At 51.9% G+C, this 256,189-nt stretch overlaps 3 protein-coding genes across 17 annotated transcripts; 1 reads left to right on the top strand and 2 right to left on the bottom strand.

Moving 5' to 3' along the window:
* Positions 1–1,967: 1,967 nt before the first annotated feature.
* Positions 1,968–17,136, top strand: NSUN5 (NOP2/Sun RNA methyltransferase 5). 2 transcript variants are annotated; one of them, XM_037880656.2, is made up of 10 exons: positions 1,990–2,310; positions 3,362–3,484; positions 3,574–3,745; positions 4,185–4,293; positions 4,742–4,880; positions 5,643–5,758; positions 12,069–12,247; positions 12,552–12,756; positions 13,114–13,272; positions 15,230–17,136. In XM_037880656.2, the coding sequence occupies exons 1-10, from the start codon at positions 2,218–2,220 to the stop codon at positions 15,339–15,341; spliced, it is 1,407 nt and encodes a 468-aa protein (XP_037736584.1). In that variant the 5' UTR covers positions 1,990–2,217; the 3' UTR covers positions 15,342–17,136. The 2 variants fall into 2 exon arrangements, with proteins under 2 accessions (XP_037736585.1, XP_037736584.1); XM_037880657.2 differs by lacking the exon at positions 13,114–13,272 and having other exon boundaries at positions 1,968–2,310.
* Positions 17,137–20,710: 3,574 nt separating this feature from the next.
* Positions 20,711–45,907, bottom strand: LOC102939224 (nuclear envelope pore membrane protein POM 121). Of its 5 annotated transcripts, none has more exons than XR_005222614.2 (13): positions 45,733–45,907; positions 39,113–39,328; positions 38,277–38,432; positions 36,014–36,094; positions 35,016–35,187; positions 31,968–32,059; positions 30,800–30,870; positions 29,904–30,028; positions 29,456–29,558; positions 28,578–28,757; positions 26,409–28,112; positions 25,339–25,435; positions 20,711–25,164 (listed from the first exon to the last, which is right to left on the bottom strand). XR_005222614.2 is itself a non-coding variant. In XM_037880274.2 (13 exons), the coding sequence occupies exons 1-13, from the start codon at positions 45,816–45,818 to the stop codon at positions 24,768–24,770; spliced, it is 3,147 nt and encodes a 1,048-aa protein (XP_037736202.1). In that variant the 5' UTR covers positions 45,819–45,907; the 3' UTR covers positions 20,711–24,767. The 5 variants fall into 5 exon arrangements, 3 of the variants coding, with proteins under 3 accessions (XP_037736202.1, XP_037736201.1, XP_037736199.1); XR_005222615.2 differs by having other exon boundaries at positions 20,711–24,799; XM_037880274.2 differs by lacking the exon at positions 25,339–25,435 and adding an exon at positions 25,472–25,600 and having other exon boundaries at positions 20,711–24,799.
* Positions 45,908–85,813: 39,906 nt separating this feature from the next.
* Positions 85,814–249,188, bottom strand: HIP1 (huntingtin interacting protein 1). 10 transcript variants are annotated; one of them, XM_043531269.1, is made up of 33 exons: positions 248,981–249,119; positions 241,666–241,751; positions 241,272–241,426; positions 142,908–142,971; positions 139,283–139,425; positions 138,124–138,180; positions 132,894–132,974; positions 128,113–128,189; positions 127,642–127,703; positions 119,143–119,283; positions 116,205–116,262; positions 114,905–114,980; positions 114,275–114,409; positions 112,899–112,996; positions 110,278–110,350; positions 109,433–109,616; positions 108,945–109,033; positions 108,503–108,619; positions 108,105–108,206; positions 101,692–101,886; positions 101,017–101,164; positions 98,576–98,662; positions 97,692–97,799; positions 97,460–97,596; positions 96,976–97,086; positions 96,213–96,271; positions 93,500–93,593; positions 92,277–92,377; positions 91,835–91,940; positions 90,890–91,013; positions 90,559–90,620; positions 90,212–90,323; positions 85,814–89,472 (listed from the first exon to the last, which is right to left on the bottom strand). In XM_043531269.1, exons 3-33 carry the CDS (start codon positions 241,407–241,409, stop codon positions 89,462–89,464), a joined length of 3,150 nt encoding a protein of 1,049 aa, XP_043387204.1. In that variant the 5' UTR covers positions 241,410–241,426; positions 241,666–241,751; positions 248,981–249,119; the 3' UTR covers positions 85,814–89,461. The 10 variants fall into 10 exon arrangements, with proteins under 10 accessions (XP_043387204.1, XP_037736806.1, XP_037736808.1 ...); XM_037880878.2 differs by lacking the exon at positions 248,981–249,119 and adding an exon at positions 244,023–245,224; XM_037880880.2 differs by lacking the exons at positions 241,272–241,426; positions 241,666–241,751; positions 248,981–249,119 and adding exons at positions 154,247–154,398; positions 156,012–156,156.
* Positions 249,189–256,189: the final 7,001 nt, after the last annotated feature.

Below are 256,189 nucleotides of genomic sequence, written 5' to 3'. Positions count from 1 at the left end.
CCCAGCCCCGAGCCCCCTCCCACACCCAAACTCCCGCCCGCAGCCCCTCCCGCACTCCAGCCCCCTCATCCCCAGCCCCACCCCAGAGCCCCCACCCAAACTCCATCCCAGAACCCGCACCCCAGCCCTAAGCCCCCTCCCACATCCAAACTCCCGCCCGCAGCCCCTCCCGCACTCCAACCCCCTCATCCCCGGCCCCATCCCAGAGCCCGCACCCAAACTCCATCCCAGAACCCGCACCCCAGCCCTGAGCCCCCTCCCAAACCCAAACTCCTGCCCGCAGCCCCTCCCGCACTCCAGTCCCCTCATCCCCAGCCCCACCCCAGAGCCCCCACCCAAACTCCATCCCAGAACCCGCACCCCAGCCCCGAGCCCCCTCCCACACCCAAACTCCCGCCCGCAGCCCCTCCCGCACTCCAACTCCCTCATCCCCAGCCCCACCCCAGAGCCCGCACCCAAACTCCATCCCAGAACCCGCACCCCAGCCCCGAGCCCCCTCCCACACCCAAACTCCCGCCCGCAGCCCCTCCCGCACTCCAACCCCCTCATCCCCAGCCCCACCCCAGAGCCCGCACCCAAACTCCATCCCAGAACCCGCACCCCAGCCCTGAGCCCCCTCCCACACCCAAACTCTCGCCCGCAGCCCCTCCCGCACTCCAACCCCCTCATCCCCAGCCCCACCCCAGAGCCCCCACCCAAACTCCATCCCAGAACCCGCACCCCAGCCCTGAGCCCCCTCCCACACCCAAACTCCTGCCCGCAGCCCCTCCCGCACTCCAACCCCGTTATCCCCAGCCCCACCCCAGAGCCCCCACCCAAACTCCATCCCAGAACCCGCACCCCAGCCCCGAGCCCCCTCCCACACCCAAACTCCTGCCCGCAGCCCCTCCCGCACTCCAGCCCCCTCATCCCCAGCCCCACCCCAGAGCCCCCACCCAAACTCCATCCCAGAACCTGCACCCCAGCCCTGAGCCCCCTCCCACACCCAAACTCCCGCCCGCAGCCCCTCCCGCACTCCAACCCCCTCATCCCCAGCCCCACCCCAGAGTCCCCACCCAAACTCCATCCCAGAACCCGCACCCCAGCCCCGAGCCCCCTCCCACACCCAAACTCCCGCCCGCAGCCCCTCCCACACTCCAGCCCCCTCATCCCCAGCCCCACCCCAGAGCCCCCACCCAAACTCCATCCCAGAACCCGCACCCCAGCCCCGAGCCCCCTCCCACACCCAAACTCCCGCCCGCAGCCCCTCCCGCACTCCAGCCCCCTCATCCCCAGCCCCACCCCAGAGCCCCCACCCCAGCCCTGAGCCCCCTCCCATACCCAAACTCCTGCCCGCAGCCCCTCCCGCACTCCAACCCCCTCATCCCCAGCCCCACCCCAGAGCCCCCACCCAAACTCCATCCCAGAACCCGCACCCCAGCCCTGAGCCCCCTCCCACACCCAAACTCCCGCCCGCAGCCCCTCCCGCACTCCAGCCCCCTCATCCCCAGCCCCACCCCAGAGCCCCCACCCAGACTCCATCCCAGAACCCGCACCCCAGCCCCGAGCCCCCTCCCATACCCAAACTCCTGCCCGCAGCCCCTCCCGCACTCCAACCCCCTCATCCCCAGCCCCACCCCAGAGCCCCCACCCAAACTCCATCCCAGAACCTGCACCCCAGCCCTGAGCCCCCTCCCACACCCAAACTCCCGCCCGCAGCCCCTCCCGCACTCCAGCCCCCTCATCCCCAGCCCCACCCCAGAGCCCCCACCCAGACTCCATCCCAGAACCCGCACCCCAGCCCCGAGCCCCCTCCCACACCCAAACTCCCGCCCGCAGCCCCTCCCGCACTCCAGCCCCCTCATCCCCAGCCCCACCCCAGTGGGGGTGAGTGAGGGTGGGGGAGAGCGAGGAACGGGGGGGCTGGAGTGAGTGTGGGCGGGGCCTAGGGAAGGGGCGGGGCAATCAGAAAGTTGGCCACCCGAAGCTGGAATGACGGCCCGGCGCCAAGCCTCAGCCAGAACCGTCCAGCGTGGGGCGCGCGCTGTTACCCACAATGCACGGGGCTCGTGCGCATGTCCCCACTGATCACGCTCCCGTCGCGCGGTTCTCGGGGTGGGGCCACAGGAGGGGGCGGGGCCTCGTGGGGCGGCGCTGCCGGAAGTCGGGCCCGCCGGCTGTGGCGCGTGGCTGAGGCGGCTCGGGTCGCGCGGCTGAGTACGGGGGCCGGGCCGGGCCATGGCGCTCTACAGCGCAGCCGCCTCCGTCCTGGCGGGGCTGCAGCGCCGGGAGGGCGCCCTCAAGACTCTGGTGTACAAGAGCCGCTTCCAGGTACCGGGCCCGGGCCCAGCCCCCCGCGTCGCCCCGCTCCGGCCTGGGGCGTGGGGTGTCAGCGGAGCCGGGAAGGGGGCAGGAGTTGGGGTTATTGGGGGGCTGGGCCCCCAGGCTCACAGGGTGGGGGGCAGGAGTTGGGGTTATTGGGGGGCTGGGCCCCCAGGCTCACAGGGTGGGGGGCAGGAGTTGGGGTTATTGGGGGGCTGGGCCCCCAGGCTGACCATGCCAGGGGCAGGAGTTGGGGTTATAGGGGGGCTGAGCCCCCAGGCTCACGGGGCTGGGGGCAGGAGTTGGGGTTATTGGGGGGCAGAGCTGGGCTGGGCTCCCAGACTGACCATGCTGGGGGCAGGAGTTGGGGTTATTGGGGGGCTGGGCCCCCAGGCTCACAGGGTGGGGGGCAGGAGTTGGGGTTATAGGGGGGCTGAGCCCCCAGGCTCACGGGGCTGGGGGCAGGAGTTGGGGTTATTGGGGGGCAGAGCTGGGCTGGGCTCCCAGACTGACCATGCTGGGGGCAGGAGTTGGGGTTATTGGGGGGCTGGGCCCCCAGGCTCACAGGGTGGGGGGCAGGAGTTGGGGTTATAGGGGGGCTGAGCCCCCAGGCTCACGGGGCTGGGGGCAGGAGTTGGGGTTATTGGGGGGCAGAGTTGGGCTGGGCTGGGCTCCCAGACTGACCATGCTGGGGGCGGGAGTTGGGGTTATTGGGGGGCTGGGCCCCCAGGCTCACAGGCTGGGGGGCAGGAGTTGGGGTTATAGGGGGGCTGGGCTCACAGGGTGGGGGGCAGGAGTTGGGGTTATTGGGGGGCGGAGCTGGGATGGGGGGCTGGGCTCCCAGGCTGACCATGCCAGGGGCAGGAGTTGGGGTTATTGGGGGGCTGGGCTCCCAGGCTCACAGGGTGGGGGGCAGGAGTTGGGGTTATAGGGGGACAGAGCTAGGATGGGGGGCTGGGCTCCCAGACTGACCATGCCAGGGGCAGGAGTTGGGGTTATTGGGGGGCAGAGCCAGGCAGGGGGGCTGGGCCTCTAGGCTCACGGGGTCTGTTCCCCACAGAACGTGAAGCAGCTCTATGCCCTGGTGTCCGAGACCCTGCGCTACTCGCTGGTGCTGGACTCCATCATGGCCGGGGCTGCCCTGCTGAAGGCTGAGAAGAAGCTGCCTCCCCACTTGGCCAAGGTAAGGCCTGGCCCTGCCCAGGCTATCTCAGGGGGATGCCCTAGGCTGGTGGCACTGGGCTGGGCCTGACCCACTCTGTCTTGCCGCAGGTGCTGGTGTATGACCTGCTCTTTGGCAAGGGTCTGAAGTGCGGGGGCCGCTGGAAGGTGCTGGTGCTGAAGCACAGGGCTCGGCTGCAGGCAGAACTTGCCCGTCTCAAGGTGCGCAGGAAAGTGAGCTGCAACGAGGATCTGCTGGTGCCCACAGATGGGATGATCCAAGGTGAGTGTGGGGGCTTTCCCCAGCAGGTGGGCTTCTAGACTGGGAATCCCATTGTAGCGGGAGACTCAGCAGGATTCCTATGCCCACCTCTGCCCGGATGGTAGGTTGTGACTGTTTCTCCAGTGGGAGGGTGTACTGTAGTTCCTGGTTTCTTCAAGGCTATTCTCTGTATTTGTGCCATCATTTCACTAGGGATAAGGGTCATGTATGGGGCAGTGGTTTCCAGGTTCATTCTTCTGGGCATTGGGTCTGTTTGAGTTGGGCTCCTGGTTAACCTGTAACTTAGTAAATGGACCTTCAGACTGGGTTAGACATTACCTGCCCTTCCATCTCTCTCTGATACTCGGAACAAGCTGGAGTATTCTTTTATCTCAGGTGATTTGGGAAAGGGGATTGTGTGTGTGTGTCTGTGTGTAACCTGTTTGTTTTGGTTCCCCAGCCCCTCAAGTGCCACGGTACGTCCGAGTGAACACCCTGAAAACTTGCAAGGATGATGTGGTTGACTACTTCAAACGCCAGGGCTACTCCTACTTGGGCAGGGCAGCCAGGTAAAGCCATCCTAGCCTGTCCCATGACCCTGTGCGCTCTGGTCTTCACTGACCTGCCAAGCTGATAGCCTGAGATGGGGGAGGCCTTGCACCTACTGTAGCGACCTTCCAGACAATCAAGGGTTGGCACTGCAGGAAGCCATAAGCCATCCTCTTTGTGAAGGGGAGTAGTAGAGCCTTGTGTGTGGAAGAGAATGAGAGGGGTAGGGACACTATCTTCAATATTGGCAATGGATGGGTTGGAGCTTCTAGGGTGATACGCTGCCCTGGATTCTGGTCAGCTACTTGGCTGGCCTTGAGATGGGGTTGGGGTATGGGCTTTAGTGGGCTAATGAGAAAGCGGGAAATCTGTAGCTGGCCTCTGAAGGACTTTTGAGCTTGGGGGAATCAGGATGTGTGCTCCACTAAATCAGTCTTCTCCTTCCCCGCCCTTGCTGTCTCTGGGTAGAATGGAGGAGCTGAGCTCCCTCTCAGGGAAGCAATTCCTCCTGGATCCCCACCTGCCGGAGCTGCTTGTCTTCCCGCCAAAGACAGACTTCCATGAGAACCGGCTGTACGTCGCAGGGCATATCATACTGCAGGACAAGGTGTGGGGCTCGGGTGACACTGTGGTGAGGATGGAAAACTCAGGCTAAGGGGAGAAGTGCCAAGGGGTGGTTCTGCTGTGGAATGGAGTGAGGTATGGTGATGGGTGTCACAAGGCTATACAGGAAGACTGGGTGTTGTTTTAGGCCACAACCCACACGTACTTTGTAGCAAACTAAAGCTAAATTCTGTGGCTTTCTGGTGCAGCAACTTAAGATAGATCTAAGAAGTGGTGACCTTTAATGGGGCAGAATGGCCCAGATACGACCCTGAAGGATCATGCAGTTCCCATAGTTCTCAAAATGCTGGAGATTTTTGTACTGACAGCTCCTAACTGCACTGTAGAAATTGCCTGGGGCAAACTGAGAGATGCAGGAGGCAGTTTGGGGTTGCGGGGTAAGGACTCCAGCTGGGTGTTTCTGCTAAAGAGCAATGACATAGTTAGCCTATCAACTCTGAAACCTCATGATGCTAGTTAAATGTCAATACCCCATCAAGACAAATGAGAGCAATTTGTGTCAGTCTCCGGCTTGCTGCAGACTGAGGCAGCTGTCACTGCATTGGTTACTCTGTATTGGAAGGCTATCTCCATAACTAGGAGGGTGACGGTTGTATTTTTATGGAAGTTTTGATTCCCCAGGCGGGGGTGGATTCTATGGCTGTGGAATGACTTAGGGGAGCTGTCTGAAGAGATTGGGTAAATGTGTATATTGGGGAGGTAGGTACTGCAGGTGCAGAGCTGTGACTGGTGGTCTCTCTTCCAGGCCAGCTGCCTTCCTGCCTTCCTTCTGAGTCCCCCCTCAGAGGCCCATGTAATCGATGCCTGTGCTGCCCCCGGGAACAAGACCAGCCACATGGCCGCCATCCTGAAGAACAAGGGGTGAGTGCGAGCTGCGGGACAGAGCTGTGTGGGTGAGGGCTGCCTGCTGTTGTGATAAGCAGTTTTCCCAGTGCTGGGCACTGAAGCCCTGACCTAGCAGCCGTTCTGATGAGGAACAGACAGCTGCAGCGGCACAGGAGCCAGCAAACAGAGCTGTAAACAGGGGAGTTTGAGTGGGAATTCTGTTGGGGGAGTTTGTGGGGAAGCCTAAGAGCCAGGCAGAGGAACAGACAGGCTAGTGAAGGGAGTGTGTGGTGGTCTGGCAGTGTTGTGGTGCTTGTTGGGGGTTGTTTATGCTGTGGGTGGTGGTGTTTGTTTCCCAGACTAACAGGACTTAGGTGAGAAGGCTATGACAGACACAGAGGCAGCAGTGGTAGTGACCCAGGCAGTGGAAGACACAATGAAGAGGACTGGATGTAGAAGCTGTGACATGTACATCATCCTGGAGGGGGTACCTGAAAAGAGTTTTGTCTGCATGAAGTGCCACCTGATAGAGCTGATGGAAGAGAAGATCCGAGGATTGGAGATGCAGGTGGAAACTCTGGTCGAGTTTAGAAGGGGGTTCGAGTGTATGATGGAGCAAAGACATGAGGAGGCTGAAGGGAAAAGCTCAGACTTGCAGATGGAAGCAGGACCAAAGAACTCTGAGGGGAGACTGCTGGGTGAGGAAAGTGGACAGTTGGAAGCATGTGACTAAGAACCAGGCAGAGGAAAAGACGGGCTAGTGAAGGAGAAACAGAGCTCAGGAACAGGTTTGCGGAGTTGGAAAATGAAGAAGGGGCACTGCAGGTGGTCACTGAAGGTGAGAGGGCAAGGAAAAAGAGAAGACCAGCTAGTCCTATTGGAAGAGGGCAAGAGTCAATGGAGATAACACCAAAGGTGAGCCCCAGGAGGATATGGGATGGGTTTGCAGAGGATTGCAAGGGACAATAGAAATCAAGAGGACTTGCGGCCAGAGGGAACAGGGGGTAGACTGGAGAATCGCACCAGGAAAAGGCAGGTCTACGTGATTGGGGACTCCTTACTTAGAAGAATAGACAAGCCTGTAACAAGAGCTGATCCAGAGAACAGAAGGGTGTGCTGTCTGCCGGGTGCTAAGGTATGGGATGTGGACCTGAGGCTGAAGAGGATCCTAATGGGAGCAGGAAAGAATCCACTGATTGTCCTTCATGTGGGAACAAATGATATGGCTAGATTCTTGCTGGAACGTATCAAGGGAGACTGCCAGGCTGGGGAAGATGCTAAAGGAAATCGAGGCTCAGGTGATCTTCAGTGGGATTCTGCCTGTTCCTAGAGAAGGGCAACAAAGGTGCGATAAGATTATGATGATCAACAGATGGCTCAGGCAGTGGTGCTGTAAGGAGGGCTTTGGGATGTATGACCACTGGAAAGCATTCATGGACAGAAGACTGTTCTTTCGGGATGGACTTCACCGGAGTAAGGAGGGAAATAGACTTCTAGGATGGAGGATGGTACAACTGATCAAGAGAGCTTTAAACTAGGAATCTGGGGGAAACAGTTGGGAGATGTTCAGGTAGTCTCCATGCCGGATTTTAATGTTGAGAGGGAAGAAAACGAAGTAAAGCATACAGCCGTGGGTAGGAGAATGGACATAAGGAGGAAGGGCAGTGTACATAGCAGTCTGATAGGTAATATTGGCTGTAGAATGTCTGTGCCTACGCGGGTAAAGAATGTGAACGAGGCCAAACAGCAAAAATTAAGATGTTTGTACACCAATGCAAGGAGCCTAGGTAACAAAATGGAGGAACTAGAGCTACTGGTGCAGGAAGTGAAACCAGATATTATAGGGATAACAGAAACATGGTGGAATAGTAGTCATGGCTGGAGTACGGGTATTGAAGGGTATGTGATGTTTAGGAAAGACAGAAATAAAGGCAAAGGTGGTGGAGTAGCATTGTATATCAATGAGGAGGTAGACTGTAAATAAATAAGAAGTGATGGAATGGATAAGACAGTCTGTCTGGGCAAAAATCACATTGGGGAAGAAAGCTACTAGAGCCTGCCCTGGGATAGTGCTTGGGATGTGCTATAGACCACCGGGATCCGATCTGGATATGGATAGAGACCTCTTTAATGTTTTTAATGAAGTAAATACTAATGGGAATTGTGTGATCATGGGAGACTTTAATTTCCCAGATATAGACTGGAGGACAAGTGCTAGTAATAATAATAGGGTTCAGATTTTCCTGGATGCGATAGCTGATGGATTCCTTCACCAAGTAGTCGCTGAACCAACAAGAGGGGATGCCATTTTAGATTTGGTTTTGGTGAATAGTGAGGACCTCATAGAAGAAATGGTTGTAGGGGACAACCTTAGTTCAAGCGGTCATGAGCTAATTCAGTTCAAACTAAATGGAAGGATAAACAAAAATAGATCTGTGACTAGGGTTTTTGATTTCAAAAGAGCTAACTTAAAAAAATTTAAGGAAATTAGTTAGGGAAGTGGATTGGACTGAAGAACTTGTGGATCTAAAGGCAGAGGAGGCCTGGAATTACTTCAAAGTAAAAGCTGCAGAAACTATCAGAAGCCTGCATCCCAAGAAAGGGGAAAAAATTCATAGGCAGGAGTTGTAGACCAAGCTGGATGAGCAAGGATTTTGGCATTTTGGGCTGTATAAGTAGGGGCATTGCCCGCAGATCGAGGGATGTGATTGTTCCCCTATATTCGACATTGGTGAGGCCTCATCTGGAGTACTGTGTCCAGTTTTGGGCCCCACGCTACAAGAAGGATGTGGAAAAATTGGAACAAGTCCAGTGGAGGGCAAAAAAAATGATTAGGGGACTGCAACACATGACTTATGAGGAGAGGCTGAGGGAACTGGGATTGTTTAGTCCACGAAACAGAAGAATGAGGGGGGATTTGATAGCTGCTTTCAACTACCTGAAAGGGGGTTCCAAAGAAGATGGATCTAGACTGTTCTCAGTGGTAGCAGATGACAGAACAAGGAGTAATGGTCTCAAGTTGCAGTGGGGGAGGTTTAGGTTGGATATCAGGAAAAACTTTTTCACTAGGAGGGTGGTGAAGCACTGGAATGGGTTCCTAGGGAGGTGGTGGAATCTCCTTCCTTAGAGGTTTTTAAGGTCAGGCTTGATAAAGCCCTGGCTGGAATGATTTAGTTGGGGATTGGTCCTGGTTTGAGCAGGAGGTTGGACTAGATGACCTCCTCAGGTCCCTTCCAACCCTAATATTCTGTGATTCTAAGCATCCTAGAGAGGTGATTAAGAAAAAGCAGAAGGGAGGGATCAGCAAGGAAAGCTACCTTACTAAGGTCAGAACATGTAGGGATAAAGTGAGAAAGGCCAAAAGCCATGCAGAGTTGGACCTTGCAAAGGGAATTAAAAGCAATAGTAACAGGTTCTATAGCCATATAAATAAGAAAACAAAGAAAGAAGAAGTGGGACCGCTGAAGACTGAGGATGGAGTGGAGGTTAAGGATAATCTAGGCATGGCCCAATATCTAAACAAATACTTTGCCTCAGTCTTTAATGAGGAGTTTAGGGATCATGGTAGGACAACAAATGGGAAGGAGGATATGGAGGCAGATATTACCACATCCGAGATAGAAGCCAAACTTGAACAGCTTAATGGGACTAAATTGGGGGGCCCAGATAATCTTCATCCAAGAATATTAAAGGAACTGGCACATGTAATTGGAAGCCCATTAGCAAAAAATTTTAATGAATCTGTAAACTCAGGAGTTGTACCGTACGACAGGAGAATTGCTAACATAGTTCCTATTTTTAAGAAAGGGAAAAAATGTGATCCGGGTAACTACAGGCCTGTTAGTTTGACATCTGTAGCATGCAAGGTCTTGGAAAAAATTTTGAAGGAGAAAGTAGTTAAGGACATTGAGGTCAATGGTAATTGGGACAAAGTACAACATGGTTTTACAAAAGGTAGATCGTGTCAAACCAACCTGATCTCTTTCTTTGAGAAGGTAACAGATTTTTTTAGACAAAGGAAATGCAGTGGATCTAATTTACCTAGATTTCAGTAAGGCATTTGATACCGTGCCACATGGGGAATTATTAGTTAAATTGGAAAAGATGGGGATCAATATGAAAATGAAAGGTGGATAAGGAACAGGTTAAAGGGGAGACTATAACGGGTCACACTGAAAGGTGAACTGTCAGGCTGGAAGGAAGTTACTAGTGGAGTTCCTCCGGGACCAATCTTATTTAATCTTTTTATTACTGACCTTGGCACAAAAAGCAGGAATGTGCTAATGAAGTTTGCAGATGAGACACAGCTGGGAGGTATTGCCAATTTAGAGAAGGACCGGGATATCATACAGGACGATCTGGATGACTTTGTAAACTGGAGTAATAGTAATAGGATGAAATTTAATAGTGAAAAGTGCAAGGTCATGCATTTAGGAATTAATAACAAGAATTTTTGTTATAAACGGGGGACACATCACTTGGAAGGAACAGAGGAGGAGAAGGACCTCGGAATATTGGTTGATCGCAGGATGACTATGAGCCGCCAGTGTGATATTGCCGTGAAAAAAGCTAATGCGGTCTTGGGATGCATCAGGCGAGGTATTTCCAGTAGAGATAAGGAGGTGTTGGTACCGTTATACAAGGCACTGGTGAGACCTCATCTGGAATACTGTGTGATGTTCTGGTCACCCATGTTTAAGAAAGATGAATTCAGAGTGGAACAGGTACAGAGAAGGACTACTAGGATGATCCGAGGAATGGAAAACCTGTCTTATGAAAGGAGACTCAAAGAGCTTGGCTTGTTTAGCCTAACCAAAAGAAGGCTGAGGGGAGATATGGTTGCTCTCTATAAATATATCAGAGGGATAAATACCACAGAGGGAGAAGAATTATTTAAGCTCCGTACCAATGTGGACACAAGAAGAAATGGATATAAACTGGCCATCAGGAAGTTTAGACTTGAAATTAGACGAAGGTTTCTAACCATCAGAGGAGTGAAGTTCTGGAGTAGCCTTCCAAGGGAAGCAGTGGGGGCAAAAGACACATCTGACTTCAAGACTAAGCTTGATAAGTTTATGGAAGGGATGATATGGGATAGCCTAATTTTGGCAATGAATTGATCTTCGACTATTAGTGGTAAATATGCCCAATGGCCCATGATGGGATGTTAGATGGGGTGGGATCTGAGAGAATTCTTTCCTGGGTGTCTGGCTGGTGAGGCTTGCCCACTTGCTCAGGGTTTAGCTGATCGCCATATTTGGGGTCGGGAAGGAATTTTCATCCAGGGCAGATTGGCAGAGGCCTGGGATTTTTTTCGCCTTCCTCTGCAGCATGGGCCATGGGTCACTGCTGGAGGATTCTCTACACCTCAAAGTCTTTAAACCACAATTTGAGGACTTCAGTAGCTCAGACATAGGTTAAAAGTTTGTTACAGGAGTGGGTGGATGAGATTCTGTGGCCTGCGTCGTGCAGGAGGTCAGACTAGACCATCATAATGGTCCCTTCTGACCTTAAAGTCTATGATTCTGTGATTCCCTGGGATGGAGGGATGCACACTGTCTTTGGCCTCAGTTCTGCTCAGAGCCCTCGGGGTCCTACAGGAGCCTAGGAAAGCAGGACTACACAAGGGAAAGGGGCAAGCACTGGGGGAGCGGGCATTTTGGCTCTCACATGTGGGAACTGGGAATTGTTGTCAGCTTGTCTTATTAGCTCTGTCCTTGTCTGAAATCAGTCCAGCACAGGGCAGCGTCTGTGGGGACTGCTGGCAGAGCACCAGCTGGAGAGTGAGGCTTGGGGAGGGACTTAAAAGCAACCAAAGACTCTGATTGGCAGCCGTTAATATAGAGTCATAGGCCAGAAGGGACCATCATATCATCTACTTTGGCTTGCTGTACGTCTCAGACCACGAGCACCTGCACACTAACCCAACAGCCAGAATGAGACCGAAGCATTACAGCCCACCAGAGACTAGACTGTTGTGTGCCACGGGGAGAGGATAGGAGGGACCAAGGTGCAGCAGTGCCCGAGACCCCTGCAATGGCAGAGAAACTATTAAGATATACCCAGATGTTCCTGGCAAGTGACCTGTACCCACCCTCTGCAGAGAAAGGTGAACCCCCTCCTCCCCCAACATGCTGCCAGCTGTGCTCCGGCTCCTGCAGTGGTGGGAAGGAGGTGCTATACCCCTGGGGGAAGTAGGTTAATCGATTTAAGGATGTACTTGGCCAAAACTGCTTTGGTTGTCAGAGAATTTCTGCGTGCCTGGGGTTGTGGGTCTGGCAATGAAGGTAGGGCCCTGTCTGCCAGGTAATGATTCCTGTATTCCTCTTTGGGGCATTACATTCAGGCGGATCTTCGCCTTTGACCTGGACCCCAACCGCTTGGCCACCATGAGCACCATGCTGGTGCAGGCTGGGGTTAGCTGTTGTGAACTGGCCAATCAGGACTTCCTGACAATTGACCCCAGTGACCCCAAGTACAACAATGTGACCTACATTCTCCTGGACCCCTCGTGCAGCGGCTCAGGTAAGGGGTGGGGGTAGGCCAGGCCTATGCAGTACAAACAGGGTGGTGGTTATACTCATCTGGTGTACCTGTCTGAGTATCTCTCTAAAGCTCTGCTTCCATCTAGGGCTGCCCATTCCAGCCTATGGGAAGAATCCTGGGGCCCTGATTCTCCCCACAGGATACACTGAAGTCAGTGGGGTTGGTGGAGAATAGACCTTTGGATGCAAAGCCTGGAACAGAGGGGAGCCCAGCAGCTGGGTGATACGGGTGCCTGAATTGGAGCCCAGCTTGTCCATGCCTCTCTGACTGTCTCTCCCCCCAGGAATGGTGAACCGGCTGCCAGCTGAGGAGAGTGCCCCCAGCTCGGAGCGGCTGCGGGCACTGGCTGGGTTCCAGCGCAAGGCCCTGAGCCATGCCCTGCGCTTCCCTGCCCTCCAGCGCCTGGCTTACTCCACCTGCTCGGTGCAGCAGGAGGAGAACGAGGATGTGGTGTGGGATGTGCTCCAGGAGCATGGCACAGCATTCAGGTACCGACACTTAGGCTGTAGCTGGGTCTACAATAAACAGTGTGTGTGGGTGCCTGTGGCTAGATGGAAGTGGAATTGCCCACTGGGTGGGGGAAAAGCCAGGCAGCATTGTTTGTATCTGCTCCCTGTGTTTCCTGTTGGGGGGGGGGGGGGGAAGGGGACTGAGGGCATCGTTTGGGGCAGCTCTGAGGCCTGGGGGCTCTAGCCAGTGGTTCCAAAGAGGCAGGTTTCCCCGCCTCACTGTCACAGGCAGCTGGCCAGCTGGGCACTTAGGCCTCTGGGTTGGTGCCCTGCAGCGGAGCGGGCAGTGGCTGGCTGGGTCACTGAGCTTTGTTGTGATCTTGCCCCCGCTCACAGGTTGGTAAACGTGCTGCCTTCCTGGCCCCATCGAGGCCTCGCCACCTTCCCAGGTGCGGAGTGCTGCCTCCGAGCCTGCCCCACAACGACGCTGACAAACGGCTTCTTTGTTGCCGTGCTGGAGAGGCAGCAGGAATGCAACAGCCAGGGCTCCTCCAGGTGAGAGCTCTGCGGCTAGAATCATAGAATATCAGGGTTGGCAGGGACCTCAGGAGGTCATCTCGTCAAACCCCCTGCTCAAAGCAGGACCAATCCCAACTAAATCATCCCAGCCAGAGCTTTGTCAAGCCAGGCCTTAAAAACTTCTAAGGAAGGAGATTCCACCACCTCCCTAGGTAACGCATTCCAGTGTTTCACCACTCTCCTAGTGAAAAAGTTTTTCCTAATATCCAACCTAAATCTCCCCCACTGCAACTTGAGACCATTACTCCTTGTTCTGTCATCTGCTACCACTGAGAACAGTCTAGAGCCATCCTCTTTGGAACCCCCTTTCAGGTAGTTGAAAGCAGCTATCAAATCCCCCCTCATTCTTCTCTTCTGAAGACTAAACATCCCCAGTTCCCTCAGCCTCTCCTCATAAGTCATGTGTTGCAGTCCCCTAATCATTTTTGTTGCCCTCCACTGGACTCTTTCCAATTTTTCCATATCCTTCTTGTAGCGTGGGGCCCAAAACTGGACACAGTACTCCAGATGAGGCCTCACCAGTGTCGAATAGAGGGGAACAATCACGTCCCTCGATCTGCTGGCAATGCCCCTACTTATACATCCCAAAATGCCATTGGCCTTCTTGGCAACAAGGGCACACTGTTGACTCATATCCAGCTTCTTGTCCACTGTAACCCCTAGGTCCTTTTCTGCAGAACTGCTGCCTAGCCACTCGGTCCCTAGTCTGTAGCGGTGCATGGGATTCTTCCGTCCTAAGTGCAGGACTCTGCACTTGTCCTTGTTGAACCTCATCAGATTTCTTTTGGCCCAATCCTCTCATTTGTCTATGGCCCTCTGTATCCTATCCCTACCCTCCAGCGTATCTACCTCTCCTCCCAGTTTAGTGTCATCTGCAAACTTGCTGAGGGTGCAATCCACACCATCCTCCAGATCATTTATGAAGATATTGAACAAAACTGGCCCCAGGACCGACCCTTGGGGCGCTCCATTTGATACTGTCTGCCAACTAGACATGGAGCCATTGATCACTACCCGCTGAGCCTGACAATCTAGCCAGCTTTCTATCCACCTTATAGGGGCAAGGGGCTGGGGCTTGCCCTCTGTTCTTTTGCAGGGCCTAGCACTGCCTTAAAGGCTCTGGTTAGAAATCCTCTGTTGGATGTGGTGCGGAGAGGCTGGCAGCACCATGCCCTGGGCATGCTGCATCTTGCTGAGTTGGTTTGACACAATTTACCTTTTGTAAAACCATGTTGTATTTTGTCCCAATTACCATTGACCTCAATGTCCTTAACTACTTTCTCCTTCAAAATTTTTTCCAAGACCTTGCATACTACAGATGTCAAACTAACAGGCCTGTAGTTACCTGGATCACACTTTTTCCCTTCCTTAAAAATAGGAACTATGTTGCATTTCCATTGTGAAGGCTATCTGACAAGGCCCGCTGTCCTGCAGCACCTGGGCTGGGGGGGAACCAGGGGGCAGGATTCCTGCAAAAAGTGGGTTTGAAGGAGCTCATTGACCCTGAGGCGAGGTTACCCTCTAGCTGGGAGGAGGGACAGCAGGAGGCAGTGAGCTGTAGGCCTTAGGGAAGGGCGTAGTTTGGAGGGGAGGGGAGCCAGCTGAGGGAGGTGATGGAGGTCAGAGCTGGCGGTGGGGGAGGGAAGAGTTGGGAGAGAAAGTAGCTTGGGGTGCGGGGGGGGGAAGATGGGAACAGCAACAGGAGCCTTGGTCAGATTGTGCTGAATCCAAGGGCCGGGGCTGGGCAGGAGGAGTCGGGTGGCAGATTAGTGGAGTTGTCAGTGTCAATAGAAGCAAGGCTGGGGAACAATGTCTAGTGGTGGGACGGCCAGTCTGTTGGAGGGGCAGTTGGGGCACTACTCTGTTGGGAAGGTGACTTTGTCCCACCAGTAACTCTTGCTGCTTTGGGCTCTCCTCCGGCTGTTGCTTCCAGCTCCCTTCTTGCCGAGGTGGACGGTGGAGCAGAGAGATCCCAGGATGGAGAGGGAAGGGGCCCTCTCGCTGCCCGCAAGAAGAGGCGGAAGAAGAGCCAGTGTGTGAAATGAGGACTCTTGACAGGAGCAGCGGTGGCCCTGTGGTGGCAGCCTTAGAGCCAGGCTTCTGCCAGCCGCCTGCCTATCCTGCTGGCAGAACTCGGAGCCCTGAGGCTGGAGGCCCTTGCTGCGTTGGGCCTGTACTGCTGGCTAGCTTTCCCTCCATGGGGCTGGTCCGAACAGGATGTTTTTGCTGTCGAAGGGGGATGTCTAACCCGCTGCCAGTCCAGCTGCTGGGGGTGCTGTGGCCCCAGCAATGCACCCAGCCTGGGTCAGGGTGGGAGTAAAGCTTTCCAACCCCTTTCAGGTTTTGTCTTGAGTAAGTTTCTCTGAGCCCCAGACTGTAGAAATGCTGCTGCAGTGCGGGCCCCAGGGACACCACTTGCACATTTGCTCAGACTCCAACCTGCGCTCTCAATTGGCTCTTCTATGAGAGTAAGATACAAACCAAGGGCTCTCCGATGACTCCACTCAAAGCAATCCGTCAGCTCCCCTTCGCAAGCAGGTGTCTTGGCCAGCAGACAGGCATGGGCCAGGCTATGTTGTTGTATGGTCCTTCCTGTCTCTCAATCCAGAACTGCTTTCTGGCCTCCCTGACTTTTGCTCCTGTGAGGGGTTGAGCATCAACTTTGCCTGACTCTTGCTGGTCTCTTCTGTTGCTGGAGGCCAGCCAAGCCTTTAGGTGAGAGCTTGGCAGTTTTGGAGGGCGAGAAAACGGACACTGGCTACACATGGGAAGCAGCACTGCAGTGGGTTGGGGTGAGGAAGAGCAGCTGTGGATAGAGCAGCTGAACTCAACGGGGGCAGATCTGTGGCTGTTTTCATAAGCCTTTCTCTGTGAGCCATGAGCACTGCTGCCTGTCATTAGCAGCCAGCCCCAGGACAGCCTTGGGAGGAGGAATTTCAACTGCCAAATGACCACCCTCAGTGCCTGCTCTTCCCTGCCCTATGCCTGTGTTGAGTTCTGTCAGTGCTGTGCACTGGGCTACCTCCTGTCACCACCCACAGCTTCACCCCTCCTGCACCGCCCCTGCATGTGAGCACAACGCAGCCCTCCCTTGTGTACAGCAGGGCAGTGCCTGGAGAGAGAAGTGCAGGTTACAGTGATGAAATGGGGAAGAATCCTGGGTTACTGGCTAAGCCCTAGCCCACCAGAACCCACTGAGAGTTCAAGGCTGCCAGTGGGAGAAACTCCAGGCAGGAGCTTCTGAGCCGGTGTGTTTAGCTTGGACAATGAAATCTGCTCCCTTATAAGCACTGCAACTGTTCCAGTGCTGGGGGCTCTAGGCTCTCCCCCTCGCTGAGGAGCACAGCCAGCTATTTCTGTGCTCGTTTTCCATGGGCCATGAGTTTGCTCACTGGGCTGAAATAAGCTCAGTGAGAAATTTGCATTCTTTCTGCCTGCAGCCGTTGGGCCAGCTGAGTAAAAGGACAGCAGAACTCTGGAAACCAAGGCACCCTCCAGAGAGGCTGAAACATCGAGCCCTGGTTTTCACAAGTGACCAGTGTACTTGGGTGTTTCACCTGACACCTTAGAGGGGCCTGATTTTCAACATGGCTCAAGTTATCCTTGAAATGACGACTCACTTAGAGGCTGCTGTGACTGAAGTGGAGGTACCGAAGCCAGCACTGCCCTTGATGGCTGAGTTCAGTACTTCACACAAATGCTCTTGGTTATCCAGCAGGTATCTAAGGGTAGGCCCCAGTTCAAAACACCAGCCTTGGCTTCTGGCTTCCTTTTTCTTCCTGTCTCCCATTTGAAGGGACCATTCTATTAAAAATGACCAACTCAAAAAGATTTTTTTCCTCACAATTTGTACCTAAGCTGTAAACTCAGTCCCAAGGGATGAAATGTGGCCACAAATTTAATAAAATTAAAAGGCAGTGGACATTTAGCAAGACTATCCAAAGTTATAATTAGGAAGGCCAAAAAAGAATTTAACGAACAGCTAGCCCAAAGCCTCAAAAAATAAGAGCAAAAAGATTTTTAAGTACACCAGAAGCAGGAAGCCTGCTAAACAACCAGTGGGGCCATTGGACGATTGAGCTGCTAACGAGGTTGATACGGCCGTAGCAGAGAAGGTACATGAATTTTTTGCATCGTTCTTCACGGCTGAGGATGTGAGGTAGATTGACACCTGAGCCATTTTCTTTAGATGACAAAGCTGAGGAACTGTCCCAGATTGAGGTGTCATTAGAGGAGGTTTGGGAACAAATTTATTATTTAATTTATCATACGTCACCAGGACCAGATGGCATTCCCCCAAGACTTCTGAAGGAACTCAAAGGTGAAAGTGCAGAACTACTAACTGTGGTTTATAACCTGTCATTTAAATCAGTTTCTGTACCAAATGCCTGGAGGATAGCTAATGTGATGCCAATTTTTAAAAAGGGCTCCAGAGGCTGGTAAGCCTCACTTCAGTACCAGGCAAACTCGCTGAAACTATAGTAAAGAACAGAATTGTCAGACACAGAGATGAATGTAATTTGTTGGGGAAGAGTCAACATGGTCTTAAGAAAAGGAGGACTTGTGGCACCTTAGAGACTAACAAATTTATTAGAGCATAAGCTTTTGTGAGCTACAGCTCACTTCATCGGATGCATGTTTTTAGTAATGGTTTTAGTAAAGGGAAATCATGCCTCACCGACCTACTAGAATTCTTTGAGGGGGTTAACAAGCATGTGGACAAGGGGGACTCCAGTGGATAAAGTGTACTGAGAGATTTTCAGAAAACCTTTGACAAGGACCTTCATCAAAGGCTCTTAAGCATAGTAAACTGTCATGGGATAAGAGGGAAGGTCCCCTCATGGATCAGTAACTGGTTAAAAGATAGGAAACAAAGGGTAGGGGTCTGTACTGGGACCAGTCCTATTCAACAATGACCTGGAAAAAGGGGTAAACAGTGAGGTGGCAAAATTTGCAGATGATACAAAACTACTCAAGATAGTTAAGTCCCAGGCAGACTGTGAAGAGCTACAAAGGGATCTCACAAAACTGGGTGACTGGGCCACAGAATGGCAGATGAAATTCAATGTTGATAAATGCAAAGAAATGCACATTGGAAAACATCATCCCAACTCTACATATAAAATGATGGGGTCTAAATTAGCTGTTACCACTCAAGAAAGAGATCTTGGAGTCAGTGTGGATCGTTCTCTGAAAACATCTGCTCAATGTGCAGCAGCTGTCAAAAAAGCCAACAATAGAAATCATTAAAAAAGGGATAGATAATAAGACAGAAAATATCATATTGCCTCTATATAAATCCACAGTATTCCCACATCTTGAATACTGCATGCAAATGTGGTTGTCCCATCTCAAAAAAGATATATTGGAATTGGAAAAGGTTCAGAAAAGAACAAAAACGATTAGGGGTTTGGAACAGCTTTTTTATGAGGAGAGATTAATAAGACTGGGACTTTTCAGCTTGGAAAAGAGATGACTAAGGGGGGGATATGATAGAGGTCTATAAAATCACAACTGGTGTAGAGAAAGTAAGTGTTACTCATTTTCATAACACAAGAACTCAGGGTCACCAAATGAAATTAATAGGCACTAGGTTTAAAACAAACGGAAGTATTCTTCACACAACGCATAGTCAACCTGTGGAACTCTTTGCCAGAGGATGTTGTGAAGGCCAAAACTATAACAGGATTAAAAAAAAAGGAGATAAATTCATGGCGGATAGGTCCAACAAGAGCTATTAGCCAGGATGGTGTCCCTAGCCTCTGTTTGCCAGAAGCCAGGAATGGGTAACCAGAGGGTTCACTTTATGGTGACCTGTTCTGTTCATTCCCTCTGGGGCACCTGGCATTGGCCACTGTCAGAAGACCGGATATTGGGCTAGATGGACCATTGGTCTGACCCAGTCTGACCGTTCTTAGTCTAGTTAATGCATTAACTGAGAGAGACCTGCCTGATGGTTTAGGAAGAAACCTCTTGTGGAGAACAGATTCTTACTTAAGGGGCAGTTTCTTGCACCTTCCTGTGAAGCGTCTGGTACTGGCAGCTGGCAGACAGGACACTGGCTTTGATGGTCTTCAGCTCTGAGCATCTGGCAATTGCTACGTTCCTTTCTTCCTGGCCTCCTCCAAGCAGCATGGATCTTATTTCTAGCTAGAACCAGGGGACCTTCAGCTTTGGCACAGCCACACACCACCCACCTACAGCCACTTTTACCACCAGACTAAGGGGCACAGGACCTCTCTTCCTACAACTGATGTGTGATGCATTCCCCCTGGACCAGGCTAGGACACACTTTTCTGTACTATTTGCAGACTAAGGGTAAAGAGCATCCTACTAGACACAGGGTCTTGAGATTATTCTAGTGAGGGCAGGATTGATTCAGTGCAGGAAGGTTCTACCAGTTTTGCTGTATTAACCACACACAAGGATTGATCTGTGAGCAGCAGCGGCAGGAAAGCAATCCAGCAGCTGACAGGATCAAGGGGATGGCCGCAGTCTGATGAGCACTAGGCAGGCAGCCGCACGGGGGTTCTCAACACTTGTTGGTGGCCTCAGAGTGTGGCCACCAACTGCTGCTGGTGGCTGCGCTGACATTTTCCTAACTTTAGGAAAAAAATAATAAATATGCACATCCAAATCATTGTAATTTAGGTGTGCAGGGGTTTTTTGCAGACTCAAAATTTATTTTGGTGCCCTTGACCCCCACCCATCACCTCTGTCCCCCAATGCCTCTCCCTGCCCCTCAGGCCTCCACAACCTCCCCCCACAGATCCCCCAGCCCCCACTGCCTCTTCATCCTCCCCTGGGTCCCCGCTGCTTCCCCCCTCCATTGTCAAGCTCCCTTCTGCAGCCTTGCACTTCAGGCTCACCCCACTCCTTGCCTCTTGACCATGGTGCCCAGTAAGGCTGGCCGGGCTGAAGCCCAGAGCCCCATGGCTGGATTTGGGGTGGGGGGCTGAAGCCCAGAGCCCTGCAACCAAAGATGTGGGGGCTGAATCATGGATCCCACTGCCAGAGCCCCAAGGCTGAAGGGGGGTGGGGGGGAAAGAGGTTGAACTTGTCCCCAGAACCCTATAGCCAAAGCAAGAGCCCTGCAACTGAAGGGGGGCGGGGGGAAGAGGGGAAGCCTGCCATCTGACTCTCTGAATCAGGAGCGGGGGGCTGAAGCCCACCCTGTATGCTGAAGGGAGGGGGTGCTGCTTTGCAGCTTGCCACATCTCTGCCCAGGAGGCTGTTGTGGCCACAGGAAGAACCCGAAGAACAAGAACAGCTACATCTGAGAAATGCTGCTCTCGAAGGGTGCAGAGTGGCTGTTGCTGCCTGAGCCTGCCCTTTCCATCTCACAGGCATGGCCAGCCAGGGTGGAGCTGGGGCTGCCTGGGACACAAAGCAACGGGTGCAAGAACAGCCAGAATCGAGCACAATTTTGTTTTTATTTTAAATCAATGACATAAGCAAGGGAAAAAATTGCACATTCACACTAAAAATCCCCACCAGCTGCACCAGGAATGATCTAAGTTTTCATTTGTAATTAAAAAACCCAGCCTCCCACCCGTCAACATTCATGTACTGTAGCCCACTCAGGTTTGCAACACGCACAGTTCTCACCCAGCCGCTACAGAGGAAGCCGGGCAGCGGAAGGTCTCTGTGCAATAACCAGATGGGGTCCTTTAGAGCAGCGGCCTGGTCACTAGGCAGCTTTGGTATTTGCTAATCACAGCAGAGAACGGTGGGAGAGCTTGGAAAACTCAGGCCCAGCATAACTGGGTTAGAAAAAGAGGAAAGGGCCATTGACAAACACAAGCCCAACCAAGGTACAGCAAAGTGACTCGTTACAGCTGCTAAATTGCTTGGTAGTTTAGAGCACCAGCACTAGAACAGGGCCAGTTTAAAAACAAGCCCAGGGTAACACTCTAGGAAGTGTCTGAACCAGCCCCCCCGGGCTGTGGTGGTATCTGGACCTTATTACTTCTTCCTACCCTGGTTCTTTCACTGGACTAGCCTGAAACCTCCGTGCCCTGAAGACTGATTATGAACATGGTTTGTTTCAGGGCACAAACCACTGCACGGGGCTCTTTTCGGTTGCTGATAATTTATTCCATAAATTCAGACCATCCACCCACCATTGTTCTGTTCGGCTCTTCCACCAGCCCCAGCAACCTGCCTCCGATGTGGAACACTAAGACAGCCTGGAGTTCAGCTCTGAAACGCATTACACCCCATTGGTGTGAACAGGGGCCTCCGATGCAATATACTCCCAACAGAGTTTAATTAGCCTGCAGGAGCCCAGCTGTGTCTGAGGCGCAAGAGGCCTCCTCCTTATATTCTGCTGCAGGGCGTCAGAATTACAGTAAGTTACACACCAATGCAGCATAACGTGGCCAGAAAACTTAATATGTGGCCTCTACCTCGTAGGTCACCTCTAGCCTAGCACCGCCATGAACGGAGATAGATGGGAGGCTGGGCAGAATGGGCTTGTGGTGGAGGAAAGTCAACTGAGGTAACCAGAAGAGCTGCCTCCTCCTGTTAACGGAGCTCTGTAGGCCAGTTCCCTCAGGCCCGTCTCCCAGGAATACAGGCACGTGGGAGCAGGCCTGCCAGCAGTCACAGCAGCGAGCACCAACACCTACCTTGATCTCTGCTCACTGGCTGACACTGAACTCTCCTCCTTTTTCTGGGTAGAAGCAATTCTTGTATCTAAGCCAGCGAGCAAAGACATCCACTTAGGCAGGCATGAACCAACAGCCACGGACCATTCACAGCGTGTCAGAACGAAACTGCCCCAATTCCCAGTAGATTTGGGAAGCTCCAGAGCCTCTGAACACAGCATACATTGCCCCCACCCCCCGAAGGCAGCAGGCTGGAAAAGCGCAGGCCTGACACCAGCGCTGAACGAGTGGTCGCCCCACAGGACAGCGCGTGGGCCCAGACAGGTGCTCTGCAGCAAGGAGAGAAGACCCGCTATGGCCTCTCAGGCGAGGGGTGGCTCTGCTGGGGGCGGGGGTTAGGGACCAGTTTTAAGGTACGAGCCCCTTCACCTCATTTTCCAAACCCGTGCGAAGAGTCAGACTGAAATGAGACTCCCGCAAGGCTGGGCCGGTGCTCTTTACATGGTTGGGCAGTGCCCATGGACTGGGGAGAGCCCCCCACAGCCCACGATGGCTGCTTTGGTACCCTAAGGAAAGGCTGGAAAACAGCCCAACACCAGGCAGCTACAGCCCTCCAAAGGGGTAGGGGTGAGTGCAGCGCAACCTCCACCCCCACACTCTAAAGGGAGCCACCTCCCAGCTGCTAGAGCCCAGAGACTTTCCGCCCATGTCCTGCCTCCCCAGCCAGGAGAGGCTCATTGTTCCTGGTAGAAAAAAATAACACCCAACTCTCTCTGACGTGCAAGAGCTCCTAAGCCTCAGTCTCAAGGAAAAATAAAAAAGTTTAGTCACATCCACATACAGCACATTATAAAAGAATTAAGTACATTTCATGTAACATTGACTGTCAGGGGAGAAGCAGCCCTGGCAGTTCCTGCCAGCAGGAAGAGAATGCACCCACTCGGACAGAGCAGGCCAGCCCTTCCTGCCCCCACGCCTCTGGGCAAAGCACCACATGGGCTAGCTGCCCTTCCCAGCTGCTAGCCCAGCCTGCCATGGCTGGCAGGGGTGGGTTCCAGGCCTGCCAGGGACCACTTCCTCCTCCCCAGAGTAACTGCACAGCTAAATCCTAGTCAACAGCTTTGAACTTTTGACCACCTCAGTGAACCAAGCTTGAAGGAATTCAAAGGCAATTTAGCTTAAATATAAAAATAAATTTTTATTTTCTTAAAAAATGTTTAAATATCTGTTAATTTAGGATTCGGCAGACACACACTCACACCTCTGAGTAGTAAAAAGATCTGGCGGCCAGAGTCACTCTTGGAACGTGGGGGAGTCATAGGGGCCTAGGCCTTTGGGGTGTCAGCCCCTCTCCCCGAGGCACACAAGGCATCCTCCCAGTGAAAGCTCCCCAGAGGCCACGGGCAACAGAGGGAATAGAAGCCCTGGCCCACTCCCCTCCAAGCTCCAAGATACAGGGGCAGCCCCAGGAGCGCCCCCCGCTGGCTCCCACTGGGCCCCTGGAGCCAGTCTCAGCGGGGAGGGGCTAGAAAGCTTTACAAGAGGGCAAAAAGCAGAGTCCTAAGCATGTCAGTTGGGGATTCTTTCCCTTTAGTGGCTTCAGGCAGGGCCTGCAGCTCCGTGCAGTCCCAGGGAAGCCTGGCACTGAAGGGAAGCGAGAAGGGACATGTGCTACAGACCATGGGCAGACAAGAGCAAGCTGGCTTTGGCACAGGGGAGAGAAGAGCTAGGCTTGGAGCAGGGCATGACAGCAAAGAGGCTGCCAAACCGTGACCTAGGGAACCCTTCCAGCCCCCTGCATCCCGAGGGCCCTATGGCCCCCCACGCCCCAGGCTGCCATTCTTTCAGTCATCACATTTAGATACAGAGTTCACTCAGCACTTGTAGCCACACAACGATGCTACTCTCAACACCCAGTTAGGCAGGGCACGTCCCCCACTAGGAGACAGCCTCCCCGCAAAATCCTTACACAGCAAATCCGGCATTACCAACATGCCGCCACGCACACGGTTCAATTCTTCCTCCAAGCTCGATTCAATGAGCGAACAAACAGGAGCAAATATACGAAGAGCACAACAGACAGTGCTTAGACAGGAGCAGGGAAAACTACGGGAGCATCACGATGGGAGAGGGCAGTAAGTGGCAGCGTCCCACCTCCTCTGGGCAGGGGTTCTGCTCGTTCCTGCGCCTGGCAGAACCCCTCTGGTGCACCAAAGGCACCACCCTCCTGCCTTCCCTGGCTGCAGAGGCTAGGGTACCCCCTGCAATGGGCAGCTCTGCCAACCTATCCTGGGTTCCCGCAGGAGAGGCAAGATGCTGAGTTGCAAGGTCTGCTTAGGAGCATTAAAAGGCAGATTGCTCACAGCGGTAATTAGGCCCAGATGCAGGAGCTGGATGGTGGTCTGTCTGGAGCACCAAGAGTTACTCCCCAACACACAGGGACTCGGGCCAGTCCCACCTACTAGATTTGCCCAGGCCAGATGTCTGGCAAGTCAGCACCTGCCAGTTCAAACCAGAGGCTGGAGTCCCATAGGAGGAGGGGGGAGAGGTGTGTTTATCAAGTCATGAGATCACCATGCAGGGAAAGGCCTCTGGAGCCAGCGAAGACATCCCCCTCCAGGGCCAGCAGCCACGAAGCAGACTGGGAACGCATCTGCCTGGAGGGAAGAGCCTCACTTACAGCAAAGCTACAAGGGGGAAGAATGCAGGGACACAGCAAGCGAAGGAGCAGAACACGAGTTTCCATTCAGGCACAGGGAACGTGCATATGGGCCAGCACCATGGGCACATCCCCTCGTCCCCCCACCAGCTCCCACTCCACGCACTCGGTACATGGCGGATGGGGAAGGCTCAACTGTCAGGTCAGGAGAGCACAGGAGCCGCTAGATGAAGCCCTGGAGAAAGAAGGGAGAAGAGGAACACTGCTGATATGTACAGAGTTTATCCAGTCTCGGCCGTGGAACTGTTCAAGTACGAAGGGTTTGGTTTATCCTGTCCTGCGTCGCCCAGAAGTGTCTCCAACTGATTTCAGAAGCGAGCGCCTGACCCCAGGGCCCTGGCTGCTTGTCAGAAGGGTTACTTAGAACTAGGCCCCTTGGCTCATGTGGCTGGCGGGGCTCTTCACAGCCGGGCCAGAGCTACGATCCAACAGAAGAGCCAAGAGGCTACTTTTTGCGGGGGTGCTGCCTTCGTGCCTGCAGCCGCTGACGGGGCCCAGTCTTGGATCCTGCCCCGATAGAAAATGCAGGGGCTGATGGTCCTGGAGGCGAGAGAGATTGCATGGGCCACTGCCAGCCTTAACCAAGAGGGATGCAGTCCTCCCCATGACCCAACCTTCCCACCATCCCAGGGAGCAGGCAGGCAAATGCTGTCTTCCAGGACCAGTTGTCAGACATATTTCCAGCCACCCAACGGCCAGCCCACAGACACTCACCTCTGGGAGCCTGTCTGAAGTCAGTGCAGCACACAGCAGGCTCTGCTTTAGCGGCAGGTCTCCTACTGACACCCCAATCACCCCCCATGTTGCAGACCTGGGGGAAGAGGAAGCCATGAGGAAAGTCTCTTACCAAATGGAGGCCTTGCTCCTCCGAAGCCCGACCCGGGAGTGCTGGGGGTCCCGAAGGAAAGGCTGTTGCTCCCGACAGGTCCTGCTCCTGAGGCAGGCGTGCTCTGCCCAAAGGAGGGAGTGGGAGATCCTGAAAACAACACAGCGCTGTCAGCCTTCGTTAGAGGAGCAGGACGGGGAGTCTGTATCAAGGCCACAGCAGGATAGGGGCCTGGTGCACTTTGGGGAAGCTTCTGCTCCACGGGGGGGGAGGGGGGGGGGTGTTACAGCTCAGCCAGGGGAGGAAGGAGAAGATGAGAACAGACTGTGCAGGGGCTGGAACATCTCCACCCGGCCTCCCAACAGGAAGAGATGATGTGCACTCCCCACTAACCCCAGAGGATTTCCATTTCCCCCTTTCCCAAGGTGGCCACCTCCCCTCTCCCCTGAAATACCTGAGTTCCTGGGAAAACTGGCTCCTGCATCTCCCATCCATTCCCTTCCTACTTCCTGGAGCCTCCATTCAGCAGACCCATGGGACAGAACAGGCTGGGGAGAGCTTACTCTACTGGCTGGCGCAGAAAGACCTTTGTACAGCTCAGTCTATTAGAAGAGTGACCCCAGCCCATTCCTTCCCCTGCGGAGCTGAGCTACGTGGATGCACACCTCACAGACACACCGCTACAAGCTGGAGTGGTCCCCAGTCTATGCAAAGACTGGAAATACAGTCATCTGGGATTCTCCTGATCCCAAGGAATGGCTCATGGCAGAGGGGGCAAAATATCAACAGCACCAGCCCTAAGTGTAGAGGGGTGAGGAATAAAGGGAGAATGAAAGCACAGCAAGGTCACTGCCTAGATCCACTCAAGCCTCCCACTTCCTCCTCATGCCAGCTTGAAGGAGAGGCCCAGCCTTCGTCCCAAACAGGGCTAAGCGGACTTTCCTCCCCTGCACCTTACCTCCAAACACAGGCTTGCTGTCAGGAGTGCCAGGCACAGCGAAGGCGAATGGCGCACTCTGGTTTTGGGCACCCAACGTGTTCTGTGTCAAAGAAGAACCAAAGGGGGTTGCTGTGCTTGCCGATCCGTTCTGTCCAGCCCCAAAATTGAATGCCACTGTGGGGGTGCCCCCACTCGGGGCAGGCGCTCCCATGCCAAAGGTACTGGCACCTGTGCTCTGCTGGTTGGACCCCCCAAAGGGGAATGGAGAGGGGGTGCTTCCGCCAAATACCATGCTACCTGTACTGCTCTTTGTAGGCTGGGTGTTGGAGCCAAAACTTGACACGGTTGAAGTGGTGGCTGTTCCAAAGGAGAACACGGACGTGGTGCCTCCAAAAGCTGGCTGGGAGCTGTTGGTGCCAAAGGAAACTTGGGTATTAGTGCCTCCAAAAACTGGCTGGGAGCTGTTCCCAAAGGCCGGCTGTGCTGCGGACTGGGCCGCGGAGGCCCCAAAGCCGAAAGTGGGGGTACTGAAGCTCGCTGGGCCAGCGGCAGGTTTGCTGGTGGGCTGCTGGCTCTCCGGGGTGCCAGTGGCAAACGCAGGCTGACCAGCTGCACCAGGATACGGAGGGGGCAGTTTTGCACCTGTTCCAAAGGAACCACCAAATGCAGCAGGGGAGGAACCAAACGACAGCGTTGACTGACTGGTGGTTGGTGGGGTAGAAGAGGTCAGATTTGTGCCCCCAAAGATATTAAAGCCAGCGGTGGTGCTGGGAGCAGCCTGTGCTGCATTCAAGGGCACGGGGCCAAAGGTGGAGCCTGCTGGAACGCTGGTAGTGGGGGCTGCGGGGGCTGCAGGCTTTCCAAACTGGAAGATGGGAGCGGTAGGCGTGAAGCTGGCTGCTGTGCTAGGGGCTGGGTTTGGAGAGGCTCCGAACAGGAACGGCTGGCTTGCTCGGGTGGAGACGGGAGCAGTGTCAGTTGTGCTGTGGGATACGCTGGGGGCAAGCGGCACGCCGAGTCCAAAGCTGAAGGCTGGCTTTGTGCTGGAGTCGGTGGTGGTGCTCAGTGTGCTGGCAGCGGTAGCTGCAGTCGTAAAGACAGCACTGGGGAGGCCGGTGAAGACAGAGGTGGTGTCTGTAGTGGAAGTTACTGTCAGGGCAGCAGCTGGGGCTGGCTGAGGTGTCTGCTTGAATGTGAAAGGAGACGCTGTTGCTCCAGGTGCAGCACCAGCTGCTACGTTCCCAAAGATGGGCTTGAATGTGGCGGTGGTGGCAGAGGAAGCAGCTGTTGAGGGAGGCACAGAGCCAGTAGCTGCTGCGACTGCCAGAGAGGTGCCTGCTGCAGAGAGCGCCCCACTCTCGCTTTTTGGCAGGGTGCCAAAGATTGGTTTGAACATGGGGGTGGCTGCGGGTGCAGTGGATGCTGCCGCTGGTCCAGGCTGGCTGGCTGGCGGTGTACTCAGCATCCCAAAGAGAATGCTGGGCTTAGGTGGGGAGGACGTCTTGGTGGGGGTCTGGCCCAGGTCGGAGGAAGCAGGAAGTGCCAGCTTGCTCACACCGCTGGCAGGCTGAACAGTGGAGGAGGGAGGGGCCAAGGGAGCAGGCAAGTTTAACGTCAGCGCAGGCTTGGAGTCAGACACGGTTGCAGGGAGTGAACCTGAATCCAGCAATACTGCGGGAACTGTCAGAGGCAGCTGAGATGTCACTGCAGCCCCAGTCGAATCTGTGGAAGAGGGAAAATCATTTACAGATGAACAGATGACTGATGACCAGAGTTTGATTTGTGTGATGAAGGAAGTCGACTCGGTGGGCTGGGGGAAGATGATCAAGTTGCCACCAAGACAACCTTACCTGGAGCAAAACGCCAGACCCAAACAGCACTGCTCTGGGTGCCAAGGTGAGCCACCAAGTTCGAACCCGGATGGCTTCCCCTAGAGACCCTCCTGCTCCGCTCTTGTTCCACTCTGCGTTGGAGAGGTGTTATGGATGCACTAAATCAAATGCCATTTGGGATTTCCTGCACTCAGCTGTTTATAAGCTGTGTCAGGGAGAAGCAACATTGCAACTCCAAGCCTTGCCAAGCTGGGACTGGCTAGTGACCCACAAAGGCCAACATTCCCACTGCTCTCTCGTCCCCCTCACCACACTACAGCCCCATGGTCACTCCTGCCCTGGCTGGAACACAAACCTGAAAGCGCAAGAGCACTCTGGCTGCTCTGCATCTTCTTCAGACTCTCCAGGAGTGAGCCAGTGCCAGTGACCAGGGGGGCCGACGAAACAGATGTAGGCCCAGTAGACGTCAGTGTGAATGACACAGGCCTGGATGCAGGGGTGGTTTCTGCAGCAGTGCTTGGGGTGGATTCTACTGCTGGGGAGCAAGAAAACAACATGCTTACACCCCTCTACAGAAAAGCAGTTTGCTATTAGCAGGGCTTCCCAACTACGCAGGGGCAGCTACCAGAGGGAACCGGAGCCTGAAGCAGTGAAGTAACGTTAGGAGGACACTCCACATTTCAGAAAGGATCCAAGGACGTTACCCCCACTCCACGATGTGGAGGACTCACATGGGGTTAAAATGCCCAGGTTTGGGGGGAGCAGTGAAGGGGTCATTCATGAAGTTCTCCTCAGGACCAAGAGTGGCAGAAAATCTAACTTCATTAGCCCCTGGGAGAAGGCAGCTTTACTGGGTATGATGCATGACTCACATGGTGATGTTCTCTGGCCTGTTACACAGGTAGTCACACCAGATAACCCTGACAAAATCTTAACCTTAATTAAGGTTATTTTTAGTAAGGTCATGGTCAATAAGCAATAATTCATAGAAGCCCGAGGCCCGCACTGCTCAAGCCCAAGCCCTGCGACACCTGGGGCTGAAGTTGCAGAGGTCACCAAAAATCACGGAATCCGTGATGGACTCATATTCTTAACCATAATGGTCCCTTCCGGCCTTAGAAATCTATGGGATGGGTGTTTTCTTCAGTTTCTTGCTTACAACAGTAACTTACTCTAAGTATCCTACTAGCCACACCTCCTAAATGGGAGGGGAAGGCCGTGAGGAGTCCTTACCTGTCTTATCCTCCAAGACTTTGTTGAACCATTGCAGTGCTGTCTTCTTTTCTGCATCCAAGTCCTCTGCTGTGACAGCATAACCTAGCTGAGGGGGTGGGGGCTGCCAAGGGAAGAACAGCCTGAGCTTAGTCTCTCCCTCAAGGAGGCAGGCAGAGCCCAGCCAAACGCATGGTAAAGACACTGAGCAGCAACGGCTGTGAAGCGGAGTCTGCCACTCCGCGTGGTGCTGAGTGCACAGAGGGCCAGAGTACTGCCCGGGAAGCCCAGCAGCAAGCAGCTCTCCAGACACCAGGAGCTGGGGTTGGCTTCACTTCCCATCCCACAAATGGCAGGTGCTCCTGTCCCTAGGACAGCCAGGTTAGGCTTCCCCCCACTGCTGGAGGACCTGCAGCAGGGTATTCCACTGCCAGAGGTGCCCAGGAGGGGCTACGTGGAGGCAACATACCAGGGTAAGCTGGTCTCCTCGGCGAGAAGAAAGCAGCTGGATCTTCCGCTTGCGTTTCCCACTGCTCCCCGACATGGACGGCAAGGTCAAGGAACTCTGCTTCTTCCGCACAGGAGTCTCCAAAGCTAGAATGGGAGGAAACAATCAAAAGTGGGGATCCCAGATGGAGGAGAGGGTCAGTTCACACACCCTGTCATAGGAACTTGCTTACCGATGCTTTCACTGCCCTTCTGTCAGAGTGGGAGGGAGAGACTTGCCTCCAGATAACCCTGCCTCGGAGCACAGAGCCACAGACAGTGGGCCAAGCTGAGTACAGGACCCCAGGGTTTCCTGGATGAATGGCTGGCCACACCCGCAAACTGAGGAGGCAGCTTGTGCGAAGTCTCCCAGGGAGTGTGGAACAGACTGCTCCAGGACTTGCTCCTGCTTACATTGAAGAGCCCATTCAGTAACTCAGAGCAGCAGTGCAGTGGCCCTTTATAATGGCTGTCCACCATCCTCTCAAAGTGCTCCACTAACCAACATACAAACTAGACCTGAGGTTACTTTTCCATCACCCACATTCAGCCCCCTGTGGGGTGAAGCATGGGAGCTGTTTAACCACTTAGGACAGCAAGTGAAGAACACTGTCCAATTTAACCAGCAGGAGGAAATAGGGAGGGGCCTATCATTGCTCAGCTTGGGACTCGGTGGAGACGCATCATCCTGCCCCCTCTGCTGTGCCCTGTACCTACTTACTCCGTTTCTAGATCACATTCAAATCTTACTTCCAAAGAAGGTTCTAACTTCTGCCTCCTCTTACTCTTCAGCAGCCTTTCCTTTACAAGGCAGTTGCAGAGCCTGAGCCAAGCAGGCATCCCCAGTGGCTCTGCAAGCCATACCCCGTCCCCACTCACCCTTTTCTGTCTGCAGCTCCTTGTCAGATTTTACAGGGGTAGAAGTGCTGGACCAGTGAGGATCCTCCTCCCTGCAGAGACAGGAGAAAGCCCGTTAGGCCCAGTTCACTCCGACTCACCTCCACTCTGAGGGCTGCAAACATTTCAGGACAGATTTAACACAACCCACGAGCCATGAATGATAATCTTGAAAGCCACAAGAAAACTGCCAACCACTGGTAAGACCAGTGCCTTGAGCACAGCACTGTCTCTAGTCCAAACAGCTCGGCAGTGCCTGGAAGCAAAAGGCGAATGCTTGTGTTCCACAGCTTGGGACAATGGAGAGGTCTGGCATATCAGCAAAGGGAGAATTGCACATAAACCCTCCAGCACTGGGCAGAGGCAAATCTAACCTCCGAGCACCACTGAGGGGCCCACATTTTGCTGGCCTGAGAGTCATTTTGCTTTAGACCCAAACATTCACTGTGAATATTCTGGGAAAACAGCCTGTTTCAGCATTTGTTTTACAACTGATGTGGCGCACACTGAGACTGCAGACACACACCCCTCGCTGCAGAAGGATGAGGTGCTGAGCACTAAGACAGGAGGCTGGAAGTAGACAGGTGCCTCTGTATCCCTCGGACAGCTATGACGGAGTCCTTAGGAGCAGCAGAGGTGGGTGTTAGTTAACGAAATGGCACTGGGCCCTTCCTTCTCTCCCAGCCCCAGACATGTGAACAATCCAGGCCAAGGAAATGGGCAAAAGCAGCAGGGTGTGTGTGCAGCATTGGAAGTCACCATGCCACTAATCCATATCAGCCGCAGGGCAGGCAGGACACAGTTACGGACACTAGAGAATGGAACAAGTGCAATGCCTCCTTAGAGTGCATCAGGCCACCAGCAGGAAAACAAGGGAGAGTAGAGTTAGCCGGACTTCAGGGGACTGGAGATGGATTGGAAGGGAAGGGTCGGAGTGCCCTAAGGTGGGTGGCTTACACAGAGCTTAAGACTTGGGGAGAGAGAAGAGGGCAGTGCAAAGCACCACACCAGCCCCGCCTGGACATGCCTTGCGACCCCCCCAACTGGAGTCTGCACATAGGATACCGCTAGAACGATACCCCCAACATCTGTTTAGACTGAATCAGCAACAAATGTGAGCTGCACTGAACTGGAAGCACAGCTTGGTTACCTGGCTTTCTTGCTAGGCCTCTCCGGTGTCTGAGAGCGGGAAGATGCCGGACTGGAGAGAGGGGAAGAACTTGGGCCACTTCTCTTCCACAGCTGGAACCCAGAGAGAGAGACCATTAAAAAGTAATTCACATCAGGAGGCTAAATACCCTGTGCTCCTGGCCAGCCCCACAGGCTGTATTGCTCCTTTTTATAACAAATAAAGCAACAATGATCTGGCTGGTGAAGAGACTAGAGCCGTAGGATATGTCTATGCTGCAATTACACATCCCTGACTGGCCCGTGCCAGCTGACTTGGGCTCACAGAGCTGTTTAATTGTGGTGAAGAGCTCTGGGGTCCGCCCACCTTGCAGGATCCTAGAGCCTGGGCTCCAGTCTGAGCCCGAATGTCTACACGACAATTAGTCCCTTAGCTCGAGCCCTGAGAACCCAAATAAGTGACTCAGGCCTGCCGCAGGCTTTTAACTGCGATGTAGACATACCCTAGATCCATTAGCACACATCGAGTTACTCTGGCGAGAACAGGCTATGTTCTCAGCAACACCGCACAAGATACCGTCAATCCTACCTCAGGGCCTGTACCATTTTTCCATTGAAAGTGGTACATTTCAGGTGAGACTGAACCTAGGGAACACTTCCTACGTGAATCGTAAGAACAGGAACGGCCATACTGGGTCACAGCAATGGTCCATCTAGCCCCGTATCCTGTCTTCTAACAGTGGACAGTGACAAATACTTCAGAGGAAATGAACAGAACATGGCAATCATCAAGTGATTCATCCTATCATCCAGCCCCAGCTTCTGGCAGTCAGAGGCTTAGGGAACACTCAGAGCATGGGGTTGCATCCCTGACCATCTTGGCTTACAGCCACTGATGGACCTATCCTCCGTGAACTTATCTAATTCCTTTTTGAACCCTGTAATAGTTTTGGCCTTCACAACATCCCTTGGCAATGAGTTCCACAGGTTGACTGTGCGTTGTGTGAAGAAATACTTCCTTCTGTTTGTTTAAAACCTGCTGCCTATTAATTGCATTGGGTGAGCCCTGGTTCTTGTGTTACATGAGGAGGTAAATAACACTTCCTTATTCTCTTTCACCACACCATTCATGATCTTCTAGATCTGCTATATCCCCCCCCAGTCGTCTCTTTTCCAAGCTGAATAGTCCCAGTCTTATTAATGTCTCCTCATATGGAAGCTGTTCCGTACCACTCAATTCTGTTGCCTTTCTCTGTACCTTTTCCAAATTAATATTTTTTTTGATGGGGAGATCAGAACTGCATGCAATATTCAATGTGTCGTTTTCCCATGGATTTATTTTAAAAAGGTGTATCAGGTTTGATGCCATAAAGTGGCTCAGGAGACGAGGAGGTACAAGAGAGAGAGTAGAACAGCAGCAGTTAAGTCTGCACAAGGATAGGCTACTAGCTAGTAAAGTTCAGTTATCTGCTCTTATAAGAGCATAAGAATGGCCCTACTGGGTCAGAACAAAGGTCCATCTAGCTCAGTATCCTGTCTTCTGACAGTGGCCAGTGCAGGTGTCCCATAGGGAATGAACAGAACAGGTAATCATCAAGTGAACCATCTCATTACCCATTCCCAGCTTCTGGCAAACAGAGGCTAGAGACACCATCCCTGTCCATCCTGACTAATAGCCATTGAAGGACCTATCCTCCATGAATTTATCTAGTTCTTTTTTGAACTCTGTTATATCTTGGCCTTCACAACATCCTCTGGCAAGGAGTTTCACAGGTTGACTGTGAGTTATGTGAAGAAATACTTCCCTTTTATTTGTTTTAAACCTGCTGCCTATTCATTTCATTTGGTGACCCCTAGTTCTTATGTTATGAGAAGTAGTAAACAACACTTCCTTATCTACTTTCTCTACACCAGTCATGGTTTTATAGACCTCAACCATATCTCGCCTTAGCGGTCTCTTTTCCAAGCTGAAAAGTCCCAGTCTTATTAATCTCTCCTCATACAGAAGCCGTTCCATACCCCTAATAATTTTTGTTGCCCTTTTCTGAACCTTTTCCAATTCCATGATATCTTTTTTGAGATGGGGCGACCACATCTGCACACAGTATTCAAGTTGTGGGCGTATCATGGATTTATATAGAGACAAAGTGATATTTTCTGTCCTATTATCTATCCCTTTCTTAATTATTCACAGCATTCTGTTCGCTTTTTTGACTGCCGCTGAACATTGAGCAGATTTTTCAGAGAACTATCCACAATGACTCCAAGATCACTTTCTTTAGTGGTAACAGCTAATTTAGACCCCATCATTTTATATATATAGTTGGGATTATGTTTTCCTATGTGCATTACTTCGCATTTATCAACACCGAATTACATCTGCTATTTTGTTGCCCAGTCACCCAGTTTTAAGAGATCATTTGTAGCTCTTTGCAGTCTGCCTGGGTCTTAACTATCTTTAGTAATTTTGTGTCATCTGCAAATTTTGCCACCTCACTGTTTACCCCCTTTTCCCCCTTATGCTGCATCTGCAATTTTACAGTCCTGTCTGATGACAAAGGAGTCATTTCAACACCATTTTTTTGGTAGATTAGCAGTTGACTAAGAGCCCTGGATCAAAGCTGAAAATGCTGGACTCAAACATTGGCCAATTGCAGCCTGAAAGGGGGTGGCATGACAGGAGAATGGTTCTGATTTTACGTTTTGTTTTACCTAGAACAATCCAAACTGAGCACCATCCAACTGAAACTAAGTCATAAGGAAACCATAGTGTGTTCTGGTCTATTTGAGGGGGCTCAATTCCATGATACCCCTCGGCTTTAGCCAGTGCTGGAGGATGGCGAAGCACTGCCTCCTGATGGGCATGTTGAGAACAGGCAATGGCTACAGTTTACATTTTGCTTGAGATGCTCTGCTGAAGGTTTTTGTGCTGCATGAAGCTGGAGAGAGACTACTCACGTTTATTGCCAGGCACATGGCAATGCTGCCTTATTCTCATAGGGCCATGCCACCCCAAACCACCATGTCTCCTGTGAATTCCAGGTGTTTTATTAGAAACGCTGTGTCCTACCTTCGAGAGTCCCCGGGTGGAGCTGTAGGAGCTAGCGATGGCATTGCGGATGGAGCTGGGAATCCCACCAGCATATGTGTTGTTCATGGAGCCGACAGAAGAAGTGCGCGATCTCTTGCTCAAGCAATCGTCTAGGCACTGGGAAACGAGGGCCCTCTTCAAAGTGCCTGGCCTAGAGAAAGAGGGAGAGAAGGTTGCTAATGAAGCTAAGTAAATCATTGAATTTTCAATTTGGGGGCTGAGCCAAAAAAGTTTGCTTTGATTTGAACCAAAGCTTAGTTTTTCGTTTTGATGAGAAAAACAAAACATTGAGTCTCATCTCAGGTTTTTTTTTGTCTCGTTTCACACAAAATGTTTTATTCTCAGGTATTTAGCACTTGATGTTTTGTTTAGAGATTTAACTATTTAAAAAACAGCTTTGACTTTCAAGATTTTCCATTTTTTCTGGATGAAACTTTTCACTGAATTTAACTTGAATTCACACACAATTTTGGTGCTGCGAAAAATGCATTTTTCAGCGATTTTATTATTCACTAAAAAAAAAGTTTTTTCCAGTTCTAATTTCATGCACTCCCACCATCCACATGTTTTGGGAGTCTCCCACCTAGACACTCTCTCTGACAGGTTAGTCTGGATGATTTTTGAGGGGGGGCAGGGTTTTCAGTTTTCCTTTTTCAGCTTGTGCAACCGAGATCTTGACAAGGGGGCTGCCAGCAGCTCAGGCCAAGCTCCCCTCCATATAGAGAGGATCCAGCACCGCACTGGACACCTCCCAGAAGTCTTTTCTCCCACAGTGAGGGTGCAGAGCTCCGCAATGCTTGGGTCACAGGACAGGAAGCCCAGCCTAGCCCTGCCTGCTATTTCAATAAATTGCACTTCATGAAGGAAAAGCACAGTGCCTTTTCCTCTGGCCTCCACTCAACTGGCCAAGTCTGCAGAGCCTTTTGGCTTTGCCCTTTAGCCAACACTAGCCCCTTTACAGTTTAGCAGGCACTTACTTGGGTACAAGAGAAGCTGGGGCTCCATTAGCTACCAGAGGCTCAAACGCAGACTGCCCACTGCCACTGCTGTCATGGCGTCTGCAAGAAAAAGACACGAGGAAATCCTCAGTGTTCAGAAGGACCCACACAATCCAGGAATATGTGATGAAAATCTCCGCTCTGGAACCAAGAACTCCTACATCAGTCGTTCTCAAACTTTTGTACTGGTGACCCCTTTCACATAAACCTCTGAGTGAGACACCCCGTTACAAATTAAAAATACTTTTTTATATATTTAACACCATTATAAATGCTGGAGGCAAAGCAGGGTTTGGGGTGGAGGCTGACAGCTTGCAACCCCCCATGTAATAACCTCACGATCCCCTGAGGGGTCCCGACCCCCAGTTTGAGAACCCCCGTCCTACATCCTACACCCATTGCCCTAACTAGACAGGAATATGACCAGACGGACCTCCCCACCCATGTTTTCATCTGAAAATCAACACTGACAGAATTCTGTTTTCACGAAAACGTTCAGAAGTTTTAGTTTTTGTTCCAACATGGAATGAAAACCAATTTCAAAACCTTGGAAGTTGCCTTAAAACAGAATTGTCATCCTCTGGTCAGTTCTACTGCTGAGCTTGACTGCATTTCTCAAGTGCAAGCCACACCAGGTGCTGCCCACGTGCCAGGCATAACCGCTGGCAGCACAAAGGCGCCCTCAGAGCATTGGTGCTAAGATCTGACATAGCTGACACAAGCGCCGTTTGGCCCACAACTCAAGTCACTGAGCAGTGAGCGTTCTGCCTACATAACCTCCACACGCTCCTCCGCTGGCTAAGTCCTTTGAAATGGGTTACTGTTACACAGCTGGGCACTCAATATTAGTGGGGATTTGTGGAGCCAATGTCAGAAAGGAGAATGAAGTGTCAACACCCATGCTTACCTTCTACCACTCTTTGTAGGATTGTATTCATCCTATCCCCACACACACTCTAGGAGGTGGGACCAGACATTCACTAGTCCAAGAGGTACAGAGAAGAGCAAAGGAGAGAGGAGAAAGCTGCATAAGCCACTACAACTCCAATTGAAAGTGTGCTCCTGCAGCAGTGGGAAAAGCAACCGGTTGCTCCCTGAAAGCTCTCAAACTGATATCTAACTGTGAGGCCAGGAGCAGCATTCAGGATGACAGACTCAAACAGTATCTCATCAGCCCAAGCTTCTCTTCTCCAGTTCTCTAGCACTCAATTCATCTGCAAGAGCCCATACAACCCAGCCCCGGTGGATTTCCCCACTGCAAGCAGCCTGCAGCCTCATGGCAAGCAAGGGACAAACATGGGGAGTCACAAAACAAATTAAACCCACACATACAGAAATGGACAGAAGGAAACCACAGATGGAAGAGAGGACAGCACAACTATGCTAGCGCATTTGCAAGAGGGCTCCACCAGAAAGAGGATGGCATCCACTGATTTATATTCTACTCCTTCCTAAAATCCTGGGGAAAGATACTGCTGAAGCTATGTGTCTGAGACCTAAGGTCTGGTGTTGTCATTAAACATAACGAATGGAAACTGGGAAATATTTCCCCCATCATTTCTTGAAGGAAAAACATGCATGCTTTTTTTGCTTATTGAGCTATATAAAGGAGATCTGAACAGATTTTAAACTGTCATGTTTTGTTTTACATCAGAAATTCAGGACACGTGTATCCCACTTCTCTCTAAAGACTGAGCCTGACTGGAGAACTGATTGGTTTATGATAAAAATAATATGGAAGTGAGACCTGGTGAAGTGAGGGGAAGGGATGGTTATGTTTAAATGGAAGTTAATAAACCAGACTTAAGAATCCAAGCAGTTGGAAGTGATTCTGTTTTAGGATTCCAACTCCTTCAACCAAGTGCTGAGATAGAGGCCTGGCGTGTGGATTGAAAGCTGTCAAAGACCTCCACCAAAGCAGGGGAGACCAGGCTTGGCATTTGAAACTTCCACGATAGAAACCCAAACAAAGTTTTCCCCTCTTCCTCAAAAGAGAATTCTTCTAGGCTTCCTGAAGGTAGTTGGAAGGGCACAGATACCAGATTGGTTTCCTCTTGCCGACCACCTTTAATAGCCAAGTTCTGTTTTGGATTACTGGCCACACTGGAAAGGCCAGCTGATTGCTCCCATGTTCACAGCTAGCATGCTGCCTGGATATCTATTATGAAGATAGTGAAACACCTGACACCTACAGCACCACTTCAGACACACAAAGATAGCATCCAGCCCCCTAACGTATTACCTTCTTTTGTTCTCCTGACCACTAGGGAAACTCTGGTCCTCCTCCTCCACAGCCCTCTTCCTGCTCTCTTTGAGGGCACTCAGTACAGTCTCCTTTGCACATGGGTCCAGGGTGCTATTGCATGACAAGGCCATTGGTGAAACCAGCTGCTCCAGGCTGCAATGTAAAGTCATGAGTTAAGGGAGAGTGGGCCCCCACCTCTTCCCCATTAGCAGTGATGGATGTGCTGAGCTCCCCTGCGCCTGAACAGCCCAGCACATCTGAAGACTGGCCCCCCTCTAAAGAAAGAGAAATAATCTAGGCAGCATCTCCAATGCAGCTTCAGGACTAGCTTGTGACCTCACAAGCCTTTCCATGGCAATAAAGCGATACTTCAGATGGGGATTAAAAGGTCACTACAGGGCCATGAGCAACAGACACTCCCTCAGGGAAGAGAGCATCAAGCAACCAAACAGAAGAGTGAACTACCCATTTTCCCCAAGCAGGCTACTCTCCCCTCTGCGATTAATTGAGGGGAGGTTTTACAGGGCTGTAAGTAGTGTGAAGTGATGCGTAAGTGCAACCACCAGTGCACACCCTCCTCAGTGCATCCAGAGCAAGTCGCCATGCAGGAGATACAATCTGCTTGCTACCAGTAAGTGCAGGATCTGGGAGAAGCAGGGCTCTGCAGGATAGAGGGCTCCTGCCCTCTAATGGGGAACACTACTCTGCTCAGCACTCAGTAATCTTTAACACATAAGATACAAGTGTATTTGAGCACTGGTAGTATGCGTATACCTCGTGTGTACCACATGTGCTGTGGGATGCTGAAGGGCCACTGATTAAGCGGTACTCACAGTGGAGAGCGGGCCAGGTTGCTGTCCGGACGTGCAATCTTCACTGTCACTGGGCTGTGCACCATGCTGGAGTTGCGAGCAGATAGCAGGCTTTTCCTCTGGTAGCCATCCAGGCATACTGTGGGCAGGGCCCACAACGAGGAGTACTGGGCCTGCTGAATTGGATACCGGTGTCGAGGAGTCAGCGCAAAGGGAGTTGGTGGAGTCAGGCGATCCCTGTAGAGAAAGACCACAGGGTATAAGTGGGCGGCTAGCTAACGTACCTCTTGCTAACCCCAAGAGACTCCACGCATTGCAAGGGATCAAATGAATTTAAGCTGCAATTATTTGTTGCAAGGAAAAACTAGAAAGGTTCAGAAAAGGGCTGCTTTAGTCATTACAAGGAATCACCCCCAACAATTTGTAAGTGACCAGAATTACGCAGTATCTACACACAGCCTCACCAAAACACAGCTTCCTCTACGATGCTGGCAGAGCGTACATCTCCATACAGCAACGACACACAACAGCAAGAAAATACCATACCAGTTTAAACTTCATGGTGATATCCTAGAGACTGGAATGCTTCTGCTACAGTAAGGGATTGGGGCAAATCAGCCATTTTTGGTGAGAACTACCCTTCGAAACTACACTTTCTTTGTAGAAAAGATGTTGGTGCAGTAAAATCCATCAGGATCATCTGACTATTTCCCACTTCAGAATACGGGGCAGACAACAGGGAAAACATCCACGGAACCACTAGCATGCGGCAGCACCAAACAAATACTAATCTATTTGGAGAGTCCCCCCTCCAGCCTATTTAATAGGAAGCCAATGAAACATCACTTGGCAGTGACTCTGGGTAAGCAGTTCTCCCACCAACTCCATAGAGACACAAACATTCCAGCTGCAACCCAGTCACTGTTACTCATGAAGTAGTGAGGAATAGTTTATGAAAGTTGACTCATTGCTAGGAACAGGAGAAATATGCAGCTCTGAAAACAGAACCTCAGATTTCAACCTCTATAGTAGTCTCCTGCAAAATCTAAGCTTTGGCTTGAACTAAGTGGAGAGGAGCCATTCCAAAATAAGCCAAGGTGCCTCGACCCTAGGCCAGTCTTGCAGAAGACAGTCTCTGGGCAGGACGTGAATTCACTCCACACTGTTTGGTTCCACAATATACTCCTGAAGGAATTCTGTGCCAAAAAAATTAAAATTCTGTGCACAATATTTTAAAATGCTGCAAATTTTATTTGTCAAATAAATGTGGAGGCTCCAGCATGGCACTGGGGAGCACAGGCCACTGGCTACACAGAGATGGGAGATCACTGTGCAGCCCCACCCCGGGACACAGAGGTGAGACTGCACCCAACCCTGCCATAGCACAAGGACTCGGCCTGCCCCAGAAACACCCCAGGACCTTGCCCCTCCATGCCAGGTGCAGGCAGGTAGGCTCAGTAAGGCAAGATCCAAGAGGGGGGGGATCCAGGTGGGGGTTGAGAGGGTTCTGTTTGGGGAAATCTGGGTGTGGGCTGCTCAGTGGGGGATCTGGGTGTGGAGGGGATCTGGATACATGGAGGTGGGGTCTGGGTGCAATGGTAATGGGACTCTGCAGGGGGGTCCAGGTGAAGGAGGTTGGGGCTCAGCAGGGGTGGGTCTGGGGAATACAGAACTTGGCAGGGAGTCTGGGGGACTTAGTGGGGGGTCCAGATGCTGGGGGAGTGGGGCTCATGAGGGGCGTTCTGAGTGCAGGGGGGTTTGGCTCAGCGGGGGCAGGTCTGGATGTACAGGGTTGGGCAGATGGCGGAGCAGCTCCCTGTACAGGGATCCCTCCCCCGGTAGCTGAGGAGCAATGGGTGCAGGAAGCAGCGGCGGGGAGTTTGCAGAGCTTACTGCAGCTGGGGGAGAAATCTGGGGGTGGGTCTGACCCGGCCCCAGATGCCATGCAGGGGAAGAGGAAGTCCCGTCCTCCCGAGCCCAGCTGCTGAGCTGGCACAGGTTGGGAACCACCATCTGGGTCTTCCCAAGTCCTACCTCCTGCCCTACAGTGATTTACCTCCCTGCTGGCTGCCCTGGGCACCTGGAAACATATTGCTTGGGAGGGTCGCGTGATCGCTCTTGTGGCCTCCCTTTGCTTCCCCGTGAGAAAGTCATTTTTCTGCAGGGAATCAAATAAATCTGCAGGGGACATAAATATCAAGCCTGCATCTCAGCAATGCCCCAGCCACACCAAGCACAAATCAGACCAATTCTGAGAACTGGTTAACAAAGTTTGTGTACCGCCATACTACAGCTAAACTATTTTCAACAGGCTCAAACATGGTTAACGTGCTGGTAAATAGGCTGCAGGAGATCCATGTAACAGGCACAAACTTTGTTAGCCATTATAAACAGAGTTTTTGCGCTTTAAGAACCTATAAGTAGTAAGTGTGGCCAAGACCTTAGAGAACAGGAGTGAGAGGCCATCGCTATTTACATTAATAGCGGTAACAGCAGCATGTGTTATTGGGAGCCCTAGTCAAGGACCAGGACCACACTGTGCCAGGTGCTGTACACACACAGAACAAGGTGGTCTACTCCCTATCCGAGAGGGCTTACTTGTGGCTGCTAAGATCATTCCTTCCCTAAGATGCTGCTGTGCTCACCCCATTTTTGCCCACCCATGCCAAACTAAGGAGACAGCAACTCTGAGGGCCCAGAGCATTCCCCACTCCCTGCACATGTTGGGATAATGCCCTGGAGCTCTAGACTTCCTTGTGTACACATGCAGAGTATCCACTGCAGCATGCTGCAGAAATGCAAAAAATCCCTAGGAAACCTGGCCAAAATCACAGAGAGAAGTGAGGGAGTTCCCCCACGCCTACTTGCTCCACCCATCCCTCCTGACCCAGTTGATTGCTTATGAGCTTGTGTGGAGTGGGGCAGAACCCCACACAGCCCAAGCACCCCACAGAGCTGCATGGAGAACGCCCTGCAAGAGGGTTTCCTCTCCTGCCTAGAGAAGGGGGCTTCACACACTGTGGTGCCAGCTCTCTGCTACCTGCCTGCATTCCCCAGGCCTGATACCAGGAGGGAGGTAAACCCTCTGAGACATGTGCTTGGGGAAGAGACCTAGCCCCAGAACCCACCAAAAGCATGGAGCCTCCCCACCCCGTAGCTCCAAGGTGGGGCCTGCTGCCCAATGCTGGAAAAAGGGGTGCCCCAGGAGCAGCACAAGAGGGGAGAAGATCAGACAGTGGGGAGGGAAGGGGGGGCCGTTCTCCAGAAGGGTTGGGGATAGCAGGGCCAAGGAAAGTTGAATGGGAGTTGGGTTGAGGGGGCCAGGAGGGACAGCAAGGACAGGAAGATAATGGAGAGGGGGCTGCCCCACCCCCGAATGGGGGTTGGGGAGGGAGCAATGGGGAGGAGGGATCCATCTTGTCCTTATTTGAAGGAGAGCAAGGCGGGCAGCATGGATTGGGTTGGGGATGAGGAATTGTGCTGGGATGGAGCTGCCCCCGGAGCAGGGCTTGGGGGGGGGTTCAGTCCTCTCCTTACCCAAAGGAGATGCATCAGGAGAAATGGGGAGGATGGGAGGAGGAGGCTGGGGCAGGTGGGTCCCATCTTTACCAGAAAGAGAAGCGGTGGGGTGGGAGCCCAGGGGCTGGGCTAGGAGGCAGGTCTGGTCCTTTCCTGAAGGAGAGGTGGCAGGTCAAGTTGGGGGTGAGGGGGCAGTCTGGTCTTTACCCAAAGGCCAAGGAGTGGATGGGGGTGGGAAAAAGAGGAGAGAGGAGTGGATGGGCTGAGCAGGGGTCAGAGTGAGGGAGGGCTGGGGATGAAGGCAAGGCAGTGGTCCAGGCTGAGAATGGGAGCAGGGGAAAGGGCCGGGGGAGGAGTACGGCAGACTGAAAGGGGAGCTGGCAGGATTGGTCCAGTCCTTAATTAAAGGTGAGGTGGCCGGCTGGGGCTGATGGGCAGGCAGGAGTAAGGGGGCCTGAGGAGACAGGTTGGGCTGGGGGATAGTATGTCCAGTCCTTACCCAAATGCGAGGTGGCAGGTTGGGCTAGGAGGTGATGGGGGAGTCATAGCTGAGAGAGTGCAGGGAGCGATGGAGGAGCAGGTCAGGGTGTGGGGGGTGAGGGGATCAGCGGTGAAGGGGCAAGGAGGCAGGTCGGGCTGAGGGGATCAATGGGTGAGGGGGAAGGCTGGGGAGGGTCGGTCCGCGCTTACCCCAAGGTGAGGCATGGGGTTGGGCTGGAGGGAAGACGGGCTAGTCAGAGGGTGAGTCGGGGTGAGGAGCAAGGGCTAGGTTGGGGGGTGTCAGGCTGCTGAGGGGAGGCTGGGCAGGTCAGGGGACCAGGGTGAGGGGAAAGGGCTGGGGTGCAGGTGGTCAGCAAGATGAGGCAGCGGGACAGGCTGGGAGATGGGGGATGAGTAGGGGTATGGGGAGGCTAGGAGGGATCAGTGGGTTGGGGTGAGGGGGAACGGCTGGCGGGGGTGTCGGTCCGCTCTTACCCCAAGGAGAGGAGACATGGCAGGCTGGGAGATGAGGGGTGGATGAGGCTGGGGGGGGGGGTCAGTGTGAGGGGAAGGGCCGGAGGGGTCAGCGGGGTGGGTCGGGGTGAGGCTGGGAGGGGGTCAGTGGGGGGGCCGGGGTGAGGTAGGCGGGGGGACTGGGGCAAGGGCCGGGAGGTCAGGTGGGGGGATGGGATGAGAGGAAAGGCCGCGGGGGGTCAGTGAGGGGAACAGAGTGAGGGGACACGCCGGAGGTGGGCAGTGTGAGGTTTGGGGGGCAGTGTGGGGGACGGAGTGAGGGGAAGGGCTGGGAGTTAGAGGGGGACGAGGGGGAAGGGCCGGGGGGGTCAGTGGGATTGGGTGGAGGGTCAGGTCCGCTCTTACCCTGAAGCGACGCACTGAGTCGGGGTGAGGGAAAGCCGGGGGGTCAGAGGGGGCTGGGAGGGGGCCAGGTCCACTCTTACCCCGAGGCGAGGCGGGGGGTCGGGAGATGGTGAGTGGGTCGGGGTGAGGGGAGGCCGGGGGTGTCGGAAAGGGGAGGCCGGGTCCGCTTTTACTCCGAGGCAAGGCAAGGAAGGGGATCAGGCCGGGAGATGGGGAGTGCGTCGGGGTGAGGGAGGCTGGGGGGTGTTGGAAAGGGGGGGCCAGGCTGGGAGATGGGGAGCGGGTCGGGGTGAGGGGGGCCAGGAAGGGAGGGGGGCGGGCGATGGGGAGCAGGTTGGGGTGAGGGGGGCCAGGAAGGGAGGGGGGCGGGCGATGGGGAGCAGGTTGGGGTGAGGGGGGCCGGGCACAGACCGGGAGAAGGGGAGCCGGTCGGAGTGGGGTCCGGGCCAGGAGATGGGGAGCGGGTAGGGGTGGGGGGGTTGAAAAGGGAGGTCCGGGCCAGGAGATAGGGAAGGGGCCGGGGTGGGGGGGGCTCGGAAAGGGGGGGGCCGGGCGATGGGGAGGGGGCTGGGGTGAGGGGGACTGGGGGAGGGGTCGGGAAGGGGGGGGCCGGGATGGGAGACAGGGAGCGGGTTGGGGTGAGGGAGGCCGGCGGGGGTTGGAAAGGGGGGGGCCAGACCAGGAGACGGGCAGCAGGTCGGGCTGAGGGAGGCCGGGAAGGGAGGATTGGGCCAGGAGACGAGGAGGAGGTCGGGGTGAGGGAGGCTGGGGGGGGGGGGGGGGGCGGAAAGGGGGGGGCCGGGCGATGGGAAGCGGGTCGGGGTGATGAGGGCCAAGGGGGATCGGAAGGATCGGGAGATGGAGAGCCCGGGGGGGCCGGGAGATGGGGGACCCGGGCCGGGGAGGGGCCGGGGGATGGGGGTCCGGAAGGGGGGCCCGGGGGTCGGCCGGGAGATGGGGGTCCGGAAGGGGGGCCCGGGGGTCGGCCGGGAGATGGGGGTCCGGAAGGGGGGCCCGGGGGTCGGCCGGGAGATGGGGGTCCGGAAGGGGGGCCCGGGGGTCGGCCGGGAGATGGGGGTCCGGAAGGGGGGCCCGGGGGTCGGCCGGGAGATGGGGGTCCGGAAGGGGGGCCCGGGGGTCGGCCGGGAGATGGGGGTCCGGAAGGGGGGCCCGGGGGTCGGCCGGGAGATGGGGGTCCGGAAGGGGGGCCCGGGGGTCGGCCGGGAGATGGGGGGGCCGGGGAGAGTCCGGGAGATGGGGGTCCGGAAGGGGGGCCCGGGGTTCGGGCCGGGAGATGGGGGTCCGGAAAGGGGGGGCGGGGGTCGGGCCGGGAGATGGGGGTCCGGAAAGGGGGCCCGGGGTCCGGGCCGGGAGGGGGGTCCGGAAGGGGGGCCCGGGGGTCGGCCGGGAGATGGGGGTCCGGAAAGGGGGGGGCGGGGATCGGCTGGTAGATGGGGGGGCCGGGAGAGTCCGGGAGATGGGGGTCCGGAAGGGGGGCCCGGGGTTCGGGCCGGGAGATGGGGGTCCGGAAAGGGGGGGCGGGGGTCGGGCCGGGAGATGGGGGTCCGGAAAGGGGGGCCCGGGGGTCGGCCGGGAGATGGGGGGCCGGGAGAGTCCGGGAGATGGGGGTCCGGAAGGGGGGCCCGGGGGTCGGGCCGGGAGATGGGGGTCCGGAAAGGGGGGGCGGGGGTCGGGCCGGGAGATGGGGGTCCGGAAGGGGGGCCCGGGGTCCGGGCCGGGAGGGGGGTCCGGGCCGCTCTTACCCCGCGGCGAGGCGGCGGCTCACGGGCCGCGCGGTCCCGGCTCCCCCGGCGGGGCGCGGCTCGGCCCGGCCCAGCTGGCCGCCCATGGCGAAGGGGCCCCCGTTGGCCGCGGCCGGCGGCTTCTGGCCGCCCCGGGTCCCCGGCCTGCGCGGCGCCCCCGGGCCGGGCCTCAGGGCGCACCAGGCCCCCGCCGCGCCCAGCAGCGCCGCGCCCGGCCCCGGGCCCCGCAGCACCAGGCAGGCCAGGCCCAGCAGCGCCAGCGTCAGCCCCGCCGCCGCGCCGCGCAGCCAGAGCCAGAGCCAGGCCCGCCGCCGCGGCCACGGCCCGCCCCGAGACATGGCGGCCCCGCGCCGCCGCCGCCGCACCGCGCCCGGCATGCACCGCGCCGGGGCCGGGGGCGGGGCGACGGAGGGGGAGGGGGCGGGGCGACGGGGGAGGGGAGGGGCGGGGGCGGGGCTGGGAGCCGGGGGAGGGGCGATGGGGGGAGGGGAGAGTTCGGGGGCGGGGCTGGGAGCCAGGGGAGGGGCGATGGGGGGGGGAGGGTTGCCAACGTTCTACTGGCAGAAAACCGAACAGCCTAGCCCCGCCCCTTTCCCTGGGGACACGCCCACACTCCCTGCACGCCCCCTCCCTTTGGGGTTGGCGCTCCCGGACCCTCACTCACTTTCACTGGGCTGGGGCAGGGGATGGGGCTGCCCGGTGGGGAAAGGGCTCTGGGAGGGCGTTTGGGTGCGGGAGGGGGTGAGGGGTTTGGCGCGTACCTTGGGCAGCTCCCGAAAGTGACCTGCACAGCACTCTGGCCGTGACGCCTAGGGCGGGGGACCAGGGGTCTCTGCCCACTGCTGCCTGCGAACACGCCCCCGTGGCCGCCGGTCCAAGGGCAGAGTTGGTGCTCAGGGCGGAGGCAGCGCGTGGAGACACAGCGCCACCACCCCACGCCACAGGGACACGTGTGGTGTGGAGTGAGAGCCAGTGGTGGTGGCGGGGGGCCCCCAGGCCCTTTTAAATCACCCGGGGGCGGCCGGTGGGGCCAGGAGACACTCTGGGGGAGCCGCACGGGGGTGACAGGTGGGGTCGGGGGACAGACCCGGCCCAGAACATTGGTGGAGCTGGGCCACCGTGCTCTGACTATTCCTGGAGCACGGGCCCCACGGGCCCATACAACTCGCCACCACTGCCTCTGTGTGGACATGGGCTGGCCCTTCTTCCTTTCAGCCAAGGAAAAAGAGTCTGGGAGAAACCCTAAAGGTTCTGGTGCTGTTTAAGTGTAGGCCGAGAGCCCTTTTGACATCTAGCGTGTGTAGGCCAGATTCTTCTCCGGAGGCAGGAGCATTGGATAGGACACTGGTAGGTGGATTTCCTGACGCATATGGCGTTCTGAAGAGACCTTTGGGAGGAAGCAAGGAAATAGCGTGACCCTGTCACTGTAGAAAGTAGCGAATGGTGGGTCTGCCATGAGCACACTGAGCTCTCCCATTTGTCTAACCAAAGTTATAACTGTGAGGAATGAAGTCATGAGAGAGAGGTGGAGGAGAGAACAGGTAGGGGTTGGTTCTAGGGGGGGCTGTTCCTAAAGGCATCGAGAATGAAATTAAGGTCCTGGGGGGGAGCAGAGCTCCATGAGGTGGGAAGCAAGCTGTGTAAGCCTGTAAGATACCAGGCCGTGGCTGGGTGGGCAAAAACTGAGGAGCTCTGAATGGTCGAATGGAAGGCTGTGATTGTGGCCACATGTACTCTGACTGAGCTCATTGACAGACCTTGTGTCTTTAAGTCCAATAGCTAGTCTAGGATCTTGGGGAGAACAGCAGGAATGGAAACGCTTCCACTTCTGGTAGGTTTCCTGCTGGGTAAGAGACTGGACATTCTCCGAAGAGGTCAGGTACGTACCCAAGAACTATCTAGGAATCATGCCCACAGATTCAAAGACAAGGAGCTGGGCTGGTTCAGGGCACCGGAGTTCTGTGCCTGGAGATCCTTCCTGAGGGGAACGCAGGGAGGCACTGCCACTGAGAGGTGAAGGAAGTTCGAGTAGCACACCAGTCTCGGCGGTGACCATGGTATGAGAATACCCTCAACCCTTCCCTGCTTCAATTTGAGCAATGTTACCAGATTTGCCCGTTACTTTGGGGTATGCTCATTTATTAGGGTTACTCTTCTGGGGGGCGCGGGTTTCTGTAATTCTATCAATGTACTGCTTATGTCACATGTGTTTTCATATGGAGCTTGTAGCGAGGCAATGACTCACCGGCACGGCGCCTCCTGCTGGTTGTCTCAGGAATTAGTTCTTCCAGCCCGGAGCGCCCTCTGCAGGCCAGGTGTCTCGCCTGCCCCTGGCCCCCTGTCCCCTCCTGGACCCCCGTGCCCTTTACCTTGGGGTTCTGCCCTAGCAGTACCCCCTCACTCTGGATCTCCCCTCCCAGGGGAACCCCCAACCCTCTAAACCCACCTTGCCTCAGTGGCTACTGCCAGTCATCAGCTAGCCCTCGCGCACTGGGGCAGACTGCAGTGTAATGGCCACTTGTCATTTGCAAGGGGTTAGGACCAGCTGCCCTTGCCTATTCCCAGGCTGCCCCTCTGCAGGCCCAGTACCTTTCTAGGCTTTTACCAAGGCCTGCAGCGATGTGTGCCCTTCCCCAGCACTGCTCCGCTTAAGGTACCTCGCTCTCAGGCAACTAGCCCTTCCCACTCTAGGACAAGAGTGAGACTTTTCCAGCTCCTGGGCCCCAGCCCTCTTATCAGGGCCAGCTGGGCCCTGACTGAGCTGGCCACACCTGTGGTCAGCTACTCACTCAGCTTTTCCCAGCCACAGACCTCTCAAGGGCTGCTTTTAACCCCTTCAGGACCAGAGCAGGGTTTCCACCCCACTACAGAGCTCTACCTCTCCCTTATGTAAGTCCCCTCCCATTGGAGCTGTCCTGCAGGACCTAGGTTTCCTAGGGCTGGGTTCCTCCAGCCCCAGAACTGGATGAACACACACACACACTAACAGAGCAAGTCTCAGCGGACCAGGTCAATCAGCACTTTCAAGCTGACCCCCTTATATGTCCCTGGACACAGCAGACTGGGTCGAGCAGCGCTTTCAAGCTGCCACCCTTGTATGTCACAAGTTCAGCATGTCCCTATCCCCACTTTCACATCACAGTTTTACTGGTAGTAGCCCACTTGATGAGCAAACCCCACAGTATTTTCGGGTGCGACAGGGATCTTTAGCTTAGGTAAAAGAAGTGTTGCTGCAGAGTAAATGGCGAAGCTAAAAAACACAAAAAAACGGTTACTTACTTTCTCATAACTGTTGTTCTTCGAGATGTGTTGTTCACGTCCACTCCACATTAGGTGTGCGCGCGCCGCGTGCATGAGCGTCAGAAACTTTTTCCCTTAGCAGCTCCTGTTGGGCCGGCGGGGCCCCCCCGAGTGGCACCACTGCGCCGTGCATATATACCCCTGCCGGCCCGACCCCCTCCAGTTCCTTCTCGCCGGTGACTCCAACAGAGGGGTGTGGGGGGGGATGGAATGGACGTGAACAACACATCTCGAAGAACAACAGTTACGAGAAAGTAACCGTTTTTTCTTCGAGTGCTTGTTCACGTCCATTCCACGTTAGGTGAATCACAAGCTTACCTCTGGAGGAGGGTAGGAGTCACGGAACAACTGCTTGGAGGACCACTCTGCCAACTGCCGCATCCTCTCTGGCCTGCTGGTTGACCGTGTAGTAGGTTGTGAAGGTGTACACGGAGGACCAGGTGGCTGCTCTGCAGATCTCCTGGATCTGGACCTGTGCCAGGAACGCCGTGGAAGTTGCCTGCACCCTGGTCGAGTGGGCCGTGACTGCTGGGGCCGGAACACCTGCGAGCTCATAGCACGCCTGGATGCAGCTTGTAATCCAAGACGAAATCTGCTGTGCCGACACTGGGAGGCCTTTTAACCTCTTGGCCACAGCCACCTGCGTGGATTTGCGAAAGGGCTCGGTGCGCTCCAAATAGAACGCCAGCATTCGACGCACATCCAGGGTGTGCAAGCTGCGGTGACCCGGGTCCGTGTGGGGTTTTGGGAAGAACACTGGCAGACAAATGTCCTGGCCCAAATAGAATTGGGAGACCACTTTAGGGAGGAACTTGGGGTGCGGCTGGAGCTGCACCTTGTCCTTGTGAAATACTGTGTACGGTGGCTCAGAGGTGAGGGCCCTCAGTTTGGACACCCTTCTGGCCGAGGTAATGGCAACCAGAAATGTCACCTTCCAGGAAAGGTGGAGGAGAGAACAGGTAGCAAGGGGCTTGAAAGGGGGTCCCATGAATTTAGAGAGGACCAGGTTAAGGTTCCATGGAGGGACTGGGGGGAGGAAGTATGGGAACACCCTCTCCAACCCTTTAAGGAACCGTCCCACCACTGGGTGGGAAAACACCGAGCCCCCCCGAGAACCCTGGATGGAAGGCGGAGATGGCTGCCAGGTGCACTCTGAGTGAGGACGGGGCTAGCCCTTGTTGCTTGAGGTGCAGGAAGTACTCCAGGATGGTCTGAACTGGGGCCTGGCACGGCCGCACCTGTCGGGGTTCACACCAACACGAGAACCTTTTCCACTTGGCCATATAGGCCGCCCTGGTAGAGGGTTTTCTACTGCCAAGCAGAATCTGCTGCACGGGAAGGGAGCACTGGCTTTCCAGGGCGTTTAGCCACAGAGCCGCCACGCCATCAGGTGCAGTGACTGGAGGTCGGGGTGGAGAAGCCTCCCGCTGTCCTGTGTAATGAGGTCCTGGTGTAGGGGCAGGACTACTGGGGCCTCCACCGACAGCTCTCGAAGCGATGTGTACCAGTGCTGGCGGGCCCAGACTGGGGTGATAAGGATCACCGCCGCCCTGTCCCTGCACACCTTGAGCAGGACCTTGTGCACCAAGGGGAGCGGGGGGAAAGCATACATCAAGCCCCCTCTCCATGGGATCACAAACGCGTCCGCAAGCGAGCCCAGGCTGCGGCCCTGGAACGAGCAGAACCGTGGGCACTGGGCATTGGCCCTGGTGGCAAACAGGTCTACCCTGGGAAACCCCCACCTGTGGAAGAGTAAAAGCATGACGTCCATCCTGAGCGTCCACTCGTGTATGCGGTACGACCTGCTGACGGAGTCCACCAGCTCGTTCCATACCCCCGGGAGATGAGACGCCTTGAGGTGAATTGCATGGGCTATGCAAAGGTCCCAGAGGAGGAGAGCCTCACGACAGAGTGGCGAGGAATGAGCCCCGCCCTGCTTGTTTATCTAAAACGTGGCAGTAGTGTTGTCTGTTAGAACTGTCATGCTGTGACTACTCAGAGTAGCGTGAAAGGTCTGGCAGGCGAGACGAACCTCCCTGAGCTCCTTCACATTGATATGGAGAGACCGCTCTGCTACGGACCACAACCCCAGGTGAGCCCCCCATCCGTGGTCTGACGCGTCCGTCACCAGCATCAGGTCCGGCTGTGGGGCAGCAAAGGGGATGCCTTCGCAAACCACAGGCTGGGACTGCCACCACAGCAGGGAGTCCAACACGTCCCTTGGGGCGGTCACTACCAAGTCCAGGGGGTCCCTGCCTGGGCGGTACACCCGAGCGAGCCATGCCTGCAGCGTCCCAAGTCTCAGTCTGACATGCCTGACCATGTGTGTGCATGCTGCCACGTGGCCCAGCAGCTGCAGGCAGCACCTGGCCTTTGTCTTTGGAAACTGGCGCAGGGAAGCCACCGCTTGTTGGATAGCCCGGAATCAGGATACTGGAAGGCTTGCCCTGGCCTGCACCACGTCCAGGACCACCCCTATGAATTCCACTCTCTGCGTGGGCACGAGCGTGGACTTAGGGATGTTGACCAGGAGCCCCAGCTTGCGGAACAATCTCAGGGCCACCTCCACATGGCCTTGCACTTCCGCCTTGGATCGGCCCTCCAGGAGCCAGTCGTTGAGGTACGGGTACACCCCGATTCTCTGCCTCTGTGAGAAGGCCGCCACCTCCATGCACTTCGTGAACACCCTTGGGGCCGCGGCTATACCGGGAGAACAGCAAACTGGTAATGTTCTTGGCCCATGGTGAAGTGTAGGAACCGCCGATGTGCTGGGTGGATGGCGATATGAAAGTACGTGTCCTTCATGTCGAGGGCAGCGTACCAGTCCCCCGGATCCAGGGAAAGGATGATGGTGCCCAGAGAGACCATGCGGAACCGGGCCTTGATCAGGAACTTGTTGAGCCCACGCAGGTCTAGGATGGGGTGAAAGCCCCCTTTGGCCTTGGGGATGAGGAAGTACTGGGAGTAGAACCCCTTAGGCTGTGCGGCACTACCTCTACCGCCCCCGCCTCTAGCAGCGAGCGGACTTCCTTCTCTAGGAGATGCTTGAGGAGGTTAGCTACTGCTCGACCCCCTCCGGTTGGTCCTCCTGCTCCCCTTCTTCAGTGGGAGGGGTCTCCGACTCAGGCCGGGGTGGGAGTCCATGGGACCGCACCGGACTCGGTGCCAGTCTCTCCCGTTTATCCTGGTGGGATGCTGGAGGCCTGGATACTGTAGCCTCCGGCACCATCCGGCATCAGTGCGGGGACTGGGACCACTGTACCAAGTAGCTTGGCCTGGACGGGGCCCCTTGGCGCTCCTGATAGGCCCAGGAGGTCCAGAAGGGCCAATGGCCTGGCGGCCCCCATTGGGGTTGCCAGCCCACCTGAGGGTCCCTGCTGTCCAGGGCCCGGTGCGGGTAGCTATAGCGGCCGGAGTCGGTGCCGGACTGCAGCGACGCCGATCGCGAAGGCCATGGTGATGCCAATGATCTGCGCCGGCGGGAGAACGAGTGGCTCCTGGCTGAGTGGGAGCGGTACCGGGATCCCCAGGACTGGGATCTGGACCAGGACTGGTGCTGGCATTCCCTGGGAGTCCTCTGGCAAGGGCTGTCTCAACTCCTCCCAGTGCTGGTCTCTGGGTGGTGCCGGAGAGCGGCATGCCCTTTCTGGTGCTTCCTTGTGCCAACCCATTGCCGGTGCCACAACCTCCTTCTGGGCTGCTGGCAACTGTGAGTCCATGGAGTCGGAGCTCGACGGGACCAACTCCGGGAGTGGTGCCGGGATGGTGTACTCGAGCGGCACACCATTGCCGGCTTACCCAAGGCATGGGTGCCGGAGGGTTCTCCCCATACGGGAGGGGGCTTGCCACCGACAGCTCGATGAGGTCCTTTGCAGCCTCAAAGGTGCCAGGCTTAAAGGGCTGATCCGTTATGCCCTCGAGCCCGTCGTCCGCACTGAGCCCACTTAGGTCTGGGCTGGGTGGGGCTTGTGCTGCCGGGACCATTGGTGTCAGCGCCGGTACCGCAGCCTTCCCACTCTTATTGGTGCTCGGTGGCTTCGGAGGCGCCGGCCTCCTGTGCGGGGAATGACCGCGCCTTCCTTTTGGCTGCACCGGGGGCCTCACTGGGGAGGACGAGCGGTGCTGGGGCCTAGCCTGGTGCTCTGGGGCCGACAGTTTACGGTGCTTAGCCGGTACTGGGTCTGTCAACGGCTCTGGGGCACTACGCACCAAGGAAGCCTGAGCCGGTGTCTGGCGCTCCGGGCCTGGCAGCTGTAATGCAGCCTCCATCAACAGCTGCTTTAGATGAAAGTCTCTTTCTTTCCTTGTTTTTGGCTTAAATGCCTTGCAAATCCTACACCGTTCAGTTTGATGTCCGTCCCCCACGCAACGTAGACACGAGTCTTGGGGGTCACTAACTGGCATAGGTTTATGGCATGTGGCGCAAGCCTTGAAGCCGTGGGCCTGCGGCATGCCCTATGGCCTGGGGCAGGTGCTGGAATCTTCCAAGCACCTAATGACTTAAGTGTCCACAGCAGGTATTGTGATAGACCCAGGCCAGTTGTGTACAGCAGAGTAGCCTTATTGGGATCCAGGAAGTGGGCGGGTGAAGCCTGCCCACTGCTAAAGGATCCCCCCACAGCCTAAGGGGGGGGTCCCACAGGACCTGGAAAACCAAATAATTACGGGGGACAACTAATGAATAACAGAGACAGGAGTGCGGTCAAAGGGTCAAACGAAGGGAACTGGATGGGGACACCGAGCAGAGAACCCCGGACAGCGCCCACTGCTCCTCAAAGGTGTCAAGGGAGTCAGTGGACACCGCCCAGAGGAACTCTGCCTGGATATGTGAACGGACAGAGGATCGGAAATAGACCACACAGTCACAGGAGACTCCATTGGCCAACCTCCTCACCCTGGTTTTATAGATGGCCACTTTAGCCAGGGCCAGGAGGAGGCTGACCAGGAGGTCCTGCAACTTAGTGGGGCCACGGACAGGGAGTGTGTAGATAAGGAGGTGAGGGGAAAAGTGCAACCAAAACCTTAACAAAATATTCGTGAGGAGCTGGAATAGGGGCTGCAGCCTGGCGCACTCCAGGTAGACGTGTGCCAGGGTTTCCCTCACATCGCAAAAGGGGCAGGTGTCCGGGATTGGGGTGAACTGCGCCAAGTACACGCCCGTGCTCACGGCCCCGTGAAGGAGCCGCCAACTGATATCCCCGGCGGGCCTCGGGACCAAGGTGGAATATAGGCTGGCCCACCGGGGCTCCTCACCCTCTAGAGGTGGCAGGAGGTCCCGCCACTTTGTGTCAGGGCGGGACGCGAGGGTGAGGACGTGAAGGGTGTGGAGCACGAGCGTGTATAGATGTTTCCTTCGCACGGTCTGGAAGCGGACCGGCTGCAACTCGTGTAGCCGGCTCACGGTGAAGGGGCGGGGGGGTCACGGGGGCAGGGGCCTGATGAAAAGGTCTGGAGGGCTTGGGGTGGAGGGTGGGCGGGGCACACCCTCCCTTAGGACCCGGTCGAGGTAGACCCAAGCAGCAGGCGGCAAAGCGGCCCTCACCTCCTGAAGTACGCGCAGGGGAGTACGAGGTCTGGAGAGCCCCATGCGCTGAGCGAGCGTCAGGGGATCCAGCGAGTCTCCCCGGTCGTAGTCCACGAGGTCTCCGACTCTGGTGACTTCTGCCAGGACCAATCTCTGGCGCACCGAGGGGGACTCCGCCACCTGCACACAAAGCTGGGGGTTGTGTAGCAGGGGCTCCGCGAGGAGATCTTCCCCCATGGAGGCCGCCACGGACCTGGTCGCTGTGAACAGTTTCCAGGTCTGGAGGAGGTCCTGGTAGAAGACTGGCAGCCCGGAGAGGTCTCACGGAAGACCTCTCGGATGGAGATAAAGGAGCTGCCGGTCATATCAGAGCCCTCAGAAGCGGCGCAGGAAGGCGTGCGCCAGTTCGCTCCACGCTGGACTACTTGCACCATAAAGGAGCATCTGCAGGGCCTGGAGGCGGAAGACATGGACCTGAGTGTGCAGACATTTCAGGCCCTGCCCTCCCTCCTCCAGGGGTAGATGGAGAACCCCTGCAGAGACCCAGTGCAGTCCTGACCAGAAGAACTCCAGAATCAATTTCCGGAGGCTGGCCAGGAAATCCGGGGCCGGAACCAGGGTGTTGAGCCAGTACCAAAGCATGGACAGGACTACTTGATTGAGCACCAGTGCCCGCCCTTGAAAGGACAGACACCGGAGTAGTCCTGTCCATCTCCGGAGCCGCTCTACCACCCTGCCCTCTAAACCCTGCCAGTTCTCCGGTGGAGACGGATGCGTGGCAGAAATGTAAACGCCAAGATAGAGCAGCGGACCCGCTCTCCACCGGATGGCTTGAAGCGCGGGTGGGAGGGAGCTCGCCTGTTGCCAGTCCCCTACCACCAAGCCAGAGCTCTTGACCCAGTTGACCTGGGCGCAGGAGGCTGCCGAGTACACAGCCTGGCAAGCCTCCACCCACGCCAAGTCGCCCGGGTCCTGGACCACGAGGAGTACATCATCGCCGTATGCCGACAGGACCAGCCGCAGCTCCGGCTCCCATAGCGCCAACCCCGTCAACCTCCTGCGGAGGAGACAGAGGAAGGGCTCGATCGCCAGAGCATACAGCTGGCCCAAGAGGGGGCACCCCTGCGTACTCCTCGCCCGAAGCTGACCAGTTCGGTCAGGGTCCAGTTGAGCCTAACCAGACACTCTGCGGAGGCGTACAGCACCTGGAGAAAACCCACAAACTGGGGTCCCAAGCAAAATGCTCGCAGAGTGCCCAGGAGATACCCGTGATCCACCCTGTCGAACGCCTTCTCCTGATCCAGGGACAGGAGGGCGAACGACAGACCGTCCCTACACCCGAGTTCCAAAAGGTCCCGGACCAGATATAGGTTGTCGAAGATGGTGCGGCCCGGGACGGTGTAGGTCTGGTCTGGGTGGATCACGTCCGCCAGCACGGACCCTAGCCACAGCGAGATGGCTTTCGCTGCAACCTTGTAGTCCGTGCTGAGGAGCAAGACGGGACGCCAATTTCGTAAATCGCAGAGGTCCCCCTTCTTTGGCAATAAGGTGAGCACGGCTCGCCTGCACAAAAGAGGGAGGACCCCGCTCTGCAAAGACTTGGCCCAGACAGTAACTAAGTCTGGGCCGAGGATGTCCCAGAACACGCGGTAGAACTCCACGGTCAGCCCGTCCATGCCCGGAGATTTATTGGTGGGCATGCGGAGGAGGGCTTCCGAGAACTCGGCCAGAGTGAGAGGCAGCTCTAGCCGGTCTCGGTCGTCCATGCAGACCGTCGGGAGTTCATTCCAGAGCACTCTGCAAGCATTAGGATCGGTTGGATCCGGGGAGAAAAGGCCTGCGTAGACGGCCCTGGCCCTCCCGCACATCTCCGCCGGATCCGTGAGGGGGGTGCCGTCCTCTGCAAGGAGGCAGGTGATGTGCTTCTTGGCCCTCTCTTTTTCTCCAGGGCGTAGAAGAAGCGGGAGCCGCGATCCATCTCCCGAAGGACGCGGATGCGGGATTGAACAAAAGCACCCCGGGCCCAATGGTCCTCGAGGGCCTGGAGCTCCTCCCGCTTCTCCCGGCACGCCCCGCAGAGGGATGGATCCTCGGGGCTGGCGGCCAGACGCCTCTCCAGCTCTAAGACCTCTCGTTCTAACTGCCCTATCGCCGCATCCCTCTGTTGGCTGGCGCCCCGGGTGTCGTCACGGCAGAAGACCTGGGCGCGCACTTTCCCTAGGTCCCACCACCGCCGCGCCAAGGGAAAGGCATGCCGCTGCCCTCGCCAGGCCAACCAGAACTCCCGGAAGGACGCCACGAAGCCCACGTCCTCCAACAAGCTGTTATTAAAATGCCGATAGGCCGGCTCCGGCCTCTCTGCACAGAGAGAGACCGTCACGGTGGCCAGATGATGATTGGAGAATGGGGCCGGCCAGATGCTGGAGGAGTGGGCCTGTGAAAGATGGAAACGTGATAAATAGATGTGGTCCAACCGGGAGTAGCGCGACCGACGGGCCTCCACCCGGACAAAGGTGAACGTCGAGACGTCGTCCGGGTGGTGGTCACGCCAGATGTCCACCAGGGAGTGATGGTCGACTATCTCCCGGAGGGCGGCCGGGCACTGCTCAGTCCCCGAGCGGTCCCGCTCCTCAAGGGTCGTATTAAAGTCCCCGCCCAGGACCAGGCACTCGTGAGGATCCAAAGTGCCGAGGAAGGCAGACGCCTGCTGAAAGAAACGCAGCCGCTCCGGGCCCGATGTCGGGGCATAGATGTTGACAAGATTGACCACGAGCCCCTCCAAATGGACCCAGAGGTGCAGCAGGCGGCCCGGCACAGCCTCGGCGACCCCCAGCACCTCGGGCCGTAGGTCGGGGGAGAACAGGGTCGCCACTCCAGCCGTACGAACTGTGAGATGGCTAAACTAGACCCTGTCCCCCCATTCCAGCCGCCAGCTATCTTCGGCGGCCGGATCCGTATGGGTCTCCTGCAGGAAAATCACAGAGTACCCCCCTCCCGAAGGAAGGAGAGCACCTGGCACCTGCGGAGACCCATCCTACAGCCCCGGGTGTTTAACATGATGATGGTAAGAGGTGCCATGAGGAGGGCTGGGGGGGATCCTCACCGGCAGAGACGCTCGCGGTTCCCAACGGGCCGTGCAACAATCCGTGACCTACCCCGTAGGTAATTAGGGAGTCACGGAAGAGGCGGACCTGCTGGTAAGTCATGGCGGCCTGCTTCCCGGTCCTTTTACCCTCCCCCATAAGGGCCCTCGCGGCCCGGAGGATGAGATGGAAATCCCCCTATCGCTGCAGGGCAAGCTGCACCTTATTAAGGGAGCCCCGGACGTCCTCAAGGAACTCCCGCAGCTCCTCCCGCAGCGTATGGGGGGCCGGAGCCACTAGCCCCCGGCTGTCCTCCGGAGGGACCACTGACACAGCCCCGTGGCCCACCGAAACAGGCAGGCAAGGGGCAGACCCCCGACGTGGCGCCCGATGGGCTGGCGCCATGCAGCCCCCCTCAAACCCTGGCTCGATTGGGGGTGGCAGAGGGAAGGTAGCAGCCCCTAGTGAGTCGGGACTAGGGAATACAGAGGCCGCTCCCTGGGGGCTATCCTCTAGGAGCGAGGAGATGATGGCCCCAGGGGTGGCAGTGACAGCACGGGAGGTGGGGGGGACAGGGGCGGGGTTGACATCAGGGGCAGGGCAGGGATCCAGAGTAAGGGCAAGGCAGGGGTTGGGTGCAGAGCCAGGGAGAGGGGCAAAGGCAGGATCCTGGGCCCCAGGAGCCAAGCCGTTGGAAAATGGCCCCTCTTGATCAGGCTCTGGGAGGTGGGGGTGGGGCAGGGGGCCCTCCATGATCCTGGGCTCTGGCACCGCGGCCGGCATAGTAGTCACAGCACCGTCGGTGGGGTCCCCGCCCGGGAAGGAGGTCAGTCGTCCCACGCCCTTGAGGGGCAACCCGTGGGGCTCGGGTCCCAGTCGCAGCGCACCAGCGGTCACCTCGGTGGACTTGGCGGCTAATAGCTGGGTGCCACCCATGGCCGGGTGGATGGAGGAGCCCTGGGAACCCTCGGAGGTGGGAGCAAAGGTAGCGATTAGGGGAAGGGGACATGGGACAGGCGGGGCCGGGGTGAGGTCGCTCAGATTGAGGCCTGCTAGCAAAGGGTCGTCCTCCCCCTGGGTAACTGGGTCAGACCCAGGGCCTCGATCTCCTCATAAATGGAGGGGAGCTCTCCGTCCGCTACCCCGGAGGTCTCCCCGCTAGTGCCCGAAGTGACACTCGCCCCGAGGCTCACGGGGGCTCCGGATAGTAACGGGGCCGGTGGGGCTACATCGGGGTCCTTGGAGGGAAGGGACTCCAAGGGAGGGACAGTACTGCCCTCCCGTGCTGCCACGTTTTCCCCAGCTGGCACCAGGGGATGGTGTGCACCCACGGGCAAGGCAGAGGGCTCGGCATCGGTGCCCCCCCCTTCTGGTCTTCCGGGGGGCTTCCGCATCGGTAGAAAGGAGCGGAGCTCGAGCCTTCCGTTTGCCCCGCTTCCCCTGGACTAGGGCCCAGCCCTCCATGGCATCATCGGGGGGCTGGCTAACAGGGGTCGGGTCAGGGGGCAAGGACGATGGCTCAGGGACCGTGGGAAGCAGCAGTGGGCCGGAATGAGAGAGGGAAGATTCCCCCTGGGGCGGGCCGTCTCCCACGCTTGGCGGTATCCCTGCCGCACCCTCCTCTAGGGGTCCCGCCGGATTGCAGGCAGCAGAGGCGGGGCTCTCCCGCTCGTCTGGGCGTGCTGGGGGGGGACGCCCCTTGGGCCCGAGCGGGAGCAATGATGGACTGAGTAGGAGGAGGGGCGGCTTCGGGCGCCGGGCAGCCAGGGGCGCTAGCGATGACGGGGCCAGCTCCCTGCCGGGGCTCAGGGGTCCCGGATGCCTCTCCGTGCCGGGCCAAGGGGCAGTCCCTCCAGACGTGCCCCATTGCCCGGCAGAGGTAGCACCGGGCCTCCCCCGTGGAGTAATGCACCCGGTAGTGGGCCCCCTGGTAGGGGATCAAAAAGGACCCCTCAAGCGCCTCTCCGTCCCGCGCCGCCGGCAGCAGTTGCAGCTGCACTTGCCGGTGGAAGGAGAGGACGTGACGGAGGGCGGGGTCCTTGCAGCCCAAGGGGAGAGGGCTTAGAACAGAGATGGGCTTCCCCAGGGTAGAGAGGGCAGGTAACAGGGCGGCATTGGGAAGGAAGGGAGGGACGGAAGTCAGGACAAGGCGGACGCCCAGGTCATCTAGCGGCTCCAGGGGGACGAACATGCCCCCCACCGCCAGGCCCTTCTCCACCGCCTCCTGGGCGGCGGCCTCCACTGCCAGGAAGAAGACCACCCTCCCGTACATTTTGGAGGCCGCCACAATGGCCGTGGGCCCCACTGCCCTCGCCAACGCCCGCATGTAGGTCTCCACGTGGGGCGAGGCGGGCACCAGGAGGCAACGGAGGCCGTGCTTCCTGGTCATGGTGGGAAAGGGGCCCCGGCCGCTATAGCTGGTAGTGGAGGCGGCTGGCGGGAGAGATGATGTAGCGGCAGGCAGGGGGGGGCTGTCGCCACCTGGGCGTACACCCTGGGGGCCGGGGGAGGGACACCCACAGAGCTGGTGGAAGGAGCAGCGGGGTGGGAGGCCGCGGCCGGTGGCGGGGCCACGGAAGTGGGGGCAGTCCCTGCCATGGAGGGCCTGGACTTTTTTGCAGGGCCCTTCCCCTTCTTCTTACCCTGGCCCTTCCCGCCGGCTGGGGGGGCTCCCCCAGAATCTAAGGGGGGAGGGACGTGGCAGCAACGGAGGTCACCCCGGTGCCCGCTGCTGCCAGCGCCCCGGCGGGGGTGGTGACAGGCGGTTTGGCAGCGGCAGTTGAAGTAGAGGCTTGGGGGGGTGACGGAGGGGCAGGCGGGGGAGGGGTATCTAGGGCTGCTGGAGGGGCCCCACCCGTCGTGTACCCCGCCATAATGAGCAGGGAGGGAGGGAAGGACACCAGAAAGAGGAGAAAGGGGAGGCAGGTCAACCGCTCCTCCCCGCTAGGCTGCAGGCAGGGGAGGAGGGCGCCAAGGGGGATGGGCTGGACAGGGGGGCTTTCGAGGGCTTGTGGGGGACAGTCACCGACTCAGGGTAGGAAACCGGCTCCTCTAGCTGCACTAGGGGCGGGGGGTCATAACAATGTTCGGGGAGTGCAGTGAGATCGGGGCAAACTCAAACAGCGGAAGGGCACAAGCGCATGGGAGGGGGCATGGGCGCGGGCATGGGCGCACTGAATAAGGGGTCAATCAGGGCAGGGGTATCACGTGGGGAGGGGGGGGAGCCAGGCTGGAGGCAGGACAGGGAACCTAGGGGCTGACTTCAGAGGCAAGGGCAGGGCAAACAAGCAAGGGCTGCAGAGGGAGAAGAGCGGGGCAGGCAAACAAACTGAAGCCAGCGAGGTGCTGGGGTAAAGGGGAGGGCAAAAGGGCTGCAAGGGGCAAAATGGGCAGGGAGCCAGGGACAAAGCTGGGGGTTGCTGAAGGGGGTCAGTCCAGGATGGGGCGGGGGGCACATGTGCCCACGGGCGCTTGCAGAAGAATCAGTGCGGGCTGGCTGCTGCTGCAGGCCCAAAGGTGGTGAAAGGGGGCGGCAGGCCAAGCGAGCAGCGGAGTCCCAGAGGCAGCAGCTTGAGGCAGATGGTGAGTGTCCACTGGGGGTGGTGGAGGGGGCAGCACCGACGGTGGTGGTGGTTGGGGGGGGACGCACTGATGGACTAGGGGGCAGGCTCCACACCACACCCCCTGTGTCCCCTCAAACACAGTCAGCACCCCCACCACAAGAGCACAGTCCGAAAGTTACTCAGCTTTCAAGCCCCCTCCACAGTGGTCTGCAGAGTCCCCGTGCGCTCCCCCAGCAGCCGATGGCCTCGTCCCCTCCTCCTTCGGGGTCCAGCAGCTCCCAGGCGGCAGCAGCAGCTCCAGGCAGCAGCCCGGTGGCCAGGCAGGCAGAGAGGACCCCGCACAGGTGGTGGTGATGGTGGTGGTGGTGTCCACAGCAGCGGTAGCGGCAACGGCTGGGGTAGGGGTCCCTCACTCCCCCCCTCTGGGGAGCGGGCCAGCAGCCCCCCCACCAAGGGGCTGCAGTTGGAATAGTAGCAACAGCACCCAAGGGTGGGTGGGGGAGTCCAGCAGCTAGCCAGCAACCAGGTAGCGGAGAAGGGGGCTGGGTGGGTGGTGTCGGGCCCGGCCAGGGGAGCAGCTGGGGCAGGGGCAGGGGCAGCAAGGGCCCACGGCCCAGCAGCAGTCTCCCTCCTCCCTCCAGGCCAGACGGGTTCAGCAGAGGAGCCGAAGACGGGTCTACTGGCTGCGGGATGAACAGGGCTCTGTTCCCTGACTGACCAGAGCAGGGGCTGCTCCAGGCTAATGAGAACACCTGACTCCAATTAACCTGCAAAGAGGGGGAGGGATAGCTCAGTGGTTTGAGCATTGGCCTGCTAAACCCAGGGTTGTGAGCTCAATCCTTGAGGGGGCCATTTAGGGATCTGGGCCAAAACTTGGGGATTGGTCTTGCTTTGAGCAGGGGGTTGGACTAGATGACCTCCTGAGGTCCCTTCCAACCCTGAGATTCTGTGACTGAGTCAGGTGAGGCCATTAAGCTAATATGACCACCTGAGTCTAATTAAGGCCCCTCTGATAATATAAAAGGGCTCACTCCAGGCAGGCAGGGAGGAGCCAGAGGAGAGGAAGGGCAGCTGAAGGGCTGGTTAATGAAGACACCCTCAAGTCATAGGTAAGGGAGAAACAGGAGAGCTGGGGGGAAGTGGACCAGGGAAATGTAGCAACTCTGGTAGTAAAAGGTTGGCTGCCAACAGCTGCTACCATTAGGGTCCCTGGGCTGGACCCTGGAGTAGAGGGTGGGCTTGGGTTCCCCCCCAACCCACTGCTACAGAAACACCTCCTGGGAGGGGAAAACAGGCCCCTGTCAGGACAGGAGGCTAAACTGTTTTGGTATGAGGCCATAGGAGCAACAGAGACTGGGGGAACTCTCTCACCAACCTCCATTGTTGGCTTATGATGAAAAGGGCTCAGTAGACTGTATCCCTGGCCCTGGAGAGAGAAGGGCTACGTGGAGGGTTGCAGTGAGCCTCTGAAGCTGGCATAAACCGCCTGGAAGTGCGGGACGCACGGGGACAAGGTCAGAGCTCTGCCACAGTATGTGAACAAACTGATATAACAGCTACTCTAAAGGCTAAGGAGAGAGAGAGAGAGAGAGAGGGGTTGTTCCGATGCCACCACGGACAGTAAGAAGGAACTGGAGGGGGTCGGGCCGGCAGGGGTATATATGCACGGTGCAGTGGTGCCACTCGGGGGGGCCCTGCAGGCCTGACGGGAGCCGCTAAGGGGAAAAATTTCTGACGCTTGTGCATGCGGCATGCACACACCTAATGTGGAGTGGATGTGAACAAGCACTTGAAGAAGAGTAAAGTTGAGAGAGAGAAGCAACCAGCTTAACCATAAAAGTTATTTATGTAATAACAGTGATAATTACACAAGGAGGGCTAAACAAATATAACAGTTATATTATTAAAGGTTAATACCTGAGGTAGAAAAGAAAACAGAGAGAGAGGGAGGGATCTCACCCACTCCATGAGGCTTCTACTGGTTGGGGTTCCCAGGTGATGGTGGTAGCTCAGGGTCCTGAGTGCTGGAGACAGGCAGAGCCCCCAGCACTATCAGTCAGCAGTCCCTGTGGAACTGATTCAGAGTTTTGGTCCATGCATCAGTACACTTACTTGGGCATAGGTGAGGGGTTTTGTAGAGAAAAAACAATGGTTCAAGGGAGAACACTAGATTTGTTTATGGGTAAACTAATGACTCAAGGGTTTTTTTAGGCTAGACAATAGGAGCTGATCACTCTTGGCTATGGGTCGTGTTTTCTTCCAGGGAGCTCACAATGCAGTTAGGCTGCTTCAGTATTTTGGTTATCAATCAAGGATTCATTACTAGAAGTGGTCTGATAACTGCTGAGCTGGGTGTGTGCGGGCATAGGTTCATTAATATCTGGAGCAGAAATCCCCCATGATGCAGTACTTCCCTGCTTTTCTGGTCCCAGAGTTCAGTGCAGTTCTCCATTCTGTATGCTAATGGAAATGTCTCTGTCCCATCTTTCATGCAGATGAGGCTAGGGGAGTGGCCTCTGTTCTCCCTTCTGTATACTAATGGAGATGCCTTAATCCTGTCACCCTTGTCAGGAGGGGTCTAGGTGTGTCTCCCAATGCCCTTCACTGCTCTCTGCAAGTCTTTTCTCGGATCGGTTTTGGTTCAAGCAGAGACTGGTGTGTGTGTGTGGGGGGGGGGGGGGGGGGGGGTTCATGAGTCAGACAGGCTTGATACTGCGTCCTGGTTCCCCAAGAACACACAGCTGACTGGTATCAGCAAGGTCTTGAGAATTAGCAGTAGAAGCAAGTAAGCATGCAGCAGGACACAGGGCCACGGCGCTATCAGGGCATCCCACAATGAATTGTGGCTGTGTCCTCCCTTGGAGCGGAAAAGATGACATTTCATATGGTTGGGGTAGGAAAAATGTCTGCTCCTAGAAGACCCCAGGTTAGGCAGCTGCTGTGGTAGACAGAATCGTTGGGCTCCCATTCATGGTCCTGATAGAGGTTGCTGCTCATGCAATCTGCATTTATATTCTGGAGGCCTAGAAGACAAAGTGCCAAGATTTCTATCTGATGGGAGAAGCACCAGTTCTGCAGTTTTAACGATTCGATGCATAAGGAATGGGATCTTGCACCACCATGTCGGTTTATAGAATACATTGCTGCCTTGCAGCTGGAATTCTACACGGGGGAGTGAGGGGCCTCCACCCACAAGAGAGTCTATTTAAACCCCGTGGGAGACCCCTCCATTTTGTCTTCAGCTGGCTCAAGAGAGAGCCTCTTGTCACGGAGTCCCCGGGCGATGCTCTGGAACTGCTCCCTATGAAGCCAGTCAGGACTCTGATGAAGTCTCCTCTCTGGGAGCAGACTGTCTTCAGGGCAAGAAGCTCACAAGGCTTTCACCTTCCTGGGTCTGACCTCAGAGCATTCAGCATCCTCTGCGCTTCCCACAGCGAGTCCGCCCAGGCGGGGTCCTGGGGAAGCCAGAGGGTCCTGCACCCCAACTTCGCAGTCAGACGTGACTCTCAGCCAGCCAGTAAAACAGAGGTTTATTAGATGACAGGAACATGGTCTAAAACAGAGCTTGTAGGTACAGAGAACAGGACCCCTTAGCCAGGTCCATTGTGGGGGGCAATGAGCCAGACAACCCTGTCTGCACTTCACTCCATGTCCCCAGCCAGCCCCAAACTGAAACTCTCCCCAGCCCCTCCTTCTCTGGGCTTTGTCCCTTTCCCGGGCCAGTAGGTCACCTGATTCCTTTATTCTCCAACACCTTCAGTTCTCACCTTGCATGGGGGAAGGGCCTAAACCATCAGTTGCTAGGAGACAGAGTGTCAGCCATTTATGTACACTGGCCCTTTGCTCTGCAACAATTACAGCCCCTTATCCCACCACCTAGAGACCTAAGAAATGCATAGGGGAAACTGAGGCACACCTACAGTATTCAGAGGAAACATTAAGAATAGTCCCACTTTGTCACACCTCTCCACCCCCCAAAGGATACCTGAAAGAAACTGGAACAAAGGACAGTAACCATGAGGAGGGGGGGAGTGATTGCTGGACCCAGACTAGAAGGAGACCAGTCTGTAAAAGGAAGCTTACTGGAACACCTCTCAGGGTGAGGTTTTATCTGTATTCAGTTTTGTTACTGTATTAGACACAGACTTGTGTGTTCTATTTTATTTTGCTTGGTAATTCACTTTGTTCTGCCTGTTACTACTTGGAACCACTTAAATCCTACTTTCTGTATTTAATAAAAAAATCACTTTTTACTTATTAATTACCCCAGAAAATGTATTAATACCTTGGGGGGAGGGGGGGAAAGCTGTACATATCTCTCTGTGTTATAGAGGTTGTGACAAACTTCCTCCTCTGCCTTAGTGGGTCCTGCACTTATTGGCGGATTTGCTTGCCTCAGATTCACGGCAGCCGTCAATCTGGCCACTTTTGCTAGTGGCTCAAACCTGCCGTTCACTCAGCTAACCTCATCACTGGCCAGCATGGGGAAAAAGAACAGTCTCTGCTGATCCAACATGTAGGTTGGGGAACAGCCCAGAGACCTCCCCTCTGGTGGAACCCACAGTCCAGGTTGACTCCTCCTGTGTCTGACCAGGAGTTGGGAGGATTTGGGGGGAACCCGGGCCTGTCCTCTACTCCGGGTTCCAGCCCAGGGCCCTGTGGAATGCAGCTGTCTAGAGTGCCTCCTGGAACAGCTGTGCGACAGCTACAACTCCCTGGGCTACTTCCCCATGGCCTCCTCCCAACCCCTTCTTTATCTTCACCATAGGACCTTCCTCCTGGTGTCTGATAATGCTTGTACACCTCAGTCCTCCAACAGTCCACGTTCTCACTCTTAGCTCCTCGTGCCTCTTATTCCCAGCTCGTCACACACACACCACAAACTGAAGTGAGCTCCTTTTTAAACTTTGGTGCCGTGATTAGCCAGCCTGCCCTAACTGATTCTAGGAGCTTCTTAATTGGCTCCAGCTGTCCTAATTAGCCTGCCTGCCTTAACTGGTTCCAGCAAGTTCCTGCTTGTTCTGGAACATTCCCTTACCCTGGGAAAAGGGACCTGCTTTACCTGGGACCAATATCGCTCCCTTTGATCGCTCTCCTGTAGCCCAGGGTGCCTTTGTTTGTTCCCGCATCCGCCTCCTTCGGGAGATGGATCGCGGCTCCCGTTTCTTCTACGCCCTGGAGAAAATGAGGGGGCCAAGAAACACGTCTTCTGCCTTCTAGCAGAAGATGGCACCCCCCTCACGGACCCGGTGGAGATGTGTGGGAGGGCCCATGACTTCTACACAAGCCTTTTCTCCCTAGATCCGACCGATTCTGGCGCTTGCAGGGTGCTCTGGGAGGAACTCCCTATGGTCAGCGCGGGCAACCGAGACCGGCTAGAGCTGCCTCTCACCCTGCCCGAGTTCTCGGAAGCCCTCTGTCGCATGCCCACCAATAAATCTCCGGGCATGGACGGGCTGACCGTGGAGTTTTACCGCGCGTTCTGGGACATCCTTGGCCCAGACCTAGCCACTGTCTGGGCTGAGTCTTTGCAGGGCGGGGTTCTCCCTCTTTCGTGCAGGCGAGCGGTGCTCACCTTGTTCCCGAAGAAGGGGGACCTCCGCGATTTACGAAACTGGTGTCCCGTCTCGCTCCTTAGCACGGATTACAAAATCGTAGCGAAAGCAATCTCGCTGCGGCTAGGATCCGTGATGGCGGACGTGACCCACCCAGACCAGACCTATACTGTCCCGGGTCGCAGCATTTTTGACAACCTCTTTCTAGTCCGAGACCTTTTGGAACTTGGGCGGAGAGATGGTCTGTCGTTCGTCCTCCTGTCTCTTGATCAGGAGAAGGCGTTCGATAGAGTGGACCATGGGTACCTCCTGAGCACTCTGCAGGCGTTTGGATGCAGGCGTTTGGATTCAGACCTCAGTTTGTGCGTTTTCTCCGGGTGCTGTACACCTCCGCGGAGTGTCTGGTTAGGCTCAACTGGACCCTGACCGAACCGGTCAGCTTCGGGCGAGGAGTGCGGCAGGGGTGCCCCTTCTCGGGCCAGCTGTACGCTCTGGCGATCGAGCCCTTCATCAACCTCCTGCGGAGGAGACAGAGGGGGTTGGTGCTGTGGGAGCTGGAGCTGTGGCTGGTCCTGTCGGCGTACGCCGATGACGTCCTCCTCGTGGTCCAGGACCCGGGCGACTTGGCGCGAGTGGAGGCATGCCAAGCCATCTATTCAGCAGCCTCCTCCGCCCGAGTCAACTGGGTCAAGAGCTCTGGCTTGGCGGTGGGGGGCTGGCGGCAGGTAAGCTCCCTCCCACCCGCGCTTCAGACCATCCGGTGGAGTGCCGGCCCTCTGCTCTATCTCGGCGTTTACCTTTCTGCCACGCACCCTTCTCCGCCGGAGAACTGGCAAAATTTGGAAGGCGGCGTGATTGAGCGGATCAGGAAATGGACGAGGCTACTCCGATGTCTCTCCCTTCGGGGGAGAGCGCTGGTGCTCAACCAACTAGTCCTGTCCACGCTCTGGTACCGGCTCAACACCCTGGCCCCGGCCCCGGGTTTCCTGTCCCACCTCCGGAGATTGATTCTGGAGTTCTTTTGGTCAGGATTGCACTGGGCCCCTGTTGGAGTCCTTCATTTGCCCCTGAAGGAAGGAGGGCAGGGCCCGAAGTGTCTGTACACTCAGGTCCGTGTTTTCTGCCTCCAGGCCCTGCAGAGGCTCCTTTACAGTGCAGGTAGTTCGACGTGGAGCATATTGGCGCATGCCTTCCTGCACCGCTTCCAAGGGCTCCGATACGACCGGCAGCTCTTTTATCCTTGTCCGAGAGGTCTTCCGTGAGACCTCTCCGGGCTGCCGGTCTTCTACCAGGACCTCCTTCGGACCTGGAAACTGTTTCTAATGACCAGGTCCGTGGCGGCCATCGTGGGGGCAGATCTCCTCACGGAGCCCCTGCTACACAACCCCCAACTCCGTGTGCAGGTGGCGGAGTCCCGCTCGGTGTGCCAGAGGTTGGTCCTGGCGGAAGTCACGAGGGTCGGAGACCTCCTGGACTACGACCGGAGAGACTGGCTGGATCCCCTGACGCTCGCTCGGCGCATGGGGCTCTCCACCTCCTGAAGTACGCTCCGGGGAGTACGGGGGCTGAAGGCCGCCTTGACCCCCGCTGCTCGGGCTTATGTCAACCGCGCCTTGTGCGAGGGCGCACCCCGCCCATCCTCTACCCCAGGCCCGCCGGACCTTTCCATTGGGCCCCTACCCTGCCGATCCCGACAAACCCCTCACCCTTTCACTGCGAGCCGGCTGCATGAACTGCAGCCGGTCAGTTTTCAACTTGCACCATGGAAATATTTGTATACACTCATGCTTCACACCCTTCACGCCCACACCCTGGTGTCCCGCCCCAACACAAAGTGGCGGGACCTCCTGCCACCTTTGGAGGGTGAGCAACCCCGGTGGGCCAGCCTGTACTCCACCTTGGTCCCGAGGCCCGTCGGGGACATCAGTTGGCGGCTCCTTCATGGAGCTGTGAGTACGGGCGTGTTTTTGACACTGTTTACTTCCATCCCGGATACTTGCCCTTTTTGTAATGTGAGGGAAACCCTGGCGCATGTCTATTTAGAGTGTGCCAGATTGCAGCCCCTTTTTCGGCTCCTCACAAATATTCTATTGCGCTTTTGGCTTCATTTCTCCCCTCACCTCTTTATCTATACACTCCCCATCCGTGGCCCTACAAAGTCGCGGGATCTCCTGGCTAACCTCCTCCTAGCCTTGGCTAAAACAGCCATTTATAAAACCAGAGAGAGGAGGTTGGCCCATGAAACGTCCTGCGATTGTAGGGCCTTCTTCCGATCCTCAGTACATTCACGTATCCGGGTGGAGTTCCTCTGGGCGGCGTCCACCGACTCCCTTGAAACCTTCAAAGAGCGGTGGGCGCTGTCCGGGGTTCTCTGCTCAGTGACCCCATCCGGTTCCCTCCATCTGACCCTTTGATTGAGGGGAAGAGCGAGAGACACCAGCCCCAGCCGTTGCCGCTGTGGATACCATTGTTACTGTCATCTAGGAGGGGTCCTATAATATGTGGGTGTCTTACCCCCCCACCCCCAAACCGCCCACCCTGCAGCTGTGCCCATCTTGCCAGGCACTCTCGGGGGGGGCGGGGGGGGGGATAATCGGTGACACTGGGCGCAGCACTAGGTAACTCGAGGGGGTGGAAGACCACGAGTGTAGAGGAAGCCCCCCCGCTCTGGGCCCAGGCTAGCCTGAACACTTCTCCCTCCTGAAAGCTGCTGTGTTATACCTTCTGTTTGCGTTGTTTTGTTGCATACTAAGATCTGTTTCTTTGGTAATTCTTGTAATTGTCACAATAAAATTCTTTTCTGTTTAAAAAAAACAACAACATTCCCTTACCCTGGGAAAAGGGACCTGCTTTACTTGGGACCAATATCGCTCCCTTTAAATCTCCAGGCATGGATGGGCTGACCATGGATTTCTACCGCGCGTTCTGGGACATCCTTGGCCCAGACCTAGCCACCGTCTGGACCGAGTCCTTGCAGGGTGGGGTCCTCCCTCTTTCGTGCAGGTGAGCAGTGCTCACCTTGTTGCCGAAGAAGGGGGACCTCCGCGATTTACGAAATTGGCGCCCCGTCTCGCTCCTTAGAATGGACTACAAAATCGTAGCGAAAGCGTAGAGACGGTCTGTCGTTCGCCCTCCTGTCTCTCAATCAGGAGAAGGCGTTCGATAGAGTGGACCATGGGTACCTCCTGGGCACTCTGCAGGTGTTTGGATTCGGACCTCAGTTTGTGAGTTTTCTCCAGGTGCTGTATGCCTCCGCGGAGTGTCTGGTTAGGCTCAACTGGACCCTGACTGAACCGGTCAGCTTCGGGCGAGGAGTACGGCAGGGGTGCCCCCTCTCGGGCCAGCTGTACAACTCTGGCGATCGAGTCCTTCCTCCGTCTCCTCCTCAGGAGGTTGACTGGGTTGGTGCTGCGGGAGCCAGAGCTGCAGCTGGTCCTGTTGGCGTACGCCGATGACGTGCCCCTTGTGGTCCAGGACCCGGGTGACTTGGCGCGGGTGGAGGCTTGCCAGGCCATCTATTTGGCAGCCTCCTCCGCACGGGTGAACTGGGTCAAGAGCTCTGGCTTGGTGGTAGGAGATGGGTGGCAGGCGAGCTCCCTGCCACCAGCGTTTCAGGCCATCCAGTGGAGCACGGGTCCGCTGCTCTATCTCGGCATTTACCTTTCTGCCACGCATCCCTCTCCACCAGAGAACTGACATAATTTAGAGGGCGGGGTGATAGAGCAGCTCCGGCAATGGACAGGACTACTCCGGTGCCTCTCTCTCTTCGAGGGAGAGCGCTGGTGCTTAATCAACTAGTCCTGTCCACACTCTGGTACCGGCTCAACACCCTGGTCCAGGCCCCGGGTTTCCTGGCCAACCTCCAGACATCGATTCTGGAGTTCTTTTGGTCAGGACTGCACTGGGCCCCTGCAGGGGTTCTCCAGCTACCCCTGGAGGAGGGAGGGCAGGGCCTGAAGTGTCTGCACACTCAGGTCCATGTCTTCCGCCTCCAGGCCTGCAGAGGCTCCTTTATGGTGCAGGTAGCATAGCATGGAGCATACTGACACGCCTTCATAGAATATCAGGGTTGGAAGGGACCTCAGGAGGTCATCTAGTCCAACCCCCTGCTCAAAGCCTTCCTGCGCCGCTTCCGAGGGCTCCGATATGACTGGCAGCTCCTTTATCTCCATCCGAGAGGTCTTCCGCGAGACCTCTCTGGGCTGCCGGTCTTCTACCAGGACCTCCTCCGGACCTGGAAACTGTTTTCAACGACCAGGTCCGTGGCGGCCACTGAGGGGGCAGATCTCCTCACGGAGCCCCTGCTACACAACCCCCAGCTCCGCGTGCAGGTGGCGGAGTCCCCCTCGGTGTGCCAGAGGTTGGTCCTGGCAGAAGTCACAAGAGTCGGAGACCTCCTGGACTACGACCGGGGAGACTGGCTGGATCCCCTGATGCTCGCTCAGCACATGGGGCTCTCCAGACCTCGTACTCCCCGGCGTGTACTTCAGGAGGTGAGGGCCGCTTTGCTGCCCGCTGCTTGGGTTTACCTCGACCAGGTCCTGCACGAGGACGCACCCTGCCCATCCTCCACCCCAGGCCTGCTGGACCTTTTCATCGGGCTCCTGCCCATGGACCCAACCGACCACCCTGCCCCTTCACCGTGAGCCGGCTGCATGAGCTGTAGCCGGTCTGTTTCCAGACCGCGCCAAGAAAACCTCTAGACACGCTTGTGCTCCACATCTTTCACGTCTTCACCCTCGCGTCCCATCCCAATACAAAATGGCGGCACCTCCTGCCACCTTTGGAGGGTGAGGAGCCCCGGTTGGCCAGCCTATACTATACCTTGGTCCTGAGGCCCACCAGGGATATCAGTTGGCGGCTCCTTCATGGAGCTGTGAGCACGGTCGTGTACTTGGCGCAGTTCACCTCTATCCCAGACACCTGCCCCTTTTGCGGTGTGAGTGAAACCCTGGCACACATATATTTGGAGTGTGCCAGGCTGCAGCCCCTATTCTGGCTCCTCACCAATATTTTATTACTCTTTTTGGTTGCAATTTTCCCCTTACCTTCTTATTTATGCACTCCCTGTCCGCGGCCCCACAAAGTCACGGGATCTCCTGATCAACCTCCTCCTGGCCCTAGCTAAAATGGCCATCTATAAAACCAGAGTGAGGAGGTTGGCCGATGGAGTCTCCTGTGACTGTGGGGTCTATTTCTAATCCTTGGTCCGTTCACATATCCGGGCAGAGTTCCTCTGGGCGGTGTCCACTGACTCCCTTGACGCCTTTGAGGAGTAGTGGGCGCTGTCCGGGGTCCTCTGCTCGGTGTCCCCGTCCGGTTCCCTTCGTTTGACCCTTTGACCACACTCCTGTCCCCGTTATTTCATGTATTTATTTGGTGTCCAAGTCCTGTGACTCCCCCCTCTTAGGCTGGGGGGGATCCTTTAGCAGTGGACAGGCTTTGCCCGCCTACTTCCTGGATCCCAATAGGATCACTCTCCTGTAGCCCTCTAGTCTGACCTTGTCACAAGCGCGAACAATTTACGAGTTTACCCTGGATAAGCTTTATACAGGGTAAAACAGATTTATTTGGAGTTTGTACCCCATTGGGAGTTGAGCATCTGAGTGTTAAAGACAGGAACACTTCTTAAGCTGCTTTCAATTAAGCCTACAGCTGTTAAGTGACGCGGTTCAGACCTGGGTCTGGTTTTGCAGCAGGCTAGCGGGTCTGGCTCAGACCAGGCAGGGCACTGGAGTCCCAAGCTGGGAGGGCAGGGAAAGCAGGGGCAGAAGTAATCTTGGCACATCAGTTGGCAGCCCCAAGGGGGTTTCTGTGATCCAACCCATCACAATAAGTATTCAAATTTCTGAGAGCGAGGATTGGTCTCCATCCTCCACCCCTCTTGGACTAGGAAATAGTTGGAATACAACCTCTTCTTAGAAATTCGGGTGGGGGGGGAAACCATTTCGATCTCCCCCAAAAGCAGGAGGGGCTGGACCACCTGCTTTAACAGCTCCTCCTGAGAAGTCTCCCCGAAGAGGGACGGGGAGAGAGTGGAAGTGGATGGAACATCCTCCTTTGACCAACTCTGGTATCTATTTGTCTGAGTTGATGTGCTGCCAGGCAGGTAGGAAGTGGGATAGTTGGTCTCCAAGAGGAAGGTGAATGGTGGAATTGTGCAACAGAGGATCCAGGAAAGTATGTTGCTTGATGCCCTCAACCAAGGTGGGGAGTGACCCGCCACACCTGGCCCCACCCCAGAGCCTGCACCACCAGTCAGAGCCCGCACCCCCCCCCCCGTACCCCAACCTCCTTCCCCAGCCCGGACTCCTCTCCTGCACCCCAAACCCCTCATCCCTGGCCCCACCCCAGAGTCCACACCCCCAGCCAGAGCCCTCTCCTGCACCCCAACCCTCTTCCCCAGCCCAGTGAAAGTGAGTGAGGGTGGGGGAGAGCAAGCGATGGAGGGAGGGGGGATGGACTGAGCGGGGGCAGAGTCTTGGAGAAGGGCAGGGGCCTTGGGGCAGGCATGTTTGGTTTTGTGTAATTAGAAAGTTGACAATCCTAGATGAGAAGGAAGTGGCTGGAGTGTGCTCAGGGCTGCCCCGAGCTATTCTGGGGCCCTACGCAGCCCCCGCCCTGTGGGAGAGGGGGAGGTGTGGGGCCCCAGGACTCCATGGGGTGGGGCTGGCCCCAGGCCTCTACGGGGGGCTGGCTTGGGGAACAGGGGGAAACCGTCCCCCAGCACTCACCGGCAGTGAGGCTGGGGCCAGGCTGCTGCACTTCCCAATGCTGGTGAGTGCAGGCCCAGCCCTGCTGCACTCCTCACGAAGTGGGGACGGGGCAGGGGTGGGAAGAGGTGGGGGCGCGGTGGGGTGGGGCAGGGGCTTTGGGGAAGGGGTGGGGTGGAGTGGGGGCGTGGCGGGGCGGGGCTGGGGAGGAGCAGGGGTTAGAGAAGCATGTAGCTGTGCAAGGCACCAGGAAATTTGTGCTCCAAATTTCCTGGTGCCCTATGCAGCTGCGTACTTTGCGTCTGGGTAAGGATGGCCCTGAGTGTGCTCGCTCTGGCTGTCCCCAGTTGGTGTGTGGTCCCTTGGGGACCGTTGCCAGCTGGCATAAGTTAGAGCAGCATCTCCCAGACTGTTCTGTGCCAGGGCTGGGGCGGAGACTGGGAGAGCTGTAACTGGTTCTTGGTTCCCCTGTGCTTTCCCTCACCAGGGCTGTCCCTGTAGGAGAGGGGAGCCATCTTTTGCCAGGCTGAGTTCCACCCCGCCGCTATCAGGGGGTTGTCGTTAGATATCACAATGTCACTCCCACCTCTGCTTATTTATTACAGCCCAGCAGGGATGCCGGTGATGGAGCATCCAGCACTCCCTTCTCCCCTTCCCCTGTGATGCAGACAAGAGACAGCAGCTTCTCAGAGCTCTGCCAGCTCACACCAGAGCTGCGTTGGGGCTGCAGGGCTGAAAGTGGTAGGAGGCTGCTGGGGAGGACACAGCAATGCAGTTGATCCAGATACCTCAGTTTAAGAATGGAGGGTGGGGCTCAGGGACACATTTTCAGCTCGTAATCAAATACATATTATCTACTTAACCTCCTCAAGGGCCATAGCTTGGATGTTCCCGGCCTACAGCAAAGATGAGAGCCCAGCGATTGCAAGACTAACAAGGGAGGGAGGGTCAGAGGATGCAGACACAAAGCCTAAAGGAACAAAAGGCACTTCCCCCTTCCGCTCTCAAAGGCAAAGCCAGCACATGAATGTTGGACCCTTTGGCAGAACGTTGTGAAAGGCCAACTTTCAATGTACAAAGGAATTCTGTGGGCGAGACACCTGCAGATGCTATTATACCTCGGTCCTCAGGTTCAGACACAGTCGCTCCCTTCCCCATCTCTTCCCTTTTTTTCTGCCACCTTAGTCCTACACTATGCATCCGATGAAGTGAGCTGTAGCTCACGAAAGCTCATGCTCAAATAAACTGGTTAGTCTCTAAGGTGCCACAAGTACTCCTTTTCTTTTTACGAATACAGACTAACACGGCTGTTACTCTGAAACCTGAAATTAGTCCTACACTGTAGCCATTGGCTTAGCAGGCACTGAATTGAGTTTGATTAGTAATCAAGTGTTCCTTGCAGCCCCTCGATGGCAGAAAGAGGGATTGTGATGATTCTTTGGGTGTTGCAGCAGAAGTGGGTTAAGACAGCTGGGGATTTATCTGCCAGTTGAGGGCTTCTGATGCCATAGCACCAATCGGGGCTGCGATGGAGCCTGCATTGCAGAGGATGATGTCCTTGTACCACTTCATGGCCTCTTAGGGCTGGTGTTTCAGGTAGAAATACTCCTTATAGAGCCCTATGGTTCTCCTAGCTCTGCTTTGGGAATACAATCAGACCAGTCTGGGACGCACCAAGAGCTTGATTTCTAGGAGGGCTGAGCACCCACAGCTGAACATGGAACAATTTACCAAGAGTCCTGGTGGATTCTTGATCACTGACAATTTTTCAGCCAAGATGGGATGTTTTTCTCAAAGCTCTGCTCTAGGAATTAAGTTCGGGCAGGTCTCTGACCTGTGCTCTACAGGAGGTCACACTATAAGGTCACAATGGTCCTTTTTTCCCTTGGAATGTATGAAATTGATGAACCGGAGCTAAAGGGAATTGCTGGTTCTCGGCATCTCTGGAAATGAGGGTTAAAATGGCCAGAAACAATCCATGGGAAGAGGTGCTCACAAGCACAGACAAGTATTTTTTAAAATGGCCCCAAGATGAGTTCTGATGTCTCTAAAACCACCCAAACTGCCACTCCCGTCCCTACACTCATCGCTTTTCAAGAACATGGTAAAACCACCTATAAAAGTAACCACAGGCAATGAGACAGGGAAACCAGAGAGAGTGTGCCCAGAAAGCAGCACAACAGAGAGGGGCAAGGACACCTCTGGTCCCAGGAGTCGCTTACTCCCTTGCCCCAGCCATAGGAGTAGTCCAGAAAGCAACAAAGCTAAATTCTCCTTTCATCACTTCACCCCATTAGTCCTATTTCTACCCTCCATGTATCATGCCAAAGAACCCTGCTCCCTTCCTGATGTTCTTGCCTTGCAGTGGTGTAGATGGGTGTCTCTTGCTCATCCCTAAGGACAAAAAGGGCTGCTCTAGAGGGAGAGGGATCTGTTCTTAGCACTGGTGCCAAAGACAGAAGTGATGGGCTTAGGTTTTAATAGAGAAATGTGGGTTAAGCACTAAGCCAAATGTCATGGACCACTTGCAGCCTCAGCTCTCTGAAGTCTGGAGTTGACACTGGGCAGAACGTGGCCCTGTAATTACGGAGAATGAGAACAAGGTAGCGAACAGCTCAGTGAGGTTGGGGAATCACCACTGCACCTATTCAAGGCTCAGCCTGGCTGCCATCTAGTGGGGATGACCTGGAGTGAGCTCAGTTAACCCAGCCTCGCTGTAAGGCAGGGCTTCTCAAACTGGGGGTCAGGACCCCTCAGGGGGTTGTGAGGTTATTACATAAGGGGTCATGAGCTGTCAGCCCCCACCCCAAACCCGGCTTTGCCTCCAGCATTTATCATGGTATTAAATATATTTAAAAGTGTTTTTAATTTATAAGGGGGGTCATACTCAGAGGCTTGCTATGTGAAAGGGGTCACCAGTACAAAAGTTTGAGAACCACTGCTGTAGGGGGAACGGACACAGGCCCCTTCCATTCCAGGGGGTCTGTGAATTGCTGGTAGCGAGAGAAGACAGCTGCTGCTGGCTACACTCCATGTTCCCCGCAGAATTAGCCCGGGTGATCAGCACCAGGCGTGAGCACTGGGTTAGTCTAACCTGGCTGTGAGCAGCCACACTGCAAAGCCCTGCCCGAGTTCCTGCGTCCCCACTGGTGCTGCGCTCCCCTGTGGGTCGCTAGCATGTTTGGGGCATAGCCCATGGTTCTTTGTGCTGCTGTAAGGTGAGCCGCTGTATGACTCTTTCCCAGTGCATTTGTGGAACACGCCTGTCCTGGGCACCTGGGGGGGATTGTGGGAAGGCAGAGGTGGACAGTCAGCACTCGAGTGATTTAGCCTGCATCTTGCGGCAAAGTGAGCAGGCTCCCAGCCGCAGTGAAAGCAGCACCATGCTCGAACCCACCCTCAGCTGGGGCAGCTAGCCCGGGTGGAAAGCCCAGGAGAGAGTGTTCTGTATACAGAGGGGAGGGGACAAGAGCCTGGGCTAACTACAGTGAAGATGCCCTGGTGTTGATATCCCTAATGGGAGACTCCAGCTATTTACCAAGAAGGATGCGGCTGAGACTGACTTGTCTGACTGTCCTGGGGACTCAAAGTCTGGGTGCCCTCCATCACAATGAACAGTCTTTTGCTCTTCTGTGACTCCCTCTAATTGGTCAGTGCCTTGCTGGTGATGTTGTGCCCAGAACAGGCTAGACTGTGCCAGGAATGTACCCTGTAGCGATGAGCCAACTCACCCATGCTCCATTATTTGCCGTCTCTCTGTTTAACACAAATCACTGGCTTATTGCACAACTCGTGGCTACCAAAGCACAAGCTCCCGCTCAGCAGCGCTGCTTCCAGGCTGGGGGTTTGTTTTGCGTGGTTTTTCACCAAAGGAATTTTCTGCATTTCTCCACCATGAATCTCATTTTGTTATTTCCTGCCCACGTTTCTACACCCTGGGATCAGCCATGTCCCTGTTCATGGTCCCAACTTACTCCCCTCTCTTCCTTCTCAATGGCAGATATTTGATAAAAGCAGATCTAACACTGTTCTTCCTACAGGATACATTGCTGCAGATCATTTCCTTTCATTCCTGAGCCTCCTGCCGGTTTTCAATCCCAAGGAGTGTCACATCCAGCCCAGTGGGAGATCATTTCAGCTAAGAGTGTAATAAACTCCCGCTTTACTAATATCCAGCTATTGTAGCTGCTGCATTCCCATTCTCCACTACCTTTATGGTTCAGTTTCAGAGAAGCTATTGTTTGGCTGAGATGATTTACCCCTTCTCCCCATGCTGCTTCCTGCTCAGAGTTCCAGTGCCCTGGAGAGGATTACAGAGTTTTCTGTTTATTACATTGCTTCACTAGGGATTGAAATTGCACTCCCCGGATGCCGAGTTTCCCTCCCCTCTTGCTTCTTTCCTTTTCCTTCCTGGAGAGGTGTAACTCTTCAGGGCAGAACTGGGCTTGGCTAGTGTCTTGTGGCTTCCCCTGTGTTTCCCTAGAATTAAAAGTCCTTCGGGTGGACTCCTCTTGAAGGTCAAAACAACAGACTGGACTTCTACATAGAGTGCTTCCGCCGATGTGCATGGGCTGAAATTGTGGAAAAGCAGCATCACTTGCCCCATAACCTCAGCCGTACGGAACACAATGCCATCCACAGCCTCAGAAACAACTCTGACATCATAATCAAAAAGGCTGACAAAGGAGGTGCTGTTGTCGTCATGAATAGGTCGGAATATGAACAAGAGGCTGCTAGGCAGCTCTCCAACACCACTTTCTATAAGCCATTACCCTCTGATTCCACTGAGGGTTACCAAAAGAAACTACAGCATTTGCTCAAGAAACTCCCTGAAAAAGCACAAGAACAAATCCGCACAGACACACCCCTGGAACCCCGACCTGGGGTATTCTATCTGCTACCCAAGATCCATAAACCTGGAAATCCTGGGCGCCCCATCATCTCAGGCATTGACAGCAGAATTGTTGGGCTATGTAGACTCCCTCCTCAGGCCCTACGCTACCAGCACTCCAAGTTATCTTCGAGACACCACTGACTTCCTGAGGAAACTACAATCCATCGGTGATCTTCCTGAAAACACCAGCCTGGCCACTCTGGATGTAGAAGCCCTCTACACCAACATTCCACACAAAGATGGACTACAAGCCGCCAGGAACACTATCCCCGATAATGTCACGGAAAACCTGGTGGCTGAACTTTGTGACTTTGTCCTCACCCATAACTATTTCACATTTGGGGACAACGTATATCTTCAAATCAGCGGCACTGCTATGGGTACCTGCATGGCCCCACAGTATGCCAACATTTTTTATGGCTGATTTAGAACAACGCTTCCTCAGCTCTCGTCCCCTAATGCCCCTACTCTACTTGCGCTACATTGATGACATCTTCATCATCTGGACCCATGGAAAAGAAGCCCTTGAGGAATTCCACCATGATTTCAACAATTTCTATCCCACCATCAACCTCAGCCTGGACCAGTCCACACAAGAGATCCACTTCCTGACACTATGGTGCTTATAAGCGATGGTCACATAAACATCACCCTATACCAGAAACCTACTGACCGCTATACTTACCTGCATGCCTCCAGCTTTCATCCAGACCACACCACACGATCCATTGTCTACAGCCAAGCTCTACGATACAACTGCATTTGCTCCAACCCCTCGACAGAGACAAACACCTACAAGATCTCTATCAAGCATTCTTACAACTACAATACCCACCTGCTGAAGCGAAGAAACAGATTGACAGAGCCAGAAGTGTACCCAGAAGTCACCTACTACAGGACAGGCCCAACAAAGAGAATAACAGAACGCCACCAGCCATCACCTTCAGCCCCCAACTAAAACCTCTCCAACGCATCATCAAGGATCTACAACCTATCCTGAAGGACGACCCATCACTCTCACAGATCTTGGGAGACAGGCCAGTCCTTGCTTACAGACAGCCCCCCAACCTGAAGCAAATACTCACCAGCAACCACACAAGAGAACCACTAACCCAGGAACCTATCCTTGCAACAAAGCCTGTTGCCAACTGTGTCCACATATCTATTCAGGGGACACCATCATAGGGCCTAATCACATCAGCCACACTATCAGAGACTCGTTCACCTGCACATCTACCAATGTGATATATGCCATCATGTGCCAGCAATGCCCCTCTGTCATGTACATTGGCCAAACTGGACAGCCTCTACGTAAAAGAATCAATGGACACAAATCAGACATCAAGAATCAGAACATTAAAAAACCAGTTGGAGAACACTTCAATCTCTCTGGTCACTCGATTACAGTCCTAAAATTGGCAATTCTTCAACAAAAAAACTTCAAAAACAGACTTCAAGGAGAGACTGCTGAATTGGAATTAATTTGCAAACTGGACACCATTAAATTAGGCTTGAATAAAGACTGGGAGTGGATGTGTCATTACACAAAGTAAAACTATTTCCCCATGTTTATTTCCCCCCCTACTGTTCCTCACACATTCTTGTCAACTGCTGGAAATGGCCCACCTTGATTATCACTACAAAAGGTTTTTCTTCTCTCCTGTTGGTAACGCTGGCCCCGTCCCCACTCCATCCCTTCCATGAGGCCCCACCCCAACTCTGCCCGCTCCCTGCCCCTATTCCAACTACGTCCCCGGCCCCGCCTCCTCCCCTGAGCGCACCACGATCCCGTTCCTCCCCCCTCCCAGAGCTCGCTAAGTGCCGCCAAACACACGCTGGGAGGTAGGCGGGCTCGGGGGGAGAGGGGGAGAAGGAGGGGCGGGGAGCTGGGCTGCCGGTGGGTGCAGAGCACCCACTAATTTTTCCCTGTGGGTGCTCCAGCCTCGGAGCACCCACGGAGTCGGCACCTGTGGTTGTTGCCATTCCTGGGCTGCTCACAAACAGCCTCTAGCACGTAAGTCACTCTCAGCTATGTCTGTGTGCCGTCACAGGCAGGCTTCCACCAGCCTGAATTACACGGCAGGTGACCCCAGCACACTCCCCATCCCAGGCTTCCCCCAGAAATGACACCCTGCACTGCCCAGCCCTCTCCTGGCCAATACAAGCTCATATGAACGCTGTCATCTTATGACAAGAAATGATGTGCGCAAACCCTGTTCTCCCTAATGGAGCTTCCCAGCCCTTCAATCCAAACACGCTGGTTTAGATAAAACAGCCAAATGAGTTTATTACCTACAAGGAGAGAGCTTGTGTTCACGTCAAAACTAGGAGGCCTAAAAGTCAGAACTGGTTAAATGCCACCAACGCCTAACGTAACAAACTAGGGTAAATTCAAAGCAAAGTTGCTCTCACCACATCTTCCAGGAGCTGGACTGGCTGAGCTGCTTTCAGCCGGGATCTCCCTAGTTCAATGCTGTTGCTTTTTGTTCTTCGCACGTTGTGAAGGCTGTGGGCCGAGGGAAAGGGAGGGAACCTCTGGGGCGTCTCTCCCCACCCAGCTGGGAGCTTGGCAACAGCCAGAGAGCATGGAGGGGAACTGCTATGCTATTTCTTCGCTAACAGGAAGATTTTTTGCCTGTGTCCCTTTTCCTGCCAAAGAACAGTGACTTCGCAGGTGCTGGCCCATTGAGCTTGTTTACACCTGGCTGAGGGGTCAGCTTGCCCTTTGTGTCTGGGGAACTGGTTTGGCCACTCCCCAGACTTGGAACATGTCTTAGTAACATCACACAGTGGAATCTTATAACTAAGGTTTCAGAGTAACAGCCGTGTTTCCTGTATTCGCAAAAAGAAAAGGAGTACTTGTGGCACCTTAGAGACTAACCAATTTATTTGAGCATAAGCATCCAATGAAGTGAGCTGTAGCTCATGAAAGCTTATGCTCAAATAAATTGGTTAGTCTCTAAGGTGCCACAAGTACTCCTTTTCTTATAACTATGGCTCAGAGTTTGTCACAGAGGTCACAGATTCTTATGTTCTTATTCCGTGACTTCCCGGGACCTCTGTGACTTCTGCAGCAGCCAGTGCAGCTGGCCGCTGCTGGGACCCCTGCAAGCCTAAATTGCTCATGCTTCAGCTTCAGTCCTGGGTGGTGGTGCTCGGGACCTCGGGCTTCAGCCCCATGCGGTGGAGCTTTGGCTTTCTGCCCTGGGCCCCAGCGAGTCTAATGACAGACCTGCTTGGCAGATCCCCTGAAACCTGCTCACAGCCCCCCAGGGGGCCCCGGACCCCTGGTTGAGAACCACTGCAGATCATTAATGGCCTGGCGGCTCCCTCTGAGTCATCCCTTATTTCTCAAAAACAGCAATGAGTCCCGGTGGCACCTTAAAGACTAACAGATTTATTTGGACATAAGCTTTCATGGGTAAAAACCTACTTCTTCAGATGCATGGAGTGAAACTTACAGATGCAGGCATTATTATACTGGGCTCCTGTATGTGCCACGCTCTCGGCTACGCGCCGTTGCTGCTGTGCCCTGCCATCCATTTTTCTGGTCTCCGACATTCTCATTCCATCTGAATGAGGCAGAGAAGCTGGATTTCACAAGACACCGTGTCGGCTGCTTTACTGAAATGCCCCTGCCTGTTGGCCATTGCGCCCCAGCCATAAGGCTGCAGTTCCAGCAGAAAAGCGGCCACCTTTGGCAGGGCACTCACTTGGCTGTTTAGGCACCGAAATAAGCACCCAGGGTTACAGGCGTGCCACACGGCTGGATCCTGTCAGCAGCAGCACCGGTGACAATCAGCCCCCGGATTTGAGGGCCCACATACGGCCCGAAGGGCCCGAGTTTGACAATTTTGGTCCAGTTGTTCAGTGATTTTTTTCTTCTCCAACAGTCGTTGCGCTGTTTAAACTAGGGATTAGGTTTGGCCAAAGTTTTTCCATTGAAACTGGTTTCTGATGGAAACTGGGGCTGCCAAGTATGTGACGTTTTTGGCAAACAGCGTCACTTCCCGCGGGGGGAAAAATAGGTTTTTGTTGAAAACCTGATCACTCAAAAGCCAAACTAATTTGCTTTGGAAGTGGTGCTGCTGGGCCTCATGGGATGTGTAGTTTTCAGTTTCCTCGTGTCCCTGTTCTCTGAGGGCTGGGCTCCCTCGCTAGACTCCATCGCCCATGAATTTTCACTGGGCATTTCTGCCTCCTCCTCCTCTGGCTGCTCCCTGGTCTCAGCTCTGTATCCAGTCCCCATCCTGCCCCTTTCCTCTCCTCCCCCCTGACCCCACAGTGCTCACTGCGCTTTCCTGCTTCTCCCGCCAGCCGCCTAATGCGTTCAACCCCCCCGGCACCCTTCCCAACTGCCAAAGAAAGGGGTGAGTCCAGCCCAGGCTGCTCTGAGGCCTAGCCCCCGCCCTGCCTGCCCACAGCAGAGGGGAGACCATTATTCACTGAACTGCCAGCCCCCGGCACAGCCCAGGAGGACAGTGCTGCGTCCTGCACTGCAGACTGGTAAAGTGGAGGTTCTGGAGGTGCCAGGCTGGTCTATGGGTGTGGGAGACGAAGAAGGAATTTTCTCTTATGAGCCCTATTTGTGCCTCAGTTTCACCTATACGCTGCATGGTTACCCAGTGCGGGTGGGAAAGGGGCTCTGCTCTCGCACCAAACTAGGAGACATGGATCTGGGTGGCAACTAGCTGGCTGGGCCTTAGTCCTCGTATCAGTGGAGCATTTGAGAAGACAATGGCAAACTCAGGCACCAGGCCTGTGCCCCCAGCACCCAATGCCCCAGAGGGGTCTGGATTTCCCCACCTCTCTGCAGGGAGGCAGAGTAGCGCCCCCAGCTGGAGAACAAAGGACTGCAGCAGTGGGAGGAGAAGAGTTGGCTGCTGGAAGGAGGTGGGGGCTCTCACATGGAGCCTGACCAAGGTCAGACAGAGACGCAGAGCTTGCAGAAAGGGGGTCACTACAGCCTGGCTGGGCTCTGTGCTGACCAGAACAGGCTCTGCTTCACCCGTCAGTGCTCGAGGCCAGCCTGAGGGCTTCCCCCGGGGCTGTGTGCCCATTCACTCATAAACCCGCTGGCTTTGGCAATGCTTCCTGGGGTGCATGGATCCCTGAGTGGATGGGTCGCTGCAGGGCTGTGTCTGGGGGGTGGAGCAGGGGTGCTGACAGCCCAGAGGTGGTGAAGCCGTGTGATTGACCTTGGAGGAAGAGTGAGACGCCTGCGGGCTCTGGCACAGTGAAGGGGGCCTCCCAGCGACTGTTCCAAAGCTGGGGGCAGAGCACTGATCCTGCGGAGCCCTGACTGCGTGCACCGGCTGTTGCTCGCCTTGGCTTAAATACAGGGAACGATACGGAGCCTGCAGGGAGAAAGGAAGGCTCCAGCCTGGAGCCAGCACCTTTCGCACGGGGAAGTTCTCACTGGCGAACAAAGCCCTTGGCTCTGTACAAGTAACAGAGGGGCCCATGGAACCGCTGCAGGACATCCTGCGCTGCAGGAAGGAAATGCAAATGCAGGCAAGGCCAGGGCGTGATGCTGCTGACGTTCACCCCCAGGACACACGGCTCCTCGCCCTCCGCTTCTCCTGGAAGCGGCTGCTGGTTACGAATGGGAGAGGAGCAGCCCCTCTGAGGCTCCTTTGTCCTGCTGGGGGCTCTGAGCAGTGGGTCCTGCTCACCTCTTCACCCACCGCTCAAGGACACCCGTGCCACGAATGAGCAGTGGCACATCAGCCTCAGTGCGTGTCCTGGTCTCTGCTGCCAGCCCTTCCCCACTTTAGTGCTGAGATTTTCACCCAATTCCCTGCTCTTGGGCAGTGCTTATTTCAAAGGGTTTCTCCTGAGACAGGGAGCAGGGCAGGGTGCTGGGGCTGCAGAGCAGCACTGTCAGGTTTGTCCCTTTCTCAGGGGATCTTCCCCGGCTCTGGGGTGAAATCCTCATGTTGGTACCAGGTTCAGCGAGAAGGAAGCGCACAGCGCCCTCGGGGCAACAAATGCCTGCAGCCAGGAGTCAACAGCTGCGTGCGCCAGACCCAGAAACAGGCGGCAACTCAAACCCTGCAGCGGTTAGGCCAGAAGGTGAAATAATGTCCCAAGCCCAAGGAAAGCCGAGCCTGCATATAACCTGTGGGCTCAAGGAGATACCCCAGCTAGAAAGAGCCCTCACGCGGCCCAGCTAGTCCAGTGCCAGAGGATTCCTTGGAAGAGAACCCAAGAGGTGTGAGCTAAACCCCAGGAGCAAGGATGCAACAGAAGAGCGAGGAAGGGACCCGGTAGGGCCAGAGTGCAGGGGAGGTGAGAGGCTGGAGCTGGCTCCCCGCCACCCCAGCTGCGGGGAGATACGGGGCGTCCTTTGTGACTAACAAATGAAGCCCCGCTATTTACTCAGCAGGGGCACTGGGTTATGGCCCAGAGGCCGCTGCCCCTCGCTAATAGCTGCAGAATGCTCCCAGGCCTGGATCCTGGCTCCAACAGAGGCCAGGACCTGGTGCTTCGGAGGCAGGGAACCCCAAAGACAATTCTGCAAGGAGCTTCCCCAGAGGGGAGGCTTCCTGGCTCCAGGCAGATAGTGGGTGGCTCATACGCTAAAGGCTGCGTGTTCATAGCCTTTGTACATTGGTACCTCATCTCACAGAACTCTGGCCCTCCTCATTGTCCATGTGGCAGTCAGTTCCACAGATTAATGATGCACTGGCTACAAATGTCCGTTTATCAGTTTTAAACGTGCTGCCTTGCTGGTTCCGTGTCCCTTGCTCTTGTACTAGAAGGGTAAATATGAGCACCTGGCATACCTGTTTCATCACGTCTTTCTCCTTCTCTCCCAGTCTTTTCCATCTCCAGATGGAAACTGTCTCGTGCTCAGACAATGAGGGGGCCAGGCAGGAACATATAGAAATATCTACTTCTTAGGGGAGGCAGTGTGGCCTGGAGCACTGGACTTGGATTCAGGATATTGAACTTAATGCCCAGCTCTGCCAGTGGCCTGCTGGCTGACCTTGGGCAAGTCACTTCACTGCTCTGTGCCTCAGGTTCCCCATCTGTACAATGGGGCTAAGCACCCTGAGATCTATGGATGAAAACTGCTACATAAGGGCTGGATACTAGTATCACCTAGGACTTTTCATCTGCAGGTATCACAGGGCTTTACAAAGGAGGGTAGAATCCTGATCCCCATTTTAGAGACACAAAGATGTGACTTGCTCAAGGTCACCCAACACTACAGCCCAGGTCTCCCAAATGCCAGTGACTCTCCTTCAGGCCACACTGACTCCCTGCAGACCCCTGCATGCCTGGCCGCAGAGCCCCTTTTTCCCTGTAGCTTTTTTTTGGCAGGGGTGAGTGGAGCAGCCCACAATATTCCATGTGAAGCCATACAGAAAATGCAGCGCAGCCCGAACCAGTAACTTCCCGTTGGACCCCAGACTGACCGGTACACCACAGAGCGACCGCCACCACGGGGCTGAAAGATTTATTTAAAAATTGAGACACCACAGTCAACACCTTAGACGATGAACCCCCTCCCCACATACAATAATTAAAAGCTCTGTGGGAAACAGCTGGCTGCCTGGGGCCCTGCGCGGGCCAGACGGTGCGGTGAGCTGCTCAGCTGCTTCCGGGACCTGCTCCCAGGGACGCTCGGTCACCCAGGCTCGGGACAGTTAAAAAAGAAATGAGGAAAAGTCACTTCACATGGTAACAAATGTTGGATTTCCCCGAGATTCATCTGAGATCCCTGTCAGCCTACCCTGCCCCTGTCCCGCCGAGAACTCCATCAGCTCCCTCCATCTCTGCCCCCCAGAACCCCTTTGTCAGTCCCCACCTCCATCCTGCTGAGAACCCACCTCTGTCCTGCCAAGAACCTGTCAGCCCCCCTCCTCCACAATCCCCCAGAACCCCGCCATCGGCCCCCCCCTCCAACCCCTTCATCAGCCTCCCTCCTTCTCCTCTGACAACCCCCCTGTCCCTGCTCTTCCTCCTGGCTCTGTCCCTGTGTCACCAGCCCGGGCGGGCTGCAGCCCGGAGAGCTGAGGTAGCTGGGGTTGAGCCGCCCAGGTGGGACCCCGCACTGGGGGGAGGGAGTGTAAGCCACGCCCCCCCGCTGTGCCTGCTGCTGCTCTTATTGCTTTGGAGGTAGTTGCAGGCCAAGGGTGCTCCTTGGAGCCGGGGCTGTATTTGGTTTGTTGGCCTGCGGCGGGCGTGGAATGGGGGTGGATCACGCTGACTTGCGGAGGCAGCGAAAGCACCAGACACAAAGTCCTAGGGGGCTGGGAGCGCCGCCTGGGCTCAGCCAGGAGCAAGGTTCAGTGTTTAGTGTCAGAGATCCAGGGCTGGCGATGGCGCGTGGGCGCCCTCGTGATGAACACCCTGGACCCATGTGCTGCCTGTCTGAAGGCCGGGGCTCTGTTTTCTCCTACATGATGGGGCCGCAGAGAGGCACATGGTGCTACGCGCCAGAACCACCGTGGACAGCGGCTGGGCTGTCCCGGCTTGTCCCGCTATGGCTTGGGCTGGGCCACGGCCGTCAGCTTAGCTGGAGGTGGCTGTGCCGTGGCGACTGGGTTATTGACAGCTGCGGGAGGGACAAACGTCAGTCCTATCTGAAAAGGCGGGTTACTGGCCAGACTGGCCTGACCCAGCCTTGCTGGGAGCAGGTTTCGCCTGCCAGGCCGTAAGAGAGCCTCTCCCAAAGCCCCTGGCTTAGACCTGTCCCGGGGCCCGGCTGCAGCCATTGCTGACAAGGGTAACAGACACTTCCCATAGTTCAAGGGGACAGACTCAGCCCCCAGGGTGGGCGGGCAGGGGCAGCAATGGCTTCCATGGAGCTGGTCTGAATCGGGCCCAACTATCGCCACGGCTTGAACCAGCTAGTTTTCAAATTAGACACTGGGGACCAACTAGGTGGCAACCCCATCCCGGCCAGAGGCATGTGAGACTGGGCATGGACCCGCAGCCCTTAGCCCTGGCAGGGGGAGGGGGACCAGCCACGCACACCAGGCACTGACCCGCAGCCCCTCACCCTGGCAGGGGGAGGGGAACTGGCCACATGCATCAGGCACTGACCCGCAGACTCTAGCCTTGGCAGGGGGACCAGCCACACACACTCAAAGCCAAATTTGCCTCCACATCGCACTGCAGTGGGATTCCCATGGGATGAAACTGGGGCAGTTCATGCAAATGAACTGGCCGGGCTGTGTCAGCAGGGAGCACCGACTGCTTTGTCAGCAGTGGCTGAGAGGCAGCACCGGAAAGCCCCCTCCCCGTAGGCAGAGCAGGACAGTGTTTTGTTACTGCTAGCCCAGCTCCCCACCGTCCCCAGCTGCTGCTGTCTGAGCACGGAGGGTGGGGATCTAAATGACGGGGTGGCCACGTTCTGAGCAGCTGGCTGGGCTCCCAGGGCGGGGGGAGCTTAGATCCCTGGGAGCCAAAAGATACCCCGGTTGCCTTTGGATTCGCTGCTGCTAAAGGGGTGAAATGACACAGGCCACCAAGCGCCTTCAGCCTCCTCTGCCCCATCTAGAAGGGAAGAGAGGCGTTCCCAGGGGTCACTGCTACGCTCCCATCCCTCGCTTCCCAAGCAAACCCCACAGCCGCTCTCTGGGCCACGGGCTGCCCCGGCGGGCTCACAGTGCGCCGAAGATGCCCAACCACGTGCCAGCATGGAGGGCACAGAGGCAGCAAAGGGGACCATGCTTGTTCCAAATTCCAGAGCAGCTTTCTGCTCCGTAGCAGCCCCCAGCTACATTTTGCTAAAGCGGAGGGCACTGAGGGTCAGTCCAGCACCAGACGCCTGCAGTCTGTACCAGCCATGCTGCTCAGACCTGGCAGCTGGGGGCCCTGAAGAGCCCTATTGCAGGCTGGCTGGAGCCAGGGTCCAAGTGTCCCCTTCCCACTGGGCGGGGATCAGAGCCAGTGGGGCAGCTTCGCGTACTGCCCGCTGGGGCGGCCCAGGTAACTCCCTGCTGGCAAAGGCAGAGGCTGTGATGGAGCGGCAGGAGCACCTTTGACAGTGATTTATTGCTGGCACTAACACAGTGATCTGCTCCAGGCACTAGGCTGGGACAGCTCCCTGCTCTGGAGTGGGGATGGATCAGCTCCCGGGACCAGGCTAGGAGCTCACTGGACTCTCTCCCACGCTGTCAGCCCAAGGCACAGAGGGCTCGGCGAATAGCAGGGTGGCAACTCAGGCGCTGCTCTCTTCCTGCAGGAGCCTGGGGGAGTGGCTGGGTCTTGTGCCTCCACACCCCATCCCCCACTGGCTGTCTAACACATGGCTTTAAGGGACCAGGGCTCCCACGGACTGCGTGCTGGGGCTCCGCTGGCATCTCCCCGCCGCGGGAGGCTGGCTGCCCTGGGACGGCCCCGTTTGAAGTGCAGTAAGACACGTGCGGATGAGGTGTTATTGTGGCACGCTGGCCCTCTTCCAGCAGTGAAAGGCACTCGTCGTCCACCCCACGGGTGCAGCACGCCCCCACGGGCTCTGAGCTGCGCAGGGCCAGCTCAGAACAGCAAGTGGGAGAGGAAGTGTGGGGGTGGGGAGGGCTGTGTGCCCAGCTCCGAGCCCAGAGCCCACCCAGCCTCGCCAGCAGAAGAACCGGCTTGGTTGCATTTCCATGCCCTGCCCAGCGCGACACAGGCACCGTCTGGCGGGACGCTGGCTCTGAACCGGGCCAGCGTCTGCACTGACGGGGCTGGTGAAGCAGTGGGGTCAGAAAGCCAGATGGGAGCTGCTGCCACCAGGGCACGTTGCCGAGGCAGAACCGGTTCAGAGTCTGTGCAAAGAATGAACCAAGGGTTACAGTCGGAACCCACAGGCGGTCCCCAAAGCAGCTGCACTAAACATGCGGGCAGAGTCTTGTGTCCCGTGGCTGCGGGAGCCTTGCTCCTGGCACTTCAGGCCTCTGCACTTTCTACTTGCCCAGTCGAGGGTGGGGCGGCTGCCCGGCCGGGTGCGCTGGAGGAGGGTCCTTGGGAACGCAGAGGACATGTGCTTCAAGTCGGATTTTGCACCGGTTTATTTTGTATCTTCAGAAAGAGCTGCACCAAGCTGGGTCCCGGCCAACTGAAGGGGCATCCATCGGCCGCTGATTCGGGCGTGGGAAGCTACTCTGCAGCTGGAGGGGGAGGAACGCCAGCAAGGGGGACAGAGGGTCAGAGGCTCTCAGAGTGGGCAGAACAAACGTAGGCTGTCAGCTCCTTGGGACCATCTTTTCGTTTCATGTTTGTGCAGCACCTGGTGTGGGGGTCCTGCTCTGGGACTGGGACTCCCAGGCATTAGAAGAGAACAAATACTATTCCTGCCTGGCGCTAGGGACTCCTCCTCAGAGGAAATGGATGGTCTCCTCAACCACCGCCCCTGCCCCGCTCCCCACAGCGCCCCCTGCTGGGAGAGGCTCGGCTGGCATAGCCGGGAGCTCCCCCTAGCCCCAGCTCCCACAGCACTCCTAGTGGGAGTCTGTTTTGCGGTGTAATTTAGAGGTGCCATCTAGTGGGTTAAGCAAGGGACGCAGACACTCCTGGGTTCTACTCCCAGCTCAGACTCTTTGGGTGGCCCTAGGCAAACCACAACCTCTCTGCCTCAGTTTCCTTCATGAGGACTGTGGGATACTGATCCCCGCCCCCTGTGTCCCAGGGCGGGAGTTTTCCGGCAGGGACAGATGCTGCAGGAAATGCCGTGGTGCTGCTGCCTGGGCTCTCACGTCTCATTGCCTTTGTGCTCGTATCAGATTTCTCCAGGGTACCAGGTCAAGAGGCAGGGAGCAAATCCTCCCAGCTGGTCTGCTTCCTGCCCCTCCCACCCCCCGCTGAGCTCAGGCGGTACACTTCCCTCCCGCTCCATCCCCGGGCACTTACCGTCCTCATCCCAGCCCTCCGCCACGCCTGCCAGCTTATAATGCTTCTTGCGGAGTTCTCCCAGCTTCTGGCGCTCCTTCTGCAGCTGGTTTTCCAGCTCCAACACTCGCACCTGGTGGGGAAGGGGAACATCTTCTCATCACCTAGGCCAGCAGCTGTGCCTTAGTCCCGGTTTCTCTCCTCCCATGTCCCACCACACACCTTCCCATCCCCAGCCCACTCTGGGACTCTTCCCCAGCCTCAGCTCCCCAGCAGCGTGTTTGTCCGCTAAACCCTCCCTTGTTAACCCTCGACAGGCCAGAAACAATGGGGCAGACTTTAGCCCGCCTACGAGACGATGTCCCTACCTGAGAGTCCATTTCCTGGCGCTTGATCTGAGTTAGGGTCATGCTGGAGAAGTCCATACTGTCTGTGGGGGAAGAACAGACAAGTTGTACCTGTTACCAGCGCCCAGGACTCTCCCGGACACTGTGCTGAGAATGCCGAGCAGGCTCCCCAGCCGACGGAGAAGCACGCGCTTAGGAGGGGGCACACCGAGATGAAGGATGGGCCCGATGGGCGAATGGAAGGAGACAGTGAAATGGGAGGGGCACTGATCTACACAGCCGCTGGAGAAGTGACGGGCCCTTTAGGGAAGCTGGGCAGAGATTCCCCCACCCAGACGGGCCTGGCACTCACCTTTCTCCTCAATCTGAGATTTCCCTGACTTGGTGGAGGCCACCACCCCGGCGGTGGCCTGGTTGACTCCTCGCGATGCCTGCCGGAGCCTGGCCAGGTTAGCACTGTCCTTATCTGCTTTCACCTGCCGGATCAAAGAGAAGGGTCACACTCGCCTCACGCAGGGGATGGGCCAGGAAAGGAAACAATCCATCTGCTGGGCTGGCTCCAGGGGCCGTGTGAGCACAGCACAGCACGTGCTCTGTGCCTATGGCTGCCAGGAGCCCAAGCCATGTTGGTGGCTAGCACACAGGGCCAGACTGAGGCCTGCCACTGAGCTGGTTGGGGGAGGGTGTAAAGAGCCTCCTCTTTGCACAGGTGTGTGGGAGAATCGCTCACCAAGAGCAAGGATTGCGTGGGAGGAGTCGTACGCTAGCCCCGCCCCCCACGCCAGGGGAAGGAGTCGTACGCTAGCCCCGCCCCCACAACCCAGGGGGAGGAGGCTCTGTCCCCATTCCGTCTGCTGGCACAGTACGTGCTCCCCGGCTTAGGGCATGCAGCAGCAGGCCTGCTCCCCCTACAGGCAGGAAGTACCTGGAGCCCTGCTGGGGCAGCACTGCTCTGCCCACCCCGGGGCTGTTCCCACGACACATAACCACACCCTCAGGAGAGATGTGGCCAGTGCTGGAGGCAGTTTTGGCCCATCGCAAGTAGCTGACTTCGGGGGGGGGGTTTGGTGCTCTCACTTCCCTGGTCAGCTCCCGTGCTCAGATCATGGATGCAGGAGCGAGCAACAGTCCACAGGGGTATCAGCTGGGCTTCCAAGACAGAGGGCCTTGCTGCAAACTGGCCACTCCTCCCATCCCCACCACTGGAGCCGCCCCATTCCAAGCAGGCAAGCCAGCTGGCACCCCACACACAAGACCGGGCTGTATACAGAGGAGAGCGGCTGGGCAAAGCTCCTACCTTAGAGGCAGCCACCAGCTGGGCAGTGCTAGCTGCGATCTCGTGAGAACACACCATCAGCTCCTCGAATTTGCCTTTCCCTTGCACCACCAGGTCAGCGGCGTCACTGTGGAAGGCAGCAGAGGGAGCGGCTGGGACCCCAGTGTGCAGGCTACACCAAACAACCCACTCTCCCACCAGCCTGGGCAAGGGGATGCCATTGTGGCACTCAGCTCCCCAGTCTTGCTTGCCCAGAGCCGAGGCACCGGCTGGGCATAGGCCTGCCCCCAGCTCTCTGGCAGCAGTTCACTGGGCATCACATGGGAACTCTTGGCAAGGACTCAGCCGGGACTGGCAGTGAACTTCCCCGTGACTTCACATGTTCACCGCCCATCTCAGACCCCTGGAGTCTCGCTCACAGTCCTCACAATGCGAAGCCGCCGCTGCCCCAATGGGTACTTACACCATGACGGTGGCTCCCCAGCCCACAGCTTTGGAGGCGGAGATCAGGCCCTCCGTCCAGCGGGAATTCCTGGCGTAGAACTCCTTGGGGGAAGCTGCGCCCTGTCGTTCAGAGGAGAAAGGCCCAAGGGTGATGCACAGGAGGCCAGGGAGCGGCAGATGCCGCTCAGTCACTCTGGCCCGTAGCCAGCCCTGCCTTGTCCCTAACCTGCCGGGATGATGACCGGGCTGGGGAGAAGCACCATGATCGAGGAGCTCCCAGAACAGCTGGTGCAGAGGTTTGTGGAAGAAGCTGAGCAGTAACCCAGGCAGGGTTTATGTCCCAGACACACGGACCCAGAAATGAGGACTCCACAGACAGCAGCCCTTCCGCAGCAGCAGGGACGGGTTTACAGGCTTTGGCTCTCTGACCAGCCCACCCTGGCCTACCACTCTGCTCCCCCTCTTCCCCTCGGTCTTGGCCACCCCATACCCTGGATCTGCTTCTCTCCTCTTCCAAACCTCTCCTCGCTTCTCCAGGGAGGTCACTGCCATGGCTCAGAGGAGCAGGACCCAGCCCCGAATGCCCCACTGCCACTCACAACAGGAGACTCAATGTAGCCGGGGAACCTCGCCCGAAACTGAAGGATGCTGCCAGCCATGGAAAGATCATGGTGTCCTAGGCCAGCGATTCCCAGAGGCTGGCCTGGTACCCCCAGCTGCTTCGGCTGCTACCTTAGACTCCCCATCACTCCTTTAGCGATAAATGTCTATTGGCTCTGCGGTCATTCCATTCAATAGCGTTCAAACCCGCTATGGCTGGGGAAGCAGAGTGTGGAGCCCCACAGCTGCAGGGCAGGTCCGGACCCACACAGCTCAGGGGCGGGGACAGGCTCTGACGGGAACTGGATCCCTCCCAAACGTCTCTGGAGCCTGAAGTTGGCCATGTTGGAAAGTGCCTCTGGGCTCGGGGCTTCCACTAACAGCCAGGTTCCCGGCTGGTGCCCAAACTTCCGGTAGCTGGCTCAATAGCTTCAGGGCGCGTAGAGCTCATACTCCGAGATCTTGAGGAAAAACCTCTCTCTGGCGCTCTGAATTAGTGACCTCCAGCTACTATGGAGACCCTAATCTGCCCCAGCTGCCAGAGAAGGCTGGGAGTCGCTGTGTTAGGCCACGGAGCGGCTGACATGGGGCTGCCAGCAGCAGCTCTCCCAGTGGGCGCACGCTAGCGAGTGCCCTGCTTACCCTTCCGCTCTCCACAATCTCCCTCTGGAGGTCCTTAGAAGCCAGGACTAGCACCTGGATAGCCTGCATCAGGTCCGTGCAGGAGCCCAGAATCCTGCAAGAGAGAAAGGCAGCTCACAAGAAGGCAGGGAACAAACAGGCTAAAGAATATTTAGCTAACTTAGAAGTAATCAAGTTGGCAGGGCCTGATGAAATTCATCCTAGGGCACTTGAGGAAACAGCTGAAGCAAACATGGAACCATCAGGATTATTCTCGAGACCTCCTGGAGGAGAGGCCCCCCGAGGACTGGAGAAGGGCAAATATAGCATCTGGCTTTAACAAGGGGTACAAAGAGGACCTGGGGGATTACAGACCAGTCAGTCTAACTTCAATACCTGGAAAGATACTGGAACAAATTATTAAACAATCCATTTGTAAGCACCTAGAGGACACTAGGATTATAAGGAGTAGCCAGCATGGATGTGTCATGGATAAATCACACCAAACCAATCGAATGTCTTTTCTGACAGGGTTACTGGCCTAATGGGTATGGGGGAAGCAGTAGATTTGATACATCTCGATTTGGGTCAGGCTTTTGACACAGTCCCACATGACATTCTCCTAAGCAAACTACAGCAGTGGGTCCCAACCAGGGGTACGTGTGCCCCTGGGGGTACACAGAGGAATTCCAGGGGTCCATCAATTCATCTAGTTATTTGCTTAGTTTTACAACAGACTACATAAAAAGCACTAGTGAAGTCAGTACAGACTAAAATTTCATACAGACAAAAGGAGAAAGTAAACAATTTCCCGGTACTAGTGTGGCAGTGACACTTTTGTATTTTTATGTCTGATTTTGTAAGCAAGTCGTTTTTAAGAGTAGTTAGCAATGGTTCGCTGTCAAACTGGGAGGGCATATTTAATGGGGTCCCACCGGAGTCAGTCCTGGGTCTGGTACTATCAATATTTGCATTAATGACTTGGATAATGGAGAGGAGTGTATGCTTATAAAACCTGCAGATGACACCAGGCTGGGAGGGGTTGCAAGTACTTTGGACAACAGGATTAGAATTCAAAACAAAATGGAGAACTGGTTTGAAATGAACAGGATGAAATTCAATATGGACAGGGCAAAGTACTGCACTGAGGAAGGAAAAATCAAATACACAACTACAAACTGGGGAATAACTGGCTAGGTGGCAGCACTGCTGAAAAGCACCTGCAGTTATAGTGAGTCGCAAACTGAATATGAGTTTATGTGACAGAGCTGTGAAAAAGGCGAATATCGTTTTGGGATGTTTTAACCGGAGTGTTGTATCTAAGACAGAGGAGGTAATTCTCCCTCTCTGCTCAGCACTGGGGAGGCCTCAGCTGGAGCGCTGTGTCCAGTTCTGGACCCCACGCTTTAGGAAAGATGTGGACAAACTGGAGAGAGTCCAGAGGACAGCAACAAAAATGCTCAAAGGTTTAGAAAACCTGATGTGTGAGGAAAGGTTAGAAAACTGGGCATGTTTAGTCTGGAGGAAAGGAGACTGAGGGGGACCTGATACATTTTTCAAATACATTAAGGGCTGCTATAAAGAGGCCGGTGATCAGTCATTCTCCATCCACTGAAGGAATGAAAAGAAGCAATGGGCTTAATCTGCAGCCAGGGAGATTTAGGTTTGGTATTAGGAAAATCTTTCTAACTCTCAGGGAATTGGCTTCCAAGGGAGGTTGTGGAATCCCTGTCACTGGAGTTTTAAGACCAGGTTGGACAAACTGCTGTCAGGGCTGGTCTAGGTTTACGTGGTCCTGCCTCAGTGCAGAGGGCTGGACTAGAAGACCTTCCAGTCCTACATTTCTATGACTAGGTACAAAGCTAATTCCCATTCACACCCTCACGGCTCCACAGACTCCCCTCCCTGAACAGCTAAACTGGCAGGAAAGACAGAGCTCATGGGGCTTCTCTGCTGGGCACAGCTCTCCCAAGCACTGCCCACTCGGAGGGTGAGCACCCAGCAACATCACCCTCCCTACACGACGGGCTCCTCGGTGCCCTCTGGCCTCAGCCTGCTGCGAGTGAGAAGGGCTCTGGTGGGCAGGCGCTCTGAGGGTGCGCGCTTGTTCCCTCGGGGTGGAACTCCCCATTGGGTCGAGGGTGCTTAGGCCTTGTTCTGGTGCCCTGCATGGGGAGCTGCCCCACAGCCAGTGCTGCCGGCAAACACTGGGCTCTCCCTCAAACAGCGCACAAGAGACCATGGCTACCTGCATGGCTGCGTGGGCATCAGGGCTTGGATACCATGTGCCTCGCAGTGGTACCAGCGCTGCAACACAGGGCGGTGGGCCTGCGGGGTGGGAGGAGCACACTCCCCACAATAGCCTCCCCGCTGTCCCTGGAACATAGCGAGGTCGTGGGAAAACCCCAAGCATTTTTGTCTTTACTACAAGCACCGCTGACCCCTCCCCCTGTTGTATTTAGCATCTTCCTTTGCTTTCACTGCTTGACTGTGATGTTTTAATGGTTTTACTGTTGCTCAGCATGAATCAGCCCTTTCACTGCGCTTCACAGGCGGGAGTCCTCCCAGCCACGCTGGGCGCCCGGCCAGGGCCACAATCCCTGTTTGCAGTCCCCCTGCAAGTCAGCGGTGGGCTCGGCGTTAGAACCCTGCAGTTCCTGTGCTCATGGCACCAGCCCACGGAGCTGCTCTGACTGCAGACAGCATGCGGGGTAGATCTTGACTTTGTACTTACCTCTCATTGACCTCCAGCTTGACCCCGGTGTCCCCAGCCCGAGACTTGCTCAGCATATCCTGTTGAGAGCAACAGAGCCATGGTGTGAAACTCATGGTCAGGGTGTGCGCGTGCGCGGACACCTGGTTACACAGGACAACGCAGATCCTCACCGATCACCAAGCCCAACCACAGCGCCCCTATCACCCCGCACGGGGACCAGCTCCCGGCGCTGTGACTGAAAGCCCACGGCAAGGGCCTGCGAGCCGCCTTCCCTCACCCCACTGCCCTACTGCACAGCTCCATCTGCAAGCGCTGTCCTGAGCTGCTGGCACCGTGCTGCATACCTGACCAGAGCTCGAGGGGACAGGAGATGGGTCTAAAGCAGCCCTTCAATGGCTCCGATTCTCCCAGTGCAGCATTAGCCTGTGGGGCCACAGTGGGTCTGGGCCCACAAGGGAACATACCAGATTCCAGCCACTGACATCACCTGGCTGCAACAACCACAGCTGAGGGCTGCCAGGCAGCTGCCCTCCATGTCTGGCTGGTCAGTGATCTCCTGAGACAAGCAGGAATCTGGGAGGCTCCTGGTGATGCAGCTTTCGGTTGCTCAGTGTGGGCTGCTGACTGGCTGGAGTCTGCCCTGTGGCATCTGCGTGGAACTTGCTGTGTTACTTTGGTGACCCCGGGGCTGCTGGTTTGAATCACCGCAGAGCAGGGGTTGCTGGGAGTGAAGCCAGACAAGGAACAGCTCCCCACCCCCCCAGCCACTCTCCTGTCTCACCTCTATCCTGGCAACTGCTGTCTCGACAGCGGCTGATGTGGCTGCCATCTCCTTGTCCACCAGGTCCCCCAGCTCCTCCTGCTCAACGTCCAGGCCTTTGGGCCGAAGCTCCTGGGAGGAGAACTCGGGAGAGTGAACAGCCCGAGCAGGAAGGGGCAGCGGAGGGCTAAAAAGCAGGCCACACACACTGACACAGCCCCCAGCCTGCCAGGGCAGCCACCCCAACGGGGCACAGAGCAGGGAGGATGCATACCCCAGGAGTTCCCCTTTTGGACCGTATCTCCTGAGGAGTTCCACAGCCTCCGGGGTCTGCCCCTCTCAGAGACCCTCGCCCCCGCCCCAGAGGGATCCTCCCAACCATGCCTGTGGCCCACTCTGGAGCAGTCAGTCTCCTATGGCCCTGTCCTAGGCTGCAGCTGCTCAATATGCAACAGGCCCCCTGCCCAGAGAGGGGTCTGACTCCAGCTCGTTCCAGCCCTCTCACCTCTCCGATGGCGCTGATTTGGCTCAGGCAGTTTCTCACGGCGGTGCAGTCAGCGCCCCCCAGGGAGGCCTCGTCTTTCAGGGCACCAAGGTAGCGCAGGGCCTCGCTCCCGCACTGCTTACACGTCTCTGACAGCACTGAAACCAGGCCACAAAGGCAAGAGCTGGCTGAGGAAGGCAGGAGCGCGCAGCGGGAACAGCCCCAGCCCCCTTGCCCCGGCGGGGATACTTACAGTCAGCAGGCTCCATAGGGACCATGTGGGAGGTGGCGCTGCCCTGCAAGATGGTGTCACTGATGAGGTGGGCAAATAGGGCCACGCACGGCAGCAGGCTGCTTACATCTGCGGGCAAGGGAGACAGAAGGGGGAGACGGCCCCTGCTAAGTCACTGGCCACCTCAGCGGTTGAGCCAGCCCCATCGCTGCCCTCTCAGTCCCTTGGGCAAACAAGACTTGCAGGTTTGAGAGGGTCAGATTCAAAGGGAGCTGAGCAGGTATGTTCCTTACTCCCTCAGGGCACCAGAGCCAGGCGCAGACCCAGCCCTGAGCCCTCACTCACCGCAGCTCAGAGATCCCCTTCCCAGGACGATGTCCACAGCAGCCATGCATGCACACGCCGGCCTCAGTATCAGGTCAGTACAGGCACAGAGGGCGTGTGCAGCCCCAGTGCATGCGGCCTCACTGCACCCCGGCACCACTATGGCTTTGGGAACTACAGCCCAGCCCCCTCTGGACTCAGTTTCTCACACTCTGCACTGGAGCTGAGCTCGCTCTTGCCCTGCTGCGGCCAGGGGAGCCAAGGGCTGCTGTTGCTTTGCTTCTTGGGTGCTGTGGGAAGGGTCAAGTGCTTGGTGTGACACGCTGAGTGCAGGGCTCCAAGAGGGGGCACTGTGTCCCTCCCACACACGGCTGGCCTGTGGGCTGCGGGGTCTGAGGCTTGGCACATCCGTAAGGAGAGAGGATGGGATCTTCTGGAGGGACGCCGGATCCCTGTGGAAGCCCCCACAGTTTGCTCTGCCAGCACTCCTCAGCCCCGAGTAGCCCTTGCCGATGGCGTGCAGAGGAAGGTGCACGGTGAGCCCGCAGTGAGGGGGCTCAGGGCCCCGGCAGCTCTCTCACCTGAGCGGTTGGAAAGGTATTTGCCATGCACGCCCTGAAGCCGCTCTATGCAGTCGGAGGCAGCCAACGTTCTGCTCAGGAGATAATCTGCACACACAAGAGAGACCCGGAAGGTACTCAGCAGTCTGCGCAGCATCCGGGGCTACACACAGACTCACCCCCTGCCCATCCGCGTGCTGCCAACACCTGCCCAAGGGGCTCCCGGCAGAGCCTGCCCCTGAGCTACTCTAAGCCCCCGACTGAGCGATGGAGAGTGCTGTCCAGAGGGGCTGGGCTCTGGGACCAGTCACTCGTTGCCCCAGTTACACAACGAAACCCCCTCAAAACCAGCGGAGATGGAGGCAGCACGGCAGGGCCAGCTGGCTGCATCTTGCTCTTGCCACCCCCTGGAGCAGAGCACAGCACTCGGTGCGGGCGCTCTGGAGCGAGGGCAAAAGGAAAGGCCTGCAGGGAGTCTGGCCACCTCTTGGAATACTGGACTTCAGTGCATTTGGGTCCTTTCCAAAGGCAAAACGTTTGCTCTCCAGAAGAGTTACTAGGAGCCCTGAGGAGATGTTGCCTCTGGCAGGGCTCCCCAGTGTGTGTGTGTGTGGGGGGGAAGACTCCATCACAGGAAGGGCGGTCATCCCAACCTTCCCTGCAGGCTGGGGCAGAATATGAACAAAGGGCTCCTGAGAGCTCCCAACCCAGGCCCTAGTCCTGGCTTCCCGATTTCTGCCCTCAGCCAAATCCCCACACTATGGCCGGAGCCCCCTCCTGCCAGGCAAATGCCTTTTACTCCTGAGGGCATTCTGCACCAAAAAAAATATCAAAATTCTCCACACAATATTTTAAAATTCTGCCAGTTTTATTTGTCAAGAAATAAATGCAGAGGCACCAGCATGGCAGTGGGGAGCACAGGCCACTGGCTGCATGTAGGTGGAAGATCACCCTCTAGCTCCCCCATCCCCCGGACACGGACTCAGCAGTGAGGCTGCACCCGACCCTAACACAGCACAAAGCCTGCACCTGACCCAGAAACACCCTGGGGTCCTGTCCCCCTGCGCCAGGCGCAGCAAGTGTGGGGCAGGCAGGCTCAGCCAGGCAGGATCCAAGTGTGGAGGGGCTCAGTGTGGGGGGATCCAGGTGTGGGGTGAGAAGATTCCGTGTGGGACAATCTGGGGGCAGGCAGCTCAGTTGGGGGTGTAGGTGTGGGGGATCTGGATGCACAGAGGCTCACTGGGGGGTGGGGGGCTCCCAGGTGAAGGTGGCTGGGGCTCAGTGGAGGGCTCTGTGTATGAAGGTCTCAGCAGCTGGGTTTGGGTGTTGCGGGAGTGGGGCTTCATGGGGTAGGAGTCTGGGTGCAGCTAGTTGGGGGTCAGGAGGCAGGGGGTCTGGGTGCAGGGGGGCTCCAGACGCAGGGGTTGAGATTCCGTGGGGTGGGGTTCGGGTAGAGAGGGCTACAGGGGTTCTGGGTGTAAGGGGTGAGGCTTGGTGGGGGTGTCGGGGTATGGGAGGTCCGGATACATGGGGGTTGGATGGATGGGGGAGCAGCTCCCCATACAGTGACCCCTCCCCCTGCAGCTGAGGAGACATGAGGGCAGCAAACAGGAAGCTGCTGAACTTCCTGGCGCTGGGAGAGGTTTCTGGGGGTGGGTCTGACACAGCCCTAGCTATTCCTTGCAGGGGAAGAGGAAGTCCCGTCTGCCCAGCCGAGAGTAGCAGCTGATCCTGGCTCAGGGTAGGAGCCACTGGCTGGGGTGTCCCCAGCCCTGCGGTGATTTACCTCTCCACTGGCTGTTCCGGGTGTCTGAAACGATGTATCTGTACAGCTAGGGAGTGGGGCGTGACTGCTCCTGCTGCTTCCCTGTCAGAAAGTCATTTTTTTTTGCGGGGAAGCAAAGAAATCTGCGGGGGATGTGAATTCTGCGCATATGCAGGGGTGCAGAATTACCCCAGGAGTAGCCTTTGCACTCATCTGTGCTGAAGATTTTAGGGAGGGACAGCAAATGATTCCTTGGGACACACCCCTAACGTAACTGACTCAGTTTACTGGACGCACACGGGTCTGTACGTGCACACACACTCTACTGCAACTCCAGAGCTATGGAACACTTGGTGAGACACCCCTGAAATACCTGGCACTGGCCAAGCACTGCCTGAGTGAGGGTGAGTGGGGTTATGACCCCGGAAGCTGCAGTCAGTGGCACTAGCTCTAGGCCAGTTTAGCTGCCAGGGAGCAATCCCGAGGGTTTATCCTCGGCAGCTCCTAGGGGAGGCAAGTGGCTAGCCAAACGCTGAGACTGAATTCTGGGCCGGTTCCCCCTGAATGGCACCCAATCCTGAATTAATAAGAGCTTTTGCCCCTTGTGTGTGAGCAGCCAGAGGTCAGTGCAGCTGGATACACCCAGAACAGAGGGAGGAGCCAGCCCAACCCTTACGGCAAGGCAGCTAGGCCATACCTGCGGAGCTCGTGCAGCTGATGTGGGTGGGGTCATCGAGTCGGTTCAGGGAGTCCTGCACTATCTGCTCTGCCTCCTGCACCGTGCACTGCAGCAAGACAAACTGCTCGTCCAGGAGCCGCTGCTGAAGGGCCTGCTCACGGCTCTCCTGAAGGACACACAAAGAGAGGAGAGACCTCAGGGCCTTCCCAAGCTCCAGCCAGGCCTCCCTGGCACCCAGGAGGCTCTGGTCAAGAACGGCAAGCCCACTGACATGCCAAAGCCATGTAATCGAAAGAGTAAGGGCCGTACCTGGCTGCTCTGGCTCCAGTTCCTTCCAGCAGGAGGAAAGGGGGCAGAAGGGGACTAAAACACCACAGCCATGGGGTGTTCCCCTAATCTTTCCATTTAAGGAAGAAGAGTTTTGGGGCTATCAGTTCCTAGCATGCAATGCTCCATCTTGACCCGAGCAGTCAAGCAAGGAGGAGTCCAACAGCACTGCATGCTGGGACGTGCAGCCTCTGCACATCACAGCTCCATGGCATTAGGTCTACTGCATTTCACACAAGAGCTGCCCGTGGACTCCTGCCAATGCACTGGGGGAAGTCAGGGTGCCCGGGTGCTCAGGGGATGGAGTGTGGCTGTTGCCATGTTGCTGTCCACCTTGGGCACCCCCACACTGGCAGACAGCAGTACCTTCTCTCCCAGCCGGGTCTGCAGTGTCTCCAGCGATTTACTGCTGCTCTCCTTCTCGCTGTCCAGAGTGTCCTTTAGCTGCTGCAGCTCGGCCTGCAACGCCACCACCTCCTGGCTGCGCTGGGCCACTGCCACCACCAAGGTGTCCCTCTCCTGCTCCAAGCCCGCTGTCCTGGTGCTACGCTCTGCCTCCGACTGCAGGGCAAAGGGAACAGAGGGAGGAATGGGGAAAGAAAAGATGAGAGTGGACCAAGCACCCTCATTCCGGGATCCCTCCTCCCCTACTATATTCCAAAATTAAACCACCTCGGAGCCCAGTGTGCTGGGGCAGCGAGTTCCTGCCGCCTGCGATGCTGGCGCTGCTCCAACGCAGTGTGACGTCAGCCGGTCCCGCTGGCAGGCTGAGCACACCCAGACTTACCAGAAGATACCCACTTCCACTGCCGCTCCACAAGCGGCAAGCTCCCAGCCAGGGAGAGCTCACTGGGGGAAGCACGCGCTCCAGTGGTTTCCCCAAGAATTGAAATTGGGGGGAAGGGGGGGTTCGAATTTACAGGGGGGGTTGTCAGGGCTGATGAGGGGTGAGACTGTGAGGGTGAAGGTGGGCTGTATGGCACCATAGTAAAAACTGAAAAATGTTTCATGACCATTTTATTAGATTTAACTCATGTTTTAAAATCATCACACAAATTAAAGTTGGCTACTCAAGCCTTCTATGAAGCACTACGTCTACATCCTTCTTGGTTTCTTGTTATAATTTTGCACAACTCTGTTAATGAACTTCTGGAATGCCATGCGTTCATCTTTGGTGGCTTCTCGTGTGTCCGGTAGTTCCACTCCTTCAATTGATATGCTCACTAGTTCATTCACATGATCAGGCAGAAGGCGACTTCTTTCAGAACACAAAATTCTATTCAATGATGAAAAACAACGCTCAGCTGTAGCTGTTGTGACTGGGAGTAGCAAGAGATGAATTCCTACTTCTTTCATCCCAGGAAACAGAGCACAAAGATCAGGTCGAGCCACTAGTGATGATAAAAAAGAAGTTGAAGTCAAATATTCATTCATTCGTCGTATGATATTCCACTCTGTGTTCAAATTCTCTATTCTGTCCTGAGCACATGGCAGCCCCATTGCTGGCAGTGCCTCACTCCACTCAGCTGTTGGTGTTTTATAGGATATGGATCTGTAAAAGCTATGCAGAGGTTGAGCAGAACCTAGAAGTCGCTGTTGTAGATTTTTAAGAATCAAGTCTGTGTATTTTTTCAGTTGTCTTAAACACTTCTGTCTTCTTCACTTAAGGATTCAATATAAATGCCTTCATTAGTCAATTTCTAGACTGAAGTCTTTGCTTCTTCCAGTACTTTTTCCATGGATAGAATCATAGAATATCAGGGTTGGAAGGGACCCCAGGAGGTCATCGAGTCCAACCCCCTGCTCAAAGCAGGACCGATCCCCAATTAAATCATAGCTCTCTGATTGATCCAAATGTAGCTTCTATTGCTGGACAAAGATCTACTACTGTTGTAGCAGATGCCTGGATGGCATTGTTTAATGACCCAAGTGGTTTCAACAGTAGATTTACAAGAGAGAGAATGGCAATAGTCTTCTCTGAACGTAGTAGCAAAAGTAATCCACCAGCCTCACTACTTAGATCCATCCCATCTTGGTAGATACTTTCCAAAGCCAGTAATAATGGCTGGAGTAATTTTAAGACAACAGCCAAGGATCGCTCCTGAGAAATCCAGCGGGTTTTCCCAGGTTGGACTAATTTGAACTTCAGTCCAGTGTATCTTTTATATTTTCCAAGATATTCAATCTTTTTGGACTCTTGCTGAAAAAAGAATATAATGAAGACATTAAATTTATAGCTTTTTAAAATGTCTTTTGAAGATTCTGCAGCTCGTACTACTGCTAGTTGGAGCAGATGGCCTCTGTAGTGTGTATAGGAGAGATCAGGGTTACACTTTTCTCTGAGAAAAGCTTGTACTCCACCATGTCTTCCAGAGAAGTTTGCACCTCCATCAAATGTACAAGCAGCCATCTGTTTGGGATCCAACTGACAAGCATTTAACTCTTCTAAGATGTGGGTTGTCACAGATGCAGCTGATGTGTCTTCTATAACTTGAACATCTAGAAATGCATCTACTGGCCTACCCCTGACATCAAGATAACGTACACAGTGACTTAATACTTGATGCCCATTTGCATTGATGTATTCATCAGCCATGCAAATTTTTTGAATGTGGTGAGAGAGTTTACTTTTTCAACTGTTGAGTCTTTCACGGTTGCACCACATGCTTCTAGTCAGTCAGTTGAGTTTCTTGCAGAAAGACAGTGAGCATTTGCTGGTCTTGTTCGGAACCAGTGTTCAGCTTCAGGATGAACAAGTGACAATGCACTTAACATTGGCCTCCAGTTTGTAGCGTGTGGTATCTCTTGCTTAAATAGAAAGTAGGATGCCACAGCCATGTTTGTTCACATGAACTGTGTTGTGTCTCCAGCATTCTTAACAGCCTCATTAAGTACTTCTAAAATTCGCTTTGAAAGTGGGCTTATAAGGCTTTCTGCATGTTGAATCAGTCCAGAGTCCTGGTGTTTTGCAGCCTTTTCACGTAGTTTGTCAGCACTGGCTTTGCTGATCGGTTTGACAAACCAAGCTCCTCCACTTTTACCAATTATCATAGAATCATAGAATATCAGGGTTGGAAGGGACGTCAGGAGGTCATCTAGTCCAATCCCCTGGCTCAAAGCAGGACCAATCCCCAACTAAATCATCCCAGCCAGGGTTTTGTCAAGCCGGGCCTTAAAAACCTCTAAGGAAGGAAATTCCACTACCTTCCTAGGTAACCCATTCCAGTGTTTCACCACCCTCCAGGTGAAATAGTGTTTCCTAATATCCAACCTAGACCTCCCCCACTGCAGCTTGAGACCATTGCTCCTTGTTCTGTCATCAGCTACCACTGAGAACAGTCTAGAGCCATCCTCTTTGGAACCCCCTTTCAGGTAGTTGAAAGCAGCTATCAAATCCCCCCTCATTTTTCTCTTCCGCAGACTAAACAATCCCAGTTCCCTCAGCCTCTCCTCATAACTCATGTGTTCCAGTCCCCTAATCATTTTTGTTGCCCTCCGCTGGACTCTCTCCAATTTTTCCATATCCTTCTTGTCGTGTAGGGCCCAAAACTGGACACAGTACTCCAGATGAGGCCTCACCAATGTCGAATAGAGGGGAACGATCACGTCCCTCGATCTGCTGGCAATGCTCCTACATATACACCCCAAAATGCCATTGGGAAGCTTTCCTTCTTCGTAAACTTTTTGCAAGAGGTGCACCAGTAGCCATCTTTTGTAACTTCAATAAATGGGAACACTTTGACTGACAAACATTGGGAACTGCCTTTAGGTTTTGGAGACGCTGTTTCTTCAATAGGTAGCTGTATTTGTGCTTCGGGCTGGTCGGATGTAGATATACCACTTGAACCTTCAGATGACATGTTGATGTATTCTTGGTTCTTGATGTGTTCTTCACCTTGGTTAGTTTTTGAGGCCTTTGAATGGAAAAATTGTTGTATTGTTTTTTTTCTTTTCATTTTCACTTTGACCTGCAACATATAAAAGAGATATGAATAAAGTAAATGTTTTGTTAGGATAATGCAAATTTAACATGAGGATAATGCAAGTTACACCAAAACATATAACAGATCTAAATTTCTAAAAAAATATAAATTAAAAAAAAAATGTATGTAATTGAAATTGATTTTTGAAAAGTAAGCCATCATGGGATAAGAGGGAAGTCCTCTCATGTCTTGGTAACTGGCTAAAAGATGGGAAACAAAGGGTAGGATTAAATGATCAGTTTTCAGAATGGAGAGAGATAAATAGTGGTGTCCCTGAGGGGTCAGTACTGGGACGGTTACTGTTCAACATATTCATAAATGATCTGGAAAAATGGGTAAACAGTGAGCTGGCAAAATTTGCAGATGATACAAAACTATTCAAGATAGTTAAGTCCCAGGCAGGCTGCGAAGAGCTACAAAGGGATCTCACAAAACTGGGTGACTGGGCAACAAAATGGCAGATGAAATTCAGTGTTGATAAATGCAAAGTAACACACACTGGAAAACAATCTCAACTATACATGCAAAATGATGGAGTCTGAATTAGCTGTTACCACACAAGAAAGAGATCTTGGAGTCATTGTGGATAGCTCTCTGAAAACATCCACTCAGTGTGCAGCGGCAGTCAAAAAAGCCAACAGAATGTTGGGAAGCATTAAGAAAGGGATAGATAATAAGAGAAAATATCATATTGCCTCTATATAAATCCCTGGTACGTGCACATCTTGAATACTGTGTGCAGATCTGGTCACCCCATCCCCAAAAAAGATATATTGGAATTGGAAAAGGTACAGAGACGGGCAACTAAAATGATTAGGGGTAGAAACAGGAGGAGAGATTAAAATGACTGGGAATTTTCAGCTTAGAAAAGAGATGACTAAGCGGGGATATGATAGAGGTCTATAAAATCTTGACTGGTGTGAAGAAAATGAATAAGGAAATGTTATTTAATCCTTCACATAACACAAGAACTAGCAGTCACCCCATGAAATTAATAGGCAGCAGATTTTAAAAAAAACAAAAGGCCGTATTTCTTCACACAACATAAAGTCAACCTGTGGAACTCTTTGCCAGCGGATGCTGTGAAGACCAAAACTATAACAGGGTTCAAAAAAGAACTAGATAAATTCCTGGAGGATAGGTCCATCAGTGGCTATTAGCCAGGATGGGGAGGGATGCAACACCATGCTCTGAGTGTCCCTAGCCTGTTTGCCAGAAGCTGGGAATGGGCAACAGGGGATGGATCACTTGATGACCTGTTCTGTTCATTCCCTCTGAAGCCCCTGGCCTTGATCACTGTTGGAAGACAGGATACTGGGCAGATGGACCATTGGTCTGACCCAGTAGGACCATTCTTATGTAAAAATTAACAACAAAAAAAATGTTTAGTACAGAAACTCCACAACACAATGACCTCTCAGATAGCAATGATCTGAGAAACAACCTTGGCAAATAATGCATTTTCAAAATCTTGGCCTACTAGGAAACATATTTATATAAGTTTCCATTCCCCGTCACAAATCTAGCATTCTGGAGCAAAGTCAGTAAAATATAGTCCAACAAACAAATGTTTATTTAACGTGCCCCTCACTTTTCTCTCCACTGCACCCCACTCACCCATGTTGTCCTTGGTCAGTGGAGACTCAGAGTTCAGAGGTGCTTTCATGTGAGTACACCTCCCAGGTGGGGGGCAAGAAGGCACCCTGCTCGTTCCTCCAGCTGCTCACTGTTCACTCTGGCCACTGCTGTTCGTTGTGCCACCGTTCACTCCACCACTCTGTTGCCAATGGCTCTACGCAGTCACCTTCTGCTGCCACCTGCCACTGTGAGTTGGTCTCTTGAGGTTCCACCCAGCTCTCAGTGATTTCAGCTGAGCTCTCAGTGTGGAAAACCTTGCAGCTAGTGCAGTCTGGGCTGTGTCTTCCACAGAAACACTGTCCCCACAGCAGGACTAAGCACTTGCATCCGATGAAGTGAGCTGTAGCTCATGAAAGCTTATGCTCAAATAAATTGGTTAGTCTCTAAGGTGCCACAAGTCCTCCTTTTGTTTTTGCGAATACAGACTAACACGGCTGTTACTCTGAAACCTGTCACTTAGACCTGATCATCAGTGATTTCAGCTGCAATGGTCACTTAACAGAACAAAAGACTATCTATGGAGCCTAATGAGCTTTGTCTTTAAACAGTGGAGAGGGACAGGTCTCCACCCTCTCTCTTGATGGCCTCAATCAGCACAGGCTAAGTACATTTCTACTGCCCTTTACTCATACAGTTAGAACAACATTTCATTCCCGCGCCCGCCCGCCCACCCCCCCATCCAAGTGATTTGTAACCCAACCCCAGCCAAAATCTATCACTTGGGAAACACAGCTCTGTTTGCTGGATACCTAGGTAGATTAGGTGTGAATGTAAATACAATCTGGTCCTGAAGCCTTCCCCTGCAGCCCCAGCTAATCACTAGCTCGTCAGGGAGAGCTCATTTAGACTTTGCTTACAAATCATTTGAAATTATTAGGTTGGCCAACACCACCGAAATGAATGCCCTGACATTGTCATAAAAACAACAGCTGTATAAGGAAGCTAGTCTATGTTCATACTTTTCAAATCTATGATACTTTTTCAGATACACATATTTTATCATACACTGTATATGCTTTTAAAGTGTGTATTAATGTTTCAGTTTCAACTCAAATTTCCAAACAGTCACTAAATTGGCATGTAACTAGTTCACAAAACTGGGGGTGGGGGTGTTGGGGAAATTCAGGAGGGGTGTAGGGAAATCACTGATGCACTCACCTGCAAACTGGATTTCAGAGTGCTTTGGAGGGCCTGCTGCTCCTGCTTGCTGGCTGTGAGCTCTCTCTTCAAGGTTTCCAAGACCTCTACCTGTTCCTGAGTCTGCAGACAGAGCAGAAGTAACCCTTGAGTGTGCACATCACAGGGTGGCACTCCCTGCCCCTGGGCTGTTTGTTACCCACTGGAGACCTTAGCTGCGAGCTCAGGATCTGATCACATCACCAATCTGCAGCCTTCTCCCCTCTCACTCCTCGCTTGTACCGTCCCGCGGGCACAAGACTGTAGACCTATCTCTACTGCACGGACTCCCTCACGCTGGGCTCTACCCACCCAGCACCCCCAGCTGACACTCCCACGCTCTGGGCCTTCCCTGCTCCGCTCTGCACACTCCGACTCACCTTCCTCTGGGCCTGCTCGCTCATGCGCTGGAAGGAGTCCTCTAACTCTTTCTTCTCCTGCTCCACATCACCTTGGGCCTGTCTCGCTACCGTTACCTGCTTGGTAACCTCTGCGTTCTGGGGAACATCAGCAAGAACTCATCAGCTGCGTCAGCCCCTGCTCCTCACCCACCCAGTCACTGGACAGGGCCGATGCCTCACCTCTGCCCCATCCTGCTCTCAGAGCAAAATCCTGTTCCCTGGTGTGGTGTAGGGGGAGGGGATTCCCCACGGGGGATCTTCGCCCACTAGCCTCCGGAATAACAAAGCTGGCTCCCCACAGGGCACGATGGCCCATGGGTCTACAGTGGCAGATCCCTGCTACTCCTGGGCATGAAACCGACACAAAGCCAGCAGGAGGCTTGGCAGGGGTGGAATGAAGGAGAGGGGTACCGGGCCCTACCTTGCGCAACAGGTCAGCATGGTTCTGCACCAGCTCGCTGTACTTCTCCTTCAGCTTGGTGTACCGTTGCTCGTTAGCCTGCGCCTTCCCTGCAACACAGACACCCACGGGGTGAGCGACCTGGGAACACACGTGCCAAGGACGTCTCCTAAGGAAAATCCCATCTCACTGGGGCAAACGAGCGACCCCATTCCTACAGCCATTCCGGCTTGAACATGGGTCCCAACAGCGCTCCCTGCTGAGAGAGCCCGGGACAGGAGTGGCCTGGAACTCTGCCCCCCAACCCAGCCTACCCCGCTTCCTGCAGCGCCCCCTGCTGAGGAAGCCTGGGATTGGAGTGGTCAGGATCTCCCCCCACAGCCAGCCTGCCCTGCTCCCTGTTGATAGAGGCTGGGGCTGGAGAAGCTGCTAGCTCCCCCCTCTCTTACAGAAGAGGCTGGGCTGGGGACTCGGGGCAGCCCCCGAGCAGATCAGAGGTCTCTCCTCACTCTCTATCTCCGTCAGGCTCCTCTGTGCTTTCTCTGTGTCCTCCCACTGCTTCTTCAGCTCCTCCAGCTCGGTGCGCAGGAAATCGCCGTCATCCAGGGCCTGCTGTTTGAGGTGCTGCTGCTCCGCCAGCTCCGCCTCCAGCTCGCTGATCCGCCCCCTCAGCTGCACACCTAGGCGATGGCTCTGCAGGTCACCAAGTGGGAGAGGTGGGCTGGGGTGGGTCAAACACCCTTCTAGCCCCAGCTGCCTCGATGCCAGCTGCCCTTTGAAGGGGCAGTCTGAAGCCCAGCTCTTACACTGCTGTTGCTAATTAGATCTGGGCCAGCCAATCGAAGTGCCCAAGGCCCATAATTCCTAACAAGCCCATTAACAAAAGCACCAGCCACTCAGCACGCAGGGATTCTGTGGGGAGTTATAAAACAACAGCACTCGGCATAAGCCAGTGCCTGAACCGAGTTGTCTAAGCAGCTGTCACTTGACAGCACGGGTGTCCCTGGGACAGTGAGGAAACCCGACTCCTCCCTAAGGTGGCAGAGCAGAAATACCGCCCCTGGTGCAAGCCTTGGGCACAGGAATGGTCTCTGCAACTGGGAGAGTAACAGCCCCAGGGTCTTGGAAAGGTGGCATCTCTGGAGCCATGCTGGGCCCCTGGTTCAGTGTGACTCAGTGGGAGGAGCTGCACCACGCCCGGCGTGTTTCCCATCCAACATTCGGGCTACCAGGTCTGACCCGGCCCCGAGACACAGTGATCGCACCAGTGAGGTCCAAGATCTGCACATCGCTGGCCACAGAGCGCACAGCCCGCACACTGGGTTAACGTCAATAATATGGGCTATACATTCACCTCTGCCTTGAAGTTCTCCAGCTCCTCCTTCAGTGCACTGATCTCACGGTACAGCTGCTCGATCAACCGGTCCCTGGCAAGGAGAATGACACCAGTTGCTTCCTCCATGCTGTGCCCCTTAACCCGTGACCCTGCCGCCCCACGCACAGGAGGTTTGGGGATCAGATGGGAATTACACAAAAAATATTATGAGGCCAATACATGAACCCAGAGGTGCCCTCCCCTGGGATCCTGCGTGCAGCACTGGTTACCCTGTCTCAAAGAATACTGCAGAAGAAGATAGGGTTCAGGGACGAGCAATGGTCAGGAGCCTGGAACGCTCTCTTATCGAGAGAGAGAGAAAGAACAGAATTGTTTGCCTTAGAAAGAGACAGGTTTCAGAGTAACAGCCGTGTTAGTCTGTATTCGCAAAAAGAACAGGAGGACTTGTGGCACCTTAGAGACTAACAAATTTATTAGAGCATAAGCTTTTGTGGGCTACAGCTCACTTCATCGGATGCACAGAATGGAACATATAGTAAGAAGTGTATATATATACATATACACACATATATATATACATACACATACACACACACACACACAGAGTGACAAAGTTCCTCCTCTGCCTTGGTGGGTCATGTGCTTATTGGCAGATTTGCTCGTCTCAGAGGTTCACGGCAGCCCTCAGTTTGGCCACTTTTGTGGCTCAAATCTGCCATTCACTCAGTTAGCCTCATCACTGGCCAGCATGGGGAAAAGGAAGAAGAACAATCCCTGCAGTCTCTGCTGATCCACCTAGTGGTTCGGGGAACAAGCCAGAGACCTTCCCCTCTGATGGAACCCACAGTCCAGGTCAACTCTTCCGGTATCAAGTAGGGAGTTGGGGGAATGGAGGCATGGGGGGAACCCGGGCCCGCCTTCTACTCCGGGTTCCAGCCCAGGGCCCTGTGGATTGAAGCTGTCTACAGTGACTCCTGTAACTGCTGCGTGACAGCTACATCTCCCTGGGCTATTTCCCCATGGCCTTCTCCCAACACCTTCTTTACTTTCACCACAGGACCTTTCTCCTGGTGTCTGATAATCCTTGTACTTCTCAGTCTTCCAGCGGTACGCCTTCTCACTCTCAGCTTCTTGCACCTTTTGCTACCAGCTCCTCGCAAGCATGCCACAAACTGAAGTGAGCTCCTTTTTGAACCCAGGTGCCCTGATTAGCCTACCTGTCTTAATTGATTCTGGTAGCTTCTTGATTGGCTGTAGGTGTTCTAATCAGCCTGTCTGCCTTAAATGTTTCCAGAAAGTTCCTGATTGTTCTGGAACCTTCCCCATTACCTTACCCAAGGAAAAGGGACCTACTTAACTTGGGGCTAATATATCTGCCTTCTATCACTCTCCTGTAGCCATCTGGCCTGACCCTGTCACAATACATACAGAGAAGTTGCAAGTTTCCATACAAACTGTAAGAGGTTAATTAGTTAAGATGAGCTATTATCAGCAGAAGAAAAAAACTTTTGTAGTGATAACCAAGATGGCCCATTCAGACAGTTGACAAGAAGGTGTGAGGATACTTACTTTCGGAGAGGATAGGATGGGGGTATACAAACTAACAAATGGTCTAGAACCGTGGTTTTCAACCATTTCTCCTTTGCGGACTCCTAACCAATTTCAAATGGAGGTGTGGACCCCTTTGGAAATCTTAGGCACAGTCTGTGGACCCCCAGGCGTCCGCGGACCACAGGTTGAAAACCACTGGTCCAGAGGAGGGAGGCTGGGATCTTTTATTCCCTGAGTCTCATAACACAAGAGCATGGGAGCATTCAATGGAACTGAAAGGTGGCCAATTTAAAACTGTTCAAAGGAAGTATAGTGTCCTCCAATGCATTGTTAGCCTGTGGAAGTCATTGCCATAAGATGGAACTGAAGGCAAGAGCTAAACAGGTTGCAAAAAAGGCTTGGACTGCTACATTAATACAGAGAAGAGCTGTAATAGCTGGAAAGGATCTAAGCCCAGCTGCTTCATGGTGTGAGCAGATCTAACTACTGGGGTTAGGAGAGAACCTCCCCTGGGGGAGCTTATCCCATCACTGCCTCTTTCAGGGTTTTATCCTTTGCAGCAGCTGGAGCTGTGCATTGTCAGAGACAGGATACTGGGCTGGATGGAGCCCTGGGCCGATCTTGTCTGGCAAGCCATGTTCCTAAATGACCCACCGAGGTCCAGCCGCTGCTGACTGCCAGCTCGCAAGGGCAAGTGTGTGGGGCTGGAGGAGACTTTCCTTGTCTATAACACCACAAGGAGCTGCACAAGGCTCCGCTGTGCTAAGTGCGGGGGACATTGCCAGCTGCTGATTATGTGTTTCAGCTCCTAGCCCACTCGCCCAGGTTCCAGCCTACAGCCAGGCATCAAGCTCCTATCGCAAAGCCAGCCCAGACTCAGAGAGCTCGGCCTGTTGCTCAGCACCCTTCACAGATGAACCCCCAGGGCAGGAGAGCCCTCACCCGTCAACCCCAGGGTGCCCCTTGCAAGAGAGGCCCAGGCCTTCCCCAGAAAACTGGACCGCGCCTTGCCTCCGCATTCACAGCTCCTTCCCCTGACACTGAACATGCCCCACCAGCAGTGATGGGGCCCCTGAGCCAGCTCTCACTTGTCATCCTTGTTCATTCCATTCTGACTGTTGAAGTTGAAAGGATCGTTACTGAACGAACTGCCAAAGATGTCATCAAACTTATTGTCGAACAAGCTCTGGAGGGGGAAACAAACACAGATCCCTGGAGTCAAATCTACCACCGCCCCGCACATGGCCAGAAACACTGCACATGGACTGGGCACCTGCCCGCCCCCATCTCAGCCCCACCCCCTCACAAGGGCAGACCCCTCCCCCAGACACCAGGATCCCACTCGTTAGCAAGATTGGCAGCTGCCCCACGCCCTCTAAGGGACAGCTCCCATCAGCCATGGGCCCCTATCTTTTATGCAGCCTGACCCAGCTTAGGGCAGTTCTACTTGCTTTATTAAACAACAGGGTACTGCAACTAATCTGATCCAGATGGGGTCTGACTGGGACAGACAGACAACTGCAGCGGACAGAAGGCCAACCCTGTCTGGAACAGCAAGCGGAGCAGCTACTTATGAGGTACTTGTAGTGGTGAGAGTTAGCTGCATTTACCAGCAGTTGACCACTAGCTGCCAAAGGAGTTACTGGCATGACAGAAATCCCCTGTTCTCTTCATGTGAAATATCACCATTAGCCACTACAAGAGGCAATGGGCCAAATTTGCTGCCCTGCAGCCAGGCAGTTATTTATCCTAGTGCAAAGTGAGTTTAAAATGCCACCACATCAGAATGGCCGTGCTCCACCCTGGTGCAGGAGACTCCCCAAGATGCAGAGACTCAAACCCAAGAGCTGCAACTAGGGGAATCTATTGTCTGCTCCAAATGGCACTGCCTAAATAAACAATCTTATGGGTATGTATATACCACCCACACCCCCAAAAACCATTATGTTAACTGGAGATGTAGGAACCACTTCGCCTGCCACTGAAGTGGAGCCACCTCTGGGCTGGTGTATTAGGACAGGAAATGAAGCATGTCATGTGGATCTAGAACTCGAGGGGAAATGCAGGAGAAGCCAAATGTGATCAACCAGTCATCACCTAGCCAGGACACCAGAATTACCCCCTGGGATTTCTTCACCGACTCTTGGTTTTATGTCTTATTAGCCAGACAGCACAACACCCCCAAGGGCGCTAACTCAGTACTAAGCCCATGGGAATAAGCAGCATTGATGCTGCTTCCTGTAGTGCCCTGGTTTTTCCATATGTCATACAGCCAAACACGCACCAGGCCTTGAGTATGTTATGAGACCTGAGATCACAGCCCTGGCAATACAGCCCCAGAGCCACTGCAGGGCATGCAAAGGCCAGGCATACTTCTCTTGGCAGCTGAACACCTTGCCAGACATAGGCAGAGCCAATCGCGGGCTCAAAGAGAGAGACTGATGCCAGGGGGCCAGGCACTCACCTGTTGTGATGCTGTGTCCATCTCCACTAGATCGGTGATGGGCTCGCTGTCTGGGGACGAGGCCTCAGCCGGGATGACCACCACGGGACTGATGTGCTCTGACAGAGCCGAGGCCCGCAGAAAGTTGGGAGGATTCTAGTGCGGAAAGGGAGAACTGATGGCGGGATCTTGAGAAAAGCGGCTCTGTGGGACACAACGCGCCCAAATCTGCCTGCCGCACCACCCCAGGCAGCCCAAGTGGGGTCGTTACAATGCTACGAGGCAGCGCTTCGTCTCCCTTCTCTAGCACAAAGGATGGCCGAGTTAGTGAATAGTGTTGGTGCCTCCCAGTATATTTTTCAATGAATTTATTCTTTACCAACAAAATTTCGCCCAGCTCTAGTAGGGATCTCTGAAAAGCAACCCCCCTATAAGTGCAAATATGGCTTCCAAGACTTGGCTGCAGGCACCCAGCATTCAACGCTGGGGTTTAACTGACTTGCCCAGAGCTGTGAATAAAACCCAGGAGTCTTGACTCCCAGGGCCCTGTTCTAACCACTAGACACTACTGCCTAGTCACGCCAATGGTCACTGCAGCCCCTCCCTCTCAGCCTGTGCCCAAGGGCAAGAGAGAAGCCATTCGGGTCTCACCTCTGGGAGCTGTGGGATCTGAATCAGCCGTTTAAAGTACTGCAGGTTGCTGGAGCGATAGAACAAATCTTTCAGCCTGGAAGGAAATGGGACGTAAGGGAGGGGACTCTGATGGCTGAGGCAGATCCAGGCAGCCGCAGGACGCAGGTGGCGCCCTTCATTTAACAGAGCCCATCGCTTGTGGCTCCACACCAGGCATCCCATGCAGAGAGGGAAAGGCAGCCCTTGACCTCAGTTACATGGACGCTATCCTGCCATACAACGCAAGATGGGGATCCTGGGAAGAGAGCTAACGGCTCTGCTCCTTGGAACAGTACCCGGACATGTGCCTCAAGCCAAGTGGCGAACACACTGGTAAAAGGTGAATCCAGGAGGGTGGGGCCCCTCCCCCATACACCTAGGGACGGAGGGGCCATCACTGATGCAAAGAGCAGCTGACACTAAGAATGAAGGGGAAAGAATTTACCAGCTAAATCCTTGAAGAGCCAGCCACCAGATCCATCTCCCCTGAGTTTCCTGCTTCCCTCATTGGTTTCCTACCCCTGTGAATAAGGTCCCCCGCAGGGAACGTTCAGGATATCACAGCCTACCCCCCCTCCAGGCTGGGGAAGGTGAAGGGGGAATGAACAGAAAACGCTCGCTCGCTCGGTACATTTCCAAGGGCAGAAGGATTGATGGACCCAGCAACACATTTCTAATGTGTTCGTTGCTGCAGCATGCATGCACCATCAGGCTGAGGCCAGCCCCAGCCCCAGCGGCCAAGCTTGTTAACCCTTTTTAAACCCTGATTATCTTAGCCCCGAAAGGGCCTTTACAGGAAATGGCTCCGAGACTCCAGGAAAGCCCAGGGGAGATGGGCTGCACCTTCACATTTTCACCGCACTGTGATGACTGTACACGGTAGCCAAACCGCAGCTCAACGGTTTTAAATCACTGGCTGACACCTCCCATACAATGCCATTAGAGCCCAAAAGCCTCCTTGGATTTAATAAGGCAATTATTGTTCAGTGCCAATGGGTTATGCCAACAGCATGGGGGCAGAGAAGAGGCCAGCCCAGCTCTAGGATAAACATTTGTGAGCTAGGGGACTCAGAAATTAGGACTTTGTTCGTTTCTCAGCCACAGACGGTTCATTTCAAACCCAGGGGGCTCTTGTCCGCCCCAAGCCTGCCTGTAGACTAGGTCTGAGTGGCATGAGTTACCTAACAAGTAATGAACTTAGGAATAGCCGCTTTGAGCTAAAGTCAGCATGCAAAGGATAAGCGCCAAAGGTGACAGGCTTGGCATTCAGGGCACTTACTTTCTGAACTGCTCCAGGAAACGGTCCCTGTGGCCCTGTAGTGTGTCAGCGGGGAGGCCTGAGGAAGAGACACAGGATGGAATGCAAAGGAAAGCTCTCAGCTCCCAGGTCTCCTTGAGCACGCGCCAGGAATCATGCTCATTTCCAGATAGCTGAGTAGCGCCACACAGAGGGACAGGGCTGCACTGGAGAGCAGCCAGTCCTAGAACAGTTTACCACTGCAGCCTCAGACTCAGGGCCGGGGGCGGGTCCCCTACTACTTTTAGGGGTTACCCCACTTCTGACTTATGGGAAGGGGTGTAGAGGGTTTGTTTTGGCCCCTTACTTCTCCCTGTGTGGTCAGCCACAGGGCCAGGCACTGCAGAGAGCAGTGACAGCAGCCACAGCTGTCCTGTGGAAGGAGCCAGGGCACGATGAGGGGTTGGTCCGTGGAGAGAAGGGAGGGTGGGTGTCCCGCAACCACAGCAGGTCCCACTGCCTGGGCTTGGCTCTTCACTGGCATAACCCAGGCTCCAATGCCCCACTCTGGAGAAGCCCCTTTCATCCCAACAGGAAGTGAGAGGGGTAAGGAAAGGGGGGGGCCACAAGGTGCGGGATAATGGGCAGGGGGAGGGGACAGTCGGGGTAGAGGAGGAAGTGAGGCAGAAGGCGGGGGGGTAATGGGCAGGTGAGGGGGTAGAGGAAGAGTGAGCAGAAGGTGGGGGGGATAATGGGCAGGGGGAGGGGGCAGTCAGTGGTAGGGGAGGAGGGGGCAGAAGGTGTGGGGGAATAAATGGGCAGGCGGGGGTGCAATCAGGGGTAGAGGAGGAGTGAGCAGAAGGCGGGGGGGTAATGGGCAGGTCGAGGGGGTAGAGGAGGAGTGAGCAGAAGGTGGGGGGGCAAACGGGCGGGGAAGGGGTCAGTCAGGGGGAGAGGAGAAGGGGGCGGAAGGCAGCGGTAACGTGCAGGGGGAGATGGCAGCCAGGGGGAGGGGAGGAAGCAGGGCAGAAGGTGGGGGGCGGTATGGGCAGAGAGGAGAAGAGAGTCCTGCTGTAGCTGGGCTCAGTGCAGAGGATGCCAGCACAGGAAGCCGCCCAAGGTACACCCTGGCACCTCCAGGTCTGTCCACGTTCCCTAAGGGCACCCCCACTTTCCCCCCATAATTCGAGCACTGCTCAGACGCTCCCAGCAGGTGGCGCTGCAGGGCAGGAGCACTGGCGCTGAGATGGCTCCCAGCTAGAGGAGCTAATAGCGGAGGAAGCCTGGCTGGGGCAGGTCCTCGGGGTCTCACTCATGGAGAGGAAAGGGCCTTCATTTGCACTCAGCCAGGGAGCTGGCAGCAGCTGTCTAAATCCAGGATCACTGAGGTGCCGCTTTCTCATACCACAGGAAACAATTTGAAGCTATTAAGCCAACCTTGCCGAAGTCCAAATGCCTGATGCAATCTTTGCAGATTGGTGCACGGCTTGGATCTGTGCCCCGGGATTCACCCCGGAAGAAATGCAACAGCTCGGTGAGTCCTGGGAGCTGCGGCCTGGAGGATGCTCTCATTCTGGGGGAGCTCAGGTTGGGGGATGAACATTTCCCACTGCTCTCTGCTTTTACTCCTCCAGATGCAGAAACCCCCTTGTGGCTACGATTCCTTCAGGGCTGTACTGATGAGGGCACAGGGTCCTGGCCTAGACACAACTGCTGAGTACCTTGGCATGGGCAGGGAGGGAGGCCAGCGCCCTTGCGGGGAGCGTGTGAGGGAGGGCTGGGGCATTCTAAAAGGGAAATGTGCTCCTTGGGGGTAGCTTTATGAGCCACGAACACAAGTCCCCTCCGGCTGGCATGCAGGGGGATTCCCCCCATGCCTTTCACTGTGACGCAGCTGCTCGGGCTTCCACCTGCACCTGGTCAACCTCAGTGACCTGGCCTCCTTGCTTCCCTTCCTCTGTCTCCTCTTTCCCCTTCTCTCGCTCCTCTTGGCTGCGCCCTCTCTCCCCCATCGCACACATCCCGTGATCTCTGTCCCTGCCTCCCCTTTCCCTCTCCCCCATAGCTTGTTTCTCTGCCTCACTCTCCCCACCCCAAATCTCACCACTTCTCTGTTCAATCCCACCCTCCAACTGCCAACATCTGTGGTGGGGGGGGGGGGGGAAGGGCCTCAGTGGCAAGCCCAGAATCCAGTTTTGGGAACAAAGGGGGAAGCATGCTGGTGTTTGGACTAGCCTCCCCTGGCCCTTGGGGTCTCCTATGCCCTGCCCTGAAGGGTAGAAAGGGGATGCCTTGTTCCCTTTTCCCGGGAGGGGGCTGCCAGTCAAGTGTCCCCCCTCCCCTCCCCAGGGAAGGGCACAGCTGGAGTCAGGGGCAGGGGGGCACAGCTGGTGCAGCAGGCGCTTCAGCAAATGCAGGGCCCAGCCACGAGCCTAATGCTCCGTTGGCCCAGGCCAGGCGGTTCAGCATCAATCCACACAGGCACCTCAGCAGTAACTGTGCCACACCTCTCTCCCCGGGGTGGGGCTCTCTCTGCACTGATCACAGACTCAGGCAGGGCTGCCGTTCGATCGACACCCGTCAACACAGCTTCCTCATCAGCTGGGGGAGCCACCGACCTCCCGCCAGCCGCACTTCCAAACGCTACAAGTCTGAGACTAGGCAGGAGTCAAACCTGGCCTGGTCTCTGCGCGTGACACAGAGCGAGCCACTGGGCCAAGCTACCGAGCCAGCCCCCGCCAGTGTTTTAAACCAGCTCTTTGCCTGGGCACCCTGCGCTCTGGGAACAGAGGTCTAAACACACAGACGGGGCATTTCCCTGTGCTTGGCACACCTGACACACGCACAGCCTTGGTACAGGGCTCCGCCTCTGAAACAGCTGCTACAGAAACTTTAAATCTGCTACATCAAAGCTTCTCAGGACATCCCAGCAGCGAAATGGCAGCTGCCGGACACTCTCAGAGGCTTGCTGTGTACTTACAGGAGTGCAGCTTGAAGAGGAGTTTAACAGTGTAGTCATACAGATGGCTGCAGTCCAGTATCACCTGTATCAGTGGGGCCAAGCGGCACTGGCCAGCAGCAGTGACCGACACGGAGCGAGACATGTCCAAGGAGCTGAATACTAACAGGAGAGAGAGAGACAGCGTGCTCAGGGCTTGTTCCATGAAATTCACTGATCTCCCTCTCTCTCTCTCACACATACACCCATCCCATGAGGTTATTCTGCACAGCTGTTCATATAAGTACACTTTGCTGTTGTACACACACACACACACCATGAGAATATTCTGCACAGCTGCTCATATCACTACACTGAAGCATCCAGACTATTGTACGTCTCGGCTGTTGTACCTTTCCTCCCCTCCATGCTAACCTAAGAGTCTCTATCCTTATTTCATAGGAACTTTGGGAAAAACCAAATTCCATCGGTTTTAAGCCAAAAGGAGGAAAGCGAATGAGGGAGCTGACAGAAAACTGCACTGGCCCACCGTTATCCACGGCTTTGCTAAGGTAATCTGTGCTCAGGGGAGCTGCAAGAAACAGTCCCATACTGTGAGACACACGGCCATGGTCAGAAACACCTGGTAACCAGATGAATAAGGGACATTCAGGTAGTTCACTAGCAGTTTTCAGTGGACAAAGCTGGTTAAGTGTTTGACACTGAGGAGGGATCTCTCCTATGTGTATATTACACACGTTGTGATCAATTTGCTGAGAGGAGATTCGGTGCTGTCCCCCTCTACTGCTGGGGGCTCGTAGTGTGACAGGAGAAGGAAGTTTCCATGTCTGCTGGCAGCAGGATTGCTCAAGAGAGGGTCAGGCCGGGAGGGTTTCTTGTGGGCTGGGACTGGGAGGAGTGCAGCGTTTGAAGGCAGCTGACTGGGTACATGTCACCCCAGAACAGGCAGCTGTGGTGTGGCAGCCCCTGTGCAAGGAGCTGGAGTGGCTGCCCCGAGTTGGATACCTGCTGGGAGGAGCTGCTGCACTGGGACAGGACAATGCGGGTGGCCCCCCCAGAGAGACTCACCATGGAACAGAATCCAGGCCGGGGACCTGCAGGGATACCTCACTGCTTATCATAGAGCAATGGACAAAAAGGGGCAACCCCCCCAAGCCCGAGAAGTCCTAATTCTGGTGTGGCCCCCAAAGGGCCATGCTAGGAATTACTTTTGAGCCACTGACCACTTCTGCCTGCCCTAGTACGTCACCCTTTTATCTGAGTGCCCCCTGGGACTGCCAAGTGCTAGAGCAAATAGGGCCTAGCAGCTAATATATCTTCAGTGCTTGCATTTGAATCATAGTACATCTGGTGTGCTACCAAGAGGTCTGATGTAACACAACACTAAGCAACCCGATCAGGTGGGTCAATACAATATGTCCAGCCCCTCACTGAGCAGGCATGTAGTTAGTCCTCAATCCCCATTCCAATCCCAGACGCTCAGCGTATCCACCAGGGTTCAGGGGTTGCAATGTGCGAACCTTAGTTTCAGGGGAGAAGCATTGAAAGCGCAATGCTAAGCCACCTGGGCAAACCCATGGGCCTAGCAGATGTGTGCGCCACTGCAGAACCTGCCTCTGGAGATGGGTCACAAAGGGAGAAGCAGGCAGGACCCCAAAGGTAATGGGCCAAATTCTTCCCTCATTCAGGCATATCAGGCCCAGCACAGCTGTAGTTGTGGCAAGAATGGAGCCCAGTGCTCCTGTGGTTTAACAGACTGGCCCTTTGGGGATGGAACGTCTCATGCTTGGCTTCAGCCCTGAAGGGAACTGGTTCCGAATGAACAGAGCTCTGAACAGGTCGCCCCGTTAGCACCATCTGCCAAACAATCACCAACCGGACCAGCTGCACTGGCCGCTGACACTACAGGAGTGGGTCCAACTCTGCCCTCGCAGAGGCTCTGACTGGCCATGGTGCAAGGGCAGCACTATCCTACTAGGGTCATTTACTTCCCTGAGTCAATACTGCAAACAAACCATTATGCAGTAACTGTCTAGGACATTTCTCAGCTGCTTTGTTTGTGCTCAGGTGGTCTGAGTGGCTTTGCTGTAAGGTGAGCTGCAAAGGAAAATCAAAGGGAGTTTGGTGCCTAACTCCCTTTAAGGATCCGGGCTGAAAGCACTGGCACCATGTCCTTCTCTGCTCCCTCCTGAGGGGTACAGGAGGCTCAGAAGGGATTTTATTTTTATGGAGATGTTGTTTGGCGTATCAAGCCTCCAGCAGGTCTCTGTACAGTCTGGGTGTGCAGTCCTGGAGCCAAGCGCCCCCAGTCCTCTGGCACAGTTTTACCATCGCCCCCATCTTTGGAAACAGTTCTGAAGGGACTAGCTGGAGAAAGCCGGACTTTCGTTTACTGGACACAGGCTTGCTGTGGTAAATCACACCAATAGCCCATTTCATGTCCCCATCCATGTTCCAGCACTTGGACCCTGCCCTGGGCTGGCTGGTGACCAGGACGAATTTACCCTTCCATTTCAGCAGGGACAGAAGAGCACAAGGATCAATATCACTTACCATTTGTATCCCAGTCAGCATCAGAGCAGATGAACAAGGCCAGACCAGAAATGACAGCTCTTTCCTTTTCATCTGGAGCTCTGATCCCATCCCCAGTCCACCGTGCCCTGCTTGCTCAGTCTTCAGGCAGAGCATTAGTCACCCCTCACTTGTACCCAGCAATCATTCTCTGCCTGCCCTTTGTTTCTCACTGAACAGAAAGGCAAAGCATTGCATGACGCTAGATGGTGAGGGAGCCAGTGATGGGAGAACTACTCACATTCTGATCACAGAAACGTGCCCCTGGTTTGCAATGAGCGGGTAGGCTGCTCTGGCTCAGAGATGCACCATGCATACTAACGTGAGGTGACTCAAGAAACATCTCAGAGTGAGCAGAATGCTGGCTCATGTCTACACTGATTTGCAATGCGCAGAGAAGAAAGACAACAGGCAAAATCCTGGGCCCACAGACAACATGGAAAAACTCTCACTGACTTCAGTGGGACCAGGATCATACCGTATCTCTCTTCCATGTCTGCCTCCTTCCGCCTGGATCAACTGAAGGATTGGGTCCTTAGTCTGGAAGGGGGAGAAAAGTGTGTGTTTACACGCTGCAGCCAGCAGGGCACGGTGCCACCATGATGGCAGCACTCCCAGGCTGCTACAGGCAGCCAGCGCTAGGTTAGCTAGGCAAAAAATTAGTCAGGGTGGGTGAGGCCCCATGTTCCCGATTGCACTTGGCTTAATTCAATGGACAGTTGGAGAACTCTGCTGACCAGTCAGGTCTCTCCAGAGCCTCTCAGACCAATGGCTGCCAGCAATCTCCCCAATGGCGGCATGGCTCTAGCCTGTGGCTGCATCTGCACTAAGCAAGGAGGCCACTGCAGGCGCCTTGGTGTGGTTCTCGCCTGGCTGCCGGCTCGCTCTGCACGTGGTGCGGCTCTGCCAGCGCACTCCGATTCCTCTCCCCTGTTGCACAGACTGCGTCTGGAAGCAAGGGCTGTAGGGTACTTTCGAACAGCACAGCAGCTAGAGGAGCTGGCGGAAATGGAGCCACCTTTGTGGCTTCCCAGGGAGTAACTGCTGCAGATGGGGGTGGGTCAGCTGGTTCCGAGTGGAAGGTATCGCTCCCCCCAGAAAAGACAGTGTTTGAAAGCTGGGACTGCCTCTGCGTGTGGGCACAGTGCACTGCACAGACATCCCCACCAGGGCCCAGGTCTCCTCCCTGGTCCTATCTCATCATGCACCCAGAGCAAGTCACTCCTTTCCCCTTCCTGCTGGAGCACTCAAGCGTCCCGTATTTCCTCTCCCTTTTCCCCTGCCCCTCCAAGCTGCCCTCCGCACCCCCTCAGTGCCGTTCTTTGGCTGGCTGGAAGGGTTGCAGTTCAGTGACCTGAGGCCTAGAACAACTCCCACAGGCTGTGTGCAGGGCTCCCAGCCCTTAGGGGTGGGGACAGGGAGCTCTGTGAGATGTCTCCTCTTTTCCCAGAGGATGAATATGCTGTTTCCAACAGTGGCCTCTGCCTGTGAGCACCCAGCTCTCCCATGTGGGGTTCAAAAAGGAGCTAGATAGATTCAAGGAGGATAGGTCCATCAATGGCTATGTCATAATCATAAGGGTAGCCTAAAATTCCTCCTTACCTGTAAGGGGTTAAGGAGCTCAAATAACCTGGTTCGCACCTGACCAAAGGTGGAGGGGGGGGGGGGAAGAGAGGCTTTGTTTTGGGTTCTTTCTTTCTGTGTTTGTTCGCTCTTGGAACTAAGAGGGACCGGACATCAATCCATGTCCTCCAAACCAGTCTGAACCAGTCTCTCATATTACAGAAATTGTAAGTACAGCCAAGCAAGGCGTATTAGTTTATCTTTGTTTTCTCAACTTGTGAATTTTCCCTTTGCTAGAGGGAGGTTTATCTCGGTTTTTTGTAATTTTAAAGTTTTGCCTTGAGGGGAATCCTCTGTGTTTTGAATCTGATTACCCTATAAAGTATTTACCATCCTGATTTTACAGAAGTGTTTCTTTTACCTTTTCTTTAAATAAAATTCTTCTTCTAAGAACCTGATCGATTTTTCACTGTTCTTAAGATTGAAGGGTTTGGGTCTATGTTCACCTGTACCAATTGGTGAGGATATATGCTCAAGCCTTTCCTAGAAAAGGGGGTGTAGGGTTTGGGGGAATATTTTGGGGGAATAGGACTCCAAGTGGTCCTTTCCCTGGTTCTTTGTCTAAATCACTTGGTGGTGGCAGCATACTGTTCAAGGACATGACGGAATTTGTGCCTTGGGAAAGTTTTTAACCTAAGCTGGTAAAAATAAGCTTAGGGGGTCTTTCATGTGGGTCCCCACATCTGTACCCAGAGGTCAGAGTGGGGAAGGAATCCTGACAGGCTATTAGCCAGGATGGGCAGGAATGGTGTCCCTAGCCTCTGTTTGCCAGAAGTTGGGAATGGGCAACAGGGGATGGATCACTTGATGATTACCTGCTCTGTTCATTCCCTTTGGGGCACCAGACACTGGCCACTGTCAGAGGACAGGATAATGGTCTAGATGGACCTTTGGTCTGACCCAGTATGACTGTTCTTATGTATGTTCATTAGCCACCTGGCCAATGCCAGGTAGTCAGGGTACAGCCATTCCACTCTTGTTAAGCTAGAGCAGAAATCCAGGGGCAGACACCGGCATCCCTCCGGGGATGCTAGGAAAGGGAGGAATAGACTTCATCAGTGCATCAATGGCACAAGGAAATCCTTAGGAGTGCACCAGTGCTGGGCGATGAGCATGCAGTACTGCTTAGCACAGCTCTCCCCCGGCATCCCAGACCTGGCTGACAGGGTTAGCGATTCTGTTTCTCCATATGGGCATCGAGCTGCTAGCTTTAGGGTCCCACATCATTCTCCGTGGGGCACTCATACCTGCCGAGCCACCTGCCTGAAGGGAGAGGTCCTCTATGACATCCTCGCTATGCACGGCCTCTAAACTCCCACTGGAGCATGGGTGCCTGGAGAGACCGAAGAAGAGATAGGGAGGACCGGGAGAAAGGTCACCTTCCCCTGGCGTCTGCCCATTTACTGAGTCCAGTGCCAACGTCTCAAGAATTCACCCCAGAATCCCCGTGCTGAATGCCAGATGTGCCCCCAGTGAACGCTGGAGAGATCCCTAGTCGGGTTCGAGTCCATCTATGCTGGACAGAGACAACCCCTGCTCCTCTGTAACGTGTTATTCCTAAACGAGGCAGACACCGGGTGGGACAACACAGCTTTAAGGACACATGGATCTGTCCCTATCTCTCTCCTCGGCTGCAGGCCCCACTCACCACACCCATCCTGCTCCAGAACCAAAGGAAGGTCAAAGGACCTCACGGTGAGGAATGAACAGCTGCTGTGCTCTGGCTCAAAGGGGGCTGCACGTCAGTGGTGGGTGGAATCACAAAGAAAGTGGGGATCCAAGGAGAGTGCAGAACCCCAAAAGGGACAGCGACATCTGAAGATGGACAGAGAGCAGCAATGGACTTGGAAAGGCAGGCAGGCTCCACATCCCCAAGAACACCCTCTTGTGCCTCCCGCAGGCCTTGCTGCTGTGGGAACCCATTCACATCACACCTGCAGCTGTGCTCTGTACATAGCACCAAACAGAGACTCACACTCTCTTCATCTCCTTCCTTTGATAGCTGAAGAAGCATCTATGCCCCCAAGCGGGAGCACTGGGCCTTTCCCTGGGGACCTGTTGCTTGACTCATGCTAATGCACCGGGCTAGCCTGCTCTCTCCTTAGCTGGGGATGCACACAATGGGACAATTAGCAACGTCATCCTTGCTCAGGCAGCAGGAAGCAGGGAGTCAGTTTGGATTTCCACCGGCTTGCCTGCCTCCCCTCCCATTCGGATAATGAAGTGAGGTCCCCAGTAATTAGCAGGGAAGTTGAGCAGTGATTTAAGAGTAAATCAAAAGCTAAGCTAATGACATGTAAATGGGCAGAGCTGATATTAGCCCTGCTTAATTCACTTAGGCTAGCAGCAGAAAAACAACGCCAGCTTCATTACAGGGCCTCCCTCCTTCCCAGTGGGGCTATAAGCTGCATGGATCAGACAAGTACCTGCGCAGGGCTGCAGAGATGTCAGCGCACAGAGGCATTGTACTCCCTTGCAGACACGGAGGAAGGGAAAGGAGGAGGGGTACGTGGCTGAAGCGCTGGCCTGCTAGTCAGGAGATGGAGGCTCTACTTTCAGGGCTCCCACAGACCTGTCTTATGGCCCTTGGCCAAGTCATTGATCAGCCTTGTGCCTCACCTTCCCCGTCTGTACAGTGGGGCTAGTGAAGGCGGCTCGGTTCACTGGTGTTTGTGAGCCACCATGGCGATGCTAGATGCTGTCTTAGTTCAGGTCAATGAGACTCTGATGTGACAAACTGTACAAATGCTACCAAAGTTTATGAAAGAAAGAGACTCACCCCGCAGGTTTCTGTGGGGGTGGGTACAGCCCCTCCCCCCCATTATGGAGTCCCACCCCGGTCGGGGTTTGATCCCATGTGTTCAATTGTTGTTACTCTCGGTTCCTGTTCTGGTGGCAGGTTGCATATACTGGGGCATGGTGTTACCCCCGGATTGGCCCTGTGATCACTGCATTGCACCCCAGGCCTGTCCCTCCAAGGATCACTGCATTACCCATGCTAGCCCATGAGACACAAAGGCACCATCTTGTCTGTCCCGTGGACTGCGGGAGACTCTAGTCCACAGATGTGACTGCCCTTATCCTGCTCTATCACCGTAGATAAGCTCGTAACAGACACGACGGGATCACCCAGGCTACATCCCAGTGCAGAACCAGGCCACCTGCTGTCTGGAGACACAGCTGCCCCCCCCACTTCTGTATTCCATCACATGTGAGCAACTGCCCTGCTAGAGATGCAGTAATGCCAGTGGAGTAAAGCCTACCACAGCTAGGACCCTGACAGTCAGTTGCCACACAGCCCTTCAACACTGGGACACAACCGGATTCCAGTGGCTGTACTCGCAGCTCCGGTTCTTACAGCCTTTAGCACTGCGAGACAGCCGCACCACGCTGACTCTATTAAAGCACATCCTCCGGGAACCCTCCATGCTAGGACCCAACCGTATCACCCCTCATCTGAAATGGCAATATCCAGGAACCTCCATACGCTGACATATTGCTTTACTCCTGTTCCAATGCAAGCGAATACCTCCACAGCACCCATGTGGCACAGCGTGAGCAGTAATCACCCTGCTCTAACGCAGCCCAACAAGCAGAACCCTACAGCATTACATGGATGCCCGAGGCAGCTGAGCACCCGAGTGCACATTGTGGAGACTGGTTCGTTATTTTCTCTCTGCTCCACTGCGACCCGTAGGAGCAGACATTGCAGAGCCAGTCGCTCCCCCACCACAGCAAGCCCTGAAGCACACAGCATCTCTGTGATGGGTTTGCAAGGAGAAAGCTGCTCTCGCCAGTCATGAAAGCCATAAACCTCAGAGCTAAGGGCAAAGGAAGAAATTCAAGCCCGGGAGAACTCGGAGATGGGAAGCAAACCAAGGAGGGTGTGGGGAGGAGGTGCAGCATGCCGCGGGGCGGTGGTGGTTCCTGGAGGCTTGGCATGGCCGGCTGGAACGGAGGGCAGGCAGGCTGCGGCTGGGCAGACTGGGAGGAGCCAGGCACATTTGGTCTGACATGAAATAATTTCAGCTAATAACAACTCTGGTGGAATGCATGGAAAACAGATGAGCTCAGACGCCCTCAGTCAACTCCCTTCCTGCACCTAGGCAGGACAGACGGACACACACAGAGAGCGAACAGCAGCTTTGGACTGGGACCTCAAACACTCTGACCCACCGCGCCCCCACATACACGCTGGCTGTCGGGGCCACACTCAGCCGGGCAGAGAGGGACGTCACTGCAGCACCTAGCGAGGCTGCTCCAGCCCCACAGCTATATGTCAACAGTGCAGAACAAGTGCAATGCAAGTGGAAGCGAGAGCCTTACCCATCTGGAACAGGTTCAGCTCACACTCCAAATAGTCAAACATCTCCACCGTCAGCTGAAAGCTAGGAAAGAGGGTACAAGAATGTTACAAACAAAACAGAGGCCACCCAGCCCCCTCCCGCAAAACCCTGGGGGGGTGGGGGGGCTGGCTAGAAGCCCCGGGGTGGTGGTGGTGTGGGGGTGTCTAGCCAACTATTGCTGTGGAGTACTGTTTTATAAGGGGTAGTCAGGAGGGATGTCCCAGCCCCAGCCAATGGGCACACACGGCACCAGGGTTCCAGTTAGGGTGGCCATGTCCTCTGCCCATGGCTCACACAGCAATGCCAGGGAGAGACCCTGATGGGGTGCCATGGCCCTGGCAGCCCTTTGCCACTCCTAGAGATTCCCCCTTGTCTTCTGCGGCTGGATTCTCTGCTACGGCAGGAGTAATTCCACCACGGACGTGCCCTGATTCTCGTGCTCTGGACTTACAAGTTATTAACGTCGTTTTCTCCTGCCTCGTCAAGCTGCCTGTCAGACATCTGGAGATTGCCTGGGAACCGGGGGTTCTGCAAGATGGGAGAGAGGAAGGAGTCAGAGCAAGGGGCCTCAGGCACCCTAGTGCTTTTTAGGCTTGCCCTTACCACAGTGGAGACCAAGTAGCCATCTCTGATTAGAGGCAGATCCCTGATACCCCAGGTGGTATTTGAAGGAGTGGCTGTGTGCACCCGGCAGGGATCTCCAAACACGCAATGGAAGGGGCTCAGGTCACAGAACTGCTTTGGAGGGATGGCTCAGAGCTGGCTCCCAGACCGTGGGGCTATAGGGAGATTTCTCTTGCCATGCTTTGCCCAGGTGCGCAGACCCCCTCTCAGTGACAGGCTAGGCTCACTGCTCACCGCCCTCAGCCAACGTCCCTTCTCTGGATTTTAAAAGCCACCCCACTGGCTCCCATCTAAGTGCCCAAGGGCAGCGTCCAGTGCAGGAAAATGCCGCTGCAGTTTACACGTACACAGTCACACGGTGGACTTCAAAGGCACTGAACAGCGACCAACGGTCACACATCCATCTAGTTTCCACCCAGCTAGGCACACCGGGCCAGCAACATCACAACTGGACACCACAACCTCATGCCGAAGTTTCCCAGCAAGGCCACGCTCTGTGTGGCACAGCTGCTCTGACCTGGGCAGCGACTTACAGGAGAAGGGCTCTGGGGCTCCTCAGGTAGCTGCCTCCTCTCGTGCCCCACAAATACTGTGCCCCATCTGCTGCTGGCTGCCCCCACATCCTCCAGCTGGGCACACAGCTGCTCCCACTCCTGGCTGATGAAAGGGAGCAGCTCACAGGCAGGGGAAGACCCTTACCTCTAGGCCAGCCAACCTAGGCCCAGACCTCACCTCTGGGAGAGGGGCACTGCACTGCTGAGCACTGGGGCTGGCTGCTATTGTGCTGGCTGGATTGGCAGGGAGGAAGCGCATGTGGATTTGTGCAGAGCTGACGCCACAGAGAGCAGCCTTGTCCCCGGTACAGCTGCTTGAGGTGAGGCCTTTGGCAACTGAAGGGAACCAGCAGGCACATCTGCCAAACAGCAGGACACTACAAGTGGCTGCCCGACCCTGCCCTCTAGGGGCCAGAGGGGAGGGCCATTCCCCATGGCCCCCTGATTCCTTGGCCTCTCTGATGCAGGCTCAGAGGTTTAACTGTGCTTTGGACACCTGTTCACTCAGACCTGGCCAGAGGACACCAACTCTTCAAAGAGGCCACCGGACAGCCAGTAACCGGCAGCAACTTTGGTTCCTATTGCTGCAGACCGACAGCTCCTTATCTCATTACTAGTGCCCTGAGCCCTCTCTTCCTCTGCCTAGTGGCTCTGTCTCCTGGGGAAGAGAGATACGGCCATGGTGGTAGGATCAGTGTCTGTAGCTGGCCTGTACGTTAGACACTCCTGGGTTAGAGTGGAAGATGATGGAGCATGTAGGACACATGATCTTCCTAGCTGCAGAGAGCCAAGCAGAGAATCTGTAACCTCATCTGTCCCAAGCGCATGGGGGAGGAGACAGCTGGTATCACCGCTCCAGAAGATGAAGCCTTTTCTACAGGCCACTTTGGTAACCAAATTATCAAAGCACTGAGTGGGGAGTCACAGAGCCAGGCATGGACTGGGCACTGCCTGCCCCTGGGGAACAAGGGCTGGAGCTCAGCTCAGCTCCCGCTTGCAGAGGCACCCTGGTTGATTACAGATGGCCTGCTTGGGAGCCAGCACGCTGGGGATGTTTACAGGGAGGCTGGGCTGCTCATGCTGGGTTGAACTCCGGGCCGGAGGACATGTTCTTGTGTTAGCCTGTATTGCTCTCTGCTGATAAACAGCCCCCCACAAGGAAAAGCCCTGCTGACTGCACCTAGCCATTCTCATCTGCTGACTGTCGGGCATGTCTCAGCTCCCATGTTATTCACACCTGGCCACAGGCACTTGGGTTAGGCTTAAAGCAGATGGCTCAGCCAGGTTTCACTTCCCTTTCAACACCAGAGGCCACACAGGTCTCTCTGCTCACATGAGCCAGCCACAGAGCACGGAAGAAGAGGAGCAGTGGCTCCATGGGATGCTTCCCCCAACCTCACAGAAGGCCACACACCAGCCACCCTCCACCGGTTCCAAGCTTCGCAGCTGTACCGGGGACAAGGCTGCTCTCCGTGGCATCAGCTCTGCACAAATCCACATGCGCTTCCTCCCTGCCAGTCCAGCCAGCACAAGCTGCCATAGGTCCTGTGCTTGAAACTGCCCCTGGGAGGGGGACTGTGGGGACAGGGGCTAGGTCAGTGTGATCTCCAGAGGAAGCTATGCTGCCATGGAGTCCCAGTGTGACTGCCCCATCTCTGCGAGAGTCCCGAGTGCTCCGACCCACCATAGCCCCAGTGGAAGGATCTGAGGAGGCCTCCATTTCCTGAGCCCTGTGCGATATTCCCCGCCCATAAAGGCACCGGCTAACTCTCCCTTTACATTATACAAGCTGCAAGGGCAAAGCCTTAGGCCTCGTCTACATGGGAAAGTTTTTCTGACCTAACTTTGGGGGTGAATTTAAAGCAATGCAGCTACCCCACTATAACCCCCCTTTAGCTCCTGGCCCGTGGGAAGGGGTGATGCTAAACCGAAGAGGAAAAAAAAAAAAGGGTGCTCTTCTACCGGACTACGAGTGTCCAGCCGGGGTCACCCCGGGGTGACTCTACCGTATAACTGGTACAGCTTTCCCCAGTGCATCATCCCGACATCATACTAGCTCCTGTCCCTGTCCACTCCCCAAAGGAGTGGAGCTGAGGGAGTGGTTTTTACTGCACTTACACTTTCAATCCAGCGGTCAGCTACCTGGCAAGGCTGGATTCACGCCGAGGAGCTGCACTGCGCAGTGGGCGCCCTCGCCCACACAGCGCATGCTAGTCACCAGCTCCAGAAGGCGAATGGGCTGCGAGAGCCACCAGCTGCTCAGCCCCCTGCAGGAGCTGGACGGGGAGAGAGACACGGCAACACAGGCGCTGCCTGGCAAGGGGCACTGAAAGAAACATGGGGGAAATGCAGGACTCTGACGGCCCCTGGGAGTGCCCTTGGAGGGACAGAGGTATGGCCATGTCCCATCACCACAGGATCTGAGCACTGCAGTATTCACTTTCTCAGGATTAGGGTCTGTAATTGCCCATTAACACCAACCTGCCAGGGGAGCGTAATGCAGTAACCCCTCATGCATCTCAGCCCATCGCCAAGAGGAAAGGGTGAGCTCTGCAGCCTGCTTCAAAGACAAAGTGCTGTGCTCTGGCAGACCCAGAGAGGAAGCAAGCTCCTCTTGCTGGAAATGCTCTGCCTGCAGCTCCCTCATGCTTAGCCCAAGGGCCCCTCTGGAGGGAACTGCTTTGGGAGCTCATTGACGAGGCCCCTTTACACAGCCAGTAGGGTCTCCTCTTTCCCCCTACAACTCTGCCTCTGCACTGCTACCAGCTGCCGCAGCTCTGGAGAGTGAGACAACGGCTCTTGAATCTGGGCCTACAGCCTAGCTCCTGCAAAGCCCACTGCCCTGCTTTGGGGTCCGAAGGCCACGTTCACACAGTACTGGAGAGCATTTGCCATCACAGCCCCCCCAAGGAGGAGAAGGCGGCCTCATGCTCCCATTTCCCAGCTACTCAAGCCCCCTTTCCACATGCGTGTGTTGCAGGGAGCTCTCACACACAGAGGGCCCCGCCATTGCACTGTTCCACACGGCCCAGCTCAACGAGCAGGACGGAGCTGCCACCTTTCCCAGTGCAGAGCTGGCGGGAGTACTGCATCCCAAGACAAAGGCAGGTAGCTCCCGGCAGAAGCTGGCATTTCCTAGCTGAGACTCCAGCTAAGGAACACTGCAGTGACACAAAGAGCTGACAGTTTATTTCACAGTCCTGTACCCTGGGGCAGCCGGGCTCCGGGGCAGCAAATGAAAGACAAGGCCTGACTCTGGGGCTCAGCCAGTGCTCCACATCCAGCAGTGGGAGAGATGCTGCCGGGGAGGGGGGGGGGGGGACCACGACGACTTAGCCCTGGGTGGGGCAGCACACAAGCCTCCCAACAGCAAGGCAATGACCAGCTCTAGGCCTCCTGGGTGGGAGGTTAGTTAAAGGGTCACTCCTGGGATCTCCAGAGCTCAGTCCTGACACCACCCTTACCTAGGCCATTAGTTCTGTGTCCTGCCGGCACAACCGGCTGGCTGGAAGCATGTGACACAAGGGGCACTGACGGTACGTCTACACGGCACACTAAGCCCAGGCTCTGGCTCAGGTTTGAGCACAAGCCCCCATTCCGTGCACACACAAATCAGTCTGACTCAGGCCAGCAAGCGCTCAGGACCCAGGGCCTAGGACCCCGCTACGGGGTGGGTGAGACCCTGAGTCCCACTGAGGCTCAGGACCAAACTCAGACTGCAGACCCGAGCCAGCACGTCTGCGTAGTGCAGTCTGGACATGGCTGTGAGACCGGGGCCTAGCAATCGTAAACCCACATTCCCACTGTCGTGTGGATGTGGAAACACTGAGTCCACAGACCCAGGCTTAGCATGCAGTGTAGGTGCATCCAGAGAGATAATTCTGCTTCCCAGCCCAGCTCACAGAGGAGAGTGTACACCTGGGGGACTGAAGGGGTGGGGCTGCAAGAGACTCCATCAATAGACCTCAGCTCCCTTGAATGGACCAGATGTGGGTGGGAAGAGCATGGTCTGTCTGGAGGGAAGAAAGGAGGTGGGGACGAGACGTGGCCTTACTTTCGTATGGAACTCCATTTTGGTTCTCAGCAGTTTGAGGTAGATGCTGCACAGGTGCCCGTAGCCCTCACTCAGGTGACTCTGTGGAACAGGAGAAAGCAGAAAATGAGGCACAAGGTCTGATGCTGGTGAGAAGCGTGCCCCTGGCTGCTCTGGGATGCTGAGGTTTGCACCTTCCCTACTGGAGAGGCTGGCAGCTTCTGGAATCACATGGCGCCTTTAAGACTCAGGCCTACAAAATCTCCCCCTGTGCTCTATACATTCCTGTCTTCCCGCTTGTCTGGGTTTGTTTATTCACCCCAGTACACAAACTGTTCAAATGGCTCAGCCACTGTGTGCGTCACCCCCTGTATTTACTTACGCTGCACATTTCAAGTCACTGATCTTTCTACACCAATAAATAACTATCTGCAACCCACATTCTCCATTCACAGGGCTCCCCGTTTCCTGAGGCACTCACTGCAGGACAAGGTCTGTTTGCTCCTAGCTCCTGAGCTCTGCCGGCTGCCCGCCGAGCTGGGCTACTCCTGCTTCAGTACTGGACACACACAATAGCATTTCCCCCATTGTTTCCCAGGCTAGCCAGGTCACTGCATGCAACACAATTGCTGACACTGCCAGATCAAGCCAAAAGTATTGGTACTTATGCCATGCTCATCTCCGTCAGCTAGACAGATTGATCAGCATGTTGTTAAAAACCCCCAGAAAGGGGGGGAAAAGCCTCACAGTAACTAGGCAATGAATCTTTACAACATGCGGCATACACCAGACCACACTACACTGATCCGGCATACCCTCCCACCCGCTAGGAGAACATTACCCACATGCTGGGATGCATCTTGGCAAGTGGGCTGTTGTCCCCTTTGCATATACCCTGGACTGTGGCATGATCAGACATGAGAAGGCTCAGAGAAGCTAGGTCCCGATATCTGACCTCTACTCCCAACATATCCCTGAAGATCTTGATACCATGTTTAAAGATCAGGGTGAACAGGCTCAGCCAGCCTCTGGGAGGGTCTCAGGGTGAGATGTGCAGCAGATGTATTAAATCAGAGACCAACTGGCATGGCCCCCTTCTGCATGAAGCATTATTCAGCCAGTAACTGGGACACTCAGCCAAGTTAGCTGCTGGACTGGCTGAATCCCTAACCAGACTAGCTGGCCTTGGTACCAGCGTTACAATTTTAAATCTCCTGCTTCTGCAGAGCTGGGGTTTAACCATCACCTCCGTACCCTGGACTTTTACTTATTTTAACATTTCATACTGAACACAAAATTCTGCCACTGAAGTGAGTGGGAGCTCTTCACATGCATCTGAGACTGGATCTGGCCCTACGTGCACACTTAGCTGTGAGAGCAGGTGGTCCCCCAGCCTGCCATGTTACAGTTCACAGCGGGCCCCCTTTGAGCATCTGTTGCTTCCGGGCTAACCCCACTGCTTGGTTCCCTAGCAGAGCTATGCTCCACCATTTCAAGAGGTTCCACAGCTACCTAGAGGCATAAGGCTCACAGGTTTGGGCAGGGAACAAATGGCTGAACTAACTTACACAGAGACGAGATGGCAACGCACCTCTTTCCAGTGGCAGCAACTTGCACAGGGCTGGTTTAATGCTAACAAAAAGCAGGCAGTGAGTGCATAAAGCCTGCTGCCCAGGAAGGGTGATGGGAAAGTATTAGCAATCAAAGAAAAAGGACAGGTGCCAAATTCTGCCCCAGCTGAGAAGAGTCACTGGAGTTGCTTGGGGGTGGTGGGGAGAGGGAGGGCAAGCAGAGATGTGCTGGGAGCACATGAAATCTGCTGCCCACTGGTTAGCCGCATACAAACACATCCCTGGGACCAGAAGGGAAAAACCCAACGAATGGAACCTGTCAAAGGACAGAGCAGAACCCAAAGCAAGACAAAAAGTTGTGCATGTGTCTGTGCGCCTGGGCATGCAGGACTCTGCTTGCACGTCCGTCTGGGCGTGCATGCTGCCAATTCATTTGCCTCTTTTTGGAATTCGTAATCCTTCCTGTTTGACTCATTTTAATGACAGCCCTTAACGTCTCCAGCTCTAGCTCCCCATTCTGCACAGAGGGTGGTGGGTTATCACAGAGCCATTGAGAACTGAGTTTGTTTGTTACTTAGTGAATGTTTTATTTGACGTACCGTACAGCAACCAGGAGCCTTTGTGGTGCCAGACTTAGTCTATTAGCAACAAGTGAATTCATCTCTGGCCTGTGGAAAGACACTGTTCATCTAACTGCAGCCCATTTCTCCACAGTGGGGTATAGGCAAAGCTGCCAAAAGAACTGGGTTTTGCTGATGACAAGGACTTCCCAGACAGAGCCTAACACAGGGCAGCCTCTGACCCATGTGCCTATTGCTCTCTCTGGCTGCAGCGTGTGGAGGATCTTGTTCTGCTTGTTGCTTTTCATTCTCCTGACAGTTCTGCCTCATATCCCAAGTCAACCACAGGCATTTTCATGGTGTCAGATGGCTCAGCGACTGCTCACGTAACTCCTTGGTCTTCCCTTTGAAATCTCGTCTGCCACATTAGCCTGAATGGTCGGTGGTGGAACTCCACAACAAGCTATGGGACTGGCAGCAGCCCAGTGGGCTCTCCTGCCACCCCGGCTCAGGTACTGAGGAAATCTTATGATATTAAGTAACTGCGCTCAGCAGTGGGGAGGGGAATCTGCTAACGTGTGTCCCCCCAGCCCCGCCAGGGATCCTGCACAACCAATCCTGTTTGCTACAGGGCTCCTGATCTGCCCACATCAACTTTAAATCACACCCAACAGGACAACACACTCCTTGTGATGTGGCTAGAGAGGGCTGCAGGGCAAGTGTGGCTCATTCTAAACAGGTCCCATTTCAGCCCTTAAACCAACAGCAGGCATCATGGCTAGTGTACGAATTGGCCCCAATCCTGCAATAGCGCCTATGCGGCTGACACCTGTGCCTTTGTGGAGCCCCACTGACTCTGTTCATGCAGCCACCTGTGCAAAGAGCCATTACCGAAGTCAACAGGTCCCCCCCAGTTAGGATGGGTTTTACTTGTTTTCCATCAGGTAACAGAATGCCCAGTGGCTACATTTGGCCTTCACAAAGCCCCTTAGGTTGTTAATATGGACCCTTACCCTCTCGAAACTCTGTGTTTTGTGAAATTAGCTGTTGGGATTGGAATCTTTTGTAACTGATTATTGGGGAATCCCCTGCCCCCACCCCAAATGAGCAAACACCCGTACTGTCCCCAACGAGACAGGGAGTGAAGCAGAGACACTCCTGCCTTCACAGTCACTCAGAAGAGACTCAAAACTGCTAGCAGATACATCAGGAATACGTCAAACCAAAATAATCGCCATTCACTACTAAGAATGAGCTGGTGCCTTTCCCAGCTTCCTCAAACAAACACAGTCCACACCTTGTGCAGAGTCAAAACTCACCCCTTTTCCAGGGTCAACTGACTGGACATAGAATCATAGAATATCAGGGTTGGAAGGGACCTCAGGAGGTCATCTAGTCCAACCCCCTGCTCAAAGCAGGACCAATCCCCAATCAAATCATCCCAGCCAGGGCTTTGTCAAGCCTGACCTTAAAAACTTCCAAGGAAGGAGATTCTACCACCTCCCTAGGTAACGCATTCCAGTGTTTCACCACCCTCCTAGTGAAAAAGTTTTTCCTAATATCCAACCTAAACCTCCCCCACTGCAACTTGAGACCATTACTCCTTGTCCTGTCCTCTTCTACCACTGAGAATAGTCTAGAACCATCCTCTCTGGAACCACCTCTCAGGTAGTTGAAAGCAGCTATCAAATCTCCCCTCATTCTTCTCTTCTGCAGACTAAACAATCCCAGGAATGAGAACTGATATTACACAATTGTGTCATCTTGACCTCCATGTATATTTTTGCTCAGTGCATCAGGAGGCAAAGTTAAGGCTGGGTGGACAGTGTGAAGGACAAAGAGTAAAGAACTGGTCCTTTAGCTGCTAGCATCCCGCCTAACATCTGGGTTTTTAAGGGGCTGGAGTGTTTTTGTGAAGCCAGGGTAATATTTTGGGTGTTCGCTGGACTCCAGTGAAACTAACTTTCAACCATAACTCTCCTTTCACATGGTTTTTGTTTACGAATTTCTTGTACCGCCCCCACCTATTTAAAATGAGCTCCCATAGCTCACCCTGAGTTTCTGTCTGAGCTCTGCCGGAGAGGAGCTCTGCTCCATTTAGGATCTTTTACAGATTTTGCGAGGCTCCTCAAAGCAGGATTTCCTTTGGCCAGATGTTAGCAAGCCCACGGGAGGTCTGTGTGAAGGCCCCATGGCAGCATATCAGTTTAGTGGACAGCGTATAGGGCAACGGTTCAGGGGAAGAGGCATCTATCCACACTGAAAATTTTAAACACCATGCCTTTCCCTGTCTCCCCAGGTTCCCTGCACTCACCACCTTCCATGGCCTCTCTCACCTGCTCCACTCCATGACCCCCATCTCCACTAGGCTACTGGGGCTCCCTGCGCCCCTCCATGTACCCCCTCCTTATGCTGATATGGGCAAGCACAGGCTCCTGGCCACTCCACTCCCTGTGACCCTGCCACCCTCCAACCCCCTTCTTGGAGGCCAGCCTCATCCCATTTCCGCTTGCTGTCTAGTGCCCCACCTATGGCTGGGCCTAGCAGAGGAGCTCTGTTATAAACGTTCTTCATCATAAACTCAGCCCAATGCAATTCCTCAGGCTGGGTCCCTCCTCTCAGCAAGGCCAACCCGGCCAGAGAGATCTGGCGTGTCTAAGCCAAGCCATTCTGGAGCAACGAGGAGCCAAGATTTTAGAAAGTCAAGCAGAGCTATGATTTCCAAACAGCGCTGACTTTAAATCTCGGTTTGATTTCCACCCCCATTCCTAGAGACGCAACACCAAAGGCACAACGATCCAGAGCCTGGTCTCTCCTGGGGGAGATGCCAATCACACGGATAACGGGGAGCTAGCTTCTCCGTGATAAAGGCTTCCACTGCTTGCAGCCTGGGGACAGACATGCTCTGGGTAGCCTTAGGGCAGGGGAAGGAGGAAGGCAGCTGTCTGCCTAGCTCCAATCAGGCTCTACCTATTGCTCCATGGACAAAGTACCCGGCAAACCATCACCAGGGCTATTGTTCTTCCTTTAAGAGGCACAGCGCTTCCTAACACTACCTCCCAGCATGAGCACCGGGTGGCATCCAGCAGGAAATTCCCACATGGCAAGCCAGCCACTCACCCACATCCTGCTCATGTCGTTCAGCTCGTTCTTGTACCTCAGAGAGTCTTTCAGGACCTGCAAAGGAAATTGAGAGGAGGCAGTTGGAGAGTAAAGAAGGGGCACAGAAGCTGCCAGAGAGCCAGCCACATTCACAGGCTCCTGGCACCAGAGGGGAAAGCTCTAGCTAGTGGGGCAAGTTTGATCTAGTGATTAGAGCAAGAAAAGAGGATCAGGACTCCTGGGTTCTATTCCCAGCTCTGTCCCAGACTAGTTGTGTCATCATGGGCAAGTCACTGCTTTTCTGTGCCTCAGTTTCCCCATCTGTACAGCGGAAAGGACCATCCCATCTTACCCTCCTCAAGCAGGGCTTAATTTGTCCCTGACTGTAAGTGGCTTGAGGCTCTCTGATGGAAGGGGGAGGGAGACACAGCGTTACTGTTGTTTATATCCACGTAGCTGAGGGAGAGGGCTTCCTAGGCCTCTAGCAGAGGAGAGAAAAGAGAACGGGGGTGAATAGAGCGCTGGCTGACTGGCAGGGAATGGTGAGGGCTGCAGGGTTAGTCCTGGGGTGAATACTTGCCTCCCTTCCCAGGAATCAACTTTTGGATGGGGGGGGACGATGATGCATTAACCCTTTCTACTGCCCTCTTGCCATTGGTCTGCTGCAGAGTTGGGCCTGAGAGCACCCAGGAGCACGCAGGGGCCACAGCACATCAGGACAGGTATGCTGGGGCTCATCAGACTCTTTAAGGAAGTATGGATAGGAAATGGATATGATGTGGGGAAGGCCAGAAAGCTGGGCATGGGGGAATGGAAGCAATAAATGCAGGCACATTCCCACCCTGTTCATCATCCCTCACTCCCCCAACTTTCCAATGACTAGTGCACATTGGCAACTCCAGGAGTGCTTTGCTCTGCAACCGGTACTTTTTTTTTTAAAAATGCAAGCTGGGATTCTCACGTAGTCACAGGACTCCAGGAGCTGAGGCCTTAAGAAAAACACAAAAATATTGCAAAGCTCACAATAAAAGTCACAAGAGTTGGCAACACTTAGATGGCCTCTCAGATCATCCTATTCCTGGCTCAGTCGGGGCTGAAAGGACTTGAGGCAATCACAGTATTCCTCTCCTGTGTCCCCCCACATCCGGCACTACTAGAGACATGGCCCTGCACGTACATTTGGGTGTCCATCGCGGAGGAGCTTGTGGAACACGTGGCAGAACTTCCAACAGAGCACAGCGTTGCTGGAGAGGGGCAGCCGATTCACGACAGACCAGAAGGTCTGAGCTCCTTTTTCGTGGTGGGTTCCCAGGATGCATGGTGAGAGGCAGGCTAAGGAAAAGCCAATCCCTTAGCTCAGAGTGTGCAGAAGTGACAGGGACACTCACAAAACACAACAGCTCAGAGACAATGAGGCTTACTGGCTGCTCCCAAGATGTTCTCTCACCCCATTCTGGATCCCAAAGGCAGTGAAAAGTGGTAGAGAGCAACTAGGAACTCCCCTCCGGCAGAGAGGTTTCTACCCATGCAATGAGACAGCCAGCGTGCATCAACAAAAGACGCTAGGTACCTGGAGTGCACAGGCCCTGCTGTGCTGGGGAAAGGAAGCTGGATCCTTTCAGGGCGCCAGCCAACAATGTGCTTCCAAAACAAAACCTTCCTCTCCCCTGGCTGCTTTCTTCCCCAACTGTCACTGGAATTGCCCAGAAACCTGCTGCCGGGCACACATCTGCTATGTACCTTCTGTCCCTCATCAGTCCTGGGCCTTCAGATTCCCAGCCCAGACTGCTGAGCTAAAGCAGCAGCTGCTACCCTCTTTGTGGATCAGCCACTAGAGGGAGAATGACAGGTTTCAGAGTACCAGCCGTGTTAGTCTGTATTCGCAAAAAGAAAAGGAGGACTTGTGGCACCTTAGAGACTAACCAATTTATCTGAGCATAAGCTTTCGTGAGCTACAGCTCACTTCATCGGATGCATACTGTGGAAAGTACAGAAGATCTTTTTATACACACAAAGCATGAAAAAATACCTCCTCCCACCCCACTCTCCTGCTGGTAATAGCTTATCTAAAGTGATCACTCTCCTTACAATGTGTATGATAATCAAGTTGGGCCACTTCCAGCACAAATCCAGGTCCCCCCTCCCCCCCCCCCCACGCCCACTCTCCTGTTAGTAATAGCTTATCTAAAGTGATCACTCAAAGGAGAGTGATCACTTTAGATAAGCTATTACCAACAGGATAGTGGGTTTGGGGGGGGTGGGGGGGGAGAAAACCTGGATTTGTGCTGGAAATGGCCCAACTTGATTATCATACACATTGTAAGGAGAGTGATCACTTTAGATAAGTTATTACCAGCAGGAGAGTGGGGACGGGGGAGAGAAAATCTTTTGTAGTGGTAAACACCCATTTTTTCATGCTTTGTGTGTATAAAAAGATCTTCTGTACTTTCCACAGTATGCATCTGATGAAGTGAGCTGTAGCTCACGAAAGCTTATGCTCAGATAAATTGGTTAGTCTCTAAGGTGCCACAAGTACTCCTTTTCTTTTTTAGAGGGAGAATGTTACACACACTGCCAGTGGATTACTCAACTATTTGCTAGAGCAAAAGGGGGGCATGATTCCTGGGTTCGGTTCCTGGGGCAGGGAGGGGAGTTTGGCTGAATGGACAGAAGGGTAGCTGCAGATATGACAGCCAAGCATACAGATTTGGCACAGTCAGCCTAAAAGGCAGCATGGCTGCGTGAATGGAATTTGGGTGTGCTAGATTAAAGATCTAGGTTCCACGCCAGTTCTGCCTCCAGTGACGTTGTGCAATTTTAGTCAAATGGGGAGGGGTTGATACTTGCCTGTTTCATAAGGCAGGGGGCTGAAGCCTGGGTCAGCAATATGGGGTATGAAATGCACAGAAGTAGAAGCAGTAGTGAATGGAAGAGGTGAGGCTTGAACTCATGATCCCTGGATTCCCGCTCTCTCTGTTCTCCCTCGACTACAGGCTGTTTTGCAGGGGAAGTGAAGCAGTTTCTCACTGCCCACCTCAACGGGCAGTGGACCAGGCATCCCGATGAAGTGGAAATACAGAATGTCTCACTAAATCCAGTATGCTTGAGAGCTCTGCCTACAGGCCATCTAGGTCCTGTCACATGAGTCCACCGCAGGGCTGTTTTCTACAGACCCCTGTGTAGAGCTTTGGGAAGCAGAACAGCCACACTAACTCTTGCTATAGACTAGAAAAGCAGAAAGGGGATTGGCATGGCAGGCAGCCTGCTGCATCAAGAAGCTAAAAGCCAACAGGACTGCAGTGAAGCTTTATCTCCAAGGCCTGGGATCCCGTGCACTAGCAGCTTTCCCATTGAAAACAGGCCTGAGACGAAAACAAAAGGGCCCCATGCAGAATGCCAGCCTGGAAACAGCCCCGCAACGGACATTCCGCCATCAGATAAATCAAGACAGCTGCTCCTGTAAGCTGCTGGAGCTTGTTTCTCTTCAAGAAGGTGGAATGAGCATAGCTCCTGCCAGCCTGCCTGTTGAGCTCACCACACACCAGACAGCTAACCTGCAGCCCAGAGCTCAAGCCTCAGCTAGGCAGCAGAGAACTTCAAATGGCTGGGGACATTCTGTTCTTTCAGCGAGGGAGAGGTGAAGCACTGTTCCCAAGGCACTGCCTCAGGCTCAGGAACACACTGTGCCCTGGGGGTTCAAACCAAGCAGCCCCCGCCCCTTCCAGCGCCACACCCTCTCCCCTCCAAAGATTCCCTCAGGAAGATCCCCCCATGCCCCCATTGGGGCTGAACCCCCAGAGCACCTAGGAGAATTAGGTCTGTCACTGAGTCCAGACTTGTCTGGGGGAAACACATCACCCAGCTCCCCATTCCCAGCACTGACAGGTATCGCTCCCCCTGAACCCTCCCATGCTTTGACAGCAATGGCCCAGGAGCTTCACTAAAGCTCTCAGAGGATCCACCAGTCCCCAGAGCCTCTAGGCTGAACTCTCTCCCGCCCCCACTACCTTGGCCCTGGAGCTGGGATCTGGGCGATGCAGAGGCAGTGGAAGGACACTCCATGGGTTCAGAGAGCAAAAAGCTCCCCAATTCTTCTCCCTACAAAGTGGAACGATTTGGAAGCTGCACCTGCTGCGCGATCCTGGCTCCCGGTCAGCCGCAGAGCTGCCAAAATACATATTCTTCTTCAGCAGGATCTTAACTATTCAGACCTTTGGGCCGTTTAGGCTTAAGCACACCTGGTATTTACAACTGCGCTAAAGCTCATTTGGGTGGAGGTAACAAGGGAGGAATGACAACACCGTCCCCCTTCTTGCAGCTACGGCCCCTCTGCCTGGCTAGGCCTTTCCACACTAACATTTCCCACCATTGGGGCAGCTCCGGGCGGGGGTGGGCATGTCAGCGGTGGGAGTGCCAAGCATGGACACAACTCCAAGCAGCCGCTGGCACAGACCTGCTCAGAGATCAAGGCTACAGCACCAGGGAGAGAAAGGGTGGTGCTGTCCTGGAATCACTCCCCACCGCCCTCCCTTGCCCACTCGGACGCTTCCCCCCAGGAATCCCACTCTTCCTTCTGCTGGGTAGAGGGGATCCCAGTGGAATTTTGGCTTCAACCCCTCCATTCAGCAGAGGGGAACCCCACAAAGTCTCTGTCGCAACCAGTCCATGAGGGGCTCTTGCTATGATGGCTGCTCTCTGCCCACTTCCACACCAGCACCTCCACCTGGCCCCAGCTGCCTTCCAGCCAGTCTCCAGTTGACTCCCACGCTCGCTTGTCCTGCCGCCAACTCTGAAAAGGATATTTCTGGCGTGTTTCTCCTTGACAGCCACTTCCTGTGTGTTAATGGCCTTATTGATGCTGACAGTCTGAAAAACAGAAAAGGGGTATGTGTGCATTAGCTGTGAAGGGCATGGGGGGTGGTCAGGGTCACAGGCTGATTCATATCCTCCCACGGCCACGTACACAGCTCCCTTCACTTCCTGCACCTGTTGATGGTTGGTATCGATCCAGGCGCCTGTCTCTGGACGAGGCTGCTCTCCCATGCCAGCTGGACTCTGCCAACTCCCGAATGCATTTCTAGGAGCGGCCACGCTCAGCTGATGCCAGGATTTGTTTGCTCAGCACAATAATGAGGCAATTAAGCAGACTACAAAGGATAATCCCCTCCACCACCACCTGCCCCTCTGCGGCAAGGGAAGGGCAAAGGGAAATGAAGCCAGAGTCAGACCCACTTCCCTGCCCTTGGACAATGGTCATGGAGCCAGCGGGCTCTGGCTCATGGTGTGGCTGGGAGTCACCATGCTGTTGGTGTCAAATGCAGAGGGCAGCTGCCCAGGATAGCAACGGCCCAGTCCTATTCCAGGTGGGGCACACAGGGAACCCAGCCCTCGGATCCCATGGCACATTTAGGAGGAGACAGGCTAGTTCTCTAGTGCTGGCAATGTAGGCTTCAAAATGCAAAAGGAGAACTGTGGGGTAATGGAGCCTGGGACAGGGATGGAGGAGAAAACCCAGCTCCTGGCCACGGGTTATCCACTATGCACTGGGAGATGAGGCAGGGCAGGAACTACCCTGTTAACCTTCCCAAAGAGGGGCAAGGAGGGGAGCCAATGGTGATGCTGTCGCTCAGCTTCCACCCAAGCCTGCACAGGGAAGCAGATAAACCCCCAAACCACTGGGCAAAGTCCCCTCCTCCACACGCTGCTCACCTGTGGCGATCTCCCCAAACCAGGGAGACCCAAGGGAAGGAGAGGGAGCAGCAGCAGGGGCCACCTGTCTGACTGACACCCTCCTCCTGATCCACCACACTTCTCTAAGCTCAGAGAGCCCCGCAACAGCCTGCTGCCTCCACTTCTAAATCTGAAAACTCCCTGCCCCTGTGGTGAGGAAGAGCCCCACACACAAAACCAAGACAGGGCAGTGCTTTGAAGTCTGAGCCAGACCCAGTCCAACAAGGGTCCCCAGGGCAGGGGACCCAGAAAGCAGAGATCCGGCAGGTCCCACTTAACCCCAGTGCTCTGTCTCTCAGGGATCGATTCCACTCCAGGGGCAGGGCTCCCACAGCAGATGAAGAGGGAACCTCTCCTGACAGACGAATGGGTTTGGTTAGTCAGTTCAAGTTCCTCTTTCCTTCACAGGGTCCTACCTCTCCTGCTTTCACCCTCTCATGTAGTCTGGGCAGATCCTCTCCTAAGCACTTACACCCTTCCCACATTTTCCCTCTTTGGGCCTTCCACAGGGGCCTGAACTAGTCCTTGATCCTCTGCTGCTGCCTTCCAGAGGACAAGAGCCCAGATCCAGCTTTGGCTCGACCCTTTATTGGCTCACTCCAGAGTCTCCACAAATCAGTTTCACTGCCCTATCCCCTAGCTGTGGGAGGAAGGGCTTGTTGACTGGCCCTGGGGAGCAACCCCTGAGGCTGGTAGGGTAATAGCCATTAGACCTGCAGACATGTCCCAAGAGGCAGCAGGGGCTCTCTGAGGAGATACAGCTGTGACCAGACATGTCTGCCACACGCTTCCACCTGCCTCCCATCAGTTATATTACAGTAGTGCTTGGGAACCCCAATCGAGGACCAGAGCCCAACTGTGCTAGAGGATCTACAGACGTGATGAATAAGCCAGTTCCTGCCCCAGAGAGCTTCCAATTTGCATTTCAGACAAGCCACAACCCCTGGGGGAATCCGACAAGGGGGTGAGGCAGGAAGCTGTGGTTGCGATCCGCCCAGCGGAGTTTGGCAGCAAAGCTGAGGTCTCAGTTTGCCACATGCCCAGCCAAGGCCCGACTGGAGTGATCTGTCAGAGGAGGTGAGCTTTACAGGAGGGATTTAAAGCAGGATAAGGTGGCAGCCTCCCTGCTCTAGCCCTGCCCTCCTCACAGCCCCTGCTGCCAGAAGAAACTCCCCGACCTTGGGAGAGCTTCCACACGCAAAGGCAGTGCTTCTCCCCAGTGACCACCCCAGCCTTGAGGAATGCGGCCAAGACACTGCTTGGGCCTGCCCATCCCTGCACGCTAACGGGACCCAGCTTGTACTGGGCAGATGCACCTGCTGGGGAACAGCACAGTCCTAAAGCTGTACCAAATGGGCAGCACGGACTGGGATTTTGCATCCCTCCCCAGGTACATGCAGTGAAACAACAGGGAGAGGGGCACACTCCTTCTGGATTCAGCTGTCCCCCAACACAGCATCACCCCTGTCCAGGGAGGATTCTCAGTTCAACAGCCCCAGCTCTGCCCTGCTCCACGTGGTCTCCAAACCACAGGCTGCCTGAAGAGCTAGTGCCTCACCACACTGCTAGCACTGTTAAGCATGGGCGAATCTGCTCCAGGGGGCCATGGATCAGTGTTCATGTCGTACTCCCCGGCCCAAGCCAGGAAAGCTAGTGATCCAACCACTGGACCAAATTTGGTGATGAATCCTGAGGCGCGCTGCGCATACGCTAAGAAGAATCTGATCCACAGCCCAGCAGGAAGCGTGCAGGGCAGGGCACAGAGCTCTCCTACAGCAGCCACAGCGCTCCGGGAACTAAACACCGAGGAGCTGCCATGGTACTTGCCCCTCAAGCAATAGCTACAGTACGTCCTCCCTCGCAGGACCAGGGAGTGCAGTGCAGAGTTCACTCTAGTCTGGAGGTGCCCACAGCACCCTGAGCCCACCCCAGGGAAGATGAGCTTCTCAATGACATCATAGGCAAGATCAGCCTGCGAACCCTGGGAGGATCTGCTTCCAGAGAGTCAGAGGAGGGGATTCCACACTGGCTCAGCTGCGGTAGTGAGAAGTATTATAGTGAGCCTGGGTGTCAGGACCCCTGGGTCCTTATCCCTGCTCTGCTGCTGATTAACAGCATGGCCACACACACATCATGTCCCCTCTCTGGGCCTGTTTCCAGGATCTTGACCTATCTCACAGGAGGCTGCGAGGTTCATGCCCAGTCTACACAGCAAAACTACACTGGATTTAATTAAATCAGTTTCTAATTAAATTAGTTTCAAAGCTGCTCAAACTGATTTCACCATTTTCACAGAGGGACTTGCACTGATTTAACTAAACTGATTTAGAAACCCACTTAGTTACATTGGTGCCACTGGCATGCAGCCCAGTACGGCTCTTTGAAGTTGCAGAGTGCCAGATAAATGCAGCTGCAGAGGGGCCACAGTACCTAAGAACATAGGAATGGCCAAACCGGGTCAGATCAAAGGTCCATCGAGCCCAGTGTCCTGTCTTCCGACAGTGGCCAATGCCAGGTGCCCCAGAGGGAATGAACAGAACAGGGAATCATCAGGTGATTCATCTCCTGTCATCCATTCATAGAATCATTGAAGTGGAAGGGACCTCGAGAGGTCATCTAGTCCAGTCCCCTGCACTCAAGGCAGGACTAAGTATTATCTAGACCATCCCTGACAGGTGTTTGTCCAACCTGCTCTTAAAAATCCCCAATGATAAAGATTCCACAACTTCCCTAGGCAATTTATTCCAGTGCTTAACCACTCTGAGAGTTAGGAAGCTTTTCCTCATGTTCAACCTAAACTGCCCTTGCTGCAATTTAAGCCCATTTCTGGGGAACAGAGGCTAGAGACACCATCCCTGCCATTTTGGCTAATAGCCATTGATGGACCTATCCTCCATGAATTTATCTAGTTCTTTTTTGAACCGTTATAGTCTTGGCCTTCACAACATACTCTGGCAAAGAGTTCCACAGGTTGACTGTGCATTGTGTGAAAAAATACTTCCTTTTGTTTATTTTAAACCTAATGCCTATTAATTTCATTTGGTGACCCCTAGTTCTTGTGTTATAAAAAGGAGTAAATAACACTTCCTTATTTACTTTTTCCACACCAGTCATGATTTTATAGACCTCTATCATACCCCCCCCCAGCCATCTCTTTTCCAAGCTGAAAAGTCCCACACTTATTAATCTCTCCTCATACGGAAGCCATTCCATACCCCTAATCATTTTTGTTGCCCTTTTCTGAACCTTTTCCTATTCCATTATATCTTTCTTGGGATGGGGTGACCACATCTGCACGCAGTATTCAAGGTGTGCACGTACCATGGATTTATATAGAGGCAATACGATATTTTCTGTCTTATTATCTATCCCTTTCTTAATGCTTCCCAACATTCTGTTGGCTTTTTTGACGGCCACTGCACATTGAGTTTTCAGAGAACGATCCATAATGACTCCAAGATCTTTCTTGAGTGGTAACAGCTAATTTAGACCCCATCGTTGTATATAGAGAGTTGGGATGATGTTTTCCAATGTGCATTACTTTGCATTTATCAACATTGAATTTCATCTGCCATTCTGTTGCCCAGTCACCCACTACAGATCCCTTTGTAGCTCTTCGCAGTCTGCCTGGGACTTAACTATCTTGAGTAGTTTTGTATCATCTGCAAATTTTGCCACCTCACTGTTTAATCCTTTTTCCAGGTCATTTATGAATATGTTGAATATGAATGGTCCCAGTACAGACCCCTGGGGGACACCACTATTTATCTCTCTCCATTCTGAAAACTGACTATTTAGTCCTACCCTTTGTTTCCTACCTTTTAACCAGTTACCAATCCACGAGAGGACCATCCCTCTTACCCCATGACAGCTTACTTTGTTTAAGAACCTTTGGTGAGGGACCCTGTCAAAGACTTTCTGAAAATCTAAGTACACTATATCCACTGAATCCCCCTTGTCCACATGCTTATTGACCCCCTCAAAGAATTCTAGTAGATTGGTGAGGCATGATTTCCCGTTACAAAAACCATGTTGACTTTTTCTCAACAAATTATGTTCATCTATGTGTTTAACAAATTTGTTCAACCAGTTTGCCTGGTACTGAAGTCAGGCTTACTGGCCTGTAATTGCCGGGATCACCTCTGGAGCCCTTTTTAAAAATTGGCATCACATTAGCTATCCTCCAGTCATTTGGTACAGAAGCTGATTTAAATGGTAGGATGCAGACTACAGTTAGTAGTTCTGCAATTTCACATTTGAGTTCCTTCAGAACTCTTGGGTGAATACCATCTGGTCCTGGTGACGTATTACTACTTAGTTTATCAATTTGTTCCAAAACCTCCTCTAAAGATACCTCAATCTGGGACAGTTCCTCAGATGTGTCACCTAAAAAGAATAGCTCAGGTTTGGGAATCTCCCTCACACCCTCAGCCATGAAGAACAATACAAAAAATTCATTCAGTTTCTCCACAATGGCCTTATTGTCCTTGAGTGCTCCCTTAGCATCTTGATCGTCCAGTGGCCCCACGGGTTGTTTAGCAGGCTTCCTACTTCCGATGTACTTAAAAAAATTTTTGCTAATACTTTTTGAGTCTTTGGCTAGCTGTTCTTCAAATTCTTTTATGGCCTTCCTAATTATATTTTTGCACTTCATTTGCCAGAGTTTATGCTCCTTTCTATTTTCCTCACTAGGATTTAACTTCCCCTTTTTAAAGGATGTTTTTTTGCCTCTCACTGCTTCTTTTACTTTGTTGTTTAGCTACATTGGCACTTCTTTGGTTCTCTCACTATGTTTTTTAATTTGGGGTATACTTTGAGCCTCTATTATGATGTCTTTAAAAATGTTCCATGCAGCTTGCAGGGATTTCACTTGTGGCGCTGTACCTTTTAATTTCTGTTTAACTAACCTCCTCATTTTTGTATAGTCCCCCTTTCTGAAATTAAACGCTACAGTGTTGGGCCACTGTGGTGTTTTCCCCACCAGAGGGATATTAAATTTAATTATATTATGGTCACTATTACCAAGTGGTCCAGCTATATTCACCTCTTGGACCAGATCCTATGTTCCATTTAGGACTAAATCAAGAATTGCCTTCCCTCTTGTGGGTTCCAGGATTAGCTGCTCCAAGAAGCAGTCATTTAAGGTGTCAAGAAACTTTATCTCTGCATCCTGTCCTGAGGTGACATGTACCCAGTGAATGTGGGGATAGGTGAAATCCCCCATTATTATTGAGTTTTTTATTTTTATAGCCTCTCTAATCTCCGTGAGCATTTCACAGTCACTATCACCATCCTGGTCAGGTGGTCAGTAATATATCTCTACTGCTATATTCTTATTATTCGAGCATGGAATTACTTTCCATAGATATTCCATGGTACAGTTTGGTTCATTTAAGATTTTTACTTCATTTGATTCTATGCTTTCTTTCACGTATAGTGCCACTCCCCCACCAGCATGACCTGTTCTGTCCTTCCGATATATTTTGTACCCTGGTATTACTGTGTGTCATATTGATTATCCTCATTCCACCAAGTTTCTGTGATGCCTATTATATCAATATCCTCATTTAATATGAGGCACTCTAGTTCACCCATCTTATTATTTAGACTTCTAGCATTTATATATAAGCACTTTAAAAACTTGTCACTTTTTAGCGGTCTGCCATTACATGATGTAATTGAATGGAACTCTTTTTCATTTGACTGTTTCTCATCAGATCCTACCTGTATTTTATCATCTTCCATCCTCTCCTCCTTACTGGGACATAGAGAACCTCCATTAATAGATCCTCCCCTAAGGGATGCCGCTGTCCGAACCACATGCTCCTGTCGGCTTTCCCCCAGTCCTTAGTTTAAAAACTGCTATACGACCTTTTTAATTTTAACTGACAGTAATTCGGTTCCATTTTAGTTTAGGTGGAGCCCATCCTTCCTGTATAAACTCCCCCTTTCCCACAAGTTTCCCCAGTTCCTAATAAATCTAAACCCCTCCTCCTTACACCATTGACTCTTCCATGCATTGAGACCCTACAGTTTGCCTGTCTAACTGGCCCTGCGTATGGAACTGGAAGCATTTCAGAAAATGCTACCATGGAGGTCCTGGACTTCCATCTCTTACCTAGCAGCCTAAATTTGGCCTCCATTAACCTCACAGTACATTAATGGGAGAAACAGGCTGGCTCAGCACACTCAGGAGATAATTACTGACTCAGCCAATTAAAGTGGTGGGACTAATTCCCTCCTAATTCCTGATGTACTTACAGTCCTCCCCGAATGTTACTAACATCCTCAGTTTCAGGATGGCCCCACTGTGGCTTCATCACAACAGAAAGCGAGGGAGGAGAGTGCGCTGGGGGCTTTAGCAGTTACACAAAACGTATGCCCCAAGGCACAGCGGACATACAGACCCTTCTGCACAAGTACAGTAGGACCAAGTGCTGCCCACAGCAAACAGCTCTCTGCCCCTTGCAACAGCCTAGTATTTACAGGCAGCAAAAGCTCCAGTCGAAGCTGAGAAGCAGTTTCCAGTCTAACCCACAGTTTACAGTTACTCAAATACTGCAAAGGAGTTCCTTTTAGGGTTGAAATGCCTCCCACCCCACCACCGTGCAAAGGTTCCCTCCCTCTTGCACCTCATGTAATGCACTCATAGGTGAACTGTGGCTCATCAGGACTGTTCTCCTCAGCGAGGGAGGACAAGCAAGCCAGCCTGGGAGAAAGGGTGCTTAGGATTTTTAAGGTTGTACAGATTCATGGATTCGTAGATTTTGAGACCAGAAGGGATCATTAGATCATCTCATCTGACCCCTGTAGAACACAGGTCACAGAATGTCACCCAATTCCCCCATGCAATACATTAGTCAAAATGCTTAGGGTGCCTTTAAACCTGCAGCATTTGTGGGACCTGGGCAGCCACTCAGACATCCTTCAGAGGCACCTGCCCAGCTCCAGGATGCCTTGCCCTCTACCATGTGGTCACTGTTCCTTTCTGTCTCCCCTCATGGGCTCCATAGCCTACCCACCCATTCCTCCCTCGAGCATCTTTCAGCGTGGCTCAGTGTTAACACGCTTAAGCTACACTGAGCTCCTTTTGGAGCAGTTCAGTGGACAGGTGATGGGAAGGAATTAGTCAGCACAGGAACCACCAAACTGGATCGCACTAGGGGCATCCTTAGCTCAGTACCCCGATTATGACAGTGGCCAGCAGCACCAGATGCTTTAGAGAAAGCTGAAAGAAACCCTGCAGTGGACAATTATGGAATAACCTGGCTATAGGGCAAGGGTGGGCAAACTACGGCCCGCGGGCCACATCCGGCCCGCAGGACGTTCCTGCCCAGCCCCTCCCCTGCTGTTCTCCCTCCCCCGCAGCCGTGCAGGCAGCGCAGCTTGCACTCACCCACCTCTCAGGCTTTCCAATAAGCCTGTCCTGCTGCTTTGAGTGGCCTGGTAAGGGTAAGGGGATGGGCAGGAGGTCCCGGGGGGCAGTCAGGGGACAGGAGGTGGTTGGATGGGGCGGAGGTTAGGCGGGGGGGGTCAGGAGACAGGGAGTGGGGGGGGGTTGGATAAGGGGTGGGGTCCTGGGGGGGCAGTTAGGGATGGGGGTCCTGGAAGGGGGTGGCCAGGGGACAAGGAGTAGGGGAGGGATGGATGGGTTGGGGATCCCAGGGGGCCTGTCAGGGGGCGGGGGTGTGGATAGGGGTTGGGGCAGTCAGGGGACAGGGAGCAGGGAGGGTTGGATATAGTGTGGGGTCCTGGGGGGGTGGTTAGGGGCGGGGGTCCTGGAAGGGGGTGGTCAGGGGACAAAGAGTAGCGGAGGGATGGATGGGTCAGGGGTCCCAGGGGGCCTGTCAGGGGGCGGGGGTGTGGATAGGGGTTGGGCCAGTCAGGGGACAAGGAGCAGGGAGGGTTGGATGGGTAGGGGGTTCTGAGGGGGGCAGTCAGGGGGCAGATATGGGGGTGGAGGCCAGCCTGTTTGGGGAGGCACAGCCTTCCCTACCTGGCCCTCCATACCCTTTCGCAACCCTGATGTGGCCCTCAGGCCAAAAAGTTTGCCCACCCCTGCTATAGGAGAAACTGCTTCCTAGTCTGCTCAGTTTGCAGTCAGCTTATGCCCTGAGGAAGAAGAGCATAGGTAGCGGGGTCCAGCTGGAGTCAAGGACACCTTTAAAACACTGTTCTTCCCTTTCCACGCATCTAACTTGTATTTATAGAAAGCAATTAAATGCAAGAACTACGGGTAATGCAACACTGAGTGCGAGGGATTAGTTCATGCAGCTCAGGAGAGGTATCTCCTGCACTGGTACAAGGGGCACAAACGGTCCACCCCAGACAGCTCACAGCCTGCATCTAACACAGCAGGATCTGAGCTTTATGTTTAGCAGCAGAAGACTTCAGGTGTGTGCTCTGTCACTGCAGGAACCGGACTTCAGTGCATGTGAAATTTCAACCTGACTGTTCCAGCCTCGCAGTCACTGCTTTTGCATTTAGTTTTCTTGCTCTCTCTTTTTTAAAACACCAAGATGAATGAGGAAAATAAAACCAACTTTGCAAAGGAAGGTAGCCGGTGTTTGGGTCTGACCACTGGAGAGTGAAATCTAAGGCTGTCCAATCACATCAGAGATGGGCCAGCAAGAGTGGATCACGCTTGATGTTCCCCTGAAGTGTGAGGTAAGAGTGTGCCCAGGGTTTTGGTTGGGTTAATTCAAATAGACAGAAAAGGGCCTTTATCTAATTTTGTGATCATTAAACTTCACATTTGTTCCAAGCTCTGAGCTGCAAGTGTTACTGGCTGGCATTTGTCAACCTAAAGCGAGGTTCATAAATCCGTATCTAGGCACCTAAATAAATAGCCAGATTTCCAAAGGTGAGGAGGACCTGCAGCTCCCACGGACTCCTATTGGGACAAGGACAAATTTCACCCAGGAAGAGGATGGTGCTTTAACTGTAGAGGGCAGCATGATAAAAAGGCATGCAGTTGCAGGTGAGAGAGAAGTATTCAAGAGGGGAGAAGGCAGAGCGTAGGACCAGACGGGTGTGAGGTAGAGAGCTGCTCCACTCCCTCAAATATGGCTGAACAGAGTTTCTTCACATCCCTCCCCAAAATAGTTCAAACTGGGCTGAGAAGGCGCAGGAGAAATTTCAGACCAAAAGGTAATCATCGAGTACCTGAAAATAGAGTTTAGAGTGAAATCTCAACCCTGATTGCAGCCTCCAGAACACAATACCGTAATGTCGCTGTTGCCAATGTGCTACTGTTGCCAGCGAGTTTTAAGGAAAATCAGACCAGGCTTTGTCATCTAAATGTCACGCCAAAACACCCCCTTCCCCGATCCTGCTACCTGATCCGATAGGGGCACTATGAACTAGGGCTGCTTGGAGCATGGAAATCTAGGCTACTGTATGTTTCTCTCTGACCCAGTGGGATTAAGCGTGAAGCTGTCCAGCCACCAACTCTGTTCAGTGCACCCTTTTTCATTTCCTCAGCAACACAAGTAGCAGTGGCTGGAAAGCGTGATGCTGCTCGCTAGGGCTCCTGGCTGACTGAGGCCACAAGCACAGCTAACAGACATAGTATCACTTTGAAAGAGCTTCGCCTAAAGGGACTCCTTGGTGCAGCTGTGCTTTGGTGAATGAGGTCTCTCTGGCTGCGTGCTGCGGAAAGCAAAACCAGGGAGTCTGGGGCACAGGGAGCCTCCTTTTCTCGCCTCCAAGGCAGTTCAAGAGGCGTGCTCTTTCCCGGAAGGTTAAGGAAGAACATGCATGGGACTCCACATTCTTAAGGCCAAGAGTTTCCTGGAGCTGCAAGGGGCTGGGACTGTTCATCACTCCCCTGAAAGAGCAGCATTGTAAAGCGCTTCCTGCTCCAGCAGCTCTGTATGAAGCTGGTTCCGGAGAGGCAATTATCGGCAGCAACACACAGGAAGGCACGCTTTATCCCACCAGCCCCTCTCACATCCCCCCAAAATAGTGTCTCTGCAAAGAAAATGCTGAGTGTATTCCTAGGGGAAGCAGGGCACAGGAACTGTCCACTAAGCGCAGACAGAATTCTGCACAGTCACACGCTCCTCAAATCTCTTGGCAAAGCCCCAAGGCCATGGCTGGTACAAGATCACAGACCGAAGTCCCTGGAGCACTGGCCTCTCTGGAAGCTAAACTCCAAGCTAAAAATTCCAGGGTTCCCACTGGGTTTTCCTGTTAAATTACGAAAGAATTTTCCTTTAAAGTAAGATCCCCTAACAGATCAGCAATATAGGGAAAACAATGCAGAACTGGCAACTCCCTCCCCCCCGACCAGATTCACGGAAGCAAGGGAACAAGCGGAAGTCCATATAATTTCAGCACCTTCCAACAGAGCTCCTGGAGGAGAAGCCTTGGGGGGAACCAGGAGCCTCTGAAGTGACTCCTAACAAACCTGATCCAGGAGGACAATGTTTGATGCTCTGATGTTTGAACACAGCACGACCAGTGATTCTCTGGCAGCGACCAGCATCTGAGGCTTCAGAGCAAGGTCCATGATGTGGCCTTCGTTATTTTACATACTTCTATCATCTCCCCTCCAGAGACCTAATTTCAGGGTGAGACAGAGACAATCGGCCAGACTGGTCCAGACAAGGCAAAGGCCTTCAGTCTGGAGAAAAAGACAGGACCAACATCGGCAGAAGCAGTCAATTACATCATGTAAGGCAATAAAAAGCTGGTGGAACCCTGACCTTCAGGTGAAGCTAAACCCTATGATGTACATACCTGCTGCCTTTAATTATCTACGGAGTCATGAGCTTTGGTGCGTCGGGCTTTACGCATTCTGCTCCTTTCAGTCAGGCTGTGGCTACATTTGCTCTTTCATTGCAGCTGCCTCCTGTACACACTGCGGGTTTCCATTCAGCACAGCATCCCAACTGGATGCCAAATGCATTCAGAGGCCCTCAAAACTGCTGGACGTTAGTAGTATTCATCTCGTCTCAGTACTTCCCTTCTAGACTCTACCCACATCCTCGGAGAGTTCCAAAGCCAGACACTTGGCAGGAGGCATGAGCTAAATGTTGTGGGGTAGCGACAAAGCTGCATTTGCCAGTTTTGCAAAGAATTTATCCCAACTCAAAGCACCACCACCAGAGACCATGGGGAGGACATCTCAGGCTACAGAGCTTGGGAGGAGAGTGGTTTTATTGCAGCCACCCAAGTTCACGAGGGGCACACATTTCAAAATGCTGTCTGCCCACAGGACCAAAGGGCACCTAACTGCTGCAGGCTTCACGTCTGGACAATGCTTTGTGGCACTTGCAGTGAGAAGGCAAAGGGGCTGCAGTTGCTAGCTGTGGAGCAGGCAGAAGGGGCATCTCAAAGAATGTAGCCCAAGGACAGCACCGTGCTCACGGCTAGCAACAGTGGTACAAATCTAGCCCTAGTGATTAGCGCTGCAAAACTAGGTCAAAAAAGGCTGAGGTATCTCATAGCAGATCCTGTTCGGTCTTAAAAGCAAAATAAGCCTCCTCTCACTAGACACACGCCCAACTCCAGCCATTTCAATTGCAAGCTACCAGACTGCAAAGAGCAAGGGGCTATTTCAGGCACTGCCAGACCATGAATAAATCCCTCGCACAGTAGCACCTTTTCCTAAGACTGATGAAGGGATGTCCGCTCCACTGCCTTAGTTTTCGGGAGTGGCAGAAAGGTGCCTTGCTTTGCTGATTGATGTACAGCTCCTCTGGCTACCTCCCTTCACAGCCACTGCTTCCATTCTGGGAGAGTTCCCTGCCTAGCTCTGTGGACCAGGAAACTCCTTGTTCCAGCTTTAATCCTGTCATATTTGCTAGAAGATGCTTCACTCTCCAGGACAACTCCAAATGTGTGTCAGACTGACTGTCAGACTGAGCTCTCTGGGGAGAGCATCTCTCCTGACTGGGCTGTTAAATACTAGACATTAATGCAGAGAAGCATTGTGCTGGCGTCTGGGAAGCCCAAGTCTTTCTGAGTGCTCACAGGCCCCTCAGAACTGGGATGGAACTGGAGCTGCTCAGCACTTTTATTAGTGGGATGTTTACAACAGGATCATGAGCTTCTGGCATGTGGACAGGAACCCTGGCACAACTGGACAAAATCTCAGTCAGCTTCCTGAGAAAACCATTGCAGGGGGAAATCTGGAAGTGAAAGGTCTGCTCCACACTGCAGTAACCTGCCTGAGAGCCCCAGCAGACTGGGTGGTAACAGCTCCTCTGCAGTGGGACAGCTTTCATAACCATTACATGCCTCCCCCTTTTATGAAGGAGAGATGTTGCATACCAGTTCCTCTTTTCAGGCAATGGTGCAAACAACTCGGAAACCCTGAAAGGGAAGAGAGAGTAGAAATCTTATCAGCCCATGTAACTCAGGCTTCATTTATGCAACACGTATAATAACTGAGCCAAGGGACAGGGTTACAACACAGTGAAGAGCTGTAATGTAATCAAAACTTAACAGAATCCCCAGAACTGAGTTATAGTCCGGTGTGAGTTCACTGTTGGGCCCAGAACACAGCAGCACTGTTAACACTATTCTACCCAAGTCAAGGCAGGACCCCGATTCTGTTATACCTGTAGTGTACATGGGGTCTCAGGGTGCCAGAAGCACTGTGAAAGCTGTAGGTACACCCGAAGCAGAATAAAGAATGGCCAATGCTACAGGTGTAGAAATCACCACCCTGCAGTGAAGAGTCCAGGCAGGAAGTCACAGGAAACAGGCTAGGAAATATTTTGTCTAAAACTCCTTGCCCTGGTGCAGCGTGAGTAGAACCTGCCCAGCATGCTGTTGGGTTTGTCAAACTTGAGTGCATTTGCTTCCTGTCCACTTCATTAGCGTGTGTTACAAATAGTGTGTGGAAGAAGTATTCTCTCTCTGTGTAAATTGCTTTTGCTATAGTTTGTTTGATAACTTCAGCCCCTCTCTATGAGATTTCAAAAGAGCTGAGCCTCCGCACTGACTTTTGGGAATCAGTCCTACGACATGTTGGACACAAAAATGAATGCATCAGAATTAGTGGACACTTAAAAATTTTGGCCTAAGAGACATTCCCTGGGTTACACAGCAGGCTAGTGGGAGACCCCAGGAGTCCTGACTCCCACCCCGCCTTGCTCCAACCTCTAGTGTATCAGCATTACATTTGCTATGTCAGGGTCCTTTTTTGAGTCGTTTAGACATCAGAACTGTGAGGGCAACCTGAACAACATGGCAGCCTCGAACCGTAAGACTAACTCTACCAGCAGTTTTCACTTAGTATAAACTATCGAGGGCCAAAGCCTGCCAGGTGCTGAGAACCTTAAATCCCATTCACATCAGTTGGAGTAGAGGTACTTAGAACCTTGCAGAATTTGCATACATGATAAATGACCTGGAATGGACAGAAATCCCCTTCTGGAAATGTCGTGGAACATTCCATTCTCTCCAGCCAATCAGCGCCAGTGGCTCTGGTGGCCAGGCGAGATGGTGGGGAATGGAGGGGCTGATTGGCTGGCTGGGGGGACAGAGAAGGGAGTAACTAGTGGGTGTGGAAGCAGCCGTGACCCAACTATTCTGCTGAAATAAAAATTATACAAAAAGATAAAAACATGGTGGCCATTGCCTGAAACCAGCCCTACATACAGGTCACGTGGAAGATACGCACATCCAAATCAATCATCACAGCAGGATGGAGCAGGGGACCGTGGCTGCAAGGTCAAAATGTATCGGTATCCAGCATGGGAAACACACGAGACAAAACTCGGAGCAACCATAATAGCTCTCTATCCATTACTGTGACAGCAAAGACCTCGAGCCACAAGCAGGATCACAAACAATGCAGAATTGCATTGGGATTCCTAAAATAGATCTCTCTCATACACACATGCAAGCACTGAGAGGTCTCAAATCTGCCAGGCACAACCCCACAAAAATTACAAGCTTAGTGTACTTTGAATTGAAAATCTACCATCGGGCAAAGAATTATTCCGGTCTAGCCAGTGGCTGCATGGAGATTTCTCAGGTCTCCTTTCATTCCAAAAAGGAAATGAACGTCAACTATGGAATCCTGCACCATCGTAAATGGTTTGGAAACACTAAGTAAGTTCCAGGGCAAATCCTCTTAGTAATGCTCCTCGTTTCTCTTTAATTCTTTTCTAAAAATGGCTTGCTAAAGGTTATGCAAACTCCCAGAAAAACATTTTCAACCAAGTTGCATGGCACACCACAGTATTAGGGGCCTCACCGGAGCCAAGCTTTGAGAGAGATATGGTCTCACAGGAGTTCCCTGTAAAACGATAATCTGTGAAATAAAAGGAGACAGGACAGTTCAGTTATGGCCATACAGCCGTCTCTCTCTAATCACACAGGAGTAAAGTAGGACTGGGTGTGGAAGGGACATTTAGGAGTAAGGGCAGGAGTGAGTAAGTGTGTGTGTGTTGGGAGGGGCTCTCTCTTTATTTAGGTGTAAAGGACAACTTCTCAGATTTAAGTTTCCCTCTTTAATAAGCAGCAAAAGGCAAAACCACACACACACGCAGCTGTCTAAGTTAACACAGTCTCCGAAAAGGTTTTCCTCCATCGAGTGCTGAATAAATCTTGGAATGATTAACAACATGAATGGGAGTGGAGTGCTCTTTTGGTACTAAGGGGGTGCCCACCCTCATCCTTTGGAAAGTAGAGCTGCTCTGCTCTGCCTGCAGTTCTCTCCTCAAAGGAACATCCGAGCAGACTCTTATGAAGCAGGAGAGCTCTCAGCAGCACAGCCAGGATGACCTTATACAGTAGCAGCAAAAAGAGCACAGCCCTGTTCCTGTACACAATGTGAGCAGAAAGGAAATGGAGAAAGAAGGAATGTGCAGCCAGAGCAGACCACAGAGGCCTGTTGCAAATGACGAATAACTCACAACCTTCCACTTAAGTTGTAACAATTGCTCCCCAAGAAGAGACAGCAATAGCAAGGGACACAAAAAGGTACCATTCTTTCCTGGCCATTTCTCCTCAGGTCCCAGCCACAGGATGAATTTGGAAATGAAAAAAAAATTGTATTCTTCCAGGCCCCTCCCTCCCAGAAACCAAGCTCTGTGCACTTGAGACAGCATAATGAGAAGCCACGCACTGTAGATCTTCATAATATGATTGTCCCTCTTCTAACTTGCCTGCTTTGATCAGTAGTGAAATAGTGAATACTGCTGACCTGTAAATAATCAGCATTAGGTTTCAGAGTGAACATCCCATTCAGATGAGTGGGGTACTCACCTGTCTCTCAGAGCTATGGTTTCAGGCTGCCTGAAGACTCACGCAGATATTACTGCATCGGCTGATGCTTGACTCACAATCTGAAACTTTACTTCACAATCATAAGGCCTGCAGATGCAAATGAAAACTGATCTTCCAGAGAACAAAAATAGCAGCCTCCAAAAGAGCCCCAGCACTGAGTGGCTATGAACGGCCCCCTTTGAGCCCTGCTCCCAGCAGTTAAAGCTCTAGGAACAGCTGGATCACCGTCTGATTAAGGGAAGAACGTTCATGCTTCTAGTGGTACCCGCTCTTGTTGCTAGCACAGCTTAGGAGCGAGAAGAAAAAGGGAGAGGCAAACTGGGGACTGGGAGGACAGGTACAGAGAAGTGAGATAAGTGCCTCCTGTCACGGGGCAACAGAGGAGGAACATGGTCACCTGAGAGGTATCTGGGCTTTGACCCTTCCTTTGGCTGCTGTGTTTTTCCTACCATTGGTAGGACCCTGTCCAGCTCAGGCAGATTTCTAAAAGGAATCCTGCCAGGCAGACATACACACTGGGGGCTTGTGTCTTAGGAAGGGCTGGGAAGCAGTGTGCTTGTATTCTCATTGGCTTTCAAACAGCACTTCCAATCCCCAGTCCCCACTTCTCGCTGGTGACTCAGCATCCACGGTGGCACTTTGGAAGAGTTGGGACATGGCTTGTGCTTCTGCCTCATGCCAGTTGGGGCAGAGGGCTCCCCAAACCAGTGGCAAGTGTTGGAAAGTATCTGGTGGGGGCCAGAACAGACTGCCAGTCAGATTCACTTGGGGCAAATCCTGCTCTCTCCATATGAAGATGATGATTGTGTGTGTGCATGTATGTCTCAAGAGCGAGAAATACAATTAAGTTTGCAGGGCTTAACAGAATCTTAAAAACACTGCAGAGGGAGGTGGGCACTGTAACTGGGACATGTACAGTTATTGCATTTTAACTTACCCCAGGTAAAGATCTCCAAAACAAACAACTGGGTGGGCATGGCAAGAAGAACCCATGCAGCTAAAATGTGATAAGATGATATTGGAGATTGTGGAGAAGATGTCAGGGGGTTTCAGTTCTGATGTCATGCTGCTTGGGAAAAGATCACTGACTTCTAAGGTTAATTTCATCTTTCACCTACCAATCACCACCATATGTCTTAACAGAAAAGACAATGCAAGATGTGAGCACTGTGAATCGTGAAACAGACCTGTTCATCCACCCCATGAACGGTTATAATGGCGATTACAGTAAATGTCACTCTAAGGAGGATGTGAAGCAACGGCAATATCGAGAGATGACGGCTAGAGGTTTGAGCCTAGGACTGGGCATCAGGAAAAGTAAGGTTACTTACTAGTAATACGAAATTTCTGTTTACATTATCTCTGCCATGTAAGACTTGTGGGCTTTGTCTGTGAGCCACAGAATGATCAACAGCCATCCAAAAAGTAGTAAGAAGCACACACATCCTTCCCGCTTGAGGAATTCTAGAAAGACTCTCCCTTCTAATCATCAGTCACATTCTTATTAACCTCAGCAGAGCCCAATCATAGTAGCACCAAAAAAGGAAGGGATCAGTGTGGATCTGCAGAGGCAAGGTATTCAGTGTGGATCTGCAGAGGCAAGGTCCAGGTTCTGGTAAGTAGACTGGACTGGACTGCATGGAGGAACGGCACCACAAAAACGGAGGACAAGATTTTGAGAGGGAGTGTCTGAATGACTGTCTCAAATGCAGAAAACAGGTCCAGGAAGATGAGGATGAAGTAAAGGCCCTGAAATTTTGGTTAGGAAGTAGTCTCTAGAGACCTTAGTGAGAACAGTTTTGGTGGAGTGTGGAGGGACAGAAATCAGGAGGGAATACAGACAGGAAGAGAACTCAAGGCAATGGTTGTTATCAGAGCACTCAGTGAATTGAGAGGTGATGGAAGGGAAAGGAGATGGGTTACAGAGATAATAAAAGGTGGACGCTAGACCTTAATAAATCTGAATACACAATTTAATCCATTGTGGTAGTCTCTGAACCAAAATGGTTAGGGCCATTAGATTTCTCAAATGCAACAAACGATCAATGCAATTTACTGAAGGGCTTGGATTCTGTCCAAGTAATAAACAAGTGTCCTTACTCCAGCTTATGGAATCTGGCCTCTGTTGATGCATCATGAGGCTTAGGAAAAAAGACTGGAGGCAAAGCAGATTGATTTAGGTGGGATTTTGTGGCCACAGTGGACAAAAACTTAAGATGAAGTCACAAAGGCATCATGTCCTTGCCAACAGTCTAGGCAAGGGGTGGCCAACCTGAGCAGGAGCCAGAATTTACCAATGTGCATTGCCAAAGAGCCACGGTAATACGCCAACAGCCCCCCATCAGCTCCCAGCACCTCCCGCCCACTGGCAGTCCCGCTGATCAGCGCCTCCCCCTTCCTCCCCACACCTCCCGATCAGCTGTTTCTTGGAGTGCAGGAGGCTCTGGGGTGGGGAGAGGGAGGAGCGAGGGCATGGCAGGCTCAGGGGGGGGGGGGGGGAGGGCATGTGCAGAGCCAGGGGTTGAGCAGTGAGCACCCCCCGGCACATTGGAAAGTTGGCGCCTGTAGCTCCAGCCCCGGAAACTTCTGGAGAGCCGCACGTGGTTCCGGAGCCACAGATTGGCCACCCCGGTCTAGGCCTCTCTAGGGAGTTTCAGTCAGAAGGGCTCAGATTTCATTGACAATGTAGCTGAAGCCACTAGAAATGCCAGCTGGGACTGTCTAAGTGCAAGGAGATGGGGCGAGGGTGGCTTTTAAGTCACCTTTGTGCCAGTCAAGCTCTGAGCTTCTCGATGGGGCTGATGTGCTTCCTTGTATAAAGTAGAGCAGCCTGGGAATGCTTTATAAAGCAGCAGAGTAATGAACTGATGAATAAATATGTCACAACCGCATTAGAAACTTTCCCTCATGGACACAAGAAGATTGAGGAGTCAGTACAGAAGCATGGTAAGCTGCAGGAACTGCCAGACAGACCCTGACAGTGGCCAGAGATCATCCCAGCCCCAGCAGAAATAAAAAGTAAATCAAGGATAAAACTGGGATCAGACAAGTAACAGGATCAACATTTTAAAGCATGGACAAATCTTGGGATATCGCCTCTTCAAACTGGAAGGTTTCCTGGACCCAAAACGGTACTTTCCAACCTATGCAGAGAACTGAACCAATAAGTACCCACAAAGCAAGCAGCCTGCTGAAGAGACTTCTGCTCTCGGTGAAATATCAGTACATGAAAGGTGACCTGGAATCTGAGGGAGGATGAACAGAGGGGTCTCTGGATAAGGCTAGCAGATCCAAAACCTGCTCATGCTTCGCTTGTTGAATCTTCCTCAAGACTTTAGAAAGGGAAGGGGGAAAGCTGCATCTGCCAGTGAAAAATATGCAAGTTCAGATTCCTGCTCACTCTAGAGCAGAACCCACCTCCTTACCAGCCCTTGATCTTTTGGGTGAAGAGGAATGAGCATGTGTCCCTGCATGCCCTCCATCATCTTCCCAACAGGGGTAACATCACAAGAATAAGAGGTAGGTGGGAGGAAGGAGAGCTCCAGAGCCACATATCCTGTGGGCCACAAACTTTCTAAGGGAGGCTTACAGGTGGTCGTAGGTCAAACAGAACATCCAGGCCACTTAGACTTGGGAGCTTCCCAGCCAAGAGGCACTCTAAACGCAGAAGGGTGCACCTGTTCTACAAATAAAGCACATTTCTTACTTCATGCCTTGTTCCCACTGAACAGAGCCAGGTTCAAAGACACAGGAGCTCTAAACCAGAGAAACAAGCTCAGAGAAAAGGAACTTTCCTGCAGCCCAAATGCCTCCAATTAGGAAACAAGTGGGGCTCGGGTCCAGAGACTGAGCTGGGTTCTGTAGAAGTTTGAGTGCACAGGGCTCCCAAGGGTGAATCCAGCCAGTGATCTGTTCAGAAAGCATCTCAGAAACCAGAGACTCCAGACACTTCAGATCCAAAGATAACTTTATCCTGCTCCTCTGACCTCCTAGGTTCTGAGGAAACAAACGTGCTGGGGCATGACTGTACTCCACCAGCATACTTCTAAAGCAGCAGTGTTGCTCCCAGTGCTGCATCTAGTCTCAAGCGTGCCAGACAACGGCACTCTGGTACCCCAGAGCCCTCAATAAATCCTCCGAATTTGGACCAGAGGGAGACTTCTTCCTCTTCTCAGTTGAGACACTAGAACAGCAAGCTGAGATTTCAGACTCACAGCATCTTGGTCAAATACAGAGACTATCCAAATTTCATCCATTAAGGAAACTCAACCCCTCCATCCCCCCTTCACAAGCAAGGCATAAAAGCCGTGCAAGCATGAGGGGAATGCTCCTCAACCCAGCACCAGAAACACCAAGCGTTAATGTCAGTGATGAACATCTTGGACCAAGCTACACTTTTTATTTTTTAAACACTGCTCCTATTATGGGCTTTCTTATGGCGCTCCTCAACAGAGGCTATGAGCGCATCTTGGACTTTGCTAGACACATTGCAACAAGTGGCCACAAACCGGTATCAATACACCCCTACAACTGCCAAATCCAGACTAAAACTGATGTGTGGGGGAGACAGCTGTTCGACAACCATGAGGGCTGGCAGAAAGAGCGGAACTGAGGGATGATTAGAGAGCAGAGCCGTTTACACCCTCCACTCCAGAACAATGCAATGGTGGGAGATACAGGCATGGTCTATTAATTTCTTACTGCTCTCAATAGTTTGTTGACTTGTTAGGCAAGGCTGTAACTCCTAGAAGGGGGACCTGCAGAGGTACTTTTGGCTTTGGTATCAACTCCTACTGTCACCAAACAGCAAGTCAATTAACATCTATGCCTCAGCATCCCCACCTGTCAAGTGAGGATAATAATATTTAACTACCTCCCAGGGGCCTGTGAGCATCCGTCAGTTACATTTCCACAGCAGTTCAAATATTAGGAGTACAGTATAATTGCTAAGTGGTGTTTTTACCCATCACATGAACTTTCAGAAGTCAGCATACAACTCCTGAAACAAGCCAGTACAAACACAGATAAAACCTGCGCCTTATTTTTGACTGGCACAAACTAGGATATTCCCAGGCAGTGCGTCCTGGGGAATTACTGCACTTCTCGAGCAGCTGTTTCCCCAGAAAAGCACCAATTGGTCTTATTGCTTAAATATTGATATGAGTCTGACGTCACTGGCAGCCAATCAGTTAAGCTGGTGGCCCATGTTGCAGAGTCAGTTTAGAAGCATGCCCAGAAGCCTTCTCTGTGTTAGCAGGGTTTTGTATTTTATGTGGGGATTTCACGCAACAATAACCTTTCACTGAACACTTCTTTGCTTAATCTCTGTGCTTGCAGGACAGAAGGTCACTGGTCCCCTGCATTTTCTATGCATAGCGTGTAACGACAAGTCTCCCACAGCCTCCAGAATACTCTCAATATTCGATCACACCAAGCAGCTGGAGTGTGCTGCAAAAATAAGCGTTTGGGCATTCTTAGTATTTATAGGACACAACAGGAGCCAGAGTTGTTCTGGCTCTGTCCCCTAGCTTTAGGGTGTGCATTACTGAAAAAGGCTGGAGTGGAGATTCCTCAAACTCTGTACCCAAGAATCTGATCTCTAGAGGAAAATTTCAGCAGCAATTTGGCATCACAACAAATCCTGTATCTTGGCAGGAGTTAGACTAGATGACCCTTGTAGTCCCTTCTAACCCTATGAGTCTATGATCAAAGGAAAATTTTGCTGAGAAAGGAACGGATATTTCAGTCCTTACAGAACTTTCCACTCATGATGAAACTTGCCCTTTGGGGTAGCCAGTCATATTTTCTCACCAAGTGCATATTCTGCAGGATGCTGCCTGAAAATACCTTTCCAAGAGGAAGGTAAAAATCGAACCGTGCATGGTGATCTGGCAGTACCTTACGCTCCAATTTTGCCACACATTAGTTAAATTTCAACTAAGTAACTACAGACTTTGCCTTTCTAGAGAATATGCTTCATTCATGTGGATGAGCAGCAGGCTTGTGAATTAAGCAGGTCCTAAATTTGAATCCAAACAGAATAATGCAAGGTCCCAGATGTGAAAAAACCTGACATCTAATCCAGTACACGGACAGTCAGACTGTGAGTGTAGCAACTGGAGTTTTTGTCAAACTCCTTCCCCCAAACTTTCTCCTGACAAGCAACCGAGAGGCAGGTCTTCTTAAAAAAAAAAAAGGAATCCCTCACTACAGCAGGCAGATGTGAAAAAATGAGAGGAGCATTCATATTGCATACATTTGTCTAATTAAAGGTACCAAGAACTATTCAACCTAATGCCTGGCAGCTGATAGGTGCCAATAACTCTGTGGAAGGCTCGTGCTGGGTGACTGTGAGAGGCATGGGTCCGATCCCCAGAAGTGCCCAATGCCTTTTCAGAGCTCTCTGTTTGGATTTTTATGATCTTGAAAGGGAGACAGATCAAGAAGAGTTATTAGGGCTGCACACATGAATTGTGCTGGCTTGCTCCCTCCCCCCACTCAGCTCTGCCAATGCACTGGTGTCCTGACCCACGGTGGCCCCTTCTATTCCAGTTAATAGCCACCACATCGCTCTGCAAATGAAAGCCTGCTTTGCAAAGATTATCATTATTATTTATTATTTGCACTATGAAAGGTTAGTGTATTAACCAAATGTACCACCTAGTAATTACCCCACAAAGCTATTTTCGAGCGGAAAGTACATATACATCCAGCACTTGCCTTTGCTCTGAACAAAAGGCAGGCATCATGGAGCAGCTCCCCTCTTCTGTTCTACACAAAGATCTCTCTGCAAAGCACAGAATGTGTTTGAACCTTGCCCAAATGTGCATAAAGAACTCACAGCAGTACCATACATGGAGACTCAAGTCCCTAAGGCACAACCTGAATGGTGTTAAACTAGAAGACAGAGCAACAGGGAAAAACAAGTTCAGATGGGTGGATGTGAGTGAATCCCAATTCCCAACACTCCTCTTGAATCAAGCAGAGGGGCAGAAACTCAAGCACAATAATAAGACTCTGTCTGAGGATCAATCCCAAAATAACTCCCAACTGCAGAGAGCACAAGGCTTGTATTGTAACAATTGCCCCTTCAAAAAAAAAAAAAAAAAAAAAAAGGGTATGTTGTTTTCCCCACATATTAAAACAGTGGGAGCCAAATTCTGGGGTCTTTAATCTAGCAGAACTCCCACTGACTCCACTGGAAAAGAGTTTTGCTTGATTAAAGCCTCCCAGAATGTGGTCCTGAGAAACTAAGTACCTATGGAACTGGAGGCTGAGATGTATTTGGGTAACTTGTAGGCAAAATCCTGAGATCTCCCTTCACAGCACTGCCCCCCCCTCCACCCCATCCTTCCCTTGCACTCTCACAATATCAGTCTTCTGAGTTTGCCCAAACACAAGCACACACAAGAGGGGCTAAATGGACAGAGTGAGGAGTGATGACAACAAAATAAACTGGACTTAAAGAGAAAAGCACTTCGAGATGCAGGTGCTCCGACAGATCCAAGTGGAGAAAGGGGATTAAAATGAGCTCAGCGGGCAAACCAAGGCCAGGCTAAAGGGATGCTGGAACTGGAAAACATGCATTAAGAGCAGCTGTTCACTTACCATCTTGCCCACCTCCATGGCCAAGGGCTGCTCCTGGCTCCCTCCCCTCGAGGAGAGAGCCCGCTCAGAAATCCTGAAGCTTGAAGATCACAATATCCAAGAAGAATACAGAGCTGTGCTTCCCCTCAACCCACCCCCCCCCCCCCCCGCTTTCTCTGAATGCTCAGAGGCTCAGCTGGTTAATTCGGTTCTGAAAAGCCCATACTGGCAACCTTGCAAATCAGCAATGCTGGGGCAGAGAAAGCATGCAGAGAGGAAGGTCTGAAAGCAGGGCCAGCTTGCAGGCTGAGGAGTGTCCAGGAAAGAGGCAGAATGGAGCTGGAAGCTTCCTCTGGAAGCAAAGCCGAGGTGAGGAGCAACAAAGCACCAACTCCCACACACTCCAAACCACCCAGGGATGGCACAGCCCCTTCGGCAAGGAAAACAGAAATTATCTGGCTGCTTGCTCGCTGTGGATCATCCGATATCGATATCGGAAGGAGGAGAAAAAGAATTGGGTAGCTGGAGCCTGCCTGCTGCACTCAGCCACACGCTGGAGTGTGTGATTTGAATAACAAAAGAGCTCCTCTCCCCAAGCCAGGAGGATGGAGCTGCTATTCAGAGAGCCAGTGGTGAGGGAGAGAGGGCGTGAGCGGGTATGTGTGTGTGGCGAGGGGACCGGGGCTACTGACAATCAGACTCAGGAAGTGGAGGCAGGGCTCTCCAAAAAGTGGGATGGATTTGGTCTCCCTCTGCACAGATGCTCTCTCGTTACCACATACTCACTTGCCCAGACAGGGGCTTGCAAGGGTTAGCAGTGTCTTTCCAGGAAAACTACACGGGGTTCTATAAAATAAAATACCACCGAGACCTTCCCTTCTAAGAGTGTTCATTGCTGAGTCTTCTAAGCCAAAAAACATACGTGCTGGGAGGAGAAAGTGCGAGGAGCAGCACGATGAGGGGGCTGGGCAGCCCTTAGGAGGCTGATCCACACAGTCACTCCGGTCTCAATGCCCTGGCTGAGCATTCTCGGAACATGCTGGAACCCACACTTAGGTTTTTGCAGGTGGCCTGGATGTCCTCTCGTTGGGAGGGCCAACAATCAAAGGTCTCTTCAGCCCAGGAGCAATCTTCACAGGAACAAAGAGGCAATTGGGCTGGCTACTAGAGTCCTAAATGCTTTCAACACAGTTTGCTGCTGAGTGGCTGCACAGTCCTCGCCCAACATTTCTGACGGGAAGGTGCGTCCCTCACAGGAGCAGTCTTGTGGAGCAACAAACAGAGGAGAGAAAATGCAGTAAAGAAATAGAGAAAATATTTACCTGCCGAGGGTTGGGGGGGGGGGGGGGGGGCTGAGCGATTTAATTAGTGTTCAGACAGTACTTTGAAATCCTCAGCTGGGAGGCATTAGAGAAGGACAAAGGATTATTATTGTGCTTCCTTAAATGCCCTAAAAATAGCCCGAAAGTAGATGGGAGAAAATATAACCCACCACTGACATGCTGCCACTGCTTTGGGGAAGGTGGATGGATGGAGAAGAAACAGAGCAGTCATTCTGCACCCGCAGTTGCTGCTTATGGTGAAAAAGAAGGTGCAGGAATAGGAAGGAAGTAAAAGGAAGGATGGTCTTGTTGAAAGAAAAATACAGCCCTTGTGGTTCTGAGTCTGGGCTGAGAATCGTGACATCTTAGTTCTGTTCCCAGCTCTGCCACTTACTGTGTGACCATGGGAAATCACTCAGCTCAGTGGTCCTCAGTAACCCCATCTGGAAAAGAAGTATGCCACTACCTTCCTCCCTGCCACGAAACTCCCTGCTGCTCGTGAGACGCACCAGAGAAAGTGGCATGGTTAATAATAAGGCAGTGAAGAATCCCATATCCCACTCACACTGCAGAGAGAATCCAGGGAGGCAGAATGCAATCACCCAACTTAGCATGTAGTCCCTCATCCCCCCAGTTCTGAGATCTTCAGGCGTTCAGGTTCTCAATTTTACATCTCATTTGAAAGACGACACCTCTAAGAGCGCTGTGTTCCCTAGAATCAGGGCATATAACTCTCCTTTGTATCCCTCCAGTTCAGTTAGAGGGCAACTCAGTCTGGGTGTCAAAACAGAACAGCTCAACAGCAACTGGATATTGGAAGTGTACTTCACAGCTCTTTTTCACCCTAAAAGGCACAGAAGAGGCTTGCAAAGTTGCTTGAGACAGTGCACAATGCCCTCTCCTCTCCCACAGCAAATGAACTGGAAAATTAAAGGGACGGTTGCTCTGGAAGAGATACCAGAACTACATCTTCCTCTCTCTTGGCCCCCATCCCTCATTCAACATCAGCTCAAACACAAGAATTATGGTTGCTCAAGGTGAAGCATGTCCCATCAAATGAAATGTCTTCTGTTCCTAGTAAGTAAATGTTGACAGGTTCCTACAGACCTTCAGGAATCCACCTGAAGCACTCAGCACAGAACATTAGCAGGGAGTGGTTTTAGATAAGGAGAATTTGGTCAGACCGTGAGTTAACACTATGACCCATCTAGAGCTGACCTCGCCTCATCAAGGAAAAAACTTCCTATACCTTGTCTCCACTTGGATTTTACAGCAAGATAGCCAACTCCCATTAGTTATCTCCCTCGAAACACACGCCTCTTTTGGCAGTGAAGTCAGTCATAGCCATAATGGGACAGCTGTCCAGTTCTTCCCACAATGAACTGGTGTTGACATGGTTCTGCAAGTGGGATGGGTAGTGAGCCGCACACAATTGGGCTGAGAAGTAAGCACCCTGCATGTAGACAACTCAATCATGTTTGACTAGCAGGTCACAACTTGGCTACAAAACTAATGTTGTACTTCTAATATAGACAGAACCTTAGTTCGAGGAGTAGAGCCCCTAGTTTTAACTCATTCCATAATCCAGGCAGGACAGCAACAGAGGATTCCATACTCCTCTGCAGTCTGCAACCAGCCCATGAGTATGTGGCTTTACTTGGATCTGTCCTTTGAAGTACACATTTTGGCAGGAACACTAAATGAGAATTACAGGTTTCAGAGTAGCAGCCGTGTTAGTCTGTATTCGCAAAAAGAAAAGGAGTACTTGTGGCACCTTTAGAGACTAACAAATTTATTTGAGCATAAGCTTTCGTGAGCTACAGCTCACTTCATTGGATATGAAGTGAGCTGTAGCTCACGAAAGCTCATGCTCAAATAAATTTGTTAGTCTCTAAGGTGCCACACGTACTCCTTTTTTTTTTTTTAAATGAGAATTAAATACTCATTACGACTACCTGAGATAATTGGGTTGCAGTAGCACACTACCACCAAAGGCAGTAATTTTTCTTCCACTTTTGCTGGCACAAATACCCAGCTTGATTGCAAAAGGCAGCTCTGCAAAATCATTGCACAGCACCCATAGTTTAGATTGCCTCTCCCTGCAGCCTAAAAATGCATATATGTCACCACTCCGGGCAACAAAATCTGCATCCAACAAGCCAGGGACAAAGGGGATACAGCAATGACAAAGAAGTCACCCCTGACTGGACCTGCCAAGAGTGTGGCAGTGTCTGTGCCTGCCATCTGAGCCTTGTTGATCATGAGAGGGACCAAGATGAACGGTTTACTTGATGGACGATGAATAAGGACACATAGTCCGGGGGGTGGGGGGACCGCATAAAGCTAAGCAGGCACCAGCACCAGCTGGCAGTTGGCAATTTTGGCTTAAAAAGTATAAGCAGTTTTAGCCACACACTTCTCTCTGAAGCTTCTTAGATGAGTGATTTCCAACCAGTAAAGCAGTGGCTCTGAACCTTTCCAGGTTACTCTACCCCTTTCAGGAGTCTGATTTTTCTTGTGTACCCCAAGTTTCACCTCACTTAAAAAATACTTGCTTACAAAATCAGACATAAAAATACAAGAATGTGATAGCACTGTTACTGACAAATTGCTTACTTTCTCATTTTGACCATATAATTATGAACTAAATCGATTGGAATATAAATATTGTATTTACATTTCAGTGTAGAGTAGATAGAGCAGTATAAACAAGTCATTGTCACTAGTGCTTTTTATGTAGCCTGTTGTAAAATTAGGCAAATATCTAGATGTGTTGATGTACCCCAGTAAGACCTCTGCATACCCCCAGGGGTATAAGTACGCCTGGTTGAGAACCACTGCAGTAAAGCATCCCACCCATTTCACTCTAGATCTAAAACTTGTGTATACTGTAGCTGAAAACCACTCAGATTCCTTAGCCATTTGAAATTTCACATAACCCCAGGCACACTGTGATGCATTCAGTTGCTTTGCTTTACTTTATGTAGGTTACTGTTTTAGAGTAAGCACCCCACAGAGTGCTTTTGTCATCAAAAATCTGCTGGGAATTGGTCCAAGCATGTGCACAGGAAGTACAGAAGACAACCTGTTACGTTATGAGGTGATCATGGGTTTTAGAGGTAAATTCATACAGGTCTCCACTTTTAAAGTTCCTTCTCACTGCAGCCTGCATGATGACAGCCACAGAATGGGAGAATCCCCCACCACTGACGGCTGCAGATAGGATATAAAAATATGGGAAATCCATTCAGTAGACGAAACTTAAAACCAGAGTATGAAGGACATCAGCCTTGGTGGTTTCTGGTCTCCCAGTTTGAACATGAAGTAGCAACAGCTAGTCCTCCGGCCTTAATGCCCTCCTTGGCTTCGTAACTAACGTCTCTGGGGACAGCAGCACTTCAAGCTGCAAGGTGATGTTTCAGAGTTAGCTCTGACCGAGCTAGCACACTAAAAATTGAGCGTAAGTGCTGTGGTGCGAGCGGCGGGCAGGGACTAGCTCCCTGAGTACCCGTCCAGCATGCTAGGTGTGTACTCGAGGCGGCTAGCCCCTCCCGCTGTTTGCGTCGCCATAGCTACATTCTTCTTTTAGCACACTAGCTCAGTGCTCACACTGGGAATGACTCCTTCAGCTTGAAGTGCAGACTTACCCTATGTAGTCTACATAATATTAATATAAATGTCTCTAGTTCTACTGTATGTGTATCACTGCCCTCTACTGGATAGTATGAGAACTTCTCAACTTTGTACCATATGTCCCACACAGCTAATAGATTCTTCTTTAGCTTAATTGGTTCTATGCTTTTGGACTAAGAAGATCCAAGTTCTGGCCCTGCTGTTGCTGTGAAAGTTCAAGAGGCCATGGCATGCAGCACAGCAACTAACTAGGATCACAACATTGTTGACACGTTTATCTTATGGGTAAGGCTGCGTTTTAGTCATGGGTGTTTTTAGTAAAAGTCACGGCCGTGACCTGTCCATGACTTGTACTATATACCCTTGACTAAAACTTGTGTGCTTTGGGGCAGGGGGCCGCCCGGGGAAGCCACGTATGCTCTGGGAGGGGGTGGCCCAGATCCCCTGCTGTTCCTGGATGGGGAGGCTGACGCACAGCCCGGGACCCCGCTGCTGCTGGGGGAGTGGCGGGGGGGAAGGTTGGCGGGCTGGCAGGCTCCCTACCCAGCTCTGTGCGGCTCCCTGGAAGTGACCACGTGTCCCTCGGCTCATAGGGAGAGGCGGGGCCAGGAGGCTCCGCACACTTCCCCCATCCTGAGTGCCCTCTCCGCAACTCCCATTGGCTGGGAACCGTGGCCAATGGGAGCTGCAGGGGCGGTCCCTGCAGGTGGGAGCTGTGCACAGAGCTGCCTGGCTGTGACTCCGCCTCGGAGTCGAGGGACACATGGCTGCTTCTAGGAAGCCCCCCCCCAAGGTAAGTCCCACCTAGAGCCCTCACCCCATCCCACACCCCAACCCCCTGCCTCAGCCTGGATCCCCCTCCCACACCCAAACTCCTGCTGCTGCTGGGGAGGACTGGGGGGTGCGGTGGCCTGAGACTGCCCCAGCAGCGGTCGGTATGGCTGGCCCAGGGGCCACCCGAGTTGCTCAGGCGGCCCCAGAGCCAGCCGCACCGGCCGCTGCAGAAGTCTTGGAGGTCCCAGAAAGTAATGGAATCTGTGACTTCTGTGACAGACTGCAGCCTTACTTATGGGTTCCCATGCTCAAGTCTTTAAGCACCTTAACAAAAAAATGTAAGTGAAAGGCACAAAAAGGGAACTTGCCTAAATAATTCTGAACAACAACAAAAATCTCCAGCATGCCCACAACATGCAGATTCCAATTGGTGTAGGGTGAATATACATTTCCCCCCACTTTTTAAACCTAAATTATGTGGGATGATTATCTTTAATCTAATTTTTCAAAACAAAAAGATTTCACGCAAGTGAAAAGCAGAGCTGACAGGTAGGTCTGTAGCTTTCTCTAATGCACACAACAATTCAGGAGAAGAGGGCAGGGAAACTTGTACTGACTGGGATAGGAACCGAGCAGAAACCAGTGTCAGTCACGAGATGCCCCTCAGAGCAGCAGCTGGGTTGTTGCAAAGGCCACGCCACATATTGCCAGAGCTGGATTAACACAGGGGCTTTAGGGGCCCCGGGCTAAGGGGGCCCTGGTGCAACAGGGCTCAGGCAGCGGGCACATTTCTGTGGCCCCTGGTGGGGGGGTGAGGGGGAGGCAGCTTCGCAAACTGCTGGGGGGCCCCAGTGCCCAAGCACCCACTCCGCAGCTCCCATTGGCTGGGAACTGTGGCCAATGGGTGCTGTGGGGCCAGTGCTGGCAGGTGGGGCCTGTGAGCAGAGCTGCCTGGCTATGCCTCTGCCTAGGAGCTGAGGGACACGTGGCCGCTTCTGAGAAGCCCCCCCCCCCCCCCCCCCCCCCCAGGTAAGAACCAGCCAATGGGAGCTATGGGGGCAGCGCTTGCAGGCGTGGGCGGAGCACAGAGACAGTCCCCCTCCCCGCAGGGGCGTGTAGAGACATGCCAGCAGCTGGCCAGTTCCGGGAGTGGTGTGGGGCCATGGCATGCAGGCAGCCTGCCTGAGTCCTTCTTCACCACCGGCACTTCGCTGCGCCTGCACTTCGCACCCCCTCCTACACCCCAACCCCCTGCCCCAGGTCAGAATCCCCTCCTACACCCAAACTCCCTCCCAGACCCTGCACCCCCTCCTGCACCCCAACCCCCTGCACCAAACTCCCTCCCAGAGACCATACCCCTCACCCTCTCCTGCACCCCAACACTCTGTCCCAGCTTGGAGCCCCCTCCTGCACCCAAACTCCCTCCTAGAAAGAAACTAATATAACAGCTGTTCTAAGGTAAGTAGGTGGCTATTTTGAATTAACTTAACTATATTCTACATATTTTAAGACTGAAGTGTAACCACAGAAGGGCTTTATGTTAATTAAAAGGCAAGTTTAGTATAATGTTAATGCCTCAATGCCATAATTGTGACCATTTGTTTTAAATTAGGAAAAAGACTTGTATTCAGGGTCCCCACAAAATCTAATCGCCCCAGGTCCACAGGAGAGTTAATCTGGCCCTGCATATTGCCACCAGCCCTGGTCTGATATCAGACCAGCATGTGCCAGAGTGAGATATCTGCCAGCACTGCATTTCTCCACTCAATGCAGAGTCAGCACAGTCATGTAGGAGAAGGTACAGAACTGAGACTCTACCCAATACACTGATAGGCTACTTGGCATGAGTGCTTCCCTGCAGCTCTCCGGCAGCATGCAGGTGTGTCTGGAGCCTGGTGAAGACCATAAGACAGGCAGGAAGGTAAAGTGCATCTCGGCCTTCTGAACTGCACTCTGCTCTCCCTCTGGGGTGCTGATGATAGACTTTCCACAATGATGACCTAAAGAAAGATTTGTCATCTTTATGCCCAAATGAGTTTGGGAGGGATGTATGGGAAACAGTGCTCAAATTACAGCTAGGAGTTGCGGGACTGGGCCCCTTTCTACTGCTAGGGGCCACCTCACTTCTGTCGCATGGCCCCATTACTGCTCATTACCGTTTAAAGCATTTCACTTGACATTCAGGGGCCCCTACTTTCCCCCCAATAATTGGAGCACTGATGGGAATGTCCCTGCCAATGGGATATGAACACAAACAGATGAGACAGCCTGTTTCCACAGGTGGTTCTTTCTCCCGTGCACTCCCCAACACAAAAATCAAAGCCAGGCTCACAGAATCCTTATGTGACGAAGCGAGACTGTTCTTAATGTTTCCTCTGAATATTGTGGGGGTGCCTCAGTTTCCCCATGGCAGTTCTTAAGTATCTAGGTGGTGGGATAAGAGTGTATGATCATTGCAGAGCCCTAGAGAACAGGTGTGTGCAGGGGTCTGGACACAGAGAACGGCCAACACCCTGTTTCCTGGCAACTGATGTCCTGAGCCCTTCCCCCCTGCAAGGTGAGAGCTAAAGGGCTGGAGAACAAAGGCCTCCTGGCCCGGGAAAGGGACAAAGCCCAGAGGAGGAGGGGCTGGAGATAGTTTCAGTTGAGGGCTGGCTGGGGACGAGGAGTGAAGTGCAGACGTGGTTGTCTGGCTCATTGCCCCCCAAAATGGACCCAGCTGAGGGGTCCTGTTCTCTGCACCTACAAGCTCTGGTTTAGACCGTGTTCCTGTCGTCTAATAAACCTCTGTTTTACTGGCTGGCTGAGAGTCACGTCTGACTGCGAAGCTGGGGGCAGGACCCTCTGGCTTCCCCAGGAGCCCACCTGGGTGGACTCGCGGTGGGAAGCGCACGGAGGGGCAGAGGATGCTGAATGCTCCGAGGTCTGGCCCAGGAAGGTGGAAGCCGTGTGAGCTGTGTGTCCTGCAGACAGGCTGCTCACAGAAAGGAGACTTCCCCAGAGTCCTGCCTGGCTTCATGGGGAGCAGTTCCAGAGCATCGCCCGGGGATTCCGTGACACCTTAACTCAGATGTTACGATTTAGTCCCCTTCGGGGAGCCCCACAGAGTACATCAGAGAGAAAATCTGAATTCATATCCCAGCCTGCTCAGATGTGGGCTGCTGATTTATTCCTCACCCACTCTTTCATTTCCAGGAGCTCAAAGGAGTGGCCAGTGCATCAGATGAACGGCTGGCTAAGGGATTTCTCATGAGATCACATCAACAATGCAAATACTATTGTGAAGGAGCTCAAACCACTGATGGCAGGGTACATAGCAAAGGATTCTAAAGGCCTGGAAAGGATACACAGTGGGGTTGTATAAGCATTCATAGCTCATGGCGGTAACCCGAATATGGCTTATATGATGAAAGGAAACTTCAAGGAGAAGGCATTTGAAAATGTGAGGAAATAAGTTAGAAAACACTGTGAAAGGGAAAAAAGTTTAGAAATTAAAATCCATATCACTTCTCTGCATGGAGGGTGCTTAAAATCTCTTATGCGAGAGTCAAACCAGGAACCAAAACCACAACAGAAAATAACCCATTACAATTAAATGGCAATATGCTAGTTTACTGAGGCCAAGAGAGTTTCTCAAGGAAAAGCAAAAAAGTATCTCTCCCCCATTCACAATGCTAATAGAATTAATCATACAGCTGGGCAGGCAAACTGTATGACGGAGGGTCAAGAGGAGATCTAAAGGTCAAACGGCAAAAACAAGGGCAAATCATAAAATAAAAATACATCAGCTCTGGAAAGGCTGTGGGAGAGTCCGCAGAATCTGTCAGGCCACCGTGGTGTGTAACAGGGGCAATGAAAGAGAAAGAACTGGGCAGCGTCAGGCACCCCTACTCCTGGGATACTTTTGACAAATGATAATGGTGAGGCACTGCTGGAGGTACAAAAAGTGCCTGAACAACATGAGAGGTCACAGCACACCAATGCCCTGGGCCTGAGTCCATACATCCAAAGAGGAGAATCCAAGAGTTATTCTAGCAGCACCACTAGATTTCAGAGGGAGGTTCATTTTCATTTGCCCCATTAATAATTTTTTAAATCACCTCCTCCCCCTCAGAAAAGTCTACAAAGCAAGTAGAAAGCCTAGGTAGAGGCAATGTCCGAAATGCACCCAGCAGGGGACGGTTAGTATGAGAGCCTTGGGGACATGATGGTGTCACATATTACAGATACTGCAGCGTGGAGGCGTGAATCTCTGGGGGTTTGCTGTTTTGTCAGACTATTAGCAATGTTTGGAATGGTGCTATACACATAATGCAATTTTATACTAATGCATTAGCCTGACACACAGCACAAATCCCTCTAGGTGTGTGCACTGTGTGACGACTTGTCTAAATCTCAGTAGTGGCAACTTACATCCACCCACCCACCCACCCCTTATTGCTAACCAAGTTACTGGCTGTGCTCCCTCCACACACAGATGCCCTGCACTGCTCCGTTTCACAGTATAGGATGCGATCTGAAGAAAATTCAAGGAAACTCACTGGTGACTATGGATCTTTTTGTTCAAAGAGCAGGTGCTGGACAGGTAATACACTTCCTCGTGCAGTGCTCTGTCTCCCTCGAGTGGCTGGCCCACGCACAGAGGCTACTAACTGTGAGCTGACAGAGGTGGATCTTTTAGTAAATGCTCGTGGTTTTAGATTCAGAGGTCCGAGATGCCATACTTGCTGCCCCCACTAACTGCTGCAGGCGCATGATGTTGTTGGTGGTGGCCAGTAGGGGGATTTGAGCAGGCTGTTTTTCCCCAGCCGGGGTGGGGTGGGAGTGTAACCCACACCCACTCAGTGTGCTGCTCTTCCCCCCTCTCATGGTAGCTGGGACACATACAGAAGGTATAGGCTTGGCTAACAGAAGTGGGTCTTTTAACTCAAGCAGTAGAGGCCCAAGATTTTCGATCCAGAGGTGCTGGGTTCAATCCCCACTACCAGCAACCCTTTCAGAGATGTTATGTTACCAGGGGTGTGGATTAGATATAGGTTGCCCAAGTTTTCCTGAGCATTGGCGATCATACATGTAATCTGACACCTTCTTTCAAGACTATGGAAAACTACTTTCCCAATAACAGCCTTGCTCCTCTAGACCGCCCAGGCTGAGGTCCATTACGACTGGTCCTGAACTAGCCCATGCAAACTATCATTCAGAATCAGTAAGTTCTAGTCAGTTTCATTCTGCCAACCACACAAACCAGTGAAGCTATGGACAAGTAGGTGGAACGGTCGACATATACACACAGCAGATCATCGACGGAGAGGAAAAAGAACTGTGCATGAAGACAAAGACGATGCTCTGAAAAATGTGTGAATATTCAAAAAAGGGAATGTGAGAGTCAGTAAAGTAAGCAGAGATTAAAGTCAGCACAGAAAATAGAAAGGAGCAGGAACTAAATATGAGGAGTGAAATCTCCACCACAGAAAACAGGATACATGACATACATTCCTGCATGGTTCATTTAGAACAGCCGTGACTTGGAGGGGGAGGGAATGCCCTTATAACCCCAAAAAGAACAGGAATACTTGTGGCACCTTAGAGGCTAACAAATTTATTAGAGCACAAGCTTTTGCAGGCTACAGCCCACTCCATCGGATGCATAGAATGGAACATATAGTAAGATTTTATATATATATATATAATACACACACACACACACACACACACACACACAGATAAATTGGAAGTTACCATACAAACTGTGAGAGGCTAATTAGTTAAGATGAGCTATTATCAGCCCGGTATAGAGGGCTTCTATAGAAACATTCCACACAAAGATGGACTACAAGCCGTCAGGAACACTATCCCCGATAATGTCACGGCAAACCTGGTGGCTGACTTTTGTGACTTTGTCCTCACCCACAACTATTTCACATTTGGGGACAATATATACCTTCAAGTCAGCGGCACTGCTATGGGTACCCGCGCGGCCCCACAGTATGCCAACATTTTTATGGGTTTCAGAGTAACAGCCGTGTTAATCTGTATTCGCAAAAAGAAAAGGAGTACTTGTGGCACCTTAGAGACTAACCAATTTATTTGAGCATAAGCTTTCGTGAGCTACAGCTCACTTCATCGGATGCATACTGTGGAAACTGCAGAAGACATTATATACACAGACACCATGGACATTTTTATGGCTGACTTAGAACAACGCTTCTTTAGCTCTTGTCCTCTAACACCCCTACTCTACTTGCGCTACCCTGATGACATCTTCATCATCTGGACCCATGGAAAAGAAGCCCTTGAGGAATTCTACCATGATTTCAACAATTTCCATCTCACCATCAACCTCAGCCTAGACCAATCCACACGAGCAGTCCATTTCCTGGACACTACTGTGCTAATAAGCGATGGTCACATAAACACCACCCTATACCAGAAACCTACTGACCGCTATACTTACGTACATGCCTCCAGCTTCCATCCAGGACACACCACACGATCCATTGTCTACAGCCAAGCTCTACGATACAACTGCATTTGCTCCAATCCCTCAGACAGAGACAAACACCTACAAGATCTCTATCAAGCATTCTTACAACTACAATACCCACCTGCTGAAGTGAAAAAACACATTGACAGAGCCGGAAGAGTACCCAGAAGTCACCTACTACAGGACAGGCCCAACAAAGAAAATAACAGAATGCCACTAGCTGTCACCTTCAGCCCCCAACTAAAACCTCTCCAGCGCATCATCAAAGATTTACAACCTATCCTGAAAAATGATCCCTCACTCTCACAGATCTTGGGAGACAGACCAGTCCTCGCTTACAGACAGCCCCACAACCTGAAGCAAATACTCACCAGCAACCACACAGAACACAACAAAAACACTAACCCAGGAACCTATCCTTGCAACAAAGCCCGATGCCAACTCTGTCCACATATTTATTCAAGTGAGACCATCATAGGACCTAATCACATTAGCCGCGTCATCAGGGGCTCATTCACCTTCACATCTACCAATGTGATCTATGCCATCATGTGCCAGCAATGCCCCTCTGCCATGTACATTGGCCAAACCGGACAGTCTCTACGCAAAAAGATAAATGGACACAAATCTGACATCAGGAATCATAAAATTCAAAAACCGTTAGGAGAACACTTCAACCTCTCTAGCCACTCAGTAAAAGATTTAAGGGTGGTAATTTTGCAACAGAAAAGCTTCAGAAACAGACTCCAACGAGAAACTGCTGAGCCCGAATTAATATGCAAACTAGATACCATTAACTTGGGTTTGAATAGAGACTGGGAGTGGCTGGGTCATTACACATATTGAATCTATTTCCTTAAGTTAAGTATCCTCACACCTTCTTGTCAACTGTCTAAATGAGCCATCTTGATTATCACTACAAAAGTTTTTTTCTCCTGCTGATAATAGCTCATCTTAACTAATTAGCCTCTCACAGTTTGTATGGTAACTTCCAACTTATCTGTATGTATATATCTTAGTATATGTTCCATTCTATGCATCTGATGAAGTGAGCTGTAGCCCACGAAAGCTTATGCTCTAATAAATTTGTTAGTCTCTAAGGTGCCACAAGTAGTCCTGTTCTTTTTGCAGATACAGACTAACACGGCCGCTACTCTGAAACTTATTACCCCACTTACACTGACCTATTTCCAGCCAGGCCCCAGGGGCCCTTTGCCACATGCTCTTGGTCAGGTTCAGGTGGCTGAGGGGAAAGCTTGTTCTCAAATCAGTGGAATAACTTTGGACCAAGTGCTGGCTGAGGGGAGGGCTGAGACACTGTGACCTCCTCTGCTTCCTGGGAAAATAGGGGCAGGTTGTCTTTCCCCACGCACACCGTAATTACATCCAGGGCTCAGATGACAGTGGCAGCGACAGCTGCAAAAGAGCTTCACTGAAGAGAGTTGCCAGTCTTTCCCTCTTCCCCTCCAGCAATTCAAAAGAGCTGCTCCTATCTTGGCACATCTGCTCTCCCTCTAGCTGAAGCGTTCGTGTGGGTCCTCATGATGTACCGTGCTAACCTTTGTAATTAGCACTCCCTTCAGCGGCGGGGTGAAGGCAATGCACATGGATTACCAACAACCAGGAAAGCATACCCTAGAAAACCAACAGCAGAGGCTGAGGATGTCCTATGCTCCAGGAACTCAAGAACTGCAGTAGGGGCTCAGCCTCAGATCACTAGGCCACCCCATCCAACATCCTGTCTCACAATGGCCCACCTGCTTCAGAGAAAGGCAGAGAAGCCTTATTAGGCATCTAACTATGCAGCTCAAACCACAAGGGGAAACTTCTTCCTTCTCCCAGCTGGAGATAAGTTTACTCGCTAAGCCTGGGGCACAGAGACTCCTGACCACATATCCCCAAAGTTCACAGGCCTCTACTATGGCTTTATTCTTCCTGATGCATATCAGTCAGTATCTTGGTCAAAAGTCACAGCCCTGGCCAGGTAGCAGCTGCCAAAACAAATGCTGGAAAAGAAACGCACCCAGAACCCTCCCACCTCACCCCCACACTTCACATCGCCCCTAGAGCATCAACAAGAATGGAAGGGGGCAAGGGAGGGCACACAAAATTCTGATTGCCATTAATAAGGGCGGGGGAGTGTTCAACACCTTCCTTGAATCTTACAAAAAGAAAAGGAGTACTTGTGGCACCTTAGAGACTAACAAATTTATTTGAGCATAAGCTTTCGTGAGCTACAGCTCACTACATCAGACTAACACGGCTGCTACTCTGAAACTTGAATCTTACAGAGATCTTTGTTTCAAGTATAGCCTTTGGCAGCAAGTTTGACAAATTAATTATATGTTATTTTAAAAAATATTTCCTTTTATCAGTTTTACAGTTCTTGCCTCTATTTGACTGAGTGCCCCTCTGTGCCCCTCTTTATGGGATGGAATAAATTGACATTACTATACCATCCGCCCATGACTTTCTATGCTTTCTCATCTCTGGTCTCACTTTTCACAATTCCAGATCTAAAAATAGTCGTAGGCCTTTTCAACCCTCCTCCGATGGAGCCCTCCTACCTCCTGGGTGCCCTCTCGATCTTTGCTGTATTTCTTGAGTCTTTTTTTGAGATGAGAGACCCGAAACTGAAGGCTGCTCCCAAGGCGAGGCCAACCCATGGATTTGCAGAACAGACATTAGAATACTTTTCATATTCTTCTTTGTCCCTTTTTAATACAGGTGAACATCTTATTTCCTGTTCTATCTTCATCATGCAGTGTGGGTGACAATCACCTCTGTGCAAAGTTGGGCTTAAGCAGGATTTTTTAGGTGGCTCGCATGCCTTGAACTGGCCCTGGTCACAGGGGTGAATTTAACCTAAGCAAACTGCATCACTGCACCATGGCCACCTCTGCAGATACACTTATTTCCAAACCCATCTCTGTGGATGAACGGTTTAAGCTACTCCTCCCAATGCACGTTACCCAGCTCCTGACTGGAGCTTCAGCTACCACTGTATCGTCAAAATATCTAGTTTTGTTAGGACTTTCTGGAGTTTATAATCCTCCTCTTGCACATGAGTCATTGATACAATACCCCATAATCTCCCCTTTGATACGGTAGAATTTCAGCATCTGGACAATGATTTTTAAAACTCACATCAAATTACTGGCAAAAAATACCTCCATGCTATTGTCATAAATATAAAGGGAAGCTAGCCAAGAGGGTGGGAATGGTCACCCGCAGCCAGGCTAAACCAGCCGTCACGCCTAGCTCTGTTCCGGAAACTTCTACCAGGACCTGGTCAGAGGTGATGGACCCGGACCCCAGGACAACGTCTGCAACAGCAGTAGTGGATCCAGTCCCAGAGACCCAGACAGAGCCAGTCCCAGAACGGAACCGGCGGAACAACCAGCACCAGACCCATTGCCAGCACTGAACCCAGTACTTGCAACCCCAACACCAGAGGGCCCCACCGAACCTGAACCGGCAGCAGCCCATAACCCTACCCAAGAGGCTCAGCCGGAGCCTGAACCCCAACAGAGTGCACCAGCGGAGAGCGGTTCACAGTCAACGGACACAGCCCCATCCCCTACATCGCTTCCAGAGGGACCAAGCCTAGGTCCACAATCCAATGAGAAACTGATGTCTCCAGCATCAAGGGAACAGTTCCAGACCAAACAGGAAGCAGATGAAAGCCTCCAGAGAGCTTGGACAGCGGCACGGAGCAACCCACCGCCTCTCAGCTCTTCTAATTGATCCAGGTTTGTTGTAGAAAGAGGACTTTTATACAAGGAAACTCTTTCTGGTGGACACCAGGAAGACTGGCATCCTCAGAGACAGCTGGTAGTTCCAACTAAATACCGGGCCAAGCTCTTGAGCTTAGCCCACGATTATCCTAGTGGCCGTGCTGGGGTGAACAGGACCAAAGAATGTTTGGGGAGGTCATTCCACTGGGAGGGAATGGGCAAGGATTTTTCTACCTATGTCCGATCTTGTGAGGTATGCCAAAGAGTGGGAAAACCCCAAGACCAGGTCAAAGCTCCTCTTCAGCCACTCCCCATCATTGAAGTTCCATTTCAGCGAGTAGCTGTGGATATTCTGGGTTCTTTTCCGAAAAAGACACCCAGAGGAAAGCAGTACATACTGACTTTCATGGATTTTGCCACCCGATGGCCAGAAGCAATAGCTCTAAGCAACACCAGGGCTAAAAGTGTGTGCCAGGCACAAGCAGACATTTTTGCCAGGGTAGGTTGGCCCTCCGACATCCTCACAGATGCAGGGACTAATTTCCTGGCAGGAACTATGGAAAGCCTTTGGGAAGCTCATGGGGTGAATCACTTGGTTGCCACCCCTTACCATCATCACACAAATGGCCTGGTGGAGAAATTTAATGGGACTTTGGGGGCCATGATACATAAATTCGTAAATGAGCACTCCAATGATTGGGGCTTAGTGTTGCAGCAGTTGCTCTTTGCCTAGAGAGCTGTACCACATCCTAGTTTAGGGTTTTCACCATTTGAACTTGTATATGGCTGCGAGGTTAAGGGGCCATTACAGTTGGTGAAGCAGCAATGGGAGGGATTTACACCTTCTCCAGGAGCTAACATTCTGGACTTTGTAACCAACCTACAAAACACCCTCCGAACCTCTCTAGCCCTTGCTAAAGAAAACTTACAGGATACTCAAAAAGAACAAAAAGCCTGGTATGATAAACATGCCAGAGAGCGTTCCTTCAAAGTAGGGGACCAGGTCATGGTCTTAAAGGCGCTCCAGGCCCATAAAATGGAAGCGTCATGGGAAAGGCCATTCGCGGTCCAGGAGCGCATGGGAGCTGTTAATTATCTCATAGCATTCCCCACCTCCAACCAAAAGCCTAAGGTATACCATATTAATTCTCTAAAGCCCTTTTATTCCAGAGAATTAAAGGTTTGTCAGTTTACAGCCCAGGGAGGAGATGACGCTGAGTGGCCTGAAGGTGTCTACTATGAAGGGAAATGTGCTGGTGGTGTGGAAGAGGTGAACCTCTCCATGACCCTTGGGCGTATGCAGCGACGGCAGATCCAGGAGTTGTGCACTAGCTACGCGCTGACGTTCTCAGCCACCCCAGGACTGACTGAACGGGCATACCACTCCATTGACACAGGTAATGCTCGCCCAATTAGAGTCCAGCCTTACCGGGTGTCTCCTCAAGCTAAAACTGCTATAGAACGGGAGATCCAGGATATGTTACAGATGGGTGTAATCCGCCCCTCTGGAAGTGCATGGGCATCTCCAGTGGTTCTAGTTCCCAAACCAGATGGGGAGATACATTTTTGCATGGACTACCGTAAGCTAAATGCTGTAACTCGCCCAGACAACTATGCAATGCCACGCAAAGATGAACTATTAGAGAAACTGGGACGGGCCCAGTTCATCTCTACCTTGGTCTTAACCAAGGGTTACTGGCAGGTACTGCTAGATGAAACCGCCAAGGAAAGGTCAGCCTTCACCACCCATGTCGGGCTGTATGAATTTAATGTACTCCCTTTCGGGCTGCGGAATGCACCCGCCACCTTCCAAAGACTTGTAGATGGTCTCCTAGCGGGATTAGGAGAATATGCAGTAGCCTACCTTGACGATGTGGCCATATTTTCGGATTCCTGGACAGAACACCTGGAACATCTACAAAAAGTCTTTGAGCGCATAAGGGAGGCAGGACTAACTGATAAGGCTAAGAAGTGTCAAATAGGCCTAAACAGAGTGACTTACCTTGGACACCAGGTGGGTCAAGGAACTATCAACCCCCTACAGGCCAAAGTGGATGCTATCCAAAAGTGGCCCGTCCCGAAGTCAAAGAAACAGATTCAATCCTTCTTAGGCTTGGCTGGTTATTACAGACGATTTGTACCACAATACAGCCAAATCGCCGCCCCACTGACAGCCCTAACCAAAAAGAAACAGCCAAATGCCATTCAGTGGACCGAAGAGTATCAGAAGGCCTTTAACTAGCTTAAAGTGACACTCATGTCTGACCCTGTACTAAGAGCCCCAGACTTTGACAAACCGTTCCTAGTAACCACAGATGTGTCCGGGCGTGGTGTGGGAGCAGTTTTAATGCAGGAAGGACCGGATCAAGAATTCCACCCTGTAGTGTTTCTCAGCAACAAGCTGTCTGAGAGGGAAAGCAAATGGTCAGTCAGTGAAAAAGAATGTTACGCCATTGTCTACGCTCTGGAAAAGCTACGCCCATATGTTTGGGGACGGCATTTCCACCTGCAAACCGACCATGCTGCGCTACAGTGGCTTCATACCGCCACGGGAAATAACAAAAAACTTATTCAGTGGAGTTCAGCTCTCCAAGATTTTGATTTCGACATCCAACACATCTCAGGAGCTTCTAACAAAGTGGCTGATGCACTCTCCCGTGAAAGTTTCCCAGAATCAACTGGTTAAAATCGTCCTTGAGATGTGGAAAATATTGTTAGTCTTTATATACTTGGTAGTATATTTAGAGGTGCATGTGTCTTATTAACTCTGTTTTTTCCTAGAGTTCCAGGAAGAAATCACAGCCACCGTTTCACCCTATCTGTGATTTGCGGGTCGTGTCATAAATATAAAGGGAAGGGTAAACACCTTTAAAATCCGTCCTAGCCAGAGGAAAAACCCTTTCACCTGTAAAGGGATAAGCATCTAGGATAACCTCGCTGGCACCTGACCAAAATAACCAATGAGGAGACAAGATACTCTCAAAAGCCAGAGGAGGGGAGAAACAAAGGCTCTCTCTGTCTGTGTGATGCTTTTGCCGGGGACAGAACAGGAATGGAGTCTTAGGACTTAGTAAGTAATCTAGCTAGAGATTCGTTAGATTCTGATTTCTTTAAATGGCTGAGGAAATAAGCTGTACTGAATGGGATGTAGATTCCAGTTTTTGTGTCTTTTTGTAACTTAAGGTTTTGCCTAGAGGGATTCTCTATGTTTTGAATCTGATTACCCTGTAAGGTATTTACCATCCTGATTTTACAGAGAGGATTCTTTTACTTTTTCTTCTACTAAAATTCTTCTTCTAAGAATTTGAATGCTTTTTCATTGTTCTTAAGATCCAAGGGCTTGGGTCTGTGTTCACCTATGCAAATTGGGGAGGATTTTTATCAGACCTTCCCCAGGAAAGGGGGTGTAAGGTTTGGGAGGATTTTTGGGGGAAAGACATTTCCAAACGGGCTCTTTCCCAATTATATACCTGTTAGACATTTGGTGGTGGCAGCGATAAAGTCCAAGGACAAAAGGTAAAATAGTTTGTACCTTGGGGAAATTTTAACCTAAGCTGGTAAAAGTAAGCTTCGGAGGTTTTCATGCAGGTCCCCACATCTGTACCCTAGAGTTCAGAGTGGGGAAGGAACCTTGACAGCTATTTTCAGAGGTGTACTGTGACACAGCCTAACCAAGAACTCACATTAGCCAATCCTTGACTCCTTAGTCTGTCATCCAAAGAAGTCAGCAGGGCATTACTGTGCAAATATAGATACCTATTTCAGAGCTTTGCACAGTATCAGCAGAGAAGATTTCACCAATGGAGCTCTGATAGATCAGGAGGATTTCAGGCTTCTCTGTGGCACTACTATTACAGGGGGCTTTCACACCTTACTTGCATGCAGTCTGGTGTCCTGCTTCCAGCAGTGGCCACTGCCAGAATGCACTTGGCTATTTTTGTTATGCTGTGGATGGGGAATAACTCCTTGCTGATATCTGTGGTGACCAACTCATGCCCTGAAGCATGAGATTATCCCATCTTCACACAAGTAACTACAAACATTACTATCAGTCATTAAACTCTAATGCCCCTTCTAAAATCCTGCAACTGTATCCGACTCTCTGGCCTCCTTCAGGCAAGAGTCCTACAGGCCAGTTACATCCAGCAGCTATTTCTGCTAAAATCACCTGCCATTAAATTCAGGGGGTGACCACTTGTGCTCTTATTCTGCATAAGCACCCAAGTGGTGGTGTGAAGGATGTCACAGATCTACAAGATCTGTGCTACACTCCAGTTTTTGAAGTCTGTTGCCGAAACCCCTTTAGTGGGCCAGATACCCAAGGGGTCTCACTCTTTCTTCAGGGTAGGCCACTCAGCCTCACAGACTGAGCAACTGGGCTCCGGCACTCCCGTTTCACACTGTGAGCTCTGCTCAACACATCCAACAGAGACAGACTCCGGGTGGAGACTAGTCACTGAGCAGTGGACAAATGCACCCCAGCCAATATTTGCAGTGACACCCCAAACAGCATTTTCAAAACAGTATAGGATTTATTAGTTATGTGGAACAGCATTAGAAGTCCTGAGGTTAGCACAGAGAAATAAAGGTTAAAGCACATTCCAGTCAGGTCAAGCCACAGTCCACCAGCCAAACTATAGTGAACTTTTATTTTCAGGCTCCGTTTCTCTCTTTGACTTCCTTCCTTAGGCCATGTCTACACTAGCGAACTTACAGAGGCATAGCTATGCCAATGCAGATGCGCCAGTGCAAGATCGATTGTATAGCTGCTCTATGCCACCGACATAGAGCTGTGCACATGAGTGCTTATACCGGTGAAACTTATGTTGCCCAGGGGTATGCTTTTTTCACACCTCTGAGCGACATAATTTTTGCCAACGTAAGTGGTGGTGTAGACATGCCCTAGAAAGTTGCCAGGTGAGGGCTTGTCTACACTTAAAAAGCTACAGCAGCACAGTGCATGGGAGGGATTCTCCCACCTCCCTGCGAGGCGGTAGCTAGGTCAACAGAAGAATTCTTCCATCAACATAGCACTGTCTATAAGGGGACTTAGGCCTGTTAAACTATGCCACTCAGCAGTGTGGATTTTTTTTACAGCTCTATCCAACACAGTTAAACCAACTACAGACCAGGCCTGAGAGAGCCCCAAGCTTCTTTCAGAGCCTACACTTATCCCCCCACCTTCCACCAGTCCCTTGTTCTCAAGCTGGAGTCCCTGCTGAGAGACAGGGAAATCCTCCTCCCTCTGGTCGGTAGTTGGTAGGTGTCGATGGCCTGCTGACTGGGCTTTCCATTGTCCTCTCAGATTTTCCATTGATCTGAGTCAGCCAGTCTTTTTTTAAAATGATGCTGTCAGTCTGCTCAGACACATGGGCAACACCCACCACCTACACTCGTTAGGCCACGTCTACACTGCTGCTTATGTCGGCAGAACTAATGTCCCTCAGGGTGTGAATAAACCACCCCCCTGAGCAACATAAGTTACACCAATATAAGCGCTGGTGTGAATAGCAGGAGAGCTTCTCCCGCCAACATAGCTACTGCTGCTCGCAGGGGCTGGAGTACTTAAGCTGAGCTCTCTCCAGCTGGCTTAGAGTGGCTACTTTAGAGAGCTACATTAAACTCTAATGTAGCCATGCCCTAAGTCTGCCCTGAGAGCAAATTGAATCCTTTTTCCCTCCACTGGGTGGGTAGCAATGCAAAATATAGGGTGAAACTGAGGCACACACAGGCTTAATAAAAACTACTTCCAAAAACTCCCACTTGGTCACAGGGGAAAATGGAGCAGTGTTCAGTAGCTGGTTTCAGTGCATGTTATTCTTGTTACAGGTTTAACGGTATCCTCTCTCTCTTTGAACTTGTCTTCTCACTTACATTCACAAGAAAATAGGCAACAATATTCTGAACCTCTTCCTTGTTACAACCCTTGAGACCTTTGATCAGCCCTGCCACCTTTCATAGAATCATAGACTATCAGGGTTGGAAGGGACCTCAGGAAGTCATCTAGTCCAACCCCCTGCTCAAAGCAGGACCAATCCCCAATTTTTGCCCCAGATCCCTAAATTGCCCCCTCAAGGATTGAACTCACAACCCTGGGTTTAGCAGGCCAATGCTCAAACCATTGAGCTATCCCTCCCCCCCTTTTTCCACGTCTTCCTGAAATAAAGGACTGAAAACTGCCCCCAGTGCTCCAAATGAAGCCCCCCCCATACACTTTGTACACCGCTACCTCACTCGCTCCTGATCTGTATTCTAGTCCAGGGGTCTCAAACACGTGGCCCGCGGGGTTCTTTCATGCGGCCCACCAAGCTCCCATGCCCGCCCCCCACCCCCGCACGCCCCTCTGCCTACCCTGTGGCACCACAAGCCCCGCCCCACTCCCTGAAGCGGCCGGAACCTTGCCCCGGCGGCCCTGTGGGGGGTGAAGAGGGCTCCAGGCGTTACTCTCGCTTCCAGGCACCACCCCCCGCAGCTCCCACTGGCCAGGAACAGGAAACCGTGGAGCTTCGGGGGAGGTACCTGGAGGAGCAGCAAGAGCAGCACATGGAGCGTGTGCCCCCCCGCCACCTCCAGGGACACGGTTCCGGCTGCTTCCTGGAGTGGAGCAGAGCGGCGTGGGGCCAGGGGCCACGGCAGGCAGCGAGCCTGCCCTGGCCCCAGTGCGTGCCGCTGCCACCCCGGAGCCACTCTAGGTAAGCGGCGCTGGGCCGGAGCCTGCATCCCGAACCCCTCCTGCAACCCGCACCCCAACTCCCTCCAAGCCCCTTGCTGCACCCACACCTCTCCTGCACCCCAACTCCCTGCCCTGAGCACCCTGCCGCACCCCGCATCCCTCCTGCACCCCACACCCCAACTCCCTGCCCTGAGCCCCCTGACATACCCTGCACACCTCCTGCACCTCAACTCCCTGCCCTGAGCCCCCACCACACCCCACATCCCTCCTGCTCCCCTGGAGGGAGGGGGCAGGGTTGGGGTGGGGATTTCGGGGAAGGGGTTGGAATGGGGGCGGGGAAGGGGTGGGAAGAAGCAGGGCAGGGGCAGGGCCCCATGGAAGGAGTGGAGTGGGGGAGGGGCCGGGGACAGCAAGGGTGGGGTGTCAGTGATGCGGCCCTCAGGCCAATGCACTAGTCCTCATGTGGCCCTCGTGGTCATTTGAGTTTGAGACCCCTGTTCTAGTCCCCTGCTGCTTGACCAGCTCACAGCCTGGCTGTGCTCAAGGCAGAGTCGGATATCATGGATTTAATTCTTCAATTTCTTCAAGATTACAATGGTGGGTCAGCTTCAACATGGAAATCCAAGACAGACTTAATCCTCTTGACTCACTACAGAATCAAGCTGCAATACCGCCAGATTTGTGCTACACTAAGGATTTAGCTCCAATAAACTTGCTGGTGAGAGTCTCGGGCTTTCAAAAGAAATCCATCACCACCACCAAAGGAACCCCAAATCCACGTACTCCTGTGCCAATGAAAGTATTTGATGGAACAAATATTCATGAAACCTTTACACTGTCCGTGGCTCGTCACTTCTCAGTAAGGTTTGATGGCAGACAGGATTCAGAGCCAGGCATTTGAGGCCAGGTTTGCAAAACTATTTAGGCACCTAGGGATGTGTATAGGTGGAATTTTAAAAAGCAGCTAGGTGCCTCACTCTCACTGCTTCCCATAGGAATTAGGCACCTGGACCCTGCTGAAAAGCCCACTAGGTGCCAATCCGCATCTTTAGGTGCCTAAAGATCTCTGAAAACCTGGCCCTATTCAGGACAGTGCTAAGCATGTGCTTAAATTCTTTCTTAAATTAGGGCCCTACTCTAAAGGTGTGGTGTTTCCCCCTGTGCAAAGGACCAGCACAAAGTAGGCACCAGTTAAGTCCCATTTAAGCGCTGCACCACTTGCAAAGCTCAAATGGCACGTAAATGAGCTGTAGGCCTGGGGGTGGCCCTCTGCCCAGGGCTGAATTTCCCCCTACGGGGCCCACGATTCGCCAGCAGTCTCCTTGGCCAATGGGCGAGTCAGGCTGAGGTTATGTGCTAATCAAAGGCCAGGAACTCGTCTCTCACAGACACCAAAAAGCATAAGATAAACCCAGGCCCCAGAACTGCAAAAATGCAGAGTATTCACATCTCTTGACATGGCAAAAGATAAGCAAGCTTTTGGCTCATCTTCAGTTCTCAGGTTTCAGAGTAACAGCCGTGTTAGTCTGTATTTGTAAAAAAAAAAGGAGTACTTGTGGCACCTTAGAGACTAACCAGTTTATTTGAGCATGAGCTATGCATCCGATGAAGTGAGCTGTAGCTCACGAAAGCTCATGCTCAAATAAACTGGTTAGTCTCTAAGGTGCCACAAGTACTCCTTTTCTTCAGTTCTCAGTGCACCCCTCCCCTCCTGAGGAGTGCAGGCACAGAGCCTCACTCTGTATTAGCACAGGGTTAGGGGAAGCCACCTTGCTGGGTTGTCAATATACAGATTACTTTTTAAAAATAAACAGAAGCACAGCTTGTTCTATAATTATTGATCCTCAGCTATTTTTAGCCTCCTGTTTGCACCACACATTCTTCTTAAGAGTCACAACACAAGCTTTGTGTAAAAACCACTTGGAAGATAGCTAGCTGCAAGCAGGGCCAATCCAGGGCTAGTAGAAGCCTCTGGGCAGCAAGGGTGCAAAGGGAACTGGAGAAAAACACATTTAAGAGGAAAAGAGTTAGGCAGAAAAAACAGAAAGCCCCCAGATAGATACTACTTCTGCTGTTATAAGGAGACAAAGCAGACTCCCGCTGTCCGATCGGTGGGAGACACAGCAGGAGATACTGCTATTCACCAGAGAGGGGTTCCTCTGCAGAGTAAGCCAACCAGGCCTGGTGCAAGGATATTTTGCGCCCTAGGCGAAACTTCCACCTTGCGCCCTCCCTCCCCCAGGAGCATCGCTTATTATAAACTTTCAAAAATGAATACTGCATAATGTGGCATTGTTCATTAGAATTAATACACATTCGGCTTGAAAATGTATTAATTTCATTATTTAGTCTACATATTTAATGAAAATAAATGGCCTTGGGACTCCTGCACGTGGCTAGCGTCCCTCCTGGCCCCCCCGCCCCCCATGGATCTGGAAAGGGCTGTTTTGGGGATCAGAGCACAGAGCTGGGAGTCAGGATCTGGCTTCTATTCTCCACCCTGGCACCAACTCATTGGATGACTTCAGGCAAGTTACTTCCCCGTTCTGGGCTTCAGCTCCCCCCAGCGCTAAGGTGTGAAATGGTTCCTTGCTCCTGGGCTGGAAAGTGCAATGCAGGCGGGAGGGGGTGTCTGAAGGCCTGTCTTCCCCAGAGGTGTGAGACAAGGACAGAGTTCCAGCCTCCATCATGACAGTTCTGGTTGCTTTACTCTGCCCCATGCCAATCGCTGCTGAAGCCCCCTACTCAGAGAGCTCTGGCTCAGGGCAGAGGCGTCAGTGTCATTCTGGGACTGATTTTCAGAGATGCTGAGCACTTCAGGTCTTACTCAGGCAAAACTCCCACAGACTGCAAGGAAACCAGCGAGCTAATCTCCATTCCCATCACAGCAAACGCTGCTTGCCTTTGGGCTATCGCTAGGCTGCCATACAATCCTGTTCGCTGCTCCAGCCCTACATTAAAAACCCTTGGGAGGGGAGGGGGGAGGCAGGAAGAGATGGTGGCAGGGGTTTAATGGACAAATGTAAGCCACTGGTGATGATGCTCTCAGTGCATCATGCCCTGGTTTGGCTGCCTTCTCTAAGGCCTTCACTGGGAAAAGGTTGCAAAGAAGTTGGCACCCAGTTCCCCCAGCCTGGCGTACAGCATGAGCACAGGGGGAGGGAGGGCACCGAACCAAGCAGTTCTCCCACATGTGACTCTTCTCAAAGCTGCACGTGTGCTCGGGGCATTTCCCCGCGGCCATTTGCAGGGGCTCTAGCCTGTGGGACTGCTGGGCACACCACACTACTCTTGCAAAGCCCCCTTGCGCCAATCCAGGCTGGACCCCTGCCACCAGTCCCTGAAGAGAAGCGGGTGCTCGTTACCTTCGGCGTCTGCCCTTTGGGTCCTGCCACCTCCAATCTCCTCCTCGCCCCCAAGAAGAGGAGAGCAGCGATCCACAGGAACCCCAAGAGAGACAAAGCCAGCCGGCGACTTGGCCATCTTATCGCTCAAAAGTCCCGCCTGGCGGCGAGGTGCAGGGCAGAGGGGCTGGCACACCCGCAGCGGGGGGAGCACTACCAGCGGTCTGCTTCTCCTGCGTGGGGCATGGCTGGAGCGGGGGCTGCTCCGAGCCTGGGCGGAGACAGAGAGCGGCGAGACCCGGGCTGCGCGCTGTGGGGGGGAGGAGGTACCGGGAGTGGAGAGGGCTGGGGAGCGGGGAGGGAGAGGCTGGCTCAAATCAGGAGCTGCAGCAGCAGACGGTGTCAGGCTCTCCAGGAGGCAGGAAGGTGTCGGGGTGTGTCTGGCTGTGTCACCCTGGTTGGCAGCCCCCCGGGAGCAGGGGTAGGCGCTGCCGGCTGCACTGTTTCCCCGGCTGCTGCCAGCCATGGCGTCCCCAAGCGGGGAGCAATAGTGTAAAAAAAATTGGGGGGCACCGCTTTTTGGCGCCCCCAAATCTTGGCGCCCTAGGCAGCTGCCTAGTTTGCCTAGTGGTTACATCGGCCCTGAAGCCAACGAATTGCCTGGCGAAGGGGTGAAGAGGATTTCCTTTTAAATCCCCTTGCCCACATACAAAGCAGACAGGTTGTGGCTTTATAGCTTTGGGACTTCCAAGGGCTCAGGTTTTTCGTGACCCAGTTCCCCAGCAGCGGGTGATGCTCATTAATTTTACAGATTGCAACTGAATTGTATTTGAGGCTGGTGAAAGGGGGCAGGGTCGCCAGCTCTGCAGTACTCAGTTTGCAGACTGAAGACCTTTATTTATCCACAAAGTAGGCATGAGCATAACCAACTGGGGAATTTAGGGACTCCAGTAACAAAGGAAACACTGGGTTTGGAACAGAAGCTTGTTTATCTCATTTTATTAAAGTGGAGGGATTTAGTTATGGTACAAAACTACTTATTAAAGCCACATTCAACAGCTCTTTATTATTTTTTTAACCCTAGTCCACCACAAACAAAAAAGGCATCTACACCCCTGCAGCTAACATAAAAGCCTCTCCATGCTGTCCTCTGCCAACATGCCTCAACCTGGAAGATTACACTCCAAAAATAAGAGGGGCTCAACACACATTCAATCTCCAGAAAATGTCAACAAGCTGGGCACCATTTGTGCCAATTGCACTTGTGGTTTCTGTGATTGGGAAACCAGTTTACTTAGAACTGGGACTGGGTGACCTCCTGAGGTCCCTTCCAACCCTGATATTCTATGATTCTAATTCATTCCAAAACAGGTAACTGAAGAGTCATCGGATAGCGAGAATGGTCAACCACTGTTGAATGAGAACTGATGGTAGAGATCAGCATTTTCAGTCCAGGGGATCTGGCTAGAGAACCAACTTTCAGAGGAGATCAGACAAATACAGAGTCTGACTATCTTTAGGAAATGCTGAAAAACCTTCCTCTTTGAGAAAGCCCTCCCACCAAAGAATGATGCTTACAACACTGGCACCGCTTTCCATCCTTAAACTCCAACCAAGACCAAAAAAAATAAAATAAAAACCTCCTGTCCAAGCAGAGTTTTCATCCTGAAAAGAGAGAAAAGCCAGAGACTTCTTGAAGTCCACTAGGGAATTCACCACTGATTTTACTTTTAACTTTACATGGAAGGCACTTGAATACTATGGTGATAGGCAGCAGTATAATGTCTACATGAGATGGAGGTCTAATTTCCAGCTGGGGTAGACATACCTGTGTAAGCTCTGATCGAGTTAGGGCACTAAAAACAAAAGTGTAGTCACGGCTGCTTGCGCAGCAGGACAGGCGAGGTGCCCAAGTATGCACCTAGGATTTCGGATGGGATCATGCTCAGGGTGGACAGCCCATCCCACCACTCTTACACTTCTATTTTTAGCAGGCTAGCTTGATCAGAGCCAGCGTGGATATGTCCATGTGAGCTGGAAATTATATCTTCATATATTATATGTGTGTACACATACCCTAAGATAGCTAGATCAAAGGCACCTATCTCACTAGGCCTGTAAGTTCCTGTTCTTCAGAGCACCCAGCCAACAGTATTTTGCAGAAGCAGAATTTTTAAATGCTTTAAATGTGTATATGGGGAGTTACTTCCACAAGAGGTGCACATTTTACCTAAAGGAAACCCACATTCATTTTCATTAGTGCCACAGCATGAAGGCTCAGAGGGCAGCAGTGCTTGTCACCATGTATAAACTGTAAAAGGTATAATTTCCCTGTGCTCTTAATTCCAACAGGCATTTCTCCGCTGAACGCTTGGGGCTGTCATCTTGCTCATTACTGACCTGAGTCGTGGGAGCCCAATGGAAGGAAGTGTGAACCAGTTTCCAAGCTGCTTTAACAGGCATAATAAACAACCTTCACACTTCTGAGCTGTGCCAAATTTGTGCAGTTTTCCTTTTATTTGTACTTTCGGGTTACAGCTCCTAGCATCCAAGTGCTGGGGAAGCCTCAGCTGTATGTTACTTTCACCCAGGCTTTGCCATTTCTATTAGATGCCATCATACTTCTTTTCACGGAGGTTGATTTGTGAAGAAACACAAAGATAATTAGGGAAATCCCTGATTTACATGCTTAGACTGAAAGAACAGCATTTAGTAAAGAGAATTAAAAAATGAATGTAACTTATGGAACTAACTCCACACCCCTAGAAGCTCAGATATCGTGTACGTGATCACTTGCTTGTCCATTCTGGATGTTGCTCTGTATCCCTTGTGCCACACTCTTCAGGATATTTGGAATCTGCCCTCAACTCTAGGTGCCACTTCCAGCCTTCCTGACTTCTGCAACGTTCCTCCTACGAGGACTTTGTGCAGAGACAGTCCAGTCCATACTGTTCCAGTGGTGTGCTTCTTTGCAGAGTCTTTATGTACATAAATACTACAATACTTAAGACAAAAACAGTACCTTTCAAAGGACACATGGGTTAAGTATCTTCCCAAACATGTGCTTCCAAACTTATTAGGGCTAAGGGCTGATCGCTGTGCTCCCTGCTGAGGTGTGCACAGTGGGGAATCAGCCGTCCCTGCACTACTATGTATGCTAGTTAGTTGTCCTTGTGTATTATTTCTGCAATCAGCTGAAATCATCCTGTTCCTTATATGAGCCCTGGAGGCTTACCCTGGCTAAATACGCCTGTCCAAAAATCAATGGCCTCCACTTTGGCCTCACTTTTCCACTTTGCAGGCCTTCCATAATTGGATTATTGCAATGAATTATTCAGGAAATAGTCAATACAGCATGGTCTCTGTCAACTTCCTTTCAATTCCCTGAAATACAGCCCCAGAGGCACTTGATCTATTTATGGGGGAAGGGAGCGGTCTCTACAGATTTCATATGGGGATAGGTTGAAAATGGAGAAGTGCCAGAAGCGATTTCAGCCTAACATCCTTAGGAATTCTTCTCAAACCAAGCTCACTAAGGACAATAACTTTGGATTCCTTTTTGGGATAGATTTAAAGTCAGAGACGGTCAGATTTACAGAGGAGTCTGACTGTTAAGTGACAGGTTTGCTGATCCTCAAATAAGGACTCAATCGCCAGTGTTTATTTACTTACCATATGGCTGCTGCTGCGTTAAATCTAAAGGTGCATGTGCGTTTTGTATGTATCTTCCTAAAGCTGCACTGATTGTAGCTATTTCTTAACAGGAGTTAAATCTAATAGACAAAGTTGGTTTCATGTGAAACTAGTAACATGTTACTGGTCTGGCTGGAGAGCAACTGCAATGGCTGCCCATTGTCACTGTTGCTTCCCCCAGCATCAGGAAGATGCATGAACCGGATCCCATGCTAGACAAAGTTTGCAATTTTGGAAGCAGCACGAGAGGATGAGATGAGCTCACTGGCTGCTACGCTGGTTTATAAGATTTGGGTAACAGGAAAAGTATTTATAGTAAACAAGCAACATATTTTCAGCTCCAGGAAAGTATCCACAGATAAGTATGAATATACTCACAAGGACTGGATGGCTCAGCTCAGACAGACCCATTCTGCATAGCAAGAAGCAGAAGTGAGAAAGAAAGGAAGAAATAAGCTCCTCTGTGTCTTGGGGAAAGAAGTCCTTTCAAACCACTTTCCCTTTGATTCCACAGACACGGTGGAGTCAGTCACAGTTCCCAGGAGAATGGTGTGAAAAGGCGGCTCCTTGTCAGCATTTCCAAAAGAGCATTTGCAGTACCACAGCAGCGCTTGCAGCCAAAACGAAGGGCTGGTTAGTTCTTTATCAAAGATCTGGGGAATGTTTGGAGAGAGACTGCCAGAACCGCTTTGCAGTGCAGGGCTTCTAAAGCAATAACAGCAACCAGATCCATTGCCCTCAACATACTGCAGATCACAGCGTACACACATACAGCCTGCTGTCCTCTACTGCTTCCTAATGTCCGATCCAATGCCCATCAGGAGTTTTTCCAGTGATCAGGCCTGTACGTTAGCTACTCGGGCTTCAGTCCCTGATTCCCCCACAGAGAGGCCTTCCCATTTCCATGCTCTCAAGAAAACTGCTTGTGGAACTGCTGACATTTCTACAGGATAAAAAGTCCTAGTAAAAATTTTGATGTCTTTGAATTAACAGACTAGAAGATGTGCCAGGGAGAACTTATCACAGTGCATAAAAGAAAAAAGCTAGTGGCGCATGAGACCACAAGTCAGGTCTTGGGTCTATTCCCAGCTCTGACACCAATTTACTGTGTGTCCTTGGGCATGTCTCTCAACCTCTGTACCTCAGTTTTCCCATCTCTAAAATGGATACAATGCTTATCTGTTAAGTGCTCTGAGATCCTCAGATGGAAGGTGCTGTAGAAATACAAAGTATTATTCTCTGGGAACAAAAGCCAGGGTAGGAAGAGATTCAGTTACTCAGCCAGTGAGGTCCAGCAAGAGCCAATAAGACTATTTCAATTTAAAGGGACACAAACAACTTAAACTCTAGAGAAATTCAAATTTTCAGTTAAAAAATAGTTTCAGATACCACTCCCGCCTGAGTCTCCCTACAATTCTAATGGTGTTACAGCGACAACATTTTAAGTGCTTTTCTTTTCCCTGAAGCTGTGTGAAAAACCTCACACAAACAGAAGGAGAAACTGACTATACAAGAGAAACAGTGGAACTGTCTATGCAGAATGTGCAGCCAAACACACCAAGGAAACAAACTAAAAAAACAATGCAGTCATGGCAGGTGTTACAGATAAATAACAGTAAGTAAAGAAAAGTTCAGATGGAAGTCTGTCTATGGAATGAGGCAGAGGTGTGCATGAGGGTCCGAGTCTGGTGTTCAGGTAGGATTTCCTTTCATTCTGCAAAGCAGCCAAAGCTGCATGAGGTTCGTGAGTCTTAGTAAAAGAAATTATCGTAATGCTTCTGTGGCGAGATTAAGAGCCACAGAAGTCACTCAGCAGCTGGGTCACTGTGAGAGAAAGCGCTGGCTGACTGAGGGTTTGAACACAGCGACTCTCTCAAGCCAATGAGCTATCAGCTTTAGAGTTGATTTGCTGGTTAATATCCACCCCTGCTTAAAAGGAAAAACAGGAACTACGCACAGAGCATAAACACACAAAGGCTAGGAAAAAATATCTCGTGTCTGTTCCACCCATTTCTTTCCCAACAAGGAAATAACTCACTCTTGGAGTCCAATCTTTCCTGTTTGGAAGCAATAACAACAAAAAATAATATTTAGTATTTATATAGGACCTAATCCAGTTCCCCCTGAAGTCAGTGGAAGTTTTCCAATGGACTTCATTGAGACTGAAATTTGCCCCACAGAACATTACAAACATGAGCTAACACCCCCATTAGACAGATATTAGCAGCCCAATTTTACATTTGGGGAAACAGGAAAAGACATTAAATACACCCAAGGCAGGAGACTATACCAAAGTTGGGCTCTTAATTTGCAGCGCAGTTTCTGAACTCCAATCCCAGAGCCCTTCCTCTTCCCCTGAAACTAGCTGGTCTTTTAGGTCTGGAGCATTTGAACGTCACTGTTATCAATTCCAACTGAAGAGCTCTACACTATGTGTTATATACTTCACACCACTCAGCCATATAACAGCTTCAGGGTGGTTTTTCCCTCCTGCCAGAGGCAATCTAAAGCATCCCAGCAGACAGTAGTCTGGGAGCTCAGTGTTAGTCCTCTAGATTCCCTGGCAGTTGCAATTCAAGCCTTAAAACACATCACTCGTTTGAAGTGTCGGCTGATGGGACTGTGGTGGTTCAGGACAGCTCAGGATCTGACTACTCATAAATAACTCAGTTCCACGGTTTAGAAGAGTGATGCTAAGGGCACTCTTAGCAAGTTGGATAAACTAAATACTTCTCTAGTACAAAGCTGCTCAAAGTTAAGACAGACACTAGTTCCTACATCCCAGGGTGGACAGAAAAGGGGTCTCAGCATAGTGTGAACTCTCTAACATTACAAAGCTCAAAACAAGTGCTTTTGCAAGGCTGCACATTCCAGGGACTCTGCATACTTCACGTAGTCATTTAATTATCCTGTTCAATAGCTCAATTAAGTTATGTAAGGATCTCAACTCTCCACTCCCAGGACCGGATGCTCTCTAAGGAGGGGGCAGAAGCAAGGAGGGACATTCTGAGACAAGCAGCTTTACACTTCTGGGGTACAAATCACGCATGCAATGGGACTTACAGACCATCTCATCCCTGCTGCTTTTAAAGTACTTATTTCACAGAATCACAGAATATCAGGATTGGAAGGGACCTCAGGAGGTCATCTAATCCAACCCCCTGCTCAAAGCAGGACCAATCCCCAATTTTTGCCCCAGATCCCTAAATGGCCCCCCTCAAGGATTGAACTCACAACCCTAGGTTTAGCAGGCCAATGCTCAAACCACTGAGCTATCCCTCGCCCCTTAATTTCACAAACTGGCACCTGTGAACGGCAGCTGTAGCTCATGAAAGCTTATGCTCAAATAAATTGGTTAGTCTCTAAGGTGCCACTAGTACTCCTTTTCTTTTTACAAGATTAACAGATCCTTGCTCTGAACTGTGATTACTTCCTCTTTCCCAAGCAATTGGCCACACACTTCAGAGAAAGCATCTGAGTTCAGGTAAAGCTTTGCACACATGCAGAGAGAATGACCTTCCAAAGCAGAGCTGGAGAGTGCCTGGCTGAAAACAGAATTTTTTGGCATCACTTGGGTTCACCTGGCAGAATATCCCTAAAAATCCTAAACACACACAGGAGGCTGCCACTGAGATAGAATCGCTACAGAAGATCCAGGGTGGGGTACAAGGTAATTCAGAAAAACAAATGACATGGAAAAAAAATGTATAAAGGAAACTTTGTTTCACAGCTGCTGGCTTTTAAGTCTATGAACTCTGAATCTAGGACTCAGTCATGACCCCTTAAAGTTACAGGTTTAGTTCATTCTAACCCCTATTTTTGACACATTATCCTTTTCCAAAAAAGGAAAAATATGACAGGCCTGAAAATACGACGGGCCTGATGGGTGTTCCATTTTATTTACCAAACCTGTATGCAGCAAAAGCACCTAGTTTGAGTACCAGCTCTGGGACTCTTGCTGTAGAAAATGAAAACCCTGCTAAGGGTGTGGAAAACATCCATATGCCATCCAACAGGATGTGGAAAATGGATTAGAGGTACTTTGGGTGGAATGCTCAAAAGGAGTTAGGCTCCTATATATAGCATTCCACCACTTGACTTTATAAAGATGTAGATTTAAAAGTTGGTCCCACTCTACACTCTATAAAGAAACAGGAAGTAAGGCTGATAAAACAGAGTGCTGGGGACCATGAGGTCTGCCTAAGACTTGCACTATTTGTAAATTACTGTGGTTTACAGAAATGCACAAGTTTTAACTAGCCTCAGACAGTTAATCAGATGTGCAGTAGACAAGAGACACTAAATCTGCATATATATAGTTTAATTTCCTGAAATAATCAGAGAACTAGGTTTAGACTTTTAAATACAAATGGATCATAGCTCCTGGGTATTTAGGACTCAGACAGCGCATGCTGGTTCTGTCACATATCTTTTTTAATTAGTTTTCTCTGCTGGAGTGAGTCTAATAACCCATCCATAGCCGCTCTCACTAGATGGCTCTAAAATCTCTCCATAGCAGATGGAAGCAAAAATCAAAGGCGCACCACCAACCCAGGAGTCACACGGAGCCCATAACTGTAGTGACACTGAAGAAATGTGGTTGGGGCTACGTGAGCAAACTCAAATTTTTAATTTAAAAGTCACACTGGTATATTGCAAAGAAACCCTTCCAGACACAGTGCTGCCTTACTGAGCCTGCAGACAGACAGAGAAATTGCCCTGAGAGATGTGATCCACCCCGTATTTTGCTCAGTGAGTGTTAACTCTGTAGTAGAGCCTGTCAGGAATTTTCTGACAAAAACTCTGTATTTTCAAAATATATTTCAGTTGGGGGATTCATTGAAACTGTTTACAGGAAAGGAAAGGGTTGGTTTTGACAAAATTTCTCATTTTGAAAAATTTTTGAGAAAAAAAGTCTCTAAATTGTCTACCCTGAACCACCGACTTGGACATTTTCAAAACAAAGTTTTGTCTTAATGTGAAGCAACTTTTCATTGGGAGATTTCAGTTACGTTACACTAAAAAAAGGAAACAATGGTCTAAATCAGCAGGTCAGTTGACCCAACTTGAAAGTTATTTTCAATTATTGGTTCACAAAATTTTTCAAGATTTAAACTTTTTGCCCCAATTCAGGATGGGAAACTTTTTTAAATCCTGAAAACGCTCATGGGATGAGAAAAAAGTTTCCCACCTAGCTCTTCTGTATAGTCTATGGCAATTTATATGGGAACACACACATTTCATTGCTGCTCATTTTGGCCAAAATCACTCAGCTCCTCAGAGATTGTATGCAGAATCTGGGTAGTGCCTTCACTGCTCCTTCCCTCATTACTCCCCATTTTACCTTCAACCCCCTGCAGACAGCAGTTCATTATCAGCACATATATTCTCAACACATCATTTGCCCAGCCTAAAAGCAGCAGTTGCTAATCAGAGCTTTAAATTAGTTGCCTGGATTCATCCTCCCTAGATCGCAGAATCATAGAATATTAGGATTGGAAGAGACCTCAGGTGGTCATCTAGTCCAATCCCCTGCTCAAAGCAGGACCAACCTCAACTAAATCATCCCAGCCAGGGCTTTGTCAAGCCGGGCCTTAAAAACCTCTAAGGATGGAAATTCCACCACCTCCCTAGGGAACCCATTCTGGGGCTTCACCACCCTCCTAGTGAAACAGTGTTTCCTAATATCCAACCTAAACCTCCCCCACTGCAACTTGAGACCTTTGCTTCTAGTTCTGTCATCTGCCACCACAGAGAACAGCCGAGCTCCAGCCCCTTTGGAACCCCCCTTCGGAACCCCCCTTCAGGTAGCTGAAGGCTGCTATCAAATCCCCCTTCACTTTTCTCTTCTGCAGATTAAATAACCCCAGTTCCCTCAGCCTCTCCACGTAAGTTATGTGCACCAGCCCCCTAATCATTTTTGTTGCCCTCTGCTGGACTCTCTCCAATTTGTCCACATCCCTTCTGTAGTGGGGGGCCCAAAACTGGACACAATACTCCAGGTGTAGCCTCACCAGTGCCGAATAGAGGGGAATAATCACTTCCCTCGATCTGCTGGCAATGCTCCTACGAATACAGCCCAATATGCCGTTGGCCCTCTTGGCAACAAGGGCACACTGCTGACTCATATCCAGCTTCTCGTCCACTGTAACCCCTAGGTCCTTTTCTGCAGAACTGCTGCTTAGCCAGTCGATCCCTAGTCTGTAGCGGTGCATGGGATTCTTTCTTCCTTAGTGCAGAACTTTGCACTTGTCCTTGTTGAACCTCAACAGATTTCTTTTGGCCCAATCCTGCTATTTACGTAGGTCACTCTGAACCCTATCCCTACCTTCCAGTGTATCTACCTCTCCCCCCAGCTTAGTGTCATCTGCAAACTTGCTGAGGGTGCAATTCATCCTATCATCCAGGTCATTAATAATGATGTTGAACAAAACAGACCCCTGGGGCACTCCGCTTGATACCGGCTGCCAACTAGACATTGAGCTGTTGATCACTACCCGTTGAGCCCGACAATCTAGCTAACTTTCTATCCACCTTAGAGTCCATTCATCCAGCCCATACCTCTTTAACTTGCTGGCAAGAATACTGTGGGAGACCGTATGAAAAGCTTTGCTAAAGTCAAGGTATATCGCATCCACCCCTTTCCCATATCCACACAGCCAGTTATCTCATCATAGATGGCAATCAGGTTGGTCAGGCATGACTTGCCCTTGGTGAATCCATGTTGACTGTTCCTGATCACCTTCCTCTCCTCCAAGTGGTTAAAAATGGATTCCTTGAGGACCTGCTCCATGATTTTTCTGGGGACTGAAGTCAGGCTGACCAGTCTGTAGTTCCCTAAGTTCTCTTTCTTCCCTTTTTTAAATATGGGCATATATTTGCCTTTTTCCAATCGTCTGAGACCTCCCCCGATTGCCATGAATTTTCAAAGATAATGGCCAATGGGTCTGCAATCACATCAGCCAACTCCCTCAGCACCCTTGGATACATTCGATCTGGACCCATGGGCTTGTGCATGTCCAGCTTTTCTAAATAGTCCTTAACCTGTTCTTTCATCACTGAGGGCTGCTCACCTCCTCCCAGTACTGTGTTGCCCAGCGTAGCAGTCTGGGAGCTGATCTTGTCTGTGAAGACCGAGGCAAAAAAAGCATCAAGTACTTCAGCTTTTTCCACATCCTCTGTCACTAGGTTGCCTCCCCCATTCACTAAGGGTCCCACACTTTCCCTGACCTTCTTCTTGTTGCTAACATACCTATAGAAACCCTTCTTGTTACCCTTCATATCCCTTGCTAGCTGCAACTCCAATCGTGCCTTGGCCTTCCCGATTACACTCCTGCACGTTCTAGCAATATTTCTATACTCCTCCTTAGTCATCTGTCCAAATTTCCACTTCTTGTAAGTTTCCTTTTTGAGTTTAAGCTCACTGAAGAGTTCTCTGTTAAGCCAAGCTGGTTGCCTGCCATATTTGCTATTCTTTCTGCACATTAGGATGCAAAAGATCATGCAAAAAATCTCATTCAAAAGAGACCCTGTGTGCTCAGATCTCTTCCTGCCACCTAGAAGGGGGGAGGGGAGGGATAGCAGGGACCTCCAAAGCATTCTATTTCTCCTGAACCCACAGAGAGACTCCATGAGATGCACAAGGGAAGGAGCGGAGAACAAGCAGTGAGGCTTGGGAAGACACTGTTTCCCCCCACTCCAACTGACTATAGTCAGAAAAGACAGTATAGTGGCAGGATCCCCACAGTGCAGGTGCCCTGGGAAGTTCCCTGCTAGAGCAACTCCAGTGCAGTCATGCTTCTGGGGACACGGGTTGCGAGGCTGGGAAGCGCATCTGATATGGAGGCACAAGTCCCGGGCTAAATGGAATGATGGGGCGGAACTCTGTGAGGAGGCCCTTGGGGAGAGTCCTCCCCCAGAGCCATCTCTCACAGGGTGAGAGGAAGATCCAGGCCAGTGGTGGCAAGAAATCAAACTAATAAAGCTGTTTCCCCTTGGCAGGCTAGCAAAATAAAAGCAAAGGAGAAGTTGGTGTCAGGACAATCCAGGAAGTTTTTGGAAAGTGTAGGAGACAATTTCGTGGTGCAAGTGCTAGAGGAACCAATTGGGGGCAGAGCTCTTCTTGACTTGCTGCTCACAAACCGAGAAGAATTAGAAGGAGTAGCAAAAGTGGATGGGAACCTGGGAGGCAGTGACCATGAGATGGCTAAGTTCAGGATCCTGACACAAGGAAGAAAGGAGAGCAGCAGAATACAGACCCTGGACTTCAGAAAAGCAGACTTTGACTCCCTCAGGGAACTGATGGGCAGGATCCCCTGGGAGAATAACGTGAGGGGGAAGGAGTCCAGGAGAGCTGACTGTATTTTAAAGAATCCTTATTGAGGTTACAGGGACAAACCATCCCGATGTGTAGAAAGAATAGTAAATATGGCAAGCGACCAGCTTGGCTTAACAGAGAAATCCTTTCTGATCTTAAACACAAAAAAGAAGCTTACAAGAAGTGGAAGATTGGACAAATGTCCGGGGAAGAGTATAAAAATATTGCTCGGGCATGCAGGAGTGAAATCAAGAAGGCCAAATCACACCCGGAGTTGCAGCTAGCGAGAGATGTTAAGAGTAACAAGAAGGGTTTCTTCAGGTGCGTTGGCAACAAGAAGGTGGTCAAGGAAAGTGTGGGCCCCTTACTGAATGGGGGAGGCAACCTAGTGACAGAGGATATGGAAAAAGCTAATGTACTCAATGCTTTTTTTGCCTCTGTCTTCACGAACAAGGTCAGCTCCCCGACTACTGCACTGGGCAGCACAGCATGGGGAGGAGGTGGCCAGTCCTCTGTGGAGAAAGAAGTGGTTCGGGACTATTTAGAAAAGCTGGATGAGCACAAGTCCATAGGGCCGCAAGTGCTGCATCCAAGAGTGCTAAAGGAATTGGCGGATGTGATTTCAAAGATAATGGCCAATGTCTCTGCAAACTCATGGCGATCGGGGGAGGTCCCGGATGACTGGAAAAAGGCTAATGTAGTGCCCATCTTTAAAAAAGGGAAGAAAGAGGATCCTGGGAACTACAGGCCAGTCAGTCTCACCTCAGTCCCTGGAAAAATCATGGAGCAGGTCCTCAAGGAATCAATTCTGAAGCACTTAGAGGAGAGGAAAGTGATCAGGAACAGTCAACATGGATTCACCAAGGGCAAGTCATGCCTGACCAACCTGATTGCCATCTATGATGAGATAACTGGCTCTGTTGATATGGGAAAGCGGTGGATGTGATATATCTTGACTTTAGCAAAGCTTTTGATACAGTCTCCCACAGTGTTCTTGCCAGCAAGTTACAGATTGGATGAATGGGCTATAAGGTGGATAGAAAGCTGGCTAGATTGTCAGGCTCAACAGGTAGTGATCAACAGCTCAATGTCTAGTTGGCAGCCAGTATCAAGTGGAGTGCTCCAGGGGTCGGTTTTGTTCAACATCTTTATTAATGACCTGGATGATAGGATGAATTGCACCCTCAGCAAGTTTGCAGATGACACTAAACTGGGAGGAGTGGAGGAGGGATAGGATACAGAGGGACCTAGACAAATGAGAGGATTGGGCCAAAAGAAATCGGATGAGGTTCAATAAGGACAAGTGCAGAGTCCTGCACTTAGGACAGAAGAATCCCATGCACTGCTACAGACTAGGGACTGAATGGCTAGGCAGGAGCTCTGCAGAAAAGGACCTAGGGGTTACAGTGGACGAGAAGCTGGATATGAGTCAACAGTGTGCCCTTGTTGCCAAGAAGGCCAATGGCATTTTGGGATGTATAAGTAGGGGCATTGCCAGCAGATCGAGGGACGTGATTGTTCCCCTCTATTCGACATTGGTGAAGCCTCATCTGGAGTACTGTGTCCAGTTTTGGGCCCCATACTACAAGAAGGATGTGGAAAAATTGGAAAGAGTCCAGCGGAGGGCAACAAAAATGGTTAGGGGACTGGAACACATGACTTATGAGGAGAGGCTGAGGGAACTGGGATTGTTTAGTCTGCGGAAGAGAAGAATGAGGGGGGATTTGATAGCTGCTTTCAACTACCTGAAAGGGGGTTCCAAAGAGGATGGATCTAGATTGTTCTCAGTGGTAGCAGATGACAGAACGAGGAGTAATGCTCTCAAGTTGCAGTGGGGGAGGTTTAGGTTGGATATTAGGAAAAACTTTTTCATTAGGAGGGTGGTGAAGCACTGGAATGCGTTACCCAGGGAGGTGGTGGAATCTCCTTCCTTAGAAGTTTTTAAGGTGAGACTTGACAAAATCCTGGCTGGGATGATTTAGTTGGGGATTGGTCCTGCTTTGAGCAGGGGGTTGGACTAGATGACCTCCTGAGGTCCCTTCCAACCCTGATATTCTACGATTCTATGACAGCCTTCCCAGATGAGCTCATGGTTTTAAATCAGTCTTTGGAAAGATCATTTGTAGTCATATAGCTGGTATTCTCTGCTTTCATTTGTTATCGAGCTGTCCCCTCAGGTATAGCATCCCCTTCTCTCACTCTCCACATAGCCTGCGCTGGAGAGAGACAAGTGCAAGATCCCATCATGCAACAGAGACAGAATCTCCTGTTCATCAGACATGCAGCTTACAGAACAAACAAAGGGACACCACACCCAGAAGACTAAAGGAAGAGATTAGAGATCAATTCAGAAAGAAAGCAAAAGAAAGGCTGCTCATGGAAACACACATTAAATAGCCGATCTAGAAATGAAAGAAACAGCCAGCTCACACAAGTCCTCAACTCACCATGCATTTGTGATTCAGCACTGACTCTCAAAGCAAAACACTAGAGATACAGGGGGAAGACAATCTAACACAACAGTTCTGTTCTCCTTAGGGTGAATAAAAAAATGGATTTTAAAAATATAAATATTAAAATCAGATATTTGCATTTAAATCTTTTTTTACACTGAAATTAAGCACAGGTTTGTTTTTTTAACATAAACCAATTTAAAATTAAAATTGAAATGAACAACCTATGTTAAGGCCTTAACTTATTATTAAAATCATTTAAATGAAATACAAAAAATAATATTAAGAAATACATGTTTGCTGCTTAAAGAAAGTCAAACCACTCAACTGGTGGGAGTCATTACCTGAGCCCCTGGAACCAGAGTTTGCTGAAGTGCTAACCCAGCTTTTCACAGCAGTAGCCTCTTCTGCAGGTACAGAGAGAATATTTTTTTCATTTCAGTTTATTCAACTAGTTCAGGTCAATGACTAGTTCATTCAAAGATAAGGAACCAACTGGGCATTGCAAAAGCAATAAACTTGTTTTCCTCTTCCAATCCACAAATAAAAAGTATGTGTGAGAGGGTGAGATCTACTAGTTCTAAAATCTTGAAGGACATGGTGACCAGAAACAATCAGTTCAATTCAGTCACTATAGATAATACTGCCTTTGTTTAATAAATCAGTTTGTTTAATAAATTGGTATATTTTGATAAATTTTTATGGTAGTTTTACTTAACAAAAAAATTAAAATGCTGTTTTTGTGCATTTTAATTGAATTTCAATTTCCATTCAAATAGAGCTTGACACAAATTGGAAGTAAAAAACTAATCATCTAGTAAATAAAAAAATGCATCATTCACCATTTGCTAACATAATAAAAATTGTAAAAATTAAAAATGGGAATAAATGTAAGGTAAGCCATATAGTTGCTCAAATAAATGTAAATAGACATAGTGTATCCTCCTGGTTAGCAAAAAAAGAAACATCAAATTTAGTGTAAGGGCTGTGTTTAGTTACATAACTTGTTTCAATGGTTACCAACTAATGAGAATCAACCTTTCTTTAGGAAAATAACTAAAAGAACGAACGCAAAACACAATTCAAATCAATTATTTAAATCAAAGTTTTCTGCCTGCTGATTTAAATCATGACTAAAATCAGTGATTCACATCGCTGTGATTTAAATCAATCCACCTTGGCTCTCCTAAAGGGAATGCCCATTCTGTGTAGTTCCCTTCTTTCTGGGAGTCTTTGGGCTCAGGCTGTGGAATGGCAGTAACTTGCACAGCCAGTGTAGTAAATCCATTAAGTTTGCAGAGCACGTGGAAGCAAGGGTGCACAAGTAAACCCACCTCAGGTTTTTTAGAAGGGATTACTCCATACTGAATTGACAGATCATGCCACCACCCTCCCATGCTGCACAACTGACCCAGCATTGTGGAATGACCTGCCAAAGGAAATCAGAATTTTCACTAACCTAAACACCTACAGGACAAAATGCCCCCATTTTCCCAAATAATATCGTTATGCTGAAAGGTTCCAATGGCTACCAGCAGGTGAGTCTTGGATCCAAAGCATCATAGACCTGGTTAAAGTCCATAGATAGCCCACACGCTCTCTTTCAAGCTCAAGAGAAGGAGCAACAAACAGCTGGGGCTGGACGGTTACTGCCCGAAGCACTAGATGATACGGCAGGTCAGAGCTAAGCTGTGCAGACTGACAGCTTCTTGGGTACAGAAATAGCTGAAGAGCAGACCTGGGGATTTCTTAGCAAGGAAACTGCCTGCTGTTGTTTCTACCGAGTTCAGAAAAACAGGAGTGTGTGTATATTTTTTGTTAATAAGCAAGATTACCTCAGTCACAGACTCATAGAAATGACCTCAAGAGGCCATCTAGTCCCATCCCCCGTGCAGACACGATTAAGTTTACCTAGACCAGTGACACTCCGACTGAGGCTCGGAAGCAGCTCTTTAACGGGTCTCCTGCGGCTCTTTGCAGCATGACAGTAAAACCCTGGATGATTTAACTGTTAACCAATCTAAGTTATTAACCAGTCAGGATGCTTTTACTATGTTATTAATCAACTGTAGTTCATGTAATAATAATAATACTCAGTCGTTTTGTTGTGAGAATATTATATATACATGCACAAAAGAATATTATATATATTATATAATGTATATAATATTATAATATGTATAGATCACACACGCATATAAATAGATACACACTAAATATTTCCCCTGTCATACTGTTATATATGAATACAGTGGAACCCCAATTATCCAATCTAATTGGGACCAGGGCCACATCGGATAACCAAAAACCTGGATAAACCAGAGAATGGGCAGCGGGACTCTTGCTGTCAGGCCCGCACGTGGGGCTCCCGCTGCCCAGGGCTGACAGCCTAAGTCTCAGCTGCTGTCAGCCCTGCGCGGCTTGTGGTTTAGTTAATATGGAGAGCCGGATAAAGGAGGCTTGGTGAAAAGGGGTTTTACAGTGTATAGTACTATACAAATGAAACAATGAATTCACACTCCTGTGGCTCTTTTGGGTAATGCTGATCACTCATTTAGCTCCTGAACCAGTAAGGACTGAAAAAAGAAAAGGAGTTCTTGTGGCACCTTAGAGACTAACCAATTTATTTGAGCATAAGCTTTCGTGAGCTACAGCTCACTTCATCGGATGCATACTGTGGAAAGTGTAGAAGATCTTTTTATATACACACAAAGCATGAAAAATACCTCCTCCCACCCCACTCTCCTGCTGGTAATAGCTTATCTAAAGTGATCACTCTCCTTACAATGTGTATGATAATCAAGGTGGGCCATTTCCAGCACAAATCCAGGGTTTAACAAAAACGTCTGGGGGGGGGGGGGGGGGGTAGGAAAAAACAAGGGGAAACCAGACGTTCTTGTTAAACCCTGGATTTGTGCTGGAAATGGCCCACCTTGATTATCATACACATTGTAAGGAGAGAAATCACTTTAGATAAGCTATTACCAACAGGAGAGTGGGGTGGGAGGAGGTATTTTTTCATGCTTTGTGTGTATATAAAAAGATCTTCTACACTTTCTACAGTATGCATCCGATGAAGTGAGCTGTAGCTCACGAAAGCTTATGCTCAAATAAATTGGTTAGTCTCTAAGGTGCCACAAGTACTCCTTTTCTTTTTGCGAATACAGACTAACACGGCTGTTACTCTGAAACCTGTCAGTAAGGTCTGAGTATCACTGACCTAGACCATCAAGAATATGCTTGACCCATATCCCCAATTTCTCCTTCTAATAGAAACAACCCTGCAAGGTCCTGAACTTCAATTAACACCTCAAGTCAAAGGGACAACAATATTATTTTTAAATTCCCACTGATGAGGGTAAAGAGGAAAAAAAAAAAAAGAAGAAGAAGAGAGACCCTTGTTTGTGTAGACATTTGAAAATTTGTACGGCACCTAGATACCCCGGTGAAGAGTGCAGTATACACTGGGCAGAAATTAAATGTTAGCAACCCAGCCATTAGTGTAGCAGAAATAGCAGTTGTTTACTTTTACACACACACACACACACACACACACACACACACATTAAAAACTGCATAGCCCCACTTCCTTGCTTCAGAAATGTTAAACATCCAGTAGCACAACAAGGATTAATTGAGACTCAGATACTTAACCTTGGCACTAACACAGTGTGTCTCATCAGCAATACCACAGTCTCTCCTTAACAAGTAAAATCAACATGAGCATTCCAACAACTGATGGTTTCACATGCTGTTTCTCCTTCAGCAAAGAACACAGCTAAAACCTGGGGTGGTGGAAGATGTTTCTTTCACACAGCAAAGCACCTTACTACACTGATGATGCCTCCCAAGATGGATTTATACTAGCTTTATTCCTGCTGCACAGTAAATTGGTGTATTTTGCAGTTAATATGACAAGGGTTTTGGATCTCACTGCCGTGTCTACACTGAGCTTTACTTTCAAGCCTCCCAATAGTGCTGCAGCCCGAGTAACTCCACTAGTGGTTCACACTGCTTAAAAGTAGAATGCTAAGTACACTAATGTTATTAACTTGTAGGATTGGAAAGGAATCCAAAATGTGAGTATTATGGTAATGAGCTCTAGTCATGTCTGATCTGTGCAATGTGGAAGCAGCACGAAGATTTCCCATACCAACTCCATACACAGCTTTTGCTACTTTACAGAATAAGAAATTTACTGCTCCACTCAAGAGTCTGGGGTGAAATATGTTCCACTTCACTCACTCTTGTATTACATGGAAGCAAACTCAGTAACTTAGTCCCCAGCAAGCCAAGGCTGGAAAGCCTCACTTTCTGAATACACCCATTGATATCGGAATCAGCAGGAGTAACATTTTTCTGTCTGCAGATGGCAAGAGACACTAGACCAGAGGTGAGCAAACTATGGCCCGCAGGACCCTCCTGCCTGGCCCCTGAGCTTCTGACCTGGGAGGCTAGCCCCCGAACCCTCCCCTGTCCTCCCGCCCTCGCAGCCTCAGCTCACTGCGCCGCCGGTGCAATGCTCTGGGTGGTGGGGCTGCGAGCTCTTGCCGGGCAGTGCGGCTGCAGCTCTGTGCTGCGCGGTGGTGTGGCTGGCTCCAGCCGGGCGGCACAGCTGCCTGTCCTGGTGTTCTGGGCAGCTCGGCTGTAGTGCTGCCAGCCACTGGTGCTCCAGGCAGCGTGGTAAGAGGGCAGGGAGGAGGCGGGGTTGGATAGAGGGCAGGGGAGTTCGGGGTGGTGGATAGGGGTCGGGGTGGTCAGAGGGTGGGGAACAGGGGGGTTGAACAGGGGCAGGGGTCCCAGGGGGTACAGTCAGGAAGGGGGGGGTTGGATGGGGTGGTGGGGAGCAGTCAGGGGCAGGGGTTCTGGGAGCGGTCAGGGAGAAGGGGTGGTTGGATGGGACAGGGGTCCCGGGTGGGCCGGGCCACACCTGGATGTTTGGGGAGGCACAGCCTCCCCTAACCGGCCCTCCATACAATTTCGGAAACCTGATGTGGCCCTCAGGCCAAAAAGTTTGCCTGCCCCTGCACTAGACGGATAGAGAATGGAGGTTTCTGGGCTTACAGGATGCTAACAGTAAGAGAAGAAAATATCTTAGACAATAAACAAGGACCCATGTGTTTTGGTTTTTTTAAACAGAATTAAATACGAAAGTGAATTCTGCAATCAACTCAGCCTCCCATGGGCTTTTTATCTGTTTATTAATTTCAGTTTATTTTATGGTGCCTCCATACGGTGAATCCTCCAGGTGCTGCAGTTTTCTATAGCAATGATGTTTAACTGCACTGGAGAAGCCTGTTAGCGTTCCTTCCAGCTTCCCCCACCAGAGGACAATTATCTTTCCATCCTCATGGCACATGAGTTTTGGGGCCTGAACTCCTAGTTCTCCATGCAGACAAGCCTCACCAGCAATCAGGTACTCCAACTGTCCCCAACCCAATCTCTGCATCTTCAGTAAATAAGGATGGCATGCGTGCTGAACACTTCTGCTAACAATGATCAGCAGTGAAATACTTAATGCTGACATTTGCATCATCATTATTCGCCTTCAGGGCCAGCACCCCCACTCTCACCCCTGCCTCCCAAACAGATGGAAGCAATTCACCTCTTGATAGAGCTACTGTTTCAGGCTCTTTGCAGACATCTCTGTACTATCAGTTACACTTACTTTGCATTCTGGTTTTCTCTGCATAAGGTTTTCTTTGCAATCACAAGGACCAGACACTTCAGTTTTTTTAAAAAGGAAGAATGCTTAGATTTGGAGCACAATTCTATGGCAAAGTCTGAGGCCAAGGCTGTGGCAAAGAAAGGGCTCTGATCATAGTCCATGCCCTGTAAAGGCAGGATATTGCCCTGGAGAGAGGACATAGATGCAGTTTACAATGGACCTAAGCCAAAGATCAAGAAGTGTCCCCCATTCTCTCTCCAAGCCGACCCCTCCCATCTCTTGCTGTTTAACAAGGGGTGGGGGGACCAACCTAATCTTCCCTCATTACTGTCCTCATCTCAGCAAAGGGTCTTCAATGAACCTTCCTGTCCAGTGAACAGGCACACTCAGCTCTGCCAAGACTGACACAGCAGATAATTTCACATTATTTCTGCTGAGTGGATGAGGCTGGGACAAATGCAGGCTAGAAAACATTTAGTGCCTCTCAGATGTCTTCAAAACACACCCCAACCCAACTGAGTAGTGAGGAAACTGAAGAAGAAAGAAAATCTGACTAAATTAGAAAAGATATGTTATGTGCCTTTCCCAAGTAGGCATTTGTAGCAGTGGATTCTTGTGGGCGCTTTAGTCATTTCAAAGTTGGACAAGCCTGGTTTATAAAAATATTTGTGTCTGGGATATACAAGTCAAATGCATTGCTGTTGCTAGATACAAAACACCAGAACATTTGGCCTCCTTGCAATTTAGGTAATGAGACACATTTCTTTTTTGATTTATAAAAAGAGCCCGAATGGCACTGCAACAACTGTGCAGGAAAGGAGAAAATTTGGAACAAGAGATGACCATACACTACATCCTAAAAATCAGGAAACATGAACTTTTGGGGGTCAGCTAGGTACATGAATTCTAGAGTCAAGAGCTGAGAATACTCCACTAGAATAAATCCAGGGAAGCTTCAACTTCTGTATCCGCGCCCAAGTGAGGTGGAGTAAGGGATCTTGCTCATAGCTGAGTCCCAAATCATTTAGGGCTTTATAGAACAAAGTTAACAACTTGGCTTGCGCCCAATGCAACTGGTGAAAAATTGGTGTAACAGATTCTCTGAGGATAATGTTGGCATATCTGGCACCAAATGTAGCCCAGAGTGGTGTTCATGTGATGCGCCACGTAGAGTGCAATGAGATTTAATCTGCAAGCCACAAAGGCACAGACCACAGCCAAGGCAAGATCACAATATCAAGAGAAGTTTGCAAACATCTAACCAGATGCAAGGGCCGGGGTGGGGGGAGGGAGGAGAGAGAGAGAGATGCTTCTGGCTACCTACACCACTGGCAATTCCAGATGCAGATGGCATCTTGTAATTCCATCCAAATCACAAAGTTCTTAGAAGATGGGTAGCTAAGACCCCTTAATAAATGGAGGCTGGTACTCTGCCCATCCTTCCCCAACCCATTAGCATTACCTCTGTTTTATCCAGATTAAGCTTTAGCCAGCTTGCTTTCATTATGTTCCAGTCCTGGCTCGGCACTTTGACAGCAAAGACAGCGCACCAGCTGGATCTGATGAAAGTGAGGCAGAGCTGTGTGTCATCAGCACACTGATGGCTCCATAGCTCAAGTGATCTCCTACAACAGCTTCCCATACACATTGAACAGAAGGGTGGCAAAAATACTGCCCCATGACCTCCTGCCTGGGGAAAGAGCCTTTAACGGAACAGAAGTAGTGCCCCAAACCTTAAAGCTCCTTGAAGCAGTGTCTGTCCTCAAATGTTTGGAAAACGGCGTGTACATAATGGAAACAAATAATAACAAACCACCTTCTAAGACTTCTTAGCCTATTTCAGTATGGTTGCATTCTTTCTATGGATCCCCCAGCTCAGGGCTGCAGGTGAGTCAACAAAACGTTATGATCAATGGTATCTGATCTAAAAGAATGTGACCTTTGTACATCAGGAGATTACTGGCCAACCAGGCCTGTACTGGCTCCATGACTACCCAGGCCAAAAGACAAACCAAAAGGGATCAAGGAAAACTGCTGATTCCAGATGGCCACAAAGTTGTTTCATTTCCACTTTCTCAATTATTCACCCACAATAGGGAAGAGTAGAAACAGGGTGATAACTGCAGAAACTAACAGCATCCAGAGATAGATTCTTGTGCAAGGGTATTAACAATAGGCCTAACATCTCCCAACTTGATTACACTAGCCAATCAGAGCCAATATCCAAACTACATATCACAGGACAAAGCGACCCTAGAAAATACAGCACAACAACACAGCTGCCCTGAACTCAGAATTATCCACCTTTGCCCTTTCCAGACATGGGTTTGCCTCTACAAAAAGCAGTTAAACCCTGCAAATGCAGCAGGAACAAGATTGTTTCTGCCTGTGAAGTAAACAGAAAATTCCTCACAGCATAAAGATCCACATTTTTCCAAGTGGAGCCAGGCTGCCGTACGCCATATGAGATGTTTTCAAATACCAGAGCAAGTAATCTTTCTTTGCCTCCACTTAACACAGGGCTTCCAAAAATGTTTATGTTACCATGGAACACTGTGATTTTTGCTATTAGGACACTTGTTGCAGGTCATCCTGTATATCAATGTGACACGCAAGAATAATTAGACAGCACACATAATTGGACATGGAGCCACATTATCAATGGTTAATGCTAAAAGGGGATGATCATAATGTCCTCAGATCATCAACAGAGTGGGCAATCACAAAGCCACTCCACCAGCCAGATGCATGAGATTTAAAAATACTTAACCGAGTCCGAGTCAAGTACTGTTTGTTTTCTTACTTTATTTCCCACACTGCAGGGACACAAACTTTGCCCAGTTAAGAACCGAACTGGGGACTTGCCAGGAACCCTATGACTACCTCTAATTTGCATAAAAGAGGAGGCGGATCAATCAGAGCCTTTTTAGTGCAGCAATTCAGCCCAGAGAGACTATGGATTTCAACGTACAATGCCCCTTCACAGTACGAGTGGCCAAGCTGTTCAGACCATGATGGAGCATGGCCTGCAGGAACCTTCAGTCTCCATGGGCTACATCTCAACCGTGAAGAGGAGACTGTGGGCTGTGCGCTACATTATACATAGGGCCCTACCAAATTCACAGTCCATTTTGGTCAATTTCACGGTCATAGTATTTTTAAAAAAAATCCAAATGTCATGATTTCAGCTATTTAAATTTGAAATTTCACGGTGTTGTAATTGTAGGGGTTGGGCCTGACCCAAAAAGGAGTTGGGGGGGGGTCGCAAGGTTATTGTGGGGGGGGGGGGCGGGGGTTGCAGTCTTGCTACCCTTACTTCTGCGCTGCTTCTGGCAGCAGTGTTGCCTTGAGAGCTGGGCAGCTAGAGAGCAGCGGCTGCTGGCCGGGAGCCCAGCTCTGATGGCAGAGCCTCCGCAAGCAGCAGTGCAGAAGTAAGGATGGCATGGTGTGGTACTGCCCCCTTACTTCTGCTCTGCTGCCTTCAGAGCTGGACCCTTGGTCAGCAGCTGCCAGTCTCCAGCCACCCAGCTCTGAAGGCAGTGCAGAAGTAAGGGCAGCCCCCCTAAAATAACCTTGTGACACCCCGCTCCCGCAGAACCCCCAATTTGGGTCAGAACCCCCAATTTGAGAAACACTTGTCTCCGCAGTGAAATCCGTACAGTAGAGTGTAAACGCACACAAAAGACCAGATTTCAGGGTGAGAGACTAGGGTTGCCAACTTTCTACTCGCACAAAACTGAAAACCCTTGCCCCGCCCCTTCTCTGAGGCCCTGCCCTTGCTCACTCCATTCCCCCCCCTCCCCCCGCTCTGTCACTTGCTCTCCCCACCCTCACTCACTCTTTTTCACCAGGCTGGCTCAGGGGGCTGCGAGGGGGTGAGCGCTCCAGTTGGGGGGTGCAGCCAGAAATAAGGAGTTCAGAGTGCAGGAGGGGGCTCCAGCCTGAGGCAGTGGGTTGGGATCCAAGAGAGGGCGAGGGCTCTGGCTGGAGGTGTGAGCTCTGTGGTGGGGCCAGGGATGAGGGGTTTGGGGTGCAGGAGTGGGCTCTGGGCTGGAGAGTGGAGCTGAGGGGTTTGGAGTATGGGAGTGGGCTCTGGGCTGGGGCAGGGGGTTGGGACACGGAGTGTGTGAGGGCTCCAGCTGGGGGTGTGGGCTCTAGAGTGGGGATGAGGAGTTTGGGGTGCAGGAGGGTGCTCCGGGCTGGGACCGAGGGGTTCAGAGGGCAGGAGGGGGTATCAGGGCTGGGGCAGGGGGTCGGGGCCCGGGAGGGGGTCAGGGATGCAGACTCCGGGCGGCGCTTACCTCAAGCAGCTCCTGGAAGCGGCGGCACGTCCCCTCTCTGCAGGTGTTGCCCCGCAGCTGCCATTGGCCGTTGGGATGGAGGCAGTGTGTGGAGGCTGCTGGCTGCCTCTATGCATAGGAGCCAGTGGGAGAACATGCTGGCTGCTTCCCAGGAGCCTGCCAGCCCCGCTGCACGGTGCTGCCAACAGGACAGTCAAAGGCCCTGTCAGCGGTGCTGACCAGAGCCAGCACAATCCCTTTTCAACTGGGTGTTCCAGTCAAAAAACTGATATCTGGTCACCCTATGGGATACCAGATTTCATGGTCCGTGACGTGTTTTTCATGGCCGTGAATTTGGTAGGGTCCTAATCATACATTGGGCATCAGCATTTTCACACCACTGTATTTAAATTTAACCACACTATTGGTGGCTATCCCATACTGAAAATGGGAAATCTAACACCGTGGTAAATTTAAGAATCAATTAACATAATTGATGTTTTCTGTAAACAGTGCCCAGTGTACGCACATTTACCCATCCCTGCAATACCATTACAAGCACTTCATACACCATTAGGGCTCATAAAACCCCAAGCTCTTGTTAATTTTAATGTGAAATGATGTCTTAGAAACCCTTATTTCCCAGCCAACATCTGAAAAGTAAAATTAAACTCAATGCCACCCACTCTCTACAGAGCTCCAAGTTGCTTGTATAGAATAAAAAACCCATTAACAATAAATAGAAAGTTGCTAGCATGGCCCTGATGAGAGAATCCCATCTCTCCAATGGATCCCTTTGTTTGCTGTGACTTGCCTTGTTTCTGTATGGTAAATATTTAATGTGCCATCTTCCGCTGCAGAGAAATTGTGGCTGCCGACAACAGCTGCCAGAATAATAGAGCTATTCGCACAGTGGCCTGCAGCTTCAGTTTTTATGGGCTGCAGCCATACTACAAAGGAATTAGGTCATTCTGCAAAGTGAGAGCCAGGCAGTGAAAGCTGTACTCCGAGACAGACCCTAAAGAACAGCAAACTAGAATGCAACACCCTTTACAGAGGATTCACTGCAGCAGGATCAGCAGCCACCCATGTTCCGGGAGAATCTGGTAAAACCACAGAGTGAAACGGCTTACCACTCAATTGCGGTCTTATTGTAACTGTTTGAAACTGAGCTAGCAACCAGAGAGCATGCAAAAGTAGAGCCTGAGGCTATGAAACTCCTAGGACAATTACAGAAACCACAAACCTTTCACTCAGATCTGCAACTAGAAATCTAGTTTAACAATGAACCAGGGTTTACAAACCAAACAAACCCCAACTCCCTACTTCAGTTTGGAGGAGAACCTTTACATACCTGAGTTTGACAATTTCTGATTAAGTCACAAACGACACTGGTGTTTTAGCCACCATGTTGTCTAGACCTGCCCTGAGCAGGGTTAGACAACATAGGAGTTAGAGTGGCAGCAGCCAGTCCACATGACAGCTCTCCATGTTGCTAGCATCAAGAGACCAGCACTGGTGGTAGCAATAGTGGGAAATTTTAAGAAAAAAGTCTCCCGCAGATAAACCCTAAAAGGAAGGAATGAAGTCTAACAATTAAAGCAGAGAGCTGCATATCCTTAGACACAAAACTCACTGACTTTATGTGTGGCTTTTGGCAAGCCATTTAACATCGCTGGCTCTGTTTACACTAGAAACATTTTCTAAAAATTCCCTCTGGTGTTAGCAACATTAGGAACAGCCTGGCACAGGTCTAGCAGACCTGGTGCAAATGGTGTACTGCAGTAAGAGCACTAGCCTGGCACCCAGGAGACCCAGTGTCAAATCCCTGTTCCACCAGATTTCCAGTGTAATCTAGCGCAAGTAACTTAGGACTTGTCATGGAGGGTTAAACCAGATAGATTTGATGCACATGCAAATGCAAGCTGCATTGACAGTGTGCACATGGGATGGCTATACCCTCTTTCAGTTTGGATCAATGGGTACACATGGCAGCAGCTTGCTTTGTACTAAGCATGGGACATTCTCGGAGGGTATCCCATGATCCTCTGCTTTGCTGCTGAGTGTGTGCATTCTGGGATTTTTCTCGCTGTGTATTGTGGGATACATAGTGGAAACCAGAGACACGAGGTGGGTGAGGTAGTATCTTTTATTGGACCAACTTTTGTTGTTGAGAGACAAGCTTTCAAGCCACACAGAGCTCTTCTTCAGGTCTGGGAAAGGTACTCCCAGTGTCACAGCTAAATGGAAGTCTGGAACAAATTGTTTATCATAAGTAGTTAGCACATACGGTAAAGGACCATTCAAGGCAGAGTGGCCTGTTAACACCTCTGCAGCCATGGGACAAAAAGAGGAGCTTAGTGGGTTACGGATTGTTGTAATAAGTCATAAATCCAGTGTTTCTCTTCAATCTATCGTTTTTAGTGTCGAGCAGAGTTATGAATTTAAGCTCCCTGGCTTGCCTTTCGAAAGTGTTATGCAGGTTTCCTTTGAGAATGAGGACTGAGAGGTCTGACAGACGATCACTTTGTGGTTGAACACTTTTCACAGGAGTTAGGGTGTTTTTGTCTTTTATCGTTTTCCTGTGAGAGTTCATTCGAAAGCGTAGCAAGTGTCTGGTTTCACCCACATAGTTGTTGTTGGGGAATTTAGTGCACTGGATGAGGTACGCCCTATATTGTGATAGGCATGTGTAGGATCCGTGGATCTTGAAAAGTGTGTTGTGTGGGGTATTGATAATTGTAGCAGCAGAGATATGTCTGCAGGTTTTGCATCTGTTGTTCTGGCACCGTCTGGCGCCACTTTGAGTTGGTGCATCTTGGTCTGTGGGGAGCTTGCTTGGGGAATGACCATCCCAATACCCCAAGAGAATCTGTTTCAATACAGAAATAAAACCCCTCTCTGATTGCACATCCCTACTTGTCACCTACCACCCCACATTAGAACCCATATGGGATATCATCAAACAACTACAGCCCATACTCAGTGGGGACCCCATCCTGAAAGAAATCTTTCGTGAATCCTCACTTAAGGCCTTCAGGCAACCCCGCAACCTCTCCAAGGTTATCATCAGAAGCAAGCTCCCCACAGACCGGCACATACCAACTCAAAGTGGCACCAGATCATGCCAGAAAAACAGATAAAAAATCTGCAGACATATCTCCACTGCTCCAATGATCAACACCCCCCACAACACACCTTTCAAGATACACAGGTCCTACACATGCCTATTACAATATAGGGCGTACCTCATCCAGTGCACTAAATGCCCCCAACAACAACTATGTGGGTGAAACCAATCACTATGCTTTCGAATGAACTCACACAGGAAAATGATAAAAGACAAAAACACCTTAACGCCTGGGGGTGAACACTTCACAAAGGGATCACTCTATGTCTGATCTCAGCCTTCGTCCACAATACTTTCAAAAGGCAAGCCTGGAAGACACTTAGCCCTGGTCTACACTACGAGTTTAGGTCGAATTTAGCAGCGTTAGATTGATTTAACCCTGCACCGGTCCACACAACAAAGCCATTTTTGTCAACTTAATGGGCTCTTAAAATCGATTTCTTTACTCCTCCCCGACGAGGAGATTAGCGCTGAAATCGACATTGCCAGGTCGAATTTGGCAATTCGACAGTATTGGCCTCCGGAAGCTAACCCACAGTGCTCCATTGTATCCGCTCTGGACAGCTCTCTCAACTCGGATGCACTGGCCAGGTAGACAGGAAAAGCCCCAAGAACTTTTGAATTTCATTTCCTGTTTGGCCAGCGTGGTAAGCTGATCAGCACAGGTGACTGTGCAGTTCTCATCAGCAGAGATGACCATGGAATCCCAGAATCGCAAAAGAGCTCCAGCATGGACCGAATGGGAGGTAGTAGATCTGATTGCTATATGGGGAGACAAATCCGTGCTATCAGAACTCTGTTCCAAAAGATGAAATGCCAAAATATTTGAAAAAATCTCCAAGGGCATGAAGGACAGAGGCTATCACAGGGACCCACAGCAGTGCTGCGCAAAACTTAAGGAGCTCAGGCAATCCTACCAAAAAACCCAAGAGGCAAATGCCTGCTTGGGGTCAGAGCTCTAGACATGCTGCTTCTATGATGAGATGCATTCAATTCTAGGGGGTGCCCCTACAACTACCCCACACCTGTACATGGACTCCTGCAAGGGAGTCTCACTCAACAGGGATGAGGATTTTGGGGACGAGAAAGATGATGAGGAGGGGGAGGCTGAAGATAGCACACACCAGGCAAGCAGAGAAACCATTCTCCCCAACAGCCATGAACTGTTTATCACCCTGGAGACAGTACCCTCCCAACCCGGCTCCCAGACCTTGAAGGCAGAGAAGACACATCTGGTGAGTGTACCTTTGTAAATATAATACACGGTTTAAAAGCAAGCATGTTTAATGATTAATTTGCGCTGAAGACTTGGGATGCATTCGTGGCCAGTACAGCTACTGGAAAAGTCTGTTAACGTGTCTGGGGATGGGGGGAAATCCTCCAGGGACATCTCAATGAAGCTGTCCTGGAGGTACTCCCAAAGCCTTTGCAAAAGGTTTCCGGGGAGGGAAGCCTTATTATGTCCTCCATGGTAGGACACTTTACCATGGCAGGCCAGTAGCACGTAGTCTGAAATCATTGCATAAGAAAGCATGGCAGCGTGTGGTCCCGGTGTTTGCTGGCATTCAAGCAACATCCATTCTTGATCTCTCTGTGTTATCCTTAGGAGAGTGATATCATTCATAGTCACCTGGTTGAAATAGGGGAATTTTATTAAGGGGACATTCAGAGGTGGCCGTTCCTGCTGGGCTGTTTGCTTGTGGCTGAAAAGAAATCATCCCCGCTATTAGCCATGCGGTCAGGGGAGGGGTGAAGCGATCATCTCAGAGAATTGGGTGGGTGGAGGGGTTAGTTGGGTTTGTGCTGCACGTTAACCCAAAAACATCAGCCCCCCCTTTTAAATGGGCAATGTGTCTTTTTCAGTTTTAATCTCCCTTTTTTTCCTCCTGCAGCTGCAAATGTTTCAACGCTGCGACTAGCACCTCCGTCCCAGAGGCTAGCGCATCGCAGATAAGAAGGCGAAAAAAACGCACTTGCAATGAAATGTTCTCTGAGCTCATGCAGTCCACCCAAACTGAAAGAGCCCAGCAGAATGCGTGGAGGCAGACAATGGCAGAGTCCAGGAAAGCACAAAATGAACGAGAGAACAGGAGGGACACATGAGAGGACAAGTGGCGGGAGCAACAGGAGAGGTGGCGGGATCAAGAGGAAAGGTGGCGGCACCATGATAAAAGGAGGCAGGATGCAATGCTGAGGCTACTGGAGGATCAAACTGATATGCTCCAGCGTACGGCTGAGGTGCAGGAAAGGCACAGACCGCCACTGCAGCCCATGTAACCAACCACCCTCCTCCCCAAGTTCCACAGCCTCCTCACCCAGACGCCCAAGAATGTGGGGGATGGGGGAGGGCGCGACTCCAGGCACCCAACCACTCCACCCCAGAGGACTGCCCAAGCAACAGAAGGCTGGCATTCAATAAGTTTTGAAGTGCCTTGTGCTTCCCTTCTCCCTCACCCCACCCAGTGCTTTCCTCCTCCCCAACCTCTCCCGGGCTACCTTGGCAGTTATCCCCCTATTTGTGTGATGAATTAATAAAGAATGCATGAATTTGAAACAACAATGACTTTACTGCCTCTGCAAGCGGTGACCGAAGTGGGGAGGGGAGAGCATCTGGCTTACAGGAAAGTAGAGTGAACCAAGGGGGCGGGTTTTCATCAAGGAGAAACAAACAGAACTGTCACACCGTAGCCTGGTCAGCCATGAAACTGGTTTTCAAAGCTTCTCTGATGCGCAGCGCGCCCTGCTGTGCTCTTCTAACTGCCCTAGTGTCTGGCTGTGCATAATCAGTGGCCAGGCGATTTGCCTCAACTTCTCACCCCGCCATAAACATCTCCCCCTTAGTCTCACAGATATTGTGGATCACACAGCAAGCCATAATAACAATGGGAATACTGGTTTCACTGAGGTCTAACCGAGTCAGTAAACTGCGCCAGCGCGCTTTTAAATGTCCAAATGCACATTCTACCACCATTCTGCACTTGCTCAGCCTATAGTTGAACAGCTCCTGACTATTGTCCAGGGTGCTTGTGTATGGCTTCATGAGCCATGACATTAAGGGGTAGGCTGGGTCCCCAAGGATAACTATAGGCATTTCAACATCCCCAATGGTTATTTTCTGGTCTGGAAAGTAAGTCCCTTGCTGCAGCTGTTCATACAGACCAGAGTTCCTGAAGATGTGAGTGTCATGTACCTTTCCCGGCCATCCCATGTTGATGTTGGTGAAACGTCCCCTGTGATCCACCAGTGCTTGCAGCACCACTGAAAAATACCCCTTTCGGTTTATGTACTGGCTGCCTTGGTGCTCCGGTTCCAAGATAGATGCCCTATCGCCCCACCACGGTTAGGGAATCCCATTGCAACAAAACCATCCACTATGACCTGCACATTTCTCAGAGTCACTACCCTTGATAGCAGCAGCTCAGTGATTGTGCTGGCTACTTGGATCACAGCAGCCCCCACAGTAGATTTACTCACTCCAAACTGATTCCCAATTGACTGGTAGATGTCGGGCACTGCAAGCTTCCAGAGGGCTATTGCCACTCGCTTGTGAACTGTGAGGGCTGCTCTCATCTTGGTATTCTTGCGCTTCAGGACAGGGGAAAGCAAGTCACAAAGTTCCACGAAAGTGCCCTTATGCATGCAAAAATTTCGCAGCCACTGGAAATCATCCCAGACTTGCAACACTATGCGGTCCCACCAGTCTGTGCTTGTTTCCCGGGCTCAGAATAGGCATTCCACGGCATGAGTCTGCCCCATTGCCACCAGGATGGCCAACTTGCCAGGGCCCGTGCTTTGAGAGAAGTCTGTATCCATGTCCTCATCACTGTTGTCACTGCGCTGCCATTGCCTCCTCGCCTGCTTTTGCAGGTTCTGGTTCTGCATATACTGCATGATAATGCACAAGGTGTTTACAATGCTCATAACTGCCACGGTGATCAGAGTGGGCTCCATGCTTGCCGTGGTATGGCATCTGCAGGAGAGCAGAGTTGCAGGGGAAGCGGTGGTTGGATGACCAGTTTTGCAGACCTACGGCACAGTCTGCTACCAGGACACAACAGCTGAGCGGGCTGCACGCTTGCCGTGGTATGGCAAGACAAGAGCAGCCGAGCAGAGTTGCAGCGGAAGCGCCCCTGCGAGACCACCAGGAGAGCAGAGTGGCAACAGAAGCGGTGGATGACGACAGTCATATAGAGGACCTTCGAGGTGGATTCATAGCATCAGGAGAGCAGAATGGCAGCGGAAGTGGTTGTTCGATGATGACAGTTAGCAGTCCTACTGCACCGTCTGCTGAAAGCAGTATGGCGCCTGCACAGAAAAAAGGCACGAAACGATTGTCTGCCATTGCTTTCATGGAGGGAGGGGCGACTGATGACATGTACCCAAAACCACCCGCGACAATGTTTTTGCCCCATCAAGCACGGGGAGCTTAACCCAGAATTCCAGTGGGCGGCAGAGACTGCAGGAACTGTGGGATAGCTACCCACAGTGCAACGCTCCGAAAGTCGACGCTAGCCTCGGTACTGTGGACGCACTCCGCCGACTTAATGCGCTTAGTGGGGACACACACAATCGACTGTATAAAATTGCTTTCTAAAAAAATCAACTTCTATAAATTCGACCTATTTCTGTAGTGTAGACATACCCTAAAAATCATGGCCTGAACAGAGAGACTGGATTTATGGCTTATTACAACAATCCGTAACCCACTAACCCCTTCTTTTGTCCTATAACTGCAGAGACCACTCTGCCTTGAATGGTCCCTTACACTATGTGCTAACTACTTATGCTAAACCATCTGTTCCACCTTGTCTTTAGCTGTGACACTGGGGCCTTGTCTACACTAGGGGGTTAAGTCGATGTAAGTTACGCAACTTAAGTTGACATAGTTTACATTGACTTAACGCTTTCCTGTCGACATAGCTTCCTCCTCTTCTTGAGGTGGAGTACTGAAGTCGATGGAAGAGCATTCTCCCACTGACTTATTGCATCACCAGACCCGCTAAATCAGTGCCGCTGCATCGATCGCAGCAGCGCCAATTTACCCCGTAGCAAAGACAAGTCCTTGGATTACCTTTCCCAGACCTGAAGAAGAGCCTGCGCAGCTCGAAAGCTTGTTGGTCCAATAAAAGAACAGAAGTTGGTCCAATAAAAGATATTACCTGACCCACCTGACCCTCTAATATGCTGGGACCAACACAGCTACAATTACACTGCATACAATAATGGAAACCAAGCAGGCTAGTGCCATTTTCAAATTGCTATCAGCCAGCATGGACCCAATTGCTTGCTCAATGCCACTACGCTGACAACCATGTACATGCAGAGGCTGGTTGGGCTGTATTTCAGCTCTCAAAGCCGGGTGATTCAGTTTGGGACTTTGCCCACTGCACCATGAGCAGATGACGTGGCAGCAGCAGTAGCAGAAGTTTCAGCAGCAGCAGAGGAAGCAGAAAGAAGACTAGGAAGAAGCCGACACTGAGCAACTACTACTACAGGAGCTGTTCCTGGAGCAGGTTCACACCATGCAACACTGTTTCTGGTTTGGGAAACCAGCATCAATAGGTGAAAAAGGATCATTCTGCAGACCTGTGATGACCAGCAGTGATGAGAGAATTTCAGGATGGTGAAGGCATACATGCAGCCTGGAGCTACAGCAGCAACGTACCGACACGTGGTGCTCCACACCCGTTGAGAAGCTGGCCACCCCGATGTTAGTTGGCCAAGACAGATGAAGGAAATGAAAGGAAAAATACGTATATGGATATGCGTCATAGAATCATAGAATATCAGGGTTGGAAGGGACCTCAGGAGGTCATCTAGTCCAACCCCATGCTCAAAGCAGGACCGATCCCCAATTAAATCATCCCAGTCAGGGCTTTGTCAAGCCTGATCTTAAAAACTTCTAAGGAAGGAGATTCCACCACCTCCCTAGGTAATGCATTCCAGTGTTTCACCACCCTCTTAGTGAAAAAGATTTTCCTGATATCCAACCTAAAATCTCCGCCACTGCAACTTGAGACCATTACTCCTTGTTCTGTCATCCGCTACCACTGAGAATAGTCTAGATCCATCCTCTTTGGAACCCCCTTTCAGGTAGTTGAAAGCAGCTATCAAATCCCCTCCCCATTCTTCTCTTCCACAGACTAAACAATCCCAGTTCCCTCAGCCTCTCCTCATAAGTCATGTGTTCCAGTCCCCTAATCATTTTTGTTGCCCTCCGCTGGACTCTTTCCAATTTTTCCACATCCTTCTTGTAGTGTGGGGCCCAAAACTGGACACAGTACTCCAGATGAGGCCTCACCAATGTCGAATAGAGGGGAACGATCACGTCCCCTCGATCTGCTGGCAATGCCCCTACCTATAACATGCCAAAATGCCAGTGTCCTCTGGAGCGCGGACTTAAAAACAGTTGATAGTCAGAGCTTTAGCATAAGAGAGAGGCCAATTGCTTGGATGGAGCAGCAGCATTTTGAAGACTGAGTTGGGGCGCGAAAAGATAGTTTGGGCTCAGAGAGGGAGGAGGGCAGGGGCTGGAGACTCAGAAAAGCTTCTATATCACATCCACTTAAAATGGCTGTGGCCGTGAGACACCCAGAACAGAAGCTAGCACAGCTGTGTAGCATAATAATAATAAGACATTTTAAAGATAACTGACATGATGAGGTTCCCTTGACAGGATCTGACCCCTCAGTCCCAGCCTGGGATTCTGGCTAGGAATTGGGACCCCTTCTTGGGGTCGGTAGTGGTGTCACTGAGCAAAATCCTGTCTAGCTCCTCAAACAAGGAAAGGTCACATTTCCACGGTCAGACTTTAGTTTTAATGTACATTCTCCTGAGCTGTTTGCTCTTCATCCTGTACTGCTGGCGTCCCGGTGTGTCCTCATGGACAACTGCTTAGCAATATCCACAAAAAGATCTTTACTCTGGTGGCTGGCTTCCTGCACCAATGCTTCTCCCCAGATGGCAATGAGATCTAGGGTCTCAGCATAGCTCCACGCAGCTTCTCAAGCCATGCTGTAAGGCTTCTAGAGTAATGTCGCAGCAATGCTGATATGCTCAAATCCAGGAGCAAAAGAACAAATTCTGGCTCCACACCAGTTTTTCAAATGGGGAGAGGACATCCAGTCAACTTGACACCAGAGCAGTGTAGGGCACACAGCAAGTACACAGACAGGTCAGTAACAGAGGCCCACAAATCAGCGCGGGATAGCAGTTGGAAGACTACAAAGTAGCGAGCAACAGCATTGTGTGCACACGAACAATAGACCAAATTCAATCTGAAAGAGGACTTCAGAGTTCATGATAAATATGGAGTGAGCGCGCTATATGAATTGCATTGTGTATGCAAGCATCTCTAAACCAGATTAATTTAACTTAATCCAGTTTAAACACCCCCTGCCCCATGCAGACTAGCCCTTAGATTCTCTGTGCCTCATTCTCCATCTTCAAACAGACAACAGCAGTTCCCTACCTCAGAAGGGTGGTATGAGGACAAGTGCATTGAAAATTGTGAGACACTCAGATACACCCCCCCCACACACACACACGTTATTGCAGTATCAGATAAGTACCAACAATGGATGGATGGAGTAATCGAAGAGCAGTCTGCCCTAGGACTCTCATCATTACGAGCACTGAGCTGAACTGATGTTAACTGTGGGAAAATTTTCAAGTGTCCCTAGTGTAGACAAGGGATCTCTGCCTCAGTTGTTCTGTCTGTAAGAAGGGGATGAGAAGTATTTTCCTATCACACAGGAGAGCTGTGAAGCTTACTTGGTGTTTCCAAAGCACTTTGGAATCCTTGAACAAGTAGCACTTTTGAAGTGAAGTTCATTACCATGAAGCACTCAAGCCTGGTCTACACTACCAAGTGAGGTCAACATAAGCCGCCTTGCGTCGACCTAGTTGGGCACATGTCTACACTTAAAATTTGTCTCCAACCGTCGTAGACATCCAGTTACAGGGACTTAGAACTCCACCTGTCAAAGAGGCACTGACACTGTGTTACCTATGTCGACCCTCCAGCAGCTTCCCACAATGCCAGACACTGACAGCTCTGATCACATTTGTGAACTGCCCAGAGGTCACAGAGACCAGAAGCCCCCTCACTTTAAAGCCTGGAAATTTTTGAAATGTCTTTTCTTGATTGTCCATCTTGGCAAGCACATCTAGCTGCTCTCCATTGTTGTGTGCATCTGCCCAGCTGACCATGCTGGCTACACGTGCCAGATGCACTCCAGCCTAGAGGCCGGGAAGGCACAGCTACGGACCAGCTGTAGAAATGAGGACATCTATGAGCACATTGCACAGGGGATGCAGGAGAACGGTAAGACAGGGATCAGCAGCAGTGCTGCACAAAAGCGAAGGAACTGCAGCTGGCATATCAGGAAGCCAACAGTCAATCCAATGCCAAGCTGCAGACCTACTGCTTTTACAAAGAGCTGCATGCATGGTTGGTGGAGCCTCCACTCCCAGTTCCTCCCCCACACCCACCAACGTGGATACTCGGAGCCTGAGGCACTGACCCCTGCTGCGAACAGTGCAGGTCAGACGAGGAAGAGGCGGAGGATGCAGGACATGGAACTGGTGGATTCATCTATGCTGTGAGCCAGAACCCATTTGAGACTTCATGACAGTCCAATCAGTGGAGCATGGGTGAGCCTGATATAGAGGAAGGAACCTCAGGTACATGTGTAAGCGTATTTCCCATTACAACGATGTACTGACGGTGTCCCCAGCTTAATGGGACACAGCTATTGATGTTTCATTAATTTACTATATTAGACGAAGCAGTGGGACAACAAAGAGAGGTAGTGTTGTTATCCGCTTTTCATTCCCCTGTACAGTTAGGCGGGAGGGGCCAAGCAGAGCAGTTTGTTTATGCGTACAGGGATGTCTCTTGAATCCTCCTGAGACTCTCAATGAAACATTCATGGAGGTACTCTGCAATCCTCTCCCTACAGCTTCTAAGGATGGCAGCCTTATTTCTTCCTCTGCAGTAGGACACTGTCCCACGCTGCTCAGCGATAACGTTTGTAGGCATCATTGCAGTACACAGGCTACCAGCATACGGGCCCACCCAGCTTCAGGACAGCAGCAGCAGCTGGGCTTCCTGTGCCTTTGTCTCCCTCAAGAGGGAGATATTAGCTAAAATCACCACTGCCTGTGGCAAATGGTGCCAGTATTCAGTGCCACTGCCTGAATGGCTCATAGTTTCATGCAACTGAACAATTTCCCTCGCCTCTGGCAGGCTGTATTCACCATGGCTGGTGCTGTGAGTGGTGCTGTGCACAAGCATTCCAAAACAGAAGTGTCAATCAGCATGTCTTGTTTAAAACTTTAGGGGAGCAAGGGATGGAAGTTCTCAATCTTAACTTTTGCTTCGCGTTGTGACTCTACCGACTATGGTACCTCTGTGTGTTTTATCTGAGGCTGCTGCCGTTGTGGCCTTGAGGGGTACCTCCTCCACACCCATGGAACGCCTGAGCCAGATAAGGAGGAGAAAGAAGAGGACTCAGGAGTACATGTTCAGTGAAATCCTGCAGGCCAGTGCTGCATCATATTGTGAACACAAAGCCCTGGGGATCAATACTGCAGACGGCCTGGAGAAGAAAAGAGCAGACAGGAGAAAAGACCCAGGAGTTCCAGCAGCAAAGGAGAGGGAGATGCACCAAGACATATTGGGGATTCTCTAGCAGCAAACACAGACGCTGCACACTCTTGTGAATCTACAGGTTCAACAATCACAGACTCGCCTCCCTTTGCAGTCCATGGAGAAACTCCATTAGGGCACCTCTCGACACCGTTCCCTCAACATTACACATGACATCAGGGGCGGCATCCCTATCCCTACCACTCCACCCCGGTAGACGCTGAGGACAACCACATCTTCACATACAGCAACCATGACACTCACAGGTCAGTGTATATGCAGATAAAATGGAAATGAATCATAGAATAGAATATCAGGGTTGGAAGGGACCTCAGGAGGTCATCTAGTCCAATCCCCTGCTCAAAGCATGTTCCTTCCCCTTGTTAACTTCTGTTCCATTAATTTATTAATTTTATGTATTTGCTTTTAAGTTGCACAGACTTTTCTTTGCATTGATTTTATAACTCAAAATTCTATTCTTTGGAAAACAATCCATTGTTAGTAGTTCCCAACATATGCTGCAGAGCGCCTAGCAGTACTGAAAACACCACTTAGTTGGGTCACACTGTGCAATAACAACTCATAGGATCAGTGACACACACAGTGTAATAATCACAAATGTACAACAAGCACCACAAAATTAATAGGTTCTTTGTTAGTGTTATATTCATAGATGTACAGCAAGCACCACACAATTCTTAACAGGCCCCAAAACAGCAGGGTCAGGTAGAGCACAGTACACCATGACACATTACTCACTGAAAGAGCACTTTAACAAAGCCTCCCTGAGCTGTAGAGCTTCATGTTGAGCTTTTCTAATAGCAATTGTGTCTAGCTCTTCAAACTCAGTAGACAGACACTCCACCTCCGCCCTCCACCCTGGCAGAAATGTCCCCCCCTTTGCTTCACAGATATTATACAGGACACAGCAAGCAGCTATAACCATTAGGATGTTTTTGCACTGAGAGCCAATCTTGTGAGTAAACAACGCCAGCGTACCGTCAATCTACTGAAAGCACATTCAACTGTCATTCTACACTTGCTAAGCTGGTAGGTGAATCATTTCTTGGTGTCAGGGTGGCTGGTGTACAAGAGAGCAAGGGGCAGGATGGGTCCCGGAGGATCACTATTGGCATTTCAACACTGCCAATGGCAATCTACCAGTGGGGAAAGAAAGTCCCTGCTTATAGCTTTCTATGCAGTCCTGTGTTCTTGAAGATGCGAGCATCATGCACCTTTCCCTGACCAGCCCACACCGATGTTGGTGAAGTGTCCCCAATGGCCCACTAAAGCTTGCATAACCATAGAAGAGTTACTCTTTCTGTTGACGTACTCTATGACAGGGAGGGCTGGTGCCAAAACAGGGATATGTATGCCATTGACTGCACCACTGGAGTACGTGAATCCCACTTCAGCAAATCCATCAGCTAAGGCCTGCACATTGCCGAGAGTCCCAGTGATGCACAGCAGGAGACAACTAATGGCCCTGCACACCTAGAGACAACGGCCCTCCAAAATTATTTCCCAATGACCAGCAGCAATCCAACATGGCAAGTTCGCCACTGGCTTCTCCACTGTCACTGCAGCTCTCATTCTGACATCCCAGTGTTGGAAGGATGGAGTGAAATGAGCACACAGATCCAGGAATATGGTCTCGCACATCTGAAAGTTCTGCAGCCTGCGTTACGATGAAATCCCACCAGTCGTGCTTGTTTCTTGGGCCAAAAGCAGCATTCCACCATTTGCAGCTGCTCCATGAATGCCAACAACCTGCAATGGAGTCTCGCTATGTCCCAGAGCAATCTGTTCTCCCAAAAATTGTCACTTTCCCTCTTGACTCGGTTCTTCTTGTAGCTCTGCAAACACCAGAGGATGGTGGGTCCTGTGCTTGCAACACTCATGACAATAGCACAGAGCTGTGCAGGTTCCAGGCTTCAGTCAGAGGGAGAACAGCACCAAATCCCATGCAGTTCGTGGGATTTTTATAAAAGGCAAAAAATTATGGGATATAGACACTGTCATAAACATAAAGGGAAGGGTAACCACCTTTCTGCATACAGTGCTATAAAATCCCTCCTGGCCAGAGGCAACATCCTGTTACCTGTAAAGGGTTAAGAAGCTCAGCTAACCTGGCCGGCACCTGACCCAAAGGACAAATAAGGGGACAAGATACTTTCAAATCTTGGAGTGGGGGGAGGCTTTTGTTGTGCTTTTTGTTTACGTGGTGGTTCTCTCTTGGGACTGAGAGGCCAGACAGAAATCCATCTTCTCCAACCCATCCTAATCCAAATGTCCAATATTGCAACCAGTATAGGTAAGCCAGGCAAGGCGGATTAGTTTATCTTTTGTTTTATGTGAATTTTCCCTGTGTTAAGAGAGAGGTTTATTCCTGTTTTCTGTAACTTTAAGGTTTTCCCCAGAGGGGGATCCTCTGTGTTTAGAATCTGAATACCCCGTAAAGTATTTTCCATCCTGATTTTACAGAGATGATTTTTACCTTTCTTTTTTTTAAATAAAATTCTTCTTTAAGAACCTGACTGATTTTTTCCATTGTTCCAAGATCCAGGGGTTTGGGTCTTTGATGATTTTGTAACAAATTGGTTAGGATATTATTCTCAAGCCTCCCCAGGTAAGAGGGTGTGTGGCGCTCGCGGGGATATTTTGGGGGAAAGACATCTCCAAGTGGTCTCTTTCCCTGTTCTTTGTTTAAAATGCTTGGTGGTGGCAGCATACTGTTCAAGGACAAGGCAGAGTTTTGTACCTTGGGGAAGTTTTAAACCTAAGCTGGTAAGAATAAGCTTAGGGAGTCTTTCATGCGGGTCCCCACATCTGTACCCTAGAGTTCAGAGTGGGGAAGGAACCCTGACAGACACTGTTCCCTCTAAGCTGTGCGCGTGTGCGCACGCACGCAGATCCTAAACCCCACGCACACGGCGAAACACCACGTGCACAAAATTTGCACAGAAGAAATTTTTTGCGCACACAGCCTGTCAAAAATTAGAGGGAACATTGGATATAGATGACATTATGGAAAGGAGATAGCTGCATGCTGGGAAGTTGAGCCCTTGCTCATAATCACCCTGCGTGACTCATTTCTGCAGTACCACGCAGTGGCAGGTTGCCCACTGGGATACCTACCCATACTGCACCGCACCGTGCAATGACACAAGCACTCCTAGTGAGCACGCCCGTTACTGATACAAGGAGCCAAGCGCTATATAGGCAGTCCTCGGACTTACAACACAATTGGTTCCTGAAAATTGCATCGTAAGTTGAAATGTCGTAACTCGTAACAGCAATCCATTCCATTGCGGGATGGAGCACCATAAAGTCAAAACCAATTGTCGTAAGTCGAATCAGGGTGTCAATTGAGAAACGTCATAAGTGCCATTCATTGTAAGTCGAACATCGTAAAGTCAAGGGCTCCTTGCACTAACTGCGGCAGCTTTATGCCAATATAACTTGCGTCAGGAAAAGTTTGTAGACACAGTCTTAGATACCTACCATGGTGATGAGTCAGTATAAACTCCTAGATTAGAATCTAGTCCAGAAGGGACTGGACTGGAACAGCAGGAGATGCTTGAAGCCAGGACTGAGTTACACTGGCAGAACTGCATAAGATAAATTTGCATAAAACCTACACTGTATTGTGCGTGGCTTTAACCAGTGGTCAATGACAAATAAACCAGGTTTTTCAGCTAAGGTCATGTCTACACTAACGAGCTTACAACAGCACGGCTGTACCCATGCAACTGCACCACTGTACGATTATTCATGTAGCTGCTCTATGTCAGAGGGAGAGAGCTCTCCCGTCAACATAATAAAACCACCTCCATGAACGGCAGCAGCTGTCTCAACAGGAGATCTCCTGCCATCATAGCACTGTCCACACAAATGCTTCTGACAGTATAACTTATGTCACTCAGGGGGGTGTTTTATTCACACCGCCGAGCGACATCAGTTATACTGACAGAAATGGTAGTGTAGACATGGTCTAAGACTGTAATAAAACTTTCAAGAGACTGACAATTTGTTGGGGTCAATAGCCTGGCTGTTGGTGGATTCTCTGTAACTTGAAGTCTAAATCAAGGTTTGAGGACTTCAGAAACTCAGCCAGAGTTGTTGGGCCTACTATAGGAATGGGTGGATGAGGTTCTGTGGCTGTAATGTGCAGGAGGTCAGACTAGATGATCATGATAGTCCCTTCTGGCCTTAAAGTCTATGAAAGATAGAATAGCAGCTTTAACTTGTGCCTTCTTCTTGTCTTTATCTTTGAAATATTTAAAGTCAGATATTTACAAATGCAAGAAAAAAAAATCTAATCTAAACACATTGTTCCTTACGTCAATTTACACCCTTAAGGCATGTTTAAAAAAAAAAAAAAAAAAAGGATTATAAAGGAAACTAATACTACCGACATTACGGCTCCCTGAGCAGTGCTGCTCTGGTTACAGTGCTCGACAGCACCCTCACTCCCTCCACTGCACCCACTGGGCTTACCCTGCCAGGCCACTGAATAATGGCTAACCTGGTGCATGCCCTCTATTAGTGTTTTGACTTGGCTGGGTAACGTGCAAGGAAACCCATGATTACACACTAGGAACTCCCTCTCAGACACACAAAGGGACTCACAGCTACAGGAACTGGAAACACAATACCCTTCTCCGACGACATTTCATCTCACTGGAACTGCTGGTCCCAATACCCGAGGGGCCCACACTGTCTTCCCAAGAGTCCCAAATACAGCGATAGGTCCAACCCCTGCACTTGGAAACTCAGAGTAACCAGTGCAAATATGTAACCTAACACTTAGCAGAACAACTCCTGGAAGTTTCAACCCACACTAGAGGAGGCTGAAATCTGAAACGGCTCCAAGGGTCAAACAATACGACTTAATAGAACCAACCTAGACCACCTAGGGTAGAGTCACCTGCTCTGGCAAGGAGCAGCAATGAGTAGCTCCAGCAGGAGCCTGGTTCAACTCTCACAGAGGAGTGTTGACATGAAGCCCTGGATTAGGGCAAAGAGATCCCAGAGGACATACATACACTCAGAAAGGAGTATATACAAATATCAGATTCCCTTAATTTGGAAGGGACCTTTATAGAGTACGTTACCTAGATATCCCACGGGATGGGATTGGTTCATTCTTACAAAGCCAACCCTCATAGAGGGGGGTGCATTTTCCACCCTGAATCTCTCCAGTGATGGTGTCTCCAGAGCCTCTTCAGAAACTTGTTCCATTCCCTGAACTGTTTAGAGTTAAAGATTTTCTCAATATTCAACCTAAGTTTTCCCCCCTGCAGCTTAAGCCCATTAGCTCCAGTTCTGTCCTAGCAGACTAATAAGAACTAATCCCTGTCCCCTTTCTATATTGCAGAGAGACCTCCATCATCTCCTCCAGCCTGCAGTCCCCTTCCCTTGCCCTTTCCTCGCATCTTCTTTCACAAACATTTTATTGCTCTCCTCTGAACTTTTGCATCTGAAGAAGTAGTTTTTTTACTCACAAAAGCTTATGCCCAAATAAATCTGCTAGTCTTTTAAGGTGCCACCAGACTCCTCGTTGTTTTTGTGGATACAGACTAACACGGCTACCCCTCGGATTCTGAACTTTTGCCACTTTGTTTATGTCTTTTTAAAAAGAATGTGGGGCCCAAAACCAAATTTGGGCTCCAAGTGAAGCCTAGCCAGGACTGAGCAGAACAGTTGTCTAGTTTGCTCTGTCTGTGATATGCCTGTTAATACCACACAACCACAGGGCATTTGCTGGTTTTGTGGCAACATTCACTAGAACACCCATATCCTCCCCTCTGTGATCCTGCTGTCAAGTATTTTGATACTATCCTCCAACATATTTGTGAGTCCTCCTTGTTTTGCATTATTTGTGAATCTGATTGGTGTATTCTTAAATCTATCCTCAAGTACTGAAAATATCTAGTACTGCATGCACACCTTCAGGGACTTCACCAATCACTGAACCATTCATTACTCCTTGTTGGACTTCCTAGCCAGGTATGTATCCATGCTATAACAGTTTCATCCAATTCCCATTCCTTTGATTACTTGTGTCCCCTGGAACTGCCCAGAGACTATCTGAAAAGTCAAAGGTTAAGGACTAAATGTCCCAAATGCGTTTGCTTTAGCTATCGCTGTTAAAGTACCTCACAGCATATTTTGCAGTGTCTTTTCAACCATCTGCATTGGAGAGAACATACAGATGGCCGTTTCCAGTTCCACAACAGTCAAAATAAGCTACCTGAATTCTAGCAGACTCTTCTTCACTGAAGGTTTGTTTTTATCTGACATAGCATCTCATTGGAGCCAGAGCAAGAGCAAAAATGCTCAGATCAGCAGGCAACTTAGCTGTGGGGCACAATCTCATTCCTGCATGAGTCCAGGTGTGGTGGGGGAAGGGACACTCCATAGGCAGATACAATTGACAGCAGTCACGCAGAGGAAGAGCAAAGCTTGTGACAAGCATCGTTAATACAGGTTGATCAGGAAACAAGGGAAACTGTTTATTTCCTATATAAAAACTACCTGTAGTTCCCTCTCATCCTGGGCTCCCAGTGACCAGGCACATCACATCCTTTGTGGCTGATGCACTCACTAGAATCAATGTGTATCTTTTAACTCTCTCCTCCTTTTACCACTGAATATTGCTTTTCATTCTGTGCCTGGCAATAAATCCCTGCAGCCTTGGCAAACCCAGCTGAAATACTGAAGAGCAAAAGGCATCTTCTGCTTCTGAGAGACCTTGAGAAAAATAATTTAGTCTAGTTTGCAAGGCTGAACTATCACTAAAAATGGACAACAAGCAGGTTGAGGATTATAAATGGTCTTTATTGCTACCAAGATTTAGAAGAAATAGAAGCAATTCCTATTTTCATTAAACCTGGGAAATCCTCACTGGAAAATCCTTTACTTGAATACAGAATCCATCCAATATAAACCGGTCACTATTAGAATGTTTTATATTGATCCCTACTTTATCAGAACCTCAGGCTCATCTAAAACATGCACTTGCTGAACTCTATGACAAAGCTTTTTCCACAACAACTGCAGATTTCCCTTGGCCTCAGGTGGTCACTGTGATTTTGCAGACCCCTGTATTCACTGCGAGAGGACTTCCGCCTGTTACCAGATACCTTGAAATTCACTCGAATACAGACACATCACATGCTCTACTACAGCAGCACTAATCAAACAAACAACAGCCTGAAAATACAGGACCCAGTCCTGCGCCCACTGAAGTCAATGGCAAAATTCCCTTGACTTCAGGGGGAGCAGGATCAGACCCATGTTTTTCACAGCATGTGTTAGTTTCCAGAGTGCATCATTATGTAAAAAATTCATTGCGATATCTGCATGCATATATATATATATATATATAACAGTGGCCACCACCCAAAAGCACAGGAAAAGGGGAAGGAGCTACATGTTACAGTAAATTGTTAAGAATTAAAATATTTTCATTCACGTTAGTGAAACCACTGGGATATAAATAAACCTCGAACAGGGACTCAAAACAGACCAGATGACTCATGTTCATTAGTTACCAACTACAATTCCAATCCTGTTAGGTGCTAAGCACCCTCAATTCCTATTTAAGTCACTGGAAATTGAGGGCATTCAGCCTCCAGATCCTAAGAGCTCATTTTTCCAAAGATGAAAGTCTAGTGAACTCATCCACTGTATCACCTACTCCCTTAGGATGGGTTCATCTGGCTTAATTTGTCACTTTCCACAGACAAGAGCTATTTTTTCCCCTGTTTTCTGCAAGTGACAACATGATTCTTTAAATATCTGCTCGCAAAGGTTATATATAGTAACACTCTGGCATTTTAAAAGGAGCCTCATGTCCTGGGTAAGAGTTGATGTTCTTAGCCAAACTGATGGGTGGCTACAGCAATCTGAACCACTGAGAAAAAGAACAGGGTTTAAAATGTTCTGCCAGCAGAAAACCAGTATTTCCCATCATGACTGTGACTGGGCGCATTTTGTGCCAATTTACCTCTTCCAAGCAAGTCCATTCCAATTAACAAGGCTGCTCAGGGGCCAAGTGGGAAGACAACTTGGCCCATTATGCACATGAGACAAGAAAGAAGAGGGGCAGGGGAAACAGTAATCTCCCCCGTACAGTATTTTATTAAATATTATTGTTTTGGGCTGCAAAGGCAACCAGGGACAGCACTCTCCAGCTACTGTGCTTTGCAGTGAGCTGCTTTCAAGTTGTTTTTTACTAAAGAAATTAAAGTCACACCACCAAGTTAGAAATCACACTTCCATTTCATAAGATTTTCTTCTGTGATTATAAGTAATACCTTCGATTATTAATACTTATTAATCACAAATATTCTCTTTTTATTCAGTTTACGCAGTGCATTTGATATCACTTTGTGTCTAGTCAGTTTCCCACTTTCTCCAGTGTAGTCAGTCTGTTTATGCTGTTTGTGAGGGTCTTTTGCACAGCACTAGAGGAGAGAAAAACATTTTTAAAATATAGGGAAATTTTACTGAAAAACTGGAGATGCTGGTAGAAGGACTCAGGGGTAGGCATGGTACCTGAAACTACTTGCAAATCTTTTTGCCTGGATAGTTTTCAAGTTCACATGTACCTTGAAATAGGGAGATTCCAAATCAGCTTTTTGAGTGCAAATTTTCTCTTAATGTAGCCCATTAACTGCATAGTGCGAAAGCTGGACTGGCAGGACACATCAGTGAGATGCACACATACAGAATATTAATGGTTATGGGGTACATTCTCCCCCCTCACCTCCATTTACTACCCACTAGTTCCCACTGAAATCCATGGGCAAACATGTACTACTCAGTGTGAGTAAGGATGGCATAATGTGGCCTTTCGGAATGAAGACAGTATTTCCATTTGAGTTTTGTACACTGTGCCAACCCCACTACACTATAGAGAAATTTCCGCCTTTCTCCCCTAGCTCAGTCAGCAGGCAGTGGAGGAAGATGGATCTTTGAAATTGGACATTCACTAGAAAAGGGGAACATTCAGGAGTGGGTTTACCTATCAGTGAAATGGAAACTTCAGAGGCCTCACTGCATTAAGCTTGGCAGCCAGGCTGGGGAGCAAGAGGCACTGACTTAAAATTAAACTGCCCCAAATGTGCTCAATGCCCTTTCAGCAGAGAGCCGTGACCCGCCTGCTACCATCAGTTCTTACATTCTATTACCGGGGTGAGCAAACTTTTTGGCCGGAGGGCCACACTGGGGAATAGAAATTGTATGGCGGACCGTGAATGCTCACAAAATTGGGGTTGGGGTGTGGGAGGGGATGAGGAGTTTGGGGTGTAGGAGGGTTCTCTGGGCTGGGACTGAGGGGTTCAGAGGACAGGAGAGAGATCAGGGCTGGCGTGCAGGAATGGGTGCAGGCTCTGGGGTGGGGCTGGAGAAGAGAGGTTTGGGGTGCAAGAGGGTGCTCCGGGCTGGTATCAACGGGCTTTGGAGAGTGGGAGGGGGATCAGGGTAGGGGCAGGGGTGTGGGGAGAGGCTCAAGGGTGCAGGCTCCGAGCAGCTCCCGGAAGCAGTGGCATGTCCTTTCTCCAGCTCCTACGCGGAGGCGTGGCCAGGCAGCTCTGCATGCTGCCTCATCCGCAGGCACCACCCCTGCAGCTCCCATTGGAGAGCTGGAGGGGGCCACTGGAGTGCACAGGAGTGGGAGCGGGGCCATGCCGCGGCTTCCGGGAGCCGACCCAGCACCTAAGCTGGAACAGGGCCGAGCCACGTGGTCTGGACCTCCCGAGCCACTGCCCCGGCTGGAGCACTGAAGTGGGACCAAGCTGCGTTGTACGGCCCCCAACCCAGTGCCCTGGCTAGAGTGTTGGAGTGGGACCAAGCTGTGTGGCGCGGCCCCTGACCCAGTGCCCTCGCTAGAGTGTCGGAGTGGGGCCAAGGCACGTGGTGCAGCACCCCCAGGCCAGCACCCCAGCTGGAGCACCAGAGCAGAGGCAAGCTCCAGACCCTGCTCCCCAGCGGGAGCTTGCAGCCCAGCTTAAAATGGCCTGTGTGCCATAGTTTGCCCACCCCCATTCTATTAGCAAAGTGGTTTAACATTCAAAGTTGGTTTTTGCAACAGAACCCTGACAGTGGCTATCCAGCTATAATGTGCTTGAAATACATGAAGGCAGCCTGAATGAAGGCAGAGATATGGGAGTGCCTGAAAGTGACAAAGAGTCGCTGGGAGTGAACCTTGGTCTGACCAAAGGGAGTGCTGTGGGTGTGTAGCAGGAGAGAACAGCAGTCAGGGAGGGAGCAAGGAAATGTACCAACTTCATGTGAAAGAAGAGCAAAAGCCAGTGCAGAGATTTAAGAAGAGGGATGGAGAGAGCTGGTAAGAGAAATGGGAAGGCAGGGGGGAACCAGAGAGAGAGGGAGGAGGCGACACAACCACATCCTGGACGAGTGTCCTGGCAGTACAGAGAGTTAATGACATTGTAGAGAGAGAAGCATTGGAAGGGGCCCGGATATGAGGTTAGGAGGCGACCATTTTTAAGGATCCCTATTTTCTACCAAGAGTTTCAGCCAAATGGATTATCTCCCCAAAGAGCCTAATCCACACCACATCCCTCTCTGGGACTCCAAAGGCCCACTTCCTCTGAACTGTAGAGCAGGAAGAGGCTTCTCTGCTGCAGGCTCTGAAAGAGAGTTGCTCCTGGTAGAGGAATAATTCTGGGTCTCTAAAGGAGAATTCATAGCTTAGACTAGGTGAAGCTCTCCAGATACCTGAGCTAGCCAATCAGCAATGATGCTACTTCTATGCATTACAGTTGTGTCAGTGTGTGTTTAAAGCGATCCATAGACTTAAAACAAAAAACAAAGCACTTACACTTTCTAGTCCTTCAGTCTATGCCATTTTCACTTAAAAAGAATCAGCAAGGACTGGATGGTTCAGGAGATAGGAAAGGGGATACTTGGCTTCCACCTCTCCATCACCAACTTGAACCATGCGCACATCAGTAGCGCCAAATGCTATCACCATCCAACGACTGTTGAGTGACTATGTTGAAGCAAGCTAGTGATCTCAGTCCATTGACTAACAAAGGTACCAGCCCTCCTTCCCTCCACAAAAACAAAAAAACATGGGCTGTTGGCACTCTGAGAAGATATCCCCAAACCAAAATGGACACAGATACTGAACACCCCTTCTTGGCCTTAACCAAGCACTGGCAATGGCCCACTTTCACAAACACTCTGCAAAAGAATAAACCACATATGACGAATATTAGTCATGCACGACTAGAAGGTGCTCAAACACTATGCTGAGAAGGGTGGTATGAGAACCTATATAGAACAGAATATAGAGCAAAAACAAAATACATAAAAAGCAAATCCATAGTATAATCTCCTGTTCATCTAAGAGCATCTCAAGGATACAGCCCTCTGTCTCAAAGTTCCCCTATCCAGGGCAACTTACATTCACATTCAGAGCACAAAAGCTCTTACAGTGACAAAGCAGGCTCCCTCTGCAGGAACAACAGTTCTTCATCCTCACTCCAGTTCCAGCCAACAATGTTCTTACTCTGTGTTCTCCAAGGATCACACCAAAAGACATCTTCTCTCTTACATTCCCTGTAAAATGAATTATGTTGCAAGATGGGCATATTAAATTCCTGTCCCAGCAATTAATGTTGTATGCATGTCCGCTCCCTCTTTCATAAACCAGATGCCAGACTGACATTTGATGCAATATATCATTATTTATGTATTGCCATAAGTGCACAAAGTGATGTACAACATGTGAACTGAGCCAACCAATAAGTCCTCGTCACAAAGACCTTACAGTCTAAGGGCAATAAACATTTGTTTACATGATTCTGCTCAGTGAGGGATAGCCTTCTGAGAGGCACATCTTGTCTTCTCAAGGATCCCAGGGGGGCAGCAGTCAAACAATACACTGTAGAGAGAGAAACAGGACAGGGACAGAGAAAATGCACTTCAGTATGTCTTCTAAATGGAAATTAAAACTTTAAGGTGTGTCTACACTGCAATCAGCTGGTGCGATTGAAGCACCTGTAGACATACCTGAGCTAGCTTTGGTCTACCAAAGTACAATACTACCCAAGAACATACTGCAGCAGCTAGCCTGTACCACCACACAAGCCGTTGTGGCTACCCGGTTATTGTTATTCAAGCTATCTTTGATCTAGCGGAAGCTACAATCACACCTCCTGCCTGCAGTGCAGACAAAGGGCACGTCGACACTATGGGTGCTCCAGCTGCGCAGCTGTTGTGCCGAAGTAGAGCCATAGTGCAGATGCTTTCTACAGCGATGGAGCAGGGTTTTCTGTTGCTGTTGATAATCCACCTCTCCAAGAGGTGGTATCTAGGTCAACACAGCACATCTACAGTGGGGTTAGGTTGGCTTAACTACGGTGCTCTGAGGTGTGAATTTTTCACACTCCTGACCATTGTAGCTATGTCAAACTAACTTTTAAGTAAAAAGAAAAGGAGTACTTGTGGCACCTTAGAGACTAACAAATTTATTTAAGCATAAGCTTTCATGAGCTTTAAGTGTAGATCAGGCCATATTCAGGGATTCAACTGTACTTCTAGCCTGGAGATGCATTACTGATGGCTGACTGGACTCCTGAAATTCATGTAGGGTCAGATGTAATTTGCTAGCCAATTTTCTCTTAAAGTAAACAGACTCTAGTGACTACATATGCAATAGTAGCTACTTTAGAACCAGAAAAATTCCTCACTTCTCAGCAGAGCTTTCGGTCTTTGGGCCCAGTTCACCATTGTCCTGTGTCTTGTGCACTAATTTGCACCAATGCACAGTGAGTGCACAGGGGGAGTAAAACTCTACTGTCCGATTTGGCAGCATTTTATAACCACAGTGCACCAGCATAAACGTGGTGCAGGGCAACAGTGAATCAAGCCCAATGGTGGTCCACAAGCTAAGTGAAGGTCTTCTAGATTTTTGTCTCATCCAAAATTGTCAACAGCCATTAGTGCTGATTATTGTTGTTTGTACTGCGGTAGAGCCTAGGAGCTCTAGTTACGGATGAGGACCCCGCCGTGCTGGGCACTGCATTGCACATCCACAGAACAAAAAGAGGTCCCTGTCCCAAACAGCTTACAATCCACTCTGTCTCTCCCTCTACTATTCAGTGCCTTTCCTATATATTCTGATGGAAGACCTAAAATCCCATTTTCCAGATTTCTGGAGGAAGGCTTGTCTTGGGGAAGTAGTATCTTTCCCCACCGCTTCCTTCCTTACTTGAATAAACCACCCTGGTATTAAGGCTAGACAGAAAGAAGAACTGGGAGTGGGTGTCTGCCCTTATTTCACCTGGGGCTTGTAGCATGCTTGTGTTTAAAGGGCCAACCTGAATTATGTGAGTAAGGCTCTGCCTACATTAGCTGTATTTTCCTAAAGTTTCCCATGGTTGTGATACAGAGAAGGAAATCTTAAGAATGTGAGTGTAGTGTGAACAAAGCCTAGGAGCCTGCTTCTCCTCAGCAGGCTTGTCTACACTAGACAGCTGCGCTACTGGAATGTTCATTGGTGTGTCTGAACTGGTGCAAGTGACAAAAGTGCAATGTATCCATATCATGCATTGGGTGGGTATGGGGCACCATGTCCATACACAATACTCGCAGCAAGTATTGCAGGGATTGTTACCCTACAATGACCTGCACAGCTCCCAGGGGCAAATACACTGTGTCTTTGATACAGTTGGAAAGATATGCTATATAAGTGCCTCAATGCTCCCATGTAGACAAAAGAGACAAGGTGGGTGAGATAATAGCTTTTCCTGTGTCTCTCATATCCTGGGACTAACACAGCTGTAGCAACACTGCAAACATCAGTGTACACAAGGCTTTTGTGATTAGAGTGGTGTGCTGAGGTTTAAACAGTCTGTGTAGAAATGTAGTGCTCCTGTAACAGAAAACAAATCCTTCAGGAAACCACTGCTTTACAGGACAGATCATTTAAATGTAGGAAAAAAGCAGACCACGTTTTGAAGCTGCTCTGTCAAGTGAAGTTGCTATTCTGAGTGCACATTTCCCCCTCCTCACTTACATTATCTCCTTGTATCCATTTTCCTTTGAGAGTAATTGGTACTATCCTGAGAGAAGCACCTGGAGTTTTCCGTGATCCTTTATTGCTCTGTGGTATATCTCAGAATGTAACAGCATCTGCATGCATCTTACTCACCACACATGCATCCTTCTTCCATTCTCACTCTCTCTTTTTTTGTTAAATATTTGGCTTATCCAAGAGCTGAACATCTTGTCTCTGCTAGTTTGTTAGGCAAAAATTCAGTTAGTACAGAGCATGAATCACTTCTCTGTCCCCAGCATCACAACTGCATCCCCTGCGGACAAATGCAATGGAAGGGAGATGGGAAATCAAAGTGGATTAGATTGCAGTGCTATGCCTAACCTAACCAAGTAGATTCCAGACCTTCAGCTTCAAACCTTGCCTCTAGAGCTTTAACCCTGACAAGCATTTTAAAGGTTCGTCCAGAATAGTTACTACTGTAGCAGACTCCTTGACAGCGAAAGAATCATTTCCAAAGGATACAGATGTCAGACTGAATTAAATGCTATAGGAAACACAAGTAACAACATATGTCATGATTCATTATTTTTTTTGTTGGTTCCATCCCCTCAGCCAGTGTTGTTGCTCAGCTCTTAAGATTTGTTCCATTTCAGCTTCTGCAACAAGCACTAGCAGATCCAAATAAGTGAAATACAGACGTTAACCTAGGCAGTCATTTTAAAAGCCCTCACATCCACATGCAATTATAAACTCCTATCTGGTTTTGTATCTGTAAAACAGCAGGATCGATAGGATCTCAATGTCTCTACTGCTCAGCTTTTCCATTAAAACCCATCTGTGTTGATGGCTGAAGAAAAGCAGAGCCAATACGGGTATGTAAAAAGCAACAGCAGGCAGTCTAATCTCAGCTGTGCTAGTAGAGGTTCTTTCATCCAGCAGGAAGTCCATCAAGAGTTGGCATACACACACTGAAATAGTATAAAAATAAAGTTATCGGGATCTATCTTTATGTTCGTGCCACAAAGCAACCTGAGGAATTCACCTACCCAGGCCAGGGAAATGGAGACAGCACTTTCAACAACAATGCAAGGTTCATTGACATCTGGCCCAAAAGCAACAAATTAGCTTTGTCAGAGGAAAAACTATTAAATTCAGGATCCTTGTGTAGCATCTAATGAAACATTCTCATAATATTCGCAGAGTACTCCAATACCAATCTCACACCACATAGGATGGGTCATGGCAAGAAACAGATGTCAGTCATCCAACAGGACAGAATAACCATTTTGACATGCTTTTTCCACCTCTGGCATGGGACATTCCTCTTCATGAATGTTCTGCTGCCAGAAGACCAGGTAGATACTGAGGTACACTGGGAGTGGGCTGAGGATACAGAAATACAGGTAAACCCTGATTTTATGAAGGTCTTGGGAATCAGATGAAACCTTTGTATTAAAAAAAAAAAACCACTATTTCAAATAAATGCATACCAGGTTCTATGCAAAATTTGGAAGCACAGATCAGAAAAGTGTTGAATAACCAGTGTTTGGAAAAATCATAGTTAACCTCTAGTCGCCTTGGCATATTTCAGAGACTTCACCATAAACTGGAATGGGATCATGTATCCTGTGATGGAGTTAAAGAGTCTTCAACACAGTGCCCTCAGATTTCCAGCTACCAAAAGATTTGGAAAGATCAACGAAGAACAGGAAAAGAGACAGCATCTTGCTGGGTGCTGATACGTACTTGCTTAGAAACAAATGTTGAATAATTTGGTCCTATAACCAGCTTTCTGGACCTTGCTAGCTTGTGCTTGAGACCATGATGTTCACATATTGTGTCCTTCCATTAGAACTTATAATATCCTCAAGAAAATGAAACTCAGGTTATACAGATGTTCCAAGTTTTGCACAGACTTTTGTTGTTGATGGCACAAATTACCATCTTCTGGTGCTTTGCTATCTGCACTAACACATAAGTATTAGCACCACTACCCATCTAGTAATGTTCACTTTCTGTGGGGAAGAAGGGGCTCTCAAGGGAATACATATAGTACATATTTGCTGTAAGGATCCCATTAGCCTGGGCAGAGTGGGGCCATTTAGTGAAACACAGAATTTGCTGCTCTTTATTAGTTGGAATAAAGGCCTCCAAATCTGAAATAAATAGGCTTCACTATTTTCTGCAGGCTCTGGATCACACTGGAGACACTGGTCTCGAGTGATGATTGCACTCAATCCCCTTTAGGACCTGTTAGATTGCAAGGTTAGTCTCGGTTCCAAATTTAGGGCTTTAAGTATTTTTTCTAGGTAGCTTCCAATAGAACAGGAGTCCTTACTCAAAACCTCATAAACCCAAAACTAAGCCTTACTCTATGTGTCTATCATCAGGACATTAACCCATATTCTGGTTGTTTCCCACCTCAACCACTATTGCCATTATTGCCTTTTCTGTGGTCTCACCCTCTACCCCATCCTTTCACAGTCAGTTTTTGACCACTGTTAGGCTGCTTGTGCGCTGAAACCACACAGCCTACCACACTGATCAATATTGTCCATTGTTTCCTTGCACTCCCTCCCCGGTCTGTCTATCCATCTGGTGTCTCATCCTATACTTAGACTGTAAGCTCTCAGGGGCAGAAGCCGTCTTTTTGTTCTGTGTTTGTACAGCACCTAGCACACTGGGGTCCTGGTTTACGACTGGTGCTCCTAGGCACAACGATAACACAAATAATACTGTTGGCCAGATCCCCTCCTCTTCTACTGCTCTGACCAGCGATCCCAATCCCCTGCCTGCACTACCTCCATTCCTTTTTCAAAACTCTCCCTTGGCTTTACCTTATTCCCCACAGATTCTTTGTTGCCCTGCCCTTTGTGCAGTCATTTACACCAGTGAGTGCAAAGTGGGTATAAAATGCTATTAGATCAAAATGGTAGCAGTTTGCACTGGTGCAGATGACTCCACAAAGAGCAGAGCAATACGGAAGCTTCCCCAAAGTTCCTACTTTACACCAGTTGCAGCACTCTGCTCTCCTCTCCTGCTACATACCCCCTTTGGGCTGGCCAAGCATCTCTCCCAACTGATCCCTCCATCACTTTCCGCTGCTTCCGAGTCTGCGCCTTCTTGCAGCCTCCCAATTAGCATCCAGGTCTCCTTCCTCTTCTCTTCCAGAAAACCTTCTGAAAAACCTGCCTGTTCCAAGAAGCATTACAGCTACAAAGACCACATGCCACTCTATGCTGGTTACGTGTTGTACTTGCTTGTGACTTTAGGCTGAAGGGCAGGGACATTGTAATTTGCGTTGAAACATTGTTACTTATGTATATTAACATACATAATTACAGAGCTACATAGATAATAACAATCTGCTAGCATTTTGGCATTGCCTATATGGGGGTGCAATGCTATTTAAGCCAACACAAGACCCTCTAGTCTATACAAAACAAAGTGCACACTGTGCAAAAAAAAAAAAAAAAAGCCCCCTACAAGGATAACTAGAGTGGAGTTTTCTTTTAGAATATCAGTGAATTGCACAAATCTAAAGGTATAAGACATTTCAAAGCAACAGGCATATAATAAATCCTACTGCATAGTTTTCAGAGTAGCAGCCGTGTTAGTCTGTATTCGCAAAAAGAAAAGGAGTACTTGTGGCACCTTAGAAACTAACAAATTTATTTGAGCATAAGCTTTCGTGAGCTACAGCATCCGATGAAGTGAGCTGTAGCTCACGAAAGCTTATGCTCAATTAAATTTGTTAGTCTCTAAGGTGCCACAAGTACTCCTTTTCTTACTGCATAGTGGAACAGCTACCAAAATAAGCGCTTCAAAGCAACAGGGAAGGTTCAGAACCAAAAGCATCACTGATTCCATTAAACAGGCCATTATATGAGAGCTAGGAGCCTTGAAGTTAAGGGACATCTAATGCCTATCTGGAATTGCTGTGGAAACCAATGTAATGATACAGGTGAAATGTGAGAGTGTACCTTGGTGTGCATTACCAGTGAGGCATATGCATTTGGAGTTAATTGTAAGATAGGAATCTCTCCTTTTAAAGGACATTACACTCATCTTTACAAGACCTATAGAAACATACTTTCATCCTGGCTGCCACTATTTTACCCACCACTGTAGTGTCCATTCAGCTACAACTTTTGAAACATCTAATTGTAAAGAAAACTCCTGAGAATCTGAAATCTTTTAACCAATAAGATCTGCCTGCACAAGCTAGTCCTATGTAGGATAGACCAAGGGCTAATCTTGGCTTCCTTCACTTGACTCCCCTAACTTGAGCAACTTCTCACAATGAAGGGGAAACCAGGGTGAGGAGGCTGCCTTCTGTTTCTCATTGCTCTGACACACTGCAACAACTGTGGACTCCAGTTGCTGTTCTTGTGTCTGTCTGTCAAAAATCATCTCTTCTCCCAAACTTGTGCCTCTCACATCTGAGCTACAGTTTCAGACTTTCAGCTTCTGCCCCATCTCAGTGCATGCTTAAAAATATCAGAAGGTAGATAATTCACTCTCTGCGTGACGGAACAATACTTTTATACATCTGGGCCTCACTGCTTCTTCCCCTACCCCTCCCTTTGCTTCATCTGTCTAATTTAGATCAGGCTCTTCCAGGCAAAGGCATGGTGCCATCTCAGTGCATATGAATAAAAGCAGCTGGTTAGCAGCAGCGACTGCAGGTAGAGAAGGCACCTAGATGGATGGACAGACTGGGAAGGGGACAGTATTTGGGGCTGGATTCCCAAACTAGTCAGGTCTGTGTCTTGGCTTCTCTGCCCACTGGCATCTCATCCCCCGGCCCTTGCAGGAACTGGGTATCTTGGTATTGCCCGGGCCAGAGCATCTCTCCCCATGCCCCCCCCCAGCCCCCACTCCTCATCCCCCCCAGCCCCTCAATGTCCCCACTCCTCATCCCCCCCCAGCCCCCACTCCTCAACACCACCTCCCCTTGTCCCCCAGCCCTCCAACATCCCCACCCCTCCCCCGGCCCCTCCCCCCAACCAGCCCTTCCTCCCCACCCCTCCCCCGGCCCCTCCCCCCAACCAGCCCTTCATCCCCACAACACCCCCCTCCCCTCTCCGCCCCGGCCCCTCCCACGCTACCTGACTGCGCTCGAAGCCCTCGCGCTCCGCCTCCAGGCCGCCGCCGCCGCCGCCGCCCCCGCGGCGGCTCAGCACCTTGGGCAGCGGGTTGGGCACCTGCTTCATGGAGCTGCTCACCCGGTCCATCCCGGCTCGCCCCGGCCCGCCAGCCGCGCGCCCCGCAGCCGCTACCCGCCGCTAGCGGGACCCACTCCCCACGGCATTGGCTCCCGCCCCTGCCGCTCACACGGCAGCCCCACCCCCCGCCGGGAGCCGCCTTCCGCCCCCCCGGCCCTGCCGCCTCTCATTGGCCAGCGCGAATGCTACTCGAACTGAACTCCCAGTGGGACCCGTCCGGAGCCTCACGGTCCCGCCCCTTACCGCGCCTACTCTGTGCTCACAGGTCTAGGCAGCTGCTACTCCACAGAGAACTGCCCCCGGAGGACCCGCCCCTTTCTCCCGCCTCCTCCTCGCTCATTGGCCCTTGGCGCCTTCAACCCGCCCCCAGCTTTACAGACCTTCCTCTTACCGCGCCTATTCTTCACTCATTGGTCCCGGCCCCTGCTGCTTACCTCCAGGCCCTGCCCCCTACGCCCACCTTCTGCCAATCCACCGCCTCCCGCTTGGTTTTTTTTTGCCCGGGTTACCTAAATCAGGGCCCCTCAGTCAAAGGAGGCCATCTCATTGGCTGCTAGGTGTGTCCACCATGTAGAGCCCGCCTCCTTCTGTACCCATGGGAGTGGAGCATTGTGGGTCCCTCAGCCAGTCCCCAGCATACCCCCTGGCCTTTAGACACAGATCGTGATGCTCAGCCTTGTGGGGTGGCTGTACAGATCCTCAGCCATGCCTGCCATTCCCCATGCCCTGCAACAGGGTCCCAGCTACCAGAGGGCATGAGCTGCTCTAGGCCCCTTCTGGGGGCACCAGTGCCGCCCCAGTGCCCCGAGCAGGCAGCAGTGCCCCCCAGTCCCTCGCTCCTACAATCGCAAAGTTTTATTGACTAAGCTGCCCTTTCGTTGGGAGCCACAGCCTTTGCGAAAGAGTGGTGCAGACGTGCACAGAGGAAACAGGCAAGGACAGGCAGAAAGAGATCAACCAACCACTCGTAAATGTGATGCCTCTGCCCCCAGGCCTTTGGGCACTTTGACAAGCTAGAAAGGAAACAAAACTGTTTTTAAAATGTATTCTATCCTAGTACAGCCCCAGCGCAGGAACAGAGGGAGGAAACAGTAACAGGTCCCACATCCGGCCTCTGCCCGTGGCTCATAGCAAATCACAAACACATTGAGTGAACTCACAACTCAAATTGATCCCAGAAGGAGTTAGGTTTCATCCTGCAGGATGCCAGAGATGCACATTCATTGGCGGAGAGCCAAGCGGCAGAGAGTTCAATGGGTGAAGACCCCGACTACTTGTATGTTTCCTCCCAGATTACTGAAAACTCTAAACTCTACAGTGATTTGAGCCCTATGAGCTTTATCAGTCTTACCGGCCCTGCATGAGTGTTCACACAGCAGTCACTACACTCCCAGCATGCATTGGACCCTGTGTAAAACCTAGGATGGATTCTCTGTCGACAGCCTCCTTTAGGCCTGTACCAAAGTCCTGGTCGGGAGTATGGAGATGTCCCTGGGCTTTACACTGCCGTGGCAGGGTTGTACCTCAGCATGGAGAGCAGCAGACACTTCTGTAGCATGCTTCTGACACGCCCACTATGCTGGGGCCCAGGGCAGGGCGGGGCTGTGCAACCCAACCCCAGCCATAGAGCTCCCATTTACAGTGGGCATTCAGGGGCCATTTCGGCCTTCTTTATGTCACCAGAGTGGTGTAAAGGTGGAGAATTGCCCCACAGCGATCGCCGTGTGCCCATGTGGCTGCAGTGCAGTATGGGGCACAGCTGGCTGAGCAGAGTAGGAGGGATGGTTCATCCCATCTGCTAATCAGTGGTGATTACAAGGGAACAGCGATGACTTCACCAGAGACACACCAGCTAGTCAGAACCCCCAGGATTTGTAAGTGCAAGTCAGATGAGATCAGGAGCTTCTCCCTTACTGTGGGGACAGCCATGTAGTCCAAATCCCCTTACTCTGCTAACCAAAAGCAATGGGGACAGCCAAGGGGGAAGAAAGTTCAAGCATGCTTTGTCAGGCTTCCAGATTTGAGAGCTAAATTGTCCTGGGCTTTGTTCTAGATGTTTCTCCCCTGCTGGCTGAGTCTCATGGCTAATTTCACAGCCAACATGCATCCTGAGTCATGCTCTCCCAGGCTCCAGCTTGGTGCAGTCTGCAAGGAGATGGTTCACATGATGCCCCTTTTACTCGTCATTGCTTCTTGCCTTGGCTACCAATACCACAGCTGATAGGAAACAGAGGAGGCTGTTCAGAGAGGCTATCTCCTCCCCTTCTGTTTGTCTCGGCTCCCTGTCTGTGCTCTCATCTCTAATGCACTTCCTGGAAACCTGCCTCCTTCTCTGGGGCCAATCCCAGAGGAGGTTTAATGGGCTTAATCCAACAACAGATGGGGCTGCAAAAAGAGGATTAATAATTGAGGAGGTGAAGTCATTGCCGAACAGCGATGAGGAGGAGAGATGGAGAAGAGTACCTGACAAAGCAGAGCAAAGACCATTCCACCTGGCTGACTATCACCCTTTTCACACAGAGTGCACACATGCAGCCTACTCTGGGCGTGGCCTGCAGAGACCACATGTCCCCACATGCAGTCTTGGGAGGGAGGTGTATCTTGATCTCAGGTGCAGGGGAGTGGAGCATGGCATGATGGGATCTGTAGCATCTGCCAGCTGCACCTGTTTATTAAAGAGGAGGCAGGCTACAGCAATCTGGTCCATTTCATATACTTGGGGTTACCTGTGAGTTTCTGGCAAGTTGCTATGGTAACATGGCTCTTAGGGGGGTGAAGTTGGGTGCTGCTTGACTAAACCAATCCACTGAGTGGCTGAGCTGGACTGTGCCTTCAAACTGTGGCACCAGCCAGGCTGCTCTGCCGAGCTCAGTGGTTTGAGCATTGGCCTGCTAAACCCAGGGTTGTGAGTTCAATCCTTGAGGGGGCCATTTAGGGATCTGGGGCAAACATTGGGGACTGGTCCTGCTTTGAGCAGGGGGTTGGACTAGATGACCTCTTGAGGTCCTTTCCAACTGTGATATTCTATGATTCTATGATCCAGAGAGGTTCCTGCAATGCAGCAGGTCCCCTTTCTCTTTGGCAGACCAGGGGATGCTCAAGGACAGCTTGGTGTGTGGTTTGGGGATATTCTTGGATGTGTGGGAGATACGATTCAGCAGCAGAGGGCTGAGGCTCATGTGCCCCCAGTAGATGGCACAGCAAGGGCCCTGGGTGGAAGTGGAGAGGGCAGCCGGGTTGGGGGGTTGGTTGTCACCCCTTCAGATCTAAGTGTTTCCTACCGATGGCCCTTTGCACCGTTTCAGCCCCACAAATGCTCTTCTGGCCATCTCCAGGCAGCCAGTCCATGGTGTTAGTCTGAGTTCTGGGGGTGAAGGGACTTGGGGTGGGGGCCTGGCTTCTAGGTTAGTGGCAGAGTCCCTCCCAATCCTTTCTTAGGGCCTGATCCAGCACTCAGCCGCCACTGACTTCAGCACCTCACACGACTGTGCCCTTAGACCATCTGCACTGGTCCCTAACTAGCTCGTTCCCAAGAAGCAGCTCCTGATGCGGGGGTGGGGAAGCAGGTAAGACCCCATCTCTTAGGCTCCAAAGGGGTTCCACTTTTTCCCCTTAATGCTCCAGCATAGTGGTTCTCAAATGTCTTCCTGCTGGGAGAAGGGCACTTCCTCAGGCAGGATCACCAGTGGGATGGCTCCCGTGCTGCGGGGCATGAGTAGGGTGACCATATTTCCCTATGCTGAATACGGGATACCTGGTAAAATTACTCGTATTCAGACAAGTTCAGAGGCAACCAATCAGAACTATGCAGTACAATCGTTGACTGAGCCCCTGTTAAAAAGAAATACTGCGTAGTTGGATTCTTTTTATTTACCTTCTTTTCTTTAAGGCTTTAGGGTTCACACAGGGAGGGGTGACACACACACACTCCCATACACCTCTCTCACGGGGGGGGGGGGGGTGAATGACGGACCACAACCCTCCCTGTGTGGTGCTCTCCACCCTCCGTGCTTGGCTGGGCCCCCAGGACAGACCTGCCTCTCCTGGTACCTGGTGTCACATCTTCCTGAGACAACATGTGGGGGGGGGGCATGTAGGGTCACATTCTCTCCCCCCACCCCCCAGACTTCTTCCAGGATTCACACCAGAATGTGGCCAGCAGCAGTTTCATGGCACTTTGCGTGAGGGAAGGGATGGGAGCTGCTTCCTGCCGCAGGGTGGGGGTGGGAGGAAGGGATGACCTGGCCCGTGTCTTTGCAAAGCTCATCTCTTCCTCCCACCCCCATGTGGCTGGAAGCAGCTTGTCCCTTCCTGTCCGCACAGTGTGAAAAGGCAGCTAACACCTCCAGGCTGCTGCTGGCCATCAACATAACCCAGCCACCTCTGGCTACAGCGCAGGCAGGAAGGGACTAAGCTCTAAGGCTGCGTTGTGCACCAGAGCCCTGGGAACCGGACTGCAGGGGCTTCAGCGAACCCGGCCAGAGAGGTTGCTCAGCCTAGCGTACGGAGCAGCTCCACGTTCCCTGGAGGCAGGACAGGGGGAGGGGAGGCTGGTGAAGAAGGTGCTAAGCTCCTGCCGGGGGGCAGGGGCAGGGGCTGCTGTGGAGCCTGCAGGGGCTGGAAATCCCTTCTCCCCCCGCACTCCAGAGCTTAGCTGAGGGGTGGAGAGGCTTCCCCATGACAGCGCTGTGCGGGGCTTTGGCATGTGCAGTGCTTGGCTCCTGGCCAGCACCCTGGGCCAGAGGGTCTTTGGCTTTCCCAGGGTGCTGGCCCAGGCAGAGGCAGTAGGGGAAGGAAGGAGCCTGCCGGCCAGGCTGCTGGTGAGCTGAGTACTCCGACCATGGGCTGGTTCTCTGCACAGCGCTGGGAGTGGGATGTGCCCCACTGGGGGGATATGGAGGAGCAGCGAGGCTGTGGGGGCAAAGGAGCAAAGCTGGGAGAGGACAGTGAGGGGAGAGCACGCAAAGTGCCAATGGGTGGGCAGCAGAGGTGACACGTAACCAGCTGTCGCCTCGCGCCTGCCTGCACTCACCAGCCACCGCAGCTCATAGCCAGCCCTGGCCGGAGACAGGCTGGGGGGCGTGTGTGTGTGGGGGAGGCTGGTCAGGGCCCTGCTGGCCGCTGGCATGCAGCGGGGCCTGCACTGATGGACCGGCAGGGGAGGTGGCCCCTCCCCGCGCTCTGCATCTTCGCCCTGCCACCAGCCTTGCACAGCCACCCCCATTGTCAGCCACTGGCCCCCTCCCACTCACCGCTAGTGGGCAGGCAACTGGCGAGCAGGGATCCGGCCAGCAGTAGGACCCACCAGTACTGATTAGGTGGGGGGAGAGAGATGGAAAATATGGGACGATTTGCCTGTTTTTAAGAAAAAGTCAGGACACCTGCAGGAGGGCTTAAAAACGGGACGTCTGGTCACCCTCGGCATGAGCCCTCTCCCCCTCCTTATGGCTTTGGGGGAAGGGGGGTGCTGAAACTTGTATCTGTTACTACATGGGTCCTGGTCTGGGAAGGGCTGACACCTGCCTGCATCCCCTACTAGCCTCCTGATCACCCCTTGCCCCTCACCCCTTCCCAGGGCAGCTGCAGTGCTCAGGGACCAGAAAGGGCCCTGTTGGGGCAGGATCAGGCCAGAAGATGCACATGAGCTCATTCCAGTGCTCGACTCCCATTGATGAGGAGGGCGCTCGGTGCCTCGCGGGATCAGGCCCTGTGGAGCTGAACGGACTATTTCCTCTCTCTGGCGGCAGGATTCACTAAGGTGACTCTCCCCTCGCTGCCTGCTGACCTTTCGGCCCTGGTCCAGCAGGGTTGCTCCGCAGTGCGGTTCCATCTCTGATTTGTGGGGTGACTGGCAATTTGATCACAGCTGGGTTTACCCCAAAGAACACTCCCCCCCCACAGCAAAGAGAGATATAAAGTGGCCGCAGAAGGGGCAGAGAGGGGCTGAGTGAAGGAGAACGAGTTTAGCTGGTCAAAAAAGCCTCTGGAAGTGACTGGAGCTGGGAAAGCAACATTGGGGTGAGGTAGAAGCAGCCCCACGGAGACTGGCTCTGCTAACATCCTGGGAGAGAAGGGGTTTGCTCTCCTGCCAGGCCCACTACCTGGCCCCCTGCCCCACCTAGAGCTGTGAGATTCCCAGGTGCTGCCTCTATGCTCTCCCTCCCCTGGCCTGGCCCCAGCTCAGGGACAGCACAGATCATCCTTGTTTCAGGGAGAAAACACAGAGAGACAACCACAGTCCTGCCTCTGTTACCCCGCTGAGTCTGCTGGAGCAGGTGAACCAGAGATGTGTGCGCACAGGGTATCAGATCCTTCTCCCTGATCGCCCCACGCAGGGGACAAGCTTCCAACCCTGCCTGCTAGCCTCAGTAACCCTCGGATGCCATGCAGGGGCAAGCCCCTGACACCTCCCTGCCAGGTTGCAGGGGTCCATCTGGATACTACAGCCCTTCCTCTTCTTCCCAATGACATGGCCTAGGTCCCACTGTGGACAGGGTATGACAGTGGCCTAGGGGTCAGACTGGGGTTGTCAACCCTCAGGGATTGTCCTGAAGTCACCAGGAATTAAAGATTCATCTTTGATTAAAGATTATGTCATGTGAGAAAACCTGTAGGAATACGTCCAATCAAAATTGACAACCCTAGGTTAGATGTGGAGTTTGGGGGATCAAGGCTCCTGGGTTGTGTTCCTGGCTCTGGAATTGATTTGCCTTGTGACACTGAGCCATGCCCCAGCCCAGAGAGCAGTACCACGTTACTGCTCTGTGCCTCAGTTTCCCTACATGTAAAATGTCCCGAGGTAGGGGAGGCCTGAGGTTCAGTTAAAGCTGGTTTATGAAGCCCCTTGAGATCCTCACCTTAAAGGGGCTAGAGGAGGGTAAAGGATTTAGAGAGAGGGAGGGCGATCTGAGAGACCATTAGGGCTTGTAGTGGAGGGACAGAACAGGTTAATTTCCACAGCTTCTATGAACTGTCCTATGACCCTGTCCCTGTAACCTCCTTCGGGGAAACACTGGAAGGTGGATACCATTCCCTCTGCCCCAGGACCCCCTCTGTCCCCTGCCAAACCAGGCAGAGTGTGCATGTCAGAGA

Source organism: Chelonia mydas, chromosome 17, assembly GCF_015237465.2.
Source record: "Chelonia mydas isolate rCheMyd1 chromosome 17, rCheMyd1.pri.v2, whole genome shotgun sequence".
In the NCBI taxonomy this organism is placed as follows: Eukaryota; Metazoa; Chordata; order Testudines; family Cheloniidae; genus Chelonia; species Chelonia mydas.
This window is presented reverse-complemented; position numbering and strand designations above follow the sequence as displayed.

What these genes read in the sequence shown, in the direction of transcription:
- NSUN5 (XM_037880656.2), top strand. Translation starts at nt 2,218, where the DNA reads ATGGCGCTCTACAGCGCAGCCGCCTCCGTCCTGGCGGGGCTGCAGCGC. An exon ending in GCCATCCTGAAGAACAAGGG is followed by an intron (nt 5,759 to 12,068) that starts GTGAGTGCGAGC and finishes CATTACATTCAG; the next exon opens with GCGGATCTTCGCCTTTGACC. An exon ending in CCCCTCGTGCAGCGGCTCAG is followed by an intron (nt 12,248 to 12,551) that starts GTAAGGGGTGGG and finishes CTCTCCCCCCAG; the next exon opens with GAATGGTGAACCGGCTGCCA.
- LOC102939224 (XM_037880271.2), bottom strand. Translation starts at nt 45,818, where the DNA reads ATGGGCGGCCAGCTGGGCCGGGCCGAGCCGCGCCCCGCCGGGGGAGCC. An exon ending in GGTCAGGAGAACAAAAGAAG is followed by an intron (nt 36,095 to 38,276) that starts GTAATACGTTAG and finishes TTTTTCTTGCAG; the next exon opens with ACGCCATGACAGCAGTGGCA. An exon ending in GGAGCTGCAGACAGAAAAGG is followed by an intron (nt 30,029 to 30,799) that starts GTGAGTGGGGAC and finishes CTCCCATTCTAG; the next exon opens with CTTTGGAGACTCCTGTGCGG.
- HIP1 (XM_043531269.1), bottom strand. Translation starts at nt 241,409, where the DNA reads ATGTCTTTTGGTGTGATCCTTGGAGAACACAGAGTAAGAACATTGTTG. An exon ending in GCGAGCAGGCCCAGAGGAAG is followed by an intron (nt 108,207 to 108,502) that starts GTGAGTCGGAGT and finishes CTCTGTCTGCAG; the next exon opens with ACTCAGGAACAGGTAGAGGT. An exon ending in AGCTGGTGGCTGCCTCTAAG is followed by an intron (nt 91,014 to 91,834) that starts GTAGGAGCTTTG and finishes TTGATCCGGCAG; the next exon opens with GTGAAAGCAGATAAGGACAG.